General features: G+C 44.9%; 8 protein-coding genes across 12 annotated transcripts; 6 read left to right on the top strand and 2 right to left on the bottom strand.

Annotated features, from left to right (window-relative positions):
* The first annotated feature begins 9186 nt into the window (after positions 1-9186).
* On the top strand, positions 9187-52220 carry TMEM87B (transmembrane protein 87B). 3 transcript variants are annotated; one of them, XM_081155914.1, is made up of 20 exons: positions 9187-9454; positions 12772-12832; positions 16990-17081; positions 20286-20417; positions 21253-21306; positions 22966-23056; positions 24487-24548; positions 24768-24951; positions 27594-27693; positions 30360-30453; positions 31904-31975; positions 36749-36857; positions 36940-36998; positions 38559-38662; positions 39763-39836; positions 40713-40786; positions 42808-42860; positions 48075-48105; positions 49168-49240; positions 50119-52220. In XM_081155914.1, exons 1-19 carry the CDS (start codon positions 9323-9325, stop codon positions 49225-49227), a joined length of 1638 nt encoding a protein of 545 aa, XP_081012040.1. In that variant the 5' UTR covers positions 9187-9322; the 3' UTR covers positions 49228-49240; positions 50119-52220. The 3 variants fall into 3 exon arrangements, with proteins under 3 accessions (XP_081012040.1, XP_081012041.1, XP_081012042.1); XM_081155916.1 differs by lacking the exon at positions 31904-31975 and adding an exon at positions 35000-35071 and having other exon boundaries at positions 9206-9454; XM_081155915.1 differs by having other exon boundaries at positions 9196-9454; positions 49168-52220.
* A 12468-nt stretch (positions 52221-64688) lies between these two features.
* On the top strand, positions 64689-102663 carry FBLN7 (fibulin 7). Of its 2 annotated transcripts, none has more exons than XM_081156815.1 (9): positions 64689-65212; positions 81305-81355; positions 82092-82251; positions 86079-86249; positions 91497-91622; positions 93997-94140; positions 94959-95096; positions 96765-96903; positions 98222-102663. In XM_081156815.1, exons 1-9 carry the CDS (start codon positions 64910-64912, stop codon positions 98592-98594), a joined length of 1605 nt encoding a protein of 534 aa, XP_081012941.1. In that variant the 5' UTR covers positions 64689-64909; the 3' UTR covers positions 98595-102663. The 2 variants fall into 2 exon arrangements, with proteins under 2 accessions (XP_081012941.1, XP_081012942.1); XM_081156816.1 differs by having other exon boundaries at positions 65048-65212; positions 82134-82251.
* A 10453-nt stretch (positions 102664-113116) lies between these two features.
* On the bottom strand, positions 113117-131128 carry ZC3H8 (zinc finger CCCH-type containing 8). Its single transcript, XM_081157185.1, has 9 exons — positions 130927-131128; positions 126926-127022; positions 125067-125301; positions 124072-124190; positions 122202-122324; positions 121720-121831; positions 120282-120391; positions 119351-119401; positions 113117-113721 (listed from the first exon to the last, which is right to left on the bottom strand). The coding sequence occupies exons 1-8, from the start codon at positions 131112-131114 to the stop codon at positions 119372-119374; spliced, it is 1014 nt and encodes a 337-aa protein (XP_081013311.1). The 5' UTR covers positions 131115-131128; the 3' UTR covers positions 113117-113721; positions 119351-119371.
* A 1618-nt stretch (positions 131129-132746) lies between these two features.
* ZC3H6 (zinc finger CCCH-type containing 6) lies at positions 132747-181183 on the top strand. Its single transcript, XM_081157184.1, has 12 exons — positions 132747-133133; positions 151068-151248; positions 157225-157347; positions 163246-163522; positions 166228-166361; positions 169227-169343; positions 169925-170036; positions 174019-174128; positions 174685-174938; positions 175473-175963; positions 176822-177052; positions 178755-181183. Exons 1-12 carry the CDS (start codon positions 133102-133104, stop codon positions 180215-180217), a joined length of 3525 nt encoding a protein of 1174 aa, XP_081013310.1. The 5' UTR covers positions 132747-133101; the 3' UTR covers positions 180218-181183.
* Positions 181184-187012: 5829 nt separating this feature from the next.
* LOC308566272 (uncharacterized protein) lies at positions 187013-213667 on the bottom strand (the record flags this gene model as incomplete). Its single annotated transcript, XM_081156430.1, has 7 exons — positions 187013-189529; positions 191816-191933; positions 194445-194617; positions 197723-197902; positions 201447-204602; positions 205798-205981; positions 213462-213667. 7 exons carry the CDS (start codon positions 213665-213667, stop codon positions 189341-189343), a joined length of 4206 nt encoding a protein of 1401 aa, XP_081012556.1. The 3' UTR covers positions 187013-189340.
* An 8482-nt stretch (positions 213668-222149) lies between these two features.
* On the top strand, positions 222150-243111 carry TTL (tubulin tyrosine ligase). Its single transcript, XM_081156699.1, has 7 exons — positions 222150-222430; positions 224489-224567; positions 230476-230708; positions 232516-232651; positions 233813-234082; positions 237565-237708; positions 239834-243111. Exons 1-7 carry the CDS (start codon positions 222274-222276, stop codon positions 239946-239948), a joined length of 1134 nt encoding a protein of 377 aa, XP_081012825.1. The 5' UTR covers positions 222150-222273; the 3' UTR covers positions 239949-243111.
* A 6993-nt stretch (positions 243112-250104) lies between these two features.
* POLR1B (RNA polymerase I subunit B) lies at positions 250105-272209 on the top strand. Of its 2 annotated transcripts, none has more exons than XM_081156564.1 (15): positions 250105-250353; positions 251285-251452; positions 251686-251832; positions 253017-253149; positions 253668-253804; positions 254556-254779; positions 255552-255723; positions 256998-257169; positions 257946-258227; positions 260128-260261; positions 263454-263624; positions 264193-264349; positions 267438-267634; positions 268085-268338; positions 268926-272209. In XM_081156564.1, exons 1-15 carry the CDS (start codon positions 250177-250179, stop codon positions 269806-269808), a joined length of 3408 nt encoding a protein of 1135 aa, XP_081012690.1. In that variant the 5' UTR covers positions 250105-250176; the 3' UTR covers positions 269809-272209. The 2 variants fall into 2 exon arrangements, with proteins under 2 accessions (XP_081012690.1, XP_081012691.1); XM_081156565.1 differs by having other exon boundaries at positions 250115-250353; positions 264193-264354; positions 267443-267634.
* A 3179-nt stretch (positions 272210-275388) lies between these two features.
* CHCHD5 (coiled-coil-helix-coiled-coil-helix domain containing 5) lies at positions 275389-279338 on the top strand. Its single transcript, XM_081156566.1, has 4 exons — positions 275389-276054; positions 276892-277032; positions 277252-277417; positions 279161-279338. Coding segments are annotated over exons 1-4 (333 nt in total). The 5' UTR covers positions 275389-276052; the 3' UTR covers positions 279185-279338.
* Positions 279339-286263: the final 6925 nt, after the last annotated feature.

Below are 286263 nucleotides of genomic sequence, written 5' to 3'. Positions count from 1 at the left end.
CTGGAAGCAGGCTCTAAGGCCCTGCCCCATAGGATGTAAAATTAGAGAAAAAAATGAAAGGTGCCCAGGTTGGGGGAAAAAGTAGTAAACTATCTTTATTTACAGATGAGATGATTCTGTATGTATAAAAACCCCAAGGAATCCACACACAGAAAAGAAATGAGAGGTAATTGATGATCTTAGCAAGGTCACAGGATATAAGGTCACTATGCACAAATCATTGCATCTGTACTTTGAACAATCGAAATATGAAATTTAAGAAAAAATCCTAGTCACAATAGCATCTCAAAGAATAGAATAGAAACAGATTTGACATCTGATGGGCAAGATGTACACTGAAAACTACAAAACATCGCTGAGAAAAATTAAAAGCTCTAAATAAATGGAGCGACACTTCCTGTTCATGGGTTGAAACACCTCAAATTACCAAAATGACAATTCTCCTCAAATTGATCTATAATTTCAACGTAATTCCAATCAAAGTCCCTGCAGCTTTCTTGTAAAAATTGAGAAGCTGATCCTAAAAGTATATGGCAATGCAAAAACCAAAACACTTTGGAAAAAGAACAAAGCTGGAAGACTCAAACTATGTGATTTTAAAACTTTAAAAGAAATGCAGCTGTAATAATGGATATCCATCAGAAAAACACACACACACAAATTAACTTGAAATGGATTATAGACCTAAATGTAACAGCTAAAACTATGAAACTTCTAGAAGAAGGCATAGGAGAAAATTTCTGCGACCTTGAGTTAGGCACACACAATCCATAAAAGGACAAATGGATAAATTGGACTTCATCAAAATTTTAGAATTTGGCTCTGTGAGAGATACTGTTAAGAGAATAAAAAGACAATAATGCTCAACATCATTAGCCGTTTGGGAAATGCAAATTAAACCATGTAGTGAGATACCACTACCCACCCACTGAGATGGTTATAGGGAAAGACAGATACTAAGTGTTGGCGAAGATATGGAGACCTGGGACCTTGATACATTGTTGCTGGAGAGAATGGAGCCACTTTGGAAACCAGTTGGGCAGTTTCTTAAAAAGTTAAAAAATAAACTTGTCATAATCCCAAGGATTTCCAGTTCTTGGAAACTACCCAATGAATAAAAACATATGTCCACACAAAGACATGAATGTGAATGTTCACAGCAGCATTATTTATAACAGTATAAAACTGAAAGCAACTCAGATGTCCATCAACTGGTGAGTGCATAAAGTGTGGTATATCCAATAATGGATACTATTTAGCAACAGAACGGATGACCTATTGATATGTACTGCTAAATGGTTGAGTCTCGAAAACATTATGCTAAGTGAAAGAAGCCAGATGCTAAAGACTGCATACTATTCTATAATTCATGTTGTGACATGTCCAAAAAGAGGCAATGGAAGTGTTCTAAAACTAGATTGTAGTGACAGTTACAGAACTCTGAAAGTTTACTAAAAACAATTGATTTTTAACTTACAATGGGTGGATTTTATGGTATGTAAGTTACACCTCAATAAAATTGCTTTTTAAAAAGTATGACTTTTTCATTCAAATATTTGAAATCCTCCTTTATCCTGTATGTTTCTGGACATGGTGAAAAGCAAGCTCTTTCTTAAGACTCCTAAAATGACCAACAGATGATTCTTCATTTTTGCTTAAACTTTCAAAAAATTGGACAAAACGTGCAGCTTTTACAATGTTTTAAATTAGGACATATTTCAAATATATAGAAAAGTGTACATACTAATATCATGTAGGAAATTAGGATATGCTACCTCTAAACATGCCACTGTGGCATAGCATTATTTTGAGCTGGAAGCAAATGAAAATCAAGAGATGCAGAAAGCAGCTTTCTCCAAGCTTCCCTTATCTGACCCAAAGGAGAAACTTCTGAAAAATGAAGACTGCCATAAACTTTCTCTCCTGGGGAAGTTTTATGACAATAAAGAAGATGGCAAGTCAACATCAAGATGGACCCACACATGTATTTACCTTACCAAAGTCTGTCCCCCTTGGAAGCCTAAAACTCCTTTTTTTTTTGTCTTGTCATTGTCATCTCTCTACAAATGTATTGGTCTTTGTTAAGATGTTATATAAGCCCAAGTTCTAACCAGCCCTTTGAGTTACCCATCACTGAGTTTTCCCACTTGTACACATTAATTAGCTCTTTGTTTTTCTCTGGTTAATCTTTTCTTTTGTCAGTCTGATTTACAGGGTCCCAGCTAGAGAACCTTGGAAAAAAGTTAAGTTCCAAACATTAAGTTCCCTACAATACCAAACATTTACTCACTGCTTCAAATTCACCAAGGTGAACTTCTATCTAGCAAATGTTCTATGTGAACAGCATGAAGAACTCTTGAACAAAATAACCACATTAGCCCTAACACACTCTTGATACCCACGCCCAGGTCTTGGGCCATTCTGCCTTGCATTGTTGGCCCTGTGGGTATGCATCTCCTTGTAGTGATGGCATGGCCTATGCTTTATTGATCGTATCCCTCCCTATCCAGGCAGTGCCTTGGATGTAGGCGATACCAAATGCTGCTTGATTGGTTAAGTCAATGATATTAGTTCTGTTCTGCCTTGGAAAGTAGGTGATAATAAACTAGCAAAAAAATCCAAATAGCAAATGAAATTAATTGTTCTTCAATAAGGTAACATCCCTGCTAAGTCCATTATGGGCAATCTGCACAAATATGCAATACCCAGCACTGAATGAGGCACACAGTTTGTTGACTGCATTAAGGTTTTAATGATTTAAAGTAGAGGCATATACAGCTCTAGCATCACCAATTGAAGCCAGAAGCTGTAAACTCTGGGTTAAAAAGACATTTACTGTCAACGCTTACATAAAATATATTCAGTCTGCTAGTGTCACCTGCTGGTGAGTATTGGCTAGTGTTCTAGAGATGATTCTATTTCTTCGTGTTCTTGAATTCTGACGGTTGCCTAAGAGGGGTCTGTAAAGCCTTAGTAAACAATGAAAATTTGACATAAAAATATTTGTATGATATTTAATCGCAAGTTTCTTGTGAAAAGGAACTATCAGAACTTCAATTTTCACATTTATATATATATACATGAGCCTCAACTCAAACCTAAAATCAGCCCTGGCCGGGTGGCTCAGTTAGTTGGAGCATCGTCCTGTACACTAAAAGATTGTAAGTTCTATTCCTGGTCAGGTCACATACTTAGGTTGTGGGTTCGATCCCCAGTCAGGGCGCAAACGGGGGCAAATGATTGATGTTTCTCTCTTTCTCTCTCTCTCTCCCTCTCTCCCTTCCTTTCTCTAAAAAGTCAATAAACATACTTCAGGTGAGGATTAAAAAGAAAATCATTTTTATTTTTTTCATTTTTTTATTGACTTTAGAGAGAGAGAAACACTGATTCATTGTTCTACTTACTTATGCATTCTTTGGTTGATTCTTGTGTGTGCCCTGACTAGCAATCCAACCAGCAGCCCTTTGGTGCACGGATGATGCTCCAACCAACTGAGCCACCTGGCCAGGGTAAAACTAAAACCATTTATGAGAATATTGATTAAAAAAAAAAAGTTAAATGAAGACACCTGGAAGTATGCGAAAGGGGCTTTATGTAATAATCTTTCAATATTTCTCATATAATCCAAATATGTTAAATAAAATCTAGTTTTATGCAAAATAGCACTTGTTTTTGCTGTTAACTGTACCCAGAAGCACCTAATTAACAGGGTTGAATTTCAAAGTCACATGATGCCCATGTTCTCAGCTGCCTTTTTGTTTCCTCCCGCAGCTAGCCTCCGGGCCATGATTGTTTTACATTAGTTGCAATAAACTCCACTAAAGGAAGTGCTGGTCCATTGTCCAGTGGTGGGAATTTTTCAGTTCCAGTCTACAGTGAGCTCTTCACAAATTTTTTCTTACTTGTTCCTGGAAAATTATATTGTATAATTTAAAATTATAAATTACAGTTATATTGTAGCTTTAAAAATATCCCATAAGACTCAAAAGAGACTGAGCAAAGCAGCCTAGCAACCAATCCTGCATCCACTGTGGGCACTAAGGTGGATGCCCCTATATGGGATTTGGGAAACGTCTGCTATCCATCCTATTTCAGTTTTGAAAAATTTTATTTTGAAATGACTTCAAACTTATAGAAAAGTCGCAAGAAGGGAGGAGATCCAGATTTCCCAGTGGTTAATATTTATCTCATCAGTTTTTATTATTCTCTCATTCTGTGTGTGTATTGTTTCTTTCTGAACCCTGCGAGTCAATTCAGACAAGATGCCTCTTTACCCCTGAACACTGCAGTGTGTATTTCCCAAGAATAAGCACATTCTCTTACAGTGTGATAACAGTATAGCTTTCACATTCAGGGAATTGAAATGGATAGAAAACTATTTTCTATTGTATAGCCCTTACTCAGGTTTCGCCAGTTGTCCTAATAATTTTCTTTATAGCAAAAGCAACTTATTTTTCTGGTTCAGGATCCAATCTAAGATCACAAGTTGCATTTAGTGATCAGGTCTCTTTTTTTCTTTTTGTAATCCTCACCTGAGGATATGTTTTTACTGATTTTTAGAGAGAGAGAGAGAAAAGCATCAATCGGTTGTCTCCTGTACGCACACCAACCGGGGATCGAACCTGCAACCTCGGTATGTGCCCTGACTGGGAATCAAACCCACCACCTTTTGGCATACCAGACAACGCTCCAAGCAACTGAGCCACCCAACTAGGGCAGTGATCATGTGTCTTTTTAGTCTCCTTTATAAGTGTTCCTCAGAGTCTGTTTCGTGACCTTGACAATTTTTTGGAGCACCGGATAGTTACTTGTATGTATAACTATAACAGTTACCAAGTGATTTTCAAACTCTATCATTCCTTCTATATTCATTTGTTGGTGTTCTACTATAAGAAGGTTTTCTTACTTTCCTATTTATATATTTAGTCATTTACTTATTTATATCAACTTGGACTCATAGATTCTTATTTGATTCAATGAGTTATAATCCAGTTACCATTTATTTTGGTGCTCAAATTGCCGCAGATCTGCTCAGAGGGAGGGAGTCCCTTAAGGAGGTTCCTGTGTTCTTCTGACAGGTCCTCATCATTCTTTGACCATTTCCTTTCTTTCTGGCAAAACAAGATGCTCCAGGTTCATTGTGACCTTCCCTATCCCATTTCCTCATGCGACTCAATTACTGCCAGAGGCTCTTTCAGTGACCGAGCCTAGCAAGCAGCCAGCAGAGGTGGCTCTCAGGGTGCCTTGGGACTTTTGCTGACCTGCCTCTGGGCCTGGTGCTGGTAAAAGCTGGCCTTGGTGCACAGCTTGGTCCTTCCTGTGTGCATCCAGGCCCAGCAGAAGCAGCCACAAACAGTGAATCGCTTTGTAGCTCCCAACAGGTTGCCCAGGGCGAGTTATAGGCAGCCTCTGACAGTGGCCTGCACCAGAATCCCTACCAAGAGGCCCAGACAACAGCTTCCGACAACCTCAGAGCAGGATCTAATTAGCTAGACAAGCAGTATATCCAAAGGGAGAGCTCGGCAGGCACCAGGTCCTCTAGAGGTGAATTGGCTTTGCGTGGTCAGCACCTGCACAACAGCTCACATGCCGCGATTGGGGTTAAGCTTCACGTTCACCCAGCCTAAGGGTCACGTTACAATTTCCAAAGGAGATTAAATGTACCAGTGCCTAGGCTTCACCCCTCCAAGATCAGGATGTAATTGGTTTGGGGAGGGGCATGATCATGGGTATGTTCGCAGTAAATTTTAATTAAAGTTTAACGTTCATTTTGAAAGGTACACACCTAAGTGTACAGATTGGTACACAAACTCCTATGTGATCAGCACTCAGATCAAGCGAAAAACAAACACATTGCTGGCCCCTGGAGAATCCTCCTCATGCCCCTTTAGTCAGTAGCTGCCCCCCCACCCCGGGGGCATTTGACCGACCTGAATTACAGAACCCCAAAGGCCCGGGCGGTACTCATTGGAAATACGGCAGATCAAGGAGAGGACCCGCAGAATCAGCTCACTGGATATAATTCTGGCTTCGAACACCACCGATTGGTTCTGCCTGTTTCGAACTTTTTGTGAGTGAATGGAACCATAACCATATCATATGTATCCTTCTGGGTTTGGCTGCTTCAGCCCAATGTTGTGTTTTGTGAGATTCAGTCATGTGATTGTACAGAGCTGCTGTTCATTCATTCTCGTTGCTGTGTTCAGTTGGACGAATAGTTTGTCCATTCTACTGCTGATGGGCATTTGGGTTGTTGCCAGTTGGGGCTAATACAAATAATACTATTAGCAACATTTTTGTACATGGCTTGTGGATGCATTTTTAAAAACCCTTAGAGCTTATTGTCTTTCATAGAGTATCTTAAGGGTGTTATTTTATTGTCTTCTGGTATAAAGCATTATTATAAAAAATTTTTAATCACAATCTTATTTTTTTCTTATAAAAACTTTTTTTTTTTTTTTACCGGAATGCACAAAAGATCTCTTTTAAAAAGTCTCATAGTTTTCACTTGAATGTTTTACTTTGTTGGTCATTTAGGGTCAATTTCCACCCCCACCTCCCACCATATGCCCTTCACTATGTAGATCATCGTTTTCATTTCAAGAAAGTTTTCTCCAATGACACTTTGTACTATTTGTTCTATTGCATTGCTAAATTCATCATCTTCTATTTTATGAATGTTGGCTTTGCTTTACCTATCTTCTACATCTGAAATGTCCTCATGAACTCTTATATCACCTTCATTTATTTTAGATTTTAATATTGATCTCACTTTTACCTTCTCTATAAATATTTATTGTTTTTATTCACCCTCGTGTTCCTTCTAGTTTAGTCTTTATTTCTGAAATATCTTTTATTTATAGTTCTTTCCTGAATTCTATCACCTTTCCCCCGGAATTAGAAAACTATTATCTCCTATCATCGTACTGATTTCTTTTAACTCATCTTGAGATAGTAGGTTGCAGTTTCAGCTCTCATGGGCACCTTTCTGGCAGGCTTTCATTCTCGGAAGACATGTATTCTGTTCTGTATTCTCTTTTCTCTTGTAATAACCATACATACATATAACTTCACCCCTGCTCATCTTACGTGAAATTAATTTTCCTGAAATTTAGGAAGTACTGAACTGAATGCAATTTCTAGCTTCACCCTCTAGAGCTCCCTGTTGTTTTAGGAACTACTTTAAGAAAATGACCTTGAACTTGCTCAGACCTCTTGGCTCTGTTCGCTGCACCCCCTTTTATCTGAATCGTCTCTCTCTCTCTCTCATTGTTCCTGTCCTGCTGAATTTGAATTCTCCCTTAAAGTTTCTCTTCATTGTGGAACATTGTTTAGGACAGAAGCAGCCATTTGTTAGATTCAAGAACATTTAAGACCCAGACTCCTGCAGGACCTTGCAAACCTCTGTCCTCACTTATAAGTCAGATTCTAGGCAGCTCTCTCTCTGTTCTGGCTGTTCTTGGATTTCCAGGGAGTACCTGCTGGGGATTTGGGATTTTCCTGTCTCATGCCCATCTGATTTCCTATTGTTCACCCTGCTTCCTCCCATCGAGATGTTGATAACACCTACTTGTATTTGCAGTTTCATGGGGACACTTTGTCCAGATTGTGTTGTGCACATTGCCTGTGGGTTTTGGGTTAGACTACCTTAGGGGAGGATTATGGGAAAATCCAGGTAGACTAAAAACTACACCATCTCCACTTCCACCATCTTTCCAGAATTGGTGACTGGGTGACTTTCCTGCACAGCCAGGGTTAAGTCCCAATTACTCTGATTACTCCTTTCATGACCCTTTATTCCTCAAGATTCAGCCTCTGCTACTCCTCTCCTCCCACTCTTCTGGTTGTGTTTAAATATTCTCAGTCTTTCCCATGTCCATCTCATACCAAAATCTAGTCATCTGGAAAGTCTTTCAATTCCCCCAGGCCTTGGCACAGGCTGTTCTAACTAAAACACCTTCAAACCTACTCCTGGCTCCCACAGCTCACTCACCTTTAACTTCTGTAGGTTTCTAATGTCATTTCATGTCCTCTCCACCTGACCGACCCTCTAACCTTGTGGTGCATGTTCCTCTGACATCGTTACTCCCACAGCCATAGAAACGATTGCACAGCTTGCTGGAAAAGGCAGATGTGTGTACAACCTCAAGTACACACTAGACCAGGGGTGGGGGAAGTCTTAGAACTCATTTGGTCTGTCCCTGCCAAAGCAACTACAGGCTGGACTCAAAATTCAATAAAGCTAAGAGTATTTTTCATAGCTAATTTTTAAGTTGTTAATTTTGTATGGCCCGTGAATGATGTTATAAATATCCAAATGGTCCTTAGCAGAAAAAAGGGTCCCTATCCCTGCACAAGACCCATAGAAATTACTAGCTAAAAGTGGTTGGGGTGACTGATAAGGCAGCTGGGGGGCTTCTGACTATAAATCAATCCTAGTTTAGATTAAGGACAATGTTAATTCAAGGTATTCTCCCTCTTGACATTATTTACATTATTTTAAAATTCTCACTCAAGGATATTTTTTCCATTGCTTTTTCAGAGTGGAAGGGAAAGAGAGAGAGAGAAAAACACTGACATGCGAGAGACATATTGATTGGTTGCCTCCTGCACACCCATACTGGGAATGGGGACTGAGCCTGCAACCAAGGAATGTGCCCTTGGCCGGAATCAAACCCGGGACCCTTGAGTCTGCGGGCTGAGGCAAGCCAGCTAGGGCCGATAATAATAATTTCTAAAAAGTAGTTCCCTTTGACAGCAGGACAGCCGAAAATACTGTACCCAATAAATAAATAAATAAATAAATAAATAAATAAAGTACCCAAGCCCTGCCCCTCTGAACTTGAAAATGAAGAGGCAACTTTATATGTTCTGAAAATTATTAGCTGTTCTGGTCACAGCACAATGCCTTGGGTTCAGCTGACCCTGACCTCTAAAAGTACCTTTTATGAATTTACCGAACTATCTGTTTCCCCTGAGCTGAGAGGGTCGGCATAGGGGCACGTGCAGAGGATTCTAGAAAAAGACACACGGAGCAGAACTTGAACTCGGAACTCCGTCCCGTATTCCTGCAGAGAATCCTGCCACCACAAGGCCGAGCCCAGCGGGGCCCCGCCCACCCTCAGCCCCGCCCCCTGCTGGCCCCGCCCCGACATGGCCCCGCCCCCTGCCGGCCTCGCCCCGCCCGCTCCGCTTCCCACGCTCTGCCGCTCGGCCTCCGGCTCCGGCTCCGCTTCCGGGTCCGATGACTTTCAGCTCCCCGCGGGGCGGCACAGGTGCTGCGGACTAGCGGCGACTGGGCCCAGGTGGCTTCCGCGTCAAGATGGCTGCCGCGCGCCGCTGCCCGCCCGCCGAGGCTCCGCTGCTGCGCGCCGCGCTCTGCCTGCTGTGCTGGGCCCCGGCGGCCGTGCGCGCCATCCCCGAGCCCGGGCGCTGGAGGGCGACGGTCAGCGACGTAAGTGGCGCCTCTCGGTCTGGCGTCCCCGGGCAGGCTCTGCCCCGCGGGCGCCCCTCCTCAGCTGCCGGGGTGTGGGGGCCACTGGTCCCCCCCGCGCGGGGTTGGCTGCCCTGTGGTCCCGTCAGGCCTCGTTTGCGGGCTCGGCCTCGGCGCTCGGCTGCGTCCCGGGCAGTTCCGGGGCCAGAGCGCGAGGCCACGCGGAAGATTCCGGTTCAGTTCCGGCTGGAAGGCGAGCGCGCGCCGCTTCCGCTGTCTCTGTCAATGGGAGGGGGACATGCAGGGGCCCCCCGGGCGCCCTCGCCCCTTCTGGGCTCCGGAGTTCCCCGGTCCTGGGAGCGTCTGTGTGGAGGTGGAGCGTTTGGGGGGCCAGTCAGCAGGCCACGGTCTGCGAATTTCCTTCCAGGACAGGCCAGCTGAGCGCTTAGGTCCGGTAGCTCCAGGGCGTGATGGGAGGCGCTGGATGCGGGGAAGCGCAGGGGCAGCATCTGGGAAAGCCTTGCTCAAGTGGACAGGAAATCGAGAAGAGGTTTTATCTCTAGAAGGGATGACTTATCCAGCTGAGTTTGACAGGAATATTTTCCACACCCATGGAATGATGTCCAGGTTCTTAAGACAAAACTGATATTTTGATTTTCTCAAGCAGAAAAAGAAAGTAATCCCGGAGGTTGCGCTTCCCGTAACCTAAAAGCTGCGCAGAGGGACTGAAGTAGCTGTCTTTCTGAATCTTTACCACCCAGGGCAACCGTTTCTTCCAGGACCCGTCTGGGTTGGTGCCCCCATATGTGCGGCAGTGATAGCGCCTTGCATGTGGCAGTTATTGAATTTCTCTGATCAGTAAGAAGCAAAACTCGAAGAACCATCCCCAGGGCTCCTGTAGTGAATGGGCAGTGTCATAAACTAAGTCAGTAAACAATATTGGAAGTGAATCGGCTGGGTACAGGTTGTTAAATGACTTGACCGTATCTCTAAAGATCTTTGCCAAGTACACTTTGGATGGTGAGACTCCAAAGGCCATGGAGAAAGAATGACTTTGCTTCCTGCGTAAAGAAGAGACGCTTTTCCTTGGGTCCCATGTAATTTGTAGTCCTGTGTGACTCGGGCCAGGAGCAGTCCAGAAAGCCCTTTGTAAAGAATAAGCTGATTTTTTTTCTTCTATTTCAAGTTTTCAAAACTCGTCCTTCAGGACAGGAGAGTGGGGCTTTCTTTCGTTTGTACTACAAATCGATCAAGAGATGGTTGTTTTGATTGTAAAGGTCAGCAGATAGTTTGAGCACCTACTGTGCGCCGTGCACTGCATTGGCCATTGCTGTTGCAAAGGTGAATTTCAGATGACAGCCCCTTCTCTCAAGAAGCTTACACAACAGGGACAGCGATTTCATACATGGCAGCATTCTTGGCATATTACTGGAGCACTGAGGAGTCACCCAACCCCACTTTCTGGAGTCAGTGGCTGCCTGGGTCTTAAAAGATGAATAGGGGTTGCCTTGGTGAAGGAGGGAGTGGAGCAGCAGCAGTGAAGGAAATCGGTAGTGTTTCTGCTGAGTAGTGTTCTCAGGAGTGTTACAGGGGACTCAGGCCATCTCAAGCCTTCTGTGTCTGAGCTTGGCCTTGAGCCTGATGCCAGGGGTCTAAACTTGGGACCTGTGGCGTCTGAGGCAAGTCGTATCAGTGAGTGAAGTGAGCTGGGTTCTGGACTGGACTGGAGTGGGTGGTGGAGGGTGAAGTGGACAACCGGTTACACGCCCCTTGTGAAGAGGGTACTCGCCATTCGGCTCCGCTGGTGGATACTATATGGCAGGCTAGACACAGGATTGCTAGGTCTGCCTTTTTAAAAGTCAGAATCCGTACTTTTATTATGTCAAATAATTCAAAACTTTTTTTAAAAGGGCCCCTCATGGGCTAAACAAACCCCATTTATAAGTTGGATTATGCCCCCAGGCCACTGGTAGCAACATTTGCGGTATGAATGAGGGAGAGCCATTGAAGGATTTTAGACATAAATGCTAATCACTGTAGCTGTTATCTAAGGATGAATGATAGGCTCAGACCTGGAGGCAGAGGTACCAGTTAAGTTATTGCAGAAGTGTGGGCAGAAAATGTTGAGGGCCTGAGTTAGGGCAGTGGTAGCAGGAATAGAGAGCAAAAGCTAAGTTGGGGGAGTGTTTATGAGATAAAGTAGGCATGTCTTGGGTGGTAGGTGATGGAGGTGAGGTGACTGCAAGGAGCCATGGCTTGGGTGACTGGATGGCGTCACCAACAGCCGAGGTAGATAGTGCAGGAAGAGTTGGTGAGAAGCAGAGAGGAATGTGTCTGGTTTAGGGAGGCTGGGGTGGCATGTGTGCTGGACGTCCCAGTGGACATGACCTTTAGACCGTTGGGTATGTGGATCTAGCTCTCAGAGGAGGGATCTAGGCTGTGGGTTTTATTGTTGATCCGGGCTGTTATTTATAGTTATTGTTGAAACTATGTTGGGAAGAATGGAGGGGTTTTCAGGAAAGAGCTGCCTGTCCTATCTGTTTTTCTTTCATTCCTAACCACTTGTTCATTTAACACAATCCCTTCCCACAGCATTTTTATTCTTGGTTCAGGGCAGACATCTAATAATTGATACATTATTTTGTTTAATTGTGGAAAGGGTTGTGAAGAAGAATGGGTCCCAGAGACCACATAAGGGAGGGCCTGGCCTGGTATGGGGTATGGTAGAAGACTTCCTGAGGAAAGGACTTTTGAACTAGGCTTTGAAGGGTAAGAAGGAACTAATGAGGTAAAAAGAAAGTGACAGGGAAGGTCTTTTATGTAAGTTTTCCGGTGGAAGGAGTATTATGAGGGCAGGAAGAAGTACCATGCTTTGACGGAGATGAAAGAAGGGTTCTAGAGCGGTGGGTGGCCCTGATGATGGAGGGTCCTATGAGCTGCAGTAAGAACTGGTCTGCTGTAAGTGCACAGGGGTGAACCATCACCACGAGGGCGAGGGCTGGTTGTTTTACCAGAAGTACCTTCACATAGACACCAGCTGCAGGTACACAAGCAGGTCCTGTGTTGGAGCAGCATAGTGGTGCAGTGGGTATTGCTGGCCCTTGGATGGGACACCGGTCGCAAGGACATTCTGGAGCCTCACATCAGTTACAGGGAGGAGATACATGGGTAAGGGTTTAAGCAAATGAGTGATGTGATCAGTTACGCTTTTAAAAAATAATCACTCTGGTCACAGGGAGGATGGTAAGGATTGGAATTATATGTTTTCCAGGGTTAAGCTATACTCTTAAACAGTAGAGAAAAATTTTTTAAACATTTTTCTATATTTTTCATTTTAGAAATCGGGACCTTTGATATATAGGAAAGTTATGTTTAATTCCACTGATATCAAGTTTTCTGGTAAGTTTTATAAACTAACAATACTAATATAACAATATATCACAAATGAGTAATGTAATATAAACTAATACATTACTTGAATGTAAGCTAATATAGCATGGTATTATATTTTATAAAACAGGCAAATGCTTTGTTTTTAAGTGGTTCTAACATTTTAAGGGTTTCTTTTGTTTCCATCAAGGCTTGCTTATTTTCAAGAATAGCTTTTTCTGTCTCAGAAAATGTAATATGATCATTCTTTAAAAATTATAATTAAAGTCTAATAAAGTAGGCTTTAGCAAAAGAGTATTTGACTTCCCTGAAATTTGACTCTAGATCTTAGCTTTTAAAAGTAGATAAATTCCTTTTATGAGTATATGAAATATCACTATTGTGATAAAATATTTATGCCCCTCAAAATTTTCTATATATACGTATGATCATAGCATAAATAAAAATTACAAGACACTAACATTTTAATTAAGATTTTAGGGCTTATGAAAGTGAAAATATCTGTTAGGGACAATGTTGTCCATGTAAATACTGCTGTGCGAGGATGACCAAGTCATAGATCTTGAGGTTTTCAATATCTTTAATGGGTTTACATTAGATCATATTTACTGTGGTCCAGCTCGCCTTAGTGTTTCCAGTAACTTGACTGGGTAAGTTGTTTGCCAGGGTTAAAGTTTTGGGAGTAATTTTTTGTTGAGTAACAGATTGGCTTCCTGGGGATCCAAAGCCATGACCCTTTTCTCTGTCACCTGATGCTCTGGTCACTTGTCGGGTGAGTCTGCCATATGTGGGTCTTCACTGAGGGAAGTGGGCCAGCCATTAGCTAGAACAGCTAGAAAGAGGTGGTTCAAAGCAGTTCTGTAATATCCGATCATCAGTGGTGATAAGAGTTGGCAAGAGGAAATTGACGTCCAAGGTGGGTGAGGAAAACATTTTGGCATCTGATTGCTTTAATGAATTCATGCCTCAGTGTCTAGACAAATAAGATTTAAAAGACTGATGCAGACAAAGAAGTTATGTGTGGGGGAAAGTTATATGGACCAGTGAAACATAGAATTTTATTTTTTTAAATGTCAGTACATAATTTCAGAGACAAGCATATACCACAGTCAAGACATCTAAAGAAAGAATGCGCATCAGAAGGAGTTAGGAGCAGAAGCATAAGAAAATGAGGGTTTAGTCAGGCAGGTGCTGGCAGTGTCCGATGGTTTCAAGGGGTAGAGATTTGGGTGGACTCTGACTACAGCTGTGACACGTAGCTGGCAGGTGTGGATGTGTAGCATCCACCTGAGTCTCCTTGTTCTGGTTCCATGCTCACCAAGCAGCCTTCTCATCCCCGTTGGGCACCCAGGAAGGCATGCTGAAGGGAGAGAGTTGATAATTACCCATCCATTTTCAGTTACTGTTCGTTTTAAGTGAGTTGTTGGGCATTCTAGTTTATACATTTACATCGGTGGTGTGGTGAAGGTGTGAGACTGAGTCTCTGTGTTCTCACAGAGCCAGAATTTTGTGCCTGCAAGCTAAGAATTGGTTCCTTGGGTATGTGACCATGCTGTTTGGTGGATCAGTCTTCTGGCTTCCCTTAGGTGACCACTCTTGCAGCCTCATTTAAGATGCAGTCATGTGGAGCCACTGTTGAAAATCTCTCAGTGTAATTCAGCATATTAACAGAATAAAAGACATACACCATATAATCATCTCAATATATACAGAAAAGCATTAGAAAAAACTCAACACTAATTCATGATAAAATCTCTCAGAAAACTAGAAAAACTACCTCAATCTGATAAAGGACATTTATGAAAAATCTATAGCTAACATACTGAGATTGGCCTATAAATTCAATTAATTCCAATCAAAATCCAAGTCAACATTTATGTAGGAATCAACTAGCTGTTTCTAATACCTATATGTAAATACAAAGGGCCTAGAATAGCCAGAACAGTTTTGAAAAAGAGCGAAGTTGAAGGGATTTTACTATCCAGTTTCAAAATTGACATAAAGCTACATTGATTTATGCCAGTGTGGTACTGGCATAAGGATAGACATATAGAGCAAGGAATCAGACTAGAGAGCCCAGAAATAACCCCACATGCATAAGGTCAATGGATTTTCAACAAAGGTGCAAAGGTAATTCATTAGAGAAATGACTGTCTTTTCAGCAAATGATGCTGGAACAACTGGATATCCACGCTGAAACGCCTCTCAACTCTGACCTTGGATCATGGGCTTAGACGCTCTGTTCCCACCTCTGCCCTCCCCTCCTGGGGTCCTATTTACACGTGTTAGGCTACTGATACTGTCTCATAGGTCACTGAAGCCCTGTTAATTTTTTTCAGTCTCTTTTCTTTCCATGCTTCATTTTGGATGTTTCTGTTGCTTTGTCTTCAGTTTCAGTGATCTTTTTCTCCTGCAGTATCTAATCTGCTGTTAATCTCATAAAATGAACTTTTTATTTGTGATACTGTATTTTTCCATCTCTAGCAGTTTGGTTCTTTTTTAAAGTATTTTATTTCTCTTATCAGTATTTTCATATTTTTCTTTACATATTTGAGTATATGGAACATACTTATAATAGCTCTTTTTATACCTTTATCTGCTAATTCTGTCATTTTTGTCATTTCCATCATCTTTGTTGTATCGACTGATTCGTATCATGGTTATGAGTCTCATTGTCCTGTTTTTTATATCTAGTAGTTTTGTTTGGATGGTGGATATTGTGAATTTTGCTTTCTTGAGTGCTGTGATGTTGTATTCCTTTAACAACTTTGTTCTGGCAGACAGTTAAGTTTCTTTTGGGTCAGATCTATCCTTTCCAATTATATTTTTAATTCTTTTAGAATGGATCTGGAGTAGCCTTTACTCCACGGTTGACTTAGCACCACTTCTCAGGTGTGACCCTTCTATGTCTCTCCCCAGTGCTTGGTGTATTGAATGAGGCCTCTGAACTCTGGCTCGTGGAAACTCAAAGCAGTTCCAGCCCTGTGTGAACTCAGAATTGTGGGGCTTCTCCCTATGCATGGGCAGGCTGCTATGCAGCCAGGGACTCAAGGGGTATCTGTGCAGAGTTCTTTTACTGTTTTTCTGTGTAGCTCCCAGCTCTTGGGTGCTCTGCCGCAGGAATTCTACCAACCTCAGCCTCTGGAAGTCAGTTTCTGGTCTCAGTTTGGGTTCCCTTTGGTTACCTTCAGGATGGCTCACAGTGGTCCCTGCCTCCTGGTATTTATGACCTGTGTAGTCCCTGCATTATTATATGAAAGTTGGTCTGACCAGTAAAATATGGCAGAAGTAATGGCATATCACCTACGACACTAGGTCATAAATGATACTGGCTTCTTTGCCCTCTCTGTCTGGTGACTTGCTGCCATGTTGTGACAACACTCCCAAAAGAACTTTGTCTTATTCTAGACTTAATTCTTTTCAGTCTTTGTAATCTTGTTACCCTCCTTCTGTTACCCTCCTTCTGGAAACATTTAGTGGTCCTTTGTAATATTCAAAATAAAGGAAAACTCCCTAGCAGAGCATAAGAGCTCTTACGAATTTTCTCCAGCTTCCCCAGCCTGTGTTCTAAGCATAGCACACTATTTTCAGATGGGCCTGCTCATGCCATGCACTCACTTTTCCTGGGCATTTGCTTGTACTCTCCCACCCCCTCCTCACCTGGCTAACTCCTGCTCCTCTACGTTGCGGGCCTTCTCCAGCAAGCCTGCCAGCACCCCATTCTTCATGCTCCCGTGGGGCCTTTGTAATTGTTAACCCTCTGTCTCCTCAATACCTCTTATGTAAAGGACAGGGACTGTTCCAGATTTCCCATTATGTCCCTTGGCACACAAGCGGCGCTTGCTCAGTATGCTTTGAATGATCCAGTGAAGAGAACATTTTAGAGTGAAGTAAGCAGTGTCAACATGTCTCCCCCCTCGGTTGATTCTAACACTGGACTTTACATATAGATGAAATGAGCAGTAATATAGCAACTTTTGGTTAACTGTGGTAATTTAATTTAATGAATTTACCTGTTTCATTTGGGAATGACTTTTGGAGAAATTAAGTAATGTTTTACTCATTGTTTCATTGAAGTAGCCTATTTTAAATTACATTCGTAAAACCTGAAGTTTACATTGGATTACGTATGTTACTGAAAAATGACACTTTCTTTTCCTAAACAGTTAATTCATTCCATTGTTCCGGGCCTATGAAGTTTACCATAGAGTGGTATTTGAAGCATTATACCTGTCAAAATGAATATTCTAAGCTGGATGTAAGTAAAACATAATTTTAAAAAATTATATTTATTGACATAATATTGGTTGATAACATTATATAAATTTCAGGTATACAACATTATAATTTGATATTTGTGTACTCTATTGTGTGTTCACCACCCAAAGTCTGGTCTCCTTCCGTCACCATATATTTGACCCCCTTTACTCAGTTTACTCTCCTCCCCCTCTGGTAACCACCATATTGTTGTCTGTCTGAGTTTGTTTTTGTTTTGTTAGTTCGTTACTTTTTGTTTTTTATTCCACATATGAGTGAAATCATACAGTTTTTTTGTCTGACTTATTTCACTTAGCATAATACTCTCAAGATCCATTCATGTTGTTGCAAATGGCAGTATTTAATTCTTTTTCATGGCTGAGTAGTATTCCATTGTATATGTACGACATTGTCTTTCTCAGATCATTCATCGAAGGACACTAGGTTGTTTCCATATCTTGGCTATTGTGAATAATGGTGCAATGAACAAAGGGGTGCATATATCTTTATGAATTATTGTTTTCACATTTTTTGTCAAATTGCCCAGAAGAAGACATATTGTGGCTCTGTTCTTAATTTTTTGAGGAACCTCCATGCTGTTTTCTGTGGTGGCTGCACCAGTTTAATCCCATCAACAGTGCATGAGGGTTCCCTTTTCTCCACATCCTTGCCAAAATTTGTGCCTTTTTTTCTTTAATGCTCACCCAAGGATATTCTTTCCATTGCTTTTCAGAGAGAGGGGGCGGGGGGGAGGGGAGAGAGAGAGAGAGAGAAACATCAGTGTGAGAGAGACACATTGACTGGTTGCCTCCCTCATGCACCCTGACCGGAGCCAGGGATCGAGCCTACAACAGGCCAGAATCGAACCTTGGACCCTTCAGTCCTCGGGTTGACGCTCTAACCGCAGCCAAACTGGCAGGGTGTGTCCTGTCTTTTTTATAATAGCTAGTATAACAGGTATGCTGTGATATCCCATTAACAGATTTTCAATGTATGTAAAGCTATGAAGGAAAAATTATGAGTATAAAGATTTATTAGCTCATCAGGTGAGGAGGCTAGAAATACAGTTTGTAGACTTAGAAGTGCCACAGATTTATTTTAGACCTTAGGTAATACATGATTTAATTCTGTCAAAGTACATGCCTTCTGAGAAGAATACAAATCTTTTAGTTTCCTTGTATCTTATGAAAAATGTTAGTAAATGTTTAAATCAGACATGTAGGGTCACATGTAAGCAGAAATCAACTTAAGAAAGAAATGAAAAAGTTTCACTTCATTAAAAAATTAGTAATAGGGCACCTAGAACTTATGTGAGTACAGGTAGATTTAATATGAGCAGATCTCAGAAAGAAGTGAGGAGTGGAAGGAACCATCAGGAAAAGGGGGGGGGGACATGGGGGAGGGACGAGCTGTGTGAGAGAGGAAGAGAGGCCAGCCAGGGTTTGTCCTGGCCCTGCAGCCTGGGCCCCTGGGCCCCTCATGCAGGTATTTCTTTCAGTAGTTCTCTCCCACTGCCCCATAGTTCCTTTATAGATCATGATCTGTTGGCTCCTAGTTTTTTGTGTTTTTTTGGTTAATCCTTACCTGAGGATATTTTTTCCATTGATTTTTAGAGTGGAAGGGAGGGGGAAAGAGAGAAACATCAAAGTGAGAGAGAGATGTGGATTGGTTGCCTCCTGCACCTGCCCAGCCAAGGCGGGAGATCGAACCTGCAATCCCATGGCACTCCTGTGTGTAGGCCGACACTCTAACCACCGGCCAGGGCGGCTCCTAGTTTGAATAATGTGTGGGCTTCCATACTTTCACTTATCTTTCCATTTGGGGGTGAAAGGTGTCATTTTCCTTGAGAACAGCCTTTTTGACTCTATCCCTAAATATTTTACCCCTTCACACTAAATACTTTAGTGTGTATTTCCTAAGAACGACGATATTCGTTTAGATTACACAGTCCAATTATCAAATTCAGGAACTTTAGCATTGATAACAATACTATCATCTAATAAACAGACCTTATTAAAATTTTGCCAGTGTCCCTATAACATCCTGTTTAGTGGAGTTTGTTTGTTTGTTTGTTTGTTTATTTCTGGTACAGGAGCCAATCTAGGATTGTGCTGCATTTTTGTAGCTTTTTTTTTTTTTTCAGTCTTTCATGATATGACATCAATATATTTGAAGCGTACAAGCCATTTATTTGTACAAAATGTCCCTCACTTTGAGTATTTCTGATGTTTCCTCATGATTAGATTCAGGTTATATTGTGGGCAGGCATACCAGAAAATCCTGGTTTGTCCCATTTTTGATTAGATGGTTGGGGAAGTTTCTGCCAGGTTTCTCCACTGTAAAGGTATTACCTTTCTCTTTGTTATTAACAGTGATTTGTGAAAAAACACTTTTCATTTGTATGTAAATACGTCTACCGTTTCCTCATCCACCCTGGTTTTCACATCCTCTGGTTCTTGCCCAATGAATCAGTTATTACTCTGATGTTTGCTACATGACGATTTTCTGATCCATATTTTCTTCTACATTTATTAGAATTTTACTCTGAGAATGAGCTCTCTCTTTTCTTCTGTCTTACCTAGCTGTCAGTCAGTCACCAGTATGGACTCATTGGTTTTTACAGGTTATAATCTATTACTGTTTATACTTATTTTGCTCAAATTGTCCCATATTTGGCGAGTGGAAGCCCACCTTCTCTTCTCTTGATGTCTGGGAGCTGCCATTAAGTTTTATTCCTACATCTAGGAGGAAGAGCCCCAGGTCCTGATGGGTAAATGAGTGTGTCCCCTGCACTCCGTTGGGTTTCACCTTTGCTCTGTGTTGCTAAATGTCTGGTTTGTCTTTCTTGCTGGTTAAATGCTGCTTTCTTTTTCTCTAAGATCTTTTATACTTGGGATAAGATGGAAGTAGTCTCAGGACAAAGTATTGTGTATTTTAAAACACCTTAATCACTTTCTTACTGTAAGATTATGGTTGTATTATGTATTACTATCTCTGAGCACATTGGAATGGCTAAAATATTATGATTCCTCAGTTTTACTTAAAATTATATTCAAACACTTTTTCTTTTCTGTATTTTGTTTTGCATATTTTCAAGTATTCCAAACTGAATCAATGTTTAGTATTTATTTAGATATTAAATTTTATTTATCTTCTTGGATAAGAAATGTGGAAATAAATTATAACAATATTTTACCTTGGGTAGGAGCTGCCCCAACAACCTGAACGTGTTGGTGAAGACTTTTGTGGTAATTATTTCAACAACATTGAATGTTGGACAACAAAAAATGTAAACGTAGATTGCAACAGTGACTTACAGGTGTTTCCCCCATTATACGTGAGTACCTGGTCTTGCCATGATGATACAGAATTTATTTTACTCCCAGTGCATACAAGTATCAGCTTAAATTCTGCTTTACCAAAATTTTGATTAAGGTGTTAATTTGTTAATTTTTAGGCTTAGCTCATTGTGACTATCGTAGTACATAATCTACAAGGTGTTAGCACCGTTGTTCCATTTCTTTGTACCCCTTTGCAACCATGTCCTTTCATGATCTGTCGTTCTCTCCACTCCATCGTTCTACCAAAACAGCCCTAGTCAAGGGTACCAGAGCCCGTGTTGTTCAGTCCAGTGGTCTGCTCCTCTTACCACAATCTGACAGCATTTAACACACGTGAACACACTCTCCTTCTCTATGCACTTGCTCCCTCCCAGGGTGGAAGATCAGATTCTAAAATGTTACCAGCAGTCACCCCTGGGTGGTGAGGCTATGGGTCATTTTAACTTATTTTTTGTCCCATAAATTCTGAGATGAAAATATGTCTTTAGTAAAAATTTTAAAGGGATTATTTTAAAAATTTATAAAGTGTAATAAACATATAGTTAAGTATGCATATCAGAAGTATGTAGTTTGATGAGTATTTTAGCACCTGGAGCTCCCTTTAAGTTCCTAGTACCCTCCGCACCAACCATAGCCCCTATTCTGATTAAGGAAGTAATTTTTCCAAAGCAGAATTTTGTTACTCATGTTTGGGCTACAGTGAAATTTATTTTCTGATGTTCAGCTTTTAAATTTTTACTTTTTTCATAGCATATTTTTTTCTTAGTTGTTAAAATTTTCCTCATAGAAATGCAGCAATATAAAATGGAATTATTTTATTCTTTTTTCCAGAATAAAGAACTAATTGCAAATGTCAGAAACGTTTCAAACCAGGAAGAATCAATGGTAAGTCATTTTATTCGTGTTTAAATCAAATATATACAAGCTATAGTAAGACTGAAAGAATCTGCTGATAGATAGAGCACTAGAGAGTGATATAAAGTAGGGTTATTAAAATTGGGAAAGAAAAAATGAACAGTTATTTAAATAGAATATTTTCTTACATATGTCTGTATGAATTGTGTATAGACTTGTTTCTGTCTTTGTTTAAAAACCTCCTTAAAGTTATAATTTAAGGTTAACTTCTATGCAGCTTTTCTTTTTCTTTACAAAATAAAATTTGCTTTCAAATGCCCAAGACAGCATCACAATGGGGTATGTATCATCGTTAAGGATGTAAAGAAATAGGTAGAAACCATGAGTGTAGCATGGAGGGGAGAGAAACTTTGGTATTTTGGGGAATTACTAAGTCAGAAGACTGAGAGGCCGAGAGGGTTGGGTGGAGTTGTGTGTGGGAACGGAGCAGGTTTAGGAGAGCTTAGCGTTTGCTTTTATACCGTGGCTTCACGTTTCTCATTCTCTCGCCCCATCTGAAAGGGTAGCCTGAGAGTGGACAGGCATCCTCTCTGCAGGAGCAGGCTGCACTACCTGCCGCAGGCTGAGGAGGAGGCAGTGAAGGGAAGGCCAGGAAACAGGAGGGAGGAATGTGAGAAGCTTGGCCCAGTTATATGGGACCTTGAAAGGACCATAGACATCACAGCAGCAGTCATAGTCCCCAGTGGGACTGTAGTAACTCGGTACCTTGGAGAATTTAAATAATTTAACCTGTATACGGATCTTGAGTCATTTCTCACAGTTATCTGACTTCTTCCTCCCACAGTTCGTTTAAAAAACAAACACATTTAAAAACTGAATGCTTGATATTTCGATAAAATAAGGGAAGCAAAACTATCTGAATGGTGATATTAAGTAACACAAAATGACAACATTAAGGGAAACCTGTAGAAATATAAAAAGTAGAAAACATTAAAGAATGGAAAGGGCCCTGGCTGGTGTGGCTCCGTGGTTAGAGCATCAGCCCGAGCACCAAAGGGTCTCGGGTTCGATTTCCGGTCAAGGGCACTTACATGGGTTTTGGTTCACTCCCGCGTCCAGTTGGGGCTTATGTGGGAGGCAACCAGTTGATGTGCCTCACTCACATCAATGTTTCTCTAACTTCTCCCACCCCTCTCCCTTCCACTCTTTCTAAAAAGCAATGGCAAAAATACCCTCAGGCGAGGATTAACAACAACAACAAAAAATTTAAAGAGTGGAAAGGGCTTCTTTTTCCCTCTTCTATCCCTTTGGGTCTAGAAGGATGGTGGTAAAAAAACAGAGGGATTGCTCTGGCCAGTGTGGCTCAGTTGGTTGGAACATCGTCCTGTGCACCAAAAGGTGGCGAGTTCAATTTCCCGTCAGAGAACATACCCAGGTTGCAGGTTTGATCCCTGGTGGGAGCAATGGATCAGTGTTTCTCTCTCTCTCTCTCTCTTCTCTCTAAAATCAATTTACAAAAAGGGGGATCCTCCCACTGCCCACTATTCCTTTTCTCTGTGTTATGTTTGTGTTTTTTAAAAGTAACCCACTTTACTTATTAAAAATTTTTTTAAAATGTGGTAAACAATTGTTTAGCTCTGTGTTATATAGCAATTTTAAAAAATGAAGGATTTTTTTTTCCTGTTTCAGGATGTTGTAGCAAGAACACAGAAAGATGGGTTTCATATTCTTATTGTTTCAATTAAAACGGAGAAAGCCAATGCAAACTGGAATTTGAATGGTACAGTTAAACTGCATGCATGTTTATTGTCTGCTTACTGTATTCTGTATTTTTGTCATTGGCCCAAATCTGCATTCTCTGTTAAAACACATCATTCAAAACTGAATTTCTGTTAGTCACAAAAGTGAATAATCTGTTTATTTGGGGGACTTAAAACTTTATACTTATATTAGTGGATTGGAAATTTTAAATTAAGTTAAATTAAAAAATTTATGAAATTTATGAATTTTAAATTTCATAAATTTTTTAAGTTAAAAAATTTTAAACTCTTCATCCTTCCAGATTTTTAAAAAAACAAATGGGCAGACAACATCTTAATTGTATTTGAAGTAGATTATATTCTGTTTCTCGAAAATGGCCATCATCAGGATTTGAAAATTGTTCTTTGAAAAGTTTTTTTAAAACATCAATTTATATAAGTGGCACCTGGGGTCTATGAGCTCCCCTTCCCCTGACAAGGTAGCCCCTCTGTGGCTCATTAAGCCGTAGTTCTCTGTGCCCAGGGCAAGAGCATCCTCACAACAGGCAGTTTTCAAGGGAATGAAGACCTTCACACATCCTAGAATTGCTTTCACTGTCGCTTTCCAGAGCAGTGTCTGCTGGGCTGATGGTGGCCAACAGCATGTGAAGGTCCTGAGTATTTGCATTCTGCTCTGGTTCATCCCCTGGGTACACTGAGAGGAAGCCAGGCTCTGCCTCGGAGAGGCTCCCAGTCCAGGGCGGAGGCAGAAGGCAGTGAGGTTAGCAGGCATCACTGCAGAGAGGCACAGAGCTGGTGTCCAGTGGGGCAAGTTGTTGTCTGGTGGGGAAGCTGGTTGAGGTGGTTGATCTGGAGGAATGTAAAGGAAGGCTTCCTCCCGGAGGTGATATGTGGACCAGGCTATGCCACATAGAGGGAGCAGGGACCTCGAGGCCATTTTGCTACCTTGTCAGTCCCCCTTCCTTCCAGGCTCGTCCCTGCCTTTGACACTAGCAGGCAGGGTTGAGCCTCTGCTAGTTAGAAACTGGAGCAGTTGCTAAGCCCAGCGAGTTCTGCACTGTTCTGGGCACTGTGTTTATTATCACTGTCTAAGACACCAATCCAGACTAGGTGCTTGAGGCCAGTCATTCATCCCAATTACATGAAGGGAGACAAAGTCCTAGGAGGTTAGTGACTCAGCAGGCGCCAGACCACGGCCAGTGGGCTCTGTTCTCTGCATGAGGTGAGATTTGGCCTAGGTTTTACAACAGGTGAAGGTATCTTGATAATGTCACATGATCAAAGAACTAGTAACTATCCAACATCTGTGTGTACTAGGTAAAAATTCAGCATGTTCGCCTGCTTTGTATTCTTGCAGTCTTCTAGGAAATGAGCTTATATTTAAAACAAGAGAAAACGGATTGTTAACTTAGCTCTTTACTTTCTTTATCCCCACCCTCACTTTCACCAGTTTCTCTTTCTATGATGGGGCCAAAAGGATATCTTTCTGCATCAGACTGGCCTCTCATGATTGTGAGTATGTTTCACCATTTTAAAAAATGAATTTTGTATCCTAATTGGAAAATTAAAAATTCTAAGAGCTCAGTGATGGTGGTTAGTAGCAGTTAGTGCTCTGACATGCCCTCTATGTCCAGAATGACTGGAATATAAAGGATTGATAGTTGAATGTAGAAATGTCCGTTTTCAAAGATAGAAAGGCTCAAGTGGTTAAAATTGCTTCTCTCCCTACAGTTTTACATGGTGATGTGCATTGTCTATATTTTATATGGCGTGCTCTGGCTAATGTGGTCTGCCTGCTACTGGAAAGATATATTAAGAATCCAGTTCTGGATTGCGGCTGTCATTTTCCTGGGGATGCTTGAGAAAGCAGTTTTTTATGCTGAATACCAAAACATCAACAGCACTGGGCTGTCAGGTAGGCGGACTTCCCTGGAAACACGATACGGTGCCCAGGGCCTTGGCATCTGAGCAGCGCTGTGGGAGCAGCCACGTTGTGGGTGAAGCGGAGGGAGGCCATGAAGAGACTGAGTGTGGGCCTCTGCCCCGGGCCGGCATGTACGCCTCCATTGTTTATTTTCCTTCTTGCTGACTTTCCCTCACTTTCCTCCTGTTCACCAAGGTTGAGCCACTGTGACCAGATTAAAACAACACAGCGTCTGGATGGGGAGTTTTAGGTGCTGCCAGTTTTGTAACATATTTCCCTGTCATCTGTCCATTTTCCCCTCTCCCCCACTACTACTCCTTTCTCCTCCAAAAAAGAAAAGAATATTTGCCCACAGGGAGTAAAATCGGTGGTGCCTGCGGCCTTCTTGCATTGTCCTGCCTCTTCTCTTGTGAAAAGGTCTCCTTGTGAAGTTTATGTGTGAAGCAGGGAGGGTGTGTAGTTGGGCATCTGCAGTGTGTGCCCAGACTTCTAGAAGGTAGATGTCAAGAAGCCAGAGAAACCATGGAACAGTTCATTTTGTCGCTGAGCCTTGCAAGGGAGAGAGACCAGAAGGGCTGAATGTGCTCAGGAGAGGGGTCAGTGGATGAGCCTGGCTCAGATGGTCAGAGGGCATGCATGTGTCTGCTATTAATTTAAAATACTAGAGGGGAAAAACTGAGCTGGAAACAGATGAAACAAATTTGGCATAATGCTGATAATTACTCAAGCTAAATGATAGTACATGGGATTTCACTTACTGCCTTCTCTGTGCTGGGAAATGTTTATCGTTTCCCAAATAAAAAGTTTAAAAGCACTCATACAAAAGAATAAAGAAAGGACAAGAATCCAGGAAGGCATGTGAGAGGTGTTATCACTCTATAAGGAGTTTTAGTGACATTTTTGTGTTTGTGCTCTAACCAAATAAGGAAGGAAGGACGGGGCTGCGGCTAATGGCTGGGATTGAAGCGTTTTTGAATGTTGGAAGAGGCAGGTGGTCATCTCTTATCTGAGAGGGTGGAAGGTGGTGTGGATTCTGGCAAGGGCAGCCAAAACCTGTGATCCATCTGCTGTCCTCCGGGACTTTAAGCTGTCTGTCTGGGGTGACACCAGCAGGGCTGTCAGTGTCTGAGGAGTCCTGTGGAAGAGGAGAGTGCCAGGAGAATGGGCAGGGGCTGATGTGTGATTCTCCCACGTGGGAGTTCTGTCACACTGTCTTGCTCAGCATTGATCCTGGGAGGAGACTTTAAAGGGGTGGAAGCAGTGATTGTTAAAAGACCTGAGGTGGGCACATTAAGAGTAGGTCATATCAGGATGACTTCTTTCTGTTGTGCTTCTAGGTTGATCGTGGGGAAACGTAGTAAACTGTCTGAGTCTGTACCTCTTCTAGGTACTTGCCAGGTCTTTTGTGATTTCTTGTGGACAAGGTGGAGAAGGGAGTGCAACTAGAATGCGGGGGTGAATTCACACCTGCTTTCTGAAAACTGTCTAATTCTCTCATCTCATTCCTCGATTTCTGGAATAGCCCCCCAGCATTTCCTCCCCTGCAGTTCAGTTCCTGTCTAAGCAACTTTATTTATAGAAGTCCTGTACTTATAAAGTAAAATAAAGCTGCCCATTTTATTTCAAGGGTCAGCACACTATTTCTGTCATATAGTAACTATTTTGGGCTTTGTAGGCCATGCAGTCTGTTGCAGCTGCTCAACTCTGCCCTTGTAACAGGAACGCTGTCACAAATGAGTGGGCATGACTGTGTTCCAGTAAAACTTCATTTACAAAAACAGGCATGAGGCAAATTTGGCCCATGGGCTGCAGTTTACTGGTTCCTTTTTTACTCCCTAGTTTACTATCTGACTAGTCACTGCCCTTAGCTTCAAGTCCAGACTCAGAACGTGGCTCATAGCCCTATATGACTGCTCCTTCCTGTCCCAGCCTCTTTTCTCTGCAACCTCCTTACGCCCTGCTGCAGACATGCTGATTTGCACTTCTCGGAGCACATTTTGCTTTTCTTCTTGTCTCCCTGTCCTCTCATGTGCCATTTCTTCTACTTACCCTGTCTCTCCCCTAGGTAGTTCACTTTGCTTTGCCTTCAAATCCTGCTTTAGATGTGATTTCCTCTGAGAAACTTATCTGGACCCACATGCACCTCCCCACGTGTGGATTAGGTTGTCTTCACAGCCTGGGGAGACTCTTTTACCTCTCACTTACCAGGCTGGGTTCCATCTGTTGACTTGTCCTAACCAGAGTACAAGCTCCGCAATTAGGGACCATAGTGTCTCTACTACTGTTGTAGCCACACAGTAGGAGCACACATGAGTAAATGATGAAGACATCCTGAGAAAAGACTCTAGGGAACAAGGGGGAAGATTGACCATGGAGGGAAGTTCAGGTAGACAGATTTCATGCTGGTACAAGAAAGCTGTGCCCAACATCACTGATGGGTTATGGAGTGAATTCTTCAGCAGGTCGTGAATCCCCTTCTCTGAGGTTTCCGGCATCAGTTGAGTTAGATGCCTTTGAGATCAAATATGACTAATCTGCCTGAGGTCAGATGTTGCCGCACATGATACATGTTTAGAATTGGTGGCAGGCCTCCAGATGTACACACAGTGAGCTGATTTCTTTCTTCTCCTCAGTCCAAGGTTTGTTGATATTTGCGGAGTTGATATCTGCGATTAAGAGGACACTGGCCCGCCTCCTGGTGATCATCATGAGCCTGGGATACGGCATTGTGAAGTAAGTCATGGCGTCTTTGGCCCTGCAATCCGTCTTCTCCTCTGTGAGGCTGGACACATCTCAGTATCATCACACAAACCCCACAGGGAAGCTTCTGCGAGAATGCGTTCCTAAGGGATGTCCGTGCACTGGCTATTTGATATGGTCCTCAAGTCAAGGTCCTGAATTGGAATTCCAGTAGCTTTGCTTATAGTTCATTGAATAATCATTTTTAAGGATATGGAAAGTTTTAAATGATCCTTGAAGTTAAACCATTTTCTGTTTTGTAAACAGCATAGTTACACTTTTATGATTATTTGGTCATCATAAGAGAAGGAGGACCACCACCAAGTCAGCACGATTTCTAACTGAAATCCTGTCCCCTCAGCACCCACTTCCTCCCGACCCTCTCAAGCAGGTCTCACCTCTCATCCCTGTGAGTCACGGGGCCTGAATATGAAAGAGCTTCTCCTGCTTATCCTCTTCAGACCATTCTTCCTTCTTCCCTAAAATCCTCTGACTCCCTGTGACCCTCTGAAGCCACTCTGCAGGCTTCTCACCTCCTCCCCTAGCTCCCTGAGCACTTGCTTCCCTGTCTCCACCAGGATTCCCTGTGCATTCAGGGTCCCTGTGGCTGATCCTTTAACCTGATCTCACCTCATCACCTCTGCTGTCTTGCCCTTCACCTCACCTGGCCTCAGCTGGGATTCAAGACTTCATGCCTCTAAACAACTGTATGCTCGTTGTCATCACAGTTTTAAACAGTCCACCTTCAGCTGTCACCACCTCTTTCCTGTTCACTTTCTCTGATATGTCAGCCCCAGTCATCCTTTGAACCCGGTGCGGCCTCTGGCCTTTGACCCTCACCTGCCCCTGGCCTTCCCCATCATGTGCTCACTTCTTCCTTCAGCTCACATTCAGGATCCTGCAGGGCACTGACATCCCTGCAAACCCCTGGGGCCCTTTGCCTGGTTTCCTTACCTCTGCCCTGGTTTCCTGTCTGTTTAGACAGCAGCCGCTAAGGCAATCCTTTTAAAATGTAACTCAGGCCTCATTACTTTTCTGCTCTTTTTACTGAATAAAACCCAAATTCCTCCTGTGGCTTTTCTGATGGTTGGCCTTCTCTCCTGCCTCTTCCCTTTTGAACACTGCTCAGTCCTTTGTCTCGTTGTTGCTGTTCCTTAAACACAGTGGAGGCCTCTTCCCCAGACCCGGGCATGGCATGCCCCCTCCCTTCCCTCAGTCTCTGCTCCTCTGTCGCCTCCCCAGGAAGATAGCCCTGCCAGGGTTCCTAATGTGGTACATGGCGCACACCCTCTGTCACAGAACCCCATTCTACAAGACCACTCAATGAATATGTAGCATTTGCTGTCTTCCTCCGACATGAGTGGAGTAGGAGTTTTGCCTGGTTGTGTACTGTGTACCCTGAGGCCCCAGTGCCATCCCTGGCACAGGGTAGACATTCACTAAATAGCGCTGAATGCGCAAGTGTGCGTGTGAGTTCAGGGTTGGTATACTTAGCAACATTTTAGCCAGGAGGCCTTCTTTTCATCGGACTTTTATTGAGATTCCTTCTCAGATGCTGGGGGCTTAATGCAGCAGACAGAACACAAAGCCCTCTGGTGGCATCTTCGGTACCTCCTAGTTCTAGTTATGAACATCAGATGCCTTGGTGTGGGGTGTGTTGCTGCGAGGGAACAGGAGAGTGGGCTGTGTGCGTGGGCACAGCCCTTGGTGAGCGCGTCCCTTCACTGTCAGCCTGTTGTGTCAGCTCTCACAGAGAGAGGCCCTAACACTGGCTGTTGGAGGTTCCAATTAGCTGGCTATGAGTCAGAATTCAGATTAACTAAATTAGATAACTAGTCTTAAATATGAGCTATGGATATTAGTTTAATTTTTACTTAGATATTATTTAAAAATGACAATCTTAAGTATTTTTTTCAAAACCATTTTTTTCTTCTAACTTTGAGAAGAAGGTTTTTGAGCTAATAAATTCTGACTTGCAAATGTCATGAAGTTTCAGTTGTATTTTCACATTATTAATTGCAGAAATCACCATCTTTGCATTGTCTCAATTCATTTATATTTTGAAGGACTTAAACTGTTGTTTTAGTTCTTTTGAATTTAAAGAATAGAAACTAAAGTCTTAGCATTCTGGTTTTAGGTATTGAGAGAAGGAAGGTAATGGAATTTGATCTCCTAATATCCTACTCTTTCTCTGCCCAAGCTGAAAATCAGCAGATTATCTCTAACAAAACAAATCCCCAAACAGTTTCTAACTTATGTCAGTAAAAGAGTTAAATTATGATTTCTGCCAGTGACAAGAGTTGGCCTTCAGCTTCCCGAGTTTCTTCGGTCTGCCCTTGCGTCTGTGAAACCGCACCTGGGCTGTGGAATGATGTGGATTATATGCTGGCATCTCAGCAGCAGAATCCTCTGTTGCTTTCAATACCAGAGAAGGAGCCTATTTTCTGAGCCTGTTTCTGCCTTGTTCACAGGAGATGTGGTGTTTTCCTTAAACAAAGCGCTTCAGGGTGGGAGTAGACCGATTTGACTAAGTGGTCACTTGTCTGGTATTGAAACGGGGCTAGTGGCTATTTTCAGATGAGTCTGACTTACCCATGTTTTTTTTCTTTTTCTTTTTTTCTTTGCTTTTTTTTCATTTTCTCTTCCCTGTCCTGTTCCAGGCCTCGCTTAGGGACAGTCATGCACCGGGTGATCGGACTGGGGCTTCTCTACTTTATCTTCGCAGCTGTGGAAGGCGTGATGAGAGTCATCGGGGTAAAAACTACATGATTCACTGCCACCCCTTTTGTTTTTGCTATGACTTTATATCTCCTGAGATGAATTTTTAAAGATAGGAATTTTATGAAAAAGTCCCAGTTTGAGCTTTATTTCTTTTGGAATATTTTATATTTAATATTTCCTGGAGGTAAAAGGCAAGGCAGAGCACTTCCTAAAATGATGTGGTTGACTGTGAAGGCAGTGCTTGCTGTCAGCCCAGGAACTGGCTGCCTCTCAGAGGTGCTCATAGTCATTCCTGATGAAGAACTTTCATCTCTGTCATTGTCCAGTCTGTGTACATTTCTTCCTTATGCCTTGGCTCAAATGGATCAAGTTAGGAGAAAGTCAGTTGTACCCTTTGCTCATGGAGACATTATATTTCACTGTTAAGTCTCCTTTGGTTGTACGTTTTCTCTGACTGTAGATGAACTATTTTGGGGATTCAGCAGAGCCCACTCTTTGAAGAGAGAGGAGCAGGTAGTGCTCAGAGGAAGGACTGGTGCTGTGGCAGCCATGCTTTCCTCTCGAGAGAAGTCAGATAGGTCTGTGAAGAACCTTAGATTCTTAGCTCACAGTTTTTCTTAATATGACTGACGACTAAGTGATTAAGAAACTTATTATTTTTTAAAGAACCTTGTAATTTTTGCTTGCAACATCTTGGCTTAGATGTAGATAGAAATCAGGTTATTGCACAGAGCGGTTCACCGTACATTGCTTGTGAGTTCAGGTCATGTGTTTGCCCTGAGCCTGGAAGCAGACACGCCTATAACGTTGACAGGCCTCATCCTTCTGCCCGAGGTCTTGATAGTCTGCATTCCGTTAGGTACACGGGCTGTTTGATCTCTGACTCTTAGAAGAGGTGTTTATTTTTACTTCTAACAATGAAGAACTCTGCATGTGTATGTCACTCACAGGAAACGAATCTCTACAGGAAAAACACACCAGAAGATAAATATTCCACATGTGGATACAGTATATACGTTATATTTCCTTACAATTTTACATAGTCAGCACTATAGATAAGTGTTTTCCAGACACCTCTCTGCCAGCTCTTGATTAGAGCAAGCGGTTCGCCTTTGGTCAGCTTGTCCCTTCCACTCGGTCCCTCTTCCTATTTTACTCTTTCCCGCCTGCGTGCAGTAGGGAAGGGGAGGGGCTGTTTCCCTAGTAGCTGTGGCTGCAGGTGTGGTGCGGAGCGGGGAGGTTGGCCCGGTTGCCCTGGTGGGGCTGGGGATGTGCCACTCCATAGTTCAGTTGGACCTGGTCCCAAAACGAGTAGACAAAACAGATTGTTTCCATGTGCTTAGAGACAGTGTGTTGAGAAGTAACAGTCTTTTATGTGGCCTTTGTAAAGTGATGTGAGCTGAATTGTTTTTCTTCATCAGATAATTCCTGTAATATAATGAAACTTTTACTTTCAGGGTTTTCTTTCATTTTTATCTTTCAGGGTTATAACCACTTAGCTGTTATTTTTGGTGACATTATTTTAGCAGTTATCGACTCCATTTTTGTATGGTTCATATCCTTTACTATGTCTTTATAAAATAGTTTATTAGAGCATTAAAATCATACTACTTTTAATTTGTAATAATAATAGAAAGAAATATAGTTTTGCATTATTGTTACTTCAACATAGGAATTTAGTTGAAGGTGAAAAAGTTACAACTCCCCAAACAAGGAATATCTTTGTTTTTTTCTATTTAGTCCAGCAAATTTAAGTACTGACTATGTGCCTCGTACTGAGGAGGCATGGAAGGAAAAGGTATTATCTCTGTGTCCAAGGAATCCGCGGTCTTGGAGAGGAGACAAACAGAACTACGAGGAACACAGCGATAGTCTTTGCCATTTTAGAGAGGAGTCATGCAGAGGAACGAGAATGGAACTCTAGCTTGAACTCAGGAGAGACATTATAGAGATAATGTTTAAATTGAGACTGGGAAGACAAGTAGAGGTTTAGAAAGAAGAGAATTGAGAATCAGGGAAGAGGCATTCTGGGAAGAATTGAGGGGAACACATAGTTGGAAGCATGAAATATAGGGTCAGTGGCAGTGTCCCAGAGTAGCTGCCAGTAGGGGAACGTTGTGGTAGAACCATGGAAGGTGGGGCAGAGCGAGGGATAGAATGACATATGCTAGCGTTTAGGGTTCCTTCTGAAGGTAGAAGGTAGAGGGAATTGAAGCTGCACAGGTGAAGAGCATGAAATGTGTGTTAGAAAGAACTCAGGGATGATATAAAAAGATGACCTGGGGAAGGAGAGACTAGACATAGGAAGACTAGTAAGAGGTTATTTGCAGTAGTCTAAGGAGAAGATGGTGAGGGTTAGAAATAGGGCAGGGGCTGTGAAGAAAAATTCCACAGGGACAGACTTGTTGTAAACGGTGGCAGAAGAAGGGGAGAAGGCTTCAGAGAAGCCCCACGGGTCTTGTTTGGGATGGTGACCTTGGAGAAGGGACCACAGTGGATGAGGTTTGAACTGCTCGCGAATTAGTATGAGCAGCGGAGTTGGAAATCCCAGCCTGAGTTTGCAAGAGGAGTCAAAACTGATGGGGATGGTGGGAGGTCATCTTTGTACAGGAGAAGGTTGCAGCCGTGGAAGTGGCCCAAGGAGAACATATAGATCAGCGAGAGGAGAGGAGCCAGGATGGCCTGGTGGGCAGGGTGGATTGTGCTGGGGAGGAGCACCAGGGCGAAGGGAGGTGGGAGAACCAGGAATTGTTAGGAAGTGGAGATCGGGAGAGCTTTGGTAAGGACGGGTGGTCGGCAGTGGCCAGTGCTGCAGAGAGGAATTCCCAGGGCACTGGCTTCCGTCATGCAGGGGCCGCAATGGGACAGCAAGAGAGCAGGCTTGGCGTGGGGGCGGAAGGCATAGTACAGCAGAAGTTTGAGGGCAGTGTGAGCTGATCCCTGAGGGCCCCCCTCCCTGATTCAGGACTCACTTGAGTCAGGTATCCCCAATGTGTTTTTCTGTCTGGTGGGGCCTTGTACACACACTCACGGAAGTGGGGGAGTGCTGGAGAGAATGGCCTGGTCAGAGCAGAGGCAGGGCTCTGCAGGTCCCAGCGCAGTATTTTCATTTCTCTTCTGCATTCATACTCTCTCTGAAACTCTTTTCTATAGGTAGGTTTTCTTCTTACCAAGTTCTTTTGTGTTTGATACTTGGATTTTAGCCTTTAATGTGAAATGTCCTTTTGTTTTTCTTGTATTTCTTTTCCTTTTCTTTGTGTCTCAGGAGGGCTGGAGGGCCTGACTGCCGGTGTCCCTTCTCCAGGGAAGCAGCTGTGCTAGCAGAGGTGGCAGCAAGGCCTTTCCTAGTCCCTGTGGGTGGTTTCTTTCTAAGCCAGGTCTGCCTGTTCTTTAACCACCCTTTGTGAATTCTCAGTTTGCTTCTAAGTTATAACAGAACAAAACCTTTAAATTTATTATCCTCATTCTCTGAAGCAGTGTTCCTCCATCCTGCTTGGACCAGCTACCTTTGAAAGTGTAATGAGGCCTGGAGCCTCTGCAGGGTTATAGGTGTACTCCCCACCCACACAGGTGGATTGCCTACGGTGGGGCATGAAAAACCTTCCAAGTTATATTCATGGATCCCCTGGTGTCCAAGGGTGTCTAGTTAAGAAATAGTACTTGAGGTTTAAAGAGTTGTTTCTGAGCAAACATGCTTGAAAATCATATTCTACTTCTGTCCAGACCTACTAGTGCAGAATCCAGGTTTATTGAATAAAAGTATAGTTAAATGAGTCTAATCTCCTCAGAGAGTGCTATAAACATCTTACTCTAGTAAGTTCCATATTTTCTGCATTAAAACGCATTTGAAGATGTTTGGTTATTAGAAAGGTGACCTACGTTCCCCGGTTCTGCACGTTCCCTGTGTTCTGGCCGAGCTGAGCGGCACTGCCTGATGCTCACCCGGCCTCTGAGGGGAGCGGGAATGCGAGCGCACCTGCAGGGGAGGCAGGACTGCAGCTCCCAGAGCTCTGACTCCACCTGGATTTGAATGAGGGTGACTTCTCGCCTTTATGGACAGCACTGGCTTTGGTCCATTCCAATGCAAGGAGCCAAATCGGGGTGGGGAGATAAGGAAAACAAGGTGAGAGATTAATAAGGAATAAGGTTATGAATATTTTTAATAAAAATGCTTGAGATAAAAATCATGAAGAAATCCATGGTGTTAGTGTTTCATGGAGAGGGAAGGAAGTGCAGTATCCATTTCTGCTTGACCCTAGATTCCTGGTGCTCTCTTTTAGATCACTGTTTGGTAATTTTTACAACTGAAGTGAAAAGCCTGCTTTGTCTGTACAAAAAGAGAGCGGGTTTCCTGTATGATACAGATGAGAAGCAGAGAAGCAGAACTGCCTAGAGAATGGAGGCTCCCATAGGACCCTTGCTTCCTTTGCTTTTGGTGAACTCATCGCAGTTAATCCAGTACCAATCTGATTCTAAAGTAATAGCAGAAATTGCCTAAAAATTGAAAGCCACAGCTTTTCTCACAAATCGCCCTCCTGTTTTTTCTGCTTGTTTTATTTTTTTTGCTGTTTTGCTGCAGGCCAATGACTCTGATCTTGTGCTTCTGGCCAGCCTCCCTCTGTCTCTCCTTGACTCTGGCTTGTGCTGGTGGATATCCTTCCCTGCGGCAGCGGGGTCCTGTGGATGCTCCCTCGGGATGGTGGGCCGTCTGCTTTCCTAACACTCCCTCTAAAGTGAGGAACGCTTTAAGCTTTTCCTACATGAGCAATGTCTTGGTAAGTGCAGGCTTAGGCAGTTCTGAGTTTCTTAATCTTTTTATTCCTTGGCTTTTAACAAATACTTCTGAATTATTTAATGACACCAGATTTTTGATGTAGAAAATTGGTTTTAGTCAAGAATTTCTAAAAAGTATTTGTCTTGGTAATGTTTAAGGACTACAGCACATTTGCATTTTTGTAAATTCTGACAGTCTTAATTGGTGGGATTGTGTTATTTTAGACATGGATCTTTTGCAGTTTTTTGCTTATTTAGAAAAATTGAAAAGCAGCTTGGTAGTTTTAGCTGCTAAAAAGGAGTTTTTGATTAGTATTTGGAATTTAAAATAGGAGGCATAAATGGACAGTTTCCCACTTGCATTCTTTTGCTCAGCTCTGTAATTTCCATGTGTGGTTCATGAATGGCTGGTGCTGTGCTCAGAGGAGCACCTTCCATTTACAGTCAGAGCTCCGGCTGTATCCCAGCCTTGCTGCTGAGGAGCCTGCAGAGAAGCCCCTTCTGTCCTTCACAGCAGAAAGCGAACTTCACTGGAGCCTGTGCTCCTGGTGAACAGCTGTGGTGAGGAGAGCCCGCACCCCTTTACCTTCGGGGAAGGCGTACTACAGAGAACCCCCTTGTTGTAGACAGATGAGATCCCCCACGCCCCGTGGCTTACCTGTGATGAGGCCAGACTCAGACCTCTCTACCCACTGACCCATCCTGACACTAAGCCATCTCCTCTCCCAGGTTCCTGAGCTTTTGTCCACACAAGCCCTCTGTGAGGCCCCTCCTGGGAATCCGCAGACCTCAGGAAAGTCATTTCTGATCCACTTTCTCGTCATGCCACCCACTTGCCCACTACTGAGCTTTCTAGTCCTGTTTCCTCCTCCCTGTAAGAGCAAAGCCCCTTCCTGTGTGACCACTGGGACTTCTGAAGATCTTACAGTTGGAAAATTCTCCCTTTTGCAATCATCTTTTGAATGAAGTCTGTCTTTAACCTATGTCCAAATTTGTTTTATTTGTCACATTTCAACTTTTAATTGATAAAATGGAACTGATGGATGATCTGATTTCTTAATTACTGTCACAGAATAGACTAGAAAAAAAGCAAAAATGGAAGGGGGGGAAGGGAGGGAGGGAGGGAGGGAGGGAGGGAGGGAGGGAGGGAGGGAGGGAGGGAGGGAGGGAGGGAGGGAGGGAGGGAGGGAGGGAGGGGAGAGAAAGAAAAGCACAAGCCAAGTGGGAAATCCCAGTGGGACCTGCAGAGTGTCTGGCCTGGGAGGCTGGCGGGCCGTGTGCTGCTCTGGCCTGGGGCCTGGGAGCTCGGCTGTAAGAAGGGCGTCCTGGAGCTTCTTGCTTGTGTGTTTTCCTCCAAGTTTATTTACTTCAAAGATTATAAAGCAAAACGTCAGTATCATGATTATATAGTTCTGGCTAAAATTACATTTTCTGTGTTTTTATTACCTGTAGTTAATACAACTATATTCAGCAGGACCAGTTTTGGAAATGGGAAAGATTCTTATTTTGATTTTGATTTTAACTTATTTAAAATGTTTTTCCTTAACTTTTTCACATTTTCATAAGTTTGGCACAAACTATGAAGACTCTGAGGCTAAGAAAGAACACGGTGAAATTTTCTTTATATAGGCACTTTACAAATACTCTGATCTTTGCTGTGCTGGGTAAGTAATGAACTTTTCTTATTATAGTAAATTGTTTCAGGGCCACATTTCCTTCAAAGCTGACTTTTTTGGTGTGTTTCAGCGTCTGTCGTGTTTATGGTGTGGACAACTATAACATTTAGATTTGCAAAATGTCGATCAGTAAGTATAATCTAAATAGTTTGTTTTTAATTATACTATTTCATTTTGTGTAATTTTGAATAATTTAGTTTGTCTTTGTAAATCGAGATAATTGTAGTGGAGATTTTCTTTTGACTTTGAATTATTTTATATAGAATTATAAAAACTTTGGCCTCTAGTGAATCTGAAAAAGTTTCTCCTACATCTACTTTTCCAGTTATGCTTTTTCTCAGCTTCCTTTCATAGATTTTGAAAAATAATTCTCTCCTGTACAATTTAAGATAACAGGAAATTCTTTTCTTCCTGTATGCCATGAACTTGGGCTGTTTGGGATCTAATGGGATTGTAACCCTTAAGTCTGATGTGTTTCTAGGGCGGCACACCCATTATGAACACTTAGGGAGATGCTCACCGTGAGTTCTCAAGTTAGAAGAAGATACATTTCTTAGACTAAAACACTAAAAGACCCTCTTCTGGGGGCATTTTGATTAGGAGCTTGTCTCTAGTTCTGTATGAACAGTTACAAACAGCTCTCTGACAGTCCTCCTGGACACCTGCCTTGGGGATGAGTTAATGAGATAGGAGACTGACTTTCTGGAATTTCTTTTCTCTCCTTCCCTCACCTAAGTATTTTTCACTTGGAGTTCTAAGGATATCTTTTGATTCTGATTTTTGTTTTCTAAATCTTTTTGCTAACCCGAAAATTTTATGGAAGAGAATGTTTATAATGTTAAACAGCCCTTTAGAAATGTTTCAAACAACATAGATAAGACCTGTCTCAGTAAAAGCAGAACAACCTATTGGGAGAAATACTGCATTGAGGTTTTTGCATCAGAGATTCTATTGTCAAAACTACAGCAGCCCCCCCTTATCCGTGAGGGATACGTTCCAAGACCCCCAGTGGATGCCTGAAAACCGTGGAGAGTACCAAACCCTTTATATACAGTGTGCTGTGTTTTCTCCTATACATATATACCTGTGATAAAGTTTAATTTATAAGTTAGGCACATTAAGAGATTAACAAATAACTAATAAAATAGAACAATATTACAGTATATGGTAATAAAAGTTATGTGAATGTCATCTCACTGTTTCTCTGAACTTATTTTGAATTATTTCTGGACTTTGCCATTTCAATATTTTAGGACTGCAGTTGACCATGGGTAATGAAAACCACAGAAAGCAAAACCACAGATAAGAGGGGACTACTGTAGCCATTGTCAACTTGATTCTAATTTTGCTATTAATCTGCCTCATGCCTGCTCTCATATAGAAAATACATTAAATTATCTCTGAAGTGCCTTTAAACTAATTCTTTTTATGACATGATACAATATAATTTATGTTAGGATTTTATTCATCTGATTGGCTATAAGGCTGAAAGCATTAATGTTGATTTTATAAAGATAGTGTTTCTTAGTTTTATATTTTTGAAAAAATTTGTACTTATTTATCTGGAAGACTTAACTGGTTGGAAAGGTTTCATTAGGACTTGTCATTGCACACTATTTCAGTCGGAAATCTACATGCTTATGTTTATCAGAAAGTTAACTTTTCATGTTTGAATTGTCCTTGTTTTAGGATTGGATGGAAAGCTGGGTTGATGAAGCGTTTTGGAGCTTCCTTTTTTCACTTATCCTTATGGTAATAATGTTTTTGTGGAGACCATCAGCAAATAATCAAAGGTACCTAACAGAGGAAAATCCAAGTTTGGCAAGCATTTGTTGATCACCTGTACTGTGTTGACAACACGTCTGTAAACTGTGGGGAAGTAGTCCATGCTTGTCAGGAGTATACTGTCGGGGGGGAGACACATCATAGATGCAAGACAGTGAAATCAGAGGCGTGTCAAGTGAGTCCAGGGCTGATGAAGGGCGGTGAGGAAGACTCCGAAAGGCAGCATTTCTGTTTTCCTTAAGGAAAGGAGCAGGGCAGTGAAAGACTGAGCTGGGAAAGAGTGTACATTTCTGGGGTAGTGGGGAAACCAGTATGCTTTGGAGGTCATTGAGGCATGCAGTTTGGCTCATGCTGCTTACACGGCAGGGAGGTAAAGAGCTTGAATGCTAAGTTCAGAAGGTTGTGCTTTAGACCACATGTGTTGGGGAGCCCCACCTTCCCTGGCCTCATTCCCCTTCCCCAAGAAAGGCACTGTGAGGAAAAAGTGTTTCTTTTTAAAATTATGCAATGATAATAATACATATATTCATGTACACACTGTTCTGCACCTTCTTGTTAAAACGTATCCGCATCACCTGGTGTAGCTCTGCCATGTTACTTGTAATGGCTATATGGCATTCCGTGCTATGAATGTAGCGTGGTTTCTGTAAGCAGTCCCTGCACATCAGACGCTTTGTTTTTGCCTGTTTTTGCCGTTATCAGCAGTGCTTTCTGAATGCTGTTGGCTCAGTCCTTTGCTTTATTTTCACCACTCAGATTAGCAGTTCCTCTTCTGTTAGGGCATGAATTAAAAGGTGTGGGCAGGGAGGGAGACCTGGCATGGAGAAGAGCACAGCAGACAGTCCCCTCCCTGAACATGACATGTCACAGAACTCTCCAGATAGATCTCACTCGTTTCTGCTCTTACCAGCAGGGCTGGGGGGCTCATGTTTACAATTTCTTCACAATAATAACCTTTCTAATTTGAGACTAAAATAATTAAAATTTTATTTTCATTTATGAGAAATTTAAAATTGTAGATATTTTTGGCTGCAGTGACTCTTGTAGCTATAAGTTGAAAATTGAACAGGCTTAAACACACTAGTAAAACTTGTTGTTTTTAACATAGGTATGCCTTCATGCCCTTAATAGATGATTCTGATGATGAAGTTGAAGAATTCATGGTAACATCTGAAAATTTAAGTGAGTGAGAGGTTTTCTTACTGAATGACCATTGTATATATTTTAACAAGTAATGTACCTTTACCTGTGTTGCAAGGTCAGATACATTAAATATATTTAAAACTATTTCTGTAGAAACCTGTATTATGCTAGATAGGAATAAGGAGTCAGTAATGAAATTTTCAAGATTATTAATGTAGTTTGAGCTTTTGCTACTGGTTTGCTCTAAGTAGTGAGGTAGGTACACTGCTTTTCACAAGAATGATCTTGTATATATTCGTCTTCTTGGTGATTACTCAATTTCTTTGAGTCACCTCTTCTTGCTCTTTAAAATTAGGCACATCTGTAATTTCTTGATCATGCCTGAAGCACTTCTGGTTATGGTATTAGTGCTAATTTCATCTTTCTATTAGCTTCTACATAGCATTTTTTTATTTCATTAATTTTACCGTAATACTCTAATGAATAATTTGAATAGAATACAGTGCAGTCTTCCCAGAGGAAGATGAGAGAACCCGGAGTCTGTGTGATCCTTTGTGAGCGTCCAGTGTGCAATGATAAATTACTAGACATGCTATGAAACTGGAAACTGTGACCCGTAGTTAATGGAACAGTCAGTCAGTAGAGATCTGGAGGTGCCACAGATATTACACTTAGCAAGAAAGACTTTAAAAATAATTATTACAAATGTATTCAAGAATCTACAGGAACAGATTGGTGAAGACAAGGTAAATTTCAGGAGAGATGAAAACTTAAAAAGAGGAGGAGGAACCAAATAGAAATACTACTATTCTTTAAAAAACATATGTAATATTATTCCTTGTTGGGTTATTAAGTATTAGGCTACGAAGGAAAATATTTTATAATTTTATATATTTATTGTGCTTCTCATTATAGCTGAAGGAATAAAATTAAGAACCTCAAAAACAGTTTCCAATGGAACAGCTAAACCATCTACTTCTGATAATTTTGTGAGTAACTATCATGTTTAACAGTCTCGGTCTTTAATACTTTAGAAATTTATACGAGTGTCAAATTTATTGACCATCAGGGTAACATTTTTTACTAAGATTTTGTGTATGAAAAATGTTAGCAAGCAGCAGCAATACTGGTTAAGCCTGTAACCATAACTGCCGTAGATCCTGCTTCTCCTGTGCTCTTCTCTGCCCAGCAATAGCAAGAGCGTCACCCAGGACCTTGTTGGCAGCGCAGACTCAGCTACCCCAGACCTGCTCAGTCGGAATCTGCTTTCTAACAGGGTTCCATAGGTGATTCCCCTGCACATTAAAGGTGGAGAAGCTTTGTTAGAGTAAAAGCTTGTATTAATTTTTCAGCATTTGAAAGTAATTTTGAAGACATTTCTATAACATTTGTTATCTGTTGGGAAGGGACTTTTACTGTCTATATTACTTACCTATGCAGTGAACAAAATTATCATTTTTTTCAAAACTGTGAAAGCTTGAATAAAATGGTAAAATATAGGGCAGCGTTGAGTTTTAAAGTATTTCATGAGTATTATTTATGCATAAAAGTGGTAATTATGAAAGTAATTAAGCAAAATGGAAATGCCTATCATACTGTTTTTTTTTGTTTGTTTTTTATTCTCATCTAAGGATATGTTTTTATTGATTTTAGAGAGGAAGGGGGGAGAGAGAGGGAGGGAGAGAGAAACATCGATCAGTTGCCTCCTGTACTGGCCCTTACTGGGGATTGAACCTGCAATGTAGGTGTGTGCCCTGACCGGGAATCAAACCCACAACCTTTGGGTGCACGGGGCGATGCTCCAGCCAACCGAGCCACCTGGCCAGGGCTATCTTACAGTTTTATATGGCTTTCTTACAGTTGAAAATGTTAGATTAATACAGTGTAAAAATTCATGTATGCATGTAAGATCTGACAGGACAGATAATATATGAGAACAATTTTATTTCCTGGATTTACTAAATTTCCTAAGTTTTATTTTTGGTAATTAGTAATTATAATGCATTCTTTGAGTAGTTTTATGATAATTTAAATAAACTTTAAAAAATTACAACAGTTTTAATTATCTGGTGTTACAGCTTTTAAACTTTCAACATGTTAAGGTATTTTCCTCTTATTTTAGGAATATATCTCAATTTATTTTAAAGCTCAGTATTTGCAAATACATCAGTGGAAAGCTTTTCATTTCTTTAAATCAACTGTAGTCAGCTCTTGATCAAATAACCTCATTGATTTATTTCTATTTGAGACTCAGAGATTTGAGGTTCCTATTAATACTGGCTCAGTTGCTTTGTCTCTCTCTCTCTCTCTAAGAAAGCAAGATATTATTAATACTAGAACCAGAATATTTCATGTAATTAATACTAGAACCAGAGTATTCCATGTATCTAGGTAGATCACAAAGAAACATTTTGACTTATTGTACGTTATAAACCAAAATACTCATTATACCTTTTCTTTTTCTTTCTCTCAGTGAGAGAACTATAAGGAAGTTTTTGTTTAAAAAAATTAGATACCCTAAATGACCTGCTTTCCTTATCTGTAGAGAGGAGAGCATAAATACAAGTGATAGAGATAAATAGGCTTTTGTAAAGTTAGAATATTTATACCATCCTCTCTTTCTGTTGAAAAATTAAAAACTCATGATATAAAAACTTGAACAAATTAGGAGGCATGATGAATGCTGGGAGCAAAAATCTATACAAATCAATATTCTTGTTATTTTCTTTTGTATAAGTCAACTCTTTGATTTTTATGTGTTTTTTTTCTTCAGGACAAAAAATAATACCAAGTATACAAAATTAAAAATCCAAATTTTTATTTGCCTGTTTAAGAAAATACTGGCATAATTTTTTTATGGCATTAGTGCCAACTTCTTAAGATATGTAGAAACTAAAAGAATGTCATGCATTTTAATTTAAATGCTTAAGTTTTACAGACATTCTATTTAAAAATTCTGCTCTCAAGTAATATTAAGTAAATGTTAATATGTAAATTTTTATTTCTACAGGATGAAGATTTGAAGTGGGTGGAAGAAAATATTCCCTCTTCATTCACAGATGTGTAAGTATCCTGTTGGGGCTTGAATCTAAATTTAGGCTCAAATGTGAAGGGAAAGTTCACACTTTGTGTTGTGCTTTTCAGACCTCACACCTCCATGTTTTTATAGCCCCCTTCACTAGTGAATGACTGGTTTACTTCACGTTGAATTGCAAAGAACACAGCCTTGCCTTGTTCTCTGTTTCTCCTCCCTTTTTCACTGTACAACTATTTTAATACTTGTGCCTTATTACCAACTCCAGGCTTTTCTGATCTAAGTTTATAGGATCAGAATAATTTTATTTTGTTTTAATTTTTTATTATGGAGAAGTTCAAACACATGTAAAACTTTTCTTTAACACATGTAACCACATTATCATGTATGGTGAGGAAGCTTTCAGAGGAAAAATGTGAGCATAGGAAAAATAGGGTGCAGAGGAAGCCCTTCTGGAAACTTGGAGCTATTCAGCATCTTCTTTATCAGTGTTCTGTTTGACACTAGAATTCCAGAGCCATTTCCACAGTGGAAAGCAGTCAGGATAGCCAGATATGGTAACGTTTTCACACACGGTTCCTGCCTTTCCGTGCTCCCATTTGCTTCCTATTTAGACAGTTCCTGTGTAGTATGATACTTTAGTTGCCTGAAGAATTCCCTTTATGGTAGTGCAGGTATCCTGGCCATGATCTCTCCGGTTTTATTTGTCTGAAAAAGTCTTTTTTTTTCTTAGCTTTTTTGAAAGGTGATTTGCTAGGTATAGAATTCTTAGTTTTTTGTTTAACGCTTCAAAGATTGTTACTCGATGTCTTCCAGCTTTCATAGTTTCAGAAAGAAGTTGGTCTGGTTTAGTTCTTTTTTTTCCCATATGTTACTTGGTTTTATTTGTAGGGTTTTTGTTGTTTGGTTTTTGGCTGCCTTCAGGATTTTCTCCCTTATCTTTGGTTTTCATCACTGTGAACATGATGATTCTAGGCCTGTGTGTGGCCATATATTTTCATTTCTCTTGGGTATATACCTAGAAATGGAATTGCTAGATCACATGGTAATTATACGTTTAACATTTTGGGGAAGTACCAGCTCGTTTTCCAAGCAGCTGAACCATTTTTAGTTCTTTAGTAAAGTATGAGGCTTTCAGTTTCTCCACATCCATGTCAACACTTGTTATTGCTCAACTTTTTGGTTTTAGCTCTCTTAGCTGTTATGAAGTAGTATCTTGTACTTTTTAGTAACTGAAATTTGAACTGTCCTGTTAAGGCACTGGTGTTACTTAACAAAACTGTAGTAACTGAAATTCACACACATAAGATTTATGCAAAGTGGGGACTATTATATTTTTTCTTTTAATAGTCAGAAAAGGAGAGTAGGTGTATATATATTCTTTTATATTTGCCCATGCATTTACTAGTACTTCTTTCCTTCCTCTATATCTGAGTTATCACCATGTACTGTAGGTCTTTCTTTAGTATTTCTTATACTATAGCTCTGCTAGAAACAAATTTTTTCAGTTTTATGTATATAAAAATGTATTTGTTTGCCTCCTTTCTTGAAAGATAGTTTTGCTGGATATAAAAATCTTGGTTGACTTTTGTTTGAGCAGCATGTCCTTCCAGCACCTTCTGTTTCTTTTGTTTTTGTGGAGACGTCAGTCTTGTATTCTTGTTCTCATGTGTGTAATGTGTCATTTTACTGCTTTTCAGAGTTTTTCTTTATATTTGGCTTTCTGCAGTATCTGTGTGATGTGCTTTGGTGTGGTTTTCTTTTTGCATATTCTCCTTGGAATTTGTTGAGCCACTTGTATCCATATCCCCACTGGCAGTGCCTTCAACTACTTTTTTTTTTTAATCCTCACCCAAGGATATGTTTCAATTGATTTCTAGAGAGGGAGGGAGGGAGAGAGAGACAGATAGAGACAGAGACAGAGAAATCAATTGGTTGTCTCTCATATGTGCCCCTACCAAGGATCAAACCTGCAACCTAGGTATGTGCCCTGACTGGGAATCGAACCTGCCACCCTCTGGTGTACAGGATGGTGCTCCAACCAACTGAGCCACCCAGCCAGGGTTCAACTATTTATTTTTTAATAATTTTGTCCAGGTTTACATACGTTTTTGTGGGAGGAATCATCTGACCTTTTCTCTCCACCTTTACCTGCTGTCTTCCATTTTTACCAGTTACTCTGTGATCCTTTTTACATCTTTCTTTACGTCATTTTCATTCTCTTAGCTGTGTTGTTGCCACAGATTAAATTTTTATTTAAATTTATTCTCCTTTAGACATTTGCAATTATTTTCTTCATTATAGGGATGATTTAAAAAAAATTTTTTTCTGAGCTTGATTGATTTTTTATTTTCTTCCTCTTTTGTTTTTAATCCATTTTTGTTCTTGGTTTTTAATTTCTTATTGTAGAAACTTAAATTTAATTATTGTTTTTAAAAAATTTATTATTGTTTTTAATATCACCAAGTGCTCTCTTTAACTCATCTTATTTAATTGGAGAGTTGTATTGTAGCTATAGCTCTCTTCTCCTGTGAAATGTTTTTGATTTTTCTTTTTGTTTTTTCTTCCTACACCATTATCTGGAACTGGTTTTATTTGTTTTTCCTACTCCTAGGCATTTTGTGGTGAGAGTACCTGGTTTGAGTGCTTTCACCTATCAATTTGCCTGAATTATAGTTTCATTTATGAATAATATTGGTAGTATGGAGAGAGGGAAGTTAGTGTTGTCTTATCTTTTTTTTATTTCTACAGGATCTTTAGTTTTGCTTTCTTCCTTCCTTTTTATTCACTGTGCTGTCATGTCTCCAGGGGATACCGCTCCTCTGTGTGTCTCATGCTCCCCTGAAAACCATGACTGTGCAGCCACTACCTTTGGTTCTGCTCACTTTAAGCCCTTCCTGGATCAGGTGCTGTGAACCACCAGGTCACCAGCCTTTTCTCAGTGTTTGGTGCTTAGTGTTGGATTTTTTGCAGAGGTGGTTTTGTTTTTGCTTTGGCTGAGCCCTCCCTCCTCTTTACTCTTCACACAATTCCTCAGACTTCTCATTCCCTACGTGTGCTCCTGAGCTTGCAGTGACAGCAGGAATTTTTCGGAACTGGCATATATTTCTCTGGTTACATATAATTTCAGGTTTGCAGTGTTCTTCTGGAAATACCAAAGACCACAGGTTGTGTGTGGTTTTGTTTGCAATCTGTAGGGATCTCATGTTTTTTTGAGCAAAAGTGTGTGGAGAGGTTCAGATTAGATGGCAACTGTTACCTTCCAGATTTGGCTTTAAAAGGAACTAAATACTTTAAGTACTTTAAAAGGAAATCATCTCAGTAGACTCCCCACTTTCAAAGCAGTGGGGCTCCTGGCAGTTTTCGTCATCTTAGGAAGTCATCACTCTATTCCTTCTTCCTGTAAATAAAAATGCCTGCTTAATTACAAAAATTCCTTTACGCTGTAAAGGACTGAAATATCTCCTGTGTTCTCACGAACGATTTATGTGAAATGAGTAGAGCTGTATAATCCAAATTAGTTTCTAGCATTTTCAATTCTTGGGAAGCTATGTATGTCCACTTCTGAAAACGAACACAAATTTAGCACAGTGCTCCCCAAAATTAGTGTACAATTTACAGAGCATGTGGGGAAGTTAGACATCATACACAGAGAAACCCTTTTTTATACATCTATAAGAATGAAAGAAATCATCTAAGTCATGGGACAGTTTAAGTAGATGATGAATAGTCCTATGATCCGGTACTTTAGGAGACGTTCACGTGTATTCACATTCATATGGCTTTTCCTATCTGATTAGCCTGAGGCCGGCTTAGCATAGCTCCCCTTCCTCTTCACTGCACTGAATACATCTTAATAAGCTGTAAACAGTTGCCTACCTAACGGGCCCCTTTTTGAGGTAGCTAGCATTTGCTTGTGAACAAAGGTGCTAGGCACCCATGACTGTCCTCAGCCTCTTGGCTTCTGGCTCATGTTTCCCCAGAAGCCATCTTCTCCCTTGGATTTTTCTTAGTGTTTTTGCACCAGACAAGCTCCTTTCTCACGCCGATGAGTTTCCCAGTCTTTTTCTTCTGCCGTCACCAGGGACTGCCCTGTAGGTAGCATTCCTAGGCTTGGCGTGCGTGCGCATGGGACTTTTGTGTTGTGACCTGGCACAGTCGTGCCTTTAGGTGCTCCCTTAAAGCTCTCTCACACATTGAGGCTACACTTGTCTTTTTATCATATTATCTTTCCCAAGCAAAGGTTATGTTATATAATTTTTCCTTTCTCCAGTACGCTCTGTTGGTTTACACTCAGTCAATGATGATAAAGACATGGGAATTAAACAAATGCCTGATTCCATAAACAACACCTTTCATAATCTTTGCTCATCCCTCTTTTTTAAAATATGTGTATATTTTAATAAAAATTGTGTACATATAAGGTGTACAGCATGATGATTTGATATATGTGTACATAGTGAAATGACTAAGTCTAGCTTATTCATTCCTAAGTTCTCACAGAAGGATGTGAGTTTTCAAATTAGTACATTGCCACTCAGATACTTGTCCATCTAGCCAAAGTGAGAAATAGTAGGGTTAGGAAATACAGATGGGGCTGGAGTCAGTGTGTTTGGAATCCCTTGCTGTATGGTTTAGTCACTGATTTTTACTCCAACACAGTAGCCTCTATCATTGCTGGTCTCGCTTTGTTTCTGTTCTTGTTGTTTCCATTTTGAAGTTAGAATTATTTTCATATTTCATTTAATTTTTTACTGGAGTTTTTGGGGATACAGCACACATTCTTGACCGTGTACAAATTCTAAATAAATGTATAGCTCAGTAAAGTTTTAATATGAGCACACTCATGTAACCAGCACCCAGATCAAAAAGAACATCGCCCACCCTAAGAACTCCTGGTGCTCCTCCCAGATCATGACCTCCTTTCTCAAAGGTGCTGCCATCCTGACATCTGTACCTGCAGGTTACTTGTATCAGTTCTGAAAGTTTTATCCCTCATTAGGTCATACCGTTTGGGGCTGTATAGTATTCCATTGCATGAATATACCAGTTTACCCATTTGGGGGTATTAGGAACATCAGTGCTGTAAGAATTCTCCGCATGTGTTGGTGAGCCCAGGTGCTCATCTCTGGCTGTGTCTGTCCAGGAGAAGAATTGGTGAGGCCTAGGGTGTGCTCAGATTCAGTTTTAGTAGACACACCGGCGTTTTAATTACATGGCCAACTTTTTTCCTTTCATTTCAGAGCTCTTCCAGTGTTGGTAGATTCTGATGAGGTAAGATATATTTTTGATAACTTCCTTGGGGCTATTATTTTCACAAAGTAGAAATGCATTTCAGCTGAAAGGTACTTGTTTAAATGATTGCAGATTGAGCAGGCTGACGTTTAAAGGAACTAGATCCTCCTTTAAAGCAGGAGCAAGATAAACGCTTGTTGGTGTGAAAGAAGACAACTGTTTTATGAGATTTTGAGTCTTTGGTTTTCTTCTACATCTCATTTATAGGTAGAGCGTAGAAGGTGGCAGCTTGTCTAAATTAATCTCATGCTTGTAGATATTGTGCTGGGGTGTTAAATAATTTCTAACTGATTTTCACTTACTAAGGAAATTTGAATAAAAGATGCGGATTCAGGAAGGTTTTTTTGAGGGAAAATAATTATGGGTCATCAGGATCTTGGAAGGTGGCCTGAGACAGGCAGGAGTGTGAAGTGTGAGAATTAAAGGGGGGATTCGGGGACATTAGCTCATGTGAAAAGGAGTCGGGGGCAGTCAGTGGTGCTGAGGAGTGACCTGCGTGGTGGCTGTAGAACGAGGGATGCTGCAGTGTGTTCACTGAGCGGCAGGGCCGGTGACTTTGGCATCAGCCTGGTCACTGACTGTCGTGGGATGGGGAGTTTTGAGAGGCTGCAGTGTACATGTACCCAGATGCGAAACAGCCGAACTTCAGGATTTATAACTCTACCATGGAATTACTCTTAAAAGAGCATTTATAGTACTCATTTGATAAATCATTGATTTCTAATTCAAAAGTACATTAATTGGTAAAGTGAGGCCAATCCTCAGATGAACGGTCCCTGCCTCTCGCTGGTGACTGAGCTCAGGGTGCGTTTTGGCTAGCAGGACGTTAGCGTTTCCTGCACTTCTCAGCAGGTGATTGACTAGACGTATACCGGAAAGGATGGGTTATTTGGTTTTATTTTCTGTATCTAATACTTCTTTGTTTATTGTGGAATATATTCAGTTCCCCACTAAAACCATAACTATTGAAAGATTAGAGGATTTTGTTAAGTTCTGGAAGAAGCATCAACATTTTGATGAAAAAAACTTTTTTTTTTTTAGGAAATTATGACCAGATCTGAAATGGCAGAAAAAATGTTTTCTTCAGAAAAGATAATGTGAAACCTACTTAACGGTAAAGGACTCCCTGGGACTGTAAGAGGTCACGCAACAAGTTTTTATTGCATTGTCTTGGAAATCTGTGTACTCAAATTAAGAATTCAGTGGGTGGAGGGGTTTGTACCCTTTTTAAGCTGGCTCTTGAATGTCAGTTTAATGTCCATTAAATACTTGGAAATAATCTGAGAAAAGTATTTTGATAAAATAGATGCCCAAATGCCCTGAGCTGATGGGTGGCAGATGTGTGGATTGGGTTGCCTCTTTTTTCTGGAAAATATGGCAATTCTAGATTTAAACATGATTTTTACATAAACAGTCCTACAGTTCTTCCACTGGCTTTGAGGTAAAGGAAGCGTGGTCAAACACTGTCTCCACCTCTTGGGTTTGTAATCAGTAGATGCGATAGTAATTTCCTTTCACTTTTATACTGAAGTGACTTGATAACAAGTAGAACTTGGTTACCGTTGGAACATCGGATATTTATGGGGCTAGGTGCTGTTTGTGTGAGGCTGCACACGTTTGCACAAGCCCTGATTGTCATCAGCGAGCACATCAAATGATGGACATCTTCATTCTCTGAGCTCAGTGGATGCAAGAAGTACATGGAGAGCAAAGTCTTAAGGGTCACTTCCAAAGATTTGCTCTGCCACTGTCCCCTCACTCAGACTGTATTTGCATGTGTCACTGCTGAACCTACCTGGGGCAGGTGGTGGACACCGGGCTATGCCAGCTGGGTGACCCTGGAGGAAGCTAGAACCTTACCTAGTATGTAATCTCGCCATAGTACTTACCGGTACAGTGCATCACTGTTAATCTTGTAATTTCTTAACCGTCAACCTTGTTTTATACATTATGTGTGATTTGACATTTTTTGTTTTAATTTTTTTAATGCAGAACATTGTAAACGTGAAAGTCATTGGAGGTGGTGAGATGGAAATGTGGATGTTGCTGCTTTCATGACCAGCACCAGGGCTGGTGGACACTTAGAGCAGGAATTAAAGTTAGAATCGCGCGTCTTTTTCTCAAGGAGTTCTAACCTTGTGGGTGAGGAATCACTCCAGAGAATTTTAATTGAGAAGCATTACAGTCTTCACCGCACGAACACTAAATTATAACCTTTCATTTTTTTTCATTATGAAGCCACAAAACAAAATTTTTCTTTCAAAATTTTTTCTTTGGAATTTACTTCTCATTTCCTGTTTCACAGGGGCTAGTAAAAAAAGATTCATTTCCAGTAACAGTGTCTCTTGAAAGATACTTTCAAATTTGTTTTCAGTAGTGAATACCAAACAGTGTTGTACTGACCAGGACGTGGTGGTCAAGATGCCATCGCTTTGGGACATCCTTCCTAGGAGAGTGTCCGATTTCACCGTGTGGACACCATTCCCCTCGGTGTCTGCCACAGTCCTGGCCTCCCACCCTGTACATGTCCCAGCATTCATGTCCCTTTCTGGTTTGGGTGTTATTTCACCCTCAGCCCAAGTTGTTTCAGACCCATAGGTGACCTCTGTCCCCTTGTTCCTAAAATTTTTATCTAATGCCACTGCCCAGATTTCAAGGCAGGTTCACCCCCAACTCATATGGCTGTAGCTGAATTTTGAATGTAGAATCCTGGGCGTCCAGCTAGTAGGAGCTAGTGGGGTGGGAGTGGCGACCGATGGTCAATGTGAGAGAGGAAACTGCCTCTGACGGAACCTCAATAGTGTTTATAAAAACCTTGCTTTCTGCAGCTGGGAAAAGAAATGCTGGACCCTGGATGGCGCTGCAGGCTGAAATGCGGGCTTCCCTGGTCATCCAGAGAAATACGGGTTCCTCCTAGTGGCCTGTCAGAAATACTGTTTTGCAAAGGCATGCACTATGTCTGTTGCTGACAGTAATCATTGTGTCCTCTGTTAACACTTTGTGTCCCGAATAGAGGATTCCTGTGGAGGGTCTCCTGAGCTGAGCCCCTTCATATGAACAGGTGGGGGTGCCCTAGGGCTGAGTGTAGTCACATGGGGGACCTGGGGAGAAGTGACACCCAGGGCCACTGTGCAGCTGTCATCCAACTTCTGCATGAAGGTTCCAGAAACTGGTCATCAAGGTCAGATTAATTTCTTAGGATGCCATCAAGATGGGTCTTCCTATTAATGAAGGGATCTGAGGATAAGAGTCCAGCTTTATGATTTTCTAGGCAAAATGCTTAAAAGAGCATTTTGCAATTCATGTTAGATTTATCTACTGTGTGAAATTTGATTAAAGGGGAATTTTCATGATTTGAGTTAGTATTAGTTTCTGTTTTAAAGGATAGTTAAGTTTGTTTATTTCAAAAATAAGAAAAAAACAGATGAATATGTAAATTTTTAAAGCTGAGAGATAAGATGTCTCCATACTTTTCCTGTAAAGAGAGTAATTTTTTAAATCTTTCAGGTCCTGTAGAGAATGTCGACTTTCCCCCTATAATCTGGTATATTATGTTTGCACTACTAGAATGGCAAGACTGAAAGTATAAAAAATGTACATATAAGGTGATTTTTATATCTTTTTTTTTTTTTTTTTTTTAAAAAGGCGTTTGAGTCTGTTGTGCTAGGCTGCACATGCCTGGCCTAAAGCTGAGGTGTGCGAGATTTATGTGTCACTGGTTTGGGCTCTTGAGTCTGCTTGGTGCACCGCGTGTGATAAACAGTACGAAATCCAGGCCTTCCACTGATCATTAAGGCCCTGCACATACCAACTGTCTACAGTGCCCAGCGAGACTTTCGAGGAAGTGTTCATACAGTACAGGAGCTTATACACTAAGAAGCTTCCTTTAGAACTAGGAAAACCTGTATTTGGGGAGAAAGTGTAGGGGCTTAAGAAGTTATATTTTTCTATTTAAAGAGGTTAAGTTATTGCATAATTTTGGAAAAAGTTGCTTTGAATGTAAGACAAAACTATTTCAAAGATTTTTGTTTGAAAAAATTGATGTATTTTGTGCCTTAATATTTGTTCTGACTTTTAATAAATTGCTTTCTGAAGTTTTGGGTGATTGACTCTTGATAATATCTATTAGTGCTAGATTGTGTAAATCTACAGAAAATCTAGACTTCAGTTGATAGCAGGACATAAAGTTTTTACAAGAGGAGGTACAACTGTCAATGTCAGAAATGTCCAAACCGGTGAGAATTTGAGAGTTTATTTGAGCCAAACTGATTACAGTTGCCAGGATGCAAAGGCTCAACAGGATGGAGAAAATGCTCTGGAAATGTCAGTTTTGCCACTTATTTTATACATTACAATCAAAGGAGGGGGCATAAGGGAGTTACATGAAATCCACTGGTGATAGATTACGGAGGTGGGAGAAAGCAAAGCAGGGAAATCTGAGGTTGGATAAAAAGTAAAATGATAGACACACTTCTTTTACATATGTGGGTACGGGATAGTTAACAGTTAACAATTAACATGATAATGACAGTGAGGGGATTTGTGGTCTCTGCTCTGGTATGTTGGTTGTGCTTTGGGGGGTCCAGAAAGAAGGAAGTTACTTTGAAATTCCAAAAGTATGTTACCAGATATGTAGATGCAAAAATAAAGACAACAGGCTTAGTGAAGGTAAAGATTGACCTTTGTCATGACTACCCACCATGAACTGCTTTTAGTTGGAAAGTTTTAATTTCAGACCATTCTGTGTGGTTACTTTAGGTCCGAATTTGCAAGGTCGCCACGCAGGCCTCCCCAGAGCTTGTCGGGTTTAGCATGTGGCCCCTGTTTCATCCACAGGGAAAAGCAGGCATGGAAAAGTGTTCAACCTCAGTAGTGATCAGAGAAATGCAAAATACAAGATAGGGAAATTTTAAAAACTCAAATTGACCTAAGTTTATACCATTATATGTTTATAAAACCCTTTTGCTTTGAAAGTCGATGACATGAGTACATTCATGATGGTAATGTAATCGACTCAGTCTTTGTGAAAAGATGTCCAACCATGTGTTTATAACCTGTGAATAATGCCAATTCTGATGTTTCCAAAAGTGATTCAACATACAGAGTAAGGCTTCTTCACAAAGATGTTCATTGTCATGATTTAATTAGCTACTTTATGAATAGTCTCCAACCATTAAATTGTTATGAAGAATGTACAGAAAAATATACAGAAAAATACTTATTGTGGAAATATGATACAAAGTCATATCAGTGAGTGGAAGGCCTCACAGTGGCACCGTGGTTAGTGTTTAGCTTCACCTCGGCTGTGGTCACCACCTGATCACATTTTGGTAGTTAAGACAGGTGTTTCTTGGTAATGTAGCAGTTCTAAGGTGGGTAGAGGTGGGCAGTGGATACCACCACCACAGTCCCTCGGTGGGCCACCATCTCCAGGGCCTCTCGTCTGCACCTGTCCCACAGAATGGGATAGTCATGCAGCCTGGGACGTTTTGTGGGCTCAACCTGTAAGTGGTGCACCTCACTTCTCAGTATATTCCACTGGCAAAAACTTAGTCACATGGCCCCACCAGACCACCAGTGAGACTGGGAGTGTCAGCAGCTCTGCCTGCCTGCTGCTCTAGTTCTGTGAAAGGACAGGGTGGATTGAGGGGACAACCAATGGCTTCTACCACAGGTGATTTTGGGGCAGTGGACTAAGGGAGACTTAAAAGCCTATGTGTTCCCAATTTTCTCAGGTAAACATTGAGAAATAATTATGGAAAAAGTGATAGTGCCATAACTAGGCTATATGATATCAGAGACTCTAGAAACAAGTGGGGTGTCAGATCACATCCTGTCCCAAGTAGATGAAACAGAATTTTCTTCATGGAAATTCTGCCGGCCTTAGAGGTGGCCAAGGTGGGTATTCCCAGAGGAAAGCAGGGTCTGTTGGAATAATAGTGATAGGGACTTAGGGAGTGCTTGTCCGGGCTTTGTTAACCATCCTAGTCTCAGTACAAATGTGACAGGTCAGCCAGTGAGTTTATAGACAGTGGTTAAAGAACTTGCCCAAAGTCACCCTCCTGGCAAGTGGCGAGCTGGTGTAATCCTGCTGGGAAGCACCCTTGAAGAGTTGTCAGAGTCCTGGGACAAGGAAGTTTCACTTAGCAAATATTGTTTGCTTGTTAGAGAGCTGAGTAAGAGCCTCAGGCCGGTGCACAGGCCTTCCGAAGACGGCCACGGTTACGAACAGTGCAGCAGGGTGGTCAGGCGCTGCTGAGACTCAGCCGAAACAGATGCCCCACGAGAAATTCAGACGCGTTCTAGGACTGACTTACACGCGTTAGGATGAACTTACCCAGGACAAGTTCTGTGCCCCTTAAGTAAAGCTGAATTGACACCTAAATTCCTACTAACATAAGCTCAGGGGTTACTCAATTCAGGAGGAAAGGATTGACAATGTTTCCTTTAAATCATTTTGGGAAAATAATAAGTTTATATGCAGGAAAGATTTTAAAAGCTCCCAGACAGCAGATGGTGCCAAAGTAACATTTCTGAAGAGATCGAATCTCAACATCTTTTGGTCTCAAATTCTTTTTTATTTTTAATCGTCGCCCAAGGCTATGTTTTCCATTGCTTTTCAGAGAGAGTGGAAGAGAGAGAGAAACACTGATGTGAGAGAGACACATCGATTGGTTGCCTCCTGCAGATACCCCGACCGGGGCGGGGATCGAGCCTGCAACAGAGATACGTGCCCTTGGCCAGAACTGAACCCGAGACCCTTCAGTCCGAGGGCTGATGCTCTAACCACCAAGCCAAACCGGCCAGAGCTGGTCTGTAATTCTTGCATTTAAAAAACTTACAAATTGATGTTTACTTACTAAAATGCCATTAAACAAATTTAGAGATGAAATAAAAAATCCAAAATGTACACACACAGTACCACCATCCTGGCAAAATACTTACGTTTTGGTATATTTCCAGTCTCCCTCAGAATTAGACCTTGAAAGCTGGAGGGGGCCTCTGAGATCACCTTCCAGACAGGAAAATGGGGAACCACAAAGCTGCTTTGGCCCCAAGTCCTTCAGGCCAGAGTTGAAGCCTGTCTCCCAGGTTGCTCTTATCACCTCTGGGTCCTTGGGGTCAGAGGGAGAGAGGTGCTATGGGAGGGCTGAACTGCACATCAGATCTTGAAATAAACTTTATATGCTTTGGTTATCCCTTGCTGCATCATTTTATATGACTCGGTTATCTTTCAATCTAGCCTCCAAATTCTTCTTTCTCCATAAACAGTCCTAATTCTGATTATCTGCTGCCTAACTTAATAATGGAGATTTCTTGGGGGCAGAGTAGAGTCCAGAGAGTTAGGGACAGTGTCTATTTTTAGCTTATGAACATACTGAAAATAAGACCTTCTGTTCCATATACTTTCCCTTAAAAAACCAAAACTTTGGGTATTAATATATCTGCTTCCAAAGACTTGTTTCAAACATATTAAGAGGAAAAGGAGCCCGCTGGAGTGGCTCAGGTGTTTGAGCGTCATTCCATGCACTGAAAGGTTGCCAGTTCAATTCCCGATCAGGGCACATACCTGGGTACAGAAGGTAACCGATCGATGTTTCTCTCTCTCCCCCTCTCCCTCTCTCCCTCTCTCTCCATCTCTCTAAGCATGTCCTCAGATGAGGGTTAGCAAGCTAGTCTTTTCACTATGAAATTGCTTTTTAAATAATGAACTTATAAAATGCATTTGTGTATTTCACATTCTGATAAGAAGTACCTTCTATTGGACCAAGCTTCCACAGACAACTCTACAAAATTTAAGTAACAACTACTTGAAGATATTGGGGAGACAAAAAGCGGGAAGACCCAGGAAGGTCCTGAACACTCGGTTGAAGGGAACTGCACTGAGTGGATTTCCCATTTTTATGACTTTGTAAGTGATAGCAGGCCATAGTTTGTGCCAAGTGGGGAGATTACACCCAGATATAAAACCTGCTGTCTTACTTGTTGAACTGGAAGACAAGAGTTTAGAAGAACCACAGCAGCTGGAAAGTGAAGGAAGAGCTACTGAGTGAGAGAACCAAAGAAGGAAAGCACCACATTCTGCGTGTAAACCTCCCGATTCACCGAACCACGCGCATGTGGTGCAGACTCCACACACCCATCTAAGGCTGAGAACGGGGAGCTGAGATTTCTGCTAATGGGAGGAAAAGTTTAGCTTGAATCCAAATGTAAACCTCCTGCTTAAAAAATAACTAGGGGGGAACATCAGAGAAAATGGGGAACTAAGGACCCCTGAAAGTTGGTCCCTTCATAAAAATAATTTTAAAAACTCAAACTTTCAGAATTAACCTTTTTAGAACTCTGGAAATTGACCAGTTTTCCAGTAACCTAAAGAGTATTTACTCAAGAAAAATGTCTGCATTTCAGGAAGAACACAAGTTTTGTAGTGTTTCAATTTGTCCTACCCGACCCCGAACCTCAGCTCAGCAGTAGACTTCAAACATGTAAAGGTGCACACTCCCAATACTGCAGGGAGCAAAATGGAGCTGCAGATCTTTCAAAGCCTCATTTCCAAGGGATTGTCATTCTCTGACTTGTCTAGTGCTTGCTTGGAAAACCCACTAAAAAAGCCTGCCTTTATTCGACCTGGGTGAGAGCTTGCCCAATACTAAAAGCCTCTTCCTTGGTGACATTTGTTAAAAACATGTGCAGTCAAGTGTTCCAATGTTGCAGCTTCCTGAGGCAATAAGTAACAGTTGAGGCCAACGACAGACTAACCAAAAAATTTTTAAAGGAAAAAATTAAGGAAAGGGATAACTCAGAGATGTTGAAAAGCACCAGCATATTTCTAGGAGTCTAAAAAGCCCTGTGCATGCAGAGAGTTCTATGCAATCCCGGTGAAGAGAGCAGGAAGCAGGATGTGAAGGCCAAGGCAGAGTTGCAAACCGACTGCATGAGTGTTGTAGGTATGCCTCAGTCCCCACCCCTGCTGCCCACACACAAGCAAATTGACAAATACCAGGAGATTTATTGGTTCCAAGAGTTTAAGGAAATCAATAATTAGCTGACCAGTAGATAACTGAGTAGAGACTTCAGTAGTCATGTATTACAAATAATACAGACTTTACAGAATTCGTTCAGAGAAATAATAACTATTTCTGTTATTAACTAGTTCTAATAATAACTAGTTCAACAAATAGCTATTACAATGAGCAACAGCAAAAATCCCTGGGGAGGTAAATCAATATAAAATGCTCCTGAGAAAGCCAAGATGTTGGACTTATTAAACAGGAACTTTTAAATCACTTATTTTAAATATATTCAATGAGCTAGATAAAATCATGTCTAAAGAACTGAAGTATGAGAACGATGTCTTACCAAATAGAGAATATTAGTAAAGAGATAGCAATTACAAAGATGAACCAAAATACTTTGCTGTTGAAAAGTACAACAACAAATGAAAAATTTACTGGAGAGGCTCAACAACAGTTTTAAACAGGCAGAAAAAAGAACCAGTGAACTTGAATATAGGTCAATTTAGATTATTCAGCCTGGGAAATAAAAAGTAAATAGAGTCCAGAGAAATGAACAGAGCCTCAGAGATCTTTGAAACACCATTAAACATACAACATATGCGTAATAGGGAAAAGAGAGAAAGGGGCAGAAAGAATAGTTGAAGATGTAATGGCTGAAAACTCCCCAAATTTTATTTTTTTTTAAACCCACAAGCTACACATCCATGAAGGTTAACAAACTTCAAGTTGGATAAAATCAGAGATCCATATAACATAATCAAACTGTCAAAAGTCAAAGACAAAGAGAATTTTTGAAGAACAAGGGAGAAGTGACTTATCACATATAAAAGGGATACTCAATACGATTAAAAGCCGATTTCTTATGAGAAATTTTGGTGGAAAAAGGCAGTGGGATGACATATCCAAAGTTCCGAAAGGGGGGGAAAAACCTGTCAACCAAGAATTCTATATCTAGGCAAACTATCAATCAAAAATGAATACAAAAATAAAGACACTCCCAAACAAAAACAACCCAGAGAATTTTTGTTGCCAGTAATCCTACCCTATAAGAAATATTAAAGGGAGTCCTTCAGGTGGAAACAAAAGAGCACTAAACAGTAACTCAAATCCATATGAAGAAATAAATATGTAGGTAAATATAAAAGTATAAATGTTTTTATTTTGTTTGTAACTTCTTTTTTTCCCCTATAAGATTTAAAAGAAATCTTTATTAAATTATGAATCTAGGTTGACGGGCACAAAATGTACAAAGATGTAATTATGCTCTAATAACAGCATAAAAAATAGGGAAAAAGCCATATAGAAGCAAAGTTTTGCATGTTATTAAAATTAAGTTGGTATTAATCAGAACTAAATTGTTAAAAATTAAAATGTTAATGGTAAACCCCAAGGCAACCACTAAGAAAATCTCTAAAAAATATGTAGTACAAAATTGGTAAGGAAATTAAAATCCAACCAGGATTTATCCCAGGAATACATGGATGGTTTAACATCTGAAAATCAATTAATATAATACATTATATCAATAGGACAAACTAACAAATATGTCATGATCATCTTAATAGATGCAGAAAACGTGTTAGCCAAAATTGAATGCCTGTAACATGATAAAAACACTAAACACACTAGGAACTTTCTCAACGCGATAAAGGGCATCTACAAAAACCCACAACCAGCATCATATTTAATGGCCAAAAAACTGGGTGCTTTCCTTCTAAGATACGTACAAGATGCAGATGTCCATTCTCACCACTTGTACTTAACATAGTAGTGGAACTTCTGGTCAGGGCAGCCAGACAAGAAAAAGAAAGAAGTTATTGAAATTGGAAAGGAAGAAGCAAAGACATGTTCACACATTACATGATCTTGTGTACAGAAAATTCTAAGGAATCTACTGGAAAAGCTATTAGAACTAATAATGAGTTCAGAAAGGTTGCAGGAAGCAAGACCAATATACAAAAACCAATCATGCTTCTATGAACTTGCAATGAACAACTTGAATGTGAAAACTTTCACTTACAATAGCATCGAAAAGAATAAAATACTTAGGAATAAATCTGACAAAAGAAGTACGAAACTTGTATACTGAAAATTACAAAACACTGTTGAAAGAAATTAAATAAGATACAAATAAATTGGGGGGGAAATCCCATGTCCATGGACCAAAAGACTTATGATGGCAGTGTTTCCAAAACTGAACTACAGATTCAGTGCAATCCCACTCAGAATTCCAGACAACTTCTGGAATAAATTGATGATAAAATTCATATGGAATTTCAGAGGACCCAAAATAGCCAAAATAATCTTGAAAAAGAAGTAGGAGGACTCACATTTCTTGATTTCAAAGCAGCATAAAGCAACTGTAATCAAGTCAGTGTGGTACTGACACAAGGACAGATGCATAAATCAATGGAATAAAATTGACAGTCCACAAATAAACCCATGGATCTATGGTCAATTCATTTTCAACAAGGATACCAAGAGTGTTCAATGGGGAAACAATTGTCTCCTCAACAAATGTTGCTCGGGCAACTGGACAGCCATATGCAAAAGAGTGAAATGGGACTCTTCACAACATATGTAAAAATTAAATTGGATCAAAGCTATAAAAAATATGCAGCCCAAGAGGAAAACATGGTGAATTATCAGTCAAGGATTTTAAAACAGCAGTTATATCTATGCTTAGGGACCTACTGGGAAAAAAGGTCTATAATAAATGAATAAATAGGAAATCTCAAGCCCCACCCGGTATATATTTCACTTACATCTCGTTAGCCAGAACTAGGTCACACAGCCAACAGGGTCTTAATTCAGGGAGTCTAAATTGCAAGGAAGTCGGAAGAGGTTGGTGTGTGTATGTGGGGGGGGGGGGGGCGGGACATTTTTAACTGGTCTATTACAGCCCTGAACAAAAATCAGATTGTGTTGGTGAGGGAGGAGACTGGGTATTGGTTCGTCAGCGTCATCTCAGTGCCTTCCCGAGAGTGTGTGTGTACCAGCTTGATCAGATGTGTGTCCGCCTCATTTCTTATTAGAGCCCCAGTTCTGGAGGCAAAACCTATTTTCAGCTTATTGCTGATGGTCACTCTGTCAGTCAAAAGCCAAGAGACGGCCTGCTCCTGTGTGGATAATGTGAGGACGTTCTACACAGGTACGGACAGGGCCGCATCCTTGGTAGGAGTACCAAGCTGGCAGCGCCCGCCCCAGGGCTGCTAGTGCCAGCGCTGCTGCTCCACTGAGGCCAAGGAGGGGATCCCCGAGGAGAGAGAGTGTGGAGGACAGGTCACCTCGAAGAGGGTAGTGATCTGCGATCAAGGGATACTGCCGGCTTGACTCACCCTCATGACATCACCCTTGTCCAACTGTTGTGTCACTGGCATTCCCACGGGTCACACCCAGAGGACGTGATCGGCTGTGATGTGGTCACTACCACAGGCTGGCCTCTGGGACAGACAGCAGGCGGGGGGAGGTGCAGAGTGCATCTGAGGGGTCACCTGGTGAAGCCGCCCTCTTTGAACACTACTGAATATGAAGTGCTAGACCCAGGCCTCAATTTTGACAATACCTTGGAAGTTATTTGTTTTTAAAAATCTTTATTGATTTCAGAGAGAGGAAGGGAGAGGGAGAGAAAGAGATAGAAACATCAATGATGACAGAGCCACTGATCGGCTGCCTCCTGCACGCCCCCAACTGGGGATCAAGCCTGCAACCTGGGCATGTGCCCTGACCGGGAATCGAACCCCGATCTCTTGGATCCTCGGTCGATGCTCAACTGCTGAGCCACGCCTGGCCGGGCTCCTTGGAGGTTATTGTAGTTAGGCCTCACCTGGATAGTTGTAATCTCAGTTTACAGTAAAAATGTACCCTGGGAAGTTTCTCCTGAAGCTAATTTTGATACATCTGTCTTAGAAACTTCCGAGCAAGGGCCAAGGAGCGAGCACATGAGCAAGTCCTTGTGTTTGGACCCCTGCAGCGTGGTGCAGCGGAGAGCATGCTCCCCAGCATCACACACTCGAGCGTAAATCCCGTCTCTCCCACTTAACACCTGATGTTTAGAGTTCGGGCAACTTACTGAAGCAGCCTGAGCCTCAGTTTCCCAGTCTGCAAAATGGGGGTAATGGGACCCATTTTACTGGATTGTTGCGAAGCGCTTAACAGAGGGCCTACCCTGTGGCGGATGCTTGAGATATTGGTCCCTTTCTTATGTTGTTTCCATATGAAGGACCCTCAGTGCCCCCCCTAAGTAAGCACCTACTATATGCCAGGCACTGTGTGAGACACTTTATATTCATTATTTTAAAACTTCATAACTCTTCAGATAAATACTGTTCCCATTACGTGGATGAAGAAACAGGCCTTTGAAGATTAGGAGAGCTGCAAGGCCATGCTGGCAGCGTGTGGGGGTGAGAGCTGGCCCAGGTGGGTCCGATTTCACGGGCTGTGTGTCCTTGGCTACACCCACTACTTGACCACTTCCAGAGGCATTTGGAATGGCATTAATGGATTTGCAGTGTTTTCCCCCTTTTGGCAGATGGTAACAGGGTCTGGTCTTTAATCATAGCACAAGTAAATCCATTTTCCACAGATTTTTACTTTATAAAACTGGAAACGGTTTTCTAGGGGGAAATGTCTCTCCTAGCTGTCATGACATCATACAGTCTCTTCAAAGTTCAACACAGGACTGCATGGTTTTGTTGGCTGGGGCTCTAATGTGACAAGTATAATGTAGCACCTGGCCCCGGGCTATGCCCGACGTGCATTTCATAAGTGTTTGTGTAATGAATGGGCGGCACTCCTGCTTGGCCACCCGCCCCCGTGCTGCCCTGGCATCCTGGCTCAGGCTAACACACAGAGCTCTGTTCCTGTGACCCTTGTAGATGGCCAGTGGGAGCTGCTGACATTTAGAAGCACAGATGGATGTGGGGTAAAGGAACTAAAGACAGAGAAGTAGCCCCAAATGAGCTGTCAGGCAGGATTTGGCCACAGGTAAGTTGATAAGAAGCCCATGAAACCCAAAGGGTGAGCCACATGGTGTGGGGCCCCGCGAGGGACCAGAGGGCCCTGCAGGACAGGCTGTTTCCACCTGGGTCAGTTTCCTAGCAAGTCCTCCTGTCTTGCTTTGCATTCCCACATTGTCCAAGGAACATGGGTGTATCGAAGAGAGCACCAAACTCAGGAGATGGCAATTCATTTTGCCGAAATCTTTAAAAATACATTTTTTAGATGCATAGACCCCCCACCCACCAGTCCCCCAACACTCAAAAATATTCTCTTGAAAACTAAATACAGAGGAAACAGAAGTGTGGATGAAAAAGGAGTCACATACTAAATTTAACATGCTCGGGGGGGGGGGCCTGCATGGTAGGTCTCAGAGACCATAGTAACCACATAGGACGGTCTGAACATAAAAATCCCTAATAAAAATGAGTCACGGCAGGTAGTCCTGTCTTAGGCCTGTAGCTTCCTTGACAAAGGTCAATTTTTACTTTAAGTGAGCCTGTCTGTTGTCTCTTTGCATCTAAAATATCCTGTCTTTGAACTGTCAAAGTAATCTCCAGACCCCTCGGGGCACATGCACGCTGGCATCAGGCCACAGGCCACAGATCCCCTTGTTGTTATGTGTTCCCCAAAACCATCTCTTTGTGCTATTAATGTTAACCTATCCTGTACCCACTGATGTAAAAGAAGTGTCTCTCTATTTTTCATCCAGTCCCAGAGATTTCCCCGCTTTGCTTTCTCCTGCCCCCTTAATCTACCACTAAGGGATTTCATGTAACCCTCCTTATGTACCCTCCTTTGGTTCTTATGTATAAAATAGCTGTAAAACTGCCACTTTCTGGAGCATTTTCTCAACCTATGGAGATTTTGCTTCCTGGCAATTGTCGTTAGTTTGGCTCAAATAAATTCTTATAAGACATTTCCTAGTCTGGATGTTGTTTTGTAGACAGAAGCAACAACATAGCTGACAGGCCATTATATTAGGTAAAAGGTTAATTCTGGGAGCCCCAAATGCAGCGCATTTGGCTTATTGTCATGGTCTGTCTGCTTTTAGACAAACTTGACAGGGTCTGGCTTTGCAGGTCCTGCCTTGATCACTGCAAATCAGGGACAGTGAGGACCCAGCCCCTGAGACCCAGGCACTGGCCTGCCTTCCTCTTCGCTTGCCCTCTCTGTGGGTTCACGAAGCTGGAAGAGACCTGGATGTCATGATTTCACAGGTGAAGAAGTGAACGGGGTGTGACTGAGTGACTTGCCCACCAGATGCAAACTCAGGTCTCGGGGCTCCTCCCAGAGCCATGTGTGTCCAGGATGGGGAGCGTTCACCCTCATCCCACCTTTCATTTAAATACACGATCGCTGGACTTCAGGGATGTTATTTACAGGAACCGAGGTTTGGGTGTTGTTGTTTTTTTTGGGGGGGGTTGTTAGTATGTTTTTTCCTGCTTACTAATTTCCATGTGCTACTCTTGTCCTATGGCCACCTTCCACTTAGTGCTCTGTCATCAGGTCTGAATCAGGCTTCTGAGGTCCCCCTGCCCCAGCAGTGCTGCCCCTCCTTCCAGGGGAGGCTGCAGCATAAACACGGGTGGGATAAAATGCAAAATAAACACTATCACACTGGCCAGAACGAAACCTTTCACTAATGGGGTGAGGGGGGTACAGAGAGAAAGGGGGACACTGGCTTGGGCATAAACAGCAAACACGTGAGAGATTGAGGCCATAAACCCCAGTCTCCACAGGCTGCCCGGCCCCCTCCACTTGGACAAGGGAGCAGCGATGTCTGCCCAGGTCTCTCTCCAGGATGTCTCACCAGGAATGCAGAGTGCACTTACAGGGGCCACTCCACTTCCTCTGGCAGGAAGGCGGCCAGAGAGGCACCATGGGCTTTTCTGGGTAATGAACACTCAGGTGGCCGCCTACCCCCTGCCCCAGCTTCCCAGACGACTCCCAAACCCCTTCTGCCTTCCAAGGAAAATAGCTCCTGCTCTGAGGCTGCAGCCTGCTGAGCTGAATGGGCTTTGCTAAGGGAGGTGCGGGGAAAGGACTCGATTTGAGGCTTGGCACACACGGTGTGCACCGTGCCATCTGCAGCGTTGCCTCTGAAAACATTTTTCAGTAAGAACTTAGATAATGTTTTCCAGGAGTGCGGGGAGACCATCTGGTTCCTCTACAGACCCCGGGTGCAGGGGACTTCAGGCAGCTCACGTCTGCCCTGCCCAGCGCTATTTCCCACCAGTTGCAGCAAAGCGACCAGTGTCCCCACAACTCGCCTCCATTTTAGATTGTTTCCCCTTCCCTCTGGGTGGTGGGGGCTGTAGATTCCTAGTCCCCTTGCATGAGGTCCCTGGATCCCAACAGAATGATTTAGGACACTAGTCTACTCGGACGGAGAGCTCGGTCGGCCCCTGTCGAGTTCGTGCAGCCCGTCTCCCAGCCCCGCCGCGGTGGAGCGCAGCGCCCGTGCACAGACCCGGGTGGGGGCGCACTGTGCCGCTTGCAGCCTGGGAGGGGGGGGAAGGGGTGCCAGCTTCAGTCTCCAGGGCTGGGAAGGAGGCCTAGTGCTCGTGTGCGGACCCCGCCGCCTTCCTCGAAGGGGGGGGGGGTGCCTGCGGACGCCCCACCTTCCGCGTCCTGGCGTCGCGCCGCCTCCGGGGCCCGGGCTGGGCGCGCTCCAGGCGCATTCCTGGCCGGGCGGCCCCTCCTCTTTCCCGGCCTGGGGGCTGGAGCCTCCCTCCCACCACCCTCCCCCCCCCCAAAGCTGGACCATGGACGCTGGTGGCCGCAGGCGCCCCAGGCGGGGCGCACCCGCAGAACTGCGCTCCCCTCCCCTCCTCTCCGGCGCGGCCGGCTGCGCTCCCACCTCCCTGACCCTGTGGGCTGGACACTTTGGGCATCGGCTGGACACCCTCGGCACCGGCTGGACACATTCGGCGGCGGCGGGACAGCGCTGTTTCCCCCCAGGCGGAGAGGTCCGGACCGGCGAGATGCGGTCCCCCGGCCCCCGCGCGCCCCTCATGCTGCTGCTGCTGCTGCTGGCGGTGGGCGGCCCCGCGCAGCTCGGTGCCCAGGTCAGTGCCCAGCTCAGGGTCCCCCCCCTCCAGGCCGGCGCGCGGGACCTGGGCCACGCTCCGTTGGAGGCGTGGGCGGGGGGGGGGGCTTGGAGCGCTGCGGGGCTGGGTCCCGTTTTCGGAGAGGGGCGCCAGGCCCCGCCGGTCCCTCCAGACGCGCCGCGGGCCGCGCTCGGGCCCGTTGGTCCCCGCGAGGTGCGTTCGCCGGGGCCACGCGCCACAGGGGCTCCGCGGCGTCGGGGTTGGGGAACGTTTCCCTGGGTTTTGAGACGGTGGTCTCTGCTGGGTCCCCCCCCAGAGGTGCTGGTTACCAGCCGGGTCGGTGTCCCCGCCCCCCCACTTCCCATCTCCAGTTTTAACTCCGTCGCTTCCATCACCGCGCCGTCGCCGCCGACTTTCCCACGTTCCCGGGCGCTTCCCCGCGGGCCGGGTTCGGGCTGCGTGTCCTTTCCCGCCCGAGCCCGCTCGCTCCTCACTGTCCCTCCTTCCGTTTGTATGCGCTGGAGCCTCCCTGGGTGTATTTATTTGAGCAGACTCACTTTTATATTAACCAGTAACAACTGGTGAGTAAAACTGAGAATCCGCACAATGCAATATACAGATGTATTGGAGGATTGTGCACCTGCAACTTATATAGTGTTATTAACCAATGTCACCCCAATAAATTTAATTGCAAAAAAAAGTAAGAAGAAAAAGCCCCTTCTTGACAGCACATCTGTCCAGATAAAAATGCGTCCTGCCCGGCCAGGCGTGGCTCAGCTGTTGAGCGTTGACCTAGGATCCAGACGATGGGGGTTCGATTCCCGGTCAGGGCACATGCCCGGGTTGCGGGCTTGATCAGTGACTCTGTCATCATTGATGTTTCTATCTCTCTCTCTCCCTCTCCTTTCCTCTCTCTGAAATCAATAAAGATATTTAAAAAAAAAAAAAAGCAAGCCTGCACCGCCAGCTGAGCTCTGGTGCCGGAGCCCCTCCCCCTGATCTGCTTCGAGGGTGCACAGCCTGTGCCCCAACAGTACTGCCCACAGCAGTAACCCTAAGGAGAGAAGAAAGCCTGACCATGCCCGCTGCACCCTGATGACTGCACAGTCTCTGCTAAACATCTGCCAGAGCAGCGCCTTGAGGGGGTGAGGCCCAGGGAGACTGTGACTAATGCAAGGTCACACAGCCAGAAGGAGTGGAGTAGAGGTAGTTTCCCTCCTTGGGCTCCCGGCCTTTCCCCTTCCCCACAGACACTCTTGCCTGCACTCAATTCCTGACCCAGGTGGGCACCCCCATGGCTGCCTGGAAGCCCCCCGGGGAGCAGGGTCCAGTCAGGGAGCGCTCAGTTCAGACCTGGGTGGCGTTACTGCAGAAGTGGGCAGCAGGCCTGCAGGAAGCTGTCAGCTACCAGGCAGCAGCAGCCTAACGTGGACCCACCCAGCAGAGCCTAGAGCCCAAGGCCAGAAGCACAGGGAGGTGTGTCCCCAGGCCAGGGCCAATGCAGGGTCAGTTGGACAGGATGTGCGGGGAGATGCTGGGAGCCCTGTCTGCCATAATCTGATATTATGGGGGCTCTCGCTATCTCTCCAGGTTACCTGGAAAACAGGTGAGACCTGGCCTTTCTTAGAGGTTGTGTCTGTTCCTGGGAGATCTAGCCCAATCCCCGTCCGGTCACTTCAAGACTTTCTCAAAGTCCTTACCCTCTAAGCCTTTGTTTCTTTACCTACAAGAACTTCTGTCCCACTCACTGGGCTTTGGGAGGGGGAAAGGAGCAAGGAGCTTGCCCACAGAAGTTGGTTTAAAAATTCTGTGCGATTGGGGGTCTTGCTCAGCTCCTGCCTGGGGAAGCCTGAGGGGTAAACCATAAAGGAGGCCTCAGGAACACTCCACCTGGCTCCTTCCCATTCCCGGTCGCTGTGGGAACAAGCCCTCTTCACAGAGGCCTCCCCAACCCCACTCCAAACAGGTCCCTCCCTGCCCTTGTGTTTTCATTGTCAGCCTCTGCAGGGCTGGTGACGTTTATAATGATTGATTGTGATAGGCTCGGAGTTATTGTCTGTCTTCCCCACTACAGGGGCAGGGACCAGCACCCAGTGGGAGCTCAGTGGAATGAATGGAGCTGGGGCAGGCTGGTGGTGGTGTGAGCAGGATTGCGGCTGGGCAGCCTCTGGGCAGACCCTGGCTGCACGTCACGTCACCTGAGACCTTCTAGAATCCTGATGCCTGCCTCACCCAGAGATTTTGACTCAGTTGCTTTGGGTTGGGGCTTAGGTATCAGTATTAAAAAAATTGTCTCTAGTGGTTTTAATCAAGCAGATGCCTGAAATCCAGGGGAACTCAAACTTTCAGCATTAAAAGCTGTGGACCTAGGAAGGGGTCGAGGGCAGAAAAATTTGAGTGGACAAAGGGTTGGACTCATGAGGACGTGAGGTGACTTGTGTACCTGGAGTTCACCTCATCTGAACACGGAGTGAGCCATGAGCTAGACCTGTTGGCTGGTGGAGACTCAGCAAGTGTTTGGAGAATGGCTTGCAACCCAAGGACCCCTAGGGACAGGCACTGGAGCTCCTGACAGTGGCCCACAGCCCTGCCTAGGGTGCCTGTTTCCCAGTGTGTGCTCACTTTATTGTATTAGGTGACATCCCAAGGGAGATGCAGTGTGTGTATGTGTGTAGATGTCTGCAGCTGTGTGTGCACAGCTGTGTGTCTCTTTGTGTCTGTGTGAATGCTTGGTTGTATGTGTGATAGTGCACGTGTGTGCACGTGCATATCTGTGCTGCGTCTTTGCATGTGTGTGCGCGCATGCATGTTACAGGGTAGTGGGAGGCTACCTCTGCAAGGGTCTGCAGCAGTGATCTCGTGGGGATGGACAGTCTCATTCGGTGGTCCTCCATGGCTTCCCACTTATATCCTTCCTGTCAGCACATCTGTCCTGAGTCACTTTACAGAGGACCAGCACACAGTGGACGCACACAGCTTGTCGATCAGTGTCCCCACTAAACTGAACAACAGCATGGTGACGGTTCCAGTTTGGGGTGATTATGAATAGAGCTGCTATGAACAGTCCCACGCAGCCCTTGGTCATTTCTCTTGGGTAAAATCTAGGAATGGGATTGTTGAGTCACATGGTAAGTGTGTGCTTAACTTTGGAAGAAACTGCCACACTGACTTCCCTATTAGTTGTATCATTTAACGTGCCCACCAGCAGTGTATAAAGATCTGGTTACTCTGCATCCTCGCCAGCACTAAATACTGTTTGGTTTGTTTGCTCCCAGGTCATTCTAGAAGGGGTAGCTCGTTGTGGTTTGGATTTCCATTTCCCCAAGGACTACTTACTTTGGGGAGCTTTTCCTGCGCTTGTTTGTCACATGAGTAGTCTTTTGGATGAGGTGTCTGCTCAAGCCTTCTGCCCAATTTAAAAATGGGTTGTTTTCTTATTAAGTATATTCTAAGTACAAGTCCTTCTTCAGATACGGGAATTGCAAGTGTTTTCTCCCAGTCGGTAGTTTGTCTCAGTGTCTTTCCCAGAGCAAAGGTTTTACATTTTGATGAAGTCCAGTTAATCAATTTTTTATTTTTATGGATCATGCTTTTGGTGTCAAGTCTAAGAACTCTGCCATGAAACTCTAGGTCATGAAAATTTCCTTCTACGTTTGTAATAATTTTGCATTTTTACATTTATATCTATGACCATTTCGAGTTAATTTTTGTATAAAGTATGAAGTTTACGTTGAAAGTCACTTTTTGTATGTACCTTTCTAATTGTACCAACACCATTTGTTGAAAAGATTCTTGAACTGCCATTGAATTGCCTCAGCAGCTTTGTCAAAAATCAATTCCTCATACACTATCTTGATTCCTGTAACTTTATAGGGAGACTTAAAATCGGGTAGATTTTAAGATTTTATTATTCTTTTTCAAAATTGTTTTGGCTCTTCTAGTTTCTTTGCCTTTCCACTAAAATTTTAGAATCAGCTTGTCTATACCTACAAAAAACCCTACTGGAACTTTGATTGGAATTGCACTAAATCTGTCAAACAATTAGGGGCAGATTTTCGTTTTAACAATATCAAGTCTTTCAATCTGTGAACGTAATCTATTTTTCCATTTATTTAGAGCTTTGATTTTTTCCATCAGCATTTTTTTTTGTTTCAACATAAGCATGCTTTGTTAGATTTATATCTAAATATTTTATTTTTGTAGCTTTTAAAAATGGGATGTTTTAAAACTGTTTTATTTCCACTGATCTATTCCTAGTACATAGAAATCTAATGGGCTTTCATCTCCTTTGTTCTCAGTACAAGGAACCGGTCTCTACCCCCCCAACCCCCAGGCAGGGGGGCAGTGGGCGCCCACAGCCTTCTCTCACCGCCTTCCTCTGCCTCCTCCCCGCATGAGGATTCAGCTGCCACTTTCTTGGGCAGATCAGTCCCCATCTCCGGTGTGGGGATAGTGGTGCCTCTGCTGGCTGCTGTAAAGGTTCAGGGAAGTGTTTGGGAAGGCCTTACCATGGCGGATTAAGACATTTTCCCGAGAATAGTTCAAAAGCACAAAGGCGTGGCCTAGAAGGGGGAAGGCGTGTTGTCTAGATAGTGCAGAGTCCTGAGCTGGACAGATGAAACCCAAGCATGTTCGTTCCCAGCCGGGTGCGGTCAGCTCATCTTGGGTTTAACTACTGATTTGGGTGGGTGGCCTGGCGTCTTGGTGGAGATGGGCGTTCACTTTAGAGCGCAGCATGAAGGCCGCCGGGATTGAGTAGGGGTATCTGCCGGGGGTGGGCGCAGCACCGGGAGCATTTGCAGCCCTGCAGTGGGGATTCTCATACCCCAGACCCTGTATTTTACTCGTGGCGGTGAGCTAAAGCAGTAAGGGCCAGGTGAACCCTCCAGATAAAAAATGGGGGTGATTCATAAAACAAATACAGTATCCGGTGACAGCAATGGCTTAGGTGCTAGAAACAAAACAGACAAGGACCCTGCCTTTGGTTTTGGAAGAGCTGCTCGGGTCCGGAGTTGGCACACTGGGCTAGTTTGAGCTGAGCTCAGGCAGGCGGGTCTGCTGGTCCACTGCAGACTCAGCTGCTCTGGACGGGGCTCCTCATGGTCTGTGCACCGCCACCAGGTTGGCTGGGGTTGGTGGGTCTAGTCTGGCTCATGTGGGCTCTGCTCTAACCTACCTCTCGGCCTCCAGCAGGCCAGTCCCGGCTTTCAGGTGCAGGGGGCAAGACCCAGCAGAATGCGCCAGACCTCTTGAGACCCTGTCCTAAAACAGACCTGGGATTTAGGTTTTATCTAGGTGTGGTGAGGCCAACAGATCAGGAGACGCCTGTCATTGAAAAAGCAGTTTGTTACTCACAGTTGCTAGGAGGAGGGGGCAGCCAGGCTGCAATGGGGCCACAGGCTGGAAGCAGGCAGAGAGAGGGAGGGAAACTTTGGGAAGGTCAGGGTTTTGAGGGAAGGAAGGGGTGAGACAGGGTAAGGGGGCTAACTAGGTTGTGCTTGGCTAGTTGGACTAATTTTAGCAGGGTCCCAGTGTGGGGCTGCCCTAGTTGTCTGGGCCTGACCTGGGCTGTTGGAGAGGGTGGACTGCGGTGGGTGGGGGGTGGGCGCCGGGTGTTGGTGTCGGTGTCTCAGTAATATAAGGGCAACAAAGGCAGGCGGATTGGGCTCTGGATGGGCTGGTTTGCATGTAAAAGGTGTGCTGGAGGCAGGGAGAGTGTTCAGTTGTCTGATAGCTCTAGCAATTGGCTGGCCTGAGTCCACAACGCCCCAGATGCCAAGACATCAGACACAAAAACCAGACAATGTGGTTAATACAGACCCAGTCCCGGGACTGGTACTTTGCTTCCACTGCATCCTGTTGGCCACAGCAGGTGACAAGGCCAGCCTGGATCTGAGAGGTGGGAAAACAGATTTCCCTCTTCATGGGAGAAGCGGGCCGTTTCTTTGCAGATGGTGTGGGTGTGAGGCAGGAGGCCTGTGGCTAGTTCTGCAAACTTTCCATCACAGGGACCCAGAGACTCACTCCGCGCAGGTGTCTGTGTTTGGACAAAACGGTGCAGTCAGGGTGAGGATGGGTGAAGGGAGGCCTTACTGGCCTGGTGGCTTTCTCCAGTCGTTTCCACCTTTCCCTGGCACCGTTAGGAAGGGGCTCCAGTCCTGTCACAGCAGCCCTGATTGCAGAGGGCATGGAGGCTCTCTGCTCCCCTGGGGCAGCTTCTGGCCTGGGGCCTTGGGCAGTGGGTGTTGAGAGTGTGGACTGAGAGCTGCCCGCTGTGGTTTCTCTGGTCTGCCTGGTGTCTGAGTCAGGATCCAGTGCACTCCCAGGCCTACTCACTCTGGAGGATCCTGTGGACACCAGACTTGATTCCAGGCTCACGAAGCCACCGTGGTCTGTGAAGCTGCTCCCTGCACCGTATGGACACCGTCCCTCTCTCCACACGCCCGCCCAGACCTGCGTCCCAGCCGCTGCCCCAGGGGGAGTGTTCATTTCCTGACTGTTGACAGGCCTGACTGTGCTGGTCACTCCCTTGACCCATAGGGACACTGGTGGGGCTGCTGGACTCCTGCTGATCTTTCCATGGGTTGTACAGCCCTGGGGCCCTCAGGACAGACTCCCTGGGTGGTAGAACCTTCTAGATCCTTTCAAACCCATGCTCCTCAGAAACCGTCTGGGACCTAAAATAAAGCCATTGCACACATTTTTATTAAAGAAAAACAAGTACCAAAATCTGATGGGACCCAAACCTGCTCATTTCAGTCAGTTCAGTCTGCACCTCAGGGAAGTGATGGCTTATGTCCCCTGGACGTGGGAGAGTGGATGCCCTGCTGCAGTCTGGCCTCCAGAATCTTCTTAGGGAAAGCAAGGCCCAAGGAACTTGTCCTGGGGCTGGGTGTCCCAGTAGGACTATGACGGGACTCTTGTTCACAGCAAGGACCGAGGGGTGAGGGAGGTCAGTGGAACTCCAGGGGCTCCCAAGTCCCCAAGCTGTCCCTTGGTCCACTGTGGCCATCAGGGACTCGAATGTTTCACTTTTCACTGGAGATGATGGTACCTCTGGACCCTCACCAAAGGAGAGGTGCCCAAGAGGACTTCTTCCCTCTGCTCACCTATCTGTGCAGGCAAGGCAGGGGTCCGAGAGCATGACCATATACCTGGATGTACAGCCCAGGGAGCTGAGAGAATCAGATGGCTCCTGGCTGATAGGAAGGAAAAGAAAGCGCCTGAGAGCTCCAAGGCAGGGTGTCTGTTGAATCAGAGGCAGCAAAGAACAGCTGCTTGCAGAGAAGCACCAGATACCAGGCAGTCATTTACACTGTAGTGAGAACATATGCAAACATGTTCATATCACCCGAACACCTCGGGGCTACTGCTATTTAGGCATTTTCTCTGATTGCATAATTAGAGATTTTACCCTCCCAGAAGGAGTCCAGCTAGTAAGATGATGCTCTCATTCAACACCTGTGTCCTGAGACTGTCCCACTGTGGGAGCCGGTGCTGATCTGGGCCTGGGAGGCAGTGCAGCAAGTGGAGAAGATGCCCAGTGCCTGGTCCTCTCCTGGCCCCCTCTCTTCCTGGCTGAGTGACCTGGGGCAAGTTCCTGCCTCTTGTGACTCCGTGTCCTGCTCTGACCAGTGAGGATAATTGACATGCCCCTCTCACGGGGTCCTATGAAGGAGGAAATGAATGTCATTCAGAGAACAGGGTCTACAATGAGCGCTCAGTACGTGTGAGGGGAGAGAAGATGAGGAAGACTCAGGCCCTGCTGTCACATAGCCACCAAACAGGGAGAGAAAGACATAAACCTGAGATACATCAAAAGCAGACAACTGAAGTGGGGTGCTGTGTTGACGGGAGGCTAGGCAGGTCAGGACTGACTGAGAACAGGGCTCCTGGTGGAGTGGAAAGATGGGAGCCTGACTTTCAAGGACCTGGGTCAGATTTTCTGGGCAGAGGAAACAGTCAGTGCAAAGGCCCTGAGGTGGAAATGAGCTTGCTGAGGTGTGTGGAGAAACAGGGGGGTCCAAATACTCAGCTCGGAGAAGAGGGAGGCGCTTTACCTGGGCACAGGTGGAGGTGGCAGGGTCGACCACAGCTGGCTCTGTGGGCAGAATAATGCCCCTCCAAAGATACCTGCGCTCTCACCCCCTGAAACCTGGGCATCTTACCTTGATTTTAGCCCAGTGAGACCCACTTTGGACTTCTGACCTACAGACTGAGATAATAATTTTGTATTGCAAGGTGCCAAGTTTATGTTTATTTGTTACAGCAGCAACAGAAACGAGTACATGGTCAGCTCCATGGTGAGGAGCGTGCCTAAGTTCCCCTGGATGGCGTCCCCTGGCAGGGTTTTCACAAGGAAGGGATGTCGTCTGGCCTCCAGCCTCACAGATCCCAGGGAGGAAAGTGAGGACATGGGGAGCAGTGGGACGCAAATGCCATGGTCCAGGACAGGCTATTTCAGTTGCACCCAGAAACACTGGGGGCTTTCTCTAGAGTGCAGGACGGTCTGAAAGGACCACAGATTTCACTTTGCCTTCACAGCTCAGGGTTAGTTACTCTAAGAATAAAGACTCCAGGTGCAGAGCCCACACCATGGCCAAGCTCGCAGCACTCACTGGGGTTTGCCCACACTTCCTGCCAGGCCCAGGCCTCCCCCCCCCCCCCCCCAGAGCCAACGCGGGAGAGCCGGCCTGGGCAAAATCCAGATGTCAGTTTTCAGTAGTCACGTAAATCTTGGCTCACGTGTGAATATACACACGTGTACGTGTGCTGCACACTAAAGCAGCCAGCACCAGTGCAAAGGTTCCTGGGAGGGTCTGTGTGTGCTGGGGGTGGGGTGACAGTGGGGGACTCAGAGGGTCCGAGAACAAACTGGGGGTCTTCTCTGAGCTCCTTATCCTGGTTCCCAGGGGTGAACACGGGCTCCGATTGCATGCGCATTAGGGGAGATGACCGGAGATAACCCGATACCATTAGAGGCACAGCAGGTCTGCAGGTGCATGTGCCACCTGGACAGAGTTAGCTGGGCAGCCAGCAGCTGAAAGAAGCAGGTGGGTTTGGGGTGAGGGAGTAGGAGTGCCCTGGGTTCACACCGCTTCCTTCCTGCCCCTCACTCAGCCTGTCTGTGGGTTCCTGGAGTGGGCGTCTGGAGTGTGGGCGGATTTCACAGTTGTCTGCAGCCTGTTTGCTGCCCCCAGGCATGCAGAGGGACCTGGGGCGAGGTGGCCAGAGGTGGCCATCAAGGGAGCGAAGGGTGCTGTGAAGTGAGAGGGTCAGGAGGGGAGGCAGAGGGGGGCTTATGGGGTTCCTGGGGACACCTCAAAAGTGGGCCCAGCCTTCCTGTCACTCAGGGTCTGGAGAAGGTGCCCTGGGGTTTAAGTCTTGGGTGTGTCACCATGACTGCTTGGCTTCCTGTCTGTGAAGTGAGCACAATAATGGTGCCACATTCAGTGGTTGCCTCGAGCATCTCATGAGTGTGCCAGCTCTTGGCACCCACTGCTGTCACCCCTCCCTTGGCTGTTTTAAAAAACAGACACGAAGGGGGCCTGGAGTGGAAATACACAATTATGGGCAGCCAGGATGGTAAAAACCCGAAATGCCCTGAGCACCCCTGGCCCAGACCCTAGAGGGAGGCTCTGGCAGAAGGAGACTTAATTTTGTGTCCACTTGGCTGGGCCATGGCCCCAGATAATTGGTCAAACACCAGTCTGGGAGTTGCTGGGAAGGTAATTTTTAGACGTGATTAGCATTAGGTTATAAAGCAGGTCGCTCTCCATAATGTGCCTGGGCCTCCGTCCAGAAGACCACCATCCAGAGGAGGCAGGAATCTCCTCCATGCGCCTTGGACTCGAGCTGGAGCCTCAGCTCTTCCCAGGTCTCCACCCCGCCACCCACCCTGCGGATGTGAGCCCCACGATCGCCTGAGCCTGCTCCTTACGCGAACCTCTCTGCCCCTCACTGTCTCTCTCAGATGCAAACGTTGCCACATACATCCTCTTGGTTCTGTTTCTCTGGAGAACCCTGACAACCACAGGACCACCGCACCCACTTTCCAGGAGCACCCACTTTCCTCCGTGTGGGTGCTGGGCAGAGATCACTGGGATGGGAGCAGTCGAGGGAGTCCGAACCCACTCTGGCTCGGTCTAAAATGAAAATAACTTGTGGAGGAAAACGCGCAGCTCCCACATGACTCAGACGCCGCGGGCTGCGAGCCCTGGCCAGCAGGCACACACTTGGCAAGTGTGCTCGCTCCTCTCGCAGACCCAGCGGTATCAGAACATCTGTGTTCCTGTTAGCGAAATGCTGACAGGCCGCAAAGCTGTGGCTCAGGGGAAACCAGCTCAGGAGACGGGCCCTCAAGGTCTGAGGGGTCATCCGTGGTCACTTCAGGGGTCGTGGGGCTCTACTATCACCAGGATGGTTCTCAGAAAGTGTCACTGTTCTAAGACTGTCACTGTGGGGAGACCACCGAGCCAGGTCACATGAGAACAAAAGCCTTAAGGACCCTCCCAAGCACCCCACACATTCTTGGAGCTTCACCCACTCCCTTCAGTGCCTTGAGATCAGACTCTGTGTCTTAAACGTCATTTGTAAATTGAGCTCTAAAGTCCAAGAGGCCTGGGTGGGCTGGGAGGGGTCAGGCCTACCAGGTTCTGGCTTGGTGATGGGTGAGCTGGGGGTTGGGGGACACACACATTGTCTTTGTCTCAGGGCCAACAGGTAGGGTCTGGGCATGAAATGGCCCTGGAGTCCACCTGCACTGAGCGCTGGCTCGGCCCCGAGAGAGGGAGCGCCGTGAGCTCTGGGGCATCTCCGTTAGATCCCGCACAATAGGTGCTGTGAGAGAAAGCGTGGGGGGAAGTGGATATCATTTCCCTGGGGGTATCGTAGGTGGATAGAGTGTAGATCTGTGGCCTCATTGCTCCCAAGAGTCTTAGGACCAGCCCCCACCCTCCAGTTCTCAGCACTGGCCTGTTCCAGAACCATCTCTGCCACCCCCACCCCAGCATGGGAAGGGCTTCATGGGTCGCGTCGTTGCTGTTTCTCTCACTGGTTCAGGTCCTGCAAACATGGTTGTCGGTGTCCAGATAGACCAGTGCCCTTTGAAGGGTCTGATGACAGAAATGGTAAATATAGATCCCCCCCAAAAGATGGAGAGCTTTCACTGAATGTCCTTTCTTCATTCCGTTTCAAATACGTTTTTAATTCAAAGAAATGGAAATTATTTCCCATTATTTATCAATTGGCATAAACCAGGTGTGGAGTGTGGCGCCAGGCTTTGAAAGATGGAAACTTCCACCATCTGAGGGGATCTCTTTTAAAAAGTATTTAAAATGAGGGCCCCTCCAGGGCCCTGGAAGAGGTTTGTGGAGGTGGGGGCCCTGACACAGGCCTTTCTCAGCCTCTGGGGCGCACCTTCCACCCGGGGTGGATTTCACCTTCGTCCAATCAGCCATGGGGAACCTTCAATCGATGGGGAGGTCAGCTCTGGAAGGGCGAGCGGACCCTGTGGTTAGTTTATACAGTTGAGGTCTGGGCCCCAGGTTGGGAAGGGACTGCCTGAAGCTAGCCCTTCGCTGTGGCAGGGCCAGGCTGAAATGCAGGTGGTAACACCTGAGGGTCCAACTTGCTTCCTGTCCCTGAGCCTCGGAGGCCCCTGCAGTCCCTTGGCTGACCTCGTCAAGGCTACATTTGCAGAGGAAAATGGTGTGTTTTCAGGCCAGGGCTCCTACTGGCCCAGAGCAGGAGATGGGGTGAGTGTGGGAAGGTAAGTGGGCAGACAGATGGAAGGAGCAAGGAGCTCCTCCCCAGAATGAAAAGAGCACAGAGGAACAGAAGGGAAATCTAGGCCCAGGTCCAACAAGTTGCTCTGCTTGCTGGTGCGAAACGATGCCACAACCCGGTGTCGACAAGCATGCTGATGGAAGCTGCGTCCTGTGGCCAAGTGTATGAAGATGAAAGCGACAGCAGTTGGTAGTAGTGTCTATGGTCACAGGACTTGTTCTTTGTTTTGATGTTTTATGGGATTATGCTTTATAATCAAGGGAAATGATAAAGCCTTCTCAGTTTGAAAAGGGGACACACTCAGGTCTCCAGTCCGCCTCCACAACCCTATTTGTGCCCATAATGCCGGCCTCCTGAGCACCCGACTTGGTCATAGGATTTCAGCCTTGTTACCAGGCTCTGCAGATGAATTCAGTTACGCCTGCGCTCAAGTCTGACGACAGGTGACAGATTCTGAGCATGGCTCCCAAGGGTTCCATTTAGCACTTCGGCATCAAGGAGCCACCCTGGTAATAGCAGCTGCAGCCAACTCATCAAAAGTCACATCCCCAGGCACTAAATCTCTCTGTTTCCCTGGCACCTGGCCTGGACCCTGCATGCTGTCTTGCCAAAGAGCTTCCTTTTTTCCCCCTCTTGGAGACTTTCTCTTTTGTTTCTTCTAGTTTTATTGAGCTTTAATTGACATACAACATTATGTTAGTTTCAGGTGTAAAGCATCGAGATTTGATATACGTATATATTGTAAAATGATCACCACAGTAAGTCTAGTTCACCTCCATCACCTCGAATAATTACAAATTGTGTTTTTCTTGTGATGAGAACTTTTATGATCTACTCTCTTAGCAACTTTCAAACACTCAATCCAGTCTTGTTGACTATAGTCACCCTGCTGTACATTAGGTCCCCAGGATTTATAACTGGAACTTTTTACCTTTTGATCACCTCCCACTGTTTTCACACTACCACCCCCAACCCCTGCTTCTGGCAACCACAAATCTGTTCTCTGTACCCATGAGTTTATTCTTTTACATCCCACTTATAAGTGAGATCATACAGTATTTGTTTCTCCGTCTGACTTATTTCACTTAGCATAATGCCCCCAAGGTCTACCCATGTTGTTGCAAATGGCAGGATTTTCTTCCTTTTTTATGGCTGAATTGTATGTACAGGGTGTCCCCCAAAAATGTGTACACACTTTAACAGCCAATAGCTCAATTTTGAAAGTGAAATGTATTTTATTTATTTATTTATTTATTTAAAAATATATATCTTTATTGATTTCAGAGAGAGGAAAGGAGAGGGAGAGAGAGAGATAGAAACATCAATGATGAGAGAGTCATTGATCGAGCCCGCAATCCGGGCATGTGCCCTGACCCGGAATCCAACCCCGATCACCTGGATCCTAGGTCGACGCTCAGCCGCTGAGCCACGGCCCGGCTGGTCATGAAAGTGAAATGTATTTTAATAAACACTGCCTTTATAATTATACACAGGGTGTGTATACATTTTTTGGGGACACACTATATATATTTATCACATCACATCTTTTTTCCATTCATCCATCAGTGGACACACTTAGGTTGTTTTCATGTCTTGGCTATTGAAAATAATAACCATTATTTTGATGTTTCATTTGCTCTTCTCTCTCTCCCTTTCTCTCTCTAAAAATCACTTTAAAAAAGAAAATAATGCTGTAGTAAATATAAGAGTGCATTTTTGAATTCGTGTTTTCCTTTTCTTCAGAGAATACCCATAAGTGGAATTACTGGGTCATAAGGTAGTTGTATTTTTAATTTTAAAAAGGTTTAATTGATTTTTAGAGAGAGTGGAAGGGAGAGGGAGAGAGCATGAGAGAGAGAAATATTGATGTGAGAGCAAAACATTGATTGGCTGCCTCCTGCACTCCCCCTACCAGGGATTGAGCCAGCAGCCTGGGCAGGTGCCCTGACCGGGAATTGAACTAGCAGCCTTTTGGTGCATGGGACGGTGCCCAACCAACTGAGCCACACGGGCCAGGGCTGTATTTTTAATTCTTTGAGGAACCTCCATACTGCTTTCCACAGTAGCTGCACCAGTCTGCACCCCCATCAACAGTGTAAGAGGGTTCCCTTTTCTCCACATTCTCACCAACACTTGTTTGTTGATTTATTGACAATAACCATAATAACCATTCTGATAGGTGTGAGGTGCTGTCTCACTGTGGTTTTGATTTGTGTTTCCCTGATGACCGATTAATGATGTTGCAGATCTTTTCATGTACCTATTGGTTATGTCCTCTTTGGGAAAATGTCTATTTAGATCCTCTGCCCATTTTTTAATGAGATTGTTTGGGTTTCTTTGCTGTTGTCCTGTGAGTTATTTATATATTTTGAATATTAATCCCTTTTCTGATGTTGTATTTGCAAATATTTTCCCCCATTGAGTAGGTTGCTTTTTCATTTGGTTGATGGTTTGCTTCCTTTGTTGTGCAAAAGCTTGTTAGTTTGATGTAGTCTTTCTTGTTTATTTTGCTTTTAGTGTCAAATCCAAAAAAATCATCACCAAGACTGGTGTCAGGGAGCTTACTGCCTATGTTTTCTTCTAGGAGTTTTATGGTTTCGCCTCTTACATTCAAGTCTTTAATCCTACTGGAGTTGATTTTTGCATACGGTGTTAGATAAGGGTCCCATTTCATTCTTTTGTGTGTGGCTATCCTGTTTTCCCAACATCAATGGGTCCTTGCCCCATTGTATAGTCTTGATTCCTTTGTCTTAAATAATTGACCATCTGGGCATGGATTTATTTCTAGGCTGACAAGATCTTACGCGACCACACCAACCACACTATGTTCTGTTAGCATCACCCCTGGGAGGTTGGAGGCAGGAATGAATGGGCCAGGGCTTCCCAACCTTCCCTCAGCAAGTCCACCCGCAACTCTTCCCTCTCCCTTAGTGTGCTTGGTCTGAAGGGTTTTCCATTATGACTGGATGAGCCTATTTCACCCCTAATGAGCACTTAGGGGGAAAGCAGCTGGTGCCCATTTTCCACCCTGTGGGTGCTAAGAAGGGTTCTGGGAAGTGTTTCTGGACTCAGAATAATTGTGCCCAGACCTACACTGGGGTTAGATACACTTGGCTGCTGGGCCTGTTTCCTTCCACACACGCTCCCCCTCTTTCTCTACCCCTGGGGCTCCATGCCACCCCCAGGTTCTTGACAGAGGTCTTGGCACCGATCTTCTCTCCCCAGTTTCAAAACAGCCCTCCCGTGTCCTCTAAGGAACCCCCGTCCAGCAAGCCCTGTCCCAGATAGAGAGGCAGCTGCTCCCTTGTCTCAGCGTGGGGAGTGATGTTTCCTCTGCTTCCTCTCCACCTCTGGCCCCACCATCCACGCTACCCAGCCCGAAATCTGCACGAGAGTTAGAAATTCACTCCTGTGGGGTATTTTGCTTAGGTCAAGTTACCAGTTTCTATTGCAAATGAATCAAGAAGACCACTCACCATCCAGGGGCCTGTGGGGAACAAATGAGACAGGGCACAAGACAGTGCAGAGGGTCACTGATGGCTTAGGGTGCTTGATGGGGGCCAGTAGGGTTCCCAGCCTGGCTCCCCAGCTCCTAAGCCCCATGATCTGGGGAAAGCTGCTTGACTCCCAGCCTCTGCGCCTTCATCTGTGAAACTCACGATCCCAAGCCTTCCTCGCAGGGTTGCTCCAGCCAGTAGGTAGTCTTTGAAGTGGCCAGTAGCCTTGCTAATCGTGAACTTCTCAATGTAAATCATACATAAGCCACGAAGACAACTATAGAAGCAGCTCTTTTTTTAAAGGAGGGGGCGTGGGTGTGGGAAATGAGGCCTGGGTGGGACTGCTGTGCAGTGCTGGGCAGGCAGGGGCTGCTGGAGGCCGGGCCGGGCGCCCCAGGCCTGAGTGGGAAGGACAAGTGGGGCAGGGAGAAGGAAACAAACAAAACTTCTCTCCCCAGCAGCTGCGGTAGGGGCCAGGCCCAGTCAGGCCCTGGTTGGAGTAGATGGAGCCAAGGATTCCCCGTAGGTTAATGAGTCCCAGGGGCAACCGGGGATCCAGCTTTGTAAAAAGCGCCCATTGAATCAGGCCCATGAGTTACCCGCTTGGCGAAACCACTGAGGTGCCGTGGCCTGGCAGCCTCCCTGGGAGAGCAGTGGTGACTCTGTTTCCACCATGGTGGCCCGTGACTCCCAGCCGCCCTGCTGCCCTTTTAGAAAAAAATTATACTCATTGTAGAAAAAAATTAAGTATGACAAATGATCCATAAGCCTGTCCCTACAGAACACAGTCATTGTCTTCTTAATGTTCCTTCTCTGCTTTGTGTAGGTAACGAGTCAGGACAGGCGCGGCCACACCGAGGTAACACACAGCCCCCAGGTGAGCGCCACAGCCTGTCGCCATCCGCTGCACCCCCTCCTCCTGCCTTGCCCCCTCTCTTGCCCTGGCTCTGAGGGACTGTTGAGACAGGGGCCTTCACGTTTGTATCACTAAGCATGATGCAGGGTGTTGCTTTAAATTAGCCTCATCATGGAGAGCTCCAGCCTCCCTTTTTTTGTTTTTTAAGCTTTTACAACATCCTCAGAACTGGGCGTTGACTTTTGTTGAATGCTCCTTTAATGCTATTGAGGTTTTTTTCTTATTTGCCCTGTTACGTTGTTAAAAGTACCGGAACCATGGAGCATTCCTGTTTTGCCTGTTTTATAAGTCGCATCGCCCACCTGCTTTTAAAAAGTCCAAGGGAGAAAGAAGAAGTTGACAAGGGCCCAGATTAAGAGCATTAATTCAGAGTGAAGAGTTGGAAGGTCTTGGAGCAAAGACTACTGACTATCAGGCACTTTGAGTACCAGTCGGTGTGTACCCCCCAGGCATGTAGAACCATCAGCTTTGCCCTTTGCTCTGAAGGTGGGAGTTTTGCTTTTGTTGAAGGGTGAACGGGGCCTCTGATATGTGTGGTTGGGGCGTCATTTGGTCCAATGGGAACTCTGGACAAGGAAGGATGCCCATGAGGCCACTTTCAAACCACCTTGTTGGGCCAGGGGTCTGGGTGGCTCTGGAAGCCTGGAGCGAGTGAACCAGCCATAGTGGGTGGTGGCGGTGATCGCTCTGTCTCCAGAGCTGCCTCAACAAGCAGCAGGTCCTCACGGCCGTCCGCCAGTTGCAGCAGCTGCTGAAGGTGCAGGAGACCCGCTTCGCCGAGGGCCTCCGCAATGTGAGGAGCCGCCTGGCCATACTGCAGAGCTCTGCCAACAGAGTGGGTCTCGACGGCTCCCCAGGTGAGTCTCCAAGTTGGCACCCCTGGGCACAGGGCATTCAGGCCCTTCATCTCTGGGTTCTCTCCCGTCCCCACCTGTCACACTTTACCCTGTCCCACAGTAAGATTCCCAGGCCTCTCTCTGCCTCACCTGCTGCTCTCCCCTCTGCCCCTGAGTCTGAATGTCACCTGTTTCCTTTTAGATCTTTTCATTCTCGGCTTCACAGTGCTCACATCTATATGCTGTTATGTTCACAGAGTCCTCAAAAGGCACTACTTTTAAAGCAAGAGCTGCTTCTCCCTTCTCCATCCCCACCCAGGTAGATCCCAGTTGGCTCCAGTTTGGGGTTTTAAATTTTTAACACTAATTTTTAGAGCACTGTTAAGTGGGCAGCAAAACTGAGTGGAAAGCACAGAGTTCCCACATATGCCCTCTCGGAACACACACAGTGTCCCCCACATCAACATCTGCACCAGGGCAGCACGCCTGGTACCGCCCGTGAACCAATACTGGCTGAAGTTTTTCAGGCATGAAGACTAGTCTTCCAACAGGAATGCCCAGTAGGGCCAGTGGGTAGGTGAGAGGGGTGCTGAGGGCATGTGGATCTGTCTGGTGAGGGGCAGTGGGTGGGCTCTGACCCACACTGGGGTGCCCTACTTGTCCCAGCAGTGGCTTTCACATTGCCAAGGCCCAGAAGTGGGTGGCTGGATTTCCTCTGGTCTCTCCGCAGGGTGATGGAGTCTCGGGGTGGGGGGTAGCCATGAGCCTGTGGCATATCTGACGTTATTCATACACTTAATACCAATTTTCAAGGGCCTTCCTAGTTTTGTAAGATGAACTTTCCGGGGGAAGGTGCTGGATTTCCTATCTTTTTAGAGATAACGGTGTCAAACCCAGAGTCTCAACAGCACTGAGTCAAATCCTGATTTCCTCGGCTCCCCCCGGTGGAGAGCCAGACCTGCCAGCCAGACCCCCTCACACTGTCCCAGGCGCCATGGGCTCCTTGGGGGGCTCATCACAGCTATACTCTGAAAGGCAGGCAAGGGCGTCTATTCTTTCTGCTACAGATGGGGAAACCGAGGCCAGGAGAAGTGAGTTAGCAGTTGCAGGTCCCAGATCTAGTGATTTTTTTTCCCGCTTGAGGCCCAACTCCACAGATCCTTTCTCTTTTCATGGGATCAGAGCTGCCTGCAGCTGTTGAGAGTTTCAAAGAAGAACCTACAACAGATAATTTATGAAACCGCTGGCCTGTGTTCGAGGCCTCTGCCCACTAGTACAGACAGAAAGGTGTATTTTGTATATTTTTAAAAATATGTCCTTACTGATTTCAGAGAGAGGAAGGGAGAAAGAGAGAGAGAGAGAAACATCAGTGATGAGTGTCATTGATTGGCTGCCTCCTGCACTCCCTGCACCAGGGATTGAGCTCGCAACCCGGGCGTGTGCCCTGACTGGGAATCGAACCGCAATCTCCCGGATCATAGGTCGACGCTCGACCACTGAGCCACATTGGCTGGGCAGAAGGGTGTATTGTTAAATTACTAGGCCTCTTATCTCCAGATTCAGGGTCTTTCTTCTTTGAACCATGCAAGGATTTTTAAAGTGGTTCATTCTCTTTTTTAAAAAATTGCCACCATGCATTCTGTCTCTCCTGTGTGTTGGACATGGGGTCCGGCAGCAGTCAGGACCCCCACTGCACGGTGAGGTGACTGCACCTGGGCCATGGCAGCAGAAGCTTGCCCCAGGTCAAATGGTAGGTAGTGGGAAATTAGCTTCTGCTTTTTTTTTTTTTTTTTTAAGGACATTTTTGGGAGTCAGGAAGAATAGTTTCTAGTCTTGCAGACTTTTAGGCCTTCCTCTTTGGGCTTCTGTCCAAAGCATCTCCTTGCTGTTTTCCCAGCTTTTCTTTCCTGTGAACATCACAACCTGTCAGCGTCATCAGGGCTTATCAGGCAGCCTCATTCCATTCCCATCCCATCCCCAGGGTTGCTCCCTGCAGATCTCACTCCTTGCACACTAATCTAATTTCGGAAGGTGCAGGGGCTTCCCTGTGGCCTGCAGACTCACCGGGACGTGCTGGTAGTGAAATGAACCAGCCGTGGGCACACTGTCCACAGGGCACGCTGTCTACCGGACAGCGGCCGTTGGCTCCCACTTGGGAAGTGACTGCAAATTTTTACTTTTCAAAACTACTGCCCCCCGCCCCCCCACCACCCAGGGGCAAAAGCAGCAAAATGCTGCTGTCACCTTCCCAAATTTCTTCACAGATTAGTTTCTTGTCACTATTTTGCTACCTGCTTGATGCTTTAAAAAAGATTTTAAAAAATGTTTTGTCCAGTATTTTTGCTCGAGCGTTGCTGCAAATTGATTTTTAACTGATCTAGATCCATTCTTTAATTCCACTAACATTTATTGAGCACCTACTATGTGCCAGGTGCTATTCCATCCATGCAGATATGGTTTACCTATGAGTTGCTCCAGCATGTGGTTTTCCTTTTTTTGAGGATTTTAAAGATTTCTCCCCCAAAGAGACCCCACTCCTTTCCACCTTGACAGTGGTCCCCTTTACATTCCTCAGACCTGCTGGGCAATGACTTGTCCCCTCCGTCCTCCCAGGTTCTGTGTGGTTATTCCTCCACTGTCTTCAATGCTTGGCTCCAGTGAGGCCTCCTCTGACCACCACGTTCACGGCTACACCCCTCCCTGTGCATCTCAGTGCAGTTCCCTGCTCTGTTTTCTGTCTGACACTTATTGCCTCTTACCTCACTCAGCCATTTGCTCATGGGTCTCGATTATCAATGGCCTCTCCCCTGCTAGAAAGGGCTTCTGAGAACAGGGTTTTGTCTGTTTTGTTCCCTGATTATTCCAAGTGCCTATATAGTGTCTGACACATAATAAGAACACAAGAGATAATTTTTCATGTACTTATGTGTTCAAGGATTACTTATTGGGTGCTCACTTTAGGGCAGGCTCTGGACTGGGCCAGGTGTGCAGCAGGGACACAGGCCGGGCATAGTCCCTCCTCGAGCTGCTTCCTGCAGAAGACTGACAACAGATGTGGAAACAAACACGGTGATAAGATGCCTCCAGTGGTCACAAATCTAGAAAGGAAGCAAAGGGAGCTCATGACATAGCTGGTGCCCTGGGAGGTTTTAGCTAAGCGTGGTAGTGAGAGAACACTCTGGGAGGGGATTTCATTCAAGCAGAGACCCATGTCTCTGACAGGGAGCCAGAGATTGGACGTTCTGGGGAAAGAATGTTCTTTTCTGCAGAGAGTAGAGCAGAAGCCAAGACCTGGATGTGGGGCTGAGCCCCGCCTGAAGCTCTGAAAATGTCAGGTGTCAGCACAGCAACAGAGAATAGCACCCCGACCCTCCCACGTAACCAGGCTCAAGCACAGCACTCAGTGTCTCTGAGCTGCAGTCTCCTCGTATTTCACCGAATGGGCGGTTATTACCTATGGCCAACCGCACTCTGAGGATTCAGTGAGACATACATTAGAAACGTCCAGCCTTGCACAGCCCGAGTGGCTCAGTGGTTGAGCATCAACCTAGGATCCAGGAAATTGCGGTTCGATTCCCGGTCAGGGCACATGCCCGGGTTGGGGGCTTGATCCTCAGCAGGGGGTGTGCGGGAGGCAGCCGATCAATGACTCTCATCATTGATGTTTCAACTCTCTCTCTCCCTCTCCCTTCCTGTCTCTAAAGTCAATTAAAATATATTTTAAGAAAAACCGAAAGCCCAGCTTGATGCACAGCCTGGAGGAGGCACTCAGGGAGGTGCCTGAAGACAAGAAGCCTAAAAACTGAGTGATGTCTAATGTGCTCTGGTCCTTCCTTTTCTCCTTACAGTTTCCTGCCCTGCCCTGGACGCCCCTGTAGATGGCAGAAAGTTTGGAAGCAGGTACTTAGTGGATCATGAAGTCCATTTCACCTGCGATCCCGGGTTCCAGCTGGTGGGGCCTAGCAGCTTGGTGTGTCTTCCCAATGGCACCTGGACAGGGGAGCAGCCCCAGTGTAGAGGTGGGTCCCTCCCAACCCTCCCCCAGGGCTGGACCCATTGCAGCCCAGCAAGGCCCTGCTGGGAGAAAGGGTCATTTCTTGGGACACTTTCTGCCTGATTCCTCCATCATCTTTCAACTGTGGGAAAGCGGCCACGGTGCCTGATGACTCAGCTCCGTCTGTGTGAACTCCCTAAACCCTTCCAACAATTTAGTCTTGTTTTGCGTATGGGGAAATTGGGGCACAGAAGGAACTTGGCCAAGACCACAGAGCTGGGGGACAGGCTGAGCTGATCCACACACAGACCCACTGACCCCAGCGCCTGTTCCTCAGCACCTTGCCCTGCTCTTACCAAAGCTGGGGCGAGACGCCTTCTGTGAGTTGTGGGGAAGGACAGGAGGGGGACCCTGCGCGGAAACCTTGCCCGTGGCTAGTTCATCCTGGGGCTGCTGTTTGCGAGGCTGTTGGTGACCTGTGGGGTTGAAGAAATCCCTCAGATGTCCTTTGTGTCCGTTTTGGACTCAGTGTAGACCGGTTCCAGGGAAGATGGCTGGGGCAGAGGGAGGCATGAAGGCTTCTCTTCTCTCTGTTGGGCTTGAAAACAGTGCTTCCTTGATGTCGAGGAAAAGCAGACTTGGCTTTTCAAAAATGTATGGTCAGCTCTTCATGCATACCAGTCATTTTCGGGGCAGGGTTCATAGGACACAATGTCCATGATTGTAGCCCAAGAAGCAAAGGGGAGACACAGATATTACATAAGCAAGTAGGTTTTGAAGAGCAGCATTTGAATGCAGAGGTAACTTGCAAACATACAGGCTCATCTGAAATGCGCCATCTCTCCGGACGAGCGAGGGTTGACCTGAGAGGCCCAGGGCAGGCGGCACCGCGCCCGTGGGCCCGACTTCGTTTCCCACCTCCCGGGAAGAACACGGTTTGAAGGGGGGTCACAGAGCAATCAGGAACTAGCCGGGAAATACAAGCCGTGTGACAGGCAGGCACAGGGGGGACATGCCAGTATCTGGATTTCCCCTTGATCCTGAAAGATCCCCATCATCTCACATAGATACAAAGAAAAGAACAAAAGGTTTTTTCCTTGTGACGAGAGCTCTTAGGATTTACTCTCTCACCTCTTTCCTGTGTATCCTCCAGCTTTGTTAACGACAGTCACCCGCTGCACTCATTTATCTTGTAACTGGGCGTTTGCCTCTGTATTTCTTGTAAACTGGGAGCTAACTCTAGAGGCTTGGCCACACTCAGGGAGAGTGTTGTTTTGTTTGGGCCAGACAGCGCTATAGACTTCTCCCGGGGAGTCCCCGCTGTTGCCCCCTCTCTCCCTGTGAAGCTGCGCCTGGTGACATCACCGTCCTCATGCAGACATCTGTCCAGCCAGTTGTCCCAAGAGGAGCCTAGGGGCAATTCCCTGAGTTCTCCCACTTTCAAAAAAGGTGCAGCTTTACCGCTGGGTGTCATTTTGATTAGACATAAAATACCTGTCTCACATTCCTTCCCTTGAGTATCTTTAATACGTTCCTTGAGTCTTCTGTGTGTGTTTTTGTTGTTGTTTGTTTTTAATACTCACCTGGGGAGTGAGGATATTTTTTCCCATTGATTTCAGAGAGAGTGGAAGGGAGGGGAGAGAGGGAGAGAGAGAGAGAAACTGCGATGCAACAGAGACACATCCATTGGCTGCCTCTCACATGCCCCAACCAGGGGCAGGGATCAGACCTGCGACCTAGGTACTCACCCCTGACCGGGAATTGAACCCAGGACCCTCCGGTGGGCAGGCCGACGCTCTAACCACTGAGCCACACCAGCCAGGGCTCAAGTCTTCTGTTTTAACCAATATTGTTGTTGCCATCACGACTAAGAAATCTTTTTGCCCGGATGCCCAATTTTTCTTTTTCTTTAAAGTTTAATAGTTGTATTGGGCTCTGTATCAGTACTGGCCTTCCTAGACCAATTTCCTCAGGTATGGAGCCATGTTTTCAATAGGGAGTTTCTGTTTCTGGAGCAATCTGTCCCTAGGAACTCTCAGGGCGTTCCAGGACAAGCCCCAACATTGTGGAGACTCTGGGAGGAGAATCCAAATTGAGCCCAGCAAGAAAATTCGGGGCAAATGGAAGAGATGGTACAGAGAAGGCTGGGGATTGAAAAGGGCAGAGCTGAGCAAGTGTGACCCACGCTGAAAACAGCGGAACTGTGACATTGAGAGTTAGGGAGTTAGAAAACCTCCATGGGAAAACTTATTTCCCCTGAACATGAGTAAATAGGAAAGGACTCGTCAAATCCCATACAAACTATTGTAAGGAAACAGAGAGTAAAGTCTATAGACAATGAAGAAATGCCAGAAAGACATGCCCATAAAACAGATGAAAGCTGTAACTAATATTTCCAAACAAGCAACAAGGAACTTTTAAAAGATAAAATCCTTGAAAGGACGGCATAAATAAAAATTAGAAAACCTCAGAAAAGAGGTGACTGGAGAAATGGAAAGTTTGAAACTAGATGGCGAACACAGGAAAGAATTAGGAATAAAGGAACAAGAAGTCAGATCATGCCTGTCAACACTGAGCTCAGGTCCAGGGAAATAGTAAGTGCTCACTGAACAATAAGTGGGTCCACAGAATCATCACAGTGCTTTTTTGTTTTTTAATCTTCGCTCAAGGATATGTTTTTATTGATTTTTTTTTTGAGAGAGAGAAACATCGATGTGAGGGAGAAATGTCAATCAGTTGCCTCCCACAGAGATCGATCCTGCAACCCTTTGGTGGACCAGACGACACCCAACCAACTGAGCCACCCAGCCAGGCTCATCACAGTGCTTTTGCTTTCCCAGCCTCTCCACAGCCTCTCCAGTCCCCTCTTTACAGCTCTGAAGTCGCCATGCACTTAACTAAGTGCCACCGCCTGGGACAGACATGATGTGATGACAACCGCCTTTCAATCAGGACACAGATAGGGTGCCAGGACTGGGCATCATGCCATGGCATGCCTCCAAGAGTGGATCAAGATAAGAGTCTGTGTGGATCCTGTCTAGAAATGAAAACCCTGGGCCATATGATCCAGAGGGGGAGATGGTGCACTGGGATTCAGGGCACTTGAGCACAACCCCCACCCTACCTGCACCCCATTGTCCAGGTGCCACCAGGCTCAGTGCCTTCTGCTGGAGGCCCGGCCGGGGACAGACCATGGCGCTTGTCCCACCGGGCTGGACTGAAAGACACTAGTGTTCAAACCCTGGCTCGATGCCCGTGGCTTCACGGCCTCATGGTCTGCTGCTTGCAGACTTTGCTGGTGAGAAATGATGGGCTGGACAAAGGGTGGAAACAGGAACTCCGAGCCCTGTGGCTCTGTGTGCGGTGCGTTTCCAGACACATTTCTGGAGGCCGGTTGTCTGAAAACAACCTGTGCGGGGAGCACAGCCAGGCGGAGGTCACTGAGAAGTTGAAATGGCTCCTCCCAACATCTCGATGGTCTGGGTTCTTCTGTGATGAATACAAGCCATGTCATAGTCTACATGACACCCTGGTCACGAGGAAGCCAACCTGCCCACACGAGGCCGCTGTTCTTATCAGGGGCAAAGACTGTTCCTCCCTCCCCATGGGCACGGCAGGAAAGGATACTCCAGTGCCACTCGGACATGTTTCCCACTGGTCCCCAGGATGCTAGGATCAGCTCAGGGAACCCACAGACCTGCCCCTGGTGCCCAGATGCCGCCACTGAAACTGGGCTTACGGGATTCATGACACGCAAATGGGGCCTGAGGGTTTCAAAAGATCATTATTTTCCTAATTTGCAAATTTATGAATGTTTATTGTGGAAAAATGGAAGAGGGCAATAAAAGCATGAATAAGAAAACTACCACACAGAGAAAAACCTGTTAAACTTTAAAACATATATCTCTCTAAACTTAGTTTTTCCACGGGACCGTTGTGTCCATGAGCAAGGAACAGTGTCCTTTCCAACGAGAGGCGAGGTCAAGGGTCAGGAGAACTCTTCTCTGGTCAATGGTCGCACAGGAAACAGGAGCACAGGTTTCTGGGCGGGATTGGAAAGTGCATTTCCCCATCTCTGTACATTCCATGGTGGTGACAACTGCCCTTCAGTCGGACATTTCAGGGGCCACCCCTCCCTCCCTCTTACAACTCCCCTAAACTGAGCTCCTGTCCAAAAAATGTTCTCCCTGGGTGCTGATGGACAGGGGCAGAGCTGGGGGCAGTTCTCCCTGGGTGCTGACAGGGGCAGAGCTGGGGGCAGTTCTCCCTGGGGGCTGATGGACAGGTGCAGAGCTGGGGGCAGTTCTCCCTGGGGGCTGATGGACAGGGGCAGAGCTGGGGGCAGTTCTCCCTGGGGGCTGATGGACAGGGGCAGAGCTGGGGGTAGTTCTCCCTGGGGGCTGATGGACAGGGGCAGAGCTGGGGGTAGTTCTCCCTGGGTGCTGATGGACAGGGGCAGAGCTGGTTGCAGTTCTCCCTGGGCGCTGATGGATAGGGGCAGAGCTGGGGGCAGTTCTCCCTGGGGGTTGATGGACAGGGGCAGAGCTGGGGGCAGTTCTCCCTGGGGGCTGATGGACAGGGGCAGAGCTGGTTGCAGTTCTCCCTGGGTGCTGATGGACAGGGGCAGAGCTGGGGGCAGTTCTCCCTGGGGGCTGATGGACAGGGGCAGAGCTGGGGGCAGTTCTCCCTGGGGGCTGATGGACAGGGGCAGAGCTGGGGGTAGTTCTCCCTGGGTGCTGATGGACAGGGGCAGAGCTGGTTGCAGTTCTCCCTGGGTGCTGATGGACAGGGGCAGAGCTGGGGGCAGTTCTCCCTGGGGGCTGATGGACAGGGGCAGAGCTGGGGGCAGTTCTCCCTGGGTGCTGATGGACAGGGGCAGAGCTGGGGGCAGTTCTCCCTGGGGGCTGATGGACAGGGGCAGAGCTGGGGGCAGTTCTCCCTGGGGGCTGATGGACAGGGGCAGAGCTGGGGGCAGTTCTCCCTGGGGGCTGATGGACAGGGGCAGAGCTGGGGCAGTTCTCCCTGGGTGCTGCCTGATGGGGCAGGTAATGGGCCGCACCCCCAGCAGAGCTCCAGGTTGGCAGGATAGGTGACTTGCTGAGTGAGGGTGGCTGCATCTGAGCTCCTACAGGGGGGCAGTGGCAAGGGCACAGAGGGGAGGCGGAGTGCTGGGGTCAAACTGCAATGTAAAGAAAGTTCATCCATTTTGTGTTTTGTTTGTTTTAGAATCAGAACTCAAACACTTGTGTTTGAAAATTATTTCTTTTCCCAGATACAAGTGAATGCTCCAGCCAGCCTTGTCAACATGGTGAGACATGTTTAGAAGGAGTCAACCAGTATACATGCATTTGTACTTCAGGAAGGACTGGGAGCCGCTGTCAGTACCAGGCCCAGATCGGTATGTAGCCGTGTGGGGCTGGGCGAGGACACCCACTGCAGGGGACCCTAGTCAGGGGTCCCCAGATGCTGGCAGGTCAGGGAGTGGGCTCTTCCTCTCTGGTCCCCCGAAGTAGTTATGGGAATCCGTTTAGCTCTTTTGTGTAACCAGAGTTTTTACCCTTTTTACGGAAGAAAATTCACATGGAAGGACTGATTCACAACCTGAAAACTCCCCAGATTGGGGTTGGGCCGGAGATGTTTCCTTGCTGCCACCTTCACTTGTCAGTTTTTCCTCTGCAGACCAACATAGTGACTTTTCCTTTCCCATCACACCTGCAAAATCTGTAGTTAATGCTAGAGGCCAAGCGTCTTTAGAGCTGGGTGACTGTTCATCTGACTGGTGGTGAGGTTGTCCACATGGAATCCCAGCACATCTCCAGCCAGAAGGTCTGGAAGACACACAGTGGCTGTTGTGTAAATGGCAAAAAACCCCAATACAGAATCTATAGGAGTCGATGGGGTCCCCACACTGTGATGCAACCGACATGTTGTATATAAAAAGATCAGATCTTAAAGATGTCCTGTCCCTTTGCTCAAAAAGCCTGGCATGTCCTCTGATTTCTGTGTGGCATCTCACTGTGGGGAAGAGGAATGAGTGGTTAGCATAGTATCTGGAGAGTAGGAGCTTTGTCAATACTCAATGTCCTTCCACTGCACCCAGCCCAAGGTCATGGTTTGTTTTGTTTTTGTTAATCGTCACCTGAGGATATTCTTTCCATTGCTTTTCAGAGAGTGGAAAGGAGGGAGGGAGGAGGAGAGAGAGAGAAAAAAAAAAAATGGGGCGGGATCAACCTGCAACCCAGGTACATGCCCTTGACCAGAAATTGAACCCGAGACCCTTCAGTGTGCAGACTGACGCTCTAACCACTGAGCCACACCGGCCAAGGCCCAAGGTCACTTTTAAGTGTTGCCCCAGAGATTTGCTGCTTTGTGTGTCTTCATTCTATTCAGCCTGCTGGGAGTTTTCTCAGGATGAGGCCCCTCCAGCTCCTGTCCCCAAGGGGTGCTCTCTGTGCTAACGGAGGAGGGAGGCAGGCCTTTCTTGACGCCCCACTGCCTCTTCCACTTACAAACAGGATGGAAAAAGAAATGGGCCCCCTTTCAACCTAAATGTGCTGGTCCTAGAGACTGATGGCTTCTGCTGTCAGGACCTTCATGCAATTGTTTCACAGTCCAGGGGCACTTTATATTTAAAGCATCCCATGACAGGCCCCCCCCCAACCATTGCTCCCCCAGGAAGGGAAAGAGGGAGTAATAAGCAGACCAAAGCCAGCTCCTGTCCTCAGGGCGCCCATGGACCGGCTAGCAGACACCTGAGGAGCTTGCTTGCCTTTGTCTTTTCAGCTCTGTGGGGGGAGCCTCTCTCCTGATACTTTTTCTTAAATCCATTCACCTTTTTTTTCTATCATGGTAAAACACAAATAACATAAAATTTATCATTTTATCCATTTTAAGTGTACGGTTCAGTGGCACTAAGTACATTCACGTTGTTGGGCAACCATCATCTCCAGAGCTTTTTTCACAGTGCAAACCTGAAACTCTGTGCCCAGCCCCCTCCCCTGGCAACCCTGCTGCTTCTGTCTCTGAATCTGACTCCTCTAAGGACCATTAAGTGGAACCCCACAGTGTGTGTCCTCTTGTGCGGGGCCCCTTACTTTTACCCCCATTCCTCTACAATCTCCCTTGAGTGAGAGCTCGAAATTCTTTGAAAACTTCCCCAAACTAACTTTTTTTCTGGTTAGAAAATGGATTTCTTTCTCTTTTCGCACCCAAAGATATTTTTTCCATTGCTTTTGCAGATAGAGTGGATTGAGAGAGAGAGAGAGAGAGAGAAACATCCATGTGAGAGAGACACATCTGTTGGTTGCCTCGCCAAGGGACATGCCACTGATGGGAATCAAACCCAAGACCCTTCAGCCCGCGGGCCGGCGCTCTAACCACTGAGCCAACCGGCTAGGGCTCTAAAATGGGGTTTCTGTTCTTGGTTAAAAACGAATAAACAAAAAGCTTAGAGCTTTTAGAAAAGAAAAAGAACCCTCCAAAAGGGGTGTCTTGAACTGCTGTTTGGGCCGGTAGCGCCAGGTGTGGGCTAAGCCTTTCCGAACAAAGCCGGGGCCTCTCGCCTCCCCGCGGCCCCGCCGTCGGTGCAGCGCGCGCCAGCTCGCGCCGAGTTGGTGCCGAAGCCGGGCGCCTCCGGGGTCTTGGCGAGTCTCCGTCCGTCCCCCTGCGCCTGCAGAGCGAGCGCTCTGGGCTCCCCTCCGGCTCCCCAGCCCCTCCCGACGTGGGGCGGCCGGGGGGAGGGGGGGCGGCCCTCACGCGCGCTCTCCCCGCAGCCGCAGAGGGGCCCGAGCTCCTGGTGGGCGACCCCGCCTCCCGCCGCGAGCCCAGCTGCGAGGTGGAGGAGGGGACCCGGTACTGTCGCTGCGAGTACGGCTTCTGGCTGAACCGCGCGGCCGGCGGCGACGGCGTCTGCCTGGGTAGGTAGGCGGGTGGGCCGGGAGGGAACACGAAGTGGGTGGACGCAGCGGGGCTCCCACGTGCCAGGGGAGGGCACAGGAGGGAAGGGGCACCCACCAATGCTTTCCCACCTATGGGTGCACCCAGCCCGCTCCCAGGACACAGAGGAGGAGCCCGGTCTCCGAGATCCTACCCACTGCGGTTTTAGGTCGGTTTTGACCTAGTGGCTGCTAAGACGGAGCTAACACATAGATGTTGCTGGAGGGGAAGGTGTTGAAAAAGGAGCCAGCGGGTCCCAGGCTCGCCCCCAGTCTCAGGACCTGGCGGGGCTTCCACCCAAGCCCTGCACACTAGGCTGAAAGAGCCTGGAGCCCCTTGTCCCTGCATCCTGGCTGGTGGACATGCTGAGCTGGGCGGGTGCCTGGGGCTCATCCCTGCCCCCTCTGGGCTCCGCTTTACAGACAAGACCACTTCTAGCAACTATCTTGACCAACAAAGCTCCTGAAAACAACTCAGGCCAGTGGTTCAGACCTGAGAATTGGTCAGTTGGTGTCAACAGCCTCCTTTTACTGCAGCAGAAACAAAACCCTCTTACTCCATTCCCAACGAGAGGGCCACGAAACAGGCCAGGAATCTGGGGCTGCAGCCCAGCCTGGCTCTCTGGGCTGCCCACGAGCCTTGGAAGCCGCCTGGTTACTCCATTAACTCCTCCCTTATGCTCCCTGGGCCCTTGGCTCAGGAGGATGGCAGTGCACCTGCCCCTCTTCCCATGCTCTGCTGGGGACAGGGCTCACTGCATGGCTCCCGGAGGAGTCATACCAGGCACTTCTGTCCCCAGATGTGAACGAGTGTGAGCTCTACAAGAGGAGGGGGTACTCCCGCCTTTGCATGCACATCTGTGTGAACACACCAGGCTCCTACCACTGTACCTGCCCCAGTGGGTACCGGATGCTGCCCAACAAGAGGACCTGTGAGGGTGAGTGGACCTGCACCAGAAGTGGGTGCTGCGGGGCTAAAGTGGGCTCTTCTCATCTGGTCACTGCTGTTCCTGTGACCTGCCAGGACTTCAGAATGGGGGTGCAGTGGGTATTAGGGGAGTCAAAGTCTCAGATATATTCAATCTTTAAAAAACCACCAACAGAAGGACCTCTCATCAGGGTGTATTGGCACTGACATAAATAGGAAAGCAAATTGCTTAACCATCCTGTCAAATAGTCTCTTCTGTTTGCAAGGTCAGGTCATGTTCTCCCACTCAGCAATGCCTTTAGCCAGGGTTGGACCCAAAAGAAGAGCAGCCAGTTGGTTCCCCTGTCCTGCAATCTGGAGGAAACATGAGGCCCCTGGCAATAATGTGCCTTTTCCAAGGCTGGTGCACGCTTGTGTCTGCATCTGAAAGGGAAGCACCTTACAGTCACTCTGCCCTAGTGTGATCATTCCAAATCTCAGTCCTGGAACCCTGATGCTATAGCAGGTCCCTAGGTTGTGGAGAATTTCGTCTGCTACCCAGGCCTGCCTCACATTAGAGAAGGGACAGACCTGTGACCCCCAGTTGTTACTCGTGGAGATAGGACACAGAAGAGAGCCCAACTAGCCCTAGACTATGGCTCTGAGCTGCTGCGGGGATGGAGGAGGAGAGAAGGCAGAGGGCTCCACAGGCTATGGGAACAAGTGGATGCAGCTCCCCAGTGACATCCTATTGAGGCTCCACTGCAGGACTCAGAGAAATAGGTAACCTGGGATTGGAGTAGGAGAAGGTATCCAAATAGCTATCATCCATCCATCCATCCATCCACCCATCATTCCATCTCTCTCATCCATCCACTCATCCATCCATCCCTCTCATCCATCTTTCTCATCCATCCATCCCTCCATCCCGCCCATCCATCCATCCATCCATCCATCCATCCATCTTTCCTATCCATTCGTCTATCATCTATCTATCTATCTATCTATCTATCATCTATCCATCCATCCATCCATCCATCCATCCATCCATCCATCTTTCCCATCCATCCCTCAGTCCCTCCCTCCCTCCCTCCCTCCCTCCCTCCCTCCCTCCCTCCCTCCCTCCCTCCCTCCCTCCCTCCCTCTCATCCATCCATCCTTCATCTTTCCCATCCATCCATCCATCCATCCATCCATCCATCCATCCATCCTTCCATCCACCCATTCATCTCTTTCATCCATCCATCTATCCATCCATCCCTCATCCATTTCCATTCATCTGTCCATCCTGCAGTGTTTGTGCAGGGTTGGGAAGAAACACAGACTTCAGCGGGAAACTCATTTGTGAAGGGAGCAGAGAACCCATACAAAGGAGAGTGAGGCCACCTACGTTGGGCGTGGGGTGAGGCTGAGTAAGAAGCTTTCCGTGATTTGATCATAAAGGGCGTGATAACCGTGAAGGGCACCTTGGCCGAGGAGGAGGCAGGTCTGAGAGAAACATTGTGGCAGGAACACTCCTTTGTGCTGCCCAACCCCTCTGTAAGCTGGAGGGGGGACAGGGAGCTTCGGAGGAGAGTTCCCACTCTAAGAAATAGCATGAGTGTTTGGACAGCTTCCCATGTGTGGGACACCACATTCCAGTGACCCTGCCAGTGATGGAGGGGACACTGGGGATCCTCACTGGGTGCCCGTATTTCAGATATTGATGAGTGTGTGCGTCCCCAGCACCACTGTACGGGGAAAACCATGTGCGTCAACATTGGTGGAGCCTTCCAGTGTATCGACCCCAAGTGCCCTGAGGACAAGAACAATGTGACCTATGTGATGACGTCTCCCCTGTGAGTATCCCAGGTGGCTGGGCTGGATTTTCCAAAGGTTCTTGGGAGAAGGTGCAGTTATGTCTGAGGAAAGATGAAAGGCAGGGAGCTGGGAGTCTGGGTTCTCTGCGCTCCTGTTTCCCTTCAGTGGTGGCGGTACATGCATCACGGCCTGTGCAGCCAGGACCCAGTTTGCCCCAACAGGAGTAATCTGCCAGTGCTGCTTGCTGACACAGAAGATGCCAGCACTTAGCCACCGGTGCTGCAGGTCAGGGAGGGAGACCGCCGGTGGTGTGGCCAGGAGACAGGCATACATCACACTGATCTGGGAGAGGATCACCTTCCCGTGTTCGCACAGCACATCCTGCACCCCTTGCCAGCGCTATATCACCCGGCTTTTCCACTGGTACTGGAAGGTTTGGCTTCTAGGTTTGGCTCCTGCATAGCACTGAACAGAGCTTTTTCTTTTCAAAAGGTGGGAGACAGGCCTTTAGGGGAGAATAGCCGCAACTGTAACAAAGGACGTAAGAGTTTAGCACTGTCTTTAGAATGAACCGCCTTCCCCAGCTTAGATACCTGAAGTGCTCTGGGGGCTACAGCAGAGTGGAAGCAGCGAGGGAGCCCTGAGAGTGGCAGCTGTCAGTGAGAGAGAAGAGCTTAGGAGCCACTCAGTGAAGGGACAGGGGGGCCTACATGTCATAGCCCTGGGGACATCCCTAATTTTCAGCCAGATGTGCTATTCAACTTGCATTAATTACCATGATGATGTGACTCACCAAATTAGCTTACCTGCATCTGTGTTTATGTAGGAAATGTCACCCCTTCCTCATGACCCCAAAGGGTTAAGGCAGACAGGGCTTCCTGCTCAGGAATGAATAACCCTGGGGTTTGGGAAGGTCAGCAGTGGGGAGCGCCATATTTCAGGATGTTGCCAGCTACCTGCTGGGGTCCCGCCGTTAGGTGGAGGTCTCAGCGTGTGCAGAGGGTGCCTGGTTTGACTACAGCACCACCATTGCTATTTAATCTCTCCTGGCTTTATTTTTCTGTAAAAGCTATAGTAATAGCATACATGCACACGCACACGCATGCATGCACACACACACAGGAACACACACATACACACACAAGTGGGATTAGGAGGGTGCCTATTCCTTGGCCACCTTGACACCAGCCACACTCACTTGCTTGTAGCTCCCGGCACCTGTGGTGAGGGACCAGTGGCTGGGAAAGGTCACTCCTGTGGCCTCTGCAAGAGGGCAGGCAGGGGACAAGCCAGGTCAGGGCAGCCCTTCTGCACCTTCCCAAGGCTTACTGCCTACATCTTGCCTCTCTAATCCAGTCGGTGTGAGCGAAATCCCTGCCCCATGGACAGCAAACCCTGCCTCCGCCTGCCCAAGACTGTCTCTTTTCACTACCTGTCTGTGCTTTCCAACCTGGCAACGCCGGTGGTGCTCTTCCGCATGACCATGCCCCCGCTGCCCGGCCAGCGGAAACCCAAGGGCCTGCGGTTTGGCATCGTGGGAGGGAACAGCCGCGAGCACTTTGTGATGCAGCGCTCAGACCTCCGGACAGGGGAGCTGATCCTCCTGAAGACCCTGAAGGGGCCGCTGACAGTGGAGTTGGACCTCGCCATGTCGGAATACCTGGGCCGCTCCTACCAGATCAGCCACGTGTCCAAGCTCACCATCTTTGTGTCCCAATACGACTTCTAAGAGTGCATGAGCACGGGGTGGAGATCTGGGCTCACGTGTCTTCCAAGGCTCAGCTGTGGGCACTGACTGCGAGACGCCTCCCCTCCCTGCCCGCCTGCTCACCTGCCCATTCAGCCAGGGGTCCAGGGCACCGCTGCACCCTGGCCCACAGCGTTGCGCGGAAGGGCGGCCACGAAACCCAAACTGCTGCCATCACTTTTGTTTTCTGCTTTAAGGTTGTTCCCGTCGATTATGCACTAATTTTCTGAAATCTCTTTTCCAGGGGAATGGGTAGCTTTTGAAAATGCTGTGCAAATGGCACTATGGGTTTGAGCTAGCCGGGGAGGGAAGGCTTACAATGTGGATCAGTCCTGTATTATTAGTCATGTTGAGGGTCAGACCGGGCCCTGTGTGCGTGGCACGGGGTGGGCCCTTGGCCACGACCCAGAGTTCTGCTGTTGTCTGTGTCCCCTCGGTGACATGCCTGCCAGCCTTCTCACAGAGAGGGGTGCAGGCCTGGGAGCCCCACATGATTCTTCTAGACCAAGGGACCAACATTGAAGAGTAGATTCTGCCTGAATTAATTCCTTTTGAGAAATCATATCTCAAAACATAACCTGGTATTCTGAGTAAATAAAGCCTCTTGTTTCTCCCTGCCCACCTGGCCTGTCCCTGAACATGAGCTGGCCCCGTGCCTTGTAGGAGGGGACACCTAGCTCACTTCCTGTCTAGGCGCAGCCACTAAGATGAATGACTAAGAGAGAACACATAGGTGAATGTGGGATTGCTCCCGCAGTGGAAATCCGGCCTGGCCCAATAGGAGATTCATAAGGCAACACCAGGCTGTGAGGAGTTTAAGATGCTCCAAGCCTTCTACTTCTGATGGAAGAGCCAGGAGGAGATGCCCTCCAGTGACCAGCTAAGGCTGGGGGTGTGGCGGGGTGGGGTGGGAAGTTGGCTGAGCTGTGAGGTTTCAGTATCCAAATAGATGTTAATCTAGGTGAGATTTCATCACAGATGCGTTATTTTAAAACTCTGTATTTGCTTGGTATGAGATGGAGCCAGAGGACGTGTGTTGCCAGGTTAGTGGCCAAGCCCACATCAGGATGTTTCTGGGACACTATCCTTGTCTTAATTTGCCAGACAAGAGTAAGACACAGTCAAGAGTTGCCTTTGATATTTTTCATCTCCTCCCATGAGCTCAGCTGCCATCTCTCTCCAACGACAGAACCAGGGCCTGTAAATCTGCCTTTCTGGGCTGTTACATGACTATTGAAACTGTTGTCCACAGCCTTGTGTTTCCAAGTGGTGCTGTGAAGGATCAGAAGCCTGCAGGCCACCCTGTCCCCTATGCGGACGTCAGGTGGGAGAGTCCAAAGGCCTGGCCACGCTACAGTGGTGTGCTCTTCCTCCTTGCTGAGGGCTTGGGTGGCTCCCAGGGACAAGCCTGTCACCTCCCAGGTGAGGCATGTAGATGCTCTTCAGAACAGGCGCCCACCTCCACTGGTGCATCACGATGACTTGGATGCCACAGGCCCAGCCTAAAGCAGTGGTTTGCATCCTTAGATCTGCCGTCACAGTGCCGCATGAATGCCGGGCTGCTTGCGCCCCTCCTGTGGAGTACGCCTGGGCCTTCTCCGTGGGTGATACCTTATGTTCTCTTTTCTCTCTCACCTCACTTTCCCCGTGGAAACCAACCCTCTTTTGTCCTTTCACAATCTGTGCCAGGTCAGAGCAGCTAATAGTTAGAGGTATTAATTTGCACCCCTTTCCAAGAGACATAGTTTCCTAGTATTCGGCAGTGGGTTTTTTTTTAACTTTTGATCACGCACAGTTGCAAACACACACAAAAGCAGAGAGGAGTGCAATGAGCCCATGTCCAAATCACCAGCCTCGGTGAGTAACACATAGCAAGTCTTGTTCCATCTCTATTCTCACCCCACATGATGATTCTGGAGCAGATCCTAGACGTCAGTCACATTATTTCATCTGTAAATATTTTAGCATTTCTCCTTAAACTATAAGTACTCTTTAAAAAGCACAACCTCAATACCAGTGATATCTAAAAAATTAGCAATAATTCTTTAATACCTTCAAATATTTCTGAGTGGCTCATGACTTTGTTTGAATTGGATCCATGATTTGTAATTTGTTGATAGGCCTCTTTAGTCTCTTTTAATCTGTACAGTGGTTCTCACATCTGAACAGTTTGGAGAAACTGGAGGCTTGTTAGAAGACAGAGTACTGGGTCATTTGTCCTGTAGAATTTCCCACAGTCTGGGTTTTCCTGAGTGCATCTCTATTATGTCTTTTTCCATGTTCCTCTGTCCTCTCTGCTTTTTACACATCAATCTTTATATCTAGAGATTTAATCCAGGTCCAGTTAGGTTTTGCTTTGCAAGACTGCTTTCTTGGTGGTAACAGGAGCTTCCAGTGGGAGCAATAGAGTCTCTTGTTGACTCTTTTCTAATGTTAGCAACCACTGATGTTTGTTGATAGACCATGACTCCTTTAGGCGTCGCAAATAATATTCTAGTGCTGTTGTTTCTTTTTTGTTTATTGGCTGGTGTACTTTGTCAAGAGAAACCTGCTTTCATCAATTATTTGGCTGTCCTGGGGTTTGGTCTATATAGGAAAGGCAGGAAAATTCCTCGACTCTTCTTAGCTTGCAAGGTGGCTGCGGTGAGAATTGTTTTCTTGCCGAGTACATGATGAACTCGTGGTTTAAACAGCTGAGGTATGTTTCAGGGCATTGCAGTTACTGTTCCTGCTGTTGCTCAGACTGTGGTCCCTCTGGCCCTTGGGAACTGCTTCAAGTTGGCTGATTCCTGTTGACACGACCCGGGTGGTCTTTGATAGTTTCATAGTTATCTTGTCTATCTGTTTCAAGCTCATCTTGTGTATTCTGAGTCCCAGCCCTGAAGTCATGCATTACCCCAGGGATCCTGGTTCCTTTCAGTGGGCAATGATAATTAGAGATCAAAATCTGGGTGCTAAGGGTGCTCAATGGTAGTGGTGTGATCAGAACGACAATGCCAAAATTATCACAAAAAATAATTACTGAAAACAGTTAATTAAAGTTTTCTTTTGCAATTCTGTTTCTTGGTTTTAGTGGACAGAACTAGGACATGTGTACTCTTTGTTGTTGTTTTTTAAAGAGAAAAACACTACATGAGTTTATATTGGTATTTCCAGTTCAACTCAGGAGTACAGGGTTTTTATGTAACTTCATTGACCTTACACCTACTCTTCTTTCTCTCATTTGAAAAACTTCCTCAAAAATCACCAAAATAATTACATATTGTCTTTTCTTTGAACACTTTATTGAATTTACTGGGGTGACAATGGTTAATATGAACATACAGGTTTCAGGTGTGGGTTTCTATGTTACAACATCTGTATATTGCTCTGTGTGCCCACCACCCAAAGTCATATCTTCTCCCGTCACCATATAGTAAGACCTACACATTACACATTATCTTAAATCCTCAGAATGACAATGCCAAAATTATCACAAAAAATAATTACTGGAAACAGTTAAAGTTTTCTTTTGCAATTCTGTTGTCCTTAGGGTTTATGCCTAGGGATGTACAGTCAAATTACTGTTTTAAAATAACCTGGAATGGGTCCTCTCTCTGCGGTTATACCCCAAACTTGAATTAGGGTTACGGTCATTCACTTGGTTTTCCTTAAAAATTTTTAGAAACTGCTTTTTTATTTTAATGTTTTATAATTAGGTAAACTATTTACATGGTTCCAAATTCAAATCCACAATATGAACTGCCTGAGAAGTCTGTATTTTATATTCTCTCCATCCTATTACCTTTTTCTGCCATAGATAATATTTTTTTCCATTTTACCCTTCCATTTAAAACAATATATGCAGGTGGTAAATGATATCATGCTATTTTACACTTTCCTTGATCTTTCTTTTTTCTTAACAATATATTGGACACCACTCCATAAAACCAGACAGAACATTCTCCTGTAAAGTGCTCCATTGTAAGGACATACCAGTGTTTATCCAACCAGCCACCCTTGATTGACATTTGGGTTGTTTCCAGTCCTTTCATATTAAAAATATTGCAGCAATATGCATTTGTCTTTTCGTATTTTTGCCTTTGTAACTCTGTTCCCTCCATAAGGATTCTACTCCTTTCTCTTCCCAACAACAATGCATGAGAGTCATGTTCCTGAATCAGAGAAGGCCCAGGAGCATCCCTGGTTCTCACATCAGCACATCACCCCCCCCTGGAAGGACAGAGAGGCCTGAGTGGAGGGCTGTCCCCCAGCAAACCCACCTGCTCATACTGGACTCATGAGTGGCAGTCAACAGCCACTAGGAAGAGATGAGACAAGCCAACTGGATCACTGGCTCCTCAATGTTGGAAAATTAGCTAGGTTTTCAGATAACTTTTAAAAATCATCTTATTTTCTTTTTCTTTTTAACTAATTTTTTAAAAATATGTTTTTATTTACTTTAGAGAGAGAGGAAGGGAGAAGGAGAGAGAGAGAAACATCAATGTGAGAGAAAAACATCGATTGGCTGCCTCCTGCATGCCCCCTGTTGGCGAGCGAGCCTACAACCCAGGCATGTGCCCTGACCAGAAATTGGACCAGCAACCTTTTGGTGCATGGGATTATACTCAAGCAACTGAGCCACACCAGCCAGGGCAAAAAAAAATAATAATTAAAAAAAAATTCTTCTTTTCAAAGTGTAGCACCTCCAAAACTAACAAACAAAAAGAAAAATAAATTTAAAACAAAATATCACTGAAGAATCGCAGTAAACTTGATGGGTTTGTGGGGCTCTGAGCAAGTGCCTGGAAGAGACATGAAGTCAGACTCAGGGGTCACGTTCCACCAGCCACCTGCCTCAGCCCTTACCAAGCACCCACTGCAGAGGTGGAAGGTAGGCTTTTGTGACTTTTACCTTGTACATTTGAGAATCTGTAGGTTTTTATAAGCAGCATAAAAACTGAATGTCTCCTGTATTCCAGGTGCTGTTCAGTTGCTTAGGATATAATGGATGACCAGATTGACAGGAACCCTGACCTCACGGCGCTTACATTTCAGCAAGTGAGAAGATAATGCACATGTAAACAAGAAAAGTATGTGATTTCACGGAGGCACGAATGCTGTGAAAACGAGGATGGTCAGTACATGGGGAATGTGCGCAGCTCGACCACCCCTGTAGCCAGATGTTGCAAACACTGTCATCGTGTGTGGTGACAGTTAGCTCCCGGCTCCTGGTGTTTGGATTGTGGCTCAGAATTTGGAGTGTGTGAATGCAGCAGTGATAGGAGGAGGCCTGAGAAATCCACACTGGGTTCATGTGCACAGAGCAAAGGCAGCTTCATGAAGACGACGACGATGCTGACTTGGAAAGAGAGGGAAAGGGAGCCTTGGGGGACCTGCAGCGACAGAGCCTCATTTTTTGTTTTGGTTATTACTGTTGTTATAAAATGTCCCCAAACTTACAGTCTTAAAACAGTTATTTTATCATGCTCATGGATTCTATGGGTCAGGAACTCAGAGTACAGGGAGATAGTTCACATTTGCTCCACAGTGTCTGCACCCCCTCAGCTGGGAGCACTCCTGGCCAGGGGCCGGGTTACTCGCATGTTGGCCTGGTCGGGGAAACTCGCACACAGGACAAGCAGACAGCTTTCCTTGGGCTCTCCACGTAGATTAGCTTCTTCAGAGCATGTTGGCCTCAGAAGGGTGGGACTTCTGACATGGTGGCCCACAGTTCCTAGTGTGAGTGCCCAGAAAACAAGGTAGAAGCTGCACGGCCTTATGACCACCTTGGAAGTCACAGAGTCACCTGTGATATACTCTGTTGGTCAAAGTTGTATCAAACACCATTGAGTAAAAGGAAGTGGACATGGACCAGTGAGTCCTCCCTAAGTTGGGTTGAGTTGAACGGAAGTTTCAAAGGGTTTTAGGGACATGTTTTAAACTGCCACTCCTGGTCTTCTGTGTGGGGACCAGTGTCCCATGACACCCGGCTTCCTGTGGTTTACCAGAAGCTCCATGTCCTTTCCTCCTTGCTCAAGCTCTTGGGTGTGTTCTGTTCAGGCAGACAATCCCTGCCATGGACAGGGTTTGTACTCGAGTTGGGAGATGAGATCTCACCTGTACCTCACGGGGTAACTTTACAACAGTAAAAACAGTCAAAGCCCAATGAGCTGGAAGCTCGCCAGGGTCTGAGGTCAGGGGAAGGAGACCACTGGCAGGGTCAGGACCAGTTCATGAAGAAGCTGGCTCTTAAATGATTCTGATTAGAGGAAGTCTCATGGGACATTCAGGCCACATTCATGCGCCCTTGCTCTCACAAGGAGGATTTCCAACAAATCCCAGCATTGGCAAAGCCATGGAAGTGTCAGCTGACTTGCAGACCGGAGAGTATGACTTGTGGAAATTGGGTCTGAGCTGACAGTTTTCTGAATCTGACCACCTTTAAATGAAAAATGAAATTGTTGCAACCTAGTTCCTTATTTCCAGGAAGCTCTCTATTAAATTTTTTTGTTATCCTCACTGAGGATGTTTTTCCCATTGCTTTTCAGAGAGAGTGGAAGGGAGGAAGGGGGAGAGAGAGAAACATTGATGTGAGAGAGAGACATTGACTGGTTGCCTCTCACACCCACCCGGACTGGGGGTGGGATGCAAATCTGGACCCTTTGGTGCTCGGGCTGGTGCTGTAACCACTGAGCACACCAGCCAGGGCTCTCCAGGAAGCTCTTTTGATATACTTTTGAGGAGAAACAGGCTCTACGGCATGCATACCTGGCTTCCTTAGGCAGGAGTCACAGCAGCCGAGCAGTGGTCCTTGCACGACAGCCGGCCTTCCTTTCACAGTCATTGAGTGGTCAGACATGTTTCTGTAAAGATCTCTGCTTCTTTTTTTCTTTTTTAAAATATGTCTTTATTGATTTCAGAGAGAGGAAGGGAGAGGGAGAGAGAGAGATAGAAACATCAGTGATGAATGAGTCATTGATCAGCTGCCTCCTGCACACCCCCTGATGGGGATCAAGCCCGAAACTGGGGCCTGTGCTCTGATGGGGAATCGAACCGTGATCTCCTGGATCATAGGTTGATGCTCAACCACTGAGCCAAGCCAGCCGGGCAAGATCTCTGCTTCTTAAATCCATCTGTCCTCCCCACCCAGCCATCAGGTTCCATCACAGGAAGAGCACGTTCCTTACCTTGCCCGAGTCCTGCAGGTGCCTGTCTTCACTCCTGCCTTCAGCCAGCAGGGAGTGCCCGATGGGGCTGGGGGCTGGGCCCTGAGAGCAGGCATCTCTCTCACTCCAGTGCTGGAGCCTGCCCAGGGGACAGATATGTCTCTGCAGAGCATTCCCCATTTCCCTGAAGGCAGCCGGACCTTAGAGTGCAGCCCCAACCCCCAGAGCCCGAGTGATCTGGCCCCAGCCCACCTTGTGGCCCACACTGAGGACGCTGCCACAATCACCAGCCTCCTTTCTGCCCCTTGACTCCACCAAGCTCATTCCCACCTTGCTCAGCTCTTCACTTGGGGTGGTTCAAAGGTCCCCTTCTCAGGGCATCCCAGCCACCCTTGTCAATGCTGCTCTTCTCTCTGCAGTCGCCCCTGATCCCCTTGCCCTGTTTCGTTTTCTTTAAAAACACTTCTCACTATCTGGAATGAATGTATTTCTTTACCTAGTGTCTTCTGTCTCCCCAAATCACAGACGCTGTTGGTTCCCCATCCAGGATCCATTTCCCCTTCCTGCGTTCCAGGAAAGAAGCCTGTTTTGCTCAGAACCCCCCCCCCCCTTCTTGTTTGGGCTGAACTGTGTCCCACCCTAAATTCCTATATTGAAGTCCTGACCCCCAGGACCTCAGAATGTGGCTGTACTTGGGGATGGGATGGGTCCTTTAGAGACGTGGAGTTAAAGTGAGGTCATCAGGGTGGGCCTATCTCCAACACGAGCCGTGTCTTTATAAAGAGAGGTGAGGACAGACACACAGACGGAGGCCACGGGAAGGCACAGGAAGGAGGCGACAGCGGTCTGCAAGCCAAAGGGAGAGGCCGCAGGAGAAACCAATCCTGCCGGCTCCTTGATCTCAGGCTTCTGGCGTCCAGATTGTGAGGAGATAAAGGTTTGTTGTTTCTGCCACCCAGCCTTTCGTACTGTTATGGCAGCCCCAGCAAACTAACACGCTCCTCACTCCAGCCTGTGTCTCAGGGGAAGGCGACCACCCACCCTCACACCCCAGGCTCCACCATGAATCATCCTGGGCCAGTGAGCGTCCAAGACCAGCCTAGGGCTGCCACATGGCATTCTCCAGGGGGGTGGCGACATGTCCAAGTGTCCAGGGACCATCCCAGGCAGAAGTAATATGCTGGATGCCTTTTTTTTTTTTTTGACAATGAGAGAATCTGGTCTGTGTAAAGGAAACATCTCCTGGTGAAAGGCAGAGCCCAGGGAAAGGGGCCTGGAACCTTCCGCCTCTGGGCCTCTTGTTACAGGTGGTGATGTGGTTCTGGTGTAATCGGGTCTCAGGAGGAGACTTGTTGGTAGCCCAGCGCACCCTCGTCTCACCAGCTAGAGCCCAGGTCTGCGGGTGCGGGCATCTCGGCCACACGCTGGCTGGTGCCGCAGCGACTGAAGGCCCTAAGTTCATGAGGACCAACGTGAATGCCATAGGAGGGGCTGCCTGTTGCTGCCACCGACTTGGCTCTGCTTTAGTGTGTACAGAGCAGGGCCCAGGCGGCTGGGGAAGGGAACACTGAAAAGGCCAGTGTGAAGAAACAGGAGCGAGGGCCACCTAAATAGCAAATTCGCCATAGAAACCATGGACAAAGTGACCAACTGGCCACGAAACAAAGCAGATGGTGTTCGAAGGACATATTGGTGAATTTGGCCAAATCTTCCCCGTTCTCTGCCCACTCTGGACCTGCGGTAGGTCACTGCTTTTTATTTTTTTGTTAAACCTCGATTAACTCGATATTTTTTCCATTGATTTTTAGAGAGAGTGAGAGGGAGGGAGGGGAAGAGGGAGAGAGAGTCAGTGTGAGAGAGACATCAATTGGTTGCCTCCTGACCTGGGCAGGTATTGAGCCCACAACCCAGGTATGTGCCCTTGACTGGGACTCGAACTTGCAACCCTCCGGTGCGTGGGTGACACTCTAACCACTGAGAAACACCGGCCAGGCCTAGGCTGGCACTTCTGCCCCCAGTGGGCCGAGTCCTGGCTAAGAAGGGGTGTGTGTCTCCCAGGGCCAAGCACAGTGAGTCCTCACTAGTGTCCTGCGTTCTGCAACTTTAAGAAACCAGTTTTACCACAGGCTAATGATACAAGCGAGTTAAGCCCCATGGCATCGATGGCATCTCATCAACATCACAACTAAATGACATTACGCAGGACCTGCTGTACCACTGAGTTGCGACATCGGAGTCCCCAGCATTCTCTCCCCCTCCAGCAGGGCAACTGGCCTCACTCAGGTGAGTGGCTCTGTCAGCTCAGGTACCCAAGGGATACCATGAGCTGCTGACCACGTTGTGAGCAGAGTGAGCAAAAAGCCATCCTTCGTTGTTTTAAGCCATGGAAACTTCAGGATTGTTTGTTACTCCAGCATAACTACCCTGAGCGATTCAGGGCAGAAAGAGAAAAAAATGAGAGACCTCATCACTGACAGTGAAATCACGCTGTGGACTGAGGAGTGGAATGAACTCGGCTCCCTACGCCAGCTTTACAGAAAACAAACAAGAAAACCAGGCAGGAGAGAACGATACGTTTCAAGGTCGGGGCAGGCTTCCCAGTGGCATGGAGGAGTTTTAGGTCCTAAGCAAACCCAGCTCTGTCCTAACCTCTTGCCTTGGGAGCAGAATAGGCCCTGTATTGTTGGCTGAACTGTCCTCCAAAAAGATCTGTTCAAGTCCTCACACCTGGTACCTGTGAACGTGACCTTGCTTGGAAATAGGTTTTTGCAGATGCAATTAGTTAGGTTATAATAAGGTCTTACTATGTTAGGGTGGGCCTTAATCCAACGACTGGTATCCAAGTAGGAAAAGAAAGCAGAGTCAGACACACATACAGGCAGGAGACAAGGCAGAGACGGGATTATGCTGTCCCAGCCAGGAAATGCCAAGGATGCCAGGAATCACCAGAAGCTGGAAGCGGCAGGAGGGACCCTCCCTGGAGGACCTTCCCTGGGGCCTTCAGAGGGAGGGCAGCCCTGCCACACCTTGATCTCAGACTTCGGCCTCCAGCCTGTGAGAGGACATCTGTTGTTTTTAGGCTCCCTGTTTGCGGTACTGTTACGGCAGCCCCGGGAAACCAATGTACCTTGTTCCCCAGTCTCCCTTCCAGAACATTTGCCGAGGGTCAGCCACCGTTGCCCAGTACATGTCTCTTCCACAGCCCACGCCCTAGCCCACCGTCCTCTGTCATGCCCGGCATCACTGTATCAGGGCGACTGCTGCTCCGTTAGTCAGAGGCCACCTCGCAATGGGTGTGGGGTCCCTGGGGACACCCAGGAGGCTGGTTTTCAAACACGGAGGCCGTTTTTCTTCTTTGAAAGAGAAGTTGGCTAATTTTATAAGGAGTGACATAATTCTACTTATTTCAGCAGTAAAATCTGGAACAAAGGGTCAGTCAGCATGTTTCATAAAGAGAGTCATCGCCCGGCTGGGCGTGGCTCAGCGGTTGAGCGTCGACCTAGGGTCTGGGCGATTGGGGTTCGATTCCCGGTCAGGGCACATGCCCGGGTTGCGGGCTCGATCAATGACTCTCTCATCATTGATGTTTCTCTCTCTCCCTCTCCTTTCCTCTCTCTGAAATCAATAAATATATATTTAAAAAACAAAACAAAAAGAGATGCATTGACTCTGGGATAAGGAAGGATTTTCCTGGAGGACTGGGGACAAATGACAGCCACTCTCCCCTCAGGTTCTGCAGGGTCCAGGTTCCCTGCTGTCCTCCTCTCACCCTCTCTATACAACTTTTCAGGGGTGCCTCTGAAAAGGACTCACACACCTATAAACCGCATCCTTCAGAGCACTGGCGTCACAAATGGCTAAACATAAACCTCTGACACCTGCTCACTCAGAAAGACAAGACTAATCACTCTGCCAGTAACTCCCTAGTTGACACAAGCTGACCCACTCCTGCTAAGGCCATCCCACGACTGCCCCTAGTCTGGAAAGCTCCAGAATTCTTTCCCTAAGGCCCTCCTGCTGAGATGTCCCCGTGCCCTGAAATGCCATAGCTCTCCTGCTGCAGCAAGTGATAAACCTGACTCTGTTGACTGTAGGTGGGGCCCAGGTGGTCGCTGACAGATGGGCCTCAACTCCCAGCTCAAGCAACCAGTGGTCTCCACCACGGTCCCTGGATCCGCTGCTGTGTGGTGGGCAACTGTGAGGTGTGTACTAGGTAGCTGGTGACTGGGACTAGATAAGAGCCCCACATTTGGAAATGAGAAAGGAAGTGGCCTTGCTCAGAACTGTGCAAAGACTTGGAGGGCACCTCACACATGCACGCGAATGTCACAGAGGGAGGCTTGCGTGCACCTGGCTGTGCGTAGGGCATCCAGGGCTGCCTACTCAGGTTCTCGCTCTCAATTCTCTCCTCTCCTCTCCTTTGCCTCCGCCCCTGTCTGGGGAATTCATGGATTACTTGAGTAGAAAGACACAGCATTTCCCACCTGTGTTTCCTGGTTAGGCCTCTACCACTGCAAGGCTTAAACATCAAAAAAATCCTTTTCATTCTTTCACCTAGAGGCCCCTTTTTCATCTGGTTGGGGGAAATAGCAGTCCCCCTTTAATGTTTAATATTTGATGGATGTAATAACTATCAAGTGAGGGCCTTGCCTGTGCCCGACCCTCGCAGGGACACAGTCTCGAACAGGACAGAACGCCCTTGTGCTGCTTCCAGACCATCGGGGGGGTGGGGAGAGCCGTTTGAGACAAGGGTGTAGGGCTGCTGAGCCCAGAAGAGGGGAGGGAGAGCGTCCTTGCCTGATGTTCACAACAGCTGCCCGACAGCAGAGGACTTGTGGGTGAGGCCTCAGAGGAAGAGGGAGACCAGCATGAGACTGGGCTGCGGGTGACTGCTGTGCTGAACCCCCGCTTCCCAATTCTGTGGCTTAGCCTGCAGGGTTCTGCTAACAGCCCCAGCTGATCCATGGGTGGGCCCAGGAGGCCCTTTCCTGGTGCTGCATGCAGTCCCCCCACAGCCTCCTTATGGTGACAGTGTTCTTGCTGAGATGTCACCGGGCACCTGCAGTGTCTTCCTGGCCGAGTACCTCCCAGGTCTCCCCATTCCTCATAGGTTCCCCTTCCCTGTCTTTTGGCCCCCCTGATGGAGGGTCCTGCACATCCCACTTAAAAAGTCAAGGTCATTTTTTTCCGTTCCTCTTCCTGATACAAATCTAGCTGTAGGATGCATCCCAAGGAACACAGGGCCTGCAGAACTGCTGGCAGCCCGAGCGGCAGGGCCGGGGAGGAGGGCCCCGGCTGCATCACCTCCCCGGCTCGTGAGAACACAGGACCCTTCACGGCAGCACAAGGGCCGGCATTCAGCCCGACAAGCAGGAATTCACTGGGACCAGGTTTTCCTTCTTCATGGACTGAAATGGCTGTTTTATGTGCATCTGGCTGAAATAAGGGGCGCTTCTGTTGATTCCAGGTTTACCTAACTGAGTTCAGCTGCAGGGGGAAGTTTAAGTTGGCTCACAGTCTGCAGGCACATGGAAAGCTGAAAGGAGCTGGTGTGTCAGCAGACGTGGGGCTGAATCACAAATTTGTTCAGGAAGTCCAAGATTAAAGTCCAGTTTATATTATTATGTAACAGATATTCCCCCCAAGCAACATATCCAGGCAAATAAATTTGAAATATTTTTTAGTGCAGTTGGGATACAAAACTCATTTATTTAAGCCTTATGTGAATGATAAATACAGCCACTTCTGAGGAACCCCTTAAGAAGGTAGTTTTAAAATTTGGAGCCAAGTGGACATCCCAAATACTCTGGAATGAGGAGCATCTTGCCAGGAGGATGAGCTCCTGGACAGCCAGGCAGGAAAGGGGGGCTGTGAAAGAAAAGGACCCAAAGATGGCACGCGTCAGTCTCCCTACCGGTCACAAACAAATGTTTCTGAAGTGTAGATATAAATTGTAAAAAAGGAGGTATTGTGATGTCAAACAATACTTAGAGTGAGCCAGGTTTCCACTCTGGAACGTCAACTTAGGATCTCTGAAAACCCACTTCACAGGTCATGGGAGAACTCTGGCAAGACAGTCTAAAGCCATTTTTCAGAACCCTGGAAATTAAGTTCAAATGGATGAATTCAAAGAGAATTTACTCAAGAAAAACAGCTGAGTCTTAGCAAATGCCTGGTGGCCATGACTTGCCCCATCTCGCTTTCCTCCCTAGCCCACAACTATAGTAACTTTAAGAACCAGTACCCTGGGGTCACCGGTAAGTGGAACACATTTGAAGCTCCTCAAAAGCCCCCAAACGGTGATTTTTTTAATAAATCCTCACCTGAGGATAATTTTTCCTTTTTTTTTTTTTTTTTTGAGAGAGTAGAAGGGAGGGAAGGTGAGGGAGAGAAACATTGATGTGAGAGAGGCACATCGATTGGTTGCCTCCCACAGGCACCCCGATGAGGGCTGGGGATAGATCCTACAACCCAGGTACATGCCTTCGACTGGGAATTGAACTGGGACCCTCCGGTGCATGGGCTGATGCTCTAACCACTGAGCAACACCGGCCAGGGCCCAAAAGGTCACTTTTGACCTATATGACATCTGAGAAGCTATATTCTCAAGGCATCTTCATCTGACCAGACTCAATCACAATTAAAAAAATTCTGGGCTCCTTCTGAAATGGGTGATTCAAGGGCTAAGTGGGATCATACAAAATGAGCCTGGAGCACCTCTCCCAAGTTCATTCAGGTAGTTGGCAGAATTCAGTAACCTGTGGCTGTAAGACTGAAGTTCCCATGGCCCTCCCACAGCACAGCAACTTCCTCAAGGCCGGCAGGAGAACCTCCCCCATGCTTCTCATCCTTGACTCCAGGAAGGGCCCAGAGTCTTTTAAGGGTTCACCTGATTAGTTGAGACCCACCCAGGAACATCTCCCTTTTGATTAACTCTAAGTCAACTGACTTGAGACCTTAATTATATCAAAGGTAAAACTGCTTCATCTTTGACGTGTATTATAAATTAGTCCTGGGAGTGAAATCCATCACCCTCACAGTGATGCCCACTGAGGAGGGGTCCGAGCCACCAGGGCAAGGAGTCTTGGGAGCCGCCTTAGAATTCTGCCTTCCATAGGCCTGATAGGGTAGCTCAGGTTGGGGCGTCTTCCTGCTACCCCGAGGTTGTGAGTTTGGTCCCCAGGTAGGGAACATACAAGAATCAACCAATGAATGCATCAATAAGTGGAACAACAAACTGATGGTTTTCTCTCTCTCCTTCCCCTCACTCTCTAAAAAAATCAATCAATAAAGAAAGAACTCTGCCTACCACAAAGTGGGCTGGTAGAGAGGAAGAGACAGAAATCACTCTTTTTCATTAAAAAAAAACACCTCTTTGTTTTTATAATTTATTAATCCAAAATAAATTTCACAACAAATTTTATTTCACATTAAACTTATGACTATATACACACACAACTTCAATATAAAATTATAGTCAAATCTAAATACATCACTAACCGAATAAGACCCACCAATAAAAATAAACTGACAATTAAAATGCGATATCCTATCAAATGTAAAAGACACTCCAACCTTAGAGATGTTAACTATGAAAACGTGTACCTCAGAATTAATGACGTATAATAACTAAAGCTGTTTGTTTCCCCCACATTTTTAAATAATGTAAAGGAGTGTTGCACATTTCACAGGAGTCGACACCACTCTGAGGAGAGTCAGGCAGCTTTCCCCTCCCTACTCAACATGTACATTCCCTCCTCTCCTCTTAACCCTCTAAACAGGTCGGTTCCTTGCCGTGATTGTGCTTCCTCCTTTGTCCCCGGCTTCTTACTGTGTGCTGTCAACAGGAGCCAGGACAGTGAACACAGCCTTCAGTGAAGAGGAGTGAGGGGCAGAAATGTGGACTTGAACAGATGAACGTAGGTTTGATTCTTGGCTCACAATTATCATCTTGCCTTTGGCTGCAGATAACAGAGAACTCAAATCAAAATGGCTTAAACAGTAAAATGACATATATTATTCCACATGGCATATATAATACGCAGTCTGAAGGTCAGCTCTCTCCTCTCTAAGGCTGGTGAATTCCATGGCTCAGCTATCGAGGACCCAGCTTCTTCCCAGCTTTCTTGTCATCTTCAGCTGGTCTGCTAGCTCCCCTTGAAGACCTAAGACAGCTGCATCCGCTCTGGGTGTCATATTCAGACATGGCAACATCTAGCCCCTTCCTGTGTGTCGCAGGAGATGATCACCTTCCCAGAAGTGTACCAGAGCACATGTATTCCTATTTCAAGCATAAACCAACTGCTGGCAGAAAGCGTGGCACTGCCAGTATTTGCTGAGACTAGTGGTTTTCAACCTTGGCTGTGCTTCAGAATCACCTGGAAGCTACTAAAAATCTTATGTGCACACCCCAGCATCCCCACCCCAAATCAGAATTTCTGGGAGTGGGCCCCAGGCATCAGTATCTTTTACAAAGCGTGCTAGGTGATCTCAATGTGAAGCCACGGTCGAAATCACAACTCTAGACCCTTGTTGCTACAACCCTAAGGGTTGCAGCCAGGGCCTGCCATGCACAAAGCACAGACCATGCCGTGGAAGAGGGAGGGACACCTCAGGAAAACTGGAATTCTTTAGGAAGGGGAGCACACATGTGCCATGGTACACAACTAAGAATATGAGCCAGGAGACCTTACAGACATGGTTTCCTCACCTGTAAACAGTAGCAACTGATTCGCTTTCAGCTGTAGAACTGCAATAGTTATTAAGAAGGATTTCATGTACAGGACCCTAGCATTCATTCAGCAGGTGCTTACCCTGAGACACTCTGGTCTCACTAAACCCCAGTGTGGTGTTGGTGCTTCTAACCGCAGTCCGAGCCCCCTATTATTCAGGCTGGATCACCAAATCACAGCATTTTGACCTCTATAAGCAACTTTGGAAAAAATCTATAACCATACCCCCCCCCCCCCAATGGTTATGCTTATCAGAAACAAGTCAGTGAACTGAGACAACTGCAGGAGGTCAGGAAATCTACGAAGACAGGGGGCAAGTCACTTAAACACCTCTGGGTCAGAATTCCTTAAGTCCTACAACTGGATCACGTGAGAACACCAAAAGGCTATGTACTTGACTTATCTCACAAACTGACATAAGTGAGGTTTACTGTGATGTGGCTTTTCGTAAGTGACCAGAAGACGTTGTGAAATCTGTCACACGGAATCTTAGAAATGAGAATGTTGTCCATTCTAGTCAATGATTTCCATGAAGTCCTACATAAAAACCGTTTTTATGGAGTCATCATTAGGGGAGGTTCTGCATCCTGCCTTTCTGATAATAAGAGGTAAACAGATGAACTGTTCATCCTTCTTGTTTTGGCTCCAAAAAAGATGAGACACAAATCTAATACAGCCAGGATAACCACGCTGGCCACACAACGTGTACATCCATACACAGCCTTTCCCTTACAGCTTTCTTATGTGTATTTCCTCTGGTCTGGGTTCTTTCACTAACTATGGTTGCATTCTGCGTGCGCTTGGCTTGGAGCAGCAGGGGGCAGTGAGCTTTAGTTCACAGGAGGAAACCAAGGTGAGCAGAGAGGAGCAAAGGGCAGCAGGAACTAAAGCTCAGAGGCTGAGAGGGCAGGACTACAGAGAGCTTAAAAACAGGCAGACAGGCAGATCCTGACTCCGGGTACCACACAGCGGAGGCCCAGCTACAGCAGTGCACTGGGAAATCTGCTCTAAGGGAAAGAAAGTGGAAACGGAGGCAGGTCGGTTGGCAGGACCTTGAATAATCCAGCTGTAAGAGACCCCTGGCCTAATGACTGCTTTAGGTGCACAGGGCACATTTAAGGGAATCTCTCCTTTAACTTGATGTAACACTATTTAAGAGATTTCATGTCTGCCTCTTCATTTCCTCTCTTGCTTTCGTGGGATTAGGTTACAGCCAAATAACTTTGACTCACACTTTCAAACAGGACTTTGCTAAGACGTGTCCCTGACTTTGGTGTACTCCATACAGCAAGTTAATGGTGCTATTATTTTTCCCAGCAATAAAACATGATGATGGCAGTTTCAGTTTCACAGTGTTATTCTAATGATAATCAGTAAGTACCACTATATAAAAGTGCATATTTAGAATCTCATTATTTGTGCTTGGAAAATTCTGTATTTGAATATTATGTTACAGACATCATCACACTCCTAAAATTTACATTTTACATAAGTGTCTACTCTGACTACAATTTACAGACCAATGAGGAAGATAACCATTCTTACATCTTAACACCAAAAAAGTTAAGAACTCCAAGTTCAGGAATGACATTGTTCCACTTTTATTTGTAATAGTAAGAAATTGGAAACAACTTAAATGTCCAACAACAGGAAACTAGTTTTAAAAAAAGCACAAAACCATAATTAAGCCATGAAACAGAATTATGAGCAACCATTAAAAATACTGTACAATAATTTAAAGAAATACTGTACAAGTATTTAATGACATGAAAATGTCTAACTGTACATCCACCTGCCATCTATTACCCCGTACTTTCCTAGAGAAACCCAGTTTTCTCTCTCCAATCCTGCATCTCTTTACCCACCCTCACTCGGCCTAACCTTACTTCCTATTTTACTGAGAAAACTACACAAATCAGAACAGATTTCGGCAATTTCCTACCACAACATTTACCCACCAGCCAGCAGCTCTGCCTTCTATCTCCTCTCCTGTTCCAAGAGCTGACCAGCTCGGTGAAGACCAAGCCCCTCACTTACATGCTAGATTCCGTCCCTCCGCGCCACCCATTAAAGAAGCTGCGTGTCATCATGACACAAGAAGGTGTTTTAAATGAGGAATCTAGTAAACCACCCCAAACCTCCAGCCGCGAACAGTCCTGAACACAGGCATAAGCACTCTTCATCTATAAGAAGCTACAGCAGAAAACAAAACAAGGACACCCCAGTGGTGAAAATCACCAACGAAGCCACCCCCCTCCCCCCCCAAAACATGTGGCAGAAGAAAACTAACACAGAAGTCCAAACTGAATGAAGCATCCTATTTGGAAATCTGAAAAAGCAACTCGAATTGAAATTCAAAAACTAAGGGCAGAAATGAGCAAAAAAATAGAAGTAATGAAACAAGACTTGACTGACTCAGAAATAATAAGAAAAAAAATCATATCGAAAATGAAGACTGCTTTACAAGAAAGATTTGAATGGAAACTTAATAAGGGTTATTGGACTAAAGTGGAAAAGAAGAATAAAAATGAGCTGAAGAAAGTAATATTTATTAAAGAAAAACACATATGGAAAAGGAAAGCATACACATATAATGTACACAGTAACTATAATATAAAATGACAGATGCTAAAGCAAACGTTCAGTCATTTAAATAAATGTGAATGGGTTAATTCACTTATCAAAAGAAGAAAAGAATTTTTGGTTTGGGTCACAAGCAGAACTCAACTATACGCCCCATATAAGAAATAAAACTTACTCAGAAAAGCTAAAAATAATATGATGGGCAAATGAATATTAAAAGCAAATGCAAGGGGTCAAATATAGGACGATGGAAGGTTTGAATTTGGGTGTTAAATGCACAATGCAATATACAGATGATGTATTATAAAACTATACACCTGAAACCTTTGTAATTTTATTAACCAACGTCACCCCAATAAATTTAAAAATTATAAAATTACTAGAAAAAAATTTTAAAATAAGTTTTCTGTAAAATAAATAAATAAATAAATAAATGCAAACAAATTTCCAGTTGCAATGCAGAATCTGAAACCACATCAAGGAAATTTCTGCACTGTTACATGAAAATCCATTAGTCTGCATTGCAGGTTGGATGGGTGTTTTACCCATGCATAATTTTGTAAGGTCACACATTGTTTATTTGGAAAATGTTAGTTTACTAATTTATGCAGATCTTTCAAATGTTTCATTATACAATATTTAAAAAATCACACTCTTTAGTATCACCAACCAACCTCACCAAAAAAATCTTTAAATACAGAAGAGCCAACCCAGACAATCTACAGATGCACAAAGAAGAAATCTTTATTTTAACATGGTACCAAGAGTTTGTAGTTGTTTGTTAAACATCATTATTGTGGCAAATGTTAACTGATATAATTTCCAAGGGATTAATATATAAATGTAAAAAGTAAAACTTAAAAAATATTAAAGTGTTTTACAGCCTCATGATAGGGAAGGATTTCTTAAATAAGATACAAAACACAAAATGTACCCATAACAAAAAGATTGCCAAAATAAGTAGTTCTACTCATTGAGACATCTCAAAAAAAGTGAAAAGACAGCTCACAAAATGGAAAAAGATCTGCCACATGTACCTCACAAAGGATTATATCAGCAATATATAAAACCAATGTATAGAGGCCAATCAGCCCATTAGAAACAAGCAAAATACATCAACAGTCACTTCACCAAAGGTGAAACTCAAAAGCTCGTAAGCATCAGAAAGGATGTTGAATTTCATGAAAATAAAGCTATGGGACACCATTTTTACACCTACTAAATTGGTAAAAAAATTAAAGTCCTAATAAAATGAAGTATTGTTGACAAGTGGATCAATAGTTCTTTAACACAGCTGATGGGAGTATAAACTGCTACAATTACAGAAGATTGGTACCATCTTAAATATTAAGATGATGCAATAATTCTACTCCTTGGTATACACTCAGGACAACTCACACACATTTATATCCGGAGACATGAACGCCATTATTTGTAGTAACAGTTTGTATTTAAAAAATTGAAAGTAGCCCGGCCGGGCGTGGCTCAGCGGTTGAGCCTCGACCTGGGATCCAGGCGATCAGGGTTCGATTCCCGGTCAGGGCACATGCCCGGGTTGAGGGCTCGATCAATGACTCTCATCATTGATGTTTCTATCTCTCTCTCTCCCTCTCCTTTCCTCTCTCTGAAATCAATAAAGATATATTTTAAAAAAAAAAAAATTTGAAAGTAACCTCAGGGTCCATCAATAGAATAACTAAATAAACTCTATTCGATGACTGAAATGCTACATAGGAGTAAAAATGAATGAATGACAGCTGCATGTATCTACATAAATCTTAGAAGGATAATGAGTGAAAATAGCAAGTTAGCAATTAATACCGAGTATGACACTATTTAAATAAAATCCAAACACAAGCACAACTAAATATACTATTTAATGAATCATGTACCTTTGGTAAATTTACAAACAGAGGAGGACAATAAAATGATAAAAGATAGTGACAAACTCAGAAGAGGAAGCAGGTCCATGGAGACCCACAATATACAGGGTGTCCCCAAAAAATGTATACATGCTTTAAAAGCTGATTTCTATTACATTTTGAAAATGAAATGTATTTTAATAAACACTGCCTTTATAATTATTCAAAGTGTGTATACATTTTTTGGGACACCTTATATATCTATGCATATGTGCCAAATATTTTATAATTTTTTTTAGTGGGGGAGGGGAGAGAAAGCAATTTCTATTTGAGAAAATGGAAAAAACCCTGTTTCCATGTCAACCTCTAGAGATGTTTCAGAAAAAAAGAAATGAGCAAAATCCTAATTTTACCTTTTTTTATGCTTTTGATTTTCATGATGACTTCTTTTCAGTATCTAAAACCTAAAATATGAAAAAAAGTCACACATAATCATTTTTATGCATCATCACATATATCATCATACACTTGTAATTTTTTCCACGATCCCAATAATATTCACCCTAGTAATCATCTAATAATATTGACTGTAAGAGAAACTGAAAAACAAATTTTACATGTCATTTTTCCAAACATATTTCATACTATTAAACAATCAAATATTTGGTACGACTTCTAATTCTAGAGTAACCCTTCAGATTTTACAACCTAAAAATATCTAGAAATAAGCACCTTTGACTTTCTAACATTTGCATGTGCTCAAAAAAACTGCCACAATATGGTATGGCTTGGTTTTAAAAGAATCTTTTATTTTCACTTATATTTCAATTTAATTTTGGAGAGACTTGCTCCAAATAACATATGGGAAATGACAGAATATAAACAACTATTATTTTTCAATCATCCTTTCTCATGGACTGAAAGAACATCTGAAGAAAAACACTTTAAAATACAGTATTCTGCGATGTGACTCTAAAATGTTTATCAATTAAGGATCCTTAACTTTCCATCCAAGAGAATGACAGGAGTACCTTGCTCCTATTTGCTGTTTCCTTTTTTAGCTTAGTTATTAACATTTCTAACTGCATTGAAGGTTTTAAGAACACCCGAATTTATACCAGCAATGACTGTAAATTTTCCTTTAAGCTACAAGGAAAAATATAAAAATGAATAAAAATATTCTAAACTGAAGTAAATTCTTAGATTATCAGCCCTAATATATGCCATATGCTAAGCTATGAGGCATTTTCCATCAAGAACAGTAGCTTTTCAAATTCTCACCCTTAGTTCAAACATGTTCCTAAAAACAAAAAACAAACAAGAGATGACTAAAATTGTACTTACTTTAGCCAACAGTTCCTGGGTTTCAGCAGTCAGGGGAGCATGGGAAAACTTGCAGTGCTCGCCTTGGTAACATTTTGTTCCTGTATGGTAAAACTTGCAAGGATATTCATGTATCCCAAATGTTAAGGAAGAAGACAGTCTTAATCCAACCAAAATAATCTGTTATTCATTTAATGACTTTCTTTTTCCTACTTAAAGGCCTTTCCAACTAGGAGAGACATTGAATTCTCCATTGAAAATTCCCCATTTAAGACAATAAATTGGGTGACATGAAAAAAAATCTAATTTTAGGATTATATTAATTAAGTTTATTGACTATTACTGGACACTTTCTGCCTTCATATCCACTCTTATAACAGACTACAGATACGTTTCATTGATATAAGAAAAAGATACAGCCCAGTAGCTCAGTTGGCTGGAGCATCTTCCTACTACACCAAGGTAGCAGGTTTGATCCCGTCAGAGCACATACAAGAATCAACCCATGAATGCACAAGGAAACAATAAATCAATGTTTCTCTCACTCTTTCCTTTCCTCTCTCTCTAAAATCAATAAATAAAATTTAAAAAAAGAGAGGTGTGTTTTAAATACCTTGAGAAGTGTGATTATTTTTATTTTTAATATGTTTTTATTGATTTCAGAGAGAGGAAGGGGGAGGAAGAGAGAGAGATAGAAACATCAATGATGACAGAGTCATTGGTCAGCTGCCTCCTGCACGCCCCCTACTGGGGATCCAGCCCACAACCTAGGCATGTGTCCTGACCGGGAATAGAACTGAGATCTGGATCATACACAGGTCGAAGCTCAACTGCTGAGCCACGCCAGCTGAGCAATGTGATTATTTTTAAAACATTCTTTTGGGGTAGAGGAATGAAAGTCAATGACAGTGGTATGTCTTAGCAAATCTGGATCCTTTGTGTAATACAATCAATTTACACAATGTCAACATTATTTCCTAGGAAAAGAATCTCAAGTTAGAATTTGAGATTTCTTGTTCTCTAAAATGTTCCTGTTCCACATTTTTACAACATGTCTACCATGTGCACTGGAGTGAGAGTTATTCTTCAAGTAAGGGGCAGCTAACCCCCCCAGAGTACAGAACATACAGAAAACAAGCATGTTCAAATTAGGGAGATCCCGCCTCTTCTTAGATTCAGTGAGTGGATGTCACAGCAGAAATTCTGACAGGTCTTCCTGGAACTTGAACAAGTCTCATGAACCTGCTTGTACTTCATCTGAGAGAGTTTGCGAGGAATCCCTCTTTTCTTCCAGGGGGAAAAATCTGTGTACAACTGAATCACTTCAATACTGAGTTGGATTTGGATAATAAAATTTTGCCACAGCTAAGACACTGGTTTCATTCAAAATTATACATATTTTAAATGTTCGGGTAAGTATTTATGAAGAGGAAAGTTATAATCTTGTAATAAAGGATATTATGCAAATACAGACAGTTTTCACCTCTGGTGCAGTATCCTTGGACATAGAATTTACACATTTCCTTTTTCTTTTCTATCTCTGCGTCGTGATCAAATTTACACTCATCTCCCTGGGCCAAAGAAGGAACAGAGAAAGGCATTATTTCTCAGTTACGTCACTACAATTCCCGCTAAACTTTAAGCAATCTCAGAAAAAAACAAAGTCTTAGAAGCTGTACGGTCCAATTCTTAGTGAGTTATCTTATGACCACATTACATTTACCTACTTAAAATATTAAGTCCTGAACATTTGTAATACAAGACATTTTTAAAAAATTCTTTCTTAAACCTAAAAGGGTATTTCAGTAAAATTTTCTAAGTGAACCTTGTCAAGGAGGAAACAGGTAAGCGTTTAGAATGTTTAATGGAACTAGGAGTTGGTATTAGTACATTTTTGCTATACTTTACATTTTGCTATATTTTTGCTGACAGTTTTTGTACCTTAATACATTTCCTTTCAAGGAAATATTTACAAACTTGCTTTCCCTTGCGCTCCACTGTGTGTTGGTTGATGAACCCCTGGCTCATTCGCACGTGCTGCTGCTTCTCTTTAGGTTTACCATCCTTTGAAAACAAAAACAAAACATGAAATGTGAGAAAACAGAAAATTAAATATTTTATTCCATTGCACAAAATTACTTTAAACCACCTACAAAACATTAAAAAGTGACTCTTCTAAACTGACCTTCATGTATAAGATTTGGACTTTTGTACACGAGTTGAAAAATCAATGTCTTGTCAGTTTCAACAGGATTCCATCATTGAACATTAGTACTTATACAATTTGAATATCTTAATGTACTTTGCCCTTCTTTTTCAAATGTGTAAAAAATAAAAAATAAATAAAAGCACTACTACTTGTGATAAAAAGCGAGGTGTAAGAACAAGCTTTTTTAGAACAATGGAGGCAAAACTGAAAATCCTAAGAACTGAAAGCAGTGTGATGTCTCATTTCAGTGAGATGCTCTCGGGGCGTGGGCTGAGTGTACTAACCAGCTCGAATGAACAAATGCAGCCTGACCTGAGTGCTGTGCACCAAAAGGTTGTCGGTTCAATTCCTGGTCAGGGCACATACCTGGGCTGAGGGTCTGATTCCCACTCAGGGATTGTAAGAAATGTAACCAATCGATGCTTCTTTCTCTCTCTCCCTCTTCCCCTCTCTAAGCATGTCCTCAGGTGAGGATTAAAAAATAAATTTTAAACAAATGAACAAATGTAACTAAAACTATTCCCTCAAAGATGGTGATAAAGGTATAAAAACAAAAGGGGTATTTCATAATACATTTTAGCACTTAGGATCATAAACCACCACTAGCGTGTTAACTTACAATACAGCTTCCAGCTTCTGCACATCAAATTTCTGAAGAGTTTGAGAAATAACAGTATGTGCAAAGAAGGGAGCTGGCTGTATGTTTATATGTCTCCTTCATAATAAGGTCAAATTTCCACTGAGCACTATCAAATGTGTCTTATAAATATGTCAATTAAAATCTCTGGTTTTATTTGGTTATGTTACGAAATTGTAACATATATATTTAGACTCGTTTCCCATGTAGAAGAGCTATCAGCTTTGGCGAAATAACCTGTTAAGTTAGTGAAAGGGAATACTGATGAAGGTGGTCAAGACACAAAGTCCCAGCACTGGCCTGGCCCTCTGTGACCATGGGCAGTCAACTGAACCCTAGAGCCTGATTCCTCATTTGTAAAATATGGGGGCAGAGCAAGATTTTACATAAATATATTCCAATCTATACTATTTGGTACTTATAGTATTTTACCACTTATCCCTGTGGCCAAACCTAATAAAAATGGTTGCTAACAGTTTAGAAGCTCTCAGAAAAGCAGAGCCCAGAGGAGTCACTTACTGTCCCACCCTGATTACATGTGTAGACCAGGGAAGAGGAACTTCTACATGCAAAATCAAACTATGAGGAGGGTAGGGAGTGGGTGGTCAGGCCAATGCTTGGATATATTCATTTTTAATTTCCAGAGGGAGTCAAGAATCAGTAGACCACGGACTGCAACAGCAGAAACTTTGTAAGACTTGGTGGCCTTTGAAATGTGTTCATGATTATTGTATCTTCCCCCTGCTACCCTGTCAGTTTTTCCATAGACACTGACAGCACAACACTCAAAAATCAAGGGGCTCATGTGCCTGTATTCGGGGCAACAGGTATATGAGGCCTTAAAGTGAGTTCTGGCAGCTCCTGTGTGAGAACATGTAGCCCACTGAGGTCAGAAACGATTTCACTACCAATAACCCTCACTTTGTAGCTTGTAACTGAGGGTAAGGCAGAAATTGTCCTTGTACCTGTCCCTGTAAGCCACTGGTCCTCAGTGATCCATTTGACCCCTTGTCTGCAGCGCCAGGCCACTTCCGCTTCATTTTCTTCTTACGTGCAGCTTTAAGGTTTTGATTTTGTTTCCCAGCTAAAAACAGAAAATTAATTTTAATGATGACGTAAAAATACAATAGCAGCCCTGGCCAGTGTGGCTCAGTTGGTTGGAGCATCAGCCCATACACCAAAGGGTCACAGGTTTGATTCCCAGTCAGGGCACATACCTAGGTTGCGGGTTCGGTCCCCGGTCTAGCCACAAGCCAGATCCTCTGAAGTGTTCAGGGTATGATGGATCTAATTAGGAATTGCCATAGCACTATAACGGTAAAACTTTAAACGTTTAAACTGACTGCATATATTACTATCGGATTTTTTACTGAAAATATTTCACATAGATTAAATTTATCTATGACCCATATTTTAAAAGAAAAACATTTTAAGGGAGGAGGCAGTAAATGATGATTAAGAATTTCATTTATACAATGACACTGTAATAACTATGTATGGTGTCAGACTTATTCACATAACTCATGTTGTAAGTTATAGAACTGTCTAATCACTATGCTGTATACCTGAAACTAAGATATGTAAAGGGATATAGGTCTGAGTTTAGTCTGACACACAGCCATCCCTGACATTAAATCAATTCGTCTTCAGATGACAACAATACAAACAGGCATATCTTGTCCCTTATATACGCAGAGGCCGGGATTTAGCATTCGCCCTTTCAGAGCAGTCATGGCCTTTGATAACCCTCCTGAACTCTCAGCTCCTCCTGCAAACTGAGCATTGTACACAGAGCGGCCAGGGCTCGGCAGGGGTCTCAGGCTATGTAAGCTCACATCTGCTGTAAATATCCATAAGCCCATAACCTTATTAAATGCAGGAGAACCCCCTCCCCACTTCATGAACAACTGTGATCGCTCCTCTAGACGGCCTTCAAACGGTAAAATAGTTTGCCCTTTACCTTTCTGTGAACACTTCGCTTCCTCTTTCCTCCTGGATTCTTCAGAAGACGGTAGGGACCGAGCGGCATTTGCCATTTCCTTGGCTTGTATATACTGTTGAAGTTCTTTAGCAAAATTATCTTCTGGCTCCTGATTGCAGATATCACTATCACTGTATACATCATAGTCCTTACTTCTTGATTTTCTACGTAGCAAATTTTTCGGTGCTGTTGCAGAGTTTCCAAAGTGCCTAAACTAAGTATAAATTAAATTTGCAATTTCAAAAACCTAGCATGATTCAAAACAATGTGGTTATAAAGAAGAAACAATGACTGGCCATAAATTGATCATTGCAGAGGTTGTGTGATAGGTACATGGGGGTTCATATACTATTCTTTCCACTCATGTATTTGAAATTTTCCAGAATTAAAAAACAAAAACAAAAACCCAGCACGACATAGCCATCCTTGAAGATAATTTGAGGGAAGATTCTGAATTTGTACACTCTATGTACTTCGCTGAATTAGAGGAGTAAACCCCCAAATCTTTTTTTCTTTAATCCTCACCCAAGGATATGTTTTTCATTGATTCTAGAGAGAGAGGAAAGGGGAGAGGGACAGAGATTGAGAGAGAGACATTGATGTGAGATCTACGTGAGAAACACCCATCGGCTGACTCACACACAAGCCCCAACAGGGGATTGAACCTGGAATCTGGGTACGTGTACTGACCGGCATTAGATCTCATGACCCTTCGAACACAGGATGACGCTTTAACCACTGAGCACACTGGCCAGGGCTTGTGGTACTTTGTTATGGCAGTTCTAACAAACTAATACAAGCTTTAAGCTTTAAATCACTAAGGTTAGTTAAATTAGCAAATCAATATCCTTAAAATTTAGATCTAATTTGAAAAGAAGTTTCTGAAACACTTTACAACCCATTTCAGAAATAGGAAAAACAAAAATCAAAGCAATGCACTAAAAATAGTTCATGCTAAATGACAAAGCCCTCAAATAATAAATTTTTTAAAAAGTGTAACTAGTTTTGATATAAGTAACTGGGTCTCAAATGCTAACTAAAATGAGACAAACAGGATCCTTAAAATATTTCTCATATCCATTACAGTAAAACCTCGATATAATGAACTAATTCAGGGAAGGGGGAGTTGTCTGTTAAAGCTGAAAGTCCATTATATAATAAAGTATGTTTTCTGAATTCATGTTAAAAAATTGACAAATTAGTTAGTTTATCTGTTTTTACTTATGTAGACATGTTTATGCAATTAAAATTAAGTATGTATGAAAGGTTTAATTTAACAGAAAAGTTTTCTAATTGTATTACTGTAATTTTAAATTTATACTGAACAGGTCTAGTAAATGCGTGCATTCACCAGTCACCAAGAGTAAACAAGTGCACAAGGCTGGGGCATGACTTAGCGCACGTGGGAACGTCCTCCAGCACACATTAAAATTGCTGCAGAAAGTCACACCACATAACAACAGAATCAATTACCGTGTGTGATACCGTGTGATCAAGTGCTAATTATTCACCAAATGCTTACGAGCAGTGACTCTTGGATTTAAATATGTAGACTATAGTTGTAAACGTGTAACATTTATTTATGTCGGCGAAATTACCAACATATGGCCTATTCGCTAAAATTTGTTCAAAATAACAGTGAATTAATAAAAATAACCAGTTAATTTAATTATAAGCAAATCTTGGTTAACAGTATTTAAAAGTTAATAGGGTGTTAATTTTCACACACGACACACAGACCAGAAATTTTGTCCACTAAATCCAAAGTCCTTTAAATCAAGGTCCGCAAAATCAAGAGTTTACTGTGCTGTTTTTTCAATATGCTAACTTAATCTTACTTTTTTGGGAATATGCTCACACTCCAGTTTTACTTTCCATTTTATTTTCTCTTCTTGTGTTTCTTCAACTTCTGTATCATCTATTTCATCATCGATTCTGTAGCAAAAATATGAAATAACACAAGAGGATTTTTTCAACCTGAAAAGGGTTCATACCAAAGTACTAAAATCCTGGCTTTGGCTTATCTTCAACTTTCCCTCAAAGAAATTCTAAATTCAAATTCTACTCCAAATACTCTAGAGAAATAATGTATGAAATTATGATGAGCAATAAATAGCAACATGTTTATGAGTAAAAAGTAAAACTGGAATTTTAGAATACAAAACCTTAATGCTCAAGTATCTCAAGTATTAGCAGCTTTTTAATTTATCCATTCATTCAACAAATACTGAGTATCTACCATACACCAGGCTCTGGGTTTTAAATTGTAGGATACAACAATGAACAAAACAGATGTTATCCCTGCCTTCAGAGAACTTTCTATCTGCTTCAGAGAAAGAAGGAAAGCAATTTCAATGTGGTGTGGTAAGTACAGGAATATATATGAAGCACACAACCCAGGTTTGGGGGACAGAGGCTTTCTGAACCTAAAAGACACGCAAGAGTTAGCAAACAAAGAGGAATGAACGCAAGGGAGAAGAGTATTTCAGGTAGAATGTAGGGTGCCTTCCCAGGAGAGCTCAGGAGAGCCCCAAACTTCTATTCAAGTGGAAGATTGCATGCATATCGTCAAGTAAAGTTACTTGAGGATATTCCAGCAAAATTAAAAGTGAACCCACAAAAGATAAAGACAGGACATAAAAAAAAACACAACAACAACCCTGGTGAACAAAGAAGCCAATAAAATTCATAAATAAACCTAAATAATAGTTGATGCCATAGATACAGGACACTGAACACAATTTTGTCTCAGAAAGCAGTGACTATTGAATAAAGTTTCAGATATATGTTACAGGCCAGATAAAGGCAAGAACTAGGCAATGTAAACATGCTCAAAACAACATGTGACAAGAATGTGATAGTGGTTTCGTGCTTCTTTCCAAGTTACAGGAGTTTAGGCTTCACAGCTCCATTTAATCCAACAGTTTACCACTGATCTGTCTCCAGTCGGAGCTTCAGAGTTACACCCATCAAATAAGCTACCAAGTTCTGAGCCTTCTACAGAAGCTACCATTGCAAGAGCCAATAAACCAAATCCTGTGGACCTTCATTGCTCTAGTTTTCAGTAATGAATCACAGGGAACAGGAATTCATCTTTCCTTGGCAGAGTAATGATGACAGCAGCAACTAACACGTGCACTTACTCTGTGCCAGACACTGTCCCATACGCATTACACATATCACAACAACCCTATGACATACATACTACTGTTTTAAAAGCCTGTTTTACAAAGGAGAAAACTGAATTACAGAATGTTTATGTAACTTGTCACAGACCTAGTAAATGGTGGGGCTGAGGTTGGAACTCGGGCAGGCAGAGCCAACTCCCTGTTCACCACATCCCCCTGGTACCTACTAGACATAATCTTAATATATCCCAAACTGAACTTCATATATCTAAAACTGAACTCCTGCTATCTTACACTGCAACTCCAACCTTCTAATGATACTGACCAAAATCCTTGATGTTGACCTTGACTCTTATCATATCCCCCATCCAATCTGTGAAGACATCCAGTTTATCTTCAAAATATATCCATATTTCACCACTTCTTGCCACTAATACTATGATGCAAGCTATTCTTGCCCTTCTACATTCTACTCTCAACACAAGCAGAATGACCCACTAACCTGTCGCTCTTCTACTGAGTGGCCTCTCACCTCATTCAGGGTAGAAGTCAAAGTCCTTATTATGTCACCTACAAGTCCCTACATGATCCGCCTCCCTCACCCTACCCAATACCACTCAAGTCTGACTACTCTTACTCCACTCCAATTGTCATTCTGGTCACTTTGCTCCCGTCACTCAATCACACCAAGCTCACTGCATTTCAGGACCTTTATATGGAACATTCTCCTGCTAGGTATCAACCTCCTCCACCTCCTTCAGGTCCCTTCTCAAATATTACTTATCAGTGTTAATATAGAAGTTTTCCCTTAACTACCTTCTTTAAAATATCTACATCCATCCTCCCTTCAACTACCCTTCTTTCATTTTCTCTACGGCACTGATCATCACCTAAAATACCATACAGTAACATCCACAGGCTCTTGCAACTGTGGTGAAGCATATAATGCAACCAACTTTACCACAGGCTAACTGATGTACACAGGAGTTAGGTTCCTGCGGCATCTCATCAACCTTGGGATGAAATGTTGGACAAAATGACATTACGTGAGGACCTGTTGTATATTTACATATTGTCTGTGCTCCAAGAATATAAATCTCAGGAATACAAGACTTTTTAAAATATCTTTCATTTATTGCTATATCCCCAAGGCCTAGAATAATGTCTTGTATATAGCAGTTGCTCAATAAATAATTCCATACGAAAGTTACTAGTAAAAATAAAAACACCTCCAGAAACCGTAAAAGATTCACTTGACTGCTTTTAAAACAAACAAAAACAAGTATGCATTGAAAATAATGCCACAGGCAAGGTCAAAAGTCAAATAACAAACTGGGGGTAAAATATATACAGACTAGAGATCCTCAAAATTTTAAAAAGAAAAACTTTTAAACGCAAAGGATATGAAGGAGTAACAATTCATAGACGCTCACCACAACCACAGTGCAGCACCATTTTCACCTGAGATTTTGGCAAAAATCTGAAAGTGTCATAAAAGGACATAAAAGCAGTTCAGAAACATTTCAAACTGACGGCTGCTAGTGGTTTTTTATATGTTGCTACTGTCTTTTTTGTGATGGTTCACCTTGCTAATTTCTCTCATGTATTTCAATAGTTTACTAATTGTTTTCTCCTTTTTCTTTGTAGATGATCCTATCATCTGCAAGTAATCAGTGTTTTTGTCTCTTTTCAATATTTATAGGTCTTATTTTAGCCACTGTGCCTTAGAAGCATGAAATCATGCTTGATGAAATCATAGGTCCTAGAGTAAGACTAAGAAACTTAATCCTAGTTTTGCCACTTACACTGTATAATCTTGGCAAGTTATTTATCATCTCTGTGCCTCAACTTTCTCATCTACAAAAATGAGGATATCTTAAAGGTTGTGAAGATTAAATAATATTTTGTGTAAACCACCACAGTAAAGCTCTTGATGGTAGCCTGAATTAAAGCAATAGTTCCAATTAAGATATGTGAGACAGAAAAGATTTGAGCGATATCGAGGTCAAGTCAACCGGAATAAGACTTCCCGCAGATGAGAGAAATAAAGGAGTAAAGGCTGTGTGTTATTTTTTTGGCTTAGGGAAATTGGAGCTAAGATGCATGTTTAGAAGATGGGTTTTTAGCATCTCAAGGTCACAGGGAAAAGAATGAATGAATGTAGGGGTGCAAACTACACTACCCACGTCTCCAAGAATGCGATGAATAAATTAGCGTCATTTGGCCAGCGGCCTCATTTCCCTTTTCAACATAAAGGAAAAATATCCAAATGGTCTCTGCTGCTTTATAATGGTTTTTAGGGTCTTTCGATGCTAATCAGTGGAATATGAGCAGACTATTCACTCATCCTTCACCGCCTGGTGAACTGACGGTTTCGCATTTTCTACCCAAAAAAGTGCCCAGCGCGTATGGGTGAGAAATGACAGATGACCTCTGCCTTCCGGGAGCTCGCACGTGCTCTTGACTCGCCCGGAGAAAGGGGAGCATCCGTGCGCACCCTCGCCGCGCCCGGGCCCGCACCTCCGGCTCCGGCTCCGCCCGCGCGCCCGCCGGCCCCACGGCTCCACGTCCGGGCGTCCCGCGTGGCCCACTCTCTCCCCACGCCCCCCGCGACCTGGCGTCCTGGGCGCAGCCCGGCGCCTCGGAAACGCGCGAGGGGGCGGCACCCGCTGGGGCCCCGGCGCTCAGAGCAGGAAAACACGGGGCATCACCTGTCCTCCGAATCCGTGGCGTCGGAGTCCACGACCGGTGTCCTGCCCAGGGCCGGGTTGGGAGGTTTGGAGAAAAGATTCTCAAAATCCATCCTCCCGTCCCGAGTCCCGCAGCTACGGAGTGACAACCACTCCAGCGGGAGCGGGGAGAGGAGAGGCGCCGGGAGCCGCGCGAGCTGCCCGCGCATGCGCCGCCCGCCCCCTCTGCGCACGCGCTTCTGGTCCCAGTGCGCACGCGCGCTCTTATCCCCCGCGGCTCCGCGCGGGCGCCGCCCTGAGCCTATGCCCCTAGCTGAGCTCGGCGACCCGTTATCTATCTATTTACTGTAATTTTTAGGCTTGGTCCTTCGGATTCTCCACTGGTTTCTTTGCAACCTCAGTGTTTTAAAAAAGCGGTAGCCGCAGCTAACATTGATTTGAGCGCTCGCTTGATACCAGGCATATTTCGCATTCAGCCCACCTAATGCTCACTGCAACCCAGGACCCGTACTGCAGGTGCTGTTCCACATTTTCCTAACGAGGAAACACGGCTTACGTGACTTGTAGAGTGTTGTCATGCAATGGGCTTAAACATAACTTTTAGGCAGAAAGTTCATTTAAAAGTATGAAGAATTAAGAGGATTCAGAAGAAAAGACAGTTTGTGGTTGGGAAGGCTTATTGAAACAGGGCATATTTGAGCTCGGTATTGATGTAATTTCCACAGGAAGGGATGAAGCTAGGATTATAAATGGGCTCTGGAACAAACGCAGTTTTCCAGTCCCTTTCATGCATTAGAATCAAAGGAGAGATTATAAGAAAGGGGCATGAAATCCATTGGTGGTAGATTAGGGAGGTGTGGGGGAAAGCAAAGCATTGAAATTATTAGAATTGGATAAAAAACAAAATGGTGAGATACATGCTGCTTTTACATTGGTGGGTATGGGATAATTAACATTTATCATTTACAAGTAAATAAGCGGGGAACAAGATAACGAGAAGTTCCATAGTCTCTGGCCAGGTGGAGGTGTTGGAAACGAAAATTACCACTACCTTTCAAAGGTGTGTTACTAGATGCAAGAGAACAAGGAACAGGGCTCACTTAAGGCAAAGAATGGCGTTGCTAAGGAAGCTAACAGGCCTAGACCTTGACCACCTGCCCTGACCTGCCCACTTAGGAATTTGTGATCAGACCATCCTGCCGAGTTACACCTGGTCACGCAGCCTGCCCTGCCTGCCCTGCGGTCCCCTCCCCACCCTCCCCCCGCCCTGCCTGGCCACCGTGGGCCCTTTTTGTTTTCACTAAGCAATGACAAAAACAAGTCAGATATTTGGGAGGATCAAGCATTAAATTCATCATTTTAATAAAAAGCAAGGAACTTTCCTCCAGAACTAAGGCAAGCTATTTTCCTCAAATTGTGATTCTGAGCACTAAACATTACAAAAAGAGAGGCTCACTACAACCCTGAAGGAGAAGGTACATTTCTCCATCATTTGAGTAACAAAAATAAAAAATAAAAAACACAAAAATACCCACGAGTGCTCTTTATTACCCCACACAGCCCACACCGGAGGACGGCTTCAGAAACCATTTGTTAGGGGCCTGCCCAGCCTTCGGTGGGGGGCGTCCTCCAGGCTCCCCCGAGACCCTGCCCGCACCGAGACGCTGGCGAGACCCGGGAGGAAGCCGCCTCCCCGCCCTGAGCCGCCTCCACCGCCCCACGAAAGCTGGGGACCCGCCCCTGAGGGTTATTGACAGCCACATCCTGCAATGGTTGACGCGCTCGGGCCGGGAGGGCGGGGCGAGGCGGGGCGCGCGGAGGGATATTGCGCCTCTAGTCCCGGGCTGGTGCGCGACGCCATCTTGTCGGGCGCCGTCCCGGGGCCGCCATGTCGGTGAGGAGCAGTCACCGCCACGGCCACTGTCCAAACCCCCGCGTCGCGGCGCGTCCGCCCGCCCGCTCCCGAGCCTCGGCCGCCGGCGGCGAGTAGAGACAGACTAGCGCGGCGGCGCCGGCCGCGGCCGCGCCCCGTGTTTGCAGAGAGCCCATCTCTCTGGCGTGGTTGTTAACAGACTGGAAAGTCTGTGTCTGTGTCGCTCACTAGTAACCGTGAGTTTTTACCGCCTCGTTACGGCGGGCGGCCGGGGTCCCGTGCCCGCAGACCGGCCCGCAGCCCCGCCCCGCTCCTGACCAAACATGACAGACTGTGAACACGCAGGGCGCGGCAGGTCGGAACCTTGTCTGTCTGTGTGTCGGAGGAGAGGGCTGGGCGGGGGCGGGCGGGCCCTGCATGACAGAGGCGTCTCCGGGCCGCCGCGCTGGACGGCGCCCTGGGAGGCCGGGCTGGCGGCCGCGGGGAGGCCGGCCCCCTCCCGTCCCGTCCTGTCCCGTCCCGTCCCTGCCCGCCTTGCGGGTCCTTCCGGCCTCCCGCCCCGCCCGCCGCACGTGCGACCCCCGCCCCGGGCTGGCGCTGCGGGCCAGGGCCAGACAGGACCAGCCACGAATTGGTAATAACTGGTGTTGTCTTTGGTACCCTAGCACACTTCGAAAAATAAACATGTTTGGGTTTTTTTTTTTTTCTTTTGTTTCTTTGGGGGGGTTTTTTTGGTTTTGTTTTTTTTTTTTTTTAGAAAATATTTAAGCAACCCGAAAGGCCGTGTATCTGAAACGGCAAGTTTCAAGTTTAAAATGTTAACACAATTACTTAGGCTTTGTCAACCTTAGTGTAGCGCTTAGTGGAAACTCCGTGGATTATCCATCCCATCCATCTAGCCCAGTTTTCTAAATATTATATGTCACTTGAACATTTAACTGAGAATCTGATTTTTATTTTTTTTTATTTTGCTCTTCCTTTAGAGGCATACTCTTGGTGCCATTTAATGGTTGGGGGGTCTTTACAGATTTTAAATAGCGTCAACAGCATACTGAAGTTTTGATTAGGTTTTTAACTTGCAGTCTTCCGCAGTGAAATGACGTCTGGTCAACAATGGACTGACTATACCACAGGGGTCCTGTAGGATTACACAGCAATGGAGCTGAAAAACTCCTGTGGCCCATTGAGGTGTAGCTGTTCTAACATCTTAGCACAAGGCATTGTTTGCGGTGATGCTGGTGTGCAGAGACCCAACCCTGTAAAAATAGAGCACATAGGATTCTAGGAGGCTGCCCCATCTAGGTTTGTGTAAGCAAGTGCCTTCTGTGATGGTCGCATAATGATGAAATCGCCTAACCACGCATTTGTCAGAATGCGCTCCCTTTGTTAAGCAGCACATGCTTGTACATTGGTATCTCAATGTTTAAGAAAAAGGGAGAGATTTCCTTCTTTCAAACTACTAGAATTCATTGAGTGTGGTTGCAAAACCCATTGCATCTGTTTCTTACGTAGAATATTTAAAAATCTAGAATCTGGCAATTACTTCTTTGGGAACAGAAGTAATCAAAAGTACACATTGTACTCCCGACTATATACAGATTGCTGAAGTTCTCTGCCTGTGGAGTAACGTGGTCTGCTTTTGGTGAAGCATTCCAAACACCAAAAAAACAAAACCAGAAGCAGAAATCACAAACTACAGAACTCTGAAAATTTGAAATATTTAAGTATCTGGCAATCTTGTGAGGGATAAAAATGATATTTTGACAACTTTGGTATTATAATAATAAAAGATCACCAGAAAGCATTAAACAAGTAGTAATTTTTAGAAAATAAAAAACTCTTTAAAGTTACGAGTACATAAACTTGCACTTGATATATTTTTCATGATTTATTTTTACATTATCTTGTTACTAAAATGACAAAATTCTAGGAACGGGTTAGCTAATATCTTGAGAAGTTTCCCACTCTGAGTATCTGTGGACAAACCAATGATGAGGTTTTGCCTATGGAGCCTAAAATCATTGTGTGTGTGTGTGTGTGTGTGTGTGTGCGTGCGTGTGTGTGGAAGAAGGAAAATCTGTTCTCTGTTAGTTCACAGAGCACTTCAATGTGTAGAATTATGTATTCCATGTAGTGAAGAAACAATATCACCAAATTCAGGTGTCAGAATAATTTTGCTATAAAGAACTGTGATGCTAGACTTTAAAAATAACTTGAAAATTTAAAATACTGAATCAGAAGTTAAAAAGAAAATTTTAAAGAATTCTTTGTAAGATATATTAACAGCTTAGTAGGAACTAAAGATTAAGTAGTAGTCTTTGTATTAGCACTAAGAAAATATTTTCTGGTAATTTCTGAAACAAAGATTAGCTCCATCTTAACTTAGTTAAGTGGCAGTATTATTCGGAGGCAAAAAGAGATGGTTTATCTTTTTTTTTTTGTCAACCTACATGAAAAAAACTACATTAAAAAATACAGTGAATAGGAGTCAGGACACATGGTCTGGCTCCAGTTTTGGTACCGCTTAGCTCTGTGAACTTGAACAAGCCTGATTTCTTAATTGATGAGAGGGTTCTGCAAGAATTTTTCAAGTTCTACAAGATCGGCTTCTCACCATCTCTGGGGAACTTTTTAAAAGATGTTGATGTCATTGCCACGTCTAAGCTTCAGCCTGGGTTTAAGGTTTTTAAAAGCTCAGGTTATTCTAATACCTGCTAATTTGAGAACTATATTAGATCACTGTTTTCCAAACGTAGCTAATCATCCAGTTGCTTTGAGGAATAAAAATTTTGTCATGCACTGAGCAATTGAATTAGAGTTTCTATGGGAGAATTGTGGTAATCTATACTTTTAATAGGCTCCCCAGGGTGATTCTTAAGAAATCTGGAAAAAAATGGACTAATCTGTGGAATCCCCAAATATTCTGTGCTTCTATATTATTGTTATTTTGTACTGTAATAAAAGTTTCTGTGAATTAGGTGGTAAAGACATATGACTTCTGGTATTTGGAGCTAGGCATTGTCTCAAGGATATTCTTTTTCCGACATTCCTGAAACTTAAGGTATATTGTGAGTGCAGGAAAAAACCTAAATCTATGATTTTTATTTACAACCACTTTGATTATACAAGTTAGAATATTACTATTATAGTTTATATGCAAATGAGATTCTAAATGGAAATGGAAATTCACATAATGGACATTTTTTCCTCTAAAATTTTTTCTTGCACATATTTTATATGGTGAATATTTTGCACAAGATTTGTTTGCCAAATGAATTAGCTTTTTAAAAAAAAAAAAAAAATTTGGTGTGACTTTCCTCTAAATATTTTCATGCCTGGAGTGAAAACATTGCATTTTTATAAAGTGTTATTAATATAAAAATACTTAATGTGTAAACATGTGGATATGTAGAATATTAGTAGGGAATTTCTGCCTAGGTCTTTAGGAATAAATAATAGAGGTTGGGGGAAGTCAAAGGGAGATAAAATTTCTTTTTTTTTCTCATTCAATTCTTCCTTTCATCCGGTTCTCTTAGGCACAACTCTTGGCCACCTAGCTTTATATTGAAGCTGAATGTTGACCCAATTAAGACAATCCACAACTCCTAAAAGCTAAATACTTAGTCTTTGCTTTGGACACATCTGCAGTAGAGTAGGAAAGACAAATATATATCCAAGGAACTATTACACAATTTCTGAAATATGCCAAAGGTAAAAGTTTTACAGGGCCATCACTGGGGAAAAAGGTAATTTTAACATGAACAGTTTATATAGAGCTTATGATTCTCAGAGTCTTTAATTGATAGGAGGTATGAATAATCCTTTCTTTTGAGAAGTTATTTGCCCCTGATGAACAACCTTCCTACCTTTTTTTCCCTCCTCTCCTGCTTCCTGCTTTTCGTTCTCATGTAGAACAAGAACAGCAGAACTCTGCCTAGTCAGAATGGTAGGGGTTTATATCTCTCCCTCACCCCCCATGGATCGATGGAAACCTTGCTGAGAGGCTTGGAGAAGCTTCAGGAATGAGGATGGAGATGATGACACTCTCCACTTGTAATAGGGCTTTCATTTGATTCTCACATTAATCCGATGAGGTGGGACAGCCTTACAATGTGCCATATTTGTTTGAGATCCCACGGATAGAGTCTAGATAAGAACCCAGGTATGCAAACACCTACCTGCAGTATTACTTTCATTTTTCATTAAGTTTTCACAGGCAAGTAATGCAGTAAGTGCTAGCCTTCACTTCTTGAATTCTTTGGGATTGTAATGTGTTGGTATTTTAAGAGAGCTCTTCGTGCGGAATAAAAACCTGGGTTCTAATCTTAGTTTTTCCTCTAACTTAGTTAATGCTCTTTTAAGTCAATTTTAATTAAATTGCAGATGCAGCTTCTTACATCAGAGTTCACTTGATGCTCTACTCAATATCTGGTTTGTAAATTAGTATGTTTACTGAAGTAAATGTCTTCCCTCCTTGGGCCATTATTCATTTAATTGTATTTTTAAGTGTACAATTCAGTGATATTAAGTACATTCATATTGTTGTGCAGCCAGTCTCCAGAACTCTTTTCATCTTGCAAAACTGAAACTATCATTATTTTTGATTCCTGAGTGTGCTAATTAACTATTATTGAAACTATCAGAGTGAGTTTTTCTTTGGCAAAAACCCCCTCAGACATCATGTTCAGGTTTGAAGTTGGAAAGCACTTTCACTCTTAGGAAGACATTTTTCTTTTCCTAGCCCCTTATACACAAATTATTTCATTCACTTTTAAACTTCTTTCATTAAATTTTTATTCATCAGACATTTTTGTGCCAAGTATAGTATTAAGCACTGGGGAGACCAGTCTGAGTACATCATTGAACTTGCTCTCCAGGATCTCATGGTCCAGTAGGTGAAACTGATTGGTAAATACATAGTGTTAGCACCATGTATAATGGAGGTGGGGACTGAGTGCAGTAGTGGCACAAATGGGAGTGTCCAGGAAGCATCATGGAATAGCCAGGTCTGGAGGGTGAATAAGAGTTTGGCCAAGCAGAGGCAGAAATATGTGAAAAGCATAATGAAATGGTAGATTCAGGGATGGTAAAAGTGTTAGTATGTGGAATGTGTACAATGTATTTTGGGCCATGAGGGAAAGGCTTAAATGAATTAGGGATCAGACCCTGAAGGATATAACAATCTTGTCAACGTTTTTTAAGCAGGAGAATAATCAAATGAATTTGGGGGTATACCTTGGGGGCTAGGAGAAAGTGGACTACTGAAAGAGAGATCAGTAGAAGACAAGTTAGGGAGCTTTCAATCTCATTAAATATTAAGCACCTAATATTTAACATGTATTCTGGGCTGGGGGAAAATAGTAAAGAAAATAATCCTTTACCTAATGGATCTTATATTTTCTTTGGAGAGACAATAAACATGAAAAACAAATGTGTTAGATGATAAAGTAGAAAGGGAGATGGGGCACCCTGTGGATGTGGGAAGGGTATCTCTGTTTTAAATTGGGTATTTAGGGAAGCACTTACTGAAAAAGTAACATTTGAGCAAAACCCTGAAACAAGGGAGCAATCCAGGCCTGAACATCTGGGGGAAGAGCATTCCAGATAAGGGGAACAAGAAGGTGGAAAAGCTTGGAGCCAGATATGAGCCGTGTGTCGTTTAGGGGATAATAAGGGAGCAGTGTCGCCAGAGAAAAGAATGAATAAGGGAGAGCCACAGAGATGAAGTTAGATGGGCAACAAGGCAGTTGTGAGGGCCTTGTAAGCCATTGTAAGGAACTTGGATTTCACTGAGTGGGATGGAAGTCACTGGAGGATTTGAACAGAGGAGGGGTTATGCTGTAGTAAGTGGTAACAAAGCTGTTGCAGAAACCTGAGTGACAGGTTATGGTGGTTAGGCCAGGGAGGTGAGAATGGTTGGATATTGGATATGATTTGAGGTAGAACCAGTAGGATTTGTTGCTGGATGGATTTTGAACGTGAAAGAGGAATGAGTCAAAGCTACTGTAAAAGTTAGAAATTGGGTCATGAGCTCCTGGTCAACAGCATTTGCAGTGAGAAAGCAGACAGAAGGCAAAATTTGTGAGATATTTCTTAGAGTTTATAAAACTGGAGGTAAAGATCTGGGAGTTTTCAGCAGACATGTTAGTTGAAATGATGAGATCACTCAGGTATGTAGAATAGACAAGAAGACAAGTTTTTCTAGAAGCAATGGAAGGAGAAAATTTCAAGGAAGGGATGATCACAGAGTAGGTAAAGGAAGTAAGTATACTAAATAAGGACATTTAAAAATTTGAATGAAAGTGCTGCAGGATTTGCAAACAGGTGGACTTCAGGCTTAAAATCTGCCCACATTTTTGTTAGCCTGACAGGATGTTTCAAAATATTTGTGTTTGAGTGCTATCAGGCTTGACTTGTGTCCTCCAACCTCCACAGTACTGTCACTCATACTTTCTCTGCAAACTCGGCACCCAAGCAAAGTCTGCTTCACTCATTAAGTGACCCGCCTGATCATTTAGGAATTTGAGTTTTTGACCCCTTACACAGTGAAGTTACGTTTTCACCTGGACAGAATGGCAATCTGGCTACCAAAAAACCTCACAGAGGTGGTGACTTTGAATTCACCAGGTCAAGCCTCCACTCTAAGGCTGCAGCACATTCTTTTTTTTTAAATGGAGTTGGAAGATTTTTGTTTGTTTTTTAATTGATTTCAGAGAGAGGAAGGGAGGAGAGAGAGAGAGAAACATCAGTGCTGAGAGAGTCATTGATCAGCTGCCTCCTACATGCTCACCACTGGGGATCGAGCATGCAACCCGGAAATGTACCCTGACAGAATCAAACTGCCAAACTGTGAAACTGTGGACCTCCTAGTCCACGGTTCGACACTCCACCACTGAGCCATGTCAGCTGGGCTGCAGCATATTCTTTTGTTCGTAGGTGCCCGCTGGAGTTGTACAACACAGTGGCCCTGCTTTAGTTTTTCAGATTCAGAAACATGATTCTCAGAGCTGATCAGACTTTGGGATGTTAATTCATGCTCAAAAATAATAACAATGGCTAACATTTATTTGGTACTTTCTATATGATGGGTTCTAAGTACTTTACATGAATTATTTAATCTTCACAACCCTAAGAAGTATTTCCCATCTTTACAAATGAAGAAACAAATTATTTAATCTTCACAACCCTAAGAAGTATTTCCCATCTTTACAAATGAAGAAACAAATTATTTAATCTTCACAACCCTAAGAAGTATTTCCCATCTTTACAAATTATTTAATCTTCACAACCCTAAGAAGTATTTCCCATCTTTACAAATTAAGAGATCGATAAATTTCCCAGGGTCACAGAGTGAATCAGTGGGAACTCAAATCTGACTCCAGAGCTCAAATTTTTATTGGAGGATAGACAACCCCATCACAGGAGAGTGTGTGTGTATATCAGAATGCCAATTTCATCAGTAAAATGAGGATTAGATGTTTATATCAGGGAGTATATTGTCTTCATGTAGAATGGTATTTGGAAAACTTATTAAAAGTTGCCTAATAAACAAGAGCATGGGATTAGAACAAGGCAGTTGATTATAAATGACTATAATTTTAAATGGCATCAGGCTCAGATAAAGTGATATTTCCATCTCCATAATGTATCTGCCAAGTAGATTCTTGTACCCATCTGCCTTATAGGTTATCCTCTCTCCTGAGCAGTGCTTCCATGGGCACTGACCACATTTGTCTCTCCATGTTTTCTTTTCCATCACTTTCATTACTAACCAACCCTCCTTTCTAATAAGTTTCTTTTCATTCCATATTAATATCTTGAATTTAGTTAATCTATCTTTTACTTGGTCCTGCATGTCTGACATCCTAATCTTCGTTCTGGTTCATTTTGTTTTGGTTTTATGGTTGAACTTTCTGAGGGCATTCTTTTAAAAGCAAAACAAAACATTTTTATTGACTCTTAGAAAGAGAGGAAGGAAGAGGAGAGCATCAGTCAGCTGGCTCCTGCATACCCCCTGTTATGGGATCGAGCCCATAACCCAGACATGTGCCCTGACTGGATATCGTACCAGCAACCTTTTGTGGCACACTGGCCAGGGCCTGAGGGCATTCTTATTTTCAATCTTTTTTGAGGTGTTTGGGTCCTGGAAGGTATACTTGACTGCCAATGCGATGTACTAACCAAGACAGTAGTCATTGGTTGACCTTGACAAAAGCAATTTCAACAGATTATTATTACTCTTGACAAAAAGCAACCTTTCTCTATTGTAAAATTATACACACACACACACACACACACACATATTTGCTTTGCTTTGTTTATAATGTGAGTTCATAGCTTAACACTTTAAATGAACTGTTTTAATACTTAAACTTTCATAAATCATAGCCTATTCTTGAGTGGCAAATAAATTACCAAAGTAAATTCCAAGGAGTTTTAAAAAGGAGTCCTAAATTAATTATCATTAAAATAATACATATAACCATTATGAAAATCAATAACAATGTATCATATAAAAGTGGTAGAAAAATAAAGAACCTAGGTTTAGAACTCATGATACTCAGTATTTTACATATATTGCTGCTGGTAATTCACATACTTTAGTTCATTTGGTCCATATGATGGAATAAATATTAATATCTTAATTTTATAGTTTAGGAAACAGATTCAGAAGGTATATAACTTGTCCAGAGTGACTGAACAGCTGAGTGAGAATTACAGTCAGTCTGTTGCATTTGGTTTCAGTACTCTCCGTTGCTTCCATTGCCTCATAATGATAGTAAATCTGGTATTAGATGCTGGTTTGGGTTTTGGACACTGAAAAGGGTTTTGTTTTTTGGGTTTTTTTGAGGTATTACTTGATCACAGGTAATTTCATCCTAGTCATTATAAATTTATATGACAGCGTTTTTATGAATCTAAAACATTAAAAATTGAAATTATAAAGAATATTAATTAATTTTTCACCTTATAATTCAAGAGACTATGGAATAAATTTAACTTAGATCTGCAAATTTTTAGCTATAAAAATGTTTCAACTTGTTAAGGGAATTCATTGAAAATGCACAGCAATTAGAAGAACTGACTCCTCGTTTGCTTGTATTTTCCTTGCTTACTGGCAATTGACAATAAAATGTTAGATCACTGGGACTTGTGTGGGGTTGAGTTCTTTATAACTTCTACCCTTTAGCCTATAAAGGAAGTTGTGGGTTGATTTCTATACTCTTGGAAAACATAGGAGTCTGTTTAAAAATTATAGTTTGGGTAAGCAAATGAAAATGAAAGTGAATAATTCATTTAAGTAAGAAATACCTACTTCTTTTGACTGTATAAATACAGGGTGTCCCAAAAACATATATAAACACTTTAACAGCTGATAGCTCAATTAATGTTTCTTTTCAGCCAGACTAAGCTTTGAGCAAAGGAAATTCATCCTTAAATGCTACTGGAAGTTTGAAAACGCAGTTGAAGTACAAACACTGCCTTTATAGTTATTCAAAATGTGTATGCATCTTTTTGGGACACAGGATGTTCCCCTCCCCAAATGTATACACATTTTAACAGCTGATAACTCAATTTTCACTCCTTTTAAGGTTTAACTGATTTGAAATAATGAGTGAAGCCAGACTAAGCTTTGAACAAAGAAAATTTATCCACTAGACTTTTTTAATGGGGATATATAAAAGATAAAGTTTACAGTACAAAACCAGCAACAGTTGATGAATTGAGGGCTCACAAGTACCAAACAAAAGGATTCTTGAAGTTTTCGATTCCACTGCTTGGTGTTATTAGTAAGTAGTGCCTGGACCAGAATGGTCATCAGTTTGAAAACAGGCATTGACAAAAAAAATAACTCATTTTTGTAGATTCTTTTAAATTTTGAAAATGAACTGTATGTTAATAAACACTGACTAATAAACACTAAATCATTCAAAGTGTGTATACATTTTTTGTGGACACCCTATATGTATATTGCATCAAATACACTTTTTTTTTTTTAATGTGAAATGTCCAGGTGTGAAAACTAGCATTTGACCAAATCTGGGGCTGCAGCTAGTATTATCATATATTAGACTTCTGGAATATGTGAATAAACCTTAAATATTCTTCAAATTGTTATAATTTATTATTAGAAATTTTAGTGGTCTAATTTTAAAAATAGGACATGACAGCACAGTAACAATTTTCAGCACTGCCTATTGCTAGGTTGCTCCTGTGATTGCTGTAGTGCACATGATAGGTACTAAATGGAGGGCCACTTTCAACTAAGCTTGGTGGAATATAAGATAGTTGGGGGAACTTTTTTTTCACTAACACTTTCTCTTTTATGTATTTATAAAATCTTGAGCAAAGATGATTGATTATGTTGCACATAACTTTAGAGTTTTTTCTCATGAAAATGAGAGGTAACAAAGTTAACATTCTGTTTTAAATTCATACACAAAAGATATGAATTTCCAAGTAGGATTTTTTCTGGAAAGATTTATGGAATTAAATAATTAAAAATTAAACATCATTTTTAGAAGTTATTTTGTTAAATGTTATGAATGTTGGTATGCCAAATAATTAAAGAATCATGACAAAAATTTATATTATTTTGCTTTGTATATTTCATTTAAATTTTTATTCACTTATCAGCTTAAAAAGGATACAATATTTTTCCTGATGTCATCAGCTATCAGTATTATTACTCTATTTTTTATTTTTTATTTGAAAATTATTTATATTCTTCATAGAATAGCTCTTTTTAAAAAAATATGTGTTGATTTTAGAGAGAGAGGAACATCTATGTGAGAGACATACATTGATCTGTTGCCTCCCATGTGCACCCCGACCTGGGATCGAACCTGCAACCTGGGTATGTGACCTGAATGGGAATCTAACCAGCTACCTTTTGGTGCACCAGATGAAGCTCAATCAACTGAGCCACATGGGCCAGGGCCGTAAAATAGCTCATAATCATCATTAATTGCAACCTTTTTCTCTTACATCAGTGTACATTTATACTTTAACTGGTAAGATGTCAGTTTATACAGCGCATAAGGAAAGTCTCTAAGTTGTACCTAAAACATCTTAACTTAGAAAATGAATATGCAGGTAGTAACAGTAAATTCAAATGACATGGCTTTCTTATATATACCTTTGTTACACTGATTGGATAATATTGGCCTAATGTGCAATCCTGGATTATGTCCCATTCAGGGACACCAGAAGTGACTTGAAGTCAGCCAGGGCACAATGGAGAAACATACTTGAGCTGGATACTTAAGCCAAAGCCTAATTTTGGAACATCTTTAAAAAAAAATTACTCCCATAACACTCCCCAAATCCTGAAGCCCCAGTACCTCATATTATAGTTAATCTGGTATCAGTTAATTTGGGAAGTTGGACACTTACAGACCGGTGTCCTTTTTGGATACTGGGTCAGAGGTTATTTCACTTGGCTGATTGTAGATTTGTCCAACAAGACTTTTTCAACTTTTGTTTGACATCGTGACACCTAGAAGATTGCATTCTGGCTTTCAAATTCTAAGGGGTTTTTATTTGCTGGGATTTGTTTCTGTTGCATTTCTAGCTTCTCCAGTCTATACTGAAGACCCTAAATCAAGAGGATGAACTGAAAGGGAATGAAAGTAAGTGAATTAGCTCAGTGAGATATCCCAGATAGTATATGAAATATAAAAAGAATAATTTTTAAAATGTAGCCTCAAAAAACAACAAACTATGGCAAGCGAATTCACAGTTTTGTTTGTCATGTAATAGTCTCTGCTTATGGCATAAAAAAATGTTTGAGGAATGGAATGCTTTTCCTTCATAATGCCAAGTGTACAAGTTTAAGGATATATTTTAAAATCCTTTTTTTTTCTTCTGGCATTGAATGGGGTTGGGGAATTAATAACATTTTATCAGAAACCAATTTTACTGTACATGTTTTCAAAGGAACTCTTTGTAAATATGTGGGTGTCTTCCTGTCTTACTAAGTGGACAGTTACTGATTTATCATTTTCTAAGTTATTTTGAATCATGAATATCTGTTGTCACCATAGTTACTTTGAACACTACGTATTACATGCCATCTCGTGTTTTGTTGCATTAAGGAGACTGGAAATATGGGAGCTTTCATACATGTCGTCGTTACATGTCGCTTAATAGGAAAAGCAGAAATGCCCTCAAACAGACTTCAACAGACTTCATACGTGGTGCTCTCCGGCTGGCTTCCTGCTTTTCCTGGTTTTGGATCATTTTTCATTGTTATTTATTATCTGGAGGAAAATGTGGGAAATTTCCCGTTAGAATCCATGCCTGTTGGATTTATAACCTTCCTCAATTTCAACGACAGTACCTGTAGCCTAGCCCACCCATTTTATTCAAATGCATCTATTTCAAGTAAATCACAAGAGGAAAGGAAACTTTAGTTGAGGGCTGTCTGCTAGGTACAGTCGCTAAGTGATTACCTAACTTTATCTCAGTCCTTAACTCTGCAATGATAAATTGGTTAATCCCATTTTGTAGATGAGGAAATAGTATTGGGTGTGAGATAATTTGTTCAAGTTCATATAAGAACTTGTGAATTTGATCAAGTACAGGGTAGTGTAAGACTGGAAGCAGGACTTGAACCCAGATCTTCCCAGCTCTAGAGCTTCCCTCCTCCTCTGAATGTTTTAAGTATTCAGTTTTAACATGCTATGAATTTAAAGCATTAATTAGTCCTTTTAAGAAATTTATTGTCGTCGGTTAGTGTTCTTGGTTAACATTCCTACTTTAATTTCTAGTTGCAAGTCACTTCACTTTGCCAGAACCTGAGCCCTCATTAAATAAGAGAGTTTTTGTTTGTTTGTTTTTGTTGTTGTTTGGTTTGAGTCTTCTTTCACTTTAGGTGAAAATTGCTATTGTGGCAGCCTCAGTATTTCACTCTCTTATCTGAATGTTGGTACTTAACCCGTTTTTGTTTTAATTAAATGGCAAATCTTAGTAATAACAATTTTCATTTCTTCCAGCATTCCTCTCTTCTTTCCCTCTACTGACTTTGATGTGGAGGCTTTCACCTAATAGGCTGTTACCTACCCTGAACCACTCTATCAATTTGTCTGAGATTCTGAAATGAAATAGGGAGACCCACTTTTCATCTCTGCATGATTTAAGTCTTTTTACCTCTTTAAAAAATATATATGTATAATAAAAATTTTGACTAAAGTTTTTTTGACTGATTTCCTTTGAGCACTTCAAAAATACTGTTAAATAAAAAAGAAAACCCTGTATCTCAAAACTCCAGGTTCTATATTATCAGTCTAACGGGTCTAGCCTGGTGGCTGCTATTTTCTGACAGTCATTAAAATAACTCCTGTGGAATTGAAGTAACTCACATTTACTTTTGCACGTTAGAAATGCAACTTTCAGACTTGTATAGTTCTTTGTATCATCTCTAAAAATACAACCTAAATGGTGCATCGATAAAGTCTCCTTTTCCTAGTATTTATTATGAAAAACTGTAGACATGAAAATACGGAAATAATTTTACTGTAAACACCCCCATATTCTGCCTACCAATTGGTGAGGTTCTTAATCTTTACGTAAGCTGCTGTGAAGTGTTTTGGCCATCTGCAAGTTCTTCTGAGAGCAAATGTGTACAGCTATTATAGCAACATGGTTAAGATGATGGGTCTGGGAATCAGTGCCTGCAGTTTGGATTCTAGCTTTGCCATCTGACAGTTAAGCTCTTTGTCTCCTTTCTTTGCCTCCTTCCTGGAGATAATATTTCATAGAGTTCACGTGATGATGAAATAAATGGATCCAACATGCCTGGCAGTGCTCAATAATTTATCATCACACTAGATTTTATTTTTTTTCTGCAAATTTTGGATTGAGATGTTTTGCTATAGAATTATTTTATTATGAACACATCTGGAATCAAAGACAAATAGTGGAAGAAGTAGATAATTAAAAATGTAGACTAAAAATTGTTGAGCGTTGTTTTTAAATTATTTGTTAAAGTCAAATTTAAATTATTTAAATTGTTTAAATTATTTGATGGGCCCAAGGTTTTTAAAGGTTCTGTTCCACTCAGTATTTGACCTTTGTGGGGAAAAGAGCAAAGTTAACTTGTCCTTTTAAAGGAGCAGCTAAAATGGAATCGTTTACATTTTCTGTTGTTCGTATCTGTATTAGAATGACGGCGGGACTACTGAGACCAACTGGTACGGTAGTGACTGGGGGATGGTTCTGCCTCTAAAGAGTATCCTGAAGTTTTATTTACATTCTCTCTTGTTTTTTATCTTTATTTTGTTAATTTCTGCCCTTATATTTATTATTTATTTTTTATTCTTGTTGTTATTTTGGTTTTGCCCATTTTCAAGGTCTTTAGTTGAATGTATGTGTAGCTCATTTGTTCTTAATCTTTTTTATTTCCTGAATATGTGTGTAAATAAAAGCATAAATCTCCCTCTCAGGACTCCTTTTCTTTGTTCAGAGGTCTTTTATAACTTCATGGTGTACTCTGCACCAAATTTATACTGGGAAGTTCATCAGGAGGCTACATTGCTTGAATTTAGATGTTTAATTAATATGTTACTGATATATCCATTATGTACACCAGGTGATATGTGTATGTGTGTATATATATGTGTGTGTATACATATATGTGCGTATATGTACATATATGTACATATGTATATATTGAAAATTTTGAGGCTGGCATTTGGGATCCCATTTGGGATAATCCCCAAACGATTGGGACACTCCCAGAGAAGCATGGCCTCCTGAAAGCATGGGAAAGAAAGAATCTGTAATTGAGCAATTATGTGCTACATATAGGTGTTATTTGTATATGCAAGTTAGGATTTGATGGGACAGATATGAGTAAGCATGTTGATTCAGGAAATGAAGACTAGAAGAGCCACATACAGTTGTAAAAACAAAAAGGAATTACTTGATTTATTTAAAAAATTACCTTGGATTTAGTAAACAAAACAGCTTTCGTGATAGTGTTGAGCTAATTCAAACTCTAGAGAATGCAAGCACCCTTGGTTATTTTTGTTATGTTTCCTATTTTTGATTTTTTCATAGAGCTAGATTAGTGTCTGATAGATCAGTAGATGTCAGTTAAGGAAACTTTATTTTATTCTGGTGACAGAGCTAGAATTAGAATCCAGCTTTGCTCCCATTAAGTCTCCTCTTTCCATTACGCTGCACATGCTTTCCGTAGGTGCCCAAAGCTGATTTTTTAAAAACACATTTGGAAGCATTTCATAGTGTTGATCATTGTTCTTTATTTCCTTGTTCTATCCTATTTTTTGTAACCAAGCATAAAATCACAAGTTTAAGTTTGTTGTAGGAATACAGAAATGATAAGTAGGCTAAGGGAGAAGAAAGAAGAGTAAAAGTTTTCAGTGTTTTATGTCTTATAACAAGTACAAATGTCTGATATTTCACAGTAAAATAATTTTTGTAAAGTAGGAGCACTTAAATTCTATGCAGCATTTTCTGCTTGAGTACTTTATGTATTTAAATAGCTCCAGTCCAAAATGCTGAATATGAATTAGTGGTTTTAAGGTATAAAAATGCTTTAAGGAGCCCAAATGGGGGGAGATGATGACCACCCATAGGACTTTCTGTTGTTGTTTGTATTTTATGTTTTTTATGTTTTTAATTGATTTCAGAGAGAGGAAGGGAGAGCAATAGAGAGAAATGTCTATGAGAAACACCATGGTTTGGCTTCCTCCTGCATGCCCCCCACTAGGGATCAAGCTCGCAACCCAGAAATGTGGCTTGACCAGGAATCAAACCGTGATCTCCTGGTTCATGGGTCAACACTCAACCACTGAGCCACACCAGCTGGGCAGTTGTTACTTGTATTTTAAATTTTATGGCGTAAATATAGACAGTAAAGCACACAATTCTGTTTTTAAAATTTTTATTGATTTTAGAGAAACATCAGTTTGTTCTTCCACCCATCTTTGTGCCCATTGGTTGCTTCTTGTATGTGCCCTGACTGGGGATCGGGGGTCGGGGATCGAACCCCCATCCTTGGCTTACTGGGATGGTGCTCTAACCAACTGAGCTGCCCGGCTAGGGCAAGCACACACTTCTTAAATGTACAACTTGATGAAATAGCGCACATGTATATGTGTATATGGTAATCATCACACAGGTGATACAGAGAAGGGCCCTTAGCACCTGGTGTTTGTCGGTTACAGCCTTCCAGGAGGTCATCACTACTCTGACTTACGTAAACATGGATTCATGGTGCATCTGAATGGCATCAAATGAGTCTCTTGTGTCTGGTTTCTGCTGGTAATTATTCACTCATATTGTGTATAGCAGTAGTTAATTTTTTTGCATTATAGTATCGTGTTTTATAAGTAAGGCACAATTTATGTAGCTGTTCACCTGTTCATGAATATTTAGGATGTTTATAATTTTTCATCATTATACCTAAAGTTGCTAAGAGCATCCTCATACACGTCTTTTGGTGAGTATAGGTGCTCATTTTTCTTGGGCCATAAGGTTTTATGATATTTTAAAAGTTCAGAACTTTTTTATTGAAACATCCAGAATGCTAAGCCTTCAAAAGAAATTTTTAAGTTCACCTGAATGGATATATACCTTTTTGATTCTACAAAAGAAATGGGGGGGAAATGACATTGATTTCACAGTAAGTTTGGGGTGAAATCATGGGCCTGTTCTATAATGGCAAGGGTTATGGCTGTTACACATTTGGTCATTCACTAAACAGCAGTGCACCGTGCTAGGAGGTAGAGATACAGCTGTGGAAGACACTCACATGCCCTGCTTCCACCAACCAGTGACAGCTCATTCAAACATCATTTGTAGACTGCAGTGGTACAGAAATGAGAATAATTAGGGGGTATTTAGGATAGAGCATCTGCCTAGACCTGGGTAGTCAGTGGAGGCATCTTGGAGGAACTGACATCTAAACTGGTTCCCAAAGGAGAACTGGCATTAGCCAGGCGAAGGAGTGAGGGGTGGGTGTGGAGAGGAGCAGGGCGGTGAGAGTCTAAGGCAGTGTCTCAGGCTCGGCGCGTGAGGAAACTTGAAAGTAGCCGGGTGCACAGGGACTTGATGATAAAGGGCCTTCAGGCAATGTCGAATTCTGACATCTTCCTCAGGCCATTGATAACACCTTTTTATCATGGAAAACTTCAACCGTAAAGTGAGACTAATGGACTTAAACCTCATGCTCACATCCCAGTTCCCACTACCCAGCAGTTCCGCTCGTGGCTGACCTCGTGACCACCGCCTCCATCCCCAGCGAAGCTCTGAGACAGCACATCCTCACTGAAGAGCTTCAGCGGGAGAGGGACATCATCAGTTTTGTATTTTAGAAATCACACATTTCTAGTAATTTTAAAATATCTTTTAAATGCACACACCGTAGTTTGGGTGCTTCTCATCTGCTTCCAGTCACACAAAGACATCTGTCTTCTGCACTAACATCTGTTTGTAGTAGTTTCTTTCAAACTGTATGGAAGCAGAATTAAATGTTAAAATTATTTTATCTATCTTCCCACGTATATCAGTTGGCTAATTTGCACTTAAAATACTATTAATGAACATTTTGGCTTCTATAATTATGAAAATCATAATCGATACACAGGTTCGTTTCTAGGACCCATCCTCCACAATAGCGAAGGTACCGGTATTTGGAAAGTAGGATTAGATTTATGGTTTTACTATGAATATTTTTTACAGATCAAGTTGGGGAATTTACTGTTCTGCGTTTGTGGCTAAGGTTTTGTTACTCATCTCCCTGTTGAGATTTGCTTGTTGAAGTTTATTCTGATGGTGAGAATAATATAGATTGCTTTTATTTAAAACTACTTATAGCTGTGTAAGATCCCTAAGTTAAGAATCCCTTCCTGAAATTAGAGTGTTTTCTTCCTAAGGTATTTTAGTTTCACGTTTTTAAAAGGTATTTTAGTGGATGGTAACTACTGCAATACTTTAGAATGGTACTGCATTTATTAATTTATTTTGTGAGAATTGGTGATCTTAATCTAAATCAGAGGTTGGCGGACTTTGGCTGCTGAGACTGGTTCTTACATTTTTGAAGGGTTATTTGGAAAAAGAAGAATTTGCAACAGAAACCATACAAGGCTTGCAAATTTAAAATACTTACTACCTGGCCATTTACAGAAAAAGTTTGCCAACCCCAATCTAAGTGAATGTAACTTAAATCCTCGGCACCTGCTTTTTTCCCTTGGGGACTGTTCCTGTACGATTTGTTTTAGAATTGACCTTTGAAAACTAAAGTTGTCACTGTCCTCCACAGAGAAGATGGCGAGCTAGAAGATGGTGAAATAGATGACGCGGGATTTGAAGAAACACAAGAACAGGAAGCCAAAGAGGATGAGAAGCAGAAAAATGAGAAAGCCTACAGGAAATCACGGAAGAAACACAAGAAGGAGAGAGAGAAGAAGAAATCCAAAAGGAGGAAGCGCGAGAAGCACAAGGTCAGTTGGAGCCCCTTTCTCTTCTGGTAAATCTCCGTGAGATACACTGAAAATGAGAAAGTGTAAGGCCTTGCCTGTTTTCTTACAAAACGTGGACTATATCTTTTTATTTATGTGATTAATACATTTTTTTGAACATGAATATTATATAAGTTATCTTAAAGATTTAAAAAATAAGGTAGCTTTTAGTGAAAATTAAAATAAATCTTTTTAGTTGATGGGAGTTTGTAGGATGCTGAAGCTAAAGGAATGAAAGTCTCATTGTCTGCAGATACAGATTAACAGAACTGGCATTGCCCATCCTTTTATTGATTTATTTACACGTGCTTGCTGTGGAAGTCTCTGTGCTGTGTGCTGGGGGTGATAGTAATAAGTGAAGAGGTCTGTTCTTACAGAGATTATGTTGAAAAGGGAAGGGGGGAGGCTGTAAACCAGTGAAAAATAAATGCTATGAAGAAAACAGTAGCGTGCTGAGGAGACAGTGTGAGTTGGGGCGGAGAAGAAGGGAAACCTGTGCTGACAGAGAATCTGGCTGAGTGGTTGGGTAGTTTTTAAAACTCCCTTAATTTTCCCCATAAAAGCAAAGCAATTAGGATAGCAAAATCGAAAAGTCATTGCCAACATCTACAAAAAAATGAAGTAACAAGTTATCCCCACAAACGTTAAAAATACAAATGGATAAGACTAAACCACAAACAACTGTGTAATGAAGCAGAGGGAAGGTAAAAGGAACTTCCAGAAAACAGACGCCAGCAGGTGTTGCTCTCAAATGGTGGAGTCCCCAGTGAACATGGAAAGCCCGTGGGCCAAACTGGGAACAGCAAGGAAGCTGAGAGGGGCTTTTGTAATCTCATTTCACATGTGAGTGTCAGAAGACCACGGGAAATTGGATGGTGCTGGCATGGTCTGGGCCTGATGAACTCCTAATACTCATCAAGCCAGCCTCTTTCCCAGGTCAGAGTCCTGTGTATCAGAACATGACAACTGTAACAATGTCAGGAAAAGCAGGAGAGTACATGGTAAGCAGGATAAGCTTACTGATTGCCTTATCGACATTAGCTGAGAATAAAAGGATATTCTTCAAATTATTATCCTGGGGATGAAAGAGAGAACCCCTAGAAGAAGGGGTTACTGCCTAATTTCAGTATTGGTTCTGTTAGGAAACAAACAGTATGCAAAGAAGGGACAGGGACTCGGGTTAGTGGAAAACGACAGTGTGAGAGAAATAATTGAAACAAAAACACAAATCTTTCTAAATACCAAGAATATCTCCCTCAACAATGCAAAATCTAACTAAGCTATGCACAAGAGAAAGATTAAACAATGGGTTAAGCTAAACCACGCAAAGGCAAAGAAAGAGAAGGTAGAAGTCATAATGTTGATACCTGAAAAAGTCACATTTAGGTCAAAAAGGCAGTGAAAGAAACAAAGAGGGACATCTTATAATAGTAAGGGTTGCAACTCACAGTGAAGATACTAATATTTTATGTGCCCTGAACATCAACTTTTATAAAGCAGGAACTATAGGAGCTATGAGAAGAAATAGAAACAGTCTAATCACAGGAGATACACAGTATCCCTTTCTTAACCCCAAAAGATCAACTGGCTAGATTAAAAGATGGTAAGGATATTAAAGAGATATTGTAAATATATAGTAAGCTCAAAACCCTGAGAATACATCTTCCTCTCAAGTGCACTTGGAATATTCATGAAAACAAACCATATCATAGGCCACAAAGAAAACTCCAATTAATTTGGTAGAGTAGAAATAGTACAAAGAGCACTATTAAACCACAATGCAGTAAAACTAGACACTGGTAACAAAGTCAAGAAACAAAAATGCCCTTCAGCTTTTTAATTTGAATATTGGCTATAAATTTCCTATAGAACACTGGGGAAACATTAAAACTGCAGAATTTCATGAAAGTAATGATGATAAAACCTTGACATATAAGTATTATTGGAGTATAGCTAACGCAATTACCAGAAAAAAATTATAGAATTATAGTATTAAAAACAAGAAAACAGCAAAGCAAGACAAAATAAGTAAAAGGAAGGACATAATAAAGTTACGAGTAGAACTTAACAAATTGGAATGAAAAACAAGTCTTTTTAAAAAAAAAAAAAATCAACAATATAAATGAATCATTGGCCAAACTAGATTTCTGAGGGTAAGAACTTTAAAAACCATCAAGTCCTGGCTCGTTTTTTGTTTTGTTTTGTTTTAATTTCTTAATCCTCACCAGAGGATATTTTTTCCATTGACTTTAGAGAGAGTGGAAGGGAGTTGAGGGGGGCAGGGGCAGAGAGAGAGGGAGAGAAATACCAGTGTGCGAGAGACACGTCGATTGGTTGCCTCCTTCATGGGCCTCGACTGGGGCCAGGGATCAAACTTGCAACCCAGGTACATGCCCTTGACCTGAAATGGAACCTGAGACCCTTTAGTGCTCGGGCTGAACCTCTAACAACTGAGCCACACTGGCCGGGGCCCTGGCTCCTTTTTAAAAGTCCTTCCTTTAATTTATCTTCCCTCATAGATGGGTACTTTCAACATTTTGCTTCAAAATCTGAACGAGATCACCTAATTCATTAGACACATTTTCTGCTTTTCATGTTTCTGAATGTAACATTGCTGCCAAATTTTCTGTCACTACATAACAAAGCTCTCCTTCTAATTTTAGTAAGATATCTCTCACTTTCCTTTAAGTTGCCTCAAAATCTAAAAATTTGCTAACAATTCAAGGCAATTCAGGCTTTTACTAATTAATGCTGCTTTAAGTCCTCCCAGTTTCCATCCACTACCTGGTTCCCAAACGACTGCTACCTTTTAGATGTTTGTTATGGCAGCTCAGCCTTCCTGGACATCACAGCCCGTGTTAGTAACTGCTGCTGCACAACCTATTACCTCAATTTAGAAACTTAAAGCAGCAAAAACTTATCTCCCTGTTGCTGTGGGTCAGGAATGTGCATGAGACTTAATTAGGTGGTTCTGGCTCAGCGTTTCTCCCAAGGCTGCAATCTCCAGGCTCGAGGGCAGCAGGATACTCTTTCAAGTTCACTCTCAAGATTCCTCACCATGTGCACCACCCTCTGCAAGCTGTCTCTGTGTCTTCATGGTGTTAGCTGGCTTTCTCCCAAGCAAGTGAACTGACAGAGAGAGCAACAGAGCCCCCATGATGACAGCTACAGTCTTTTTATAACCTGATCTCAGAGGTAATATGCTGTCACTTCTGACATTCTGTTTGCTAGAAATGAGTTTCTAAGTCTAGCCCACACTTAAGGGGAGAGGAAAATCCCCATCTCTTGAGAGTAGGAGGAATAATAAATTTATGGACTTACCTTTAAAACTACCCACCCAAGAATAGATAGAAAAGCCCCAAAAGGAAGAATATGTGGTGTGACCCTAACATACTACACCCCAGTAAAGCCATGTGATACTGGTGCATGGAAAACAGACCAGTGGAGCAGGAAACAAGCTTAGAAATAGACAGAATGCCTGTAGAAAATTAGTATATGATAGAGGGGCATCTCAAACTAGTATGCAAAGATGAACTGAAGTTTCAGGGACAAGAAGTACAAATTCCCTACTGGGAGAATGAGAAGGATCCATTTTCACCTAACCCACAAATTCTACCTATGGTTGAAAGTGTATACCACATTTTTTTGATTTTGCATGCGAAAGCAATTCTTGCACAGAAAGCAAATAACACAGCCTAATGAAGAGGATACATTCTAGCATCTATTTTGCTGTCAGAAAATTTGTTACTTTTGTTAGAAACATAATAGGACATTATACCAGTTTAGTGTGCTTCTTTCTTGCTTGCAACCCAGGCCTTTCTTACTGGCTGCCCGTGGGAGGGGTCTTCTCCATGCTCCAGACTAGAAGGTTATCCAACCTCAGATAGGAAGGCTTAGATCAGTATCTCTTCCTCCCAGGACACTGCAGCTAGTCCTTAGACCCCTTTGCCCCCAGGTTAACTTTATTAAACTTTCTTCCTATGAGATTTGTTAATTTGTCTATAAACTCTTTGACTATAATGCATAAAAATTTATTGGCTAGTATTATGATAAATACATTGATTAAAGGAGAAGAAAAAGATATACTTCTGTCTACAGAGAACTTTGATTTTATTTGGTGAGATTAAGTGCATTGGTCATAGCCATACAACAATTATAAAATGCGCAAAGGAACAGAATAGACCCTTCTCCAAAGAGGTGGCCAATACACATATGAAAAGATGCTCAACATCACTAATCATCAGAGAGATGCAGATTAAAACCGCAATGAGATACCACCTCACACCTGCCAGAATGGCTACCATCAATAAGTCAACAAGTGTTGGCAAAGATGTGCAGTAAAGGGAACCCTAGTGCACTGCTGGTGGGAATGCAGACTGGTGCAGCCACTGTGGAAACAATATGGAGGTTCCTCAAAAAATTAAAAAATGGACTGTCCTTTGACCCAGCAATCCCACTTCTGGGGATATATCCCAAGAATCCCGAAACACCAATTCGAAAGAATATATGCACCCCTATGTTTATAGTGGCATTATTTTCAATTGCCAAGATCTGGAAATAGCCTAAGTGCCCACCAGTAGATGAGTGGATTAAAAAGCTGTGGGACATTTACACCACGGAATACTACGCAGCCATAAAAAAGAAGGAAATCTTACCCTATGTGACAACATGGATGGGTCTGGAAAGTATTATGCTAAGTGAAGTAAGCCAGTCAGAGAAAGACAAATATTATATGATCTAACTTATATGTGGAATCTAATGAACAAAATAAACTGATAAACTAAATAGAAACAGAGGTATGGATACATGGAACAGACTGACAGAAGGGAGGAGGAGAGGGAGAACTGGATGAAAGGTGAAGGGATTAGCCAAAGAGATAGATGTTTCTATCTCTCTCTCCTTCTCTCTTCCCCTCTCTCTCAAAACCAATATATTTTAAAAAAATAAATGGACAGTATTTATTTCAAACCCTTACCAACAAAAATTAGGCAGTTAAGCTTGAAGCATTTCATAGCATAATTGTAAAAAGGTTTCTTCATATCACTTACCAAATCAATAAAAACAGAAGTAGCAGCACCACAAAACTAAACCCCAGACATTTGAAGAACAAAGTAGAGGAAAATGGTTTTTCTTCCTTAAAAAGGATTTAAGAATGTAGTAGAGGAAAACAGATCCTCTACTGTAAAAGCATCAGAGCTCAGCTTAGTTCAGCAAATTTTAACTGAGTTGTTCTAGGCCTGGATACTGGGAGTGCAATAATGATAAAATACAGAGCCAGTTCCTCACTGACAAGAACTTTAGGAATTCTTTAAAGAATGCTCAACTGGGGAAGGTCCCTGTTTTGATTAGTTGGAGGAGATTTGGTGACTTTTTTAAAGAAATTGCACTCATACTTGAAGAAGCTTACTCTTGATATTTGTCAGTCATTAGCAGTTACTGGTGGTTTCCGTTTTGCTTTTGTTCCGTTTTGCGGGTTGGATTTATTTTATAGTTCAGAATGTTTTGGTGTCTTTTAGTGTTAGGGGGCTTATGCAGTAGAATAAGAACTCTAAAGCCATTTCAGGTAAAAATAAATTAATTCACACTCTACTCGCGTTCTAGGGCCCCTTTTGGTGACGAGAAACCAACCCTATTTCCTTTAAGATTAACTTGCCTCTAAGGCCTCTTTAGATCATAGGGGTTTAGTATTTCCAGTTTGCAGCCCTTGGGCCAAAGGGATGATGGGGAAAATGCTGCCATGAGGTCCCAGAGATGAGGGGAAATATAATTCCTCAGAAAATTTTAGAGAAGTTGGGGTGGCGGTGACCTCGGAGCAGGAAGTTTTCAATGAACACTTCAGAACCTGCTAGAATAATGTACTCTGTCCGTGAGCCCCTATGGCTGAAATAAGCTTATCTAGTTACTAGTTAAATGTTCTTCTGTTTGCAGAGTAACGTATTTGTCTTTTCCTTCTTTTAGCATAATTCTCCGTCTAGTGATGACAGTTCAGACTACAGCCTTGATTCAGATGTCGAACATACGGAAAGTTCCCACAGAAAAAGAACGGGTTTCTACAGGGATTATGACATTCCATTTCCTCAGGTATTGCCTTTTTTATTGTAATAAAATATATATAACATAAAATTTACCATTTTCACCATCTTTAAGCACACAATTCAGGAGCATTAAGCACATTCACAATGTTGTGCAGCTATCACCACTCTCCATCTCCAGAACTTTTTCGTGGTCCCAAACAGTTGTGTTCCCATGAAGCAATAAAACCTCTCCCCTGCCCCCCGGTAACCACTGTTCTGCTTTCTGTCTCTATGGGATTGCCCACTCTAGGTACCTCATATAGGTGGAATCATACAATATTTGTGTTTTCATATCAGGCTTTTGAAAAAACAATTTTTTCAAGGTTCACTCATAATGTAGCATAGCATGCGTCAGAATTTCCTTCCTTTCAAAAGCTGAGTAATATTCCATTGTAGGCACATACCACATTTTGTTCTGTCATTCCTCTGTTGATGGCCACTTGAGTTGTTTCCACTTTTTGTCTGTAAATAATGCTGCTATGGACATGGGTGTATTACTCATAGGAGTAGAGTTTCTGATCATATGGTAATTCTATGTTTAACTTTCTGAGGATCTACCATCCTGTTTCCCATAAAGGCTGCATTTTACATTCCCACCAGCAAAGCATGAGGTTTTCTGATTTCTGTACATCCTTGTCAATCTTGTTATTTTCTGTGTGTTTTTTTGTAATGGCCTTCCTAATGGGTATGAAGTGGTATTCATTGTGGTTTTGAGGTACTGCTTCTTAAAAAGGGGAAAAAGTAAACTTTCAATTTTATTCTTTGCTTTCTGATATTTTGCAAAAATATTTTATAAGATATAAGCTTTAAAATACATCATGTATTAGTATGCTTGAACTGCCATAAGAAAACACTACAGACGGTGGATTAAACAACAGAAATTTATCTTCTCACAGTCTGGGGACTGGAAGTCCAAGATCAAGGTGCCGGCGGGGCGATTTCTTCCGAGGATGAGGGAAGAATCTGTTTAGGCCTTTCTCCTTGGCTTGTAGATGGTCACCTTCTTGCTACTGTGTCCTCACATGGTCATCCCTCTGTGCATCACGTACCCCTGGTGTCTCTCTGCGTTTCCAAATTTCTTCTTATAAGGGCTCAAGTCATAGTGGATCAGGACCCACCATATCAGCCTCATTTTAACTTAATCACCACTTTAAAGGCCTGATCTCCAAATAGATACATTGTGAGGTACTGGGGGGGTTAGGACATCAACATATAAATTTTGTGACATCTACCTCTTTAAATGCAAAAATTATTTGAAGTGTTTTAAGTACAAAACATTTTAAAAAAACGTGATAAAATGTATCTTTCTTAAGTATGTTGCACTGTATGAGCAAAGTCTTCAGTATAAAAATTATTTTGTGTTAGAAAGATTAGAGTGCTCCCAGGAGCACTGGAGAGTGTTCAGGTCACTGAGCTCCTATCTGAAAAACCCCAGAGTCTGAGGTCTAGGCTCTGCCAATCGGCCTATAAGCTTGGCTGCAAGTGTTGTATGCTTTCACCTAATTTGGTTTTCCAATCTCTTGTGAGCTTAGAAACCACATTACTATGTTAATATTCTTTCTGTTGACTTCTATTTTTCTACTGCCATCTTTACAGTTGAAGTTGCTCAGTGACCATTAAATAAATAGGTTTTAATAAAATATCTTCTTTTGAACTTCGAAAAGAATTATGCTCTGGTTAATAATTTTATCTAGTTAGGTGCATATTAGAATATATATTTGTATATGTATACATATATACTCAATGTCTTTAGTGAATGGTGCTGCCATTTCTCAGAACATTTGAACAACTAATCATTAGAATTATTTTTACTACTAATGACTGAATATTTAAATTAGTTCTGTTTCAACAAACACTAACGTTGTACCTCAGTTTCACTATTTGCAGTTAGATTTATTTTTTAGAAATAGTCAAAAGTCATTTGGAGACTCTTCTAATGAATGAAGAAATGCTCAGGATGGGCATTGCTATTTCAGAAAATATAAAGTATTGATATTTATAAACTCTTGATTCATAAGCTGTCACTAAAAGTAATTCCAAAAGAGGAGATACAGAGTATTTAAAATAGTAGCAGAGCCCAGCCAGCATGGCTCAGCAGTTGAGCATCGATCGACCTGTGATCCAGGAGATCGAGGTTCGATTCCCAGTGAGGGCACATGCCTGGGTTGTGGGCTCGATCCCCAGAATGGGATATGCAGGAGGCAGCCGATCAATGACTCTCTCATCATTAATGTTTCTATCTCTCTCTCTCTTTGTCTCCCTTCCTTTCTCTGAAATCAATAAAAACATATTTAAAAAAAATTTTTTTTTAAAAGCAGAAGTACTGTAATAAGTACATAGCCTGCCTTGGGGGCCACTGTGAAGGATAGGATTAGATTGTACAAACAATAGTGCGTTTGTTTTAAGGGACTCATTTTCTTAATATAGTTATTGTCATTATTTTGACTGTTATATATCACTATAGATGCAATGTAATTATTTTTGTTTCAAAAATTCAGTTAAAGAAATTAAGAAAAAGCATGATCATTTATATATATCCACATCTCATTTCCAGTGCTCTTCTGAGTTTCAACCTGGTATCACTTTCTTTTAAGGTGAAGTACTTCACTTGGTCTTTTATTAGCATTTCTTGTAGTGCAGGTTTGCTGTCAATAAATTCTCTCAGCTTTTATTAGGAAATTGTTTATTTTGCTCTTATTTTTAATAAGTTTTATTTTGTTGTAAGGACTTACAGGAAAGTTGCCAGAATGGCCCCCCTGTGTGACTTCTCCCAGATTCCTGGTGGTTAACATTTCACTGCACTTGCCCTGCTTTATCCTTCATCTCTCCCCTCCCCTCCCCTCTCTTCTCCTCTCCTCTCCAGAGGATCTAATTTGCCTTTAAACCCATCTATTAGTTGCTTTACTTCAGTATTTATATTTTTCACATCTGGAAATTTATTTTATTCCTTTTCAGATCTTTAAAGTAATTTTTATAGTTTCTAGTTCCCTGCTGAAATTCTCATGTCTTATAGTTGAAAATGGCAAGCACAGATATTTTAAAGTCCATGTCATATAACTTTCAATATCTGGAGTGTGTATTTTTATTGCCTGTTGCTTTTGTGGTTCTCTTTCATGGGGTCTTGTCTCATATGCCTTGGTTTTTGTTTATTTTTGTATTTTGTGCTGAGCATTGTATTTGCAAAATATAGTACATTTCATAGAATAGCCTGAGACCTAGGATGATGTTTGTTTCTTCCAGAGAGGATGTTTACTTGCTCTTGCCAGGTTCCTGGTGACCACTTTATTCCAGTGTCAGGATTTGAGAGTTTTCTGGGCTACCTAATGATTTAAGGTTGGACTGCAGCCTCTAAATCACATTTTGAGATTCCCCCAAAATTGGCGGGTAGGGATTCTAAGGCTTCTACTTTTTCCGGACTCTGGAACCCCTTTTGTTCCCATAGATCAAAGGCATAATCAGCAATGTTGTTGGACCTTTCATCTGATTTTTCATGATGGGCTGATGCTCTGAGAGCGAAAAACAGCTGCAAATGCTGCTCACTTTGGGGCTTTCATCTGCTCCATGGATAATAGCGCAGTAAACCTTCACTAATTATTAGCTCTCTGATGGCTACAGTGGACTTGAAAAAAATATTTTGTCTACCTTTTCTGTGTTTTTTAGAAGAAAAACTGCTCTAAATTAATTACCTAGTCTGCCATTAGGAAAAGAGAAAGCTCAGTACCATTTCCTCCACATAGGTTTTAGAGTTGACTCACTAAGAAAATACCCTAAGTACATCCTAAAATCCCATTTTCTTAGAAAACAAGTACCTTCTACAAAATTAAAGGCCCCCCAAAATATATACATATTAACATCAGAGGACTTAATATATCTTCCCTTTTCTAGAGGTGTGGGGCCTCCTGGCCCCTTATTTCATGTTCACAGAGATTGCCATGGAGCCAGCTTCTGTCTGGAAGAAACAGAACATTCTAGCAGTGTAGATGGCCTAATGATCAGCCAGTATGGTGGCTGGAGAAACTGTATCCTATGGTAGAATTTATAGTCTTTTTCATTTCTTTTATCTTTTTTTCAGTGGGGCTTTAAAAACACTTGCTAGATCCTTGCTGCTGTGTTCTGTTCATTCAGATGATGAGCGTGTACAGATGAGGAGACTCTCCTGGAGCACTAGGGGGGCTGCTTGCAGCCAGCCCGGGCAGTGCCACGACCCTCAGGAAGCAACATTAGTCTTCCACTGCGCAGGAGCCCTGGCACGGGGTGTGTGCTTCATTAGAGGGCTTTTCGGAATACTTGCAGTTGGGAAAACTAGGGAGGGGATAAATTGAAAGCTAGAGATAATTATATTTTAAAAACTAGGAATATGAAGCTTATTTTTGTAAAAGCCATGACAAATCAGATAATTGAATTAATATTCAGACTTAAAAGCTTTTGTGACAAACATCTAATCTCTAGAGAAAAATTCATACTCATCCACTAACAGTAATTTTTAGTCATAAAACATTGAAATATATTATTGAGGCACCAATGTAATTACATTTTTATAAAAGGAAATGTAGGCACCATTCAAGTAATTAATCTTTAACTTAATTTAAGCAGTTATTTTTTGTTTTATTTTATTGGCTTTTTGAAAGTGTCAGAAACACTGCCGTTTGGCTACAATTCTAATCCCTCTTCTGAATTTCTGAAGTGCTGGGCTGAGAACAGTTTGTAAACTTTAAAAATACTGCTTAAAACAAGTGGAAAATCTAATACAGTATCTTCAAAATTTAAAATTCCTGAGCTAATTGATTTTCTCGATTGCATTACATATTTTCTCTATTTTCTAATTACAGAAAAGAACTGAATATTTCTCTGCATTTTATTACAAATACAGTCTCATGTTGGCATTCTGGCAGGACAATATTTTTATATCACAGTAATGATGAATTAAGCTGCAGATGCCCATGGTCTGGGTTTTTCTGGATTCTCAAGTTGTAATTACATACAATTTTTTTTTCTTTTTTATAATAAAAAATTGACAGAAGATATGATAGAACTAATAAAATGAATAGAGAGAGGCTTGAATACTGCCATTAAATAAACTTCTAGGACTAAAGTGTGTTGTTTTCACATGCTTTCGTAAAGAAGCAATAAAGTTAATAAGGTATATTGTCATAAATAGTTCCTAATGAGCAGTTTATTTACTAGGTGTCTTTCATTCCTAGGGAAATATCTATTTTTAATATTAGACTCATAATGTTTTCTTCTTATAAAAATTTTCCAAACATAGTTTTTATTAAATATAATATGCCTGAATATGTAATTTGGAAAGTTTTCAATGTTAGGAGAACGTATGTTTTCTACCCCTCCTCCTATTTTACTGTCTTTTCCTTATCTTCAAAAAGACCTGTCCTGGTTTTTGGAGAAGGAAGTCACATGTGATGGTGGGGGTTTAAGTGTCCTGAATGTGTGATGCTGAGATGTGGGACATGGAGAGCAGAAGCGAATGAGACAGCCCAGCCACCATCTTTGAACATTATGAAACGTGCTCTCATAGTAGCATTTACTTTTTGGACTTAGTTTTAAATGGTGTCCTAGGTCAGTACTAGTCAAGGGGCAAAACTAATAACTATCTCCTCCTTTCTTCTAACTTTCTGGGGGAGAAAATATGTCTTTTTTTTTTAAAAAAATTTTTTTGAGAGAGGAGAGAGAGAGAAACATCAATGATGAGAGAGAGTCACTGATCGGCTGCCTCCCGCACACAACCCAGGCACGTGCCCTGACCAGGAATCAAACCATAAACTCCTGGTTCATAGGTCGACACTCAACCACTGAGCCACACCAGCTGGGCAAAAAGATGTCTTGTGTTACTATCAGTTCTTGTCTGTAACTGAAAAATCCTAAGAGTGGGTTGTCCATTTCCACTTAGCATGGACACATATCAGGAAGCTATGTGACATCAAGGAAGAGTCAACATAACAAAAAATTTAAAAGTAAAGAATATGGTGAGTACAGTACCTACAGTGACGACAACTTCGGTAACTACAGTGATGACAACTTCGGTAACTACAGTCAGGAAACAGAGGAAGATTTTGCCAGTCAGCTCAAACAATACAGACAAGCTAAAGAACCCTCCAGTATTGCTTTAGGATCATCATTTTCTAAAGAACCAGGGAAAAAACAAAGAATAAAAGGAATTCAGCAAGGTAAGTTTGAAATTGTCTATCTGCTTTTGATATGAGTACCTTATTAAAACAGGTAGCTGTGAAGTGAAAACTCACATTCCTTAGCCCTTTCTCAAGATCAGTTTATTCGTTTTTATTTATTTTGTAAACCTTGAGGACAAAAATCAACAAATTTTTCAACTTGTATATCTTAATATTTGAATTAGAAAAATACCCTAATAATTAAAAAGTATGTAAAAATGTAAACAGATTTTTTCTATTATGTTTTTACTTCCCTTCTATATGATATCAGTATACTGATAAAAAAATAACCTACCTTTTTCCATTGTCTCTGTTACTGTATGTATTACTTTATATATTTTAGACCTACAAGGACAGAATTCTGGGAAGCTATTCTTTTGTTAGGCTTTTAAAATGTGGTGGTCACCTTTGCTATGCAAGTGTACTTAGTACTATGTTCATACTTCAAGATTGGAAATAACATAATCTGAAGAAATTTCTGCATCCATCACCTATTCATCTGCTATATTGAGACATGTGGTCCCTGGAAAGATCAGGGCAAGTTGCCATAGAAACTGTGGGTCGCATAGGGTCAAATGAAGCTTAAGAAATGTTCAGTCAATGTGTCTGGCTCAAGAAAACTGGAGCAAGATGAGGCTGAGGTTAAATAGTGGGCACCCAAACCCTGTGTATCCATCTTTTAATTGTCATTGAGAAAAGGAGTCAGTTATAAGTAAATTTGGTTATTTCTATGGCTTTTTTTTTCCCCTAGCAAAATTCCTTTGAAAAATATGAAACCAGGCTGTGCGGAACTAAAGAGAAAGGAATTTGTCTATGCACCTACTTCTGTAATTATAAGTCTATTCCTGTGGTCAAACTGGTATGAAGATCACTCCACATGGAAGTAGCCAGAATGTGGAGGCCTCTGCATCCCTTCCCACTGGGGTTTTCCTTCAGGCTCTGTTTGTGCTGTGGGAGAACTGAGTGCTACATTTTATTTTTGACATTTGTTTTCCCCCGGATTATGAAAGGAGTGTATGGTCAAATTCAGAAAACTTTTTCTCCGTGTAGACAAGATAACCCAGCAAAGATCAAAGATGAAATAATTTTACTCCCTACATCCAGAGATAATTACTTGAACATTTTTGGCGTACATTCTTTTAGAATTTTTCTGAGAATTACTTTTTAACTAAAAAACTATTTATATTGTGGTAATTTGTTTCTTTCCCCTTAACTTTGAACTATACCCCAGTAATTCTTATGTTAATGAGTAGCTTTTAATGCCTGCATTCTATTCAGAGTATATATAACATAATTTGTCTGTTAGGATTTTTTTATAATATTTGAGATTTAAGTTGCACCCAGTTTTTTAAAATTCTGTGATTAGCCTTGCATATTTATTTATACATATCTCAGAAAACCCCTTGGCAAGCAGTTTTCTTAAGAATAAATTCTGAAATGTAGAATTGAGTCAAAAGACATAGCCACACATTTGAAGATTTTTGATTCATATATCAAGTTGATATCCAAAATGGTAATGTACCAGTTTTTAAAAATATATATATATGTCTTTATTGATTTCAGAGAGAGGAAAGGAGAGGGAGAGAGAGATAGAAAAATCAATGATGAGAGAGGGTCATCAATTGGCTGCCTCCTACATACCCCTTGCTGGGGGTTGAGCCTGTGCCCTGACTGGAATGGAACCAAGATCTCCTGGATCACAGGTCAGTTTGGCTCAACTGCAGCGCCACGCCGGCCAGGCAGTAATGTACCAGTTTATAAAATCCTTCCTGGTGTGTGAAAATGCCAAACTCCCCAAGTGCCTACATATACTGTTCTTTGAGGTAAAAAGTGGTATGTTATTTTTTAAATTTTAATTTCTCTTAATGAGTAGAAACTTTTTTTTCACATATTTATTAGTTATTTTATAGGTTCTCTTACATTAGAAAATATATTAGTTCAATATGACTTTGGTAAAATAAGCATTTTGTATTTTAACTTCCTACCATAATAAATACTTTTTGCTATTTGGGTATCATTTTAGATACTTTTAAATAGCAAGTTTTTCAAAAGTAAAAGACAAGCATAAGTTTTACTTGGAGATATATGTTTTATCTACTCAAAATTATCAATAGAAACTCAACTTGTTATAAATTAACCACTAATACCTACACTGTATTCCATAGAGATGAATATAATATTTAATTCTCTAAAAGGCAGAAAGCCTTGTTAATTGCTTATTTTAAGGAAAATTGAAAAGAATGAAACTGGATTTGACTTCTCCAGCTGTGTACACCCCTGTTCCTTGCCTTCCTCATGTTGCTAACAGAAGAGCCCTGGCAGGGTGGCTCGGTTGATTGGAACTTCATCCCCAGCACCAGAAAGGTTGTAGTTTGATCCCTGGTCGGGGTCTGTACAGGAGGCAGCCCATCGATGTTTCTCTCACATTGAAGCCTCTCTCTCCTGTCCCTTCCTCTCTTAGAAATCAGTGAAAACGTATCCTCAGGTAAGGGTTAAGAAATGAGAAGAAAAAAAGAAAAGTATAAGAAGCAGTGCCCAGGAAGTTTTAAAATGTAAAGATTGAATTATTTATTTCATTGAATTTAGAGTAGAAAAATGCACTGTGTATTATAGACTGTTAAAGAATAAGTTGTTTCCTATAAACTAATACATTGACAGGTGTACTGTTTTTCTATAGTATTTGAAGTACATTTTAACTTTTTTAGGTGTCGAACAGAGGGTTAAAAGTTTTAATGTTGGTCGTGGACGAGGTTTGCCGAAGAAAATCAAACGCAAAGACCGTGGGGGAAGAACCAGTAAGGGGCCCAGCATGTTTTCGGGAATGGATGACTTTCACGAGGTACTGAGAGGTTACACATAGTGAGGAGATTCGCTTCTCCGTCTTTTAACCTATTTGGCTACAAATAAAGCATTGTGATTTTAATGCTACTTTTCTAGGAAATGAAACATTCTTAGTTTAGGTCAAATGAATATAAATAAATTCCAAAAAAATGAATTATTTTTCATTAGTCACAATTTTAATATAGAGATGCAGATTTAGGTGACTTTGAAATAATATTGCTGTGTTTGAAAGCACTTCAAAATAAAAGTGATATGTTTGAAAGCAAAAATGTATGTTCTGTTAGTTCCCTGTTGGGCTTTCCTAGGAGTCACCTTTGCCAGAGGCACATGGCAGTAAAATGGTAACAGCCCAGTATGTAGCAGGGCGAGAAGGGAGACAGTGGTAAATTAACTTACTAGAGCTGGAAGCAGTGAAAGGGAAGAAAAGGAGGTATAAGTGGTTGGGAAGATGAATTTATGAGCCACGCATATGGTAGATATCGAATAACTATATGTAGACTTGAACTCAAATGTGTACATTTCAGCTGTGTAGGGACTTTCTGTGTTCTGCCACGGGTGCAGGGAGGTCTGATTGAATTTACAGATCAAGGGTGGGTTATAACGCTGCAACCCTGATTGAGAGCCAGAGAATGCTTGGTTTTCTGATCTCTGGGCTTAAAAGATAAGGGGTAAAGAATTCGTCGTATGTGCTCCTTAAGATACTTCTTAGGGAGATGTTAATAGGTGGGCCAGACAAGGAAATTGAGGCCCAGATAAGTTTGTGAAACCCTGCACATGCCACTCTTCTGTTAGGGGTTCTCAGTCAGCATTAACATATTAAGGGCTCTGGGCAGGTTAAGTATAAATAAGCCTGTTTCATAGTCCGTGGAATAGCAACTTTGAAATAAGCCTGGGACTTCTGGGCTATTCTAACCTGCCTGTCCCATCTTCCTACACCAGTTGACCTCTAGAATGTGCTGTGCTCCCTAGACCAAATTATGAATACTTTCTAAGTAAGCCTTCTTTTATATGCATTACCTATACCCTATACCTGAAAAAGAAAATAGCTTCCAGGAAAGCATGGCTTCAAGCAAGTTGCTGCCTGTCTCTGTGAGCTTAAATTTAATCAGTAAAATGTGAGTACATACAGTATTAAATTCACTCTAAGGGCCCCTTTAAGCACTAACATTTTAAATGTTTACAGATCTGGGCTGCAACGAAAAGATTCTTTATCATGTAATGGAAAAATCACAATAAATTCTTTCCTTTGCATTCATCATACTTAGACTATTTTTTCTTTTGTTTATTAAGATTAAAATATGTCATCGACTATGTCAGTTTATTGATTGTCATGAGAGATTTCTTCTTGTGACATTGGAAACAAGCAGGAGAGTGCTCATGCTCAGGTCCTTCCAGGGCCCGGTGGACATGCTGAGTGGCCAGCATGGATCCACTTCCATCCTAGTCTTTTCAGGGACTGTAAGAGCCCCAGAGACCAGATGAATCCAAGGATACCTGCACATACATACTAATTTTCTTAAAAATTCAAGGGTAGGCACAGAACAAGCAAACTTTTAATGGATTGTAAAGACATTAATTCTGTTGGCCATAAAATTCTTAAAATTTCTAGTCTTTGTAGTAGCTATTAAATTTCCTGTAAATATGTGTTTTTTTCCTGGTGGATCCTTCTATTTTCCCTTCCTTATATATTTAAAAAAATCTTTTATGCTCTTGTTCCTTGTACCAATATAAATACATCCTCTAGAGTAAATTAATTAAAATGACCCTGTAGGTGGTTTAAGTTTTCCTTTCTCCCTCCACCTTTGCCTTCTCTCGCTCTTTCTTGAGTTGTGTTTTCTTAAGATGGGTGTGAGACAGTGCAGAGGTCTATCCTTAACTGCCAATTTGCCGTGGGACTTGTGGTAAGTCACTAACTTCTCTAATCTGCAGTTTTCATATCTATCCCATGATGGGGATGAACCAGGTTACTTCTGCAGTTCTTCCAGCTCTTAGTAAGAGGACATTAGTGGTTCTTCTGAAAAACACTGTTGTTTCATGGCGTCACAGTGTCAGTCCTTAGCATGGCCAAGCACCACCCCCTGTTGTGACCCAGTCTTCTCATATTCAACAGAAGTCAAGTTGGAGGGCTGAGGAAAACAAGGAGGGCTGTGAGATTTTCCATCATACACTTTTTTCCTTAATTTTTTAAAATTTATAAATGAAAGGTCATACATTCTCAATGAGGTTTTTTTTTTTTTTAAAGAAAGTACAAAATAACCACCTGGGCAAAAAATCTCTAATTTTTTAGAGATTCATCCAGAGACATATACTGCTACTAAATGTGGGGGTATGTTTTTTTCATTTCTATCTTTATTACTATAAAATTGGGATCAGTTTTAGATGTGTAGAATGTTTCTAGGTTTTTTTGTTGGGTGCTTTTTTTTTACTATGTAAGTAATTCCACAGTAGTTATTTTTATGAATAAATCTTCGTGTGCCTCCCTGATAATTCCTTTAGAATAATCCTATAAAGTACAAATTCTGTGTCAAACAATATGGATAGTTTAAGTCTTTTATAACATACCTATCAATGCTGTGTGAGAGTGCATATTTTATTGTTCGTTTTCCAAAACTGAGTATTATTGTTAATTTTCAAGCTTTTCATAATTTTATGTTTTAAAATAGAAATGGGGTTCTTTGCCACCACTAGTAGCATAGTTTACTAGAAGCGTATCTCTCTCCGACTAAATGAATAGCCTCAGAATGTCCCACCTTGACCACTTTTGATAGTCAGTTTGCACTGCTTTCCAGATCCATTTGACTGTACATTTTAATACCTGTTTAATATTTTATATGTTGCATTTAAATACATTTTTTTCTTGCAGTATAATAAACCAGGGAAAAAATGGAAGGTAATGACTCAGGAATTTATTAATCAGCACACAGTGGAACACAAAGGAAAACAAATCTGTAAATACTTTCTGGAAGGGAGATGTATTAAGGTAAATTCATAGGGGTATCATGAATCATTTTACTTCCAAAATTCTCTTTAAAATTTAAGCCTTTTGTGGGGGGTTAGTTTTTTCATTTCTCAGTTGTAATAAAACTGGTTCTTCAAAATGTATTTTGATGGAAATACTATACATCAGAACTCATTTAATTATATTTTGAGACAATAATGTAATTTGTTAAATTAGATTTTATTTAATAAACACAGTGCTGACTGTGTGGCAAGTACTGTTCAAAGTGGGTTACTAATATTAAATGTTTTAATCTTTACAGCAACCCTAAAAAGTAGTTACTATTATTGACCCATTGTAAACATGGGTTAAATAAGTCCCCACAGTAGCTCAGATAGACCTGGTGAGTGGGCAGAGGCCCTGAAGCCCGCACTGTGTTGCCTCTGCCTGTGCCACACCCACCAGCTTGGGCAAAAACTCTAAGGAATTGTTTGAATTATTATTAGCTCATTATTTAAAGACTGAAGATATAACCATAGTTCCTTTATGAAATGCCATGGAGAAAATTTAATTCAGTTGTTTCTTTTTTCTTCTTTGTTTCCTCCTTTTCTTTTTGTGAACAGGGAGATCAATGTAAATTTGATCATGATGCAGAGTTGGAAAAGAGGAAAGAGATCTGCAGATTTTATTTGCAAGGATATTGTACAAAAGGGGAGAACTGCATATACATGCATAATATCCTTTACTGAAAATACGTTAACCAAAATATTGAGGTTTGAAAGCATAATTTAGGGTTTTAAAAATCATAAGTACAACCTAGAAAGCCTAGTTTGGTTTTAAATTTAAAATCACATAACATAAACTAAGTCTAGTCAGCCTTATGTACTTCAAAAGGGCAAACTGAGTTTTATTCTTTAGGGAAATGAAATTAATAATTTCCCTTTGGAAAAAAATCTGTGAAATAAAGGAACTTTGTATTTAATATACTCAGCTTATAAGTGTTTCAATAGCACATGCTTCCTGAAGGAGTTGACAAAATATTTGTTTTATGACTTAATTATTTTTACTTAGGCTCATAAATAATAAACTATCATTGTTGAATATTATAAAGTCAAAGTCTTATCAGATCTTACCCCCAGTTATCACTGTGTATTCTTCCCCACCTCTTCTTCTGGAAATCTGTACATCTAAATTGTACTCCTGCCCTGACCCAAACTGGTATTTCACTGTATGTTTATAGTCATTTAAATATATATATACATTGTATCTTTCCATGTTAACCCCCCACCCCCAAAATATCTAGCTGGTTTTTCACTACCATTGATGATTAATTGAGCCTTCCCCTCCCCGATCTGAAACTCCATCTTTATATGATGAAATGTTATGGACATGGTTTTGTTCTAGAGTTTCTGTTTGACTCCATGGTCTCTTTGTTCTCATATCTCTGAGGCTTTGCTGTGATTATTTCTGCCTTACAAGCATGCTTGATATTTGGTAGATTCTCATGTTTATTTTTCCAGATCAATTTTAAAATAGTCTTGTCTAGTTCAAAAATAATATAAACCCTGGCCAGTGTGGCTCAGCTGGTTGGGCATCATCCGGTGGACTGAGGGCTTGCCGGTTTGATTCCTGGTCAGGGCACATGCCCCAGTTTCAGGCTCCATCCCCCCAGTAGGGGGGGGGTGCAGGAGTCGGCTGATCTATGTTTCACTCTCTCATTGATGTTTCTCTCTCCCTCCCCCTCTCTCTTCCTCTCTCTCTAAAAAATAAAAATAAAAATCAATAAATATATCTTTTAAAAATAATGTAAAAAAAGAAAGCAAAAAATCCCTGTTATCATTGATCTAAATGTAAAAATAAATCCATAAGGGAAAAGACTGAGAAACTGACAGCATAAAAAATTTAAAATTTACATAACAAAAATATGACATAAACAAAGTAAAAGGTAAATAATAAAATGGGAAACGTTATTTGAAACTTAATCATTTACAAAGAGGTAACAGCTTGATATTTGAGTTTCTAAGAATTGAGAAGAAAAATGGGCAATAGATACAGATAGTTCACAGAAAGAAATGGAAATGGCCCAAAACATGAGAAGATGCTCAATCCTATTCCTAATAAGAGAAATGCAATTTAATCTATGCCCAAGATACCATTTGCAGCCATCAGATTTATAACAATCAAAAAATAAAAAATGTGACAGCAAAGTTTGATAGCAAGGCTGTGAAAAAATAGACACACTCAGACCTTGTTGGCAGAATGCAAAATGAGGCACCTTGTGGAGGGGAGCTGGGCACTGTTGGCCCAGTTACACACAAGTTCACCCTCTGACACAGCAGTCCTACCATTCTGCAAATTCTGATGAATTAATGGGTTTGGGCAGCAATTACTGATGGCTATTAAAATCACTAGGTGAAAGTTGATGAGAAACTTTACAGTTGATGAATTGGGCTGACAACACCTGCACCAGCTGATCAGCCTTAGCACTAAAGAAACTGGATATCAAATGCCTCTTGATATGATGCAATCGAGAGTATTTATTTTAACACCTATGACACATGCAAAAATAAAAGGGAGGGGAACTTCTAGAGATCAATGAAAGAATTTGAGATATTTGTTAACTAGATGCAATTTATGGATCATGTTTGGATCCTGATCTGAACAAAGCAATTATAAAAGGAGCTTTTTTTGAAACAGTCTAAAAATTTGTATATTGACAGGGTAATAGGTAAAATTAGTGCATTCGTTTTTCATATTGATGATGAGGTTGTGATTGTTAAGAAAAATATTCCATATCTGTTTGAAATAAACATGGAGATATCCACAGATTAAATATGTTTGGAATATGCTTTGAATATTCCAGTGTTTTCTGCGGGAGAGGTGTGGGGAGAGTATGGGGTGGCATAGATCTTGCCAAATTGCCAGATGATGAAATTGAATTTCCAGGGGCAGCATGAGGGAGCTGAGTGTATTATTCTCTCTCCTTTGCTATATGTTTGATAATTTTCAAGATAACTTTAAAAAAAACTCCCAAGTGCCCTAGTCAGTTTTGCTCAGTGAGTAGAGCGTCAGCCCTCAGACTGAAGGGTCTTGAGTTCGATTCCGGCCAAGGACACGTACCTGGGTTGCAGGCTCCATCCCAGCCTGGGTCAGGGTGTGTGCAGGAGGCAACCAATCAATGTGTCTTTCTCACATCGATTTCTCTCTGTCTCTGTCTCTCTCTCTCCCCCCTTCCCCTCTACTCTCTCTGAAAAGCAATGGAAAAAATGTCCTCAGGTGAGGGTTAAAACAACAACAACAACAAACCCCTCCAAGTAACCTCACTCTTCAGGAATAATTATGTTAACAATATGGCATAAAGTCTTTTGGATTTTATTTTTATGCTAAGGTTTGTGAGTAGATGTATACATTTACACATAATTTTTATGAAAATGTGATCGAGCAGTGATTGTGAAGGTTGTATTTTTATTTAACATTTACATCTTTATTCCATATGGATTCTATTTTGATACATGATGTGCAGTAAGGACCTAATTTTTTTTTCCAGATGGTTAACTCACTGTCTCATCTGCAGTGAATTAAAGTGGCACCTTTACCAGATCCTAAATTTCCCTGTGTGCACAGCCCAGCTTCTATACCACTATTATACCAGGTGCTATTTGACCATTCCCCTCTGTAACAGTATGTTTAATATTCAGTAGGGCAAACAATCCTCCTTTCTTGATTAAAATGTTATAATAAATTTGTCTTATTTCAGAAAAAGAAAACATTTTTTTCAGATTTGACATATTTCTTTAGCAGCCAGACACCTTATTAAATTGTTTCTGAAAGCTTTCAGTCTGTCCTTACATTTTCCCCCACAATCATGCCATCTGTAAACATAATTTATACCTCCTATTTTAATTGTATTGGCTGCATGTCCAGAATAACGTTAACTAATAATGATTGTGGCAGGCATAGTACACATTTTAATAGTAATGTCCTTTTGCTTTAGCTTGTGGCTATAGTTTTAAGATAGATTTTTTTTTTAAAAAAAGAATATTCTTATTTCATTAAGGGTTTTTTAAATCAAAAGACTTCGAATTTTATCAGTTGCCGTTTGCACTTGCTAAGATGATCATGTAATTTTTCTCTTTTGACCTTATCAGTGTGATGATTATAGTAATAAATTTCCTGAAACCATCCAGGAATTATCTCTGAACATAAATCATGTGAAAATGATGTATTTTTCACCATACTTCTAGGGTTAATATTTTCTTTAGAAGTTTATCTCCAAAACCTTAGGTGAGACTAACCTTTAAGTTAGACTAGCTGGCAGCTCTTATTGTTGGGTTGTTTGACTTTAACATGACATATCAAGCCCCTTGTTCATAGATGTACGTTCTTGCTACAAAATGTGTTTGTTCTGTCTATTTTATTGTGGAAAGTAACAGGGCTTGCATAACCACTTAAAACATTATAAACATTATAAATATTTTTTCTTTAAAAATTGTTTTCTACTTTTAGTAGAGTAAGAGAGATTTACAATGTTTTGAATGTTTTGCTGCATAACTAAAATATTTCATCTTAATTTAGAATTAATTATCTGATGTGATTATAGAAAATTCAGTACAATATATAATCATAGAGTCTCACTGACTCAGCACAATTATGTTTTTTGGTTTAAAAATATTAGAGTTTGATTACATTTGGTCTGTTCCTTAATATTTTTATTTACATGAATTTCCATGCAAGTTCTATCATAGTGGAGCAAAGTGTTACCAAGGAGACAAGTGTAAATTTTCACATGATGACCTGACTAAAGAAACAAAGAAACTTTTGGACAAAGTGAGTCATGTTTTTGTACCTTGATTATTTGTTAGGTCTCTCTACAGATTCATTTGATCCAAATCATGTTTTATAAAGCTGCTGAGAAGTCAGGGACTTGTTATTTTGTGTTTCATTAATACAGTATATTAGAAAAGCAGAAGTATTGGGCTAGGAATTAAGAATCTTCTCATCCTTGTTCTGCAATTAAAAAGTTAATTTACTTTGAGGGCTATCCTTTACCTCTTTGAACCTCATTCTCTTTATCAAAAATGAGTTCACTGTCACCCTGGCCACTTTGGCTCAGTGGTTGGAGTGTCGGCCTGCGGACTGAAGGGTCCCAGGCTCAATTCTGGCCAAGGGCATGGACGTCAGGGCGTCAGGGCGTGAGCTGGAGGCAGCCAATCGATGTGTCTCCCCCCCCCCCCCCCCCGCCACTCTCTCTGAAAAAATTGAATTAGCTGTCCATGATCCATGCAACTTAATATTATGTTTTCCTATTGATAGAACTAGTTTACTGAAGTCTCCTGTGAGGAAGAAAGCGCGTTTTAATGTGGTAACGTTGCCAATTGTTTAGGTGTTGAACACTGAAGAGGAGCACGCAAATGAGGACGAGAGAGAGCTGGAAGAACTTCGGAAGCGAGGCATAACCCCTCTTCCCAAACCGCCCCCCGGAGTGGGGCTCCTGCCCACCCCACCGGAGCACTTTCCCTTTTCCGACCCTGAAGATGACTTTCAGACAGATCTCTCTGATGATTTCAAGAAAATCCCATCTCTTTTTGAAATAGTTGTAAAACCTACTGTGGATTTAGCGCATAAGATTGGGAAGAAGTAAGTTAAAATTTTCAAAAATGGCGGCATTTCCCCCTAGAAATTCTTATTAAGAAACTAACTTGTGTCCCATGTTAATCGCAAGTAAGCTCAGGTAGAGACAGCAGCTGTCTGGCACCCCCCTGACTGCTCCCTCCCGCGTCCCCCTTGTCCCCGCCCACTGCTGCCTCCCCCGGCTTTCTCTGTGGAGTCCTTAACCCAGTAATGCTAGAAGAGAACCAGTCAAAACATTTGTCTCTGGGTGGTGGGATGAGGGGTGTTTCTTATCTTTGTACTTTCTGTATTTTTCAAAATATCAGTAATGAATAAGTTTTAGAACAGCCATTAATAAGCAGCAATTTAGAAAATTGTGGGCTAAAACGAAGGCAGGATGCACATGTTGGTGCTTCCAGTTACAGATAATAGGGAATAAGTGGCTTCTTAGAGTATTCTATTCTGATATAGAAAACACATGTAACTGACACCTATTTAGAAATGTGACATTCTTGTTGCCTCTTTCTCTAAACTAAGAAATACTATTCTTCCTGTCTACAGGCCACCAGCATTTTATAGCAGTGCCTCGCCACCAGGACCACAATTTCAGGAAAACAGCCCACATCCTCAGCATATCTACAGCTCTGGGTCAAGTCCAGGTCCTGAACCTAATATGTCTCAGGGACACAGTATTCCTGTGATGCACCCAGGCTCCCCTAGACATCACCCATGCGCAGGACCTCCTGGGCTACCAGTGCCACAGAGCCCACCTTTGCCGCCTGGTCCACATGGAGCTGGAGTAATTGTTCAACCAGACGCACCTTTGTCAGTACCAAGCATGAGTGGTGCTTACCATTGCCCGGGCTTTCCCGAACACATGATGACAGTACCCAGAGAGAATCACGGTTCTCCAGGCTCATCACACCTGCAAGGTTCTGGTGAAATGCAGCTCAACACCAGTTATGAGTCCCTACAGAACCCCGCTGAGTTTTATGAGAATTACTATTCACAGCATGCTGCACCTAACTTTCAGCCACCCAGTAACTCTAGTGGTAAGTTTACCTTTCAGAATAACTCATTTCTAAGTTTAAGAATTTGGAGTCCTATCTTTCATGAAAAGCATGATAACAAAGTGTGTTTTAAATAAAGCTAAGTAAAACATGAAATTGAGACCTCAAAATATGTTCAAAAAAATTTTTTTTGTTAATCCTTACCCGAGGGTATTTTTTCCACTAATTTTTAAAACAATAAATATATCTTTATTGATTTCAGAGAGAGGAAGGGAGAGAGAGAAACATCAATGATGAGAGAGCCCTCATTGATCAGCTGCCTCCTGAATGCCCCTGACTGGGAATCAAGCCCACAACCCTGCATGTGCCCTGACCGAGAATCAAACCCCGATCTCCTGGATCCTAGGTCGATGCTCAACCGCTGAGCCACGCCTGGCTGGGCTCCACTGACTTTTAGAGATAGTGGAATGGGAGGAGGAGAGAGAGAGTGAGAGAGAGAGAGAAAGAGAAAGAGAAAGAGAGGGGGAAACAGAGAAACATCAGTTGAGAGAGACATATCAATTGGTTGCCTCTCACAAGTGACCGACTGGGACCAGGGATCGAACCTGCAAACCAGATACATGCCCTTGACTGGGAATCGAACCCGAGACCCTTTGGATCATGGGCTGACACTCCATAGAGCACTGAGCCACACTGGCCAGGGCTCTGTTTTAAATTTAACCAAACATTTGTAACAATAGAATTTTAAATAACTTTTAAAAATATTTACAATCACATAATAATTTGCTAATCTAATGTGATGATTAGTAGGACTTCAGTTTCTTATAACAACTCACAGTGGTACTCTCTCGTGGAGTTTTCTGCTGACTCAGCGTCTCTCTCTCCCTGTGTTGTGTGCAGATGGGATGTGGCATGATGAGTTTGCTCAGCACCAGCCTTCCATTGTTCAGGACTCACCCAACTGTGGGAGTGGGTGTGATGGCAGCAACATGACAGGCCACGAGCCCCTGCCTGCACCAGGCCTCCTCCCTGCGGTGCAGAGAGCTCTTTTTGTCAGACTTACTCAGAAATACCAAGAAGATGAAGAACCAAGCAGCACCCAACCTCAGAGGGCCCCCAGCAAGGAAGAAGGTATCTCAGATGTTAGTTTTTATAATGCTGCAAATAATATTGTCATACAAGCGTCTGAGTCCATGTTTTGGATTATACCTAGGAGTGGACTTGCTGGGTCATTTGATAACTCTATGTTTAACGTTTTGAGGAACCACCAAGTTTTTCCACAGTAGCTGCGTCGTTTTATATTCCCGCCAGCAGCGCAGGAGGTTCTGGTCTCTCTGTCCTCACCCAAACTTATTTTCTCGTTTCTATTGCTGTTCTAGCCATCCTGTAGGTGTGAAGTGATGCCTCGCGAGGGTTTCGATTTGTTTTTCCCTAGTGGGTGTGTCACATGTTACGAAAGCATCTCACCAGTGTGGTCACTCAGTTCCTAAAACAGTCTTGAATGGGCTGTTAACTGTCATTCCCTGTCTGATATCTGCTTCCCGTTGGCCCCTGCAATTCCACTTTTCTTCTGTGCTATAGTCATTCTCATTCCAAAAGGGATTTGACTGCTTATTAAAAATATCGATATAAAAGTGAGAATAAAATAGCATCTTGCCTATTTGGGTCAGGTAACAACTTCTATGAGTAGTGAGGTTAGTCTACAGAAATATTTAAAGGGAATCGCAAGCCCAGCTCTAGGCTTCCTGGGGGTCAAAGAGAAGAAGGAAAGAGGCCTAGTGTCTAGAAGTCATTTTCCTGGGTCCTGAGATACCAGTACAACCTTTCGCCATTGAGACGCAGTGTATTCTATGATACCACACCCCCACTCTAAATACCAATGCGTGTTTTGTGAGCACTGCTCTGTTCAAACTAAGCGTGTAACACTAGAGTTCCATGAGGTAGAAACACATTAGTAAGCAATGCAAGCAGGTGAAATGAGAATATCTGCAATCGTCTATTGACCCGGGATATTCTGGGGTGTGTGTGTGTGTGTGTGTGTGTGTGTGTGGCCACCTCAGAGTCAACCTTGTGTGTCTGAATGGAGAGGAAGACTCACCCTACCGTACCTTCTACTCAACTGGAGAGCAGGCCTCTGACAGTTAAGCTTCTTAACATCGTGTCCAACACAGGAGGGATAAAGAGACTGTAGGAGCAAGGCCCAAAATGTTCTCATAAAGGTCAGGTATATAAACTTTAGGGTGTTAGTTTTGTTTGATATTTTTAATTTAATGCTTGAATAGCTAATATATAGTCACATAGGTCAAACATCTAAAAAATATAGTAAAATATAAATGTAAAGTCTCCACCTCACCCCTCATTTGCTCAGTTCCCATGGCTTCCTTAACTGTCATTATTAGTGTTTTGTTTTCTTTCCAAACATATTTTTATGTATCTCCCTTGCTATCTCAATAAATCCAAAGTTTAAGGATTACTTGAATTAAAGAGATGTAAAACTTTTTAGTATTCCTTTCCCAGAGTATTTTCCGTTCTCCCCGAGCCCTGCCACACACTCTTGAGTTCCCTTGGCAAACTGGAGTGAAAGGCCCTTTCTCTGGCCAGAGGGACATTGCACATGTTCCTGTGTTACAGCTCTCTCTTTACAGAGTATAGTGACCAAGTTGACCGTCAGACCTCATCCTACCTTGTTCCCGTGTTGGGACCTAGCATTTCTGTGACGCGTTGTCTTGAAGTTAGACTCCACTTATTTCAGAAATAGCATGTGCTTTTTTATCTTAACTCAGGTCAAGTCTGCCTGCTGCATTCTTTATAATAAGTCTTTGTCTGCATTTAGATGATGCTGTTAACTGGTATTCCAGTAGTGAGGAGGAAGAAGGAAGCAGTGTCAAGTCAATTCTGAAAACACTGCAGAGGCAAACCGAGACTTTACGGAATCAACAGCAGTCCTCCTCAGAGCCTGGCGCCCCGACCGACCCAAGGCTTGCCAAAGAAAAGAGCAAAGGGAACCAGGTTGCCGACCCCCGACTTAGGCCCGCCCCAAGGCAGGACATCAGAAGGTCTTCCGACTCTGCTGCACAGGGTCTCAGGCTTGTGTGGGATCCCAGGAGGCCAAGAGGCAGCGGGAGTGGGCACGGCGGCTCCTCTGCTGGTGCAGCGAAGTGCGACCCGCATCACGCGCATGCTGGCGCGCCCGTCAGACACGGGAGAGGGGACGACGAGGACGAGGACGTGGAGCGGGAGCTGAGGGAAAAGGCCTCCTTGATACCGCTGGACCCTCCACCCGGGGCAGGGCTGCAGGACCCGAGGTCACAGCTGAGGCAGTTCAGCCACATCAAAATGGATATCATACTCACCAAGCCCAACTTCGCGAAACACATCGTGTGGGCGCCAGAGGACCTGCTTCCAGTCCCTTTGCCGAAACCCGACCCCGTATCTTCAATCAGTTTGCCTCTGCCCCCTCTCATAGCTGACCAGAGGTTATGGAATTCGAAAAGCGATCTCCATCAAAGCACAGTGCCCATGGATTCAAAATTAGCAGCCAAGGCCAAAATTAACACAGCAAACAGGGAAGGCTACCTGGAACAATTTGGGGACTTGCACAGCTCAGCAAGTAAATTAGGAGACCCCAGGCTGCAAAAAAAGTGTGATCCTAGACTTCACAGACTGCACAATACAGTGTCTCAGCAAGCGGTTACGAAGGAGTCCCATACGTCGAAGTGTGCCCCTCACTTAGCCAGGTCCAGCCCTGGCGTGTCGCAGCCCTCGGTGGCAGTAACCAGCAACTCTGGGCCTGGGGCTCTGCCTCCATATGCCCCTAAACTCTCGTCTTCAGCCAGCGTTCCACTGGGGACTCCAAGTTCAGTTCTCGGTGGTATTAGCCTGTATGACCCACGGGAGCACGGCTCGTCATCTGCACCAGAGCCTGCAACGGAAAATGCGGAGAACCAGAAAAAAGTTGGTGGTTTAAAAAGCGGTGACAAAAATGAGCCTTCTCCCGGAGAAGCAGTCCTGCCACAGAAAACCACTCCAGACGTGGAAGTCACTGTCCACAGGCCAGCTGACACGCAGGCAGATGCTGTCAGGAGCTCCTGCGCCGCTCAGCTCCCTGCAGTGCACAGTCTTCCCGTTCAGGCCCTGGCAGGCTTGATGAGGCCCCAGTACAGCGATCCAAAACAGTCGAGGCAGCTGGGACAGCTGAGCCCCACCCCAGATGATGACCCCAGTGGGGAAACGGATGACAAATCTCTGAAGGAGGTTTTTAAAACTTTTGACCCAACTGCTTCACCCTTTTGCTAGCTGTGTAATTAAGCAGCTCGTTTCAGTCTTGTGACCATCGCAGTCCTCTGCTGTTTTGTAACTGGTTTACCTCTATAGTTTATTTATTTTTAAATTATAAACACTTTTCAGCTGCTAGTTTCAGAACCACATGAAGTTATATCCTCTAAAGCCTGTGGTATTTTATATAATATTTTTATAAATTTAAGAGACTGTAGCAATTGACATAGAAACCTATATATCATGTTAGCGTCAGTAAAAATACTTTTATTGTAAATAAACCATCATGAACTGAACACTCTGCCTGAATATATGCCAGTTGTCTTTCATAATCAATGTTTGGATAAATGATTACCACTTTTATAATGGTTGTTGGTTTCAAGCAATATGATGTACATTACTTTTGGGAAACAGTATTTTGACTAGGATCCTCTCTATTTGTCAACACATAACTGCTAACAAAAATGTAAAATGAAGTAAAGAAAACATTTAAAAATCACAGTTAGCAGTTCATATTTAAGGGCATCACTTTTATTAGTGTGGGCAATATTATTTGTGTAAATGAAGCATTTGAATGTCATATCTTTTAAAAAGTATTTTATTGTATCATAGAAGTTAGAGATATATAAATAGATTGTTTTGCTAAAGTGAAAAATTCCCAAGTTCTCTGACATACCTTTTTAAATTTAATTTTCATATTAAATAGTTATGAGTTACTGCTGTCACATTGTGATGTTTTATGTGTTTCCATGCGTTTTGTCTTTAGCAGCATAATTTATATTAATTTTTCAAATGATGTAGCCACAATAATTGTATTCATCATGACCTTGGCAGGTTTTACAGAATTTTAGAAGATCCAGTGACAGTCTGTTGTGATTATTGCATTGATAATGTTTTAAATGTCCAGGTTCCATATTTTTCTTAAGTAGCAAGAAAGCACAGAGATGTTGTAGTCAACTGTGTGGCTGCCAATAAAGAATTTTTTAGATCTCACGTGACTGGCGTTCTATAACAGGAAATATTCCATGTCCTCAGAGTTTGGAAATCTCCTAAATTGGTTAGAAATTGCATTTTTATGAAAAATAATTTATATTCATTCTTGTATATTTATTGCTGTATAAAATAATGGCAGCCTTATTTGTTTTATACATTTATTATTTATAATAGGAGCTAAGTATTACACTGATACTCATGCCTTGAACTGGAAGATTATGACTGTGTTTGCTGGTAACCATTCCAGTAAATAACTTGAAAAGGAGCATTTCATCATAAAAGATCATGAAAGTGCAGGAAATCAGTCCATGGGTGAACAGCTACCCCCGAGAAGTGATGTTAAAAATATATAGCAGAATATTTCTGTGGGAACCTATGGTTTAATGTTAATGCCTGTCCTTTATGTTCCCTTCCTTTCCCTTTACCGTTTTATGCTCTGATTCTGTGCTTCCGTGGGGACAAGTGAACAGGACTCTGCCAACCTAAGAAGCTCCTGTGCTCAAGGAAACGTGAATTCCTGCTACTTATACTTGGGCTATACTGTTGCCTAAAATGGCTCTGGATAACATTTTTAGGTTAAAAATGCAGTTTAAAGCCACCATAGAAAGTATTTTCTGATTTACTGTCCAAACTTTATGGTTAATTGAAAAGTCACTGAAATGGGTAAAACTGACATAAAAAAGATTATATATATAAAATTATAAATATTACATCATTAATTATATATTATGATTATATATATAATTACAAATTATATATATGATTATATACCTTTGTTATTACATATATATATTATATGTATCTTTGTTAAAGACCAAAATGTAATCCAACTCCTTAACAGAAGATATGTTTTACTACTAAGACAGACATTAAAAGTTTAATTAAAAAGGAAAGTTTAAAAATCGTTAATGCAAATTATAATGCTCATTTACTCAGTATCCTTGAGTCCCTATTACATCAGCTAGTGTCCTAGAGGCTATTTTACAAGAAAGCTTGGACTTAGTTTTGAATTTAACAATATATTTTATATGAAAATATTTTATTTATGTTTAAACGACTTCTATCTGTGATGCTTTTTTAATTGTGATAACATTAGCTTAGAGGATATTCTGTTATATCCTGTCAACCTGGGGGTGTTTTAAAAATTTTTTTATTGGTTTTTAGAGAGAGGAAGGAAGGGAGAGGGAGAGAGAAAGAGAAACATCAATGTGAGAGACATCGACAGGCGGCCTCTTGCACGCCCCCTACTGGGGACTGAGCCAGCAACACGGGCTTGTGCCCTGACCAGGAATCAAACCAGCAACCTTTCAGCGCTCGGGACGATGCCCAGTGAACTGAGCCACACCGGCCTCCTGTCTCTGGAGCTTTCTCAGTTAGGACCTCATTCTGAATCTTGAAAATGAACCAAATGTTAGAGTGGTTTCAAACTCTGTTTCCATAGCACCACTCTGTGACCCAGCCTCATGGCCCAGCCACACGCACCAAACCCCAGCGTTAGGCTGCAACCAGAGCAGCCTAAATTTGAAAGGATGTTGGGTTAGGCTTCTGTTTGTCTTTTGACTTGTATAGGACTTCGAATGGCAGTGTTTCTTCCTAGTCCTACTTCTTTTAAGACTGTTTAGTAAATAAATCCTGTACGAGCGTTCATATAAACCACTTTGCTGAATTAACTAGAAGGGAGAGAGGGAGGAAAGGAGAACTCATGAGGGCTGAAGTTTAAAGCCCATGAATTCATAATCTTGTCTGATGTGATTTACAGGCATTTTATCTCATGTCTAGTTCCTACTCTGTGAAATGGGGATAATTTTGACTGTTCACGGATTCGATTTAAGGAGGGAATGAATTGTTAAATATTTATAAATATAAAGTTGCTTTGTAACTTTCACAAACATCATAATTACACTCCCGTCAGAGTAACAAAGCCCAAGTTAACCTGCCTTTTGGGGAAAGGATATGGGCCTAAGAAAGGACGTTAGATTAATATCAACATAATATTTGGAATCTCTTTTTAAATAAAAAGCACATTTTAAAATTGTACCTTATGTCTTTGAAGATAGGACCCATATGTGTCTCCTTTTCAGCTTCCCCATAGCAACAAGCCTACTTCCAGGCACACAGTGGGTGCTTTGTTAACTGCTTCTTGGTCATTTCCCACCATCCAGCCAGGTTTAGATTTTCAGGTACTTTCAACTATTAGTGCAGATGTGGCAAAGCCACTCCATGATTGCATCAGAAAGAACACAGTTCATAACTTACACTGTAGCTCTTTCCATGGGCACAGGGCACATACTTTCTCTCCTCTGCCCCGTCAACTGAACAGTGTGAAGGTGGGGCTGTGGCAGCTCTCCTTCGGAGGTAAATGTTTCTACAATAATTCATAACTTTTAAGAGTCCTCCAGAATTACAAGATAACTTTCCTTCATGGTGGAGGTTGGAAAAGATCAGTAATTCCCAAAGATCTGCGAAGGATTCTTTCTGTAACCAGAAGGAACTGCATAACTAGAGTCTTATGTTTTTATTTTAAATGTCTTTCTCTAATTTCCCTTTTCGGTTCTCTTCAAAATATCAACCAATATTATGAAGATATGTCTAACCTAGTGAACTTAAAATAGCATTGAAGCATGTTTTTCTCCTAACACCATGCACGGTAACTTACCTTTCAGCCGTGAATTGCACTCTAATGGGGGTCTCCTGTCTGGTCCTTAAACACCCGCATTACCCTTTGGAACGGAGCAGTCATGCTACGGTTGGCAAAATCGTTGTGGGCACAACGGGACTCTGTTCCTTCGAACGAGACTGCGCGTTCTTGGGATAGCATTTATATTATAGTTCATCCTTGAATCTCTTGGTTTTTTTTAACTTACAATTTTTTTTTTAAGTAAATATACAGGTAATTATAGCATTTTAGGGGGGGGGGGGGGAATCAGCTCTGAATTACCGGGCCAATACTTCTTGGCTCACTGCTCTGTCTTACATACCGTTGAGTCATCTCCGACTCCTGGCGACCCCATGACGAGTGATGTCCTCAGTGTCCTGTCCCCAGCAGCCCCACCCAGAAACTGTAGGCTCACACCTGTGGCTTCTTCCGTGGAGTCTACCCATCTCATATCTGGTCTCACTTTTCCTGCTGCCTTCTGTTTTTCCCAGCATTATTGTTTTTTCCAAAGAACCCTGACTTCTCACAATGTGCCTAAAGTAAGACACCTTCAGTTCTGTCATATTTGCCTCCAGTGATGTTTTAGGCTTAATCTGCTCTAGGACCCATGTGGCTGTCTGTCCGGTGGCCTGGGGTATCCACAGAGCTCTCCTCCAACACCGTGTTTCAGAGGAATCAACTGTTTTCTATCAGCCTTCTTCCCTGCCCAACTTTTGCATCCGTACATAGTGATTGGGGACAAGAGGGTGTGGGTGGCCGTAGCTTGGTCTCTAATGACACATCTTTGCTCTTGGTCTTTCCTAATTTTTTCATTGCTGCCCTTCCAGTTCTCAGCCTTCTCTTGATTCCTTGGCTGCAATCTCCATTTGAATCGAAGACGGATCGCATCAGCTAATGTAAGTCTGTCAGGGGTCTGATATATAGTTTATTGTAAAGGAATTAAAGAGAGGACCAACTTTTTAAAAAAATGAGCCTTGTCATTCTCAGACCTCCATTACGAGCAATAGCTTGGGGTTAGTTGTCAGTGATAGACTGTACATTTTACATGCTTTTTAAAACAGGAGTTTGCCCTCCAAATGTTTGAGAGGAAAGTCAAATAAGATAGAATTGTCGTTTCAAGAGACAGAATATTTCCTTATAAAACTGACAATCAAGAAATAGTTGTTTGTATACTTAACTTGCCAAAGTTTTAAAAAACCTTCACTCCTTGCCCTAAACCCACTACTCCACCCATGACTAGAAAGGGTTCAGCATAGATCCAGGGTGCCAGGGTCCAGGTCACTTGGCCTTTAGCCTAGGGCTTCTGGGCCGGCAGGTGGCAAGGGTACTGGTGGCACTGTGTCCTAAGATGCAGAGAGAGAGAGAGAGAGTGTGTGTAGGGGGAGCTGGGCCCAGACTTATGGCCTATTTTCTATCAGATCCACAGGCACCATCTGTGGGCTGAAATCCAGGTCAAACCTATTATTCAGTATAAAGTGGGATTTTTTTTTAACTTCCTAGCATTATTTCACTCCCCAAGTTGTAGCTTAGATGTTGGGGAAATGCTGCCTTGATTGTTTCACTCGGGAAGGTTTTAGTAAATACCAATTTATTAGATTAACTAAATTTTTAATCTATCTGCTCAAAAGATACCAGCGGTGGGTGTATTTTGCTGAACTGATAAAATACTCTGCTTTAGGACGAACAAATCACTTGGTAAAATCAGGAATATCTATTACTTCTTCTCATTTACTAACGACTTTTCCAAGGTTACATTCTGTTGTTGCAAGTTTCTGTAATTTTTTTCTGTGACACCTTTCAACTGTCTGACTTTAAATAAAAATGTTTCTAATAATACCTGTCTGGCAGTGTATTGCTTTGCTTTAATGCATTCATCATATTAAAGACATAAGACAGGGGAGCCGTGTACTCATATAAGAGCCTGTAATGGGAACCCCTCCTGGCCTTCCTGAAAGAAGAGGGTGGGCTGAGCTTGTCCTCGGTGAGCTTAGTGCCCAGGCTGGCCGCACGGAAGGCCCTCCTGCCCGACAGGCCTTTGTTCTGGGAAGTGTCTCAGACGTCAGCGTACATTAATTTTCTGTTCGAGGATCTGACCCTGAGAGGCTGCTGGCAAGTGTGCAGAGCAGGAGCTCTGGGGTCAGCCTAGGATCTCCTGGCGGAAAAGGCTCGCGGAGAGCCTGGTCATTCTTCCCCCGCGATCGGAGCCGCGAGGAGGTCCCTCGAAGATCAGGAAACCCCGTTAGGAAATGTGCTCTGGCTTCTCCTGGATGTTCAATCAGAATGAGGGAGCCCAGTCAGTGACTGCACTGAACTGTGGAGCAGCTCTGATGGTGGACACTTGTCCCCTGGGAGCCGGCACGGTCTGCCCCGCGTGATGTCGCAGTGGACCAGTCAGGACGTCGCTGAGCATCCCTTCCTCGTCGACAAAACAGGGACTCGTCGCTTATTTCAAAGTCGGTGTTTGAGCGCCTAGCATGTGCTGCTGGGCGTTGAGTTTCAGAGATGGGTGAGACAGACTGCTTTTTCAGTGGCGCTGCAGGGAGTGATCACACTGCTTTGTGGCGAATACCAAACGGTCAAGTGCACAGGACACGTTTTAGAGGCTACAAGGAGCGGAAGGAAAGTAGGGTGGCCCTAGGGCTACTTAAACATTCACATCTCACCGTGCGCCTCTCTAAGGCCCTCACACCGGGGGTGGAGGTGGTTCTGCCCCTTGACTTCATTTGCGATAATTACGGTAAAACCTCCCCGCGTGCTGGTTGGGGAGGCTGGGGTGCTGGGATCCATCTGCACCATCTCACAACCCAGGAGCGAGGGAGTTTTCAGGGCGTCCGCGACGCTCCGGGGAGCCAGGCCCGCGCCCCTTTCCAAAGCTGAGCCTGCCGCGGGTAAGGAGGGGCAAGGCCACTTGGGCTGGTGGCCCCCACCTTGGGTTACAGTTCTCAAGACCTCGTTCCATTGTCCGCAAGTGCCTTTCGGGAGGTATTTCTATTTATCGTTACTGAGTTCAAACTTGGTTTCCTTTTGCCAACCCAGCAACGACTTCCCGAGGGACGGTGTCCTCGGGTGTCACAGAGTGAGAGCTGGGAATCACCATTTTCCATGGTCTCTCCGGGCTCTTTTCTGGGCCTTTAGAATTGCAATCTGTGCTTCGTTGAAGTGGGTGGCAAGTAGATCCTTGGCCAGCTCCCTACTGGAGGATGGGATCCACCACCCTCCCTGAGGAGGCTAATTCGGGGCCCTTTGGGGTGACTGCACAGGTTCCCGTGGGCTTTCCAAAGACTGTTACATACAGAAAACTTCCCGTCCACTCAAGACATGGTATTTCCAGGCAGAAAAATACTTTAATTTTATCTGGAGAAGAGTTAAAGTCTTTTTTTTTAATTCTTGAAAGGGACTTCAGACAAGATGATCTTAGATCCCCCTCTTTGTCTGGTAATCAAGGTTAGAAAAGGTCAGGGCCCCGAGTTTACACAGGGGTTACAGTTTTACTTTAAGCTAACACAGGGCGCCAGCCAGAATTAAATAAATACAGCTCAGCAGTGGGGATCACTGAATGCTCACCGTGACATGTCCATGCAGGCTGCTGCTTCCCACTACAATAAATCCCTGGAAACCCCATCAGTAAATGTTCAATAAATGTTTATTGACTGAATAAATTAGTTTCAACTTAGAAAAGCTTAGACAGGCTCACACACTTGCAGTTGTCTTTTACTGACACTGAGTACACAGGACACCCGATGAGTCAGAAAAAACGCTGACTGCTCTTTTTCTGGGATCTTCAAAACAATACGTCAGCCAGAGGCTGGAGATGGAATTGGAGCAGTGAAAAATGGGCCCCACTGTCGTTTCGATGGCACCCAAGAGAGCGAAAAAGCCAAAGTGTTCCCATCGAGCAAAGCAAACTTCCAACACAGGGTGGATCAGCCGTAACTGAAAACGGGCAAATGTTTCCACCGATCTTAGAGGCACTTGGCACTGCAGGGCTCTCGCGGGTCCCTGAGTGTCCTTACGTATCCTTAGAAGCACTTTTCCCAAAAGTGAGGGAAGCCTCTCGACGTCCCCGAGTTTCACCTCCATCCCGGAGCAGCATCAGAAACAGTCTTTAAGGGTGTGTTATTTCAAAGGTTGTTAATGGACTTGCTCTTTGGTCTTCCTGAGTTTGAGAACTTATTGGCCTCACTGGCTCGCGACATCCATCCAAATGGGACAGTGGAGAGGAGAGAGAGAGACTATTACAGTTTGTTACAAGGAACACAAAGAGGGTGGAGGTCACACTCAGCTTTGACGCTCAAAAAATGGGACTTTGCAGCAAGACCGTCACCTCGTTTGAAACGATGCCTGAATTTCTTTACTCTCCCTTCAGTGCACCCGTGAGCAGGGTTTTGCTTCGGGGAGGGCCAAGCAGAAGAGGGCGGGTGGAGGAAGGAAGCCTTTCTCTCGGCCCTGAGAATCCTGGACAGAAGGAGGGGAGCGGGAGGGTGGATGGGTCGGGTGGGCGCCCAGGCTGCTTCCTCGGGGCGGCGGGTAGTGAGGGCGCTGGTGGCCTGTCTGAGATCCCGGGAGGAGACTGGTGCAGGGGCCCCATCGCCGCTGCGTGGCAGCCAAGCTTACGCGAGCGTGTTTTCTCAGACTCCTGATCCTCCTGGGCGCGCGGCTCCGTGTGGCACGGGTGCCCCCCGACACAATGAGGCGACCACAAAGCAGAAGCCAGGGAAGGGCTGCCGTGGTCTTGAGCCGGTAAGAACTGAGCAGAGGCAAAGTTGGAGAGGGAGGTGCGCGGATGCCCCCTGGGAGCACTTGCCAATCACAGAAAGGGTCTCGGTGCACCCGGGCAGAGACACAGCAGGGGTGGCCGGCAGACCAGCGCCGTCCGTGATCGGAAGGATGGGAATCAACCAGTGACTGCCCGGGACCGGCACAAAGCTACAGGCCCCCTACCCCCGCCCCAGTGCCGTAGGGCATTGAACCCCCTCCTTTCCACACCTGGGGGGTGCGAGCCGAACCCTGCAGCCCCGCAGACGCTTGCTGAAGAGCGGCCTCCGCTCCACCGGGCGCGTGCGGTTTGCGGAGCCCAGACTCACGGCGGCCAGCGGGCAGCGTTGGCTCCAAGGCCTCGGCTACTGTTTCATTTGAACACGGGCTCGGGGACACCCCGGATTCCCAAGGGTGAGCAGCTCTCCCGCAGCTCTCCCGCCGGGGTTTAAGGAGAAGATGCCTCGTTCGGTATTTCCAGGAGGCGGTGCTGGCCATCGGCTTCCAGGGCGGACACTGAAAATCTGGCCATGCGTCGCTCCGAGGTCCCCCGAACACAGGACGAGTGACCAGACGAAGCTGCGCAAACGTGGCTGCAGGACGGGCTCCGGAGAAACTTAACTACAACGAGCATCCGCCCAACCCACCGTCACCTCCCGTGCCCACGGGCTGGTTCCCACGGCGACCAGAGTCTCAGGGCCACGTCCACAAAGGGTTTGAGTGGGAGACTTTCTCAGCTTTCACGGTGCTTCTGGGAGCAGGGCCCCGAGCGTCGGGGGCGTTTTCCTGCTCGTTCTCCGCAAGCCCAGCTCGTCGCAGTCCAGGCTTGAGGCCTCCTGAAGCCTGTGCCGTAGCAGTTTCCTTCGCCACTGCATGCAGGAGGCGGCCACTTCCAGCTCCTCGGGATCCGAGGACAGTTGTCTCAAGCCCTGGAGGAGAGAAAGATGGGTAAGTCCTGGGGGGCGCTGGGCGCGCTTTCCCGGGGTCCGCTCCTTGGAGCTCCGAGGGGATTCCTCTGAGGGAGGCGGCTGCTTTTCTGATGCCATAGTCCTACTTTAATAGGGGGCAAGGAACAGCGTTCGAAGAGGTCCCCTGGGTTGGCACCCCTCTTTCTGAAAGGGGAAGCCCAACAGCGCAAAGGATCTTACGTTCGTCAACACACCGTGTTCTGAGAATGTAGTTAATTCTTTAAAACTCTCTCTTTACCCCAAATTCTGCCTCCTTTTGGATCATGCCTTATTTATTTTCTGAGAAGGTGGAATTTCAGTTTGGGCCTGAAGGCCTGAAGGAGCCAGACATGGGGAAATTTGGCAGAAGTTAAGGGGCAGGGGCGCGTCTCCCAGGTAGAATTAATCCGTGTAAGCATGTGCCAAGGCCCTGGCCAGGTGTGCTTTGGGCGTTCCAGTATTCCCCAGTATTTCCAGCCTCCACTGGGACATAGGAAGCTGGGGAGAGTGCTGCTCCCGCCCACCCCGACTACAAGAAAGTCAGATGATTCACAAAACCGCAGTCTTTCTTGAAACCCATTGGGGGTGAAGGGCATGCAACTAGCCTGAAATCTAAGAAAAGAGGGCCACTTCCCTATCGAGGCAGGGACACGGCACCGGCTTCTTTAGGACAGAGCACAGGAGAAGAATGGGCTGCCAGAGAATCTGCGAGGAAGACTTGAGCTGAAATTCTTAATAAGTTGCGGATAGCCGAGTGTACACTAGCGTGAGTGTATAGGACCCTCGAGAACGACAACCTAAGAACAGTCCACACCTGTTCTCGGGCTTTCTCTGGGACCTCCCCTGGGATCATGAGAAGAATCCGGGGCAGGGCAGGAGGTTGGGAATGTCCCTCATAGTGGCGAGGGGGGCAGTCGGCACTGTGGCAAAAGGCAGGAACCCCTGCCCACATTGTCTCCTCATGGAACAAAAGCCCAAAGTCCCTGAGGGAAGGACAGCAAACCCTGTCATCCCTAAGGCATAGGTCAAGACCTTGCCAAGTGCAGAAAGGGACAGAATGCAGGCCCTTTCCCCTGGGGAAGAAGCAGAAAATGGTCCTGAATTCATACCATTAAGAGTCTATTGCTGGGGGAGGAGTAGGATCACTGAGAAAGCCCTAACCCCTAGGACACCGGGCCTGGGACACCGGGCCTGCCTACAATCGAGGCTGAATGAGGACAACGACGATGCCACCACCTCCTCTCCAGGCATTGGGTCACAAGTGACAAGTAAGCCATGGGAGAGGCAGGCTCTGAGGTGCACCTGCACAAGGCAAGCCTCACGCTGAGAGTGGAGCAGGAACATTGATAGACACCCAAACCCCAACTACACACAAAAGAAATGCTGCAACATCTGAAGCTGGTGGCGTGTCAGGGGTGACTATCCCAATAACAGCCACACTCAGCGCAAATCCTGGCTGTACTGACTCTACCCCACACGAAAGGCCTAGAAGAAAAGGGCTGCCATTTTCAGGCATATTTACTATTCGGTTCATCTCTACCAGTCTACACATAAAGTGAAATTTTCAGTGGAAAATTACGAGACACGCAAAAAGGAAAAAAAAAAGAAGAACAATTTACTGTCAAGAGGTAAGGAATCCAACAACCCATACTCAGGTACGAGCCACTTGTTGAAACTATCAGATAGGAAGTTAAAAATGACTCTGGTTAACATATTAATGACTTTAGTGGAAAAAGTAGACAAAATGCATGAACAGATGGAGAAGTTTTAGCAGAGAGACAAAAAACTATTAGAAACAATTGAATGAAAATGCTAAAAAATAAAAAAATGATAATAAAAGATGAAGAATGCTTTGAAAGGCTCATCAGCAGACTGGATATAGCTAAAGAAAGAATCAGTGAAGCTGAAGGTAGGTTGGTAGAAATTAGCCAAACTGAAACAGGTGGCACATTGGGGATAGAATCAAGTTGAATTTTTTTTTTTTTTTTGAGAGAGAGAAACATCAATTTGTTGTTCCACTTATTTATGCATTCCTTGGTTGATTCTTGCATGTGCCCTGAGTGGGGATTAAGCCTGCAACCTTGGCGTGTCAGGATGACACTTTAACCGACGGAGCTACCTGGCCAGGGCGAATTTAACAGCTAAGAAGAAGGTAGGGTTTCCCCATGAACGTATGCAGTTTATCATGTTCCTGTCAGGCTCTGACCCAAGTCACAGTGCCGCATGGGTGTGCTTACGGCCAGGTCCTGCTCTGGGGATAGCACTCACCCTGAGACTCGCAGCCTCCGCGGCCCGCACGGTCTTGGAGACGGCATGGAGGAGCTGCTGTGCATTTCCCAGCAGGAGCTCCTCAGAGGACTTGCTTCGGGCCAGGGATGCCTTTACACTTGGGGTTTACAGGAGGAAAGAGCTGACATTACACTGGGTATGAGGTGCAATCTCAAGTAACCAAATGCTGGAACGTTTGCAATGCGAGCCTTTGTGGGGACTACTCAGAGAAAGGATGTTCTAACGGTGTCATTTGACTTTTTAAAGTAAAAATGTGCATTTGGGTACTTAGAAAGTATGACTCATAGTATCTATAAATTAACAAGAAGTATGTTTTTAATGAAAATAACTGAAGTACAGAACAAATACCAACAACCATATATAATGAAGGGAACAAGAGATTTTGTATCGAATTGCATTCAGGGCTTAAAAGTTCTGTTCAAAGATCAGGCTGGTGCGTCCTGATTGAATTACTTCGCTGGTATTTTTAAAAACTGAATGTAACTGAATTCAGTGAGACAAGTTGTTTTTTACCAAAGACACCCCACAACTTAAGTAATGGACTTGGGTAAAATCTGAGGACTTTTAGACACTTTAGGACTGAGAGCTTGACAAATTCACTTATATGAATCATGCCTTACCTTCTGTGTTCTGCTGCACTGGCATCTCAGGGCCTTGCTGACCTTAGAAAGGCCACCCCCCCCCCCAGGGTAGCCAATTCCCCCAGGTAGTGATGACTCACCTGCAAGTGCTCCTTCCACATGCAAACTAACCCACCCAACCCCACACCCCACCTCCTCCCTGTGGAGCTCTTCCATTCCCAGCCCCTGTTCCTGCCCTGATCACAGTAGGGCCCGGGACCAGACAACGAGGGACAGCCTCTGGACTTCAGAGCCCGCTGAAATTATTCAAACTAGCCAATTCTAAACCCATGTAGCCTGCTCACCCTCCCTTACCTAGTCCTTCCCATGGAAACCACAGTCAGTCCCTGGTCTGTTCCCCTCCCACACACTCCTGCTTTTGATGAACCCTGCCTGGCCCCGAGTGCCCTGCACGGCACCTGCTTCTAGGGCCTTGCGAGGGGTCCCTTTCCTTTATGACAGTCATTTCCACGTTTGCGTGTCTTACCGTACCTGATTTAAACAGACCCCAAGGACCCTTATAACAATACCCGGATTTGAAATGCTAAAATTAATTGCAGTTCCTGTAATTTAAGCAGAGAAATTCCAGTAGCTAATCTTGAGATGATCATGTGCCTGAAATATTATTTCCTAGATCAGCGACTTTCAACCTTTTCCAATTCACGGCACATAAACTAATCACTAAAATTCCACGGCACACCAACAAATATATTTTTTACTGAACCGACAAAAAAATCGGCATAATTTTGGTTCATTCATACTGGACGGCTATTGTGTTGGCTGTTGTCATTTTATCATTTGACAATCTAACGGAAAAGAGGTCTGTGCCCCTGACTAAACAGTCAGATGTTGCATGCTCTAAAATTTTTTGTGGCACACCAATTGAGAATCGCTGTCCCTAGATAACAGTAACCCGGTTTTATTTTTAGTTTAAAAACAATTTATAGCCGGTTGGTTGTGGCGAGAGGTCACCGGTTCCATTGTTCCATTACGGGTCAGGGCACATATCCTGGCTGCCGGCCCGTAGGGGGTGTGCAGGAGGAAGCCCATAGATGTTTCTCTCTCTCGCTCCCTCTTTCCGCAAAAAAATCAATAAAAATAACTTATACACCCTGATCTTGGTAATGTTATTTTTATGCCTCACAATAATTGTTAACAATTTTAACCATGAGCTTTTCCATAATATCAGAATATTACTAATAGACGTCTGTTACTGGTCAATGGGCACGGCAGGTGTTCAGATACTCAGGTTGAAATGAAACCAGTCTATGCTTCTATTATGACCTTCTATATTATCAACGTGACAGCAGGGGTAAGGAACAGTTAGCAGAAACTGCTCACCTCCGGTGTCTGGGCACTTAAAATGAATTCGTCTTATTAACATAAGCCGGGTGCTGCCATAGGTTTTCTTGGTCGGGTGACACTGAAAATGCTTCCACTTTGTGATTATTTTTAGAGATAACTGGGGTTTTTTTTGTTAGATATGATCAGTATAAAAACAAATAGAGAATTAATGGTCAAATTTTAAACATGATAATAAAGCAGGGATCAATCACTTGTGTTTGTAGATGGAGCCTGACACTCGAGCACCAGGATGCGTGCGCGATGCTGCAAAGGGCGGGGCAAACGTCAGTGCAGGTGTCTTTGATTTCTGAAAATCCCGTATGGTGACTTTATGTTCGCACCTACTCAGGAACGAGTTTTCCATGTGAAGTCTTTTTTCTTTCTTGGGTATATTAGCCGACATAATCTATTCATGATTAAATGAGAAATGACAGTGGCTTAAATGTATTTTTGGTTCTCTGTATGAATTCTCTATATTTTCAACATTGGAAATTCCCAGAATTAGTGTCAGCTCTTGGACAATAAAACATTAAAAGGAGTATACAAAAAAAAAAAGGAATTTCCTCCCCACCCCCAGCCTGGTTCTGGCCCTGAGACTGCAGAGCACCGCTGTTCCCCACACTGTTCCCGCAACGCCTTCCCACCTGGAGATGATGCGGAGCTGGTTGCTCATGGTTTGGATCTGCTCCACGACACACAGGAGCTCCCGAGAACACCTGTGGTCTATGCAGTTCTCAGCAATGATGCGGGTAAGTCTGGCGAAGTTCTGTCCAGAAGTCGCAACTTTCTTGGCAGAGGCAATGAGCTGCTCTTTGGTCTGTATCAAAGGAAATGACAGAGTGAGGCGTAGGTAGACAACGCTGTCACAGTGTCCCCTAAGATTTCAGTGACGCAGCCCTGTCTAGTGTGGCTCAGTGGTTAGAGCATTGGCCCATGCATGGAAGGGTCACGGGTTCGATTCCCAGTCAAGCGCGAATACCTGGGTTGCAGGTTCAGTTGCTGGCCCCAGCTGGGGCACGTGCGGGAGGCAACCAATCGATGTGTCTCTCTCGCATCTGTGTTTCTCTCTCTCTCTCTGTCCCTCTCCCTCCCTTCCACTCTCTCTAAAAATCAATGCAAAAATATTCTTGGGTGAGAATTAACAAGAATAAAATAATAAAATGATAAATAAAATAAAACATAAAAAAATAAAATAATAAAATAAAATAAAATAAAATAAAATGAAATTGGTGGCAAAATGTGCCTGGCACAACTTACTTCAGCTCCAGAATGAACCATTTAACTTCCTGAACTTCCTCCAAAGGGGTCAAGAGCAGCCACTCCTGGGTTAGTAAGAAGCTTACTGTCCTGAACTCCAGCAGAATGAGAAGTTCCGGGCCCCTCTATCTGTGGGGGGTGCTGAGGGCAAGGCGGCCAGCCCCCTAGTCATGATCTAGCCCTTTCTCACAGGAGCCGTGGCCTGCACTGGGCTCTGGGTTAGTTTCCAGGGCAGAAATGAGGCCCCTAAGAAGGGCCAGACATAGGGAATGTCTGGTTGAAGGGATGTTGGCTGGAGCTAAGGTGCGAAGGAGGACAGTCACATGCAGAGCTTCCCAGGTGGGGACTGATAGGAGGTGGCAGAAGCTAGTAGTTAGCGGACTGGAAATTTTAATTTTCCTAGGCCATATTTTTCTTCATTTAAAAAGAGAGACTTGGACCAGTCCATTCCATTCCTTTCTTTTTTTAAGCCACGGAATCCTTTATTCAAATGCACATAATTGTGAATATTGAGATAAGATGGGCTGCTCTCGGCTGCTTGTCTGGGATGAGCAGGTAAGTGGCCTTTCAGCAGCTTACAGGAAAGTAGACATCGGTTGGAAGAGGAAACCCCGGGAAAGGCCGCAGGTCCTGTTACAGCCTCTGGCAAAGACAGGATGGACCCCCTCCCTCCCAAAATCTGGTTCAGAAGTCCAGACAGGTGATGCCACCCACGGACCAAAGCGGCATGAAGAGGTTTATTACTCCCATGAGGTTTTCTGGGGAGAGCAGAGTAGGCTCCCAACCAGGTATGAAAGGCTGGACAGCAGCGAAGGAGAGTGGCCTGGCTTTACTGTGGTTGGGACGAGCCTGGAGGGGTTTCCACACCTCAGCCAGGGCCCATGTGCCCGACCTTCCACTGTAACCAAGGAGGCAGCCCCGGGCTTTCTGACTTGCTTGCCCAGATGTGGGCGATGAGAAGAGAAAGGAGTAGGTAGGGTTGGAAGCGGTCAGCAAACATTTAAAATAAAGTTGGGCTTGTCACTGCGCCTGCCCAGGCGAGGGGCTCCTAAGTGCCACGAGGAACGGACACTCACGGAGTGGACAGAACTTAGCTTTCCTGCCCCCACTCTCTCCGCGGTGCCTGCCTCTGGCTGGGAACCACCTCTGGGCTCCCGATATCATGAAGCCGTCTCCACGAAGTCTGTGTTGAACAAAGACTTGAGATATCGTGATGCTGTGGAAAGTCTCCGGTGTGGAGAAACGCTCAACTGGCGAGGTCAGGCTGGAATATTCCAGAACTCATAACCCAGGTCTCAAAGGTGCCAGAGAGAACTCCGACCACGAGAGAGCAGTCTGGTGTAGATCTCAGCCAAGAAAGGGGACGCTGCCCTGGCCGGGTGGCTCAGCTGGTTGGAGCATGGTCCTGTGCACCAAAAGGCTGCGGGTTCCATTCCCAGTCAGGGCACACACCTAGGCTATGGGTTTGATCCCCGGTCAGGGCACGTATGCGAGGCCACCAATCGATGTCCCATCCACTTTGGTGCCTAAAGTTTGGCTGGTAGGAAGGTGGGAATTTGAGGGTTTGGGGGAGAATTCTCCATGTCCCTCCATCTCGCCAGGCATGAGCCTATTAAAATGATTCTTTGAATCTTCTTTAGGTGCCATTTCCCAGGGATCCCCGTGGGGCACAGGGTTTTCATATCCCTGGCCCTTTGGCCACACACCACGCCAGCACCCAAGTCCTCTGTGAGTTAGGATATCAGAGATGTTCGGAAAGAGAATGGGAGTCAGCGAAACGAGGTAACCACTGCCAGGTCTGACCTAAGGACCTCGGGGTCACCTTCCAGTGGGAAACCGGCTGGTTGAAGTGGACAGGAGTTGGGTTGGTGACAGGTCTAAGTGGAGGGTCTGGCGGGGCTGCTGGGTTTGGCCTGGCGGTCACCTGGTCAGGGAGCACCCTGACATCCCACCTTCTCATCTGGACCCTTCTCCCACCCAGAGCGAGAAATAGGGCCCCACACAGCCTGGCCATGGGTTTGGGAGCCTTTCATACCTGGCAGCCCTACACGGAAGGAGTTTTCTAAATGGTGCAGTGCTAGCTATCCCTTCTGGTCCCTACTCAGGAAATAAGCTTCTTTCATTTATTTTCAGTGTTAGGAGACAATGCTTAACTAAATTGAATCAAGACAGGGCCGGACAGAGTTAGGACAGGTCAACAGGAAGGAAGCTGACCCCTCAACCAGTGGAAAGCAGCCCTGTCCCCTCCAGGCTGGGCTGGCCCTGACCGGGGGTCCTGTGGGGGCTGTCGCCCTATTACCTCTATCTGGGCGAATCTAAAAGATGTAAACAGCTCCCTTAGTCCATCCTTCTGGGATACAAAAGAGTCCTTGATTTTACTAAACTGCAGCTTCTGACAGATTATGGTCCCTGGTAGACTAAGACAAAACTGTGGTAACTGAGCCCAAAAGAGGAGGGGAAGAGAGAGGGGAAGTGACATTTATGATGCACCAGACAGAGAAAGAAGAGAGCTTGTAAAAATGCTAAGCGCTGAGCCCTACTGTGTGGAGTGTGGCCTTACTGTGCTGGGAGCCGCCGGCTCTGGAGGGCAGCAGCCGGATACCTACCCCCACCCCCCGCCACAGTGCCCAGTTCTCCCACCACCACAGCCCTGAAGTCCAAGTACCAGGAGGCGTCCTCTGCTCTGCAGACTCTGAGCCATGAGGAGCACCTCCTCGGCCATGTCCTGGGTCATCTGGGTGATTCTGTTCCCGCCGCCCATGCTGTGGTCCTGCAGGGGCTGGTCCAGCTCCGCACCTGGCCAGGCTGGGCCTGGGGCATGGGAAGGGCCCCTGTGGGGCTGCTGCTGTAGGAAGAAGACAGAGCTGGTGAGACGCCTGCTGCTCGGACCTTCCAACTACCCTGGGGAAGTTAACGGCCTTTTCATTATGTTCTACAGAAGGGGGGGAACCGAGAGGGCTTCCCGACTCCCCATGTGCCAGACGCTCTTAGCATCTTCTCCAAATCCACAGCAAACAGCAAGAAGGGGAACCAGTGAGTGCATCACTCAGGGCCACTCATCCAGAATTTGCTTAACCTGGCACCTGGCATTCTCAGATCCCAGTACAGTTAAAATCTCAGTTTCTTTCCCTTGGTGGCTTTTCAGGCCTTACTCAGAAGAAAGAAGGATCTACAGCTTCTTGAAGAAATTCAGGAATCCCTGAATGTTCCAACTCTGGGAACCCAAATACTTGCACCTCGATTGTTCCACATGAAAGAACTTTACAGCTCTGCTATGAATAGTTATGACCCCCCCCCCCCCCCCATTACCTTGCTATTTCCTAGCGAGGAAAAAGGCAGACCTGGCCTCCAGAAGCCACTCCCAGTGACGAAGTTCGAGTGGCTCTGCCTCAGCAGCCAGTCTCAGGCTCCTCAGTGCAGGGCCTGTGCCCGGTCTGAGTGGGCAGGAGGGCCTGAGGGGGGCCACCTCCGAGCCTGCTCCCCACGTCTCCCCCAGCGCCCCGCACAGCACACTAACTCCTCGGAAGGGATATGACTCAGCTGATGGAAAAGCACGAGGCCGCAGCCGTGATAGTAAATTCCATCTAAATCAGGAGCTTTAAGTTCATGGTCCTATTTGGTTGGAGGCTGTAAATGTGACAGACACTCAACCAAGAGGGGAATGGAAATCAAAGGGAGCCGCTCCAGGGCTGTGGACAGACCGCATGTGGCCTGGGTCCTTCCACCCCCGCCCTGTTGTGGGGCTGTGTCCTGTGTTTGTCACGCTCCCCTCACTCGGGAAGGCCCTGCAGCTACAGTGTGGTGTCAGGACACAAGTCGCCCAAGGAGGGGTCAGATGGACTGTACCCTAGAGAGCTATAGAGTCAGGTGGGTGTTTAAGTGAGCAGCTGCTGTGTAGCAGACAAGGGGACACGTGTGAGTCTGAGGCCAGGAGACCGCGGAGGCTGGGGTCTAGGTGGGCCACCCTGAGGTGTGGGCTCCACATCAGGTGCCTGGTCTCAGGCTGGCCCAGGAGCAAGCAGGCGTGTGGGAAGTCCTGGCAGCTGAGGTTCCACTCAGAAGCTGTCCAGCTGTCAAAGCAGCAGCCAGCAGGTGGGAGACTGGAGGTGGGGCAGGATGTCCACGGAGGTGGCCTCACCACAGGCTGCTCTCCGGGACCCCTAGAAACCTACTCCATCCCCCCCATCCCCCCTCGATCATTCTGCCCCAAACACACACCTCTTCTGCACGTCTCGGCTATCTTAGCATCCTGGCAAGCAATCGAAACCGCTTACTGCTCACCGCCAGGCCAGACACTGTGCTTGGCATGAAGGATCTAAAGACGGTAAGATGGGTCCCTGAACGCCACTGCTGGCGGTGGTCTTTCTAAGCCAGTGCACACTGGGAAGTCGCCTGGCTTTCTACTCTTTTTCTATGTTGGCCTCTTCAATTAAATCATCTCCCACCTTCTGAAGCCTGTTTGCTGGCCTTGTTCCAGGCAGGTTGGGATGTCCCCTGAATGCTGCAGGGGTGGGCAGAGACCTTTTCTGGAGAGATACCAAACGCCACCGAGGGCCAGCAGGCTCCGCAGACAGACCCGAGTAGGTGAGAAAAAGGGAAGGGACAGAACTCAGCTGAGACTACGACTCAACTGCAGTGACTGGAAACAGGGAGGAAATGGCAAAGGGGTGATCTGATGGCCCTTGAGCTGAGGGTTAGGAAAGCAGGAAATATTCTTTTCAACGCGTGTCTCACATTTGACTGTCAGGGAGGGACCTTAGCTAGAAATGTCTGCAGGCTCTTCCGTGATGAGGAAGCCTAGGGCTTGTCAGGGGCCCTGTCACTGCTTGTTAGAAAGAGAGAATGTCGAGCTTGCGACGTACAAGTGCCCAGGAGATGACAAATCCCTTCCCAAATCATGTTCTCCTTGAAAGGTTCTCACAGGTGCTCACGGTTCGGGGTGATGTTCTGGGCTGTATGGAGGGGTGTCTCTGCCCCCAGGGGCCCCAGTTAGTGGGAGAGCAGGGCAGACACAGCATAGGTCCTGGTCCTCCTTTCCCTGCCCTCTGCGCCCTCACCGAGGGGCCCTGGGGCGGAGCCCTCGGCCCTGTAGTTTTCCCTCTGGAAGCACGTGCAGAGGAGGAGGGCCTGGAACAGGAGTCATGAGACGTGGGGCCTCGGTCCCCACCTGAGGGCTCCAGCCTGCGCAGGAGAGATGACACCCTTCGTGGACAGGAGAGGGGGTGGGGGCTGAACCACTTGCTGTGGTCTCCATCCCGGCGACGTGCTCCTGTGTCAGGTGAGCTGAGAGACACGGAGTGTGCTAGTCACTGAAGTCGGCGGCACTAAGTGTGTGTCAGGAAGACCCGGGGAGAAACAGCAAAGGGGAAGCCCGCAGGGTATCCGAGCTGATGGGCCCAGGCGCTGCGGAGGGCGGAGAGCCTAGAAGACGCTGGGGAAGGGAACTGCCCACCCTCTTCCCAGCTGCTTTGGGAACAGGGCGCCTTCTCAAGGTAATAACATGCTAACGAGAAAAGGGAAGTAAAGAGCGGTGGTGCGAGAGACAGGTGGTCAGGTCAGCTTCACCTCGGGAGAGGGCCCAGGGGAGGGTTGGGAGGGTCTGGGCATCCTAGCACAAGGTCACAAAGGGCACAGAGCCGGCTGTGCAGAAATGACAGCTGAGCCCCCTGCTAGGGAACTCCGAGGGCACGGCCAGCCCAGAGTCTCCCCCTGACTTTGATCACAGTCTGTGTAAGAAAATCAAATGTTTGGGATCCACGCTGCCCGACTGTCCTGTCTGTTGCCCTGGAAAGAAATGACTGTGCTGGAGGGTGTCCCACAGGCCCAAACCAACCCCCCTCCCAACAAGTCCTTTTTTTTGCCTACGCAGATTCAACCTGGATCCCTGCCGCTTGCAAACAGAAGAACCTTGATGGGAACAGGAGAGTAAAAGTGGCAGAAGGAGCGAGGGCCACAGGAGGACAGCTGTCGGTCACAGCAATGGGGACTCCCTCCAGCTGGGGCAACTAGGGAAACTTCAGGGAGGCCAATAACTATGGCCACTCAGCACAAGACACTTACTATGTGCCAGGCAAGGGCAAGTATTTTACGTGGATGCTTCATGAACCCTCTGCCCGGATGGTATCAATGCTCCCGTTCTCTAGACTAGAATCTTGAGTCCAAAACAGCTAAAAAGCTTCTCTGTGGTCTCAGAGCTGGGAGATGGCAGAGGCAGGCGCAGCCAGGCAGTCTGGTTCCCGACCCTGGGCTCTCAAAGGCTCCCTGTGCTGCCTGCCAGGTGTGAGTTAGACATGTGGGCACCGGGACAGCTTTTTCTGGAACTCGGCAGTGGGTTCTGGTTCCTAGAAAGTGGGCTGAGGAGGGGGGAGAAAAGGTGCTGGTGATCCTACCATGTCCGAGTCTGCTGCGATAGTGCCAGTGATGCTTGGACTGGCCGTGCAGGTCCTGGCTGAGCTCCCCGGGTGGTCTCCTGGGGCAGCACTGGGAGAATCCACACTGCCTGCTTCCACAGCTCCTGAGGCTTCCTCCCTGTGGTGAAGCTGGGGCTGGGCAGGCTCCTGGTCAGCACTGGGCTTCAAGCACCTCGCCAGGAGTCTGCAGGCCTTGCTGTGACCACCTTTCCAGGCCTGGAGCTGGGCCACGGCATGGTGGGCCTTGGCCGCCCACTCCCACTGAAGCCAGTCCAGGATGTGCATTCCTCCCTCCTCCGGGTGCCCTTGGAGCGCAGGGACCCTCTGAGCCACCTCCTTGGTGAGGACAAGAATACTCTCCAGAGCCACAAGAAGGTCTTCCTGGCAGGGCCCGTCCTCCTGGCCTCCTGCCACGATCGCCTGCACAGCTTCGATGCCTAACACCATTCTTTCCAGGGAGCTTTCTGGCCTGTGGGGTCTGAGGTCTGGGGTCTGGGGGTCTTGGCAAACAGAGAGCATTGGACAGAAGGCATCTTGGAGGGCCTGTCCATAGTCTGCATTGATGCTGCTAAGGTGGTCAGTCAGGGCCTTGGCTCTAAGGGTGAGCTCCAAGCAGAGGAGTTCAAAGCGCGTGGACAGGCTGGGAGACGGTCTGGGAGAGGAGGCCAGGATCTGCGCCACGTCCAGCAGGGCGTCTGTGAGCACATGGACTTCCCTGCACAGAAAGGTCACCTCACCCTTCACCTGCTCATCCCCACACAGTAGCCTAGACAGCCTGGCAGCCTCCTGTAGCCTCTGAGACACATCTGCTGCCTGAGTCAACCCTTCCTGCAGCCCCCGCTGGTCCCTTACAGCCTGTCGCAGGGGCAGGAGGAACAGTCCTTGTCTTCTGCTGAGCCTCTCCATGCACTGGAGCAGGTCTTGGACAGCCACTGACCACAGCAGGCACCTGTCCTCAAAGCTCTCCTCCCACAATATGGGGGCTTGGAGACCATTGGAGACCAGAATCTTGTCCAGCAGCTGTTTAGCATGGGCTTCTGCCTCCTCCAATCTGTCCCGAATTTGTGAAAGTGCTTCAGGATGCCCACTTGAGTCAGGGTCCTTCTTACGCAAATCCATGGGTCCACTTTTGGCTGCTAGTTGAGCCATTGAAACTAAATTCTGCTGAAGCTCCATGAACACTGCCATGCTCCCTAGAAGATCAGCTGCAGGGTTGTGACAAAATAGCTGTTGGCACAGAAGGTACCAGTCGCCAGCCATGGCTACCAAGTCCTGTCTGTTGTCCCTGGCGCTCTGAGACAGCTGGAGAGGCACTTCCAGAAGCCTGTTGGTTCTAGCAGCTGTGCGATGGGCTATCTTCCCTGCTAGGTCAGTAACAGAAGGTGCCAGTGCTGGGATTTCTTGGAGTTCATTCATCCTCTCTGACCCCAGGGGTCCTTCCCCAGCCAGGGGCTCTTGAGCTGCATCCACAGCTTCACCCGGCTCCTGAGGGTTGGTGCTAGCTGAGGACACTGCCTGGTGGCTACAGCGCTCTCCAGCAAGAGTGAGTTTGCTGACGGTGGGGAGTAGAGGGACTCCACTCTGTGGACAGGTGTTGGGAATAAAGGGGCTGGAAAGACGGTCCACGGGTGGACAGGAGGTGCCTGGGTCACTTTTCCCCAACCTGGTCCCCCTCTGGTGTGTCAGTTCTGGAGCTGGGGGGTCCTGGAGGCTGGGGAGAACAGAAAGATGTCTCTTCGCCACATCAAACCTTTGGACTTGGTCCCGAAGGGGGCTGAGGATATCAGGGTGGTTAGTCCCATCCAGCCCCTCCTGGAGGCTCTGAGCTGCACAGATGAGACGTTTTGCCACAGTCAGAAACGCATCTGTGTCCTGAGAGCTGTGCCCACCCGAACAGCGCTCAGCAGCCTCACCCAGGACCAGGGAGGATTGCTCCAGCTGCCGGATCAGGACTCTCAGGCCGTTCCGGAAGATGGGGTCTCGATCTTGGTCCACGTACCTGGTCATCACCTGCACTAGGTGTGCGGCCCGGCCCTGTAAGTACGCCACAAGTCTGGGGAACTCGCGGGCATCTCCGCTCCTCCAAGCCCAGGTGAATAAGTCCAAGCGCTTGGCCATTTCCTGAATGGATACACTCAGGAGCTCAGGAATACTGAGAACATCATCGAAACACGCCAACAGGCCTTCAGACTCCCTGGCCCAGGCCTGGAGCAGGGCCTGCAGGGCGGAGGGGCTCCAGTCCAGGTCGGGCCCCTGCGGACCTTGTGAGAAAAGCTGCTGCACTGTGACCACAAGCCCCCACAGGCCTGTCATGGTGGCCTCCAAGTCTCTGCCGGTGTGTTGTCGGGGGCTGCAAACCAAGACCAGGTGGGCCACCCGGAGCATTTGCTGGGCCTGCTCATGGAAAGCGGCAAGGAGGAGCTGGAGGCTCCGCGGCTCGGCCTCGCTGCCGCCCGGGGAGCGAGCCGGCGCTGTGGCCAAGGCGACCTGGACCAGCCTTTGGAGAGGACTCTGCGTGTCGGTGAACGTGCCCAGGATCTGGCGCAGCAGCCCCGCACGCACGCCCTGGGACAGCGCCTCGGTGGCGGCCCGCAGCGCCGCGCGCTCCTCCTCGGGCTCCAGGCCCCGCAGCTCCAGCAGCCGGCGGCAGGGGGCCACCAGGCGCAGCCGCTCGGGCGGCGCGGCGCCGGCGGCCAGGCGCATGCAGGGCCAGAGCACGGCGGCCAGCAGCGGGGCCCGCGCGCCCCGCAGGGAGCGCAGCTGCTGCAGGTGCCGGGGGAGCGCGCCGCGCGCACGGCCCGGGGTCGCCAAGGCGCCGGGCTCCAGCCGCTCCAGCAGCTCGCCCAGAGTCTCCCGCGCCCGAGCGAACAGGCGGCGTCCCGCGGCGGCCGGCGGGGGGCGCGGGGGGTGGGCGCGGACGGCCGCGAGCAGCGCGGGGACCCGTCCCCGCAGCAGGCGCCCCCCGGGCCAGCGCGCGCCCAGGCGGCCCAGGCTCAGCAGCGCCCCCGCCAGGTCGGTCCAGGGCCCTCGAGGGGAGCCCGCGCCCGCCGCCTCCAGCGCGTCCAGGCAGGTCAGGCACCGGCCCGCCGCCCGAGCCGCGGCCCTGGCCGCCGCCGCGTCCTCCAGGAGCAGCACCTGTCGGGACAGTGGGGGAGGGACAGCTTGTGAGGCCCGCACGCTTCTGCAGCGACAGCGAGCTCCCCCCGCCCCCCACCGCTTTACAATCAATAAACGTCCAAACATTCCCGACAGTAAAGAGAACGGAATTTCAGCCCCTCCCCACCCCGCCCAAGACAAGTCACCTAGAGTGGCATTTAAAGAAAGGTCACTCTTTCGGTGTAACGGAAAAGGTAAGGCCTCCTAAATTCGAACTACATCTTATGTGGGGTCCGGTCTGGGTGGTTTGAGTGCCGATCTCCAGGTTAGAGGGGCCATCACCCGTCCACACGGTAACCAACACCTAACCAAGGAAAGAGTGTGCAGAAGGGACTTACTGTTTGGATGAGGGTGATGAGGGCTGGAGAGATGGCCTGTCCAGGGCACACCCCTGAGAGTCTTTCCTAGTCTGCCCAGCTCTGTCCCTCCCCTTCCACAGGGCTGGTGCCCAGCCATTTCCAAGAGCCTGCCCTTCCGCCCAAACCCTCCTCCCACCAGCAGGTGCCCAAGCCCTCTGGCTCTGCCTCTCGCTCATCTCCTCATTTCCATCTGACTTTAATGAGGTTCTGTTAAATTCCAAATACACCACACCCCCAGTAACCCACACTGCTAAAGTTTTAATGATGAACATTACTAATATTTAATAATAATTATGGCATCCACATTCGAACAGCGAGCATGTCCCAACCAAGAAGAGCTGTGCCAGATGGTGGAACATCAGGATGGAGAGTGGGGAACATCTGGAGGCTGAGGGACCCAGAGGTCCTCCCCGCCTTAGGCCAATGAGCAGAACTTTCATTTTGGAGCCAGGTTTGCTAAACAGGCTGAGAGCTGCAGAAGTTTCTGTAGCTTCTACCCATAGTTCCTGGCCAAGGTTAGGGTGAAAAATGAAACAGTGACACCTTTTTACTAGGGGCTGGTGGACACGTGTGGGGGTGGAGGGGCTGCACATGGGTTTAAGATCATAGACCCTCGCTCAGTATGTCTCCCCAGCTCCCTAGGGCAGCTTCCACACTTCGCATTTATGAAATTGGTAATGAACTCTGTGCTTGTGATCTTGGCAGAAACTTGGGCAGGCTTCTCTCTTGGGAGGGTGTCCACTGTGGGAGTGACATGCCCCATCCAGGCCTCCCAGCGATGAGCTCTGCCCAGCCAGCTCTGCCATCAGCCTCACCTTGGTGGTGTCCAGCAAGATCTGCTGGGCTGTGCTCACTAGCTCCTCCCGGTGGCTCGGACACTCCGGCTGAACATGCAGCTTCTGAGCCACCAGAATGATGTTCCTCCCGGCTGTGACGAGAGAGTGGGCGGCAGGCACCATTTCCTCCCGGAGCCACTCCTCCTCAGAGTCCCCCGCCAGCCTGCAGACACGATCTCACTCAGCACTTACCGACATGCGGTGTTACAGCAAAGAAACACACCCGTCAGGAAATTACGATACACAGCACCACGAAGCCATTAAAATGGTGATGCCGATCTCAGTCCCCTTCACCCTAAGGTGAGTCACGAGGTGTAAGGTAGAGCACAGAGAATATAGCCAATATTACCGTAATAACTTTGTACGGTGGCAGATGGTGACCAGACTTACGGTGGTGATCACTTCGTAGTGTATATGAACGTCAAACCACTATGTTGTACACCTGAAACTAATATACTATTGTATGTCAACTACAATTTTAAAAAATAAATTAATTTTTAAAGGTGATGTAGGTCTATTTTTATGATGACAGAGCCTCTCCAAGATGTTGTGTTGAGTAAATAAAACCAACTTATAGGCTAGCGTGAATGGCAAGATCTCGCTGTTTTCAATTACGTGCAGATCTACATAGAGAACTGTTACCCAGAATAATAACCATGCAGCTGGGCTTCTACCTTGGTGTTTTAAAATATGCTTTGTTCCTTTTTGCATTGCCCTAGTTTTCTCTGCAATGAACATGTATAATTACTACAAAGCACAGTCAGTCTCTTTTTTGTCCGGAAGAACTATGTAGAATCTCGCGTCCATCGTGCTATCGAGAGGAGCGGTTTTATGTAACAAAAGCCAGTTTCCACGCACACAGATGTCCACAGCAGCTGTCCTGCTCATGTGATTGCAAACATTCCGCTTCCAATAATAATCCCTAGCCACACAAAACAAAACAAGAAAACAAGAGAAGCCCTCCCCTCCCCCCGGTCCTTATAATCGTCATTCTTTACGAATAAGGCCGAGGGCTGTGCCTCTGGAGCTGCAGGCTGGGAGGACACGGAGTGCCAGCCTGAGAGGTCACCGAGCAGCTCCTCCCAGCTCGTGGTCCCTTAGGAGCGGCAGCCAATTTCAATGCCTCCCCCCCTTCCTGCCCCGAACAGCTCAGCTGCCCTCGTGTGAAATGTCCCCTGAGCTCCCTGTGTGCAGTGTCACACCAGCCCGAACAACCCAGCATGGCAAACTGCTGAAACCCTGGGGGGAGAGGCAGAGCGAGGACCTCCAGGCAGCTGCCTCCGCCCTTTATTTTACTCGGACCCCTTCGGAGCATTTGCTCACCAGCTGCAGCTGACGCTCAGGCCAGCTCAGCCCATAAATATGACAGCGCCATGTCCCGACAGCTGTTCATTCGCCGACGGGGCCCTCACCCACGCAGCCTCACTTCCCGGGTTTTCTCCTTTCTCCCTGTTAAAAGGAGCGGGGAGAGACACAGCTATGGGGAAGCAGGGCTGTCTGTGTGCAATGGGGTTGTGTGGTCCAGAGCTCAGGCAATTTAAGTCTGTCCTACCATGACCTTGAGTCACACAGGGAGATAGTCCTCTGATGACCCGCTGGACTCCCCCACTCTCCTCTCTCTTCCTTGGGGGTTTTGGAACGTTCTTCGGTCTTTCTTCCCTCCCTCCCATCGCCACTTTGAGATTTGGCTGAGCTGGTTTAATGCTTTTAACTTGAAGCGACAATTTGAGTTTCCCTTAGCGTAGCACCTTCTCTTCCACGGACACGTTCAGTATTGTCCTTTCCACAGTTGTTTTCCTCTTTGTCTTCGCTTCTCTTGAGGTCTCTGGTGGGTTAGAGCCGCCTGTCAATATTTCTCTTGAGTCTCTTGAGTGGGGCTGTGTGGAGAGACAGGCACTAAGTCCTCACACGTCTGCATTCACGTTCTCCCAGTGGCCCGCTGAATGATAAGCTGTCTGGATGGCACATCCTTGGTGGCAGGCCTGTCCCCTCACAGTTCACAGATTTGACTCTAGCATCTTCTGGCCTCCAGAGTTACGGGTGCAAACTCTGAGGCCAGTCTATCTGATACCAGGCTAACTGAACATCCTTTGTTAGTTTTCTTTTGTCTGAAAGCACTAAGAGTTCAGGAATTTACCAATGTATGCATTATGCATATCTTTCCTCCACAATCTTACTTAAAACCCAGCAAGCAATTTTTATATACAGATTTGGGTCATTAATTGGCTCAGAGAAATTTTCTTCTATATTTGTTTAATTATTGCGTCTCCTCAATGTCTTCATTTTCCTCCTTCTACAAGTCCCATTATTTGCAAATTGGATCTGTCTTCCATGTCTACTATTTTTTTCAGGTATGATTTCTATACCTTTCTGCTTTTGACCTCTGGTTTGAATGCTACTGTTGGCTTGATCACTGAAATCACTCATTTGAGTCATAGGCGTAGGTAAGCATTCTCAAATTTCTGCTTTGAGCCATGAGGGTATCAGATCAACCTTTCCACCAACAACACTTATAAAAGATAGACATAATACTAAAACATTTTCAGATATCTTAAGGCTCTAGAGAACAACAAGGCAGCAGACTTAATCCTGAGTAACACAGGCCAAGAGGCAGAAAAGCCATGTAAATGGGTAGCAGCTGCACCATGACCTCAGAAGCCTCATGGTGCTGAGAAAACAAGAATTAGGGTCTGGGTCTTGTCAATGTGGGCAGAACCTGGTGATCACCCCAGGATTTCAGTTGAGACCCCAAAGGCTACACCTTAGGAGTGAGAACAACCCAGGAACAGGCATTTCCTTAGAAAGACTGAAACCAGTCTTGAATCATCTCAAGGCTTTGACTGGATAAGAATGACCTCTCTCTAGTGTAACTGCCCATGAGAATAAAATTAATACTCTATAGAAGAAGACTATCTAGAAGCACTAGAATTTTACATGCATAATGTACGGTATTCGGTGTTTTAAAATTACCCCACAAGAAAAGATAAAGGTGGCATCTTGAATTACGTAGGCAAAGATAGAATTTATAATGAACAGTGTTGGCACAACTGAGTAGGCATCTGGAAAAATATAAAGTGAGTTCCCTATCTCAGTCCATACACAAGATTGAATTCCGAGTGGATTAGGGAATCTAAATGTAAAATCAAAACCACACAAGAGGAGTGAATTTCTCTTTAATCTTGGTATAGAAAAATCTCTGTAACTATGAGTCAAAGTCCAAAGGCAATAAGAGGATAGGTAGACAAATTTAACTTCATAAAAAGTTTTTAATTTGAATGCCAAAAAAACCCCCAATATTTAAAAAGTCAGAAGAGGCCTAGCCAGTTTGGCTCAGTGGTTAGAGCATTGGCCTGTGGACTGAAGGGTCCTGGGTTCAATTCTGGCCAAGGGCACGTGCCTCAGTTGCAGGCTCGATCCCTGGCCCTGGGTGGGGTATGTGGGGGAGGAAACCAATCCATGTGTCTCTCTCTCATCGGTGTTTCTCTCTCTCTCCCCCTTCCACTCTCTCTGAAAAGAAATGGAACAAATATCCTTAAGTGAGGGGAAAAGAAAGTCAGAAGAGAGATGGTAAGCTGGGAGAAGATATCTGCAATATATATGACAAAGGGCTAAAACCTTAATGTATATTTCAATATTTATAAACCTGATACTATAACTATCCACTGTACACTTTGCTTTTATCACTTAGTATGTGTGTGTATTGGGTTAATAATATAACCCAACAAATGCTACAAAGAACTAATAACTTAATACATATTTAATATATATTTCAATCCAGAAATCTCCCAGCTAGGAATCTACCACCTCCAACAACTTGAAAGTACACATCACAGGATTACTTGCTGCAGCATTGTTTATAATTTTAAATCCTCAAAACCACCTAGATGCCCATTGATGGGAGAGTGGTTGAGTAAACTGATGTGTGTTCATACACATAATGGCATATTATACAACTGTATAAAAAAGGAAGGATATTTTTGTTAAATGATATGTTTTATTTTCACGTTATATTGTTAGGTTAAAAAAAATGAAAGTGCACAACAATATCTGTAGTCTACTACCCTAGGTCAGAAAGAAGATATCATAAAATACACCCAAAATGTAAGGAAACCCTGAAATGAATTATGAAAAGTAACAAATGACCCTAACTTGTTATGATGGGTGGAAGGATTCTGAGATGGCTCCCAAGGTTCCCATCTCCTGGGTGCATGCCCTGTACAATGGCCTCTCCTAGTCTGTGGATCAGACCTGTGCATTGGATGAAATGTCACTCTACGATTACATTTTGTTATATGAAAAAAGGGGATTTTTTTCATATGTAATTAAGGTGCCTAATCAGTTGGCTTGAGTTAATCAAAAGATCATCTTGGGTGGGCCTGACCAAATCAGGTAAGCCCTTAACAGAGGGAGTAGATCCTTCCTGAGTAGGCACTCAACTCTCAACTGCTGGCCTTGGAGAAGCAAATTGTCACATTGTAGAGAAGGCCATCTGTCAGGGCCTCGGTTCTACAACCCCAAGGCGTTGAATTCTGCCAACAACCAGTGAGCCTGATGGATCCCCGAGCCTCGAGTGAGATTGCAGCCCAGTCGACACTTAGGTCCCCCAGGTCACCCAGCCTGGTGAACCAGTGAACCATCTACCCCTGACCCAGACTCCTGACCACAGACACTGGGTGTTGTTTTAAGCTGCTAAATTTGTGGTAATTTTTGATGCAGCAATAGAAAATGACTACAATTACAAGTGAGTAACACGGCAACACTTTGGGGAAGAAAAGAACCAACCTAAATAACTGTGCGGAACAGCATTTTTCCAGGATAGGGTCAGGCTAAAGCAATAAGAAATGCATACAAACTGCCCTCTGTTAGTCCATCTCTGGCTCAGGTGGTTACAGGTGGAGTCCGCAACATCACGTGCCTGTGAGGGTTGGACAGGTAAGCGGATCTATTGCCAATCATGAGAGCGAGGATTCTCACTGCTGGAGAAAGAAGCTACAGCTAAGGACAGGAGATGCCAAGAAAGAGCTCGTGGTGTTGGATCGAAATGGAAGAAGTTGGGATGATTATATATGAATGAATATTACATGTGAATATGTGTTCAGATGCATAGAAGTAAGTATGGAGGGGGCTGTGCCCATGGACTGGACTACGTGCACATATTCCTAGTTCTGTCTGCTGACAGGCCCGAGAAGCAACGACACCCTGTAGTCATGAGCACACTTAGAGCCCAGATCTTGGTTTCTAAATATTATTCTTCAGTAAAGAAACCAGGGCTCTTTGGGGAAGAGGTTGATTCCAGAGCATGGGCTGAAAAAAAAATACAAGATGAGCCTGGAAAATAAGAAAGTGCTTTAAAAAAAAATGGAGATTTGCCTAAAGAACACCAGGGCCCCCAGTGACCAGAGCAGGAATGAATTGAACAATAAATGATGACAGTATTGGATTAAAACCCACAAAATGAAATAAATATCCATGAGTTTACAATGTATGAATAATTGAATATAATTGAAAAAATAAATAAACCTTTCTGTATAGAAGAGTTCCAGTTAATAAGTGTGGGAAGTAAAAAAATTATCAGTAGGCAATCATCACAGTAACAATTTTTGCAGGCAAGATACAATGATGGATGCTAGAGCCAACGCGTGAAAGTCTGAAGAGAAACTTCAAGATGCAATTACAAAGGGAAAACAGTAGAGCCGTCTGCTAGACAGAACTTTAACCTAATGATAAAGTGTAAAGTCACCAGTAATAAGACAGATTAACATCCGATAGAACACATGACAAGGGACCAGGGTCACTCCTGGGATGTCTTTGCCACAAAGGCACAACCTCAGTCTAATCATGAAAAAGAAATATGACAAACCCAAAATGATAGATACTCTACAAAATAACTGACCAGCACTCATCACAGTGCCGGGGGCGTGAAAGACAAAGAGGAACCATCACAGATAGGAAAGCTTACTCATCACAGTAGAGATTTTTTACCTCACTTCCCTCAGGCGCCCCCCCCCCAAAAAATCCATAGGGACAGAAGATCTGAACATATAAATTTGACCTCAATGACATATACAGAACAGTGCTCCCAGTGGCAGAGTGCATGTCTATTTGAGAGCACATGGGTTACAAAACATGGCTCAAAAATCATACAGAGGGTTTGCTAAACCCTGGTGCAATTACGCTAGAAATCAGAACAAAGGATAACTAGAAAACCCCCAGCCTCGAGGTCCAGGAGAGACTGGCGCTGAGGCGGAGGCGGGAGCAGACGTGTTTAGCACCGTCTGTCCCGGGGCTGCTGTGACATCGGTCGTGGGACTGTGCAGGGCACCCCCAGACTCTGGAGCAAACGGTGCTTCTGGGAGCAGCAACCCAGGGGCCTGCCTGTTTACCAATCAGTGTGACTACTTTTACATATCTGTATCCATGCATGCGTATATGTGTGTATATATGGGACCCGTTTACATACACATATCCATGTATACATATGTGTATAGATGAACATGAATACACATAGTTACACAGTTCTCTGTATAATTTCTTTTATAAAAGGAAAAGGGAGGAATGGGAAAGACAAAAGATGGGACGAGGGAATGGATGGAGAGAGAGAAAGGGGAAATACCTGGAATAAATACACACCCCAGTGTCATTGTGGTTATCTCTGGGGTGCGGGCTTTATGGGTAATTCTTTTCCTTCTCATTTCATTCACATTTGCTAAATATTCATCATCGGATACATTTTTAAGCAGAAGGAAGCATGACCTCGTGTGGGCCTCCTCCTGCGGGGTCTTCCCGAAGCCCTGCTTGCTGCCAGCTCTGGGCTGCTGGTGTGACGGGTTCTTTCTGGCTCCTGAGAGCTGCCCCGGCAGCAACGCTGGCACTTGCCAGCCGACCGCTCCGCGTGCTCCGTGCCGGCCGCCTCCACCTGGCCGTTCCCGAATCTGCTCCAGCAGACCAGAGCCCGCGGAGCCCAACCCAAGCTGGGTTATGAATTATTTGCAGTATTGCCCCAGTGATGAGCTGGACGGTTTCCCACGGTCATGAGCATGGATAATTCTCTTTATAAATAATTTACTTGTCCAGAACAGACAATACAGAAAAGGCCTTTATATTAAAACAGACAACTAGTAAGGACGGGACTCAAACACAGGAAATCTAGCTCCAGCTTCTACATTCAGTTTTGGGCGGTAAAAATGTAACACTTTTGTTATAACATGTACGTTGTGTTCAATTTTCATTTACAGAGTTCAGTTTTGTTGCTGTAACTAGGCCCTTTTCTATTAACCCTGGGATTGGAATTTAACATGGAAATAATCTGCATGCAGGTTTACTAGAAGAATCAGGGCCGATGCACTGAATGGCAGACATGAATATGATGTTTAGACAACTCTGAAAATTCTTATCTCTATAATAAAATTAACTAGTGAAATAAGAATGACTCTAGAAACCTTTTGATGGGACATACAACTGTTTAGTATAAAACCCATCAACGAATTCCAAAATGTTTGCATGTTGAAATTACACCCCAACTAATAACACCTTAAGCAAGTTTGCTTTATCTTTTATCCATTTATTTCTCACACCTGCTTGACTCTAATAGGCTCTATTACTCTTCTGCCGTGAACGTGAAATCAGTTCTTTGAAATCATTACCTTTTAGCGATCTGCACAAACTCCTCACTAGCCTGAGCCAGTTCCTCGGCAGCCTTCTCCAGAGAGGCGAATGCCTCACTCCCCGTGTCACTCCTCTCCGTGGACATGATCAGATGGCAAAGCTGAACCGCCATGGGCAAGATGAGTCCCTTGATGGCCTCGTTCTGAATCATGGAGCCGATGTCATCAAAGACAATATGCTCCATCTCTTCCTGCCTGTGAACAGAAGTGACGGGGTCACGGCCGCGCTGACTGACACGCAAGAGTGTTTCTCTCTGATGTGATGTTCATCTAATTTCACCTCTACGATGGGAAAGAAATCTATGAAATATTAAAGGGATGAATGGGGGTAATTATCAGAGCCTTACAAGGACAGAGTAGGTTGTGGCTAAGCAGCAACATGTGAAAAGTGTGATTAAGACGAGATCAGGCCCTGGCCAGCTTGGCTCAGTGGCTGGAGCATCTGCCTGTAGGCCCAGGGGTCATAGGTCCGATTCTGGGTCTGGGGGCACACAACCAATAGAGGTACATTGTTGATGTTTCTCTCTCCCCCTCCCCCCTTCCACTCTCTCCAAAAATCAATGGGGGGGGGGAAAATATCCTCTGGTAAGGATTAGCAACAAAAAAATAATACCGAAGAAATGGTTAATTATGAAAGGGCTGAGGTCTTCATCCCTTGTAGCCCTGCATACGTTGTAGCAACGTATCTTGCCCAACTTCTACCCCGTGAAGCTCCTCAGAAGGAAGGTGAAAGCCACGTGGCAGGAGAAGGTTCTCCAACGGCTTGAATGGGCATCTCGAAGCAGAGTTCTCACTGATCCTAAGAGCACTATTACTTGGGGGTTAGTAAACTTCCTTTCCCCAGGCAGTTTGCAAAGCTGGCTGACAACTCAAGGATGCTCTATGGAAAATTCAGGCCTTGTGTGGGGTGGACAGACAAATTTCCAAAGCTGAAATTCTGTGATTTTTTTTTTCAATTGTATTCTCTCGTTTAAAATTTCCCTCAAATGGAGATGAAAAGAAGAACCTCGGACTTGCCCTTCTAGTTAGAATAAAATACATTACAACAGGTCCAGGGTCCTGCCATGTGAGCTAAATTACACGCCTTCTATGACGAAACACATGGGATCACTGGGGAAGCAAGGCCTGTGAGCGGGACTGAAATTCCAGAGGGCAGAATCTTTCAGACCTGAGTTAGTATCAGCCACTGTTTATTTTCTTAGGGGAATCTGTCGATCTGGACACAGGCTGCCGAATAGAGCCTGGATTAATCAGAAGCCCTGTGCTGGGGAAACAAATTTCAAAAACCTTTTAAAATAAAATAACCCCACACCTAGAAACATGGCATAGTCCAACTCCTGAAAACTGAACACAAAGAAAAATCTAAAGCATCCGGACAAAAAAGGCTGCTCTCTCTAAAGGACCAGTACTAAATTATCTACGGATTTCTGTCAATACAACCTCATGTCAAAACCTCCAGAAAAATCAAAGGGCCAGAGTCATTCAGTCACACAAAGGTCCCTTTATAGCAATGAAGGGTGTCCCTCCCAGATCCTCTCAGTGAAACAATCAGGCCTTGGGAAGCTTCAGAGCATGTTCCTCAGCCTCTCCACAGGAGCTAAGGATGGTGAAGGCCCATCTCTGAAGGTCCACAGCTCTTAGAAGTTGGTCCTGCACTGTCTTCATCTCCGTGGACCCAGCTGCAGAGAGAGGGGTCTTCCAGTCGTGCAGGAGGCCCTCGGACCCTTACACTTGACTGTCACCGGTGTTTGACTGCTCTGAGACAGTCATCCTCTCTCTTCAAAGAATCAATGATCCTCAATAACATCAAACAAGCCTGCTACCCCTTAGTTCCTCTTATTTCTCCTGCACCTCTAAGACCAGCGGTACTAACGTGAGAAAGTGCCTCCCCTGTGGCTGTTTCTCGCCTCAGTTCACCACAAGTAAAAGTTTTAGTAATTGCTCTGCTAAATTGTGACAGTTTTGTAGGGTGTCAGATGGGTACTGGACTTATCAGGGTGATCGCTGTGTAAGGTATAGAAATGTCTAATCACTATGCTGTACACCTAAAACTAATATTTTATGTCAACTATAATTTAAAAATTTAAACAAAAATTTTAAATTATGACAGTTTTATCCGCACTCCACTTAGAGTGAGGGGGGTGCTCATTGCAGCTGGCTGGTGAGTGACCCAGCTCCGGAGCCCTGTCCTCAGCACCTGCTTCCCAGGGCCTTTCCTGGGGATGACTTTCTCAGGCTGGACTCCCTGAAACGGGGGGTGTTGCGACACAGGGGTCTGGGTGACACGAGTCACTGCGGGAGTGAAACAGGACAGTACCATGGTCTGAATGTTGGACACCGCCCCCCCCAAAATTCATATGCTGAAACCTAACCCCCAGTGTAACAGTAATTAAAGGTGGGGCATTTGGGAAGTGATTAGGTCGTGGGTGTTAGCACCCTAGTGAACAGGATTTGTGTCCTTATGAAAGACCCCTGGAGAGCCCTCTTGCCCCCTCCTGCCCTGTGAGGACACCAGGAGAAGACAGCTGCCTTTGATCCAGGAATCAGGCCCTCACCAGACGCTTGATCTTTGACTTCCAGCCTCCAGAACGGTGAGAAATAAAGTTCTGTCGTTTATAAGCCACCCATCTATTGTATTCTGTTAGAGCAGCCAGAAGGGACTAGTTCAGTAGGGAGTGGAACAGAGATGAGCAGTGTCTTGGCCTGATAAACGGAGGATCTCTAGAGCATAAGCCATACTGCAGAGCTGCTCCCTCTAAGGCGGGGGGCCAGCATTTGGTACCCCCATATCTTAGTTTGAGCTGCTATAACAAAATTCCATCGCCCAGGCGCTTACGCAAGAAACATTTATTTCTCACAGTTCTAGAGGCTGGAAGTCTGAGAACAAGGTGCCATGAGACTCAGTGTCTGGTGGGGACTCTCTCCCTGGTTTGCAGATGGCAGCCTTCTTGTTGTGGTCTCACACAGTGGGGAGAGAGAGAGAGAGATCGTGTCTCCTCCTCTTTTTATTTTTTTAATTTTTATTTATTTTTATTTTTTAAATATATCTTTATTGATTTCAGAGAGAGGAAAGGAGAGGGAGAGAGAGATAGAAACATCAATGAGGAGAGAGTCATTGATCAAGCCCTCAACCGGGCATGTGCCCTGACCAGGAATCGAACCCGGATCGCCTGGATCCTATGTTGATGCTTAACCGCTGAGCCACGCCTGGCCGGGCTCCTCCTCTTTTTAGAAGACACTAACCCCATCATGAGGGTCCCACCTTCGTGACCTACTCTAACCCTAATTACCTCCCAAAGTCCCCACCTCCTAACACCATCACACTGGTGATTACAGCTTTGACACAAGAATTTGGTGGGGGACACGAACATTTATCCCACATCATTTAGTCGTTAGCTATGGGCCGCCTCCCAGTTCCCCTCCCCATGCCCTGGCGCCGTGTAGGGGGCACAGTGCAGTCTGCATGGTGAACCAGGTGATCTGTGGAGAAGGGGGGCACTGTGACTGCAAGTAGATTAGTCTCACAGCAGCCTGAGGTGGGTGCACTGGCCTGGCGAAGGGAGCCAGGTAGGGAAGCAGGACCCACCTCAGGGAGGGATATACTGATAGGCCAGGTGCAATTCATGTGCCCACCCCTACACCCAGTGCTGGGATTGGCCCCACCAACTACATGGACTAAGAGCAGAGGAGGCGGATGCTCTATGGAAAAATCAGTCCCTGTGGTCAGAGGAATGATGCCAAGCAGAAAAACAACAGATAGCACTACCTTAGAATTTTAGGAGCCAGAAAATTTAATATAGTATGTTTAAGAAGATACACAAGAACAAAGTGTCCATCCTACTATCTAAAGTAATTTTGCTAAATTTATAACTCTAATTGTATTACCCAGACACATTGCTAAAAAAAATTCTTTAAGCAACATCATCAGTGATTTCATGTCTCAGAAATATCGCTAATAAGGGATCTGCTCTCCAAAAAGTAGGGGTAATCAGTCTCAAGACATCACTGGCTGAAGTGAGCACAGACTGGGGGCCACGTTTGATTAAATCTGGGCCAAACTGACAAGGCAAACAGAGGCCCTCGCAAGGTCAGCTTACAACTCTACAGTTCCAGTCACAGCCTCGGCCCAGTGCAAGACCCCTTCTTGTGGACCATCAACACCCACACATAGGCCCTCTCTCCCCGGCCATTGATGAGCTCCTGTGACAGGATGGTTTTCCACCCTGGTTGATAAAATGCTAGTCAACTCACTGCTTTGGCCTTCTTCCACTGGTTGGCCCTGATTTTATATATGCGACAGAAAATACATAATTATGTATTTTATATATGTATATGAATATGCATGTGTACAAATACATACACCTGTACATATACAAAGCAGAGGAATGGCTTCTTAAAATGCAAAGGAGCCCTGGCCTGTGTGGCTCAGTTGGTTGGGTGGCATCCTGTGCACACTGAAAGGTTGCGGGTTGAATCCCCGTCAGGGCACATGCCCCAGGTTTCGGGCTCGTTCCCCATTAGGGGGCAGCTGATTAGTGTCTCACTCTCACATGGATGTTTCTCTCTCCCTCTCCCTTCCTCTCTTTCTAGAAATGAATAAAAAAATCTTTTAAAAACTGCAACTGGGACGCCAATCTGGACATAACACCTTATGAAAATGGGACACTTCAAATGTGGTCGACTCCTTAAATGAGCACCATCGATATGTGCTGTTCCCTAAGGAAGACCCCACAGTGACAGAACCTAGCGGTGGACATAGGAGTGGCCTTTCTCACCATCCCGCTGGGAGGCTTTGTGCGGCCCTTCCTTGCTGACTCCTGACTCTGAGACTGGAAAGCCTGGTTCCCAAACCAGGGATGTGCCCACGGGGCCACAGGAAGAGTCCCACTAAACCTAAAGTTGTGGGTGCTGTGGGGACCATGCAGACCCCTTCACCAGCCAGTGCACCTGGCGCTCTGTCTGTGGGCCGATGAAAGCTCACAGCTGCCCAATCCCAGGGGACTGCTCCCAGGGCACTGCAGACCTATTTTCCCTGGGGAGTAATTCCTTTCCCGGGTGACCGTAGCCAATGACTGAATGATTTGGAGTATAAATGGTCATGCCTCCTTGCTTCTAGGGTCAGACCAGGGCACATTTGACCTGAGACCACATTCTTGCCTCCCTCTCTCCCCTACAGGATTTTCCTGAAGGGAGCATCTTCCATCATGTGCTCCCAAACCAGTTTGTCCAATTAAGGCTGAGCCCCAAGCCTGTGGAGAGCCAAGCTCTGTGCCTGGAGCTGCTGGCAGCTGGTCTGCTCCCATAATGGGGGCCTCCCTGTGTATATAGCCACCCGAGGGATGGAGACAGTGATCGAGTCCTGAAGATGCTGCTTAAACCCTTGGATTCAGGCAAAAAAAGCTGTCCTTCAACACACTCTTCTTTGTTTTGCTAAAACCATTTTGATTGGGTTTGAGAGGCCCAGCAGGTACACCTGGGTACCCCTGAAGCAATGGGGACCTTCCAGTCTGTATAGCTATGCTTAGAGAGATGGAGGGAGGAGATACAGAATACTGGCCCACTGTGTGAATTAAAGAAAGAAAAAAAAAAAGGTAGTGTTGTATCTAGTATTATTTTTTGCTTTAGTGGATCTTGTCTTCTCATTTTTAAATGGATAACTCACATGATGTATTTAGTACAAACTCAGTTAATGGAACATTTTAACACAAAAATATATTATAAAATGCACCATTCCAGGTAACAAAGAGTTTAACGCTTAAGGAAAGGGGGATATGATTATCCCTGCCTCTGAATGCACCAAAAACCAGCCAACACCATCTCGTGCCAAGAGCATGAGTTCCCTGACAATCACGAGATCCCAGCCGCCCACAGAGAACAAGGGGGAACGTGGCCTTTTCGCTTACCTTGATGGGAAGACACTTCCCACACGCGACGCCAAGGAGCAGACGACAGGTTTTACTTTAAAGGTAAAGAATCCAGTTTGTTTTTTCCAACCAGCAACAGGAATCTACTGACATCCACACTGCGGGTGTATGTCCAACACCTGTCAGCTGACGCTGCTGCTGACGTCGCAGGTGGTATTGGTGACAAGCGGACATCATGACTTATGCATGGACCTGCGAAGGTCTGTTTCTGCACCATGGAAAGGCCTGCTTACTTACAGGAACACGAACTAGATTAGAGCATGAGCAAGAGGCAGTTTTCACCCATCCAGTCATAAAAATAAGACTCAACTATGGGCCTTCAGAGAGTCCCGTGCGGGGAACTGAAAGGAAACTAGGCACTGGGACTAATGAAGACCAGATGATGAAGAGCTAAGCAGTTTAACTAACTTGGCTTCTTTCTAGTTCCCTTTTACGGATTTTCACGAGAATTGGGTTTGAGAGTGAACATCCAGGCTGCTGTCTCTGGGGAGCGACAAAAGGCATGGGGGCTTAAACTGGATGGAAAACAGATTGAAAGATGGATTAAGTGTGGGCTGGGTCCCAGGTTTTTTCCCCTACATTATCTCACTTATTCCATAGGACAATTTAATTAGGATTTATAGCTTCCCTTTACAACTGAGGAAACCGAATTGGGGGTGTATGAATGGTGCCAAACCTCTGAGAACTACTTCCTCTTCTAATTATCACCCGCTCCTTGACGTGCCGTCAGTTCCTCAAGACCACAGTGTCTGAGCTGTGTCTGGTCAGGCACACAGAAGCCAGGAGGTAACGAAAGCAAAGTGAACAAACGACACAAGGGGCTGGGAGGGACTGTAATCCAGGCAGGATGGAAGGAGGCCCAGCTGGTGTTGCAAAGAATTGCTCGGTGGGAACCTCCCTCGCCCCAGTGCTTGGTGTCAAAGTGAAGTTTTCTGTGTGAGCCGTGGGGACAGGCTCAGGAGAGAAAGAAACACAGGAGGGAAAACTGGTTTTCAACTCAGATCCAAACCCACTTTTGCGGAAGAGCGAGCAGCTCTGGGATGTCCGAACTGGACCAGGAGAGCTCCTGGAGAAAGAACCCCGGGCAGTGGTACCTTGGCTTCCGAACGTAACCCATTCTGGAAGACCGATCGCGGTCTGAAATGTTCGAAAACCAAGGGATCCACAGCCGACAGCTGGGCCTCAGGCTCTCCCCTCAGCGGAAGCCGCGGGGCATGTTCAACTTCCGAGGCGTGTTGCAAAACCAGGTTTACAGCGTTCGTAACCCGAAATGTTCGTCCAAGGAGACATTCGAAAACCGAGGCGCCACTGTATAAAGAAGACCTGCGCTGTCCGTAAACGTTTGTGCCGCATGACGTGCGAGAAGAGCCTGAGAAAGGCCCCGCCAGGGAAAGGCAGGAGGGGCATTTTCAAGTAAAGTTGTCCTGTGGGTGAGAACTCTCCATTTTATTGTTTAACTTCCTGATTGTAAAAAAAAAAAACAACAAAAAAAACCCTCTTATCATTGTTCACAGTTAGAACCCTATTTTCTTCAAAAAGTTTTATTAAGTTATCTTTCTTCAGAAAGCTCTATCACGGGCCAGGCCCTGGGTGAGAGGCCGGGGGGCGGCGCGGAGCGCACGGGGCGCGCCTCCGGGCCTGGGCTCAGCCCTTTGTGCGGCCGGAGCTCCAGCTTCCCGGCGGCCGTGTCCCCACCGCTGCACGCGCGCCCCTCCCACTGCAGGGGGACCGGCCTCTGGAACACTGCCAACAATAAAAATAAATTTTAAAAATAAAAGAGCAGGTGGAAAATTCCTCTCCTACTAGCACCGCCGCCAGCTGTGACCCTGGGCCCCGGAGGACCCGCCCCGGTCCCCGGTCCCTCCGCAGCACACACCCCTCCCCACGCCCCTGGCAAGCCCCGCGCGGGGCACACAGCTCCCTGCGCCTCCGGCCGCCGCGCGGGGTCGCGGGGCGGGGACCGGGGGTGGGGCCGCGCGTGGGCGGGGTGCGGCGGGAGCGCGCGGGCCTGACCGCGGGGCGCGGGCGCGGGCACGGAGGCCTGTGCGCCGGATCCTGGGGAGTCGGGCACGCGCGGGGCGGGGACCCGGGGGAGCGGGGCCGCGCGGGGGCGGGGACCCGGGGGAGCGGGGCCGCGCGGGGGCGGGGACCCGGGGGAGCGGGGCCGCGCGGGGGCGGGACCCCGGGGAGCGGGGCCGCGCGGGGGCGGGGACCCGGGGGAGCGGGGCCGCGCGGGGGCGGGGACCCGGGGGAGCGGGGCCGCGCGGGGGCGGGGACCCGGGGGAGCGGGGCCGCGCGGGGGCGGGGACCCGGGGGAGCGGGGCCGCGCGGGGGCGGGACCCCGGGGAGCGGGGCCGCGCGGGGGCGGGGACCCGGGGGAGCGGGGCCGCGCGGGGGCGGGGACCCGGGGGAGCGGGGCCGCGCGGGGGCGGGGACCCGGGGGAGCGGGGCCGCGCGGGGGCGGGGACCCGGGGGAGCGGGGCCGCGCGGGGGCGGGACCCCGGGGAGCGGGGCCGCGCGGGGGCGGGGACCCGGGGGAGCGGGGCCGCGCGGGGGCGGGGACCCGGGGGAGCGGGGCCGCGCGGGGGCGGGGACCCGGGGGAGCGGGGCCGCGCGGGGGCGGGGGACCGGGGCCGCGCGGGGGCGGGGGACCGGGGGAGCGGGGCCGCGCGGGGCGGGGCGGGGCGGGGCGGGGCCGGGGTTCTGAGTCTGCGCCCGGGGCGGGGCGGGGCTGCGGCGCCGGGGCCTGTGCGCTGGGCGGGGACCCTGGTGGCGGGGCGGGGACGCGGGGACCCGGGCCTAGGCGCCGTGCCGGCCGGTCCCTCGCGGAGCCGCTGGTCCCCGCGCCCTGCGCCCGCGGCCTCGCCATGTTCACCTTCGTGGTTCGCGACGAGAACAGCAGTGTCTACGCCGAGGTCTCCCGGCTGCTGGTCGCCTCCGGCCACTGGAAGAGGCTGCGGCGGGACAACCCCAGGTTCAACCTGATGCTGGGAGAGCGGAACCGGCTGCCCTTCGGGAGGCTGGGTGAGCCCCTTTCCCGCCCGCGCCCCCACCCGCCCTGGCGCGCGGAGCCGGTGCCCTGGTGTGAAGGCCGCGGAGCTCCCCTCGCCGCTCCTCTGGCAGAGAAGACTCGGATCCCGAGAGGTCTGGACCATCATTCCGGGGGGGGGGGGCGCGGCCGTCTCCCCCCACCACCCTCGGGCCGAATCCCCCATCTCAGGTGGGACCCCCACCCCCGGGCCACGCGCCCTTCCATCCCAAGTCCGACGTCCCCGCATCCCCGGGCCGCGCGCCCCCTCTCCTCGCCCCAGGCCTGCTGCCCCCCACCCCCGGGCAGACGCCCCGCCGCGCTCTCGGCCCCGCCGGGTGCGCCCTGTGCCTGCGCGGGGAGGGCGCGGGGCGCGGGTGACGTCATCCGGAGTTGTGCGGGGACTTCAGCTCGCGTCCCCCCGGCCCGAGCGCAGCCTCGTGGCCTCTCCTCGCTGCGCAGGCACCAGAAATTGCAGCTTCTGCCCTGGTGGCCGTGTTTGTTTCCTGCCCAAATTCCCCGGGGTGGGGGCCGAAGACCCCAGCGGAGAACCGATGTTGAAGAAAAGCCACCTCTGCCTTGGGGGGCAACCGGGCAGAGCAGCGTCGGGCGTCCAGGAGAGGAGACAGTTTCTAGAAATAGGTGTGGTCGGGGGTGGAGAGGGTGCGGGGCCGAGACTGGGCGCCGGCCGTTTGGAACCCGCTGGCAGCGGTGGGCTTGGAGCCTTGGAACCGGGGCGTGTGCAGCCCTGAAATTTTTTCTTGGGCTTGGCACCGTGCACCACTCCTTAGGGTTACACAAGTTTAAGGTGCGTGGTGGGGCTGGTTCTGACCCCCCAGAAATCTTGGACTATGAGGAGTTTGCCTGGAGATCCCCTTTTGTTAACTGTCTCCCCAAGAAGCCCTCTGCACAGAAAACACCTTCCCTCGGAGAGGAAAATACCGGTCACAGCTGGGAGCGTTTGTTTGGTCCCTGCCTGCCCGGCGGCCGGCCGTCCTCCTGGCAGCGCCTGGCTGCCGAGGCCTCGCGGGGGTCCCAGCCTTAAAGACAGAGAATTGGCTCTGCCGGGGCTGAAGCCGGGCGGGTGGCATCGGGCCCCACGAAGCCGGAGGGTGAGCCGTGAACACTGGGCGTTTGTGGGGAAGGAAGCAGCACCCCGCAGCCGGCAGGGCGTGATGCCTCTGCTGTAGGCACATCTTCCCTTCGCTTACCCTGCGTTGCACGCACCCCAGGGAGAAGCCGGGTGCAGGCTCGGGATGCCCGGGATGCCCGGGCCGCCGGGTGAGCCAGGGAGCCCGTGACAGCCGGGCAGAGCCTGAGACTTTCTGTTCGACTGTCCGCCGTTCTCAGATCGGTTATCCTTACCTCTGGCAGCTTCGACTCCGACTCCCTTTGTTTGGCTTTACTTTTGTTTTTCTTGCTGGAGATTCATTTAGGATTTTAAACAAAATTGAGGCTTTTGTTTTTATTTGCATCCTCTCTGATTTGATGGAGGAGGGGACTAGCCATAAGATCTATTGAAAACGAGTTTCCCTGCGGGGCGATGTATGGAAGAAAGCCCACACAGGCTTTAGCTTTTATGGATATGGCCTCTCCACTGCCTTCCCTCACCCTCTGGTGGCTTCCTTAGGAGCCTGAGAGGCAGACACGCTGGGCAACGGGGCCATCGGTTCTGCCGCCTTCCCTGACGGCTGTAGGCAGCAAGGCTGGGCGGTCGGGAGGGTGACTCTGCTGAGGTCCTTACTGAACAGAGATAACTCATAAGTCGGTATATTAAGCCAGGGAGGGGTGAAATAGAAGGCACCCCTCCACCCTGCGAAGAAGAAACAGGCGGCCGTGGCCCCGGGCCGCCCTGTGATGTTGGTATCGTAATACCCGCTGTGGGAGGCTGAGTGCCAGGGGGTGCTGGGGCGAGGGGCAGCAGAACTGTTGCTTTCCTAACCCCGGGTCCTGAAGGGGGAGAGGAAGCTGGGTGTGGCACAGCGGTTCCCTCCCCTGCCCTTGGGTGCTGCGGGGTCCCGGCCCCCTCCTGAGCCTCTCCCTTTCCTTCACAGGTCACGAGCCGGGGCTGGTGCAGCTGGTGAATTACTACAGGGGGGCTGACAAACTGTGTCGCAAGGCTTCTTTGGTGAAGTAAGTGTTCTTCAGAACCTGTACTTGATTTTTTGACGTAAACGGTGTTAGCTTTCATCGTGAGGCACTTAAGGAAAAAATGCGGGGTCATTTTTAAAGGGCAAAAGCACTTTTATTTAAAAAGCCAATACCTATCGGTTCTGGGGCTCCCTCTGAGCTGCTTTGATTGCAGTCCAGAGCTCGGCCATCTAGCACTTGGTGAAGCCCGTCGGCCTCTGAGGTGAGGCTCCCAGATGCAGAGCCTGGGGCGGTTTCTTGTGTAAGCGATGGATTGGGGGTGTATTTTGCACTCCAGCCTCGGTCAGCGATCGGCTGTGGGGAGAAGCGGGGGCATTTCTGGACACGGCTGGTCCCTGGAGAAGGGACATGCACAGGCCCTTGGCAGCCACTCACAGCGGCGAGGGTCCCCTCAGAAAGGACACCTGGCGGGGTGTACCTGCATGTGCTCCTCTGCGAAGCTGGGTTATGGCGGGTGTCATAAGAACAGTACCCTAAAGTAGAGGAAGCAATATTACCTGCTGATCTTGTGATCCCAGCTCTTCCTCTTATTAGTTCCAGCAAATTTCCTCACCCCTCGAAGCCCCACTGTGTCCCTCATAGGTGGTTGTGAGGATGGAATAAGATGATGCCTGTGACGTGTGGGGCACAGGGGTTCCTAGGGAGCATTTGACTCTGTGCCTCAGTTTCCTTGCCTGTAAAATGGGAATAATAGGAACTGCCTCGGGGTTGTTATCAGGATTGAGTTAGTTTATGTCAAGGCTTTGAATAATGCCAGCCTCATAGTTCACACTGTATAAGTGAAAGATCGTATTATTGTTGTTACCGTTATTGTGGTTGTCACTGCCATTGTTATCATTCCAGTAGGGAAGGTGGGTTGGCCCCTAAAACCGGGGCTGCAGCAGGTCTCCATTGTCCTTCTCATGATAACTAGTGAACATGTGTGCAGCCAAACAAGACACCAGAAGACATGGCTCAGTGCATCTCCTCTTTCCCCGCTCACATTGCTTTCTGGACTCTAGACGCTTACAAGGTGCAGTGTTCGTAGGAATCAGTCCCCTTTTGTTCAGACTCGCTGGCCCCAGTAACTTTGTATCCACTTCTCTCAGTGACGGGTTTTCCTGATTTGCTGGCTACTCCTAAGGAGACTTTCTGCAGTCTTCTAATTACTTATTTATTACCTATTAGATGCAAAAGATTCTTTCACTAGAACTAGAAGTGAGACATGATCATTTATCCAGATTAGTCATTTAGAAATTGATACAAAAATGTTTATTCAGCCTTTTTCCACTATGATTTTTTTCTGCAAAGATAAAGATAGAATTTTGCTTTTATAAGCAGGTACAGAGGATGCTGTAAAAAAAATATTCTACATATTTGCATATTTAGCAGCTATATGGAGATGGAGTGAGAAGGACAGGACTAGAGTCACGACCAGGTCTGAGTAGGGGCCTGATTTCCAGGACCTTGGACAGAGCCACACTGACTCCCAGCCCCCCCATCTGTAAAATGGGGCTGGTGGTGATCACACCCGCCCCTTGCCCCTCCGTGGCGTGTGACACAGTCTGTGATGTCCTGACTTATGCAGGCAGGGGTTGTCCTCATCTTCACACACGTCCTTTATTCTCTCAGGTGTCCTGAGAGGGACTATAGTAATTCCAGGACCAGGGGACCAGGGACAGTGTGACTGGGCAGCCCCCAGAGGGTTCTGATAGGATCCTATCCCAGACCCTGTACAGCCGGCACCTTCCTGCTGTCACTTTAGGGAGTGTCAGAAATTCATCACAGCCCCAATGTCATAGACGCAGAGCCTGGAAGGGCTTTTCTTCTGGCTCAGGTTGGAGGCTCTCTTTCCCTCTTGTGAGCATTTCTCCCCTATAGATGTAAATAAACCTCCCTTCATGATGGGACAAATGCAAAGAATGTCCTGTAGAAACTGGTCTTGTTTTTGTACAGGAAATGAAGGTTATCCTGCCTGCCAGCGCTGTCCAACAGAAACAGAACGCTAGTCACGTGTGTGACTTTCAGGTTCCTAGTAGCCACATTAAAGAAATTGCACAGTACAAAGAAACAGGTGCAATGTATTTTAATAACATATTTTATCTAATCAAATAATCCAAAAGGTTATTTTAATATGTAATTAATATAAAAAGCAACAAATGATATATTTGATTTTTTTTTCATTCTGAGTCTTCAAAATCTGGTGCATGGTTTTTACAATTATAGCACTTTTTTTTTTTTTTTTTGCATGCACCCCGACCAAGGCCGGAGATCAAACCTACAACCCAGGTACATGCCCTTGACCGGTAATCGAACCCAAGACACTTTGGTGTGTGGGCCAATACTCTACCCGTTGGGCCACACCGGCCAGGGCCATTTATAGCACAATTGTAATTCAGACACTACATTTTCATTTCAAACCCCTTTTTCTGTATTTAGGTTTTTTCTAAATTTATGCTTGAAAAAAAAGGTTTATATACACCCAGATTGTTCCCACCTATGTAAAAATTTTTCAATAGCTGAATTGAATGCCAAAAACATTTTTCTTTAATAATCACGTGCGCTTAATAATCACATGCACTTAATAATCACATGCACTTAATAATCATGTGCACTTAATAATCACATGCACTTAATAATCACATGCACATTGACAAACAGGTTCCTTTTATTTTTATTTTATTTTTTTTCAGGTTACTCTTTTTAAAAAATATATCTTTATTGTTGAAAGTACCACAGGTGCCCCATTTTTTAACAGGTTCATTTTATTAGAAGAATTGAGTTGGGCTTAAAGCAAAAGCATATCATTTCTAAAACTATATCCAAGTTAAATAAAGTCACCAACTCTTGTGTTGACTTAGTACTATACTATCAAATTAAAAAGAGTATTGAATAAATTGAGAAGAAACTAAACTTATTAACATCAACCAAGTGTTCTTCAAATTTTTTCTTAGTTTTTGTAGCCCATTTGCTGTCTGTTATAATTAAAATCTTCTGCCTGTTAAGTCATGTTATAAAAATATGAAAATATGTAAAATCAGCCCTGGCCAGTTTGGCTCAGTGGTTAGAGCGTCGGCCCTCAGACTGAAGGGTCCTAGGTTTTATTCTGGGCAAGGGCATGTACCTGGGTTGCAGGCTTGATCCCTGGCCCCAGTCAGGGCACATGGAGGAAGCAACCAGTTGATGTGTCTCTGTCACATCGATGTTTATCTCTCTCTCTCTTCCCCTCCCTCGCCCTCTCCCTTTTCCACTCTCTTTTAAAAGCAATGGAAAAAATATCCTCAGTTGAGGACTTAAAAAAATAAGTTAAAAAAATATATGTTAAATCATTATTTTTGACTTGTATTATAAAGTTGGAACAAATTCTCACACCTGTCTGGCTGGGTCATAAATAAGGTCTTCTTTTCCCTTCCTCAGAGCTTTAAAATTAGCTTGTTCGTGGCAGTGTGAGAATTTCAGTGCCATTTTTAACCTTTGATTATTGAGAGAAACAATGAAATGTTGAAAATAATGATTTAGCAAGCATTCCTTTTATCTCAAGAAAACCTGAATGGGAGTGAACTGCACACTAAATCTTTGCAAAGCTCGTCCATCTGACTGTCCTTGGCAAAGCACACGGCGTCGTTAAACAGGGTCTTCTGTTTCTTGCAACAGTTCTATACTGTTCAGTCATTGTAGCATTTGCCAGTGTAGACTGAGCCACTTTCACAGCTGTGTCCCTGATACTTTCCATGGAGTGGGCTTCAGAAAACTCGGTGCAGATGTTTCCAATACGTATCAGACAGTAGAACTGTAGTAACAGAAGAAACACCAGTCTTTTAAAATCCCAGTAAATCCAAATGTTAACCCAACCTAGCTGGACTACTGTCTGTCATGATAGGAACTGATTTTTTGCATGTAGATGAAACTCTTCTTTGACAGATTTAGTAAAAGATTAAAAACTAGCTACATGCCGGGTTTGACATTTTTTAGGTTACAATTTGACAATGTTTTTTCATATATTTGTAACTACTTTGAGGGAAACATTAATTGGACAGCGTCTCTTACCTCATACCACTCATCTAAGGCTAAAAAAATATTTTAAAATTTTGGAGTTTTGAATGAACCCTTAATATTGTTAGAAATGTTTTGTACTTTATGGACAATGGCTTAACTTGCTTAACTAAAATTTGTTCCCTTTTTTATAAAGTATATTCTTTAGTCCTTTCCTCAAAATAATTTCTTTTACCACATTTTTATCTAAAGTGATTTTCTTTTTTGTGTAGAATCCAAGCCATTTTATAGCTGACCAAAGTTAAGAGCACAGATCCTATTAAACATTTGTTTACATTTTTTGTTGACTATTTAATTAGGATTTCAGCCACTAATTTCATTGATTCTTTTTTGACTGTTGAGGAAGGTGCTTATCAAATGCATTATGTATTTGCTGAAAATATCTTCTGTGCACAGCAAAGCTCGTTTTACTCTCCCGCAACAAATTGCAGTTGTTTGCCACTCATTGTGAAGTTTGTGACATACCTTCTTCTGGTGCCTCCCCCCTACTGTTCTGGTTGTAGTCCTAGCTCCTGCATCCCTATTTAATTCTGCTGCATCAATAATATGCCTTTATTTTAAATTTTAAAATGTGTACTTATTTTTCTAACTAGTTAAATAATCCTATTTTACTTTAGTTACCAATTATTTACCTAGCTGTCACTGTAACTCAGGCTGCCTGCGTAATAAACACATTATAGTGTTTCATAAGTGCATGGAAAAGCCCACACGGGCTGGAGCGCTCTGTTGTCCCTGAGGGGGACAGTGACGAGTTCACGTGCAACCCTGGAAGTGACAATGTCCCTGACGCCCGCGCTGGGTACAGCAGAAGTCGGAGGCCCTGCAGCGGTGACAGTGAAATGCCTTCCTGCCAAAACAGGGAAGTTGTGCTTAATGGACAAATATTTCACGGCGCTTCGTTTTTCAATTAAAATTAAGCTGAATTTAAAATTCGTTTCCTGAGTCGCCGTGGCCATGTTTCAAGTGCTCAGGAGTGACACGGGGCTAGTGGCCGCCCTGTTGGACAGCGCAGAGAATTAAACACTCAGTGAGTTGGGAATGTATTTGTTCCTTTGAGTTTAAGTAACTCAGATCCTCTCGTCTTTAACTTAACTTTATTTTAAATCTCAATTTCATTGTTTCTGCCATTTGCTCAGAGACAGGTGGATTTTAACACAAGCTTAATAGTCACAGTTCTGTAGAAGGGGGAGCCCAGCTGAGGGAAGGCCTGTGAGTGTCCTTGGTTCCTCGGAGCTCTGATTCCTGGGTGGGGGGTCAGTGCAGAGCCAGGACCTAGGAGTCAGGGACTTGCATCCTGCCTGGGTCTTACTACCCGAGTGACCCAGGCCTGACCTATGAACTGGGATGCTGCCCCCCAGGGGGCCAACGGGAGAGTGGTGACTCCTTCCTAAGCCTGCTGTTTACCGAGTGCCTCGCCCAGAGCCTGGCTGTCTTCTGTTGTGTCGTGTAATTTGGGGGGGGGGGCAGGAGGTACATTTATTACGACCACTGGTGTCCTGTTTCCCATTAAAAAGGTTCCTCCTCTAGTCTGTCTTGAAGCCAGGAAGGTGCTGACTCAGGATTATTCCAAGTTAAGTTTCCTTGGAGATGCATTTTAAGAAGAGCTGAGGTTCTCGACATTGGGTCCCTTTGGAACCAGCTGACACACGCCTTTTCGGTTGTATGTATGGCTGTGTGTGCCCGACAGTGCCCTGCAGGTCGGCCCAGGGAGGCAAGAGCAAAGGCTGGGATGAGACCAGCCCCTGGCCCCAGCTACCCCTTCCTCCTCGATGAGCTCCGGGGGCAGCACTGGCTTTTCTGAATAGAGTGACAGAGCGCTAATGGAGTGGCAGGTGACTGACCCTCTGTCATCTGCCAGGCTAATCAAGACAAGCCCAGAACTGGCCGAGTCCTGCACGTGGTTCCCTGAGTCCTATGTGATTTACCCCACTAATCTCAAGACCCCAGCTGCGCCCCCGCAGAATGGAGTCCACCCACCTATCCAAAACTCGAGGACGGACGAAAGGGAATTCTTCCTGGCTTCTTATAACAAAAAGAAGGAAGGTGGAGAAGGCAATGTTTGGATTGCAAAGTCATCCGCCGGTGCCAAAGGTGAGTCGGCACTGCCACCCCCTCTCCTGTCCCCGAGGCTCCCGATGCTCTGTGCAGTCTTGCGCTAGATGTTAATGATGTATTTAGATGAGTGGCTCTTGTAATCCAAATCCTTGAGGGTAGATAGCACATCTGGTTACACAGTCTTAAATATTTATGTACTGGTGACTTCTGCATGTACCTCTCCATACGTGTACATCTCCATGCATGTACCTTTCCATGCGTGTACATCTCCATGCATGTACATCTCCATACGTGTGCATCTCCATATGTGTACATCTCCATACGTGTATATCTCCATGCATGTACCTCTCCATACGTGTATATCTCCATGCATGTACCTCTCCATACGTGTACATCTCCATGCATGTACATCTCCATATGTGTACATCTCCATGCATGTACCTCTCCATACGTGTATATCTCCATGCATGTACCTCTCCATACGTGTACATCTCCATGCATGTACATCTCCATGCGTGTACATCTCCATGCATGTACCTCTCCATACGTGTACATCTCCATGCATGTACATCTCCATATGTGTACATCTCCACCTGTACATCTCCAGCGAGGTCTTTCTTTGTAGGCTCCAGATCCAGTTGCACATTCTTGGGCATTTTTCCCAGAGAAAAGAAAACATGTCCACACAAAACCTGTATGTGATTGTCCACAGCAGCTTTATTCATAATAGCCCCAAACTGGAAACAATCAAAAGGTGATTGATTAAGCAAACTTTGGTGAATCAATCCCACAGGATACTACTCAGCCATAGAAGGGAATGGACTGTTGCTAAAAGCAGCAACTTGGATGAATCTCCAGGGAATTATGCTGTGTGAGAAAAACCAATCCTCAAAGATCATATACAGTATGGTTCTATTTATAAACATTTCTGGAATGACAAAACTATAGAAATGGAGAACAGATTAGTGGTTGTCAGGAGGGTGGTGCAGAGAGGGAGGCTTTATAAGAGCAACATAAGGGACCTATGCATTAATGGGAGAAGATACTTGCAAATCATGTCTCTTATAAGGCACCTGCATCCAGAATAGAGAACTCTTATAACTCAATAATAGAAGGACAACCCAATTAAGAAGTGAGCAAAGAATCTGAATAGAAAAGAACCTGAATAGAAATTTCTCCAAAGAATACATACAAATAAGACAGCCAATAAGCACATGAAAACATGCTCAACATTATTAGTCGTTAGGAAAATGCAAATCAAAACCACAGTGAGATACCACTTCGCACCACTAAGACGGCTATAATCACAAAGACAGAGAATAGCAAGTGTTGGTAAGAATGTGAAAAAAAATTGGAACTCTCATATACTGGGCTGTTAAAAAGGATATTGTATCATTTGTTTAATGTTGATGGACACTTTGAATGCAGCCATTCTTTTCTGTTACCAGGCTGCAGGGAATCCACTTGCACTTTTGTATCTATGCCCTAACCTTCCTGGTGTTTCCAGAAGATACGGTGTTAGAAGTGGTCACAGGCAGTACATGGTCTTTATCATGGCAGCCAGTGATCAACAGGAGAGCTGCTTAGACATTCAGAGTGTCGTTAAAAATGAAACGTCATGGTTGGAGCTGGCCCAGACAGTCTTTACAACCCTCTGTGGAGAAAAAGCTGAATGACCCTGGCGCTTGGGTGGGTGGAGGGGAGAGAGGGTGAAAGACTGGAAGAGGGAAGGGTGGAGAAAGAAGAGCGAGCTGGGCCTCAGAGCCCCTGTCTGTGTTTTCCTGCTGTCACTGTTTCCTCTTGGGACGAAATGCACTAATTTTCGTTGCGCTTTTGCCTCTAGGCGAAGGCATCCTGATCTCCTCCGATGCCGCGGAGCTGCTGGATTTCATAGACAGCCAGGGCCAGGTGCATGTCATCCAGAAATACCTCGAGCGCCCTCTGCTGCTGGAGCCGGGCCATCGCAAGTTCGACATTCGGTAACGTGTCCCTGTTTCTGTCCCTCACCTGAAGGAATTGCAATGGCGGGTGGGGAGGAGGGAGACCTGGGATGTGAAGAAGTGCTCGACTCTGTTTAATATGTTACCAAATTTGAGCACTGCTGAGTGGAACTGAGCTTCTGTATCTAATTCTCTATTTTTCTTTCAATATTTTTCTTTCTAAAAAATGATGCTAAGATTATGGATTTTTTGTTTGTTTATTATTTCCTTTATTGAAAATGACTTGTGGATCCAAGAGGAAGGGTATAAATATATGGGCCTTACCCTGGCCGGCGTGGCTCAGTTGGTTGAGTGTCATCCCATGCACGGAAAGATCGTGGGTTCGATTCCCGGTCAGGGCACATGTCTAGGTGGAGGGTTTGGTCCCTGGTTGAGGCACATACAAGAAGAGGCAACCAACCAGTGTTTCTCACGTTGATGTCTCTCTCTCTCTCCCTCCCCCCACCTCTCTCTAAAATCAATAAACACATCCTCGGGTGAGGATTGTAAAATAATAATAGATAAATTAAATGAGCCTTACCATGGAAGGAGCAGAGAGATGTACGTGGAACATGGAATTCAGACACAACAGATAGTGTGACCCTGACAGATAGTAGGTCCCGACCTTACTTGTGTCCCACTTTTTAAGGCTTTCATGCACACACCTCAGGGTTTTGGGCTTTCACTGTCTGAGCAAAGGGCCTGGCGAGGAGAGGAGAGGCGGGGCTTTCTAAAGCTGAACGGCCCTCGGCCCAGCCTAACCCTGGCCTTGCTGTTGGCTCCTCGGAAAGGAGCTGTCTTTATATCAGATCAGCTATCCCAGGTCGGATTGGCTTCAGGATGAACAGCCTTCCTCTTAAAATTACTTAAAATTCCCCAACATGGCAAATGGAGGTTTCATAGATTCCCCTTTAAAACAAATGATCAAATCTCTTCAAAATGCTGTGTCTTTTGAATGGATGGAAGTCTCCTTGTCATGGGTGGTGAAACGTTTGGTGCTAGCCCACCGTCTCGGCTGACAGCCGTGGCTTGCCTTGCGTGATTCAGAACCTACCTTCTTCCTCCCCTTCCTGCGAAAAAGATCGAGGTGTGGGGATTATATAGATGCCTGACGTGAAGGGACTTTGGAGAACTCGAGTGACTGTTCTTGTCGACTTGCAGAAGCTGGGTCCTGGTGGATCACCAGTACAATATCTACCTCTACCGAGAGGGCGTGCTGCGGACTGCCTCCGAGCCGTATCATGTTGATAATTTCCAAGACAAAACCTGCCATCTGACCAATCACTGCATTCAAAAGGAATATTCGAAGAACTATGGGAAGTATGAAGAAGGGAATGAGATGTTCTTTGAGGAGTTCAACCAGTACCTGGCCAGCGCTTTGAACATTACTCTGGAGAACAGCATCTTGCTGCAGATCAAACATATCATAAGGTAACACAACTGTGTCTTTTTGGTTACATGTGACTTGAAGAAGCTTTGGAAGTTGGTCCCTTTGAAGGAATTATTCCATTTAAGTTGTCTAATGAAGACAAAAAATTATTTGTCATATCTCTTCTTTATTCTTTTAATATTTGTAGGCTCTCTAGTGATGTCACTGCTTTCCTTCCTCACATCGGTAATTTATATCTTCTCTCTGTTTTTCTTGGATGGATTGGCTAAAGGTTTATCAATTTTATTAATCATTTCAAAAACCAGGCTTTTTGGCTTGATTGGTTTTCTCTATGTTTTGAATTTTTAAATTTTTTAAAATTTATGCTATTTATTATTTCCTTCTGTTTTTTTGGGGGGGTGGTGTTTAATTTGTTTTTTTCCTAGTTTCCTTGTGAAAGGTTAGATCATTGACTTGAGAAACTTTATTTTTTAAAAATAGAAGCATTGTTAGGAGCATATACATTTAGAATTGTTGTCTCTTTTTGGGAAATTGACCACTGTGTCATTACGTAGCATCAGTCTTTATCTCTGGTGGCGTTTCTTATTTTGAAGTTGTTTTTTTTTTATATTAATGTAGGCACTCCAGCTTCCTTTTGGTTCGTGGTATTTTTCTTTCCAATTTCTTTTCTTTCTATCCTAGTGGGCTCTGGTGCACAACACAGAGTTGGGTTGGGTTTTGTTTTGAATCCAATATTATAACGTCTGTCTTTTCATTGGTGTGCTCGTACCATTTAAATTCAATGTAACTATTGGTGTGGTTGGATTTATATCTACCATTTTATTATTTGGTCTATCTGTTCCCTCTTTTTTTTGGTTTTTATTTGCTTTCATGTCTCTATTTCCTGACCTCTTTAGAATTATTTGAATATTTTTAGAGTTCTATTTTAATTTTCCCATTGAGTATATTTGGCTATATCTATCTCTCTATATTTTAGTGGTGATTCTAGGGATTAAAAAATGTATGTACCTAATATTTCACAGTCTTCTTAGAGTTAATAGCTCACCACTTCAAATAACATGCAGACATCTTATGTTCTTACAGTTCACTCGACTCTCCTTCTCTACAGTATGGTTGTCGTGTGTGTTATATCCACGTACCCTGAAATCTCTACCATATAGTGTTATAAGTTTTGGTATCAACCATTATATGCATTTCCTTATGTAGATCGTTGGATTTTTTTAAAAATACAAGGCCAAACTGTAGGCTGTCTACAAGAAACACATTTAAATATAAAATAAGAAAAAAAATTCTTTTTTTATTTACCCAGATATTTGCCTTTTTTTTTCAGTCCTGGGGTTCCACATCTCTCTCTGGTATCATTTCCCTTCAGACGTTGTCATTTCTTTTAGAGCAGTTTCTGCTGGTGATAAGTCCTCTTAATTTCCCGTCACCTGAAAATATCTTTATTTCATCTTATTCCTGAAGGGTGTTTTCACTGGAGTTAAACACAATGTCAGGCACAAAAGTAAAAAACTAAAAGCCGTATACAAGATGCATACAGATTGCTTCCATCTCTATAAACTGAAAGACAAGCAAAGCTCAGTAATACATTATTTAGAAGAAAGTACGCGTGTCCTAAAAATAAAGAGAGAAACAAAGGGCGATAAACACAAAATTCAAAGGAGTGGTCATTTCCAGAGAAAGGGCAGGGGGGCCTCGGGGAGGAGGCCTGAAAGTACTGGGCGTGGGCACATGGGGGGTCATTGATGCTCCATGTATTTTAAACTCATTTTTATGCATATGTACCGTTAATATTCATTTATATAAGGTGCACCAAAAACTGTATACACATACTTTGAATAATTACACAGGCAGTGTTTATTAAAATACATTTTATTTTTAAAATTGAGCTATCAGCTGTTACAGTGTGTTTTATGTTTTTTGGGGACACCCTGAATACATTTCTTAACACTTCACGTTGCTTCTCTATCATGTATAGTCTTGCTTTTGTCTGGGGTCATTTTCCTTATCCTTAAAAAACTCATTTTCAGTGTTTCTTAAAAAAGTAAGGTCTGCTGCTGCTGATTTATCTCAGTTTTTATTTATCCAATAATATATTTATTTTATCTTCATTCTTAAAGGACATTCGCTCTGGAAACAGATTTCTAGATCAGCAGTTACTATTTTTTAGCACTTTGAAGGTGGCATCCCCATTGTCTTCTGGTTTCCATCTTTTCTGTTGAGATGTCAGCTGAAATCTTAGTGTTGCTTTTAATGATTCTTTTTTCTATTTTTTAAGATTCATTTTTGTGGACTTTATAAATTTTACTATGAAATGTGTGTTGTTTTCTTCCTACACTTTCCTGCATAGTTTCCTTCGTGCTTCTTGAATCTTGGACTAGTCATGGTCATTATCTTTTCAATTACAGCTTTTGTCTCATTTTTCTTTCCTTCTGCATCTCTAATTACTTGGATATTTGTCCGTTTCACTGTGTCTCACATTTCTCCTTTGGTTTTTGTGTATCATTTTATCTCTTTCTTCAGCTATTAAAACCTGTCTTACAAGTTTAAAAAGTAAGAAGTTAAAAGCTGTTGAGGCTGCTGTCAAACTCGTCTATCCAGTTCTTGATTTTAGTTACGCTTTTCAGCTCTAAGATTTCCATGTGGCTCTTATTTTTAGATGACCATTCTCATTTGAAATTCTCCCACTTGTTTATATTTTCTTGAACACAGTAATGACAATTCTTTAACGCCATTGTCTGATGACTCCAAAATCTGGATTACCTATGGGCCAAATCTGGCCTGTAGGTTTTAAAATTTTTAAAGGATGTAAAATAAAAACAGAAGAATCTGCAACAGAGACTGTATATATCTCACAAAACCTAAAATAATTTCTGTTTGGTCCTATGTAGAAAAATTTTACCAACCCCTGACTTACAGATTTGCTACCCATTGTCTGTTTTATCTCTTGGACATATTTCTTAATATGCCCGGAAATAATTTTTTAATGTTACCATTCATTTATTATAACTTGCTGACTCGAGTAGAGATTTTTTTTTGAGGTATAACATGCATACAGTAAAGTCCACAAATCTTCCATGTACAGCATAGTGAAACTTCAGTGATGCACACACTCACTCAGTCATAATACAAATCAGAACATAACACATTTAGAGCACCCCAAAAGACTCCCCGAACCACCTCAAAATATGCCCTCCCTGGCAGAGCTAGCTACCCTTTTATCACTGTAGATGCCTTTGCTTGTTCTTAAACTTTATGGAAGTGTTTTATTTATTGTCAACAAAATGTAGCAGCAGCCGTCCGGTGGGAGGGCCCCCAGGGCCCCCCCTTTCCAGGGGCAAGCAGCCTCTGCTTGTAAAGACGTGCACGGTTGCAGAGTCTTCCAACGCGTTGCTTGATGAGTGGCATGGTCGCGGATATTGGCAGTGACTCTAAAGGACAGAATTAAGTCAAAGCCCGCTTGTGTCAGCGCACGGGCCCCTCTGTGCCCCTCCCCCACGAGCGCCCCTCTGCCCCGCAGGAGCTGCCTCATGAGCGTGGAGCCCGCCATCAGCACCCGGCACCTCCCCTACCAGAGCTTCCAGCTGTTCGGCTTCGACTTCATGGTGGACGAAGAGCTGAAGGTCTGGCTCATCGAGGTCAACGGCGCCCCCGCCTGTGCTCAGTAAGCCTCACCGCTGGGTGGTAACCGGTCGAAGTTGGTCCCGCAGTTGGAATGGCCTCGGCAGGGTGCTGCGCTCCGGAGGCCCTCGACCCCTGCCAGGGAGGGAGGGACAGGCAGGGGTCCCGCGGGCAGGGCCTTTGCTGGGGCGTTTCCTTCCCCGTCTCCCCCGTGTGCGTTGAGTGGTCAGACTGCTCAACAGGGGCGTCGGTCGCCGCTGTGAGAGTTTCAGACACAGCTAGCAGGTGCCAGAGGAGGGTCTCCTCCTGTGTGACAAGCTGAGTTAGCAGAGTCCTGGGGTGGGGGGGATAGCGATGGCCCAGAAGTCGGGGCTCCTCGGGCAGGAAGTGGCCTGAGGAGTATCAGAGATGCGGAGGAGCTGGACCTGGGACGTGAGCGGAGTGCGACGTGCCCGGGGAGGCGGGAGAGCCTGCAGGGAGGGGACACGGCGTCCGGCGGCACCTTGCTCATTGCCGGGCTCGGGGAGGGACACGGGTGAGCAGAACCTGCGCTCCCTCGGGAGCCCCCGTTCCTCCTGGGGGAAGCCGGGCCGCAGCGTGGCGCGAGGGGTGACCAGGGGAACGGGTCGGGACTGCGCCGGGGGAGGCCGCACACGCAAGGGAAAGCCGTGTGGACTTGGTCCTGCAGGGCTGCAGAGTCTCCTGAGAGCCACTGTCTTCTTTTTCTCCATGTCCGCATGCTGGAGAAACCGGTCTTCCAGAGGGCTGGGGGGCGGTCAGGTAAAGATGAGTGTCCTCAGGGAGGCCCGTGGGGGGGAGAGACAGACAGACAGACGCTGCCTGGTTAATTACTGTATGAATCCTGTTGTTACAAGCCTGTAATAGAAAATAAATAGGTTCTGTCCTTTAGGGGCACGATCTTGAGAGGGGAGGACTTCTGGTCTGGGGGAGGGGGAGCTTCCCGTGGGGAGGCCTGGAAGCCACAGGGACCCAGGCCGCGCTGAGAGGCGGGGCAGGTGACGCATTGCGGTGACCCCCGTCCGCGCCTCCCAGGCCTCCTGTCGCTGTTCCTTACAGGTGGGAGGTTGAGTGGTTTGGAAGGTAGACTCTCCTGGCAGCAGAGAGGGATGGGGGGGCTGGGGGGCTGGGGGGGGACAAGGCCCTGTGACGGGGGCGACAGCAGGGATCGGCCCTTGCGTTGGGAGGGTGGGGGTCAGCTGGTGAGGATTTCCGTCTGGTGGAGACGGGAGAGCAGGAAGTAAAGGCCTGTTTTTCTAGGTCAGGGTGGCCCAGAGCACATCTCAGATGTGGGTTTTTCTCTCTGGGCCACGCATCTCTGGCTTTACCCTGCATCAGACTCAGCCCGGAGGGAGCAGTGTCGCCTCGTGAGCTGCGCCACGGAAGGGCAGAAACCCCACAGGGAATAGTGGCCGCAGGAGATGGAGGCCTCCTTGCTATTCGGACACTGATGGGAAGTTTTCCTCCGTAGCTTTTCTGCTTTGGCGCTTCCATTGTCTGGATTAAGCCTGGAGCCCTGGCCATGGACTCGGGGCCCTACGTGGCCGGGCCAGTGCCTTCCCCAGACGCCCTGGCTTCTCTCTTCTGTTTCTCCTTTCCCTGCGCTGCCCCCACCCCCACCCCAGCTCGCTCGCTCTCCCCCCCCCCCGCCTCCCTCCTTCGTTGTCTATGTGTCTGCCTTCGATTCCTTCCTCTCTCCTACCCCACCGTCCATTCTCTGTCTGACCCCGTTCAGTCCCCTGGTCCCAGCTTAGCTGTCACTCACGGGGAGTCTTTCCTACAGTCCCCTCAAGCTTGCGGAGTGGGTGCTTCCCGTGGGGAGGCCTGCCCCTCCCGGTGTCCCCACCACGGACGGCAGGCTGTCGTACACTATTGGAATTGTGTGATGCTCTTGTCTTACACTGTTGGAATTGCCGCCTCCCCCCAGTTCACCGCCGAGCAGGGGCTCCCTGTCTGTCCACCTGCGAGGCCCTCCCGGGCGCTTCGTCTCCCCGGGGCGCCTCCTGCGGTGTTTGTATGGATAGCGGAAGCCAGTTGTGTACATGGGGCCGTGGGGTGGAATTTCTAGGGCGGATCCTGGTGAATAAAACTTTGGTTTCTGGCTTGCACTGATGGACTTCCTCGGTAATGTATTTTTAAACACGTTTCAGGAAGCTCTACGCAGAACTGTGCCAGGGCATCGTGGACATAGCCATATCCAGCGTCTTCCCGCCGCCTGACGCCGAGCAGCAGCCGAGCCAGCCAGCTGCGTTCATCCGGCTGTGATGAGCCACAAGCACGGGGTCCTGCTCCAGAGGCGACGTGCATCCGATTGCTCCACACGAAGCCAAAATGAGGAGGAGGCGGCGCGCGGAGATGCGACGGAGGGGAGAGCGCCAGAGCCGAGGTGACCCCCAGGGGCTCCCAGGTGGAGCTCCCTGCACTGCTGTTGAGATTTGAAAACTGCAGCAAATTTCCCCGCAGGGCAAAGCAGAATGTTCTTCTAAGGAGAAGACACGGGGAGTTGGTAGTTTTCTGTTCCCGTCCTTGAAAGAGTCGGATTTCTATCCTGAGGCAGTGTTGTAAGCAGCGCCTCTCCTCCGGGGACCACAGGGCCTTTGCTTGTGTCCCCAGCTGCTGCAGCCTTCGTGCCTTAGCTCTGTGCCCAGCTGCCACCTTCTGTCTGCGCGGGGATTGATGCAAGAGCATTTGGGGGGTTGCCCCGTGTCCCTGCCCGCCCCCCGCCCCCCAGGACACTGCCTGTGAGAACCTGGGCAGGCGCTCACCTCGCTGGCTGGCAGTCCCGTTCCTGTGGCAGCCCCTGTTCCCTGCGTGCACTGCCGCCGGGCGGGGCTTGTCACCTTCTCCCTGACCACCCAGCACCTGGTTCGTCGCCTGTCGGCGTGGGTGTGGGCTGGGCACCAATATAGCAAACGCCGCTCTCAGCCTGCTCTCTGCATGTTTTAGAAACGGAGCAGCAAGTTGCCCACAAACCCGTAGGCATCAAATAAGCATGGGAAAGAGAAAAGACGATGTCTTGCTTTGCTTCATAGCTGGGTGTCCTTGAAATACGATGAATGTGTTGTCTTTGTTTTAACCAGAATACTTCATGCACTTTTGCAAAGTTCCTGGAGGTCAGGAGAAGGTAGGGTTCCCCTCCCCCCGGGCGGCAGTGCCCCTGACACAGGTCGCTCCTGCCGGCTCCGGCTCCTCTCCAGCGCCTTCCGTGGGAGCTGGAGGGGCGGTTTCATTCCGGCGAGGAGTCTGTCTCGCAGAGAGGCTCTCAGTGAGCGTCTGTCTGCCTGGATGGGAGAGTCTCCAAAATGAGAAAGACGTAGTTTGAGAGCTTCACACAGCATCTTGTGGGTCCACCGAGGTGGCCTGTCAGGTGCCATGTGGCTTCACTTACTGGATCGACAAGTATTCTGCAGACTTCCCGGAGCCTGCGTCACTAGCAGTGGGAAGGTGCCATTTGTGTTCGTCGAGCTGGGTGCCCGGCCCTTCTTAGGGTGCTGGGACCCCAGCGCACCCTGGACAGGGCACCTCCTCCTCGGGACGTGGTGCGTGCTCCTCCGTGAATGTGCTCTCCCTCCGCTCTGCTTGCACAGAAAAGCAGTTCTGCAGTCGGGGAGACGTTTTTAAAGAGAGAAGAAAAAGCACCAGTTCCTGAAACCTGACGAGATGTGGGAGCTCAGGTGTGGGTGTAGGATGTGAAGGAGTGATGTCGGGAGGAGTGGGGAAAGGCCCGGCTGGGTTGACTTGCATGGGGATTTGAATTACAAAATAAAGCCCTGGTTGCCCAGAGGGCAGATGGTGAAGTTTGCATGCAGAGCACAGCGAAACTGTCAGCGGTTAAGGTCACTCCTGGAGGCCCGGCGTAGCTGCTGGGCTGGTGTTTGGGGACTTAGCGGATCGTGGCCAGGTGCACCCCAGTGAGAAAGTGTAGGGTCCTGGGTCCTGGGGACGTCTGTGGAGGCCGGTAATGGGGAAAGCACGGAGGTTTTTGTAGGGCTGTCCCAGTGAACACAGGTGCGTAATGATCCTTTGGAACTAAGCTATAGGATGTTTGAGAGTTTCCCAGCTGCTGCAGTGACAGCTAAGAATTCAGGTGTTTGGAAGTCTGTAGATCTTGATGGATTTTCTAAGAAACCTGAATCAGTAGCATACATGTGAGGGAAGTAAGGCTCTAAAAAGAAAGTGATACCTCATTCCTCATGCGTTTTCAGATGTCTGTTTTATGCGTTTTTTTCCCGATGGGGGGATAGTTGGCTTGGAGCTGTTCCATGCCCTTCCATGCCGTCCCTGCACAGGCGGACCTGCCTCGCTGCCCAGTCAGTCTTCCTATGTGTGTCCCATGTCCGTGTTGCCAGTGGCTGGGGAGGAGGCGTTCCTCACTGGAGATGTCGACTCCAGTCTTGGCTCTGCCGTTGGCAGCACAGTGTCGGATGAGCTGTAACCTCTCTGTGCCTTAGTTTCTTGTCTCACGGAAGAGATTATTGCCTGACCGGGACTACCTCACAGGCTTTAGCGAGGACAGGTGAGATTAGGAAGACTCGAGAACCTCCGGTACCAAGGTTCCCAGTGCTGGCTGTGTGCTGGCACCACTTCTGACAGTGCTGGTGTCCACACTGTCCCCCCCCCTCCCCACCCCGACGACTGAATCAGAACCTCAGGCAGCGTGTGCTTTGCGATGCCTGGAACCGCTGCTTGAGAAGGAAGGACAAACATATTATTATTACCTTGGGAAAATCAAATAAGGCCTAGGGCTTTAAAATTTTCTTTTCGGAAGGACAGGTATTTCTTTCTGAATGGCCTTGTGTTCATGCTACAAGCAAGTACCGTCTAAGCAGTTCCCTCTCTGCTTTTTGTGAAACACGCCTTCATCTACTTACACAGTTGTGAAGACTTGGCAATGAATGTAAACAGACAGGAATTTATAAATCTGCTAAATATTCATCAAGGTTATTGATTAATTATTGAGAGAAAAGCCCCTTTCCTGACACTTAACTCCTGTGGTATTTAGAAACTCAGTTTTACCCAGAGCACTCAAGTGCCTCAGTGTCTGTATGGTCTGGTGGCGCAGGTGCCGGCATACTCACCAGCTGGCACGGTGTTTCCCTAGCGCGCTGGATATTTATCGGACTTGGAGTATGTGGTAGTGCTGGAAAGGTATGGGACCCGCAGCACCCGCAGGGCAGTGAAGCTAAAGTGTGTCTAGCAGTTGAGGTTATGTCAAGTGGGGTAGGTCCAGCCCTGCTCTGTGTGTGGTGGGGACCCTACCGGAGAAGACGAGGCCCCAGAGGGGTCCCCATAGCATGTGGGGGCTGTGAAGAAAATTTAGTCTCTGATTCTGGACACAGACTCTGTACCTAAGAGGAAATGACTTCTGAAATAAGGTGGTTTTATGAATGTTTAAAATGCCTGGAGCATTAAAGTAATATCATCTCAAGTGTTCTTGTCCCCTTTGGTTCTATGATCTTGTTGGTGTTGACTGTCCTAGGGTACCACTGGCTGTTTGAGCCCATGATTCTGTTACCCAGAGGTAGGCAGACTTTCTGTAAAGTGCCAGATAGTAAATATTCAGGCTCTGCAAGCCATGCAGGGTCTCTGATGCATTTTCTCCTTTGTCTTTTCCCCAACTCTTAGGAAATACACAAAGCATTCTTAGCTCAAAGGCCATATAAAAATAGGCCAGATGTGGCCATCATTGGCTGAACCCAGCATGTCATCCAATACATAAGGCAACAGATGGTCCCTTGGAACTGAGATGTACATAGGTTTTGAAAACCTTCAGCATATTTCTAAGAATATAGAAGGCCACAATGGACACAGAGAGTATTGTGGTGAAGGCCTTGTTGGGGGTGGGGTGGGGTGGGGAGACAGGCAGTCTGGGTTGGAGGTGGTCAATGGGGGGAGAAAAGGGACATCTGTAATATTTTCAGCAATAAAGATACATTTTTAAAAAAGAATATAGAAGGCCACACACATGTAGGGCTGTGTGTGTGCCCAGGGGAGACCTGAATTCCCCCAGTGTTCACTTCTGTCTGACCAGGAGGATCTTCACAAGCAAGAAATCAAGACTAAGGCAGAGCTGTAACCTCCTTCCTGAGCAGAAAGGCATCACACACATGCACGAACGCATACACACACAGTCCCTTGGCAAAGACTTAGAAGACTTACTGGTTCCAGGCACTTAGGAAATCTCTATTCAGTCACTCGACCACTAAGTTAACTGAGCAGAGACTTCAGTGGTCACACACAACAAAGAATACAGGTTTTATAGGATTAGTTCAGGAAAGTAACTAAATGAAGAGATACAACAATGAACCCTGGAGAGGGGAGAGTATCTGGTTCCAAAGTTGCCCCGTTATGTTACTAAAATCTTCCAATTTTCAACACAGATTATGGGATATGCAAAGAAAAAAGAAAGTATGGCCCATAGAGGGAAAAGGCAGTCAACAGAAATGGTCTCTGAGGAAGTCCAGGTATTGAACTTAATACACAAAGATTTTAACTTAGCTATTTAAAATGTGTTTAAAGAACTAAATGAGACTAAGAATGATGTGTTATCAAAGAGAGAATATCATTAAAGAGATAGAAATTGTGTTTTAAAAATAACCAATTAGAAATTTTGGCATTGAAAAGTACAATGATACAAATAGAAAAATTCATTAGATGTGTTCAAAAGCAGGCTGGAGCTGGCAAAAGAAGGAATCAGTGAATCTGAAGTCAATTGAGATTATCCAGGCTGCAGAACAAAAACAAAAACAAAAACAAACAAAAGGAAGGGAAAAAAAATGAACAGTGCTCTAGAGATCCGTCCAGAGACATGTATGCACACCAACATATACATAGCATGGGTCCTAGAAAAGAAAAGGGGAAAAAACAGTGAAAGAAGTAGTGGCCGAAAACTCCCACTTTGATGAAAAACATTAAAATGCACACAAGAAATTCAACGAACTCTTAAGTAGGATGGACTCAAAGAGATCCACGTCAATACACATTAATCACTAAGAAAATTATTATTTTTTTGAGTAAAAAAAAAAAAAAGACACAGGAACTAAAATGTTACACTAGAAAATAACTACTTAACAAAAGCAAAGGCAGTAATGAAGGAATGAGGGGAGATATAAGGCAAACCAAAAACAAATAGCAAAATGGCAGACATAAATCCTACCTTATCTGAAGTTTCATTAAATGTAAATGGATTAAATACTTCAAATAAAAGGCACAGGCACAGATGGCAAAATGGATTTAAAAGAAACCAAAGCCCGGCCTGTGTGGCTCAGTGGTTGAGCATCGACCTATGATCCAGGAGATCACTGTTGGATTCCCAGTCAGGGCACATGCCTGGGTTTTGGGCTCCATCCCCAGTAGGTCAATGACTCTCTCATCATTGATGTTTCTATCTCTCTCCCCCTCCCTTCCTCTCTCTGAAATGAATAAAGACATATTAAAAAAAAAAAAAGGAAACCAAACCTACCATGACCTAACTTTGCAGTCTACTAAAGACACAGATAGGTGAAAGTAAAAGGATAGAAAAAGATAAACTCTGCAAACAGTAACTCAAAGAGAGCTTGAGTGGCCATACTAATATCAGACAAAATAGGCTTTAAGAAACAAGGTTGCTACTACAGGCAAAGGACATTTTTTAATTATAAAGGGATCAATCCATGAGGAAGATATAACAATGATAACATATGCACCTAGCAACAGAGCCCCAAGATAAATGAAGCAAACACTGGCAGAATTGAAGAGAGAAATAGACAATTCAACAATATTAGTTGGAACTTTCAATCCCCCATTTTCAATAATGGATAGAATAACTAGTCAGAATATCAACAAGGAAATACAAAATACTATAAACAACTAGATATGACAAATATCTGTAAAACTCTCCACCTAACAGCAAAATATACATTTTTCTCAAGTACACATGTAACAGTCTCTGGAATAAAACACATGCTAGACCACAAGCCTCAGTAAATTAAAAATGATTGAAATCATACTACATCTGTTCTCTGACCACAATCAGAAAAATTAGAAATCATTAACAGAAATTTGGGAAAATCACAAATATGTGGAAATTTTAAAATACAATGCTAAAGTATCAATGGATCAAAGAAATCACAAGGGAAATTAGAAAGTACTTTGAGATGAATGAAAATGAAAACATCAAAATTTATGGAATGCAGCTAAAACTGGGCCTAAAGGGAAATTTACATCTTTAAAGGGCTACATTAAAAATGATCTCAAATCCATTGGAAAGATGGCTGTGGACTGAGTGGAAGCTACACTGACACTCCTGGGACCAAACTGGAATTACAACTAAAATATAGAAAAACCATCCTGAATAATCAACTGCAACTGAAGACAAGCTGGAGAGCACCCTCATAACCAAGGATGAAAAGTGGAACCCCCAAAGAGACTGGTAGGAAGTGCAGAGGTGCGAGAGGGCTGGCCAGACTCCCACAGGCAGCAGCTGAAGGTCTGGAGGGATATCTCAGCTGTAGGGGGTTCACACTGAGGACTCTGGAGCCTAAATGTCAGGCTGGGCTTCCCAGCCAAGAGCACCAGAACTGAGAAAGGTGCACATATAACACCTGGCTATGAAAAGCAGTAGGGTTTCTGTCTGCCAGGGAGAAAGAGCTGGAAATGCAGGCACCCTCTTAAGGAGCCAACACACAAAGTTTTGTGTGCAGCGACTCACCTTGGGGTCCAGCAGAGAGAGGGCAGAGTTGGCTGGAGCTGTGTGAGGAAAATCTAGGGTTTCGGGCTCTGGAGATAGAGCTCAGAGGGCACCCCTCTGGATTCCTGTACTGAGTCATTCCCCCATTATGCAGAGGCAGACATTTACCTTCTAAGCAGCTTTTGCCTGAGAGAGAAGCAATTGCCCCACCCTGCTGGAAAACCTCTCACCCAATCTGGTGGAGTTTCTATAACCTGAGGCTCATTAAGAGAATCAGATTAATCAGCCTGCAGGCAGAGGCAGACTTTAGAGTGCTTTGAGTCTTTGCCTGATCTGCTTCTGGACCCGGGCCTTGGGAAAGCAGACTTTGGTGTGGATCTTGGTCCTGTCCAAATGCACCCAGCCTCAACAGAGGGGACCTCAAGCCATGGGTTGCTGAGAGCTCCAAACAGGTACTTAAGGCCAATCACAAACAGTGTCTGACATTGGCCTGCACCAGAGACTGTCCAAAAAGACTGAGAGACCTAGCAGGCCTACCTAATACATAGAAACAAACCCAAATAGGCAGCCAGAATGGGGAGACAGAAAAACAAGGCCCAAATGAAAGAATAAGAGAAGTCTCCAGAAAAAGAGCTAAATGAAATGGAGATAAGCAATCTATCAGATACAGAGTTCAGAGTACTGTTTGTAAGGATGCCCGACAGCATGAAAAAAGATATGGAAACTTTGAAGGAAATTAAGAATGACATAGCAGAAATAAAGAATGCATTGGAAGGAATAAACAGCAGATTAGAGGAAGCTGAGAACCAGATCAGTGAATTAGAAGAAAGGGTAGAAAAAAATCAATCAGAGACCCAAAAAGTAGAAACAATTAAAAAACAGTAGGACAGTCTAAGGAAGCTGTGGGACAACATGAAATGTAAGAATATTCACATTATAGGAATGCCAGAAGAGGTCAAAAGTAAGCAAGGGTTAAGGAACCTGTTTGATGCAATAATGGCAGAAAACTTCCCTAACTTGGTGAAGGAAAAAGCCACACAAATTCAGGAGGCACAGAGATTCCCAAGCAAGAAGAATCCAAAGAGGCCCATGCCAGGACACATCATAATTAAAATGCCAAAAATTCAAGACAGAATATTAAAGGCAGCAAGAAAAAGGAATTTGTTACCTACAAAGAAGCTCCCATAAGGCTGTTATCTGACTTCTCATCAGAAACTGTACAGGCCAGAAGGGAATGGCATGAAGTATTCAAGGTAATGCAAAACAAGGATCTGAAACCAAGATTACTCTATCCAGCAAGGCTATCATTCAGATTAGATGGTGAAATAAAGGGCTTCCCAGACAAAAAAAAGGCTAAAGGAGTTTATCACCACCAAACCAGCATTGCAAGAAATGTTAAAGGGACTGCTATAGTAATAAGAAATATAGAGAGAAACATAGGCATAAAAAATGAAAATGGCAATAAGTAAGGACCTATCAATAATAACCTTAAGGATTTTAAGGGAGAGATCAACAGCAATACAATCACAGTTGGAGACTTTAACACCCTACTGACTTCACTGGATAGATCTTCCAGACAAAAAGTCAACACAGAAACAGTGACTAAATGGCACACTAGATCAGATGGATTTAATTAATATTTACAGAACATTTCTACCCAAAGCTGCAGAGTACACATTCCTCTCAAGTGTACATGGGTCACGTTCAAAGATAGACCACATGTTAGGACACAAAACCAGTCTCTACAAGTTCAAGAAGATTGAAATCATATCAAGCATCTCAGATCACAAGGGCATGAAATTAGAAATCAACTACAGTATAAACACTCAAAAACATTCAAACACATGGAGGCTAAATAACATGTTATTAAACAACGATGAGTTACTAATAAGATCAAGAAAGAAAAAACTTCCTGGAAACAAATGAAAATGAACACACAACAACCCCAAACCTGAGACACAGCGAAAGCAGTCCTAAGAGGGAAATTCATAGCACTGCAGGCCTACCTCAAAAGGCAAGAAAAATTTACAGTAAACTAACCCTACAACTTAAAGAATTAGAAAGCTCCCCTGTGAAGCCATCCAGACTAGGCTTTTGTTTGCTGGGAATTTTTTTATTACTGCTTGGATTTCATCAGTTGTTATTGGCCTATGCAGGTTTTCTGATTCTTCCTGATTCAGATCCAGAGACATAGAAGCATGGAACAGACTGATGAATCTTAGTGGGAAGGCAGGGGTGGGGAGAGATTAATCAAAGAACTTATATGCATAACCAATGGACACAGACAACAGTGTGGTGACGGTCTTGGGGGGGGGTGATGTGGGTTGGAAGGGATCAATGGGGAAAAAGGGGGGGATATCTGTAATGCTTTCAACAATAGAGATCAACTTTTTTAAAAAATCTATAAGCAAAAAAATAATTTTTTAAAAAGTTCTCAAATCAATAACCATTAGGTGTTTTTTTTTTTTAACTTAATAAACTAGAATAGGAGGAGTAAATAAATCCCCAAAAAGTAGAGAAAAAAATAAGGATTAGAGTGGAAATGAATGAAACAAAATAGAAAAACAATAGAGGAAATCAACATGACCAAAATGGGTGCTTTGAAAAGATCCAAAAAATAAACAGAACTTTACCTAGACTGACCAAGAAAAAAACAGAGAATTCAAATTACTAAAATTAGGAAGAGGGGACATTACTACAACACAAATAAAGAGGATTAGAGGAATCCTACGAACAATTATATGCCAACAAATTAATTTATATGAAATGGGCACATTTCTAGACAGACGCAAAACTGGCGACACTGACTCAACAAGATACAGAAAATCAGAACAGACCTAACAAGTAGAGAGGCCGTTTTTGAGTCAAAAATCTTCCCAAATGGAAAAGCCCAGGAGAGCTTTACCGGTGTTTAAAAAGGAATGAACCCCAATCCTTCACTAACTCTTACAAAAAATAGGAGGGAACACTTCCCAAAGCATTCTCTCTGCATACTCTTAATGCCACAGACAAAGACATCACAAGAAAAGCAAACTACAGACCAAATACCTCTTAGGAAATAGATGAAATCGGCTAGAGGGAGGCGTTCCAAAGGGACAGGAGGAAAACTTGGGAGTGGTGTTTTCATTCCTCATCTTAATAGTGACAATGGTGTCAGGAGTATATATACAGGTCAAATTGTCTGTTGATTTTACCCCAGAAACAATTGCAGCGCTCCCCCCCCCCCCCCCCCCCCCCCCCCCGTCTCCCTCTCCCTCTCCCTCTCTCTCTCTCTCTCTCACACACACACACACACACACACACACACACACGAGGCTGAGACACCTGCAGGCGTCCCCTGATAAGCCCCTATTCAGAGAGAATGATTCCTAGGACTCAGACTAAAGGATCTTAAGACTGGGAGGCCCCATGGGCGCCGCCAGCCCCCGACCCCCAGGACCCTCAGAACCCAAACTGGGCAGAGAGAGCAGTCAGCTATTTATTTCCTCGAAGACAGGACGCGGCTGAGGTCTACCCAGGGTGAGCAACAGCGTCGACTGGAAAGCGGGGACGGGGTTGAGGAGGAGCCTCTGAAGCTGTTGCTCTCTTCGGGCCCTGGAGCCGGCGGGAGCCAGAGGACTATGCTGAGCTGGGCCGGGGGGATTCTGGCTTGGTAGTTTCACACCGGCCGCTTCACTCCAGGGTTTCGTTTCCAAGTCGACCCCATAAAATGAACGGGCCGAGATCCGGCGGAAGTAGGGGAGCCGCATTTCCCAGCAGGCCGTGGGCGCCGTGCCTCTTTCCGGCGCTGCAGAGGCTCGTGGGCTCCAGGCGTGCAGGGGCGGCATGGATCCCGGCGGCCGCTGGCGGGACTTGCCTAGCGGGCCCAGCCTCAGGCACTTGACGGATCCGTCTTACGGGGTCCCGCGGGAGCAGCAGAAGCCGGCGCTGCAGGAGCTGACGCGGGCGCACGTGGAGTCCTTCAACTACGCGGTGCGCGAGGGGCTCAGCCGCGCGGTGCAGGTGAGTGCGGCACCTCCGGGCCGCTGCTGTCTGGCGCTGCTCGGCGGGGCGAAGGAGAGGGGCCCCGCGCGGCTGGAGGCGGTGGGCTGGGGGGAGACGGGGGAGGGGGAGACCCAGGAGGCGGGGTGAGTGGGGCACTGGCCAGGGACAGGGTCCCAGGCCGATGAGATGGCTGGGAGGTCACAGTATGACCCCAAATAGTTGTGCTTCTTGATCATGGCAGGCTCAGCGCGGGGCTTGAGCTCAGGTTGACCAGGGGAAGATGTGTTTGTGATTCCTGGATTTATACGGGATTGGAAACCGTAGTGTTTTGTAGGACAGTGGGTGCTGTAAGAGTGAGGAAGTGGCCCGCGTGGACAGAGCTTCCAACCATAATATATTTATTGTTCATAGTTAACATGTGAGAGCTCAGTGGAACAGCAGAGCTTTTCCCAGGGGGTGGTACAGAAAAGCAAATGCTGTGGAAGGGGGGAAAAACGCGGTGGTACCACCTTTCCCTTTGTATGTATGAGACAAGGTGGAATGAAATGTACAAATATCAGCCTAAAGAATGCCGTTAGAGTGTCCAGTCCTGAATATGGAGATGCTTCCATATCTATCAGTCTTACTGTGCATGTAGAGGATACAAGAAGAGACAAGGCAGGCTCTGGATTCAGAGGACAGCTTTGTTCTGTACACAAAGGTATGTATCCCTGGAGCCTACTGTAGAATCTGACACATGACAGACAGAAATATCTGAGTTAATCCCTTATAGTGTTTAGTACATAGTGAGGGTGTGAGTAGACTGGATGTAGCTTTAACTGTTTTTTTAGATGTGTCACATTGGCATTATAGGCAGCAATGTTTGTAGAAAATTCATGGGATTTGGGAGAGTCTTAGTGAAGAAGTACCTTGGAAATGCAAGCAATTAATAGTGTGAATTGTATTCCAGGCTATACCTCCCTTTGAATTTGCTTTCAAAGATGAGCAGATCTCTCTTACTATTGTGGATGCCGTCATCAGTTCCCCCACAGTTCCCAAAGGGAGCATCTGCAGAGAGCTCAACATTTATCCTGCAGAATGCCGGGGCCGGAGGAGTACCTACCGAGGGAAGTTGACGGTGAGTGCAAGTGACAGTGCGTGACTTGCATACTGTACATGGCTGAGGATGTTGGTGCCCAATAAAATGTAACCAGAATTCTGTTTTCTTAGTACTGTCACCCAAGAGATCTCATCTTTTAAATCTGAAGCATAGAAGCATCTAATATATGGCGTTTTTCTTCTTTTAAAATAGTCATTTGTTCTTGTAGATCCAGCTACTTTCTTTTTTCATAAGTCATTTTTTTCCTTTAGGCCGATATCAGCTGGGCAGTGAATGGGATCTCCAAAGGAACCATTAAGCAGTTTCTTGGCTATGTTCCCATCATGGTGAAGTCCAAGCTTTGCAACTTATACAACCTTCCTCCAAAGGCCCTCATTGAACACCATGAGGAACCGGAGGTAACTTTAGGGGTCGAGGGCACTGAATGGGCAGGTGACAGTAGAAACGGCCTGAGATAGGAGTGAGAAGATGTGAAGCTTGCTAGTGGGAGTCAGTTTTTCTTTCTCTGCCTCCAACTTTGGGTAGATAAAATGGGGCATTGATATCTTGTCTGCCTACTATGAATGGCTTGTGATGAGTTTGAAATGAGGCAATGTTTGAAAAACTGGCTATGCAATTAGAGGATATTATTATTATGGGGAAATAATTGGTAGGTTTTTCCCCCCTAATTTTCTGAATGGTATATATTTAGAGATATTTCTCTTTTTAAAGCCATCCTAAACCATAAAACTACTGTCTAAGATGTCTGCTTTACTGAACAGTAAGATTCTGTGAGCATATCAAATGCCTCATATGCTTTCCCTTTGGTGTTTCTTTTTAGCTGTGTTAGATGCCTTTGCAGCATTGAGTTGAAGTAATCAAGATTACAGACTGCCTATAATAGAGACTGTTACCTGGTGGGAAGAGGGTTTGGTGTCAGATCTGGGTTTGACATTCAGCTGCTGCAGTTATCAGATGTATGGCTTTGGGAAGTTTAATCTCCCTGAGCCTGTTTCCTCTGTTAAAAATTGATACAATAGCTATCTTACTCATTGTTATGAGGAATAAATGTTAGGATAACATGGAGCACCTACCATGATATGCCTGCTTCATAGTAGCTCTTTATTACAGAAATGTGATGTTGACTGGAGCCATTAAAAACATTTTCCTATTAATTTGGATTTCTGGTTTCCAGAGCTTTCATATGGCCATCACTTTTTTTAACTTATTTGGGAAAATCATACTTATCTGGAGGCAAAATGGTAGCTGTTTTCATTTTTAGACTTCTTTGTTTAATGCCATTTGAAGAGTGAAGTCATTTTGGGGGACGGGAAGGAAAATTAGATCAAACCTGTTTGGTAGAGAAAGTACCCTAACTTCCTTCCATACGTCCAGGTCCCTAGACCTTTTTCATGTACTTGAGAAGACTTAATTTACACACTGACAGTTTCCCAGGGACCAATGGCCCCTTTCACCCAGGTGTTCCTCCTCTTCTGCACTTTGAACTGGGTCTGTTAGGAGTGAGGTTGATGTTTGCAGTTAGTCAGTTTCATATTTACAGTTAATTATGAGTTTAACAAATTGTAATTCATCTCTTTGACAGGAAATGGGAGGCTATTTCATAGTCAATGGCATTGAAAAGGTCATCCGAATGTTGATTATGCCTCGGAGAAATTTTCCTATTGCAATGATAAGGCCAAAATGGAAAGCTAGAGGGCCTGGCTATACTCAATATGGTAAGTTGTAGTGATTTTTAGAATGTTCTTTTAGAAAAGTTTTCAGCCATTTTTTAAAAGGAGATGCATCTAAATAGAGTCTCTGGTATTTTTCTCCCATACATATATAAAATTTTGTTTTTCTGTTAAACATTTCTATATTAAGATTTCATAGTAGCAGACCTACTTTCTGATACCTTTCAAACTGAAAGAACACATGCAGTTACGTTACTGTGTCTGAGGCTGGAGGCTTGCCTGACTTGGCCAGAGGCAGGTGTGGGCCCCAAAAGTCTTCTGGTTTAGGTACCATGACACTCCGCTCAGGGTCTCTGGTTGACAGCTATCTAGCCTCTGTTTGGGGAAGATTCTTCACCCCAGGGGAAATTTGGCAAGGTCTAGAGACATTTTTGGTTACCAGTCTTGGCTAAACTTGGTGATTTGGCTCTTAATTATTTCTAAGACAGTAAAAATAATTCAGAATGAAATGATTGAAGCAATTAGAGTGTTACTGAGTTTCTGGCTTTGTTCTGTTTCAACAGGAGTGTCAATGCACTGTGTGAGGGAAGAGCACTCTGCTGTCAATATGAACCTTCACTACTTGGAAAATGGCACAGTTATGTTGAACTTCATTTACCAGAAAGAACTGTTTTTTCTTCCTTTGGGATTCGCACTTAAGGTGTGACTTACTGAATATATTAATTTTGTTACGAAGAGAGTCATTGGATGGCGGGTCCTGTGCAGAATGAACAGATTCTCCTTATCAGAGTTCATGCTGTATTAGTTACCTACTGCTCCATAGCACATTACATTGGAATTCAGTGACTTAAAACACATCAACGAACGTTTCTCATAGTTTCTGTGGTTGGGAATTTGTGTGGTTCTAGCCGAGGTCTCCAGAGGTTACAGTGCAGTGTCGGGAGGGGCTGCTGTTGTGTAGAAGGCTCTACTAGAGCTGGAGGATCCACTTCCAAGCGGTTCCTTCCAGGCTGAAAAGTCAGTGTGGGCTTTTGGCAGGGAGTCTCAGTTCCTCTCTACTGGGCCTTTCTGTAGGCCGCTTGGGGCATCTGTCTTCCCCAGAGAGTTAGCCAAGTGAACGAGGGGGAACTGCAATGCCCTTTGTGACCTAGCCTTGAGAGTTGTGTGTCGATGTTTTCGCCATATGCTCTTGGTCACATGGGCTCTGATTTGGTGTGGGAGGCGACTGTGCAAGCTTGTGAATTCCAGGATGTCAGGGTCATTGGGGCCATCTTGGTATTTGTTTTGCAAGCAATGCCCTTACTTTGGAGAGCTCACTTCAATTTAATAAGAGGAGTGCTAGTTTTTCTTGGGTATTAAAAAATAAAAAGGAGAGACTTGTTATTGAACAAATTGAATGAATTGGATGGTTTACTTATTATCGATTAAAAAGAAAATCTTTTCTGTTCTAGGCGCTTGTCAGCTTTTCCGATTACCAGATTTTCCAGGAGCTCATCAGAGGAAAAGAGGACAACTCTTTCTTTAGGAACTCTGTCACTCAGATGTTAAGGGTTGTGATGGATGAGGGCTGTTCCACACAAAAACAGGTCCTTAACTATCTAGGTGAACGCTTCAGAGTAAAGCTCAATCTTCCTGACTGGTATTCAAATGAACAAGCTGCCGAGTTTCTGTTTAAGTATGTGTGCTTTTGCCTAAGTATGTGTTTCCTGGGGCGGGGGGAGGGTGTCGCTGGTTTTTCGTGTTGATGTGGTAGGGGCTGGTGAGTCATCTGGGAGTCAGAATGGACCTGTGGGTAGAATTCTGGTCTGGCAAAGCAGGGGCTAGTTTTGCTTCTGTGGCCATCTTCACTGTCTGGTTTTGTGGTAGTATCTTTTCATTCTAATGTACTTTCTAACTTTTATTTTGAAATAACTTCAAACTTCCAGAATTGCTGCAAAAATAGTACCTTAGACACTTATCGTGACTTACTGTTAACCCTTTTACTACATTTGCTCTACTTGTCTGCACATAAATAACTGTTTTTCTTTCTGACCATTTGAAAGTTGCAGGCATCGCGTCCCTTTATTTTCCCAAGACAAGGGCTCTGTCTTTTGTGACCTGCTGTGCCATACATAGATCAGCGAGGTCCAGTACACAGCCATGGGCCGTGTTGAGCGCTTGAATGGCCAGCGCAACTGAGAAACTGAATTCTTAATTTTATTCCACTTTAATTAGTTGACGTTTAAATAGCCCTTGTGGCTTATCACTGCCATGTTGGCCAACACTGCTGTAGACCTTGTTTGTGACTATATCCTGTTCTTTCGCTTATACTGCCTGTAAGATGAAAAGGGGTTTTCTGAGTATGAGTAAGGACTTTAAGTAAATATGAATTGGGGCCCTTGGTTAGTAGGATGGCAAGTAGTAGTAGCAGCTGAATCGTTTAAAGCTTTTTCTTTCTATTTTGACAGCCAGTGCATCTGTATCCACTTGAAATCTAATACTGAGAAGTTTTATGTACTTTGCCTCATGACCCGGAAGCTGTTTGCTTTGGCCAAAGGAGAGTGCATGGAAGAGAATCCTGATAGTTTAGTGAATCAGGAAGTGCTCACACCCGGGCAGCTCTTCCTCATGTTTCTGAAGGTGGGTGCACGTTGCTTTCACCTGGACCCCGTTGTACCTCGGTAGATTGGGGTGACAACACCCCATGATGTTGTTTTCTGCGTGTTTACAATTTCTCGTTTTGACAATGTACATCATCTCTTTTTTCTGTTTTTTTGTTTGTTTACCTAGCAGTAAGGTACTTAATCAAACATCCCAGCTTGTTCCAGGTTCAGAAATGTCTGGTATTTTTATGTAAGGCGAGTAGAGACAACATCAAGTCTTGGTCATAACATTAATGATAAAGTGTAAGTGACCTGTATGCATAGAGTGCACAGACAGTCCTTTGCAGAGTCCCTGTTACAAATTAACCTCCTCACTGAGATTTACTTGTAAGCCCAGCATCTGTACTCACAGCTTTCGTGGTCCTTTGCAGACGTGCATGGAAGGGTAAAATTTAGGGTGTACTGATGCCCACGCTCCCAGCTGAGGTCTGGGAGGTGATGCTCTGCCTTCTTGCTTCAGCTCTCATTCTGTGAACAAGAGTCTGTTTATTTAGTACCATATTTTTCACGTTTTTATGTTTTTGTTGGTGATTTTGTTATTTAAAAATGACCTGCAAGCATAGTGCTGGAGTGCTATGTGAGGTTCCTAAGCACAAGAAGTCTGGGATGTGCCTTATGAGAATATACGAGTGTTAGATGAGCTTTGTTCAGTCACAAGTTACAGTCCTGCTGCCCGTGAGTTCAGTGGTAGTGCATCAGCGACGTAAAACAAGGTGTCTTTCAACAGAAACACACATAAAACCAGCTTATGTATTTGTCATTTGACAAGAATGTTGTGACTTGAGACTTGCAGGAACCTAATCCTGTATGTACCTAGGAGCAGTGGTTAGCACCTGCTAATTCAGTGTTCGCAGCCCAGTACAGAGCTAAGTTACTGTCAGTAATGAGAGTTGGGTGTGTGTAGCGTGTTGGCATAGTATGGATCATTTCATAAGTAAGTTGATTTGGTGGTATTTCATATTTTGAATATCCCTAAAGTGATTTAACTTAAGAGATAATATACTGGGATGAAAGATGGAGAAGATTAAAGTAAAAATTTCCTAATTCCTTATTGAGTCAGTAATTCTTATTTAAATTCTTTCTGAAAGGTAAAAACTTTTGTTTCTCTCTGTTCTCACCATAAAATTAGACTGAAAAATTTCAGCAGCCTACAATTTCCCTGATAAAAATTAGTATCAGACAGAAGTTTTCTGTTGGTAATTTTAGTATAGCCTTTCAAGTAAACATGTAATTTAAATTTTTTCATTTCAGGAAAAAATGGAAGCGTGGTTAGTATCTGTTAAAATAGGTATAGACAAGAAAGCTCAGAAGACCAATATATCTATAAACAGTGACAATTTGATGAAGATTTTAAGTCTGGGAACAGACCTTACAAAACCATTTGAATATCTCCTTGCTACTGGGAATCTGCGTTCTAAAACAGGTGAAATTAAATAGATGGGCTTCAAAAAAATAGTCTTCGTTTTAGTTGTGTTTTTCAAGTTATTTGCTTAACGTAGATTTATATCACTATGAGAGGTTCTGTTTAAACGGGAACTTTTCCCTTTCACTAAGGACAGATTTCACATTTTGACAAGTTTTGACAAGTGCGTATCAGTCTGAAGGGCTTTCGACAGACAAGGTGCCTGAGTGGTTTAAGTCCAGTTCTAATGATCACGTATTTTCTGTGCCTCCTTCTAGAAAACTGAAGACAGTTCAAAGATCTGTGTAAACTAAAGATGTCTGGGGAAAGGTCACCTGGACAAGTGGTCTGAGAGGGTTCTTACATGTGCCCAGCCCTAAACCACTTGCAGCAGAATGACCTGGAAAACTTAAAGGTGGCAATGGAGGGCCCAGAAATCTGCATTTTTAAACAGATGAAACTGATACAGATTCTTTTAGAACTAACAACTGTTTTTGTATTCTCCAGCCTGTCTGATGAATCCCATTTAATTACTTGCTATATTGTTATTTGTTGACGGTTTCCCTACAGTGGAGGTTGTGGAGGAGATAGGGAACCAGTCAGGCCTGATACAGTTTGTGAAATCTGGAGACTTTTACTACTTTTTGTAAAGTATTCCTGCTCATCTGAGCTAGTAAACTTTGTAATAACCCACTCTGTGATTTACAGTGTGCTCTGAGGTTTTTCATCAAAGCCTCAAATAAAAATAGACTTTTTTTAAGTTTAGTCTGTTTTTGAATGACGTTTGTTTTATTAAGGTCTTGGCTTCCTGCAAGATTCTGGACTTTGTGTTGTGGCTGATAAGCTGAACTTCATCCGCTATCTCTCCCATTTCCGCTGTGTGCACAGAGGGGCTGACTTTGCCAAGATGAGGACCACCACAGTGCGCAGGCTGCTGCCAGAGTCTTGGGGTTTCCTTTGTCCCGTGCACACCCCCGATGGGGAGCCTTGCGGTCTGATGAACCACTTAACTGCCATATGTGAGGTCGTCACGCAGTTTGTGTACACGGCATCTATTCCAGCTTTGCTCTGCAACCTGGGTATGTGACAGGGTAACAGTCTCGTTGGGTGTGTGTGTTTTCACAGGTCAAGGCTGTTGAATTACGCTGCTTTGGGGGCCGAACAGAGAATCCCTGCAGGCATTGATTTTACTCTTCTGTGCAGGAACGGGCTGGTTTCTTCACTTCTGCATAGGTCAGATGCATTCTTAGAAAATGAATGGAGGAGAAATTCATGTTGTTGCAGTTTTGTTCTTAAAAAAAACAAGAAGATGTGAAAGCATTTGAAACAGCATTTAATACTGGCAGTAACCTTTGCGTCATTCTGCCTGCACCTGTTGGGTCGGCTGCTGCACCTCTAAGCAGGAAATGACATGGGTTTTAGGAAGACAGTTAAGAAGGAAGTTGTCCACCCTTATACCTGGAGGTCTTCAGATCCACAGCCCTTGTTCCTGGGAGCCTGGCAGCTGCTCTCTGCTCTTGCTGTATGCTGTTCTTTAGGTGTGCTGCTGGGCTTGGGTTTACCTTCACACATAATGATGCCCTTTCTTTGGGCATTCTTCACTATGTTGGTCCTGCAGTTCTCTGGTTGTGACCTGGAGACAGTTTTCTGTGTCCTTGCTGGTCTGTGAGTGGGATCTCCACTGGAATTCAAGTTTATACGCTAAAATTTCCAGTTCCCAGGATTCAGGTGGTAGGCTTTCCAAATCAACCAGAAAGGCATTGAGTCAAGAGTCAGGAAATTTCTGCTTGAAAGTATTCCTGCCAGTTAGATCCTTTCAGAAGGGAGCCTCAGGGAACATAATTCAAAATTACTCGAGATTCAGAGGTCATAATCGGTGTAATGTTCAGGTTCTCTGTCAACAAGGAGAAGAATCGTTTTGTTTGCACCAGTGATTAAAATGTCAGAGTGCAGGAAAGGGTAGAGAGGTGGAGAGTGTATCCCATGCAGGAGAGATGGGAAGGGCTCTGGTTCTGGGGGAGGAGACAGAACGGAAAATGCCTAACACCAAGCTGGTAACCTGTAACACTTGGTAAAATACTTGCTTTCTTCAGCAGGTATTCATGGATTGTGGAAGAGTATTTTTTTTTACTTAATTACAGTTGGTTCTTGATGTTTGTGGTACTTTTGTTCTAAAAAGTTACAACTAACGCCAAATTTAGAGAAGAGCCATAGCTCCCAGGGAAAATAAAGGTTCAGCTCCTATGAGCCTCTGGTCATAACATTTTTGTCAGCCTGTTAACACAGCCTTGTTTAACATTGTGATTCACGAACATCGAGGTCTCGGCCGGTAGCACTGTAAGCTACTCTAACATGTACTTCTTCGTGAGGCACACAGCCTGTGCTCAGCCACACTGGGCAGCTCTGCTCTCAGGGGCTATTTAAACAGAAACCAACAGAAAGCACAGGAATGTAGTATACGTGGCACTGAGCAGACTGCCGAGAGGATGCTTGTTTGCCTTCTGAGCTGAGACAGGAAGACATGTTTGACCACAGCTGGGAGCATGTGTGCAGGCGACGCAGACCCCAAAAGTGCCGAATGACCCCAAAAGTGCCATTAGTTATTGATACTGGGGTTACAAATAATTTTAGCAAGTAGGCAGATTTGCAGATATGGAATCTGTGAATAAAGGTGATTGAGTGTAAGTAGATTTTTGAGAAAAGTTATATTTACATGGCTCAGAAATGAAAATATAAAAGTGTACAGTGAAAGCCTCCCTGCTTTCCTAACCCTGCTGCTCTCCCCACAGGCCAAGTCACTAGTTGTATGTCTGTGCTGAGATGATTGGGAACTTACTTAAGAAATAGAAAAACATTTTGGTTTAGAGACAAGATAACTAGATATCTAAAATGATGCTACAGCTATGGACCCATCTGGAGGGAATTCGTAGTGTTGGAAAAGGCATCCTGATGCAATGACCCTGTCTGTTCCTTCCCCAGGGGTTACTCCAGTTGATGGAACGCCTCACCGCCCGTACGCTGAGTGCTACCCTGTCCTGCTGGACGGTGTCATGGTTGGCTGGGTGGATAAGGACCTTGCTGCTAGCGTTGCAGCTTCTCTCCGGCATTTTAAGGTGACCTGAGTCTTTGTAAATTGTTCTATCCCTTGATCTTAGGTTTCAGTCCTTTTGTAGTTGTTGAGGTAGTCCTGGGGCAGGCTAGAGTGCTCATAGGTCTGGGCGTCAGAAGTAGATTCTGAGAGTATCTTATATCCCCTGGTACTGACCTCATAGGTTGGGGTCAGTGACAGATATTTGACCCGTACACCTTTTTATTGGTAGTTTCACTGAGGCCCTAGTCTGCTAACTTAACAAATTTTAACTTTTCTTCTTTGTAAATTCCAGTGGCATGTACGGGATGTCAAAATATGAACTTTATATTTCAAGTCATGTTAAAGATATGCAAGATGTATAAGTCATACATACCCTGTTGCTTTCTGGGTCTTGAAAATATATTGTTAAGAAGTCAAGGAGAATGACATTCCTTGGAATTTCCTGCTAACAAGAGTCTTGGCCATTAGAAAATTTGTTCTTTGACAGTAGGATGAACTGTAGTTCATACTTTGTTTTATTTTGTTTAGTTTTTGGAGGGGGGTTAGTTTATAAAGTTGTCTTACTCAGATATAATTTTACACTTCAAAGGTGTTTGGACAGCACAGAGAACTCCTATATGCCCATTACCCAGACCCACCAATTGTTGTCATTTGTATGCTCTTTATAAATATGTACATATTTTTTTCTTCTAAACCACTTGAGGGTAGTTTGTAGACATAAGCCCTTTTCCATAAAGATTTCAGTGTATTTTTTCCAACAAGAACTTTTTGTCTTAAATAACCACAGTACACCTACCAAACTCAGGGAGCATCACGTTGCTAGAATCCACAGCTGACACTCAGATTACACCAGTTGTCTCAGTAATGGCCTTTACAGCTTTTCTCTCTTCCCGGCTGAGACCCACTCCAGAATCACGTGTTACGTGTAGTTATGTCTCTCTACTCTCCTTTAATCTGGAACGGCTCTCTAGTGGCTTTCACATCTTGACTTTTTTAAGAGTACAGGCCAACAGTCAGAGAAAGACAAATATCATATAAGCTCACTTATATGTCAAATCTAATAAACAAAATAAACTGACGAACCAAATAGGTCCAGAGGCATGGATGCATGGAACAGACTGACAGATCTCGTAGGGGGAGGGGTGTGGAGGGATGGGAAGAGATTGACCAAAGAACTTATATGCATATATGCAGTCCATGGACACACGCAGTAGTGTGGTGATGGCCTGGGGTGGGACAGGGGCTGGGTCGAGGGGGGATGTGGGAGTAAAATAGGGGACATCTGATAAACTGTCAACAATAAAATTTTTTGGTCATGTGTCACTTCCTTGTGGTGAGATTCACCATGCCATTTCAGGAGGCATGTGATGTTGGCTGATTGCATGACCGGTGATGTTAACATTGATCACTTCAGGGCCGTGTTTTTTAGGTTAATCTGTACTCTTAGAAATTTTCACTCGTCAGTAACTTGTGGAGAAATAACATTTGGAAGCCCTTTTCTTTTCCTCATCAAATTTCCTCCCACAAGTTGATGTGTTACATTCTCTGCAGAATTATTATATCTCATTGATGATTCTTTGCTGAGTTAATTATTACAGTTATGGTTGCCAAGTAGTGGTTTTCTAGCCCTGTCGTTTGTTCTGTGTTTGTTAGTTGCCATTCTGTAAGGGACAGCTTTCCTTTCTCCTCCATTTATTGTTCTTTTATTTACATCAGCAGAGATTTATAGATGCTTGTTTTATTTTGTGAGTATTCTGTTACTGTTTATTTTGATGCTCAGATTGTATCAGATTTGAATCAGATTTGACCCTCTGGTCCCTGAAGGGTTGATTTTGTTTTGTTTTTGTAAAGAGACATAAAATTTACCATTTTAACCTTTTTCAGTGGTATTAAAGTACACTCATATTGCTGTGCAGCCATCGCCCTGTCCATCCTCCAGACTTGTACATGGTCCAAAACGGAAACTTCTGCCCATTTAGCAGTGACTCCCCCTCTGCCCTTGCCCAGCTCCTGGTAACCACACAGACCACGTTCTGTTTGTCTGTCAGCCCTCAGTGGACGTAGGTTGCCTCCACCATTGGCTGCTGTGAATCGTGCTGCTGTGAGCATGGGTGTGCCATTTCTGTTTGAGTCCCTGCCTTCAATTCTTTTGAGTGTATACTTGGAAGTGGAATTGCTGGGTCATTCCCTAATAATCATCATTCGCTAATAGCAATGAATAATGAGTCTTAAATTCCTGGAATAAATCCCACTTGGTCAATGTTGTGTTATTTTCTTTAAGAAATACTGATACTTTCTTTTTTTAAATTTTATTGTTGAGAGTATTACAGATGTCTTCCATTTTTCCCCCTTTGCCCCCCTCCACCCATCTCCCACCCTACCCCACCCCACTGATATTTTCTTGAATATCAATAATTTATTTATTAAGATTTTTTAAATCGGCATTCGTCTCTGCTCTATTAAAAGAATGAGGGAGTTTCCCTTAGTTTTCAGTGCTCTGAAACAGTTTGAGGAGCATTGGGCCACTTGGTGGCAAGTCTTCGAGAATTTTCGTGAGACCATCTGGTTCTGGTACTTTCTTTGGGGGTGCTTTTTTGACACCTTTATTTCTAATGTGGAAATCAGTTTTTAAGCTTTCTACCTCTATTGAGGTTTCTTAACTTTTGATTTAAGAATTTCATTCATGTTCATTCTTTCATTTTTATTGGTAATGTGTTTGTCAGTCCCCATAAGTTCTGATATATAGGTTTTGTTACATTTTTTCCAATTACTGTAATTTTGGTTTGTATTTTTCCTTTCACCCAGGAGTTGACTAATAGAAGTATTTTTTTGTTTTGCTATTTAATTCCCAGGTGGAAGAGCCTTTTCATTAAATAAAACCAGTTTCTATATTGTAGACATCAGAGAACAGAATTTCATTTAGTACATCTACATGCACATTCTTGGGTTACCTTTTCCCGCAGTCTCAGTCATTAAGTCATTACCAATTTGCCTGATAGTGAGGCTGAGCCACCAAGAAAGTAGAGTTTTTTCCAGCTCTGGGTGTGGGGTGAGTGGCATTCCCTGAGGGAATGAGACTTGCAGGGCACTGTGTTTCTTACCTGCAAATTCCTAAGATATTGCTTTTCATATTTGGCCTACTCCCCGGGTGGCAGGGGATAGATATAAAACACATCGGTTGTTCTTGTGTGAACTCTCTTTTTGTTGAAAACAGGTGCTGAGAGAAAAAAGAATTCCTCCCTGGATGGAGGTGGCCCTTGTCCCCATGACAGGAAAACCAAGCCTGTACCCAGGACTGTTCCTTTTCACCACTCCTTGTCGGCTGGTGCGGCCTGTGCAGAACTTGGAATTAGGCAAAGAAGAGCTGATTGGAACTATGGAGCAGGTATGTGGACTGTGTGTTTGCTAGGTTTATGTGACACGGTCATGTACAACTTCCACAGACTTAGCTGTTGCTTTAAGTGTTATTGTTTAACAATAATGCAGCATTGGAAAGAAAGCCAGAGCTTGCTTCTTCCTGTGTGTGTCTGGAAGCAGTTTTCATGTGTCCCCTCACTCCACGCACACATTGAGTGTGAGAGGGTCGGCGTCTCGTTACCGGCCCTTTCCGTCCTGCCCAGTTCCCCAAGCTCCTTTGCACTTGGCTCTGCTTGGGTGCTGAGGCTGAACCATTCCCTTAGACTCACTCACAGCCTTTGCCTGCATTTTTGCAGTTGCAAAACTACTTAAAAATTTCTTTGTACTACTTAAAAATTTCTTTTTTCCAATCCCCCTTTGCAATTGGTCCAGGGTAGATTTATATTGAAGTATGTAAGGCAAGTAGTAGTTCTGACTTATTGTGGGTCCGTCCCCTCAGTGTTCACTGTGCTGGGTGGGGAAGGTTTCCTTTCAAGTCTTTGAGTACTGAACTCAGAGAAAGAGTTAACATGTTAGCATTCATCCTTCCTCTCCAGCTCTTCATGAATGTTGCTATCTTTGAGGATGAGGTTTTTGCTGGAGTGACCACCCACCAGGAGCTCTTCCCTCACAGCCTGCTGAGTGTGATTGCCAACTTCATTCCTTTCTCCGATCACAACCAGAGTCCAAGGAACATGTACCAGTGCCAGATGGGTAAGGTGGCATGGGGACGATAGCAGTCACACAGAAGAGAAGTGCTTGTTACTTTTTTTACTTTGAAATAATTTCTAACAGAAAAGTTGTGAGACTGGTACAAAGAACATCCATAAGCCCTTTACCTACATTTTGTTGATATTTTGCCCCATTTGTACTATCTTCCATTAGAAGGTAAGTTGCAGGCTTGATACCCCTTTACCCCTAAATATTTCAATGCATATTTCCTAACGAGGATGTTCACTTGTATAAAAAAGGACAATTATTAAAATCAGGAAATTTAACATAGTATTTTATAGGCCTTGTTCAGACTTTGACCATTTATACCAAAAATAGGGTTTATGGCAATTTTTTTCTGTGTAGCACCTCATCCCAAGATACCACACATTGTATTTAGTTGTCTTATCTTTTTAGTCTCCTTTAAGGTAGAACATAACTGTAGCCTTTCTGTCTTTCTTGTTATTGACATTTTTGAAGAAAAGGGTAATTTTGTAAAATGTTCAGCGACTTGGGTTTGTCTGAGATCTTGTTTTTTAAAAAATATATCTGCTGATTTAAGAGAGAGAAAGGGAGGGGAGGAGAGAGATAGAAACATCAATGATCAGAGAATCACTGATCAGCTGCCTCCTGCACGCCCCCTACTGGGGATCGAGCCTGCAACCCGGGCATGTGCCCTGACCGGGAATTAACCGCGATCTCCTGGATCCTAGGTTGATGCTCAGCTGCTGAGCCACGCCTGGCTGGGCAAGTCTCCTAGTTTTTATTTCTTTGAAATATCTATTTCCTTTTCCCTTGCAGGAATTGGGTATACAGTTCTAATTTGACAGGATTTTTTCTGGCACATGAAATACTTTATTAGCTGTCTATTCTTTTTTTTTAATCCTCACCCAAGGATATGTTTTTATTGATATTTTGAGAGAAACATCGATAGGCAGCCTCCCATATATGCCCCGACCAGGGATTGAACCCACAACCTAGACGTTCTTTCACAGGGAATCGAACCTGCAACCTTTTGGTATGTGGGACAACGCTCCAAGCAGCTGAGCCGCCTGGCCAGGGCTAGCTGTCTACTCTTGGTCTCTCATTTCTAATTAGAAGTCAGCAGTCATAGGTTGTTTCCCTGTAAGTTTTATTTTTCCTCTGTCCTTAAGATTTTCTCTTTATTTTTTGGTTTGTAGCAGAATCACTATGATATGACTACATACGATGCTTTTTGTGTTTGTGTTGCTTGGCATTTGCTGGCCACCTGAAATCTGTTTTCTAAAAAAGTTTTAAATAAAATCTGTAAAGTTTTCTGTCATTGTTTCTAAAAATAATTGCTTCTGCCCATTCTCTGTCTCCTGAGATTTCAGTTATGCATCATGTATGTTAAACCTTTCATGTCCTGTGAGTCATTGGGTTTCTGTTCTCTTTTTTCTAACTTTTTCTTTCTCTTTATATTGAATCATTTTTATTGATCTATCATGTTCAGACTTTTTATTCTATTTCAGATACTTCATTTTGTAGCCTAGAATTTCCATTTGTTTATTTTTTATAGTTTAAATTTTCTCTGAGATTCTTATCTTTGTTGTGAACATATTTTATTTTACATCTTTGAGCAGTTATGCAACTAGTCTTTTAAAATCATTGTCTGGTAATTCCAATGTCTGGGTCGTCTGAGGATGTCTCCATTCACCGCATTTTTTTCTTGAGTATGGGTAATGGTTTCCTGTGTCTTTTACATCTAGTAATACTGGATCATGTCGTGGACATTGTAAATGAATGATGTTTTGAGGAACATGGATTCTGTTATGTTCCTTTGAAGAGGATTGGTTTTTAGATTTAACTGGTAGATAACTTAGCTGAACACAGCAGCTGAAGTTGCTCTTGAGGGCTGCTTGGAAATGTCCCACGCATGCATCATTCAGGACTCCACCAAAGATCTGGGATCAGTTCATATGCAGAATTTAAGGCTTTCCCTGTGTAGTTCTCTCTTTTCTGAAATTTCCCCCTTTAGTTTTCGGTTGCTATAGTGCTCTGAACTCTGTTTCTTAGTTCTTAAATTCTTTCAGACTGGGTTTCTATCTAAGCTTTAGCCGCTACACTGACTGGGCCATTAGACCAAAAAACACAACACCAGACCTGGAAATTCACCCAGGGCACTTTCTTTTGCCCAAATGTAAATTCCTCTCTAGTTTCTGACTGCTTTTGGTTACTCTTCAGTACTTTCAGGTGGTGTGTATATGTGTGTGGTTGGTTTTTATTTTTTACTTTTTTTTCTGGGTCTTATGTGTTAAGGGTGGTCGTGTAAAAGGAACCCTCTACTACTGGAAGCTGGGAGTCTCCTTTACTGTATTTTAAAGAATTCCATTATGCATGTATATTTATTTTAGTTTTTTAAATCATTTGGGTTGAGTCCTGGCTGGTGTGGCTTAGTCCCGTTGAGCATCATTGTTTGGGCACCAAAAGGTTGCCAGTTCGATTCCCGGTCAGGTCACATGCCCAGGTTGTGGGCTCAGTCCCCAGTAGAGGGTGTGCAGGAGGCAGCTGACATATGTTTTGTTCTTCCCTGTCCCTTCTTCTCTAAAAATCAATAAAAAAAAACCTTAAAAAAAAAATCATTTGTGTTGAATTGATTCTCTGTACTGTAAAGTGGTATAAAAAAGTCTTACCTACCCTCTGAATGCCAGTACCCAGAATTAACAAATAGTGACATTTTGCTCTGTGTATGTAAGAAAGTGATTAGGTAATAGTTACTGTCCCCTTGTACTCCTTCTCTCCCCCAGTAACGTCCTGTAGTTTATATGTATCCCTTGCATCCCTCTTTGGTTATGTTACACGTGTCCCTGACCTAGGTGTGGAATTGTCTGGGGCGTGTTGTAGATACAGGTAAATAGTACCATGAAACGCTTCTGTCCCTTTTCCCTCTCGGCACTGTTTTCACAGTCTGGTTGTGGTACGTGCAGGTCGTTTATTGTCCCTCTGTAAGCGTAACCACCATGACTGATTTGTTCATTCCCCTATGGTGACTATTTTGTTCCCAATTTTATAGTTCACCATTTATAATCAAGGGGGAAAACGAAATGCTAACGTGTTTCTCCCTTTGTAGGTAAGCAAACTATGGGCTTCCCACTTCTCACTTACCAAGACCGATCCGATAATAAGCTATATCGCCTTCAGACCCCACAAAGCCCTTTAGTGAGGCCGTGCATGTATGACCACTATGACATGGACAACTATCCAATTGGGACCAATGCCATCGTTGCTGTTATTTCGTACACTGGCTACGATATGGAAGATGCCATGGTAAGTTTTACCAAGAGTAGTTTCATCCTTTTAACATTTAACCATTTTCTTTACTGTGAGGTCACTGTGTCCCCAAGTGCCTCATATTTGGCGTGTGAGTGTTCTGTTAAATGATCAGTTTCTGCTCTGAGTTAAAAGCGGCAGCCTTGAGGGTTCTGCACTAAGTATTCAGGTATGCATATTTTGTGCATATTTGTGCATGTAGTTGAATAGATGTTAAGTGAATGTAAAGTAATCTTGAATATTTCTACCTTTTGTGTTGGTGCATGATTGAATTTTAGGCCATTTAATTATAAATTGTCTGGGTTTTAGTAGTTAGTGTAGGTGACTGAGAAAATGTGGATAGTTTTTAAACCGAATGCCAGCTAACCTAAACCAAGTATAATTCTGACCCGTTTTATTTTGAAAATCTTCATTTTTCTTCACTCCCTTGATTCTTTGACGTTACAGATTGTGAATAAGGCCTCTTGGGAACGAGGCTTTGCTCATGGAAGTGTCTACAAGTCTGAGTTCATAGATCTTTCTGAAAAAATTAAACAAGGAGATGATAGTCTGGTGTTTGGAGTCAAACCTGGTGACCCGCGGACTGTGCACAAGTTAGACGATGATGGGTTGCCATTTATTGGAGCACAGCTGCAGTATGGAGATCCATATTACAGCTACGTCAACCTCAATACTGGGGAGAGCTCTGTGATGTTCTACAAGTAAGTTGTGGTGCCCGGTGCTAATTTTAAAGGCCTTTCTCAGTGAATTGCTGGAGGCCGTTGAAAATAGTCTTTTAACAGGAGAACTTTTAGAGAAAATAGAAGTAGTAGCTCAGTTATTGACTCAGTCTTGACTGAATTGGCATTTATAAGATGAGACAAAGTTTGCTGTTTGTCATTCTGCCTTTGCTTTTCTACTTGTCAGTCTCTTATAATTGATGGCAGTTTTCCTGGCTTATTTTAAAAGTGTATTATTCAGATTTGATCGTCACGCTCATGCATGTTGTTAGGAATGTTTCCTACCTAAAATGTTTATTATCGTGCCTCTTGTTAAAAATAAATGTTTAGCTTGTTTTACATCTGTAAGAGTGGATTCAACAGGTCTTCATAATAGTTTCTTAATAGTTGTTTAGAGGAACAGAGTTCTGTAGTTAACGAAAACCAGCAGCCCTACTCAGAGATACTTTTAGGGAGAAGAGAGGTAAGAAGTTTTGTGAATCCTTTATGAAGCACTGATTATATATAAAACTTACCTCTATAAGTTTAGAGAAATACTTTGACCTTTTGTATGGTTTAATTTTTCCTAGGAGTAAAGAAAATTGTATTGTGGATAACATCAAAGTGTGTAGTAATGACACTGGAAGTGGGAAATTCAAGTGTGTTTGCATCACGATGAGAATCCCTCGGAACCCAACCATCGGAGACAAGTTTGCCAGCCGGCATGGGCAGAAGGGCATCCTGAGCAGACTGTGGCCGACCGAGGACATGCCCTTTACCGAAAGTGGGATGGTCCCAGACATTCTGTTCAACCCTCATGGGTTTCCGTCCCGAATGACTATTGGTATGTTAATTGAGAGCATGGCAGGCAAGTCTGCAGCTCTGCATGGTCTCTGCCACGATGCCACACCCTTCATCTTTTCAGAGGAGAACTCGGCCTTGGAATACTTTGGTGAGATGTTAAAGGCCGCGGGCTACAACTTCTATGGCACCGAGAGGCTGTACAGTGGCATCAGTGGGGTAGAACTGGAAGCAGACATTTTCATAGGCGTGGTTTATTACCAGCGGCTACGCCACATGGTCTCAGACAAATTCCAGGTCAGAACCACAGGAGCCAGAGACAGAGTCACTAACCAGCCCATTGGGGGGAGAAATGTGCAGGGTGGGATCCGTTTTGGGGAAATGGAACGGGATGCACTTTTAGCTCATGGCACTTCTTTTCTCCTTCATGACCGCCTCTTTAACTGTTCTGACCGGTCGGTAGCCCACGTGTGTGTGAAGTGTGGCAGTTTGCTCTCTCCGCTGTTGGAGAAGCCACCCCCTTCGTGGTCGGCCATGCGCAACAGAAAATACAACTGTACTGTGTGTAATCGTAGTGACACTATTGACACTGTTTCTGTGCCTTATGTTTTTCGGTATTTTGTAGCTGAACTGGCAGCTATGAACATCAAAGTAAAACTGGATGTCATTTAATTTGATGTGGCCTTTTGGGTTAGGCTGTCAGAGTAAAACAAAGTGTCACTTCAGTGAAGATGTTGCTGTGTTACCCTGAATTTTTCTCAAGGTTGTTAGAACCCTCAACCAAAACCTGGCAACCAAGAAATCAAGGTTCTGTGTCTTTCTGGTGTAATAACCACTGAAGTTGATTTTCACTGTATTTGTTCAAAAAATCCACAAGTATCCTCTCTTTTTAAATGACACACTGGTAAATAGGATATACAGGGAAAAGTTTCCAGCCCCAGGTTCTTAGTGTGCTGCTTTTAACAGGCGGTGACTCATTGCCCATCTAGAGTACAGACATGATGCAAGCCATGTGTGTGACTTTGTATTTTCTAATGTCCACATTAAAGTGAAAACAAAAGGTAGAAATATTTTTTAACAGCTTTATTGAAGCATAATTGTACAAAACCCAGGTTTTGGGTTCGATCCCCAGTTGGGGTGTGTGCAGGAGGGAACTGATTGATGTTTCTCTCTCACATCGATGTGTCTCTCCCTTCCCATCTCTCTAAAATCAGTAAAAACATATTAAAAAAATAAGCACTGCACATCTTTATTGTATGCAGTTCACCAGTTGGGGTAATAAACGTTACCTCTGAAAGCTTCCTGTGCCCTTTCGGGTTGTTTTGTTTTTATATTTATTGTTTGTGTATTTTCTAGCTTTTATTGTTTATGAACACTGAACTTGACATCTAACCTCTTAAGGAATTTTTAGGTGAACAATACAGGATTGTTACAGATACAGTGCTGTAAACAGATTCGACACTCATCTTGTGTTGGTACTTCATACCTATTGAATAGCAATTCCCCATTTCTATCTCCGGCCAGCTCCTGGTAACCACCATTCTACTGTTTCTGTGAGTTTGACTATTTTAGATGCCTCACAGAGGTGAGTATATGCAGTATTCATCCTTCTGTGACTGGCTTGTTTCACTCAGCATAATGTCCTCCAAGTTCATCCATTTGCAGATGGCAATATTTCCTTTTTTTAAAAAAAAATGTTTTTATTGATTTGAGAGAGAGGAAGGGGGGGAGGAGAGAGAAACATCAATGATGAGTCATTGATCAGCTGCCTTCTGCACAGCCCCTACTGGGGATCAAGCAACCTGGGCATGTGCCCTAACCAGGAATCGAATTGTGACCTCCTGGTTTATGGGTCAGCGCTAAACCACTGAGCAACACCGGCTTCGCAGTATTTCCTTTTTAAGGCTGAGTTATCCAGTGCATATATTACATTTTTACTCATTCATTTCATGATGGACATTTAGGTTGTTTACCTAACAGAAATGTTAATACTATATTAAATGTAATATAGCCAGAATGCCATTTCAATATAATATTAAAAATATGGAGAAATTTTACATTCTTTTTTCACACTCAGTCTCTAAAACCCAGTGGCTGTTTTCTGTGTACGTTTCATTGTATTTCATTGTTCTGTCCCCTGTTGGTGGATACTATTTGGGTTGTTCTAGTCTTGGCTATTACTGTGTTTGTAGTAGCTAGCTTTATATACACTTGTGCAAGTATAAGATGTTACGTAAGTTAAAACACTTTCCTAAGATTATTCTCTTCTGAGTCTGGCTTTAGGTGTCTGTCACTAATTATGAGGGAGATAGGGCTAAACTGAGAAATATCCATTCAAGGTATATCCTGTGTTTGCGTCATGAAACTTGAAAAAATTTAGGAAAAACGACCTTGAATGTATTAGCTGATACCTCCTCCCTGTGTTAGTAGGATCCCAACTAGATCATCCCACCCCATTCCAGTCTGCCTTCCTCATAATTCCACAGCTGATGTCTATGTTCAAGTCTCCAGGTTTGTGTAGCAGCATCAAAAATGGTAAAATCATCAAGATTTTCCTAGCTTTTGTTTTAAATTACAGATTCACAACCGTGAGGTTGACATTGAGACAATTTACAGAGCGTAGTCCTTTTTCACCAGCTTCACATATGCTCACTTGTGCATGTGTGTAGTTCTGTTCACTTTTGTGCGGATGGATGTGACCACCATAATCAAGACAGAGCTGCTCCATCTCCACAGGCTCTGCCATCTGCTCCCTTCCCTTATAGCCATCCCCACCCCATCCCCATCTTTAACCCCTAGCAACCAAGAATCTGTCGCCCATATCTGTAATTTGATTTCAGTAATATTATCTAAATAGAGTCATAGTTTGTGACCTTCTGAGATTGGCCTTTTCCACTCAACATAACTGCCTTGAGATGCGTCAACGCTGCTGCATGTATCAGTCATTCGTTCCTTTTTGCTGCTGTGTAGTCTGCATGGCTATGCCAGTGTGTTCATCCAGTTAACCTGTAGGAGCACATTTTGGTTGTTACCAGTTTTTGATGTTGACAAATAAAGCTCCTCTGAACACTCATGTACAGTTTTTGTGTGAACATTTTCATTTCTCTGAGACAAATGTCCAGCAATGAAATTGCCAGGTCACATGGTGGTGGTGTGTTGTCTTAAAAGAAACTGCCAAACTTTTCCAAAGTGACTGAACCATTTTACATTCCCACCAGCAATGAATGAGTGATCGTTTCTTCCACATCCTGACTGGCAATTGGTGCTTCTGTGTTTTATTTTGGTCATTCTGATAGGCGCGTAAGTGATGTCTCATTGGTACTTAATCAGCACATCTCTAATGGCTGATGATGTTGAACATCTTTTCATGGGCTTATCTGTATCTGCTCAGTGAAATGTCTGTTCACATCTTTTGCTCATTTTCTAAGTGGACTGTCTTACTGTAGAATTTTGAGGCTGCATTTTATATTCTAGATAGAAGGCCTTTATCGTATAAGCATTCTAAATATTTTCTCCCAGTCTGTAGCTTATCTTTTGTCTTAACATTTCTTTTACAAAGCAAAATATTTTTATTTTTATAAAGCCCAATTTATCAATTTTGGGGTTTTGGTGGATCATGTTTTTTCACATCATGTCTAAGTCTTCACCAAACCCAAAGATTTTCTCATGCTGTCTCCTAACGGTTTTGTAGTTTAACACCTTTTTTTTTCCTTTGCCTATGAACAGTTAGTCCCTCAGGCACAATTATTTATTATTTTTAATCCTCACACGAGGATATTTTTTCCATTGCCTTTCAGAGAAAGTAGGAGGGAAAGAGAGAGAGAAACATAGATGTGAGACACCAATTGTTTGCTTCCTGCACATGCCCTGTCCACGGCCGGGGACTGAGCCTGCAACCGAGGTACATGCCCTTGGCCAGATTCAAACCTGGAACCCTTTAGTCCCCGAGCCAACAGTCTAATCACTGAGCCAAACCGGCTAGGGCTCAGGCATCATTATTTGAAGACTGTCCTTCCACTGAATTACTTTTGCACCTTTGTCAAAAGTGAGTTGGCCATACTTGTGTGGAGCTAGTTCAGTTATTTAGTTATTATTTCATTTTATCTTGGCTTACTAACCTAGATCTACATTTTCATTTTTAGTTGTTTTCTTTAAAATTTCTAGTGTAAGAACTTTGTAACAGTATACACTTCCCCCCCTCTTGGCCTTTGTGCCATTTTTGTCACACATTTTATTTATACATGTGATGAACCCCATAATACATTATTATTTTTGCTCTAAGCAATTATCTAAACATCACATTTGCCATGTCTGATGATCTTTAAATACCTGATCTTTAAATACCTGATTTCTATCTCATGTCATTTTTCTTGAACATCCAGGGCTTATGTCAGTGTTTCCCATAGCCATCTTAAGCTTTCTTATGTGGTATGGGAGCAGCCATCAGGCCCAATGGACTCCTGTGCTTCTGACCAACTAGCTATAGATTGAAACCCTTCTTGGGGTTTATTAATTTGCTAGAATGGCTCACAAAACTTAGACACATTTTACTTACTAGGTCACCAGTTTATTATAAAAGAATATAACTCAAGGTCCTGCTGGGTAGCTCAGATGGTCACAGCATTGTCCCAATACACCACGGCTGCAGGTTCCATTCCTGGTCAGGGCACATGTAAGAATCAACCAAACACATGGAACAACAAATCCATGTTCCTCCCTCTCTCTCAAATCAACAAATAAAAATTTAAAAAATATATATTTTTTAAAAAGAAAAAAACCAATGAATGCATAAATAAATGGAACAACAAATTGCTTCTCTAAAATAAAAAAATGTAAAAGAATATAACTCAGGAAGAGGTAGACAGGGCAAGGTCTGGGGACAGAGCTTGGAGCTGCCATGCTCTGAGGGCGCCACTCTCCCCACATCTCATCCTCACCAACCCAGAAGCTCTCCAAACCTATTTTCGGTTTCTGTGGAGGCTTCATTGCTTAGGTGGGGGGGTTGATTACATCACTGGCCATTGGCTACTGATTCAACTTCCAGCCCCCTTTCCCTCTCTGAGGTCACATGGCTGGTTCTGATGACCAGCCCCCATCTTCAGTGGGCTCGAAAAGTCACCTCTGTTGCTGTCATCATTTATGAAATTCCAAGGACTTTAGCATTTATCACTAATCTAGTGTATGTTTTTCTATTTATTTTGGTAACTCCCTCCACTAGAACTTCAGCTCCACGATGGTGTTTCTTTCTAATGCCAAGGCAGCAGATCACTTTCATGTCCCTGTAAATGCTCCGCTTGACCAAAAACAGTATATCTGGTCATCCAGTCCCCAAATGCCAAGTCAGTTCAGCCTTCTCACCTGTCCCACTGTAAAACAAGGCTGACAGTGTGGCCCCAGGAATCAAGCATTTTCCACTTTATCCTGTAAGCTTCCTGCCTTCCACCCATTTACAATTATCTGAATGCAGACTATCCACCTTATGAGATGTTACATAAAGTTTTTACCTAAGTTGTCCTCTTTAGTCACTTTTTAACAGTATACATTTTTTACTGTTTTATCTGCTGCTGTTTCCCTAGCAGTTAAAACAGCTCCTGGCACATACCTAGAAGGTACCAGAGGGATGCCTGCGTGTCATCTTATCCTCACTGCAAGCCTGTGGGAATTTGGTCCACTATTCCTCTGCCTGTCCCAGACTGTGTGGGGACCCACCAGTGACCAGGAGACGGATACAAAGCCCAGATCTGCTTCACCCCAATCCCACATCACCTAGGTCTCCCTTACACTCCATCCCCAGAGGCATCAGCAAAAAAGTCACAGCACAAAAGGCATCCAGAAGTCTGGGGGCTCAAGCGTCATCTTCCCCAAAGCGTCACAGTTCCCTTGCCGGGTCTTCAGGATACCTACTTACAAGCCCAGCCATGTGCCTTTCATGAGGATGCACGGTGACCTGGACTTCGGGGTGAGACTCAGGGACAGGGCGTAGGGCAGCCTGGGGACATCTGAGGTCTCCGTGCACATTTAAGGTCACAGAAAACAACCCTGGGTCCTTCCCGCTCTCCTCCACGAAAGGCCACCTGGAAGGTTTTGCAGGAAGGAGAAGGTAGGGGAGGTGAAAGGTTTTCCTTCGGTGTGGCCGGCTCAGGTGTCAGCTCGGGGACAGCTCCTGCACTGGCCCAGGCTCCGTGCCCGTGGGGAGGCGTCACTGTCACACCCCCGTTTCACACACGCGCACGCCGAGGCTCCGCTGTCCCTGACTCAGAAGCAGCCTGTCTCTCCAACCCTGCGACAACTGGACGTGTCCGGCCGGCCGGAGCCAGGGGACTTCCGTGTGCTCGTGGCGGGACCGGCGCCCCACTCGGGCGGGGACCACGCAGGCCCAGCCCCCGCCCTCCCCCGGCAGCGGCAGCGCACCTGTGGGAACAGCGCGGCTCACGGGAGCCCGGCCTCAGCGGGGTTCACGAGGGTAGGTAACGCAGACCCCGTCCCGCCGGCTCCGCGCACGCGCCAGTGTCCCAAGGGGACCGAGAGCGCAGGGCCCGGGCAGACGACGACGCGGGGCCCAGCCAAGCCCAGCCCGGCCGCGAGCAGCGCGAGCCGAGGGTCGGCAGCGAAGGGAGACGCGGGCCACCAGTTCCAGTCGAGCCCGGCCCCCAGGACTCCCACAGCCGAGCGCGCCGCTGCCACGGTGCGGAAGTCCCGCCCTACCGCCCCTTACTTCCGGTGTAGCCTGGCGCCGCGCGCAAGCCGGAAGTAGAAAGCTTATTGCCCTCCCCCCCTGGACGCGCTGCCCGTGGTTAGCAGGGCGCCGCCATTGCAGGTCGGGGCGGAAGCAGAGGCCGCGCGCAGCCTGGACAGTCTGACGCCGGAAAAGGCGGGGCGCTCCTCTCAGACAGATTCCCCCGGCACCCGCCTGGACATGTGAGTAGCGGGAGCACCGGCCCTGCTCCTGCCGTGCACGCCTTCTCCTCCCGGTGACCGGGGCCTAGGCCGGGATCCGGCAGGAGGGGCTGGCCTCTGTTCCTTGAACCGCCGACCCCCAGGGCTGCGCGCCGTCGCCCCCTCCCGGCGTGTCCAGGCCCCGCCCCCCTCCTCATGGAAACGGAGGACTCTCACACCCCAGGCCTGGCCTTGGAGCCCCACGTTTCGCCCCCGCGTCTCCCCACCTTCTCTCTGGAGTCTTTGCACCTACCCCGGACCCCAGGCCTCCGCAGCAGGCGCACAGACTCGTTCTTGACACTGGCCCTGCGCTGCTCTCAAGAGGTCACCTACGTGTAGAACCACCCTGCTCCCCAGACGAACCCGGGCCCCGGCCTCACCTGGCGCTTCCAGATTGTGCCCCGAGTATCCTGCGACCCATCAGGGCCTCCAGTGTCCCTCCATTGCCCAATCCCCAGGCCTCTGCTCTAAGACTGATTGGGATACCCTTCCCCGGACCCCAGACCCCCACACCCACCTGTGGCTCCCAGGCCCTTCCAGAGCTCTGGGTCCTGCTTCTAAGACCCCGCGGGGGGAATGACTGGGCTCCAGGACCCTGACCTCGCTTTAGAGTGACCAGATCTATTTAAGGACCCCCACTACCTACCCTGAAGCCTCCCCCCCCCCCCCCCCCCCCCCCGGCGTGCTCCACAGCCTGGCACCCCGCGGGCCCTGTCCTGGGACCCGTCAGGTTCGGGGCCTGCCCCAAATCTCCCCCCCCCCCGGGCCCCCGGCCTACCCGGACCCAGGACAGAACCCCCTTACCCGTGTGTCCCGCAGGCAGGCTGCGCTGGAGGTCACTGCCCGCCACTGCGGCCGGGAGCTGGACCAGTATGGCCAATGTGTGGCCGCGAAGCCCGAGTCCTGGCAGCGGGACTGTCACCACCTCAAGATGAGCATCGCTCGATGCACCTCTAACCAGTGAGGGCCGGGACAGTTCAGAGGGGGACAGTGGGGGTGGGGGCAGGAGGGGCAGTGCGGGGGCAGGCAGCACGGGCGTGGGTAGTGCGGCGGACAATTGGGAGTCAGTGGGAGTGGGGGTGGTGGGCAGTACGAGGGGCAGGGCCATTGGGTGGGGGGTGGACAGTGGGGCGGGCCAGTACAGCAAAAGTCTGGACTCCTGAGGTGCCCTCTCTGCAGCCCAGTCATCCGTCAGATCCGCCAGGCCTGTGCGGAGCCCTTTGAGGCCTTTGAGGAGTGTCTTCGGCAGAATGAGGCGAACACAAGCAACTGTGCGGAGCCGGTTCGTCGCTTCCTGCAGTGCGCTGAGCAGGTGCAGCCCCGGAGCCCACCGGCAACCATGCAGGTAAAGACCTGGGGTCACCCTCAGCCCCACCCTCCCAGCAGGACCTTCACTCGCATCCAGAATCCACAACACTGTCTCCTTGCCCCATCCAGAGTCCCTGCTTTAGTCCAGCCACATGCCCTCCAGGACACCTGCCCTGCCCTCCCCTGGCCTCCATGAATCCCCACCTGCCTCCCCACAGTGCCCAGAGAGCACTGAAGGACCGAGAACTAGTCACATTACTCCTTTGCTTATTGTCCCTCAGCAGCTTCCCGTTCCCACTGAGGGACAAGGCCCCAAGGGTGGGCTGGCTCCCGGTGTTCCCCAGGCCCCCCGTTCAGTCTTCTCCTGCACCCCCTCCTGCTGCTCAGCTGTCCTGGCAGAGTATGAGGATGGGGTACAAGGTCTTACTCTCTTTAATGAACATGGTAAATGAACAGATACAGTATATCTACGGTATTAAAATTTCATGGATGGGTACAATTTAAAATAAATGTCTAAAGAGATTCCTTATGGGGGCAATACTGAAAAAAGGTTGAGAAACCCTGGTTTAGATGTTTATGGGACTGTGAGCTCCAGAGGCACAGGTCACCTCTTCACCAGCCCCTCTGACACCCATCTTTCCATCTCTGTCTCTGTGGCCCTGCCTTCCCTTCTTGCTCCCTGGGGAGAAGCCTTCTCTTGGGCCTCCATGCTCCTTTTAGTCCTTCCAACCCACTGGTTTTCTGTGATGGTCCCCGAGTGTTCTGAGTGAGTCTGACTGTGTTCTGCTTTACTTAAAACCCTTTCCACAGACCAGGTCTCAACTCAGTGCTGCCTATGGGCCCTCATCCTCCACCTCGGGCCCTGTGTTCCAGCCCCAGGAAACCGGCACTTACTTGAGCCCATGTCTGTCCTGCAGCCAGGCTTTTATCCAGCTGTTTCCTTCCGCCTGAACTGCTGCCTAGTCCTGCTCACCTCCCTCAGAAAACCTCGCTTGATGGCCGATCCCTGCACCAGGCTCCCACAGTCCCTGAGCTCCCTCATTATGGCTTACATGTCACTGCTTTGTAACTGCTGCCCTTCTATCACCTGTTTCAGAGGAGTTCTTGCTAAAGATGGGGCAGAAAACATGTCACCTCAACCTGCGGTCTTGTGTTTTTATGAGGCAGGAATAAGTGAGAGGTTTAGGCACAAAGAACTCATAGCAGAAAGAACTTTTAATTCTTTTCAGGAAATATTCTTAATGATCTCATGCTCTTCACGCTGGTTTCTTAGTCATATGTTGGTGGTGTTTCTTTCAAGTTTTTTGGGCATCTGAATAGTAAAGACCTCACCTTCCCATCTTAGGACCAGCTGCTCTTTCCCTCCCAGGACAAGCAACCAGCCTGTCCCCATCTCATGAAACATGCTGTACAAACATATCTCATGTTCATGTAGCCAATGATTTAAAGTGCTACTGATCCCCGCACCCCTTGCTCTACCGTGACCTAGTTTCTGTGTAGATTCTCATTTGAAATAATCTTGTTCATTTGCTGTGTATCTTTCCTTAGAGTTGGAGATGTGCGTCTGCTGTGCCCCTTGCTGGGTCCCCAGTACCTGTAGCAGTGCCAGGCACAGAGCAGGTGCTCAGTGCATACAGCACAGCTGCCTTCCCTGCTCCCAGTGACAGTTCATTGTGTTCATGGGGTCCAAGGGCACCCTCTACCGTGTCTACACAATCTCCGCACGGCAACCCCAGGGCCTGGCACGAACACAGGCTGGTAGTTGATGTCTTTTCTACAGGCACAGCCGCTTCCTGCCTCCTGAGGACTCTGGACCATCTGAAAACTGGATAGGAGTGACTGGCCACTTAATGCCCCAGCCCTGAAGAGTGAATGACCAGATACTCTCCTGAGGGCCCTGGACATGGGCCTAGTCTCTGGACATCAGGGCTCGCAATAAAGAAAGACTGTGGACACCAGGCTTTGATTCCTGCCTTAAGCACTTGAGGGCCCTAGAGAACTGGCTGGGCAGAAACCCCAGTTGTCTGTGCCCCAGCGTCACCAGGTGTGACAAGGAAGGGCCTGTCTCCAGGCCTAAGACCACTCCCACTTCTCTTGTTAACTCTGCCTCAGCCATTCTTGTCTCCTGCTATGTGGACAGGCCTTTTCCTCTCTGCCACACCAGCACTAGCCAACTGTTTATTGCGTGTTTACTTGAGGCTTTGAGGGCATAAGTAACATGTCTCTTTTCCTTCTGAGTTCAGAGCCAGTTGAGTGATAGACTGGGCATCTGGGACACAGTCCCACTGGGGACTTCCAGAGACTGCATAGGACATCCCTCAGTTACTCTCCAAGGAACAACTCCCTATTCATCACTGAGGGCTGTTTTTGTGGGCACTGACCATCTAGCACTTCTGCCTGCATTATGGGGTGGAGCAGCTCCTGCTGTCAGAATAGCCCTGAGCAGAGGGAGTCGAGTAAGCAGCATTCAGCACCCAGAAGGGAGCGCCGACTGGACCCGGGCAGTGGCTTCTTCCTGTCTCTCCTTGGGATGTCAGCTTCCATGGGCACAGCTGGTGATCACAGGCCCTAGAGGGCAGGTCTGCAGGAGAGGGATCCCATAGTGCTGAGCTCTATGTGCCTAGGACTACACCTAGATTTACCATTTAGACCTGTTGCTCCCCCTGGAGGTGACTCCAAACCTCCAGAAATCGGAAGTGACTGGCCAATGCTGACTGGACTGGCCATTTGAAACCTGAGGCTTGTGCCTTAGCTTGGAAAAAATGAGCTAGAGTGTGTCCTGGGGATTTGATCTTTAAGACAAAGGCAGTTGGTGTGGAAGTCCAAGTGGTCATTCCTGAGGTCCCTGAAGGGCTGCGAGGACCTGGTGACTTCTGTTCCCAGCTCTAGTTTCCTTGGGCTGTGCAGTGAGCTCTCCAATTTCTGCACGTTTTTGGCCAACCTCACTTTGCTCACGTGGGTTCTGCTCCGTGTAACTGAAAAGTGTGATATCAGACAAGACGAGATCGAGACTACATTTCAGAATATCTTCCAGTAGGCTAGGTCAGCTGCCCATGTGGTGATTTCAGGGGAGTAGAACAGAAGCCTTGAACCTGTACCACACATCGTTGGTCAAAGCAAGTCCTGATACCAGCCCAGATGGGGGTGGAGGGCACACATAAGGCATTTAGCCATAAGGAATTTTTGCCCATGTTTCAACTACCATAAAAACTTCAGAGTTTCTATTCCTGGGTGTTGGTAAACTATTTTTCTAGGAGTTTTTCCTATGATACGAATTTTCAAATTGCCATAAATTTGTTAATATAATTATTTTCTAAGGTCTGTAGAATCTGGTGGAAGGCCCTTTTTCCTTTCTGATGGTGGTTATTTGTACCCCTTCTTCCTTTATCTTCACAGGGCTTTCTCAGTTTTATTAGCCTTTTCACAGAATCTGGTTTTGGTTTTGTTGGTGTCTATTTTGTATGTTAATTCTTAATTTTAGTCTCTTTATTATGACCTGTTTTGGATTTGCTTTACTTTTCTTTACCTTTTTGACATGAATGTTTAGGTCCCTGATTTTCGGTCTGTTTTCTACGACATGCACTTATATTTCCCACAGAGCATGGCTTTCTAGTTTGCTTGTTTCATTTATCTTAGATTTAGAAGTTTAAAATTGTATCTTAATTTCTAAACATATGGGAATTTTTCAGGTCATCTTGCTTAGTTGCATTTGGGATGGAAACACGTTTTATATGATTTCCATTTTTTTTAAACGTTGAGACTTTACGGCTGAGAACACAGTCACTTTTGTGAATGCGCCGTATGTGTTTGAATCTTTATTCTTGGTTCATAGTGCACTGTGTCGCTTGGGTTCTCCCAGAAACAGATTTGGGGACAGGGACTTGAGAGATGCTCCCAAACAGCATTAGAGGGCAGTGGGCAGTGGCACAGGGCGGGGAAAGCAGACCCCCAGGCACACTGTCAAGCAGTTATCACTCGGCGGCAGCTTAATGCTCCGGGGACAGTTGAGAACACATACTTCCCACGTGAGGCACGAGGTTGTTTATACACTAACCCCCACCAGTCACCTTGTTGAGGCTACTTTGGAGGCTGGAGTTTCAATTCCCTGCCACTTTCTGGGTTCATGGCAGTGGGGGCCACATTGTGGTCATTCATTTCAGTGGCCACTACCTATTGCCATAGCTGCCATTGCCTCAGCCTGTTACGGCTGCCTTATCAGGAGCTGCCATCCATCACCTCGACCACCTGTGCTGCCAGCACTGCTGCCACCCATCACTGTGCCCACCACAGCCACCATCGCTGGAGGTGTTGCCATAACAAGAATGCCTTCAAAATGCTTGACTCAGTTCACAAAGTGGCCACATTCCACCCCACCCCTTTTGCCCCTTTCAGCCTTGTCCCCAGCAGTGGCTTATAATTTGCTTCCCCCTCCTGCCTCCAGCCTACGATGCGGACCCCCACTTCAGAGCTGGCCTCCTCCCATCCACTTGGACTTCATGCAGACTGCCCAGTACTCAGACACCTGGTTGGCCCCAGGATACTCTGTGAAGGACAGTGTGCCGAGAAATGGCCTCATCCCAGTTTCAGGGCCAGAGGGCCATGTGTTCATTTACCATTCCACAGAGATTGCCTGAGCATGTGCTGGGGTCCACGGATAAGACGTATCACCGAGCCAATGCATGATGCCTCCATCAGGGACCCTAGTGCCAGTCAAGGCCCGGACCACCTTGGCTCTCAGCCACCCAGGAGCCACTGCACAGCTCTCTAGTCAAGCACCCTGGTGTCCCTCTGCTGAACCATGACCCCCACGTGCACATGTCCTCCTGTCCCAGATCCTGGAGGTGGGGGTCTCCTTGCCTAAGACCATTCCCCATCCCTCCTCCCCAGTGTCTCCAGCTTTGAATCTTACGTTCTCAGACTGTACCAGCCCTGCCTGCTGCGGGCATCCACAGACCTAGGTGTCTCTCTCATCTTTGATGATTTCAGTACTCGCATCTCTGGCACCGCCTTCACCCCATCTTCGTCATAACCCCTGGTTCAGTGCCTGTCCTGACCCTCCAGCACTGCAGATTCTAAGCCCCTGGGCCTCGTCGCCTCCCCTCAGTGTGGGCAGCATGGTGGAAGCGTAAGCGCCCAGCTCCTGCCCAGCTGGGGGACTGGGATGGCGCCTACGGGAGAGTCCACTCGAATGCCCCCGATCTCAAGGGACGCACAATTGTAGTTTCCTGGGCAACGTAGGCGGTGCCTGGAGAGCCCCCATTCGCAGTGCAGCCCTGATCCTGGGCGGGCAGGGGCATGGCTCTGTTGCAGGAAGGTGGCCCCTTTGGAGCGTGGGATGAGCACGGTGCGCTGCACTTGAATAACTAAGGCCAGTTATACAGGGACACATGCTGCCAGTTAGTTACAGGAAGGGGACACAGTAGCGCCAGCAGTAAGGACGGGATATGCAGCTCAGTGAGAGGTTATTTCATGGTAAGGGCTCCAGAGAGGCCTGGGGCTGGGTCCTTGTCCTCCTGTAAGAATGACGCTGGAGACACTTTCCCTTTCAGACCGGGACTCGCCTAGAACACTTCGGAACCAGGGCCCAAAAGGGGCTCAGCTGGGGATGTTTATATCTGGCTGGTTGTCTGTGCGCATCCCCAAAGCGGCCCCAACGATCACCTCGACCCCACAAACCTTCACATCATCTTATATCCAACGTGGCCTCGTCACACTTGTCTCTCTCTGTGTGCTTTTTGTTCGGAGCACCTGGCACGTCCTGACTTCACGTTAGGTATGTGCTGCTGCTGTGACTTTCCTGCAAAGTCGCCATCCTCACAAGCTCTTTGGGTTGACCACTGAGCTTCTAAAGCCTGGCCCATAGGAGGCGCTCTGTACACACCTGTTAGAGGAGGGAGTGCATGAAGTCCTCTCAACCCAACTTACAAATTTAAGGAGATCCCAATCAGAATTAAAAAATAATTGAATAAATGTTCAGAGGTACCTATACAATGATCATCATCAGAGAATTATTTATAAAGCAGAAAACAAAATAATGTTAAAATAAATCCCATGCCTAGCAGTCAAATTGCACTGTGGCAAAAAACCCGATTCAGAAGTAGATACACTCGGCTAACTGGAGGACAGAACATGAGTGCAGCAAAGTACAGGCGCACAGACCCCTGAGTTCTGGTCCCTCCTTCACCCCCAAGCAGGTTTTCTCGTTTCTCTGCAGGTCTATCCTCTTTGTTGGGTTCTCGGCATAGTTTTAGGGCTCTGGGTGCCTTGCTTTCGCTGACTATTTTATATTTGTTTGTTTCTATTTCCACTGTATTTAACCTCATCTGTCCATTCTTCAAGCTTCTTGCTATTCCGTTTTCTTTTTGTTTTTCTTGTCTTTAAAATCTCACTCGAACATAGTTGAGGAAAAAAATCTATTTTAATATCCTATAAAAAGTCACAACTTCCCAAGTTTAGTTCTTATACTATTCCTTTGTATGTACAAATTCCCTGCTAGAAATGGACACATATCGGACAAAACCTCTGCTACTTGTTGCGCTGCTCTTAAGAGGAAGGTTTTCTACTGTCTGACTTTCATAAACTTCCACCTAAGACCGAATCATTTCCGTGAAGAGAGATTTTGTACCCAAACATTTTCTTTCTTTGTAAAACAATTTATAATCGGGAAACATTACAGAGGTCCCCTCTTACTCCCGCGACCCTCCCGCCCACGCCCCCCTTCCCTCGGAGCATCCTCGGGCTGTTCCATGCTTCAGTGTTTTCAATTAGGACGAAGTCCATGAAAATGCGATCAGGTTAAGAACTGTTTCCACTTTTGCTGTCAGTCATTCAATGACATCCTTCTGTCTCCAAATCGAGTCCTGAGTGTCCTGCTGGCCAGCTGCTACAGGCGCTCCAGCTTGCGGGACAGGAGGTAACTGCAGGACAGAGTGGCACATGTGAGCTCCCAGGAGCCACACCTCAGGTGTCCCTCCCAGTGTCAGGTGACGTTGTTGCTACCCAAGGTCTGGGGCTAACCAGGGAGCCTTGGACACAGGTTCCCTGGACTGGCCACAGGGAGAGCCCACCCCCGCCCTCGCCCACCTCCTGCCCAACCTCACCTCTGCCTCAGGCTGAGCTGCTCCACGGCCCCGAACCAGGCCCAGAATTGCTCGTTGGGCTCTATTTCATATTTCTCAGCAGCCTCCTGCAGCACCACTATCTCCTCCATTATTTTCTGTTCCTGGGGCCAGAAGGAGAGGGGATGCAGACACAGCACCGGCGGGGGTGGGGAGTGGGGCAGGGGACCCACCCACGGTCTTTGCCCATGGGTACTGTCCTTCCCCTCATTCCATGCAGTCCCTACCCATGCTCAGAGTTGCCCATGGACAGCTCTTCCTGCAGGAAGGTATCCTTGATGCCATCCCCTACCCCAGCCACCAACTGGAGGGGTCTCCAGTGTCTGTGATCAACTCTCCCAGTAGATGTCAGATGCAGGGCATGGAGCCCAGGAGTGCGCCAGCAGGGGCGTCCCTGATGTTCACCCCCTCCCTGCCCCACGGGAGGTGCCATAACTGCTCACCATCTTCTCTTTTTCTAAGTTCATCCGATTCCCCTGCAAGGCGGACAAAGTCCATCAGAAAGACCCCATGGCCCTGACTTCCCCCCGTGCCCACCCCGTCTCATGTTGTACTACTGCCAGGGGCAAGAAAGGGCAGGAAACATGGAAAGAGAGGGCGTGGACCCAGGCCAGGCTCTGAGCTCCAGAGTACAGGGACATGGATCGCTATATGGGCAAGACACCCCAGCTCCCAGGGGCGGCAGTGCTGACAACTCAGGGCTCTCTCCCCAAAGGTACCATTGATGCCATCCCAGCCTGGGTCCCAGGTCACCCACCTCCAGAGAATTCTCTGTGTCTGTGTCCAGCATCATCAGTTCATCCAGAAATTTCCCAAGGAAGGGGACACACTGGGCAATCGGGGTGAAGGTGGCATGAGCCCCTGCTCTCAGGTGCCCCAACACACCCTCCCCTGAAAGCCTCCCACCCTCAGGCTCCAGGCCCATCTCGCGGATCCCACATGGAGCAGCCCAGGACCCTTAGAGCCTCCCCTCAATGGCCCCTTCCCTCACTCTCCAAGAACTCCTCCTCATCACCTATCAGGGCCTACTTTTGGCAAATCACAGGGTCTGTGGTCAGGGGCCAGCCCCACCCCCATATCCTTGCTGCACCTAGTTCTCCCAGGCCCTCCTCTTGGTCACCTCTAATGAAGGGTCCTGGGTTCTGTGGGAACAGGGGGCGGATGCAGGAGAAGAAGGCCTCCCTCTCTTCACTGGGAGGCCTCCAGCTGGGAGGACAGCGTCCCCAGTCCTCTGACCCTGGAGCACTCACCAGACAGGCTCACTCACCTTCTTCGGCAGCCTCTTCTGACCTCCACAGAGGGTCAGCATCAGAGTGACAAATCTGGAGGGCCGCTTCTGCCAGGGTCCGGCACATGGTCGTTGAGACCGTAGTCCCCTCACCCTACTTCGCTCTCCACCCGGACCTCAGACCCTGGACATCTGACCCAAGTCAGCTGGAACCAGGGCTACTGTGCCTCCAGCATGCTCTGATTCTGGCAAGCTCTCAGCTACAACTCTCACTCGGTGTGTGACCTTGGGCAGAGTGTGAGACCTCCACCTAGCTCACAGGTCCTCTTGAGGACTCAGTGTCATTACTGTCATCACTGTTCTCACCCTACCCTTGCAGGTGGAACAGTGCAGGGGGCTCTGCACAGTCCTTTCCTGCCTGAACCTCATCAGCAACCTGTGAGGCCTGCAGCACAGGGTGGTTGTCCCTCCATTTCGCTCACTTGGAGACAGGAGGCCCAAAGGGGGACAGTGACTGGCTCAGGGGCCCACACAGGA

This window comes from Miniopterus schreibersii (genome assembly GCF_964146895.1).
Source record: "Miniopterus schreibersii genome assembly, chromosome: 13".
Lineage (NCBI taxonomy): Eukaryota > Metazoa > Chordata > Mammalia > Chiroptera > Miniopteridae > Miniopterus > Miniopterus schreibersii.
This window is presented reverse-complemented; position numbering and strand designations above follow the sequence as displayed.

Coding starts and splice junctions, on each gene's coding strand:
- TMEM87B (XM_081155914.1), top strand. CDS start 9,323: ATGGCTGCCGCGCGCCGCTGCCCGCCCGCCGAGGCTCCGCTGCTGCGC. Junction 36,858..36,939: donor TCTGATCTTTGCTGTGCTGG/GTAAGTAATGAA, acceptor GGTGTGTTTCAG/CGTCTGTCGTGTTTATGGTG. Junction 40,787..42,807: donor CATCTACTTCTGATAATTTT/GTGAGTAACTAT, acceptor TTATTTCTACAG/GATGAAGATTTGAAGTGGGT.
- FBLN7 (XM_081156815.1), top strand. CDS start 64,910: ATGGACGCTGGTGGCCGCAGGCGCCCCAGGCGGGGCGCACCCGCAGAA. Junction 65,213..81,304: donor CCGCGCAGCTCGGTGCCCAG/GTCAGTGCCCAG, acceptor TGCTTTGTGTAG/GTAACGAGTCAGGACAGGCG. Junction 94,141..94,958: donor CGGCGACGGCGTCTGCCTGG/GTAGGTAGGCGG, acceptor TTCTGTCCCCAG/ATGTGAACGAGTGTGAGCTC.
- ZC3H8 (XM_081157185.1), bottom strand. CDS start 131,114: ATGCGCGGGCAGCTCGCGCGGCTCCCGGCGCCTCTCCTCTCCCCGCTC. Junction 127,023..130,926: donor GCCACGGATTCGGAGGACAG/GTGATGCCCCGT, acceptor TTTTTGCTACAG/AATCGATGATGAAATAGATG. Junction 125,302..126,925: donor GTGAGCATATTCCCAAAAAA/GTAAGATTAAGT, acceptor ATTTATACTTAG/TTTAGGCACTTTGGAAACTC.
- ZC3H6 (XM_081157184.1), top strand. CDS start 133,102: ATGACAGACTGTGAACACGCAGGGCGCGGCAG. Junction 157,348..163,245: donor ATGACATTCCATTTCCTCAG/GTATTGCCTTTT, acceptor ATTTCCACTTAG/CATGGACACATATCAGGAAG. Junction 163,523..166,227: donor AATAAAAGGAATTCAGCAAG/GTAAGTTTGAAA, acceptor TAACTTTTTTAG/GTGTCGAACAGAGGGTTAAA.
- TTL (XM_081156699.1), top strand. CDS start 222,274: ATGTTCACCTTCGTGGTTCGCGACGAGAACAGCAGTGTCTACGCCGAG. Junction 224,568..230,475: donor CGCAAGGCTTCTTTGGTGAA/GTAAGTGTTCTT, acceptor GTCATCTGCCAG/GCTAATCAAGACAAGCCCAG. Junction 230,709..232,515: donor GTCATCCGCCGGTGCCAAAG/GTGAGTCGGCAC, acceptor TTTTGCCTCTAG/GCGAAGGCATCCTGATCTCC.
- POLR1B (XM_081156564.1), top strand. CDS start 250,177: ATGGATCCCGGCGGCCGCTGGCGGGACTTGCCTAGCGGGCCCAGCCTC. Junction 255,724..256,997: donor TCTTCCTCATGTTTCTGAAG/GTGGGTGCACGT, acceptor TTTTCATTTCAG/GAAAAAATGGAAGCGTGGTT. Junction 264,350..267,437: donor CATGTACCAGTGCCAGATGG/GTAAGGTGGCAT, acceptor CTCCCTTTGTAG/GTAAGCAAACTATGGGCTTC.
- CHCHD5 (XM_081156566.1), top strand. Junction 277,033..277,251: donor GCTCGATGCACCTCTAACCA/GTGAGGGCCGGG, acceptor CCCTCTCTGCAG/CCCAGTCATCCGTCAGATCC. Junction 277,418..279,160: donor GCCCACCGGCAACCATGCAG/GTAAAGACCTGG, acceptor TCTTTTCTACAG/GCACAGCCGCTTCCTGCCTC.